Source organism: Sturnus vulgaris, chromosome 6, assembly GCF_052056855.1.
Source record: "Sturnus vulgaris isolate bStuVul1 chromosome 6, bStuVul1.hap1, whole genome shotgun sequence".
NCBI classification, from domain to species: Eukaryota; Metazoa; Chordata; class Aves; order Passeriformes; family Sturnidae; genus Sturnus; species Sturnus vulgaris.
The window spans coordinates 32,177,195-32,435,881 of NC_142248.1; the positions used below are offsets into that span (position 1 = coordinate 32,177,195).

Below are 258,687 nucleotides of genomic sequence, written 5' to 3' on the forward strand. Positions count from 1 at the left end.
TTCCCTCTCCAGATCTGCAGCTCTCTGTCAGGAGTGTGTTCCCATGGGTTCACAGCCTTTCTCAGGGCACCCACCTGCTCCAGGTGGATCTCTGCTCCCCCTGGCCCTCCATGGGCTGCAAGGGCACAGCTCCTCACCATGGTCTTCACCACGGGCTGCAGGGCAACCCCAGCTCCGGTGTCTGGAGCAGCTCCTCCCCCTCCTTCTGCACTGACCCTGATGTCTGCAGAGTTGTTTCTCTCACGTATTCTCTCGAACTCCTCTCTTCCTGGCCACAATTGCATCTGTGCAATAACTTTTTTTCCTTCTTAAATATGTAATACAGAGGCTTTACTATCATCTCTGATGAAGTCAACCTTGGCCAGCAGTGGGTCCATCCTGGAGCCAACTGGCATTGGCTCTGTTGGATGTGAGGGAAGCTTCAGCAGCTTCTCACAGAAGCCACCCCTGCAGTGTCCCCTGCACTACCAAAACCTGGCCACACAAACCCAATACACACACTGATACAGTACTCCCATACTTCTCATCACCTGAAAATAAACCTGGTAAAGAAACTTGCTGCACTAGTACTCCACAGAGACCTATGAGAAACAGGCCTTTTGATGATGGGCCTTTAAACTGGTGACAATGTTAGAGAGAATATAAACTGACTTAAATAAAGTAGCATTTTAATCTCGGCTAAGATATTAAGTATTCCATGAAAAAGAATCAGTAAAACCAATTTTAAAAGTACTTGCATTTATAAAGGCAACATATGAAAATAGAATGCTCAAAACCCAGAGGACAGGGAAAAACCTCCTGCAAGCAAACTTACAGGGTCAATGGGTTTTTTATTCCAGACTAAATTTTTGGCTTCTTAGACAAATACTATTCACCACTGAAGAAGTGGGGAAGAATCCAAGATTTACAGCCAACTTGTGTCAAAGGTTAGTAAAGCTTAATGGCCAGTGTTGTTTCACTATTTAAAGAAAAAGTGTTTAATATGCAAGTTTACCCACAACTCTGGTTTTAGTTTGGCACACTTACCAGTGGTATGTATTTTTTTTTTCAAAATATTTGTCCAAAGCTGCTATTCATAATGCTGATTATTAAAATTATTTTTCTATCTATAGCATACATCAGAGAAAGAAAACAATTTTGAGGGAAATATGCTACAGGAGACAGCATAAAAGTCCTTTTTTATATCCACAGTAAAATTAAAAGTAAACATTAAAAAGCTTTTCCTCAGCATAAATGGTCATTTTACCAATCTTTTATCTTTCAATTAAAATCAACATTGTAATGCATATTAGAATGTTAAATATATTCCTACTGCAAGTGATCAGAGATGCAATTCAAATACTATTTGTATTTTAAGGCAATCATAATCAACTCCTACTACTGTCTGCTATTTTCTCAAATGTGAAGTGCAAAAATTCTCAGGCCAAAACTCATTAGTGGGATAATTAATTTCTCTAGAGGGAAGAGCACAGCTCGTAACCATTATGGAAACTGGAAATTTTCTACTGGAAACCAGGTCTTTTTTTTTTTTTTTTTTTCCAGTTAGTGCAACATTGTTACTGAAAGGAAGCAACCTCACAGTTCTCCATTCCTACTGAAGTCAGTAATCTCTATGAAACTGAGAAGAGACCATATGAAAATTGTTTGAGGAAATAATTTCACAGTGACATTTGTCTCCTTTTTGAGAGTACAAACATGCTGTTTGAAGGGAAGTGAGACTGAAGAGTACCCACTAAATCAACAGGCTGACAACAATTATAAAACCTACCACCCTTGTCCCATAGCAAGGAAGACAGCCATGTAAAAAGTGAAATAAACTTTAGCAAATTATTTCAACATTTCAAAGTTTTGTACTTAGATGAGTTTATTTTCTTAGAGATAAAATAATTACAACTGCAAATGTACATTAGTTTGTAAACCATTAAGCCCTTATGGCTGTTTGAAAGTTAAAATCATACACAAAACAATTAAAGACAACCTAGGAACCCGAACAGTTTCTTCACAATGGACTTTTGATTTTGTAGTTTGTTGCCTTCAAAGTTATTCAGTTCATACTGCACTTGTGAGATAATGGGTAATTGATACAGAAAATGGAATGCATGCCTGTACAAGCAGGCAAACAGATTTTTTTACTAGTTTATGAAATCTCTTGATGTTAATTCACAGTCTTTAATAAATAACAGTGGCTAACAGTCCTTGATATTGATTGTCTGAATCCAAAGTTTAATTACTAAAAGTTCTGAAAAAAAAAGTCAGACTCCAAAAGAAGTCCTTTCCAAGCCCACTCCTGTGAAATGGGAGCCAGCACTGCCAGTGAAAGGGTAACAGAGTATATCATTCAACTGCCAGCTTCTACTGAAATCATATTCTTCCAGCTCAGTGTTTCATACTACATTTTAAACTTGCCACACTGTGTCTGGAAATATCCTCTGCACCACAAATGCACATATTTACACACATCACAGAAAAAACTCACCTCCCAGAATTAAAAAAGAAACCACACTCCACTGTTTTTTGGAGGCTGAATAAATAAATTTATATCTGAATTGCGACTTGCTCCATAACTGTATTTTTACAATGGTATGGTGCCAGTAAATTTGCTATCCTATATTAACATGTAGTAAGAAATAGGAAAAAAAAGCCATAGTTTGCTGTTTCTCATTTTTATTGAGGCAGTGTAAAACATTTCAGTCTTGTTCAAAGATCTAAGGATTTGAGATAAGTGCTTTGGCTATTTTTAAGTTCGGGGAAAAGCCAGGGTAACGTCTAATCATGGGTCTCTCACTGTGCTACTCTCATGCCTCTTTCCAGCCCTATTTCAAACTGGTGTCCAACACTGCTTGTAGGGAAGAAGGTGAAGAGGGACCCTGCACTGTCTTTGCACAATAACAAAACTTATAGACACAGTTCAGCTAAATTCTAGATGTGGTCCAGGCTGTAGCTTAATCTCTAGTTTAAACTCAAAAAAGAAAATCTTCATAGACAAACTGAACCTCAGAGGCAAAGACGTTTTCCTATTCTTTTGACTTACTTATGAAAACAGTGTCCAGAATAGTATTCTAGATTTTTTTTTAAAAATAGTAATTATATGTTTTTAGAAAGATAAAACGGTTTTGCATTTTATTAGGCCTCTACTTTCCAAATAGAAAACCACCCATACACCATTTTTTACTATTTATTAAGGGTAAAAATAAAATACAAATGTCATACTGCATTCAAACGTGTTGCTTGTTGCAGTCAGCGATAGTGAAACTATTTGCCAGCTCCATTGCCAGACCACCAGAGGGAGTCGAAAGCTACACATAACTTTGGAAAATTTCTAAACCTGTGGGTAGCTTAAAACATTGACAGAAAATACTGTATGTTGTGAGTACTATGACAAATGGCTAAGAAAGTTGCCGAGGACAATGAATAATTTTAGCAACATCATCAGTTTATTACTATCCAGAGGCAAGAAAAACGTCAGTCACAAAGGAATGCTCAGCAACTATTTTTGTTCTGTGTTTAGAAAGAATGAAAATTCATGCATTTAAATAAGATGTTTCAATTATGTTAATAACTGGAGAGAAGTCTTTAAAAAAATCAGCAGATACAGAATTAATGCAGAATAGTTTTAAACAAAGAGTGGCTCCCCTGGGATTCATCAAGTTCCTTTGAACAGGTCGTGGAACACCAGGAGCATCCTGAGGACACTGGGCTCGTGCTTATGTGCCAAAGGAAGGTGGAAGACAGTGGGAGAACACAGTCTGTCCAGCCTGATGTGACCCTAAGAGAAAATTTGTCTACAAGACTACGTTATTATGTTCCAAAAGCAAGGTCCTTAGCAGAGAGGAGAGAAGGAGACTTCCTAGGATTAACTGGGGAAAATTTCAAGAGATCCATACTCCAACTAGTCAGAAACACTAAGGAGTGAATGCAGTAACACAAATGTTAGCTGCTATTTCTGCATAGCAAATATGGGTTCAGAGACCTCACAAGTCATCAGTTTCTGCCATAACAACTGGCAGAATAAAAAAAAAAAAATTTGCTTCATGTTTTGGAAATTAAGTACCATGTAAAAAAATCAGAAAACAGAACAAAACAACAAAAAACACAAACAAACAAACAAACAAAAACAAACAAAAAACAAACCAAAACAAAAGGTTGACACCTGCTCCAAATAAAGTTATATAAGAAATTAGACTTTTTTAAAGTTATCACAATAATTAACTATTTGGTTAAATACCAAAGAGGCAGCAGATTCTTCCAGTCTTGATATCTCCAAAACAAGACAGAATTTCAGGCAACATGAACTGGCCAAACACAAGTTATTTGTCTAGAGATAACTGATTTATATTTGATACAGGATGTCAGGAAATCACAGACAAGTCCCTAAAATCCTTGTTGCATTGTGCAGTGGCAGCCTACAAAACAACAGGAATCAGAAAAGACTACTGAGGACAAAGCAGCCAGCATCATTCTGCCACAGTGGAGCCCATGCTGTAATCTGCACTGGAGTGCTGTGTGCAGTTCTGGTCCCACTTGTTTGACTCAGCATTAAATTTCTGACGTTCTTAAAATACTCAGTTGGCTCTACACTCGACAGCTTACCTTATCTGGTCTAACTCAACCTTTCAGAACTCTATTGCCTAACACTTGCTCTTGTAGGTCAAAAGACAAACTCTGCTTTCAGCTTCTGAGATTCTCTAAAATTAATTTTTTTCCTCTTCATATTCTCTGATAAGCCATAGTTCCTTTCTATGAAAAACTCAACTTGGTATTTCTAGAGAAAATGACTGAAACATGATTAATTTAAAATACAGTAAACATGATCAAAGAAGTCTCCAAGATGCCTAGCATTTGTCTGAAACCACAGAATATAACTTCCAGTCTGCTTCACTGCCCTGGAGATCATTCTTATTAGCACAGATAAGGTAAGAACAGCATATATGCTTTTTTTAGCTGCTTGATAAAAATTCATGTAGAAAACAATAATGTTACTGTAACTACAGCTGGTTGGGATGTGAACTATCCTCCTGTGGACTTCATCTATCTTCACAAAGATGATTCACAAAGCTTTTGGGAACTAACTGCCAGTTTTTAGCCTCTTACTGCTCCTGCTGGATCCAAGTACAGGTTCCCAAAAATCTGAAGTTCCACATCAGCAAGACAAAGCTGATTTCTCCTACCTGCTGCTGACCTAGCTCTACTTCAAAGTGTAAAAGATAAGTCAGCCAGCCAGATTTGGCAACTTGTTCACAATTTGAAAATGCTACTTCAGCTTGTATCTTTCAGTTTGCACTCACTTCCCCAAAATTTTTAATTATTTAGTTATCTTTAAAACTGTTGGGTTTTTTACTTCTAACACTATTCATTCTGTTTGTCAGTTAAGTCATCTGAAGAGTAAAGTATCTATTTAATGACCAGTGCAATTTAAGCTGGGTATTTCCACAGTGATAAAGGAAAATGTTTATTGCATAGCCTTTCTTCATACTTTTATTTCTTCTGTATATTAGTCATTTGACTCTACAGTTCTTTTTGGGCAGAAATACCCATGTATTACCTTTCAGGACAAGCAGAAAGACTACAGAAATCAAAGAAATAAGTGGACTAACATAAAGAGAATGGCCAGGAAAGTAACAGAACTAAGTATACCATACAGGGAGTAAAAATAAATAATAGTAATTGAAAGTAAACACCATACTCACATCCTCTGAAAAACCCCCACAAAACCTGCATAACTTACTTAATCCTAACATATACTAGAAAAATGTAGGATTCTTTAGGTTTGATGTTAGCATTATATCATAGCATTTTACCATATACAGGCACATTCACACATTTTCCTCTAAAACCAAGCTCCTGACAGTGCTGGAGATCAGTAATAGCTCAAATACTATCAGTCTGTCTTAGAGACTTATTCAGATACTTCTCCCTACTGCCGAGAAGTCATGCATAATGCAACAGCCAATAAACTCCCTGGTTTAATAAAACTGCCTTCACCCCAGTGTTCTGCCTAGCATTCAGATGTTTGGTTTAATTTTTTTTACACTTTTCTGCAAGAAGAGTTCCCAGCACACACAACTTCAGGAGCTGGAAGAACAGACATGCAGGCCACCAGCTAACCACAGGGAATACTCATGCTATTGCTCTGCACTGTGCACAGCTCTGGCAAGAGCTTCTCCTATGGGAATCCGAGGCTGACTTGTTAACAATGACAAGATGCACTTCTCCAGATTGCTTTGCATTAACTTTGAAGACACCACCGTGGTTAACCACACAATGTAGGGCAACAACAAAAAAAAAACTCTTCCTATTTTGAACACCATAGCCTGAAGAAGAAAACAGGCTGCTGAAGATACAGACTTTCATTACAGTTATTCCAACATAGCAGAAGAGTCTGATTTGCCAAATGTTGATTACAACCTGGTGCTTAACAAGACTTGCAAATAAGAAGTACCTCCAAGACAGAAGCCCAGAATTAGATTTTCCTAAAACCCATGGCTCTGACAGGACTGGCCAACAGGCTGGACTTACTATCCTTCAAATAAGGATGGTTAGGCTTTCACAGCTCTAGACAGGAGCATTCACCTGACATCTGGTTCCACCTATCTTCCACAAGTCCTGAGCAGTCTTCTAGAACACAGCTTTCCTGTATTTTCTCCACCACTGTGTTGACAAAATTATCCTTTTTTCTAGTACTTTTCCCATCAAATTCTGAATCATCCTCTGGACTCACTCCCACAATCTTGATTCATTTTCTGAATATTGGACAAAATAAACCAATTCAATTACTTATCTTGCTTTTTGATAAACTTTTATCCCAAGGTTTTGCACTTTGTTGGCATGACAAAGAATTTTAGAGAGGTGTGTATTTGTCAGAAAGAAAATGTCACTGTAATATGTTGATAACCGGCATTAAGGAAATCAATGTCCATGATGCTACATTTACCTTTTGAAAATGACACTGTTTCCAAAAAGAAAAGTTGTCAGGTGTAGGGGTTTTTTATTCAAAAAGACTTTAACTGAATGTGGAGATCACTGCTCCTTCACAAGCAATGGTGTGCAACCAAAATGTCCTGTAAATTACAGTGAGGCAAAGCACTCAGCATCCCCTTCTTCCCATTTCCTTCCCTCTCCCCACTCCCTGCCCACACTGACACATGAAATAGAACGCCCTGTTCCTCTCACTGCAAATTAACACAGCCTGCTCCTTTATAACCAGCTGTCAGAATCTGTCACCAATTCATTTTTTGCCTTTACAGCTTCAAAGGTAAAGGTAGAAATTAGGGATGATTTCTTTACTAGGACTCCAGCAGAAGTTTTTATCTGGCAAGGAACAATTTTGCAGGTTTCCTTCTCTGCAGGTGTAAGAGATCAATACTGTAAAGATATCTGTAAGCATCCATATTTGCTGCAGGAGCATCTTAAGACTGTCAAGGTTGAAAGCCAACGCCAAACTTTTATTCATTTTTGTAATCCAGATGGATGTTAAGATTCAAAGCCTGTTCTCACTTTGGTCCTGAAGTAGATCTCAAGTCTTCCTTTTAATGTGACAGCACTAAAATTGAACTGACCTGCCACAGCTGCATACCAATTGGACTGACAAGGTAATACATACTAAGCAGAATTGTATGAACACTTGAACTTAAAAGCAACAGGGACACAGTACCCTGAGCTCTAATTTGTAGCATCCTTCTACAGTGAACACATGACCAGAGAATGGGATCCTGTTCCCTCAAGCAGGCTTCAACAAGAGTAACTGTTACGTACAGCAGTTATCTGTTTAAAGGACGAGAACTCATTAAGGAGACACCTGAGAAAAGGTTTGAGGTATTGTTTGCTTTTGTGAATTTACTTTCTGTTCTCCACTGTGTATTACTTTTAAAGGAAAAAAGCATATGTACTGTTACTAATGAATGAGCTTCTGCAGACCTTACGATGATACTGCCATACTGTAACCAGTCACCTTGAGTAAATTGAGGACAAATTTCAAGCATGTTCCCCTCTTTGTAGCATCATCTTTAAATTTTCCCCTTTCTTCTCACTTTCCTAAATTCCAAAAATTTCACACGTGAAAGCTTTTTTAGCATATCTGAATGTCACACAAAATCACACCCATAACTTAGATTAAATGTACTTGGTTAGACATCGTTTAATCAGCAAATATCATTTATATATATATATGCATATTTTGAAATGGTTACCCTTCCAAACAGATTTCTTTTGGTTATTCACAAGGCCCAATCCTAAATCCTTAGATTTTTCTCCTACTTACAATAGTAAGTCATAACGATACTAAGACAATTGCATATGTAACAAAATAAAAAAGCAACTAGGGAAAAATCAGATGAACATAAATGAGACCAATTTTAAGATTTGATGCTGGATTTGTTGACAAATATCTTTATATTAAAAAAGCTGTATGAAGTTTGCAATCAGTTTGCAGTTTCGTCTGTTAGGTTTTTTGGCAGCTCCTGAAGCAATTAAAGAAGAGTTCTGTTTTTCTTTCCTTTATTATTGGCATTTCAAAGGAAGTTAGTAGACTTCTGCATGACTCTTGTAAATACAGTTAGATTGGTTGCCAATTTTTAAAAGCAAGTTTACATGTGAATAATATGGATTCCTTTCTACCACTGAATAAAGTATTAGTCAGACCAGCCCATAACTTCTCTATCTAAACACTTATAATTGTTTCCCAGCCAGTTGCTGTCTCCCATTTCTATCACACAGAACATGAAGGTTGTCAAAATACATGTTTTCTTGAAATTTACATTATTGCAAAAGACTGTCACTTATGGGGGAAAGAATGAAGACTGTTAACTTAGTAAAAACACCTGGAATGATACTTGAGACATAACAAATAATTTCAATATGATGAACTAAATATTATAAAGCCACACACAAATATACTCAGAGACCTGCAGAGACAGGAAATATGTTTATGCTGGACAATTGGCAAGAAAGCTTGCAGTTCACTGTCAGTGAATAATACACACACACGGAGATAGCCAGGGGAGAAATTACTCCTGAAAATATCTTCCCAGAAGCTTCTCACCTCTGGCTTCCTATAACCTTCTTCCTCTTCTGTGGCAGCCCCCTTATCTGATCCTCCGAACCTGTGTGAGCTCAGAACCCATTTTTAAAATTTTCAAGTTCACTTAATCAAGGCATATTACTTTAAATTGAGATCTAGACATGCAATACAGCATGAATCTACATGCATGCAGAGAACACATGCACAGATTAAAAATGTAAGATGTTTGTGCAACATTTCATGACAAGCAATGAATACATTTTCTGCTGAGAATTATTCTGCTTTCAGGTGACTGAGAAGGGATACAGCTGTGTAGGAATCGTTATCTTGTTCAGAAAAGTAGTCATGAAAAAGGGCTGAGAAAATATGTCCATCCACAGAGCCAATTTGAATCCTCAATCCATTCTCTGATGCAATACATGTTGCCCCTTGCTCCCAACTGTTTAATGAAGTATTTAATAGAGGGTTTTTTCAACAGCAGTAAACAATACATATGCCAAATATACTGATTCTTTTCTTTAAATTATAGAAATTTCACTATGCCAGAGGAACAGTAAGTCATGTTTTCTTTGTACTTCTCTAAATCCTTTAGCAGAATTACCGGCTACTACTAATATTTGTGTTTTTACAAGTACTACAAAGAAATGGCTTTACCAGATATTGAGTACTTTGAAGATTAGATTAAAACCCACACTAATTGAAATCTTTACTCATAAGAAATTTGGCTTTTCACACAAATCTGCCTACAACATCGCTGACAGCACTGTATTTCTGACAGCAGACAGATATCATTACTAGACATTAAAGCTGATTGAGGTATAGCAGCACTGTGAAGAAAACTCAACACGTAATTTATGGTGTAACATCTCTTCACCAAGACAATATAAAGTATTTATAGTACTAATGAAGACCAACTTCAAATTTGAAACAATGGTTTGAGTATGAAAAATATGGCTCACGGTCTTTATACGACCTTGAGTTCCAGCCTGGTCAACAGATTAAAACACTGTTCTGCCAAGGGTAAATATTCTCCTGCAGGGACATAAGAACAAGAAGTAAACTTACTCTTGAGCTGTCTAGTTTGCAACTGAAGTTACAATGTATCAATGTGTATGTACATCAGCAGTTGTTTATGGAAAGATGCTAATCTAAAAATTCAGATGGCTTAGTGTCAAATACACTTCCTCGAGAGCTCTGTTACCTGGAGGCAGCAGGCATTCAGAGGTCATCAACATTTTAGCTACCCTGGGTAACTGGTTCAAAGCAAATACAAGGTGACACCTAAATGTACTTAGCCCTGCCCAAAAGAAATACCCTGGGTTTAATTTTTCATTAAACAACTACAATGAGAGCACAAAGAAGACATAGAAATATTCAGCTATAGAAGTTGTCTTTGATACAAGTGATGTATTCTATTAACCTTAGTCTCACAACAGTATCTCAAAACCTGTATATAAAAAAAGATTGACAATACAGCCATTATGTAGCAGTTAGTATCTTGTGCAAACATGCTTGTTTCATCAGTTTATCAAGAAACAGTTTAAATCTCCCAACAGGGAAAAAACTGTTCTGTGTTCCTAACGTTTAGGTTCTTTCAGCTGGGTCACAATATTCCAAATCCACCTGGTATCCAAAGGTTTCTTACACTTAAATAAAATCAGACTGAAATTGCTTTTTATTGTCTTCATCCTGAAGACAACAAGTTCCACAAACTCCTCAAAGTGCAAACTTTACAAGCAATTACCTGTTCTCCAATCTCCCAATTCACTTATACTGTCTGCAGAACAAGTATTAATGGTGGATTGTTTGTTGTATTTACAGCAAGTTTATTCCGGAGAGGAAAACTATTCTTTTACAAATGAGCCATGTTCACTATTGAGATTACTTCCAAAGAGAGCATTCAGAAAGCAAACCTTAATATATTACATTGACAATTATTTTTCAATACTTTAACATCGGCCACTTAAAGTTGTTTGTGTTATTAGCACATAGACTGATCTTTAAATATACTACTTCTACATAAACAGTGCAAATCTCAATATTCACATCAACCTGAAATTAATGCTGCAATTACTGTTGACATTCACATCAAGAAAGTAGTAAACTATTTCACATAAGCAATTCCAAAACCTCAGAATGCCATTACTAATATTAAAGAAACACAGAACAAATATGTTGGGCTTCAAAGCCTTGTTTTGATACACACAGTCCCTGTAAACATGGATGTATTGTATTTGTCAATACTGATATCTTATATAATTCTATAAATAAAACTACTGATATAAACAATTTCTATAACTTTTTTTTGCATAGGGTTTGGATTAAGGTTACTTTAGGATAGAGACAGTTGTTAACAAAATCCTCTAGTCAATTAGTCTTCCATCACACAAATTTAGGCATATGACAAGAAGCCTCTCCGACTTCAGTGGAAACTTACACATGTAAGCATTTGCAAAACTGGAGTCATCTTTAGCAGTTAAGTTACCCCTAGTCATTGAGAATACAAGCTATAAAAGAGCTCTCCATAAATTTATAAAATATACTGATTTAAAAGTTTATGCTGATGTTTCTTTAAGTCACATTTATGATTCCAAACAGTTATGTACATACTATACTATCACAGTAGGAAATACTTCACTGTAGAACACCACAGTGAACAAGTTGTGAAGCACAGTGTTCAATATAATTTCCCTTTAGTATTCCCAGTGCATAAGTTGTTAACATCTACACTACACAAGGTGCCCAGGTCTAGTATTTGTTATATACAATGTAAAAGCAAGATAGAAAGAGCTTTGCATTTTACAGTAAGGAATGAAAACAGTGGGTAATATACAGGGATTCACTCCTGCAAAGTACAGAATTCTCCTTCACAATGATCACAACCACCAAATATGGTGGATTTCAGGTCATTCAGCCCAGTAAAACAGTGCTCAGCACCTTGTAGGAAGAGAGATCTGAGTGCACTTTAATCTAAAACATCTCCTTTGGATGTTATAAAGTGCAAAAAAATAAAATATATACTCTAATATTTTACAGTCACTATTAGACTGCCATATTTGCACAATGCAAAATTTAAATAACTTGGTATGCATTTTTATGGACCCTATAATAACAAATGTTGAAACTGGAGTTTTCTCATCTTTAAAAAAATCTTAGTATTTTAAAATTATTGTGTAACTATAAAAAGAAAATATAAATTATAATTAAATCTTGAAATAGGTATCTTAACATGTGACCATTTTCCAAAGCATCAAATACGAAATTTAATTTTCTCTTATAGCATTACATTTTAGAATCTGTAAAATCTTTCAGAAGTTAATAACTTCAAAAAATAAAAATTATTGTATCACAGTACTAGACATCTCACCTTATCAGATATCTTTTACCCTAGAAGTGTTTAAAAAAATTAAATAAATAAAAAAAATCTAAGACTTCTATTCTCAGTTGTTTAGAACAAGATACGTGGAGTTATTTTTTAAACAAGAGTTCCATAGTGCTTCAATTTGATCTTAAAATTCAGATAAATGGGACAGAATGTAACCATAAATTTAAAAGGCTTTAAAGTACTATACTGCTTTGGTGCATTGTACCAATGATTCTTCACACTCATGAAGAATCAAATTCTATAACATTCTTCACAGAGCTGTGTAAGAGCAGAAGATCCCGAAGTTCTGTGTATGTTAGAGAGCTTTCCTTTCTTTGAGCAGTGGGGAGAAACTGGGAGGAAGATAGTGCCACTGAGGAACAGTCTTCTTCCAAGCGGTACCATGAGCAGCACAGCTACTTACCTCGAGCTTGACTGCACACCAGTAATTTAGCCCTCAGAGAATACAATGTAGGCTGTATAACAGTATTATACTATATCCAGTGATACCAAACAACGCTAAAAGGAAATGTATAGAAATACAAAGCTAAAAAGGTATGACTAAAATACATTTCTAAAGCAACAGATTCTTCCTGTGGCAGCCTGTAAGCCACAGGGAGGAAGGGCGGGAGAAGACAATACAGGTACTGCCAAGTCTATAACCACTTAACTCCTCAAGACAGGACACTCTGCTTCTCAGTCGGAGAACTGGAAGATGGTTTCTGGGTTATTGCTGTCTGCAGGGTTTGTGGGCTGCAATGTCTTTGTCGGTGTAGTTTTACCATGAGAATGAGAGGAAGAAGAATGGGAACTTTCACTGGAGCTGCTACGTGTCTCTGTGCTTGTACTTGTTTTTTTCATTTTCCTTCTTTTCGCAAGAGGTGCCTTGTCCACATTCTGGAGACAAAATCCTTCCCTTTTATACTTGTTAAAGGCCTGTTTAAAAATAAAAGGTATTTCTAAGTTTTTCAAGAGATTTAACACATTTTATGCCTTATGACTTACTATGAATGGCTATGGTACATCACAAGATAAGATGTAATTTCTTGACTAATTCCTACTGTAGGAACTAATTCCTATAGTAGCTGTACTGACTCTACTAGCCTTTACAAGTATTTAAGAGCCAATACATAACATTATTGACTGGCATCTTCCTCTCTTTGTTCTTTTTACTTTAGAATTATTTTTATTAAGCCTTAACCTATTTAACACTACATTTTCAGAGAGGATACTGCTAAATTACAGTTTTTCTTTCAGCACAAATTATGTTGCATTATCAGGACCTCTCCCAGAAACAATTACTTTGTTTTTCTCTCCTTCCCAAAAAAGCACTCACAAGCATTTCAGCAAAAATCTACTCCATTTTGGTTTATTCTCTGTAGAAGGAGCGTATCATGAGAATCAACATTATGTTTGTAAAATACAGTTGCAGTTCAATTGATTTTAACAAATATATAATAGTAGACAAGCAAGTCCACTAAAAAACCATCCATGATACAAAAAACATGAACTATATATATTCCAGAAATTCTACCTCAATTTAGTAACCATAAGGACAAAAAGTCAAACAGTTACTTAAGTTAAATATAAAGTTTCTTCTCTTTTTTAAATAAAAGTTTGAATATCTTTTAATAGATTTCTCTAGGAAATAGAATACTTTTTATAGCTGTTTCAAGAAGAGCACTCAAATGCCCAAATCTGCATGAATATAAATATCTTCAAGAAATTTATTCTTCCTTCATCATTCGTATTTTCATGTACACCATCAGAGATGTTATGAGGAAATGTTATTGAGGAAAAAACATCCACCTATAAACATATACTGAATTATAAGGAGAGATATGTATTTTTGTTAAGAGAAAACACATACAAATCCCGATGACACATCACAAAACATAGCATATGACATAAAATTTCTCAGAACTTACATGGAAAGTGGCTTTAACATATGTGTGCACTGCAGCTCCTGAAGAGCCTAAGTTATCAGGCGTCATGAGAGGGTTAGATGAGAGCTGGCTGCCATCCTGAAGCCACTCATTGTATCTCAGGCTGGACATTTTAATTCTTTTGTTTGGATCCACTGTAAGAAGTCCTAATAGAAAGACATTACATTCTTTAAAACTGTCAGCTATTTATCTTTGGTCAGTAGAAAATGCAAATATTTCTTAATAAAATCGGATGCATTGCTTTGATAAGTAACTAATGTCAATATTTATCCTAGGTATGCCACTATTTATCCTAGATAAGGCTCACACAGTGTTGTGCTATCATCCTCTCCACAAGAACCTTAAAAGCAAAAAATTGATACTTAACTGTTTGATAACTCACATCTCTCTTCACACAAACTCAGAACTACCAAATGATTTCTTCGCTTAAATCCTGTCTAGGGTAAAGATCAAAAGAGTAAGCCTCAGATTCCCTGCAAAATTCACTCAAGTCTGAATCTGGAAATCCCTACATCTTTGGCAGAAAAATTCCTTACAAGTCTGCTTCTACAGAAATTCAGAACTCCATCTAAGTAGCATTAAGGTAGGTGTCTAGCTCATGATGAAAACATAATTAAATGCTCAAAAACTTAGGGGAACCAAAGCACAGCAAATGTCAATGAAGTAGCTCAGAAACACAGTAAGCAGTCTTGGTACAGGAATTAAAAAATAGCCAATGGAAAATAAATAGTAATAAATTAATTTTCTGAAAAATGTCAGCTGTTAAGACATTTATCTCATAATAGAAAAACTCTGCTTTTAAATATGTTATAAGAAGGAGTTCATTTTTTCTGAAGCTCTTCAGTTCCTCCTAACCCTACTAACCTTGCCAGCATCTTATCACATTAGAAAACTGCTAGGTGTACAAGCAACTTGTAATGCATTCTGATGTGCCCATTGCCACCCATTGCTTGTATCAGAGGTCAGCACATAGCTCAAGCTGTGCATATTGCTCCATCAGGTTAGACACTTGGGAGCATCCAGAACCATGCTGTACATATGGTTCTCCACATTTTATCTTTTTAAATAAAAACATAGTGTTTATGAACTACTTGCAAATCCCTACCTCGAATTAGCTCTTTAGCCTCTTCAGAAACATTTTTCCAAGCCTCTCCTTCAAAGGAAAATTCTCCTTTTTTTATTTTCTTCATAATTTCCAATGCACTGGTACATGTTAAACTTCTGTCTTGAGACTGAAACGGTACCTGTCCTGACAGCATTGTGTACTGTCACAAGAACAAAAGCAGCATTAGGAAACACAGTATATTTATAGACAACTCTGTTGTTAAATATGAAGGCTGTTGTTTGCATCACCAATGCTATGCAATAAAACTTGGCCTAGCATAACTTTAAGGCTATAGAAAATTTAAGACACAGAAGACTTTCTCTGGAGTGCTTGCTAGAAAAAACATTCATCTCTTCCAGGAAGCTATGAACAAAAACTATTTCTACCCCATTTATATCTAATGAAACTAATTTTCTGTAGATTAAAATAACGGTTGATTACTTTTCTGAATTGAAACTGTAGAAAGATTATATAGATGCCTGCAAAATGCCCTAGCAAGCATACATCTTTTTGAGAAGATGACTGTATCAAGCAATTTTTCCCTTCCCAAAAATGCCAAATTTTATTTCCTGCTTGGTAAAAAAAAAAAAATTCTGTTCCTGGAAAAGATCTGTCTTTGAAACATATGATATGTGCAGCAGTATTTTCACCTGCCTTGAATTCAGCATGTATCCAATTTATGCCTGAAATCATCTCAAGTCCATTGCATTTTAACAAAAAATAAATACGCAATAAAATTATAGTTAAAAACCTCAATCACTCACCAAAATGACCCCCAAACTCCACAGATCACAAGACTCATCATAACCATTGTGATTCAAGAGCTCTGGGGCAGCATAATGAAGAGTAAAACATGGAGTCTTAAGAGGCTGATTATCAGGTGGTTTTAAACGAGCAAAGCCAAAATCAATTATTTTTATTTCTGAATTATCAGTTTCATCTGTAAATAATAAATTCTGAAAAGCAAGGACAAACATCAATATTAGCACTGGGTAGAAAACTGGTTATAATTATTTTGCTACATCTATCACTACAGAAAATTTTCCATTATCTACAGGAAAGATTAATTGTGAGACACTGGGGGAAGAGAAAAGCAGAAATAACAATACTCTGGGTGGTAAGAAATGTGAGGTGTTTACCTGCTCCTGCATACATACAAGTCAGGGCAGTTCTGAGATGACTAATGAAAATGGATACAGCAGAGAACAGTGGAGAAAAGAATTCTGAGAACATTGACACAAAAAAAACCCTAAGACATCAGCATGTCTGGAGATGGGAGAATTGCTTCTTCCTCAAACAAAAGCAAATTTTCTTAAGCTTCCACTTCCTTCTGGCATGTCATGAACAACAGCTTTTCTGTGTGGGGGATTCCCACTGCTAGTCCTGTCTTGTGACTGAGTAGTTTTTGGTTCTCAAGTGGTTACATAGTATTGTCATGAGGACAATAATGCATAAGAGTCATTTGAAAATGAAGTATGGCAGTAAAAAGGTGTACCTTGGTATGAAGTGGTGTTAGGAAGTGCACCAATAGCTCAGAGGTTTCACTTAGAGCTGTCTGGCATGACAAAGTCAGTATGGATAGTTTTGGAAGAGACCTGAGACCAACAGCATTCGAGCACTGAAAGTCACCTAACAGTCCAACCACAAACCTTCTCTTTACACCAAGGTAGAGACATTAGTACAATAGTCCCTGAGAATTCCAGCTTTACACACTGGAATGTGGCACTTTGGACTTGAAGACAGACAAGTTATCAGTTTGTAAAATATAAGGCAGTCTTTTTTTCTCCCCTGTATTTGTACTTGCCAAGAAAGATACAATAGGGAAGCTAAGTCACAGAAAAACTGCATGAGGCCAAGATAAATTACAAGCTAATTGTACTCTTCCCTTCAGCTTCTGAGAGATGAGCATCATTTTGCTATTGCCTTTACTGTTCAATCTATGAATGCTAGGAGAAGTCTCAGTATTAGAAATCCTATAGTCCTATCCAACTTTGTAATACAAAAGTTGAATGACTCACACAAAGTAATTAATTTCAAACTCATTAACAAGGGTAAAAAATGATTGCTAGACTGCCAGCAGATCAATAAGGAGAACCTGAGAGCGTTCATTACGGATAAAAGAAAACAGCTGCTACAAAACAGTATGTTAGTACTTTGGCTTTCTATACTGCTGATATAGCTTAGCACATTCAGAGAAGTTAAGTTTTTAATTGTAGTGTAAATTGATCTAAAAACAGCCTAATTTCAGCAAAAATACACAACAAGGATAAATGATTAATATAATAGTCATTTTTCTATGGTGATGTTATATAGTCTACAAATAAATAAAAATTAGTAACATTGGTTTAAAAAGGCCTTTCTTATGATAAAAAGTAAATTGGTTATTCTTTCCTTTCATGGAAAGAAAAGTGCAGTCCAAGTATCCTACACTGCGTTCAGGTATTCCTGTTAATTAGGCAAATAAAGCATGTTTCAGAACCCTCCTATCCCCCAAATATTTGCAGCTCTATTCCAGACATTTTAGGATATATAAAAACAACATTCTCTCGCACTTGTTACATTTTGTTGTAATACCTTTAGAACCCAGCTTACAGATTAAAGACCACTTCACAGAAACAGTCCTCAAATCCTCCAATGAGAAACTCCAAATATGGTCACACATTGCTACACAAACTCTTTATTCCTATGAATTCTTTATTTTCTACCCAGTACTTTTCCTCTGTTTTGTAGACCAACATACGTGATCTAATTACTACTGCTAAACAGAAGTCTTCCAGCCCACGAAATTTTAAAAAGTCTCATTCCTAGTTATATTTAACCAGCCAGACTTTTAAAAAAAGAATTATCAGTAGCACATTAGATGTCGAAGTCAATCATCAAAATAATCTGACTGGAATTCTTAGAAAAGCAACAGAATTTCCTATATATCTTTTTACAGAGAAGTGCACTAACCATAACTATATTGGGAATCCAGCATATCCCATACTAAGCTCATGTCAGAATCTAAAATAGTAACTTTCAAAACAAGCAGGAAGGAGACAAGCAGGTTATGTTCAACTTTTTGGAGGCAATGGATTCTGCAAGCTGTTTGCTAACCCTTCATTACTTGGACTTCCCAGACTTCTGTTCTTGAGCATAATGTAGAACTGAAGACTGCCTAATTTACCATGCAGCTGAAGCTCTGCTTTACTGTGCCTTTATATTCAAAGTGGCAGTAAGACTAAGATGATAAGAATAGAAGAGAGAAAGAAGGATTGGTTTCATCCTTTTAATAATTACTTGTTTCAAAAGCTGTTTTCTAACCCTGATGATATAACTCTTGGAAAAAGTTTCTCTGATGACTTTTTCAACTCACACATTAGAATTTCAAAATAGTCCCTCTTTAACTGTTTACTTACAACAGGAGCCCAGGACAGAGATTCTTTCAAACTTATATATTTTGGATTAGCTTTCAAAAACAACTAGCAACATCTAGAAGACTTCTTTACCAGTTGAATTGGAATTACTATAAAACACCAATTCTTTCATATCACAGAAAGTATGTTACAAAAAAACATCAATAGGAGTGGTGGATTATTTTTTAACTCCAACTACAAAAGCAACAGCTATTTCCTGGCTGTAACCACCCTATAATACAACATCCTCACTGGATGAATCAACATTAATCTACACTATTTTCAGGCTCAAGAAAACATACATCCCAACTCATTGCTGGCAAAAGCACCCAAGGAAATACTGACTTCAGAAAGCAGAACAAAGCCAGTGGTCAATCTTATAATAGTAAACTGAATGGTCTAGAAGACACAATGTTGCTGCACAACAAAAATATCAGAAAAGCAGTTACTGAAAAAATAGATATTAATAAATTGCTTCTTTTGGTAAACTATTGAACTCGCTGAACTCAAATCACATATCTCTGTTAGTGCTCATTTTGTACTTGACTGGAAAAGAAGCCTACTGAGGAAATTAAGATCAAACAAATTGTGGAAATGTACAGGCAAAATACCCAAGGCAATCCAGCTCTGCTTATGAACTATTTCACACAATAAATACACATTAGTGAAAAAGTCCCCAAATAGGCAAAGAATGTTTTTGAAGTAAAGAGTAGAGATTGCTTACAGAACTAAAAATGTTTCCTAACAGTTACTTCTACCTATGAACAGAAAAATATCTACAGTATTTGCTAAGTTAAAGTGGTAACATCTAATTAAAAATACAGAAGTAGAAAACTCTGTAACAAAGGCTGGAGAAACAGAGATACATCACATTCCAGACATTTAATAACGTATGTCTAAACATATATATATGAATATATATATATATAAATCACTATACCTCAGGTTTCAGATCTCTATGGACCACTCCTACATCATGCATGTGGCTCACTGCTGAAACAAGTCTGCGCATAATGTGACTGGCTTCAGTCTCACTGAAATGCTTCTTTTTCTGAATACGTTCAAGCAATTCTCCTCCCTTCAGCAATTCCATTACTAGGAATGTGTGAAGCTGAAACAATAAAAATATAGCATGTTAACAAACTGACAGGTTCTCAATGTTTGAAGAAATAGCACTGCTGCTTGTAGTAATTTGGAAGGCCAAAAAAAGCACCAAATCTCAGACAGCATTTTTCCCATCAGTCTTATTTAGACTGAAGAATAATGTCTTCCCCATGTGCACCCGTGTTTATTAGCAAAAACGGAATGCTACCAGCTAAATGGATACATTTGTAGGGAGCTGAAAAGGCTTTACTTAGGCTAACAAGTAAAGCTAGAAAAAGCTAAACTTCTGCTGCTTCAGCCTGTTCTGATATAAGGATATGTATCTATTACCATGCATAAGGAGTTAACTGCTCATATGTTACAAAATCCTTTATAAGCACCCTGAAACGTTACCTCTGAAATCAAGAGTATCTAGAACTTGTGATTTTGTCCCCTATAGAGTAGTAGCCAAAACTACTCCATCTTTAGAATTACACAGGCATCTCCCCAAAAATCAAAGAGCATTTTTTAAAATTAAAAAAACAATAGGTTTTTAGAAGGTTGCTCTTTTCAAGGCAATCAATAAGCAGGGGCTTCCTTGATTATAAGAAAACATGGGCACACAGTCAACTGCAATTCAAATATCTTGCTATTAAACAAACAGCAGACATCTCAGAAGAAGGAAGTGAAGTCAGCACTCTCAAAAGGCAAAGGACGTAGGTATGTCATGGCTTCTAGCCCTTCCCTACTCTGAATCAGAATAACAAAATAGTATATGCAAGCAGAGAAAAAACATTCTGGGAAGCAGCCAAAAAATGGAATTCAAAGCAATAGTCAGAAGGTGAACACTTTAGATACCAAAGAACAGAAGCAGAGCTATGTGGACAGAAAACAGGAACAACCAAGGTGTCTAGTAGTGCTTGAATGATATCCTCTCCAGCAAATTTTCTTTATGCCTTGGGAATATCTGACAGGGAAGCTGAAAGGGTAAAGAGACTTTTTTCGCTAGAAAACTTCTGGCTCACCAAGAGACTGCAACCCAATATTATATAATGTGGAATTTGAACAGACTGATATCAGAGCAAGTTAAAACATGGAACTTCTTTTTATTAAAACAAACTCCAGAAAGGTCAAAACAAGGTTTTCATCAGTTTTGGTCTTCAGAATACTGTGCACAAGTAATCTGAAAGGCAACAGTTGGGAGATACCAGACCTAGCTAAAAATACAGTGAGTTGATTGGTTGACACCAGCCTATCAGTGGCAGAGCAGTCTGGAGAACCTTTTTTTTAGATTTAATATGTTCATTTTACTCAAAGGAAAAGGAAAGAAATGTCCTGTTTACACATGTGTACTCAAACTCCATATATGTAAAAAAAACGGGCTTTCTTGTCATTAAAAATTACAGTACAGACACTGTATCCTCTCAGCTAATTTTAAAGTGCTAAACATGAGCTCTCTGCTGGTCCCAGTGTAAACTGTGTGAGTGGGACAGACTGGGATATGTGGAGAGGCAAGAGACCCCTTATTCCAATAAAAAATCATAGACCAGAACCACAGAGTAGTCTACGTTGGAAGGGAGCTGTCCAGGACATCTGGTCCAAAACCCTAGCTCAAACCAGGGCCAACTTCCAATTCAGATAAAATCATTGTTTATTACATGACGAGGAGTTTGTATTACATTAAAGGAAAAAGAAAATTAAGGTACCTAGATAAATTGATCTTAATAGATTTTCAAATACAGGCTCTGCTTGCACATTTGGTAATTTGGCAAGCTATTTGGTTATCTCCATTAAGTCACTAATGTGTAAGAAAACATACTAGATATATAATCTCCATATGCAACATTTCTAAATTAATTCACAAATATTGTTTTAAGACTTATAATGATCCTGGGGGAAAGGTGATAACACATTTCAGTATCATAGATACAGAAACTGGGCCATGAACACACTGTATGATGGTAAACAAAGACAAAAAAGAACAATGAACAGAATCTGAACCTCTAATTTTTTTGCTTATTGTTTTGATTTACTCGAGTAACTGCAAGATTGTTCAAATGCAGAATTTCTGCTTAATTTTCTATACAAACTAGACAAAAGCCCTGGGAAAAAACTGCCTCCACAGTTATGGTATGCTTAAGTCCATAAAGCTCTTGGGAAAACACATGGCAATACGTTTGGTAGGTGCTGATTACAGTCTATTCAAAATACCTGGTCATGAAAAACTTCATGTAACTTCACTACATTCGGGTGTCCTTCACAGAGCCTCAGAGCTGTTATTTCTCTCTGGGTGTTGGCTTCCATTCTGGAAAAATTAAGCAGTCATTTTGTACCAATTTTACTGAGCAAATTGCACATTCCAAGTGTTATTTTTTAACTTCTTGCAATCCATATTTTTTTTACTATTACAACCACGTGAACACAATTAAAAGTATAGTAAAAGTGGAGAAAAACTCTCCCCATAACCCTGCAATTTAATTCATTAAAAAAACCCACACCCAATTCAAACAATCTTTTTAATGCAACTGCAACTTCCTAAAGCAAAAGCTGATGCAATATAGAATAGTTCCAACCTAAAACAAACCATGCCCTTAGTCCAGAGCAATTTAACTTCACCTCTGTTACTACCAGTATTTGTTAGTTCGCCTTTACCTTGGCCCAATTCTTTTCCATTCTTAATAGGGACAAGTACTTCCAAAATGATATAGAAACTATGAGCTCTACTAGAAGAAGAATCTATATATGAAACATGTTATACAAATGAACCCCTAAATAGACCATTGTAAAAATCTTAAATGGAAGAGATAAGAGACTATCTCCAGAGAAAAATCATTGTGTAAGTTCTCTTTCAAGTACTGAAATCTAGAGCCATAAAAAGTAAAAATGGTGATAGTTATAAAAACTACATGAATGGTGACAGAGAAGAACATTTGTATCCACTAGTTAGATATAGTGATTTATTTTTGGCAAATAATGCCTGAAAATTTCTGTCAAAACTCTGAGAAAGGCTAATTCTGTACTGATTTAGAGAATGGCTTTACAGGTAACAGATACAGATAGAATCTCTCACCACACATGCTCTGAATTTTTGGTTGATTTTTTTTCTAATTAGGATGAGAACCACAATGAGAATTCTGTGCAAGAGAATTCTGTCTTTCTTTAGGCTTCATATAATCAACAAGTAAACTAAGCTGTTCCACTTGCATCTCTGCTGCTGAAGTTTTTTAACTGAAAGTGACTTCTGGTCCTTAAGGAATTAAAAAAATCTGACTCACAGAGTCTTTCCCCCTAAACTACTATTGGAAGGAAGCAGACCTTGGAAACAGATCAAAACGGTTCAGTATCATGAGAATAAACCTATGAAATTTGTACGTGGGCTTTTCTGAATATTTCCACTCTGTAAACAGTTACCATCTCAGATTTTAAACAACTTTGTGAGAAAAAAAATGGGATGCTCTAAAACAGTAACTCATGTAGGTTTGTTTCAGTGGTCATCAGACATACAGATAAACCTAAAATTGTTGGCTGGGGGCAGGTCCAGCACTATTAAAAAAGCAACACCACAGAGGAACTGTTCATTTGAGCTTTCACCTCAAGTATCATGACAAAGTTTCCCCAGGTGTAAGATTTCCTTTTTGGGAACAAAAACAAGTGAAAGACTGACTCTGAGGCAAAGAAGTTGTGAAAAACTTATTATACCTTCCTTTTAGCAAGATCTAGCGGTGTGATCCTCAGAGCAATATTACTTACAGATTCTAATTCAAGTTGGGTTTTGGCCAACTGTTCAGAGTGTGGGTTTACTGCTAACTCTAAATACTGTACAAACATTCTGAGTCTGCTCACACCCTGCAATCCTAAAAAAAAAAAAAAAATTAAAGTCTCTGTATACAGATCACTTCTTACCTTCATTTAGCCTGAGCCACCAAGATGAAGGAGAAAGAGCAAAAGAACTCATGAGTAATATAATTCAGGGACATAATTTCTAAAAGTTAAGTTCTGGGGAAAAAGTCAATACTCATCTGCTCACTGATCCAGAAACAAAACACATGTTATGTTAAAATGAGATGGGAGCACTAACCTACAGCTCTGCTGGTACCACAGAAAAAAAACTTGTAAGTGGAGACACATGGCAGAGATCTCCACATTAAAATACCCAGGGTACGTGTCTACCACACACTACTTAAGGTCTCATTATGAGTGAAATTCCCATGAATCTATCTTACAGGGTGAGCTAGTTCACTGTAACATACATACCTAGAGTAGGATTCAGTGGCCTAAGCATAGGAAGGAAGAGCCTGGAACGTGACATCAGCCATGAAGACATCTACAAAAAGGTAGTAGTCACAAGACTGATGGGAACCAGAGGACAGAGAAGACACCAACAGATGCTAAAATGGCACTATGTAGATGTCTATGTTTAAGTTACTGAATCCCACTTCTAGTGCCAGGCAGTATTAGGCAGGCTTCCATTAATTTAGTAGACCTCAGAAAACTAACTCAGACCTACACTTCTTTTCCTGAACTTGTCCTATTCAAAAAGCATATGATGAAATGACAGACACTTAAGTTTGGCAGACAGCTTCTTCTAGGGTCTGGAAAAACAGACATACAGCCAAATGTCTTGGGCAAGAGATCACTGTGAACTATCATTCTGATAGCAGAACATTTCTACTCTCCTGCCAGCATTCTTCAATGCACTAGGGATGTACTTACTAATGAACTCTGCAAAATGAAGGCAAAACCCATCTGCTACTCAAAGAATCCTTTATCTTTATTTTTCTCTGGGTAGAAACTCCCAGAGATATTCATCCTGGAAGAGAACCAGATGGTACCCGTGTACAAAGCAAGTCAGCTGCTTCCAATGTGGTGTTCTCCTCAGAACACTCAGGAAACAAGATGCAACTTACAATTCCATAGTCTAATTCCATTTTATGCATACACACATTTAGATCTGAAGCAACCCACACCACAGACCATTCTTAAAAGCAGTAACCTGGGCAATCAATTGGGCTGCTTAGGAAAGGGAGCTAGTGTAAGCCTACTTTCAGTTCATTTAAATCTCAAGATAGAAGAACCTTATACCTTACTTTGTTAGGAGCAAAATCAGGGGAAATAATGGTAGAATACAACTAGGAACCAGAAAAGTACTCTCTAGGTTTCTTCTTGTGTCCCAACTAGAATAACATTTTATTTCAAAAGAATCTCAGAATCTTTTTAACGGTCATAAGGTTGCAATAGGTTTCTGTAGATTCATTGAGCAGGAAATAATTTTAAAGTTACTTTTCCACTTCCAAAAATGTAGTGAACATTATTCTACTCCATGGATGACAGTAAGCAAAGAAAATATTTTTTATTGTCTTATAGAATATTTATACCTTTTGCTAATTATTTTTACTGCATACTCTTGGCTAGTTTTCTTGTGTAAGCACTTTCGACAAATGGAAAAACTTCCTTCTCCCAATGGTTTCTCTTTCAGATCCAGTTCATAATGATGATAAAATGGAGAGTCCTGTTAGGAAACTGTCTGTATTTAGTTTTGCAGAATATTTTTAGTATACAAAGACAAAGAGTAAAATTTCATGAGAATTTTTCATCTATATTTAAAACTGTAAAAAAGCTCTTTTTATTAAAACACAGTCTTAAATTTTATTGAATAAAATGCATAAACATTCTTCTAACAATCAAAGAGTAAAGCTTACATTACATTAAACAAACAATCACTCAATAAATCATTACTACTACAACAGACAAACAGAATCAAAGATGGTCATACATACATTCATCCACAAAACTATGTGCTCATTTGAGGACATCACAATAGCATGTGTTCTTATAAGGATTCACACAACTATTTGCTCTTTTAGGTATATATAACAGATGGAATTATTATATAATTAAAGTAGTTTCAGAAATATCTACAGTGGTTGGCTGAATAAGAACTATTAGGAGTCATATTACTATTATTATTACTACTATACTTCAGTCTTCTGGAAAACTAGACAATAATTTTTCAGATTAAACTTCAACCACTTCTTAATAGTATTACATGCAAGATCTGATGGATCATGAGATACTTAAATCATCTGAGAAGCCATTACAGAGAATTGATAAATGAATGATGACTATTTTGTAATCTGTAGCCTAGCTTATGATTGCTGCTTAGGAAGTTATACACAGTTTTAATTTAACAAAATTAATTTAAGTCTTGACGTTATTATTACCTTCATCATAGCACTCCTGGCAATAGTTGTAGTTCCAGGTCGCTCATCCCCCACATAAAACTGAAAAGGATCTACTGTAGCTGCATTGCGTTTAAACAAAATAGAAGGTGCAACGAAAGAATATCCCTATGAAATTAAAACATCAGAAAAGTGTATAGCTTCATACTGTTGCACATAAACTACCATAATACATATGAAACATCAGAAGTTTCAGACTAATTTTTTCAAGAAATCTGAATTTTTGTAACATAATAGAGAAATTGTAACTTACTCTGTTCAACATGAATAGGTATCTTCCTAGAATTAGTTATATGATCCTCCACAGTTAAAGACAAAACAATAATACTACAAGAACTGTAATTAAAGCTAATCTGGCTTAGCCACAATTGCTTTACACTCACGTAAAGGCTTGTACTTCAAACTAGCCAGCTTCCTAGGACACCTTAAAATTAAGGCATGAAATAGTTGTGATGTAAGCATCAAACAATTTTAAATGGATAAACTTTATATCAATGTGTGTGGGCAATGATGTGCCCAGTTTGAGTATCATACTAACAACAGCTGTAACTACCACTGCACGGTGAATCAGATGTTAAGACATGCATAACCTGGTTGCTACCGTCACTTCAAATCTAACAAGCTCCAAAATACGACACTACATTCCTGTACCCTAAGGATTAAACTGCTCAAAAACAGACAATAAAAAACAACAAAGCACAAGGAGGGGAGAAGAGAAAGTAATCCAAACTGTTGTTCACCTCTGCAGCTTTGGTACCAAGTTGGCTGCACATGAGCTGTTTCTGCCCATTTGACATCCAGAGTGTATAGTCTAACAAGGGATTATTCTTTAATAGCATGGAGGGAACAGTAAGGAAGCTTTGTTACTCATCTGGATACATCAGTCAAGTAACTAGAGCACTCCTACAAAAACCTGGAGGACCCACTTTGAGCTCTGCAGGTAGCTCCCACTTTCCAAAGGATGTCTTCAACTAGCACACAATGGGGAAATGAGTGAACTACTTTGCTCTTGCCGAAGCTGGCAGCCCCGGATGATGGAGTCAAGATGACAAGACTCATAAGATATGAAGAATCAATAAAGAACAGACTGACTTTAGTCCAGCAAGTAGGACATTCAGCTGGGAATGGAGAAACAAGGAGTTTTATATTTGCAGTAGGACTGTTTTCACCTTTCTTATTTTGCAATTGTTGAACAAAAAGCCTTGGGAACTGGGACTAGAAATTACACAATTAATTCCAAAAACTTAATAGGCAGGAGATAGGAAAAAAAAAGTGATCTATACATGAAGAATTGTTCAATAGTATTTTTTTTTAATTAATTAGAATTCTTAAAATACCTGAAATATTCTTTCTGAAGTCTGAGGGGTTGCTGCAGGAGAGTATGTTGGATCCATTTCTGTAAACTCTTCTGCAAAATTACTGACATCCAATTCATCTCTGATTACTGGTTTAAATGGAGCTGGTATTTTTTTGGCAGCTAAGTCCTCCCAGTTCATATTCTAAACAAAAAACAAGAAAAGAAGTTTGAATTAAATGAAAATTTTACAGAAAGAGATATTGGCAAAGGAGACTTGTCCAGACACACCATCCTAACTCCCTCTGCCATTTTCCACAGGCAGATGAAAATCATTCAAATTATACTCTAATAATTGCTTAGTTAAAGCCAAGAAGTATCATACTTATTTGTATGTAGACAGAATCCAATCAAAAAGAAAATCAACATAATTAAATTTAACAGTGGAGATGCGCCAAACAATTAGTGTGATAGTCCTTGAATTTCTTCCTCTATTTCAGAAAAAGTAATATTTATATTTTTGTAAGCCAAACCACATGCAGGTAGTGCAACTTTTCATTGCCATTTCTATACTTAATTACTGATGTCAGCTTTCAGAGCCCTGAGAGCATAAACCTCCAGATTCTTACTTAAAGGCATGACTAGAAAGAAGAAGCATAGAAACAGCAGTTTTGAGAAAACTGCCCTGTTACTGTAAAGAAGTGGAACTGAAATTAGGTAAAGAATAGGAAGTGTTATATGACAACAAAATGTATGGCCTAAAATAAACAGTGAATTCAGGAAGTTTAACTCTGTTTAGTTAACTTCAGAAGCACCATCAACACAGAATTAGTTTTTTCAAAGAAGGTACACAATTTTAACCACAGTGGATAGAACACTACAGATATTTTACACAAATACCATCTTCATCATGGTTTGAAAGCAAATGTTAATACACTGAAATCTGAACAGAATTAAAATTTGCTAAACAAGACTAAAGATTTAATTAGGCCAAGAAAAATAGAGGAGTTTGGTGAATTTTATCAATATTCAAATTTGACTAATAATGCTAGTGGCGATCTTTAAAAAATCCTTTCAAACAAAAACCCAACAAACGACACAATACAATTTCATTGTTTTGCATTAAATCTTCTGATTTAAGAAGTGTGTCTTTTGGCTTCTTCAAGTAACTGATAGATACAGACAAAAATATATTAAAAACCTAGCACGCGCTTCTAATACACACAAAATCCATACATAAAAACACATGGATATTCTTACTAACTTCAATGCAATTATTCATGCAACTAATATGTCTCTAAGTTGTTCTGTTAACAGAATAACAATTTCCTTAGACTTCGATTTCAAAGGCACTAATGCAGAATAAGTTGGATCTGGTGAGTTTTGTTGTTTGCTTTACCTGGAAAAAGGGATGCTGTTTGATTTCATCAGCATCAGTGGGACCACAACCTAGCCTCTTCTTGGGGTCTTTCGTTAAAAGCCGCTGAATTATATCCTTAGACAAAGCACTCATTTCTTGTGGATAAGGTGGCTCACTTTTTAAGATTCTCCTTTAAAACAAACAAAATAATGTGGTAATTACTTAAAAGGTTAAGAGTTAAAGAGCTACCATACTAATGGAAGTGTTAACATTTCACGTAAACTTCTAGTGTATCCAAAAGCAAAAAACAGTAAAGAGAAAGTGAACAGACACCCCACCACTTTTTCAATACAAGAACTAGAAACCATTACACTGTGCCAGTGGAAGTCAAAACCTTGGAAGCCTAAGCAGAATCACCTTTCAATACCTATGCTTTTTATCTGTAGTCCCCACCTGTTTATATAAACAGGTCGGCAAGTTTTCTTTCAGTTATTTCAAATCTAAATGCTGAAGCTAAAGATTCTAAAGGAAAGTAACACATGCAAAGACACATGAACAGCTTTAAAATAGAGACATAAAACCCCTTTCAGTATACAGAATCACAGAAGAGTTGAGGTTGGAATGGATCTCTGGAGGTCACCTGATCCAACTCTCTCTACTCAAATAGTTACCTAGAGCTAGTTGTTCACCACCATGTCCAGAAACCCTTTGAATATCTCCCAAGGATAGAGACTTCACCACCTCCTTTGGGCAGCCTGTACTCAGCCACACTCACAGTAAAGAGGTGTTTCCTTTTGTGCTCAGAGGGAACCTTCTGTGTTTCAATTTGTGCCCCTTCTCTCTGGTCCTTTCCCCAAACACCACTGAAAGAGCCTGGTTCCCTTTTCTTTGTACACTCTACTCAGGCATTTATGCACATTGATGAGGTGTCCCTGAGCCCTCCCTTCTCCAGGTGGAAGAGTGCCAGCCTTCTCAGTCTTTCCTCATGTTGTCACCAGCCCTTTGCTGGACTCTCTCCAATATGTCCAATGTATCACTCTCATGCACTGGAGAGACTGGAAGTGGTACCAGTACTCTAGATGTGGTCTCACCAGTGCTGAGTAGAGAGGAAAGATCACATCCCTCAACCTGATGATACTCTGTGTATCAGCCCAGGATAACATTTGGTGCCTTTGCCACAAGGCCACATTGCTGGCTCATGTACAGCTTGGTGTCTACAGAGCCTGGTACATATTCTCACTGTAGTAACTTCACAGTAGGGCTTACAGTGCCTCCACTAAACACAAACTGAAAGATTTTGAAGCATGAGAGACTGAAGTGACATGAATTTGTGGCAATACTAAGACCTCAGCTATAATACATTTCTGTCAGAGCTTAAGTTGATTGCTGCAGAACATGACTAAATTTTGTTTAGTTACTGCATGACACATCCTTAGAGTTAAGTTATCCCATGAGAAAACCTTTATCTTGAAATCTGTAGCTTCTTGGATTAGTCCAAAAATAGATGCAAACAGTTTGCTTCATAAATAATCCTGTTCTGGCAGTGTGGCAGGACAAAACCAAGTTCAAAATGTGCATATCCCAGGAGTAGCTTCTACAGACATAGTATCCAATATCAAGAAACAAAAAAACAAAGCAAGCTAATTAATCTCTTAGTTTAAGTAATGCTGAAAGGAGTTAGGAAAATACAGTTTGAGTTTTAAGATGGTGTAGAGGTCCAGGATTATGTATATCTGCCAGTAAGGGTCCAAATCACAGCCTTTCTGCTAGCAGGAATAATCACAAGACTTCTCTTCAACTTCTGAACACATTTCATTTTACAGAAAAGGAGAAGAAAGCACAATATTATCAAAAGATTTTTTAATTAGAGATGTTAATACCAAATTTAAACATCACTAAACAAGAGTATTCTTACACTGCAGGAGTGGTAGAGAAGTAAAGATTCAGTCTCTTCTGAAATCACCCAGTTTCAGAAAGGGGAAGCAGGTAAGGAAGTAAGAAAACCTTCCTGTTCTAGAGACAGAAGACAGGACATCTTGACAAAAAATTACTTTATTTACATGTGGGCCAATGAAATCTTCAATGTTTTCATAGCTTGAAAATCACTGCAGTTAGAAAAGTCTGAAGAAGCTTCTTTATCAACCTTTCTGATAAAAGAATCAGAAAGGTATGTAACAAAGATCCTGGAAAACAAGTTCTCTGTGGGATCTTGGAAGGGAGGAAAACCCCTCCAAGTCAGTATTTTTTGAAATTGATTTTTAAAGCAATGAGACTGAAACTCTGGGATGTTCTTAGAAAACAAAAGGAAAATTCTAGAGTAAGTTTTCTTCCACACACTCTAGGAACCTCCTAAACTGTTTCTTCTCTGCTGTACTGTATTTCTAGCAGACATACAGTGAGAAATATCTTCCATCTCTTGATTCTCCTAGAACCCACTGCAGAAAAGGCACCATTTTGCCATGTTCCATTACAAGGAGATTCATGTAAGTTGCCAGTGGCTTTAATTCAAAAATACTTTTGAGGTTGACTGATACTAGAAAACACTGATGATGCTCTGGATTGGTTCACAGAACTATATTGCAATAGCAGTGAAGACCACATCTACCTCCTTCAGAAGTTCCAGGAATTACATAAAATTATCATGGAACTGAAATATGTGAAGTTGCAATCACATTAATTAGGATGGAAATCAAGTTGCCAGAAAAGACTAACCAGATTGGATCAATGTGAGAGAGCAGAAATTTGTGAAGCAGCTTCAAGTGAAGAGAGTCTAGTTTCACTAGTTCAGCATTACTGAAGTGCTGTACTGAAGGTTACTCAAGGCTCTAACAGTAGCCCATACAGTGTTCAGAGGAAAGAAGCTGCATGTATCAAAATCCTTTTTGGGATGTGTGTGCTTACATAAAGAAACTATGGCCTTCAGCATTAATGACCCTTTCCTTTTCTCAACCACTGCCATCCTTCTGTGCACTTCACGTTTATGGGGTTGTCCACATTGTTCATGGCAGTGATCCAGTAATGGTGACAGACACAAGCAGGAAGAATTAAGTATCTCAAGTGGCAACTGGGAAAGCTGAAGGAATACTCTGGTGTATTTATTGCTTTTCCTGGCCTAGTATAAGCCCTCTCAGCTGGGACAAGCTGAGATTACCCTGCTGATGAGAGAACACTGGCTGTACTAAACACTCAGAGAAACCACCCCTTGCATATGTCAAAAAGTTTAACACTTTGCATGAATCATTTCCATCTTACCCTTCTCTGTGGCAGACTATGCAGAACTAGGAGCAACCCCAATGGTACTGTTTTTCAGGAACTTGGGCTCTGATGAGTCTTCCCCACAAATACTGCAGACCAAGAACACATGATAATGCAAAAGACACACTAATGGATGATAAGGAAGGAAAGGAGATGCCTAATCTAATTCTACAATGCCTTGAGAATTGTGTATCTTGGGGTGATTTACTGTGATAATTGATAAAACATTTGTGTTAATCACAAAAGCATTGGGGTTTGTATAAACCAGAATACTAAGCTCTGAAGTGAAGCACAGACACTAGATAAAGGAAATTATACGATTAAATCATTCTGTTTAAAATCGTGGTGTGGTGTGTTGTGGTCGTGTTGTGGTGTGGTGTGTTGTCCAAATAAGTTGCATCTACTACCAGCTTGCAAAATCAGATTTCCTGATCACCCAAAAGACTTCCCAATAGCCCTTCCTGCCCTTGTCTGATCAATGCTACCTATCTCAAGGACCAGACTTCCAGAATTTTGCTGGTGGTTATCTGTGAAAGTGACTATTGCCAGAGATTTTGTGAATTGGGATAAGGGTGTTTATTCGACCACCACTGCTTACCTGGCAAAACTGTGACAGCTAAAAAGCCAAAAATTATTGATTACGGCAGGAAACCACAGTATAAGAAGAGGCTGTGGGCCGGCGTTCGATGGAGCATAGAGTGGGCAGTGACCCCTCACAGCGTGCTGCTTGCTCTATCTATATCAAACAAAGCAATCTAAATTTTGCTGAATATCGAGACTTTTGTTTCTCATTTATAACATTTATGATGATAGTCTATTCCCTGACCCTCTCCTTTATGCCCAAAACTGGGTGCTGTATCTTTAAGGTGGGGGTGGGCAGGGGGGGTAAGCCTTGGGCTCTTTGGCAAATATTTTTCAAATCCTCACTCTGCTTGGCTAACTTGACTTTTTTTCAGCCCAGGCAAGAATTTTTTTTCCCTTTCCCTGGCCTTGGAGAAGCTGCAGCAGCAATCCTTCAGTAACCTTTCTGTGGCAAACTGGACAGTTTATTTAATTCCAAGACAAAAGAAAAAGGGACCTGTGAGACCATAGTCAGTTGGGACCAGGGGGAGTAGAGGGGCTTGTCTTGACCCCATACCTCAGAAAAGCCAAGTCAATGAGAGAAAGCACACCAGCCCCACCTGCTTCACCTGCTGTGAAAAAGGAACCAACACCACAGAGTCAGGTTCCCACCTGTTTGCCTGAACTGCTGTTTGAATCTCCTCTTTGGTTTTTCGGGTTTTTTTCCTCTGTGAGAGGAGCCACTATCTTCTACCTACCACATGGCAAGCTGGTGGTTTGTTTTTTTTTTCTCTCCCTGGCATTCTGGGTTTTTGTTCTGATGCGTGGGTGAGAGGGGGTAAGGTCTGACACTTTAATCTCTAGCATTTATCTATCTTTTTTCCATGCCTTGTGGGCATTCCATTCATTAATTAATGGTTGGAAAATGCTTTTTCACTTTCATCCACTAGTATTCATTTCCTATTGGTGGAAAGGGATTGTTGGAACCCTTTTTAGGGGAGACAACTCATTCCAGAGTGTTTTCTCCTAAACTTGTCTCTAAACTGAGATACTGTGTTATAAGCATCATCAAAAAGATACATATCCTTCTGGATGTACGGGGAATAAGAGAAAGAAACCCCAAGCTGTAACCCTGTTAACGGGTAAATGGAAGAGACTTCCAAAGCAGAGTTTTTACCCTCACATTTAAGAATGACCTTGTCACCTCAGAACTAGTCGTGCTCAACTCTCTAGTTCTTTTGTTCCAACTTGGAGCAGTCAGATACATATGTGTATCCGTTGCTCTAGGCAAATCAGAAAATTTGCTACAATACCTAAAAGTTTCTTTAAACTATCTGTTTTACTGAATGGTTGAATGATCTACAGGCAGACTCACTGAGGCACTCTGATGTGCCTCTAAACATAAAAATGCTGTATGTTACAGGTAGGCAGTTACAAGCTGTAAGACAGAATACCTAGAAGAAATCATGCAAATTAGAAGTTGGATATAATGACTGTTCCATCCTTTAAAAGATCCAGCAATCACTAGAGTGAGTCACTGATTAAAGAAGGAAATCAATAAAGAAAGGCATCCCAGTATACAGCAGTTAGGCATCTTCCCAACAGCTCTACACAGAAAAGGTTTCTTTGAGGATCATGGATGAAGTATGTCCACGGCACCTAACACTGTCAAATTTCAGCTGTCCCAATGAAGTTTAAATAGTCTAACCAGCCATGTCATATAAAGACCACAGGCTGCTACTGGTGTTAGTGCACTAATATGGCATCATATGCTTCTACAAATTATTTTATAGATGTATATATGCATTAAAAAGAAAAAGTTCCTAACTATTCATAACCCTAAAGCTGGTAAGATTTTCTAAACTGCTGCTCAGCTGCAAACTACTACTCCAAAACCTTCCTGCTCATTTTAAATCCTATACATGCCAGGGCCCTCAGAAGTCAGCCCCCTAAAATGGATTTGTTCATCTAAATCAGCTCTACAAACTCGTCATAGTCAAAGTGAAAATACTGGGTGTGTAATCAATTCCAGCCTTTGAATATGCTTTTGCAGGATGGCTCTTACCCCTGGCTCTGCAGCAATACAAGTTCAGAATTCTCAAAAATTAAAGGAAGATTTGGGAACAAGAGAAAGGGAAGAGGGCGCACTAGAAAAGGAGAGATATTGGAAATAGTTATGTGATTTTTTTTTTAATTGAATCAAGTTTAATATCCCATAACACAAAGCATATGAATGAAACGTTTTCGGAGACAGAGATAAAAGGCAAAGTTTGCACTTACCTAACTTGCATTTTCCACAAAACAAGTCCACAGTATTGCCAAAAAGATTATGATAAAAGAACAACACAATTTCTCATCAGAAAGAAAAAAAAAAAGCAAACTACACACTGTTTCTGACACGAGAGCAGAACTGTTCCTTGGAGAGATATTTTAGAACAAAGTTTCATGCTCAAATTTACCACCAGACAGCCGTTGTGCAACATGAAGGAGTAAAATTATCTAAAAATATCTAAGATTACTTCCTACCTAGGTAAAATAAAAGAAGGACCTGGATCCATTTAGAAGACTATTTTTTTCCCTAAACTTAGAAAACCAAAACCATGTTTTCAACAGCTTGTGAGCAAGTAATAAACTGAGTTCTCTAAGTCTGCTGCAATTGCAAAGTTTAAGCACATTTAGGTTAACCAATGTGATTTCTGGTTAGAACAACCTTGCTATCAAAGACGTTTGTAATAACCCATATCTCTGTGCCAGTAATTCATTATCACTGGCAACTGTAACTATCTGGTGTCTGTTTGCCTGCTCAACACTACCCTCACGGAAAGCTCCAAGCACTCTCTTGTTGCCCCCTAAAGGCACACAGCAGTCACCATTCCCCAGAAGGTTCCACACGACTCAGTGCAGCAGCCAGGGCAGCAGCAATATTCTCGTATGTTCTTTAAAGGAACATAACACTCATGACATAAACTGCAGACAAATAACACTGAAATCATCTAACAAAGAAATTGCTATCAGTGGAAAGGATTTAGAAACCACTGGGTCTTAGAAGTATAGGAGTAAGACAAGACAGATGAAATCTAGTCTGAAATGCAGTCATATAACTCGGGATAAAAAGATTTCAGCTATATAGCTAGAAGAAGAACTATAAACCAGAGGGTCATCAGTTGAAAGTGACAGAAGAGGAAAAGGAATTAGACCAATCAGACCAGCACTAGCATCAAGAAGAGGAACCCAAGAAAAAGGAAGAAGTATTTTTTTTGTTCAGATGGTAAATTATTCCTTCCTTTAACCAAGATCCTCAAGAATAAATCAACAAGATCAACAAGAATAAATTGTCCATATGTAAGAAAGAACAAGAGAAGCTAAGTTAAGAAAAGGCTTTTTCAGGAAACAGGAAGACTGGGGAACATCTTCAATATAGGAAACTGTAAGCATTTAACTCCTAAATTTATCAAAATAAAAACAAATACTATAGGACTGCTGCCTATAAATGTATATCATAAACACCCACCAGAACAAAAACAGACTGAACAGCAACACAGTAAACTTGCCACAACTAAAGTAAGTTATTAGCTGGCAGAGGACAGATGAACAATCTTGTGGTTACTCAAATTATCAGAAATATTATTTTCTTAAAAACCATAGATGGGCCTATCAAAACAAAGTCGAGTCCTGTAGAATACATAATTTAAATTTTTCCCCGTTTTTAAGAAACTATATCTATGAAATTCAGTTCAAGATTCTCTCTTAAAAAAAACTCCTTCAGAGTCCCATCTAGTAAATCTTGGAAATCAAAATTAACAAATTCAGCCATGGCACAAGTAACCAGTCAACCAAACTTCTAACCTTAAACAGAGCAGAAAGAGCTAACTGAAATTTTAACTGCAATATAACGACCGAACGGCTGCAGTCCTGAATTTTCTTTCATTAATGGACTCCTCTCTCCCCTGTATTTTTTCTACTGACTGTCCAAGTTTCCTGCTGTGGTAGAGAAGTAAAAAACAATAAACAGGCTTTAATTTCCCAAGAAATTGCCTGAATTTTTAAGTAAAATAAATTATCTAAATAATTGATGTATGTTCTATCATCCATTACAACCTTAAATATCAAGTGGTTCTATGTGAGGGTCAGAACCAGGACAATACCTTCCAAGAGAAGCAAGACTATTCTTAGTTTGGGGACTGGACTTACAAGCTCATTTTGACTCCAGTTAGTAATTTGAGCAATTTAAGACCTCAACTTCCTGCTCCAAAAGAAATCCAGTAAAAGGAAATTTTTGTTCTGGGGGAGATTTCAGTAATGTGTTTTGGGGAAGCTTATTGCTTTGTCTTTTAGAAATGCTCCAGTGCTTTTAACAGAGGTACTGAAAACAAACCTTTAAAGCGTGGAGATTACTGAATGTAACAAAAAGTTTTTATGTAAAAGATAAGAATAGTATAGTTTATTTCATTTCTGTAGGTATCATATTCATTTCTTCTCAGATATGCAAGTGGTACTAGAAATGATCTTTGTTTCATGCTACACACTAATAAGCAAGCATTACTTGTAACAAAAAGGTAGGAGTAGGGTACATTCTGACACTTAAAATCTGCAGTCTGCCAGAACAACCTAGCAAGAGCTGACAAAAAAAGTATCTCTAGCTAAAGATATCTCTAAATGTATTAAGATTTAGAATGTGATAATTCTATTTACATACACTTTCATATTTCATTTGAGTTCCTTTTCAACAGTAAATATGAAACAGGGCTAAGTATCTAAAAGGCTGTGGCTCCACTGTAGTTTAAACAAAACAGGTCTTCTGTTGTCAGTACTATTAGCTAATAAAGCCTATCCACTTTCCAACGTCATTCTACTGAACAGAACTGGAGCACATATAATGTTACCATGGCAGCACTTTCTTTCTAAATTTTAAACTAACGAATTCTCACAAAACATATATTATGGCATAAGGATCATCTGTTAGCAAGCATATACTTCACTGCTTTGAATCTTACCTAGAAATCTCTGCTTGGGAATTCTTCTCTCCATCGACTGTAAATGGTGATGCTCCAGTTAATAATTCATACATAAGAACACCAACACTCCACCAATCAACAGCCTAGAGAACAACAGTAATTATGTATGTTATGATATGCTGAAGTAAAATTATCAATGAAATAACAACAAAGCATAAACAACTCTGGTACTGACTGAAGGTATTTTCTGTGATAACTGAATTTTATATTGAAATTTCTCCACTTAGCTTCTTCAACTAATTTCTCAAACTGAACTCTTTCCACTAACTACTAAAGTTCCTTTTGCTTTCCAGACAGAATTAATTTTGATTTTTTTACCATGATGATGTGATATGAATTCTCATACACACTCAAAATAAGAGAGGAACCCAAGGCTTGCTAAGAAGTAGTAGAACTTGAACTTTTATGAGCTTGAGAATGAAATTAAGGAATGTTCAAAAAGCACAATTTAAGATCACAGCCCACAGTTAATCCAGGCTCCTGAAAATGCTATGAAATCATAGAATGGTTTGGATTGGAAGGGACCTTAAATACCATCTTGTTCCATGGACAAGGACACCTTCCACTAGATCAGGCTGCTCAAAGCCCCATTCAACCTGGCCTTGAACATTTCCAAGTACAGAGCATTCACAGCTTCTCTGGGCAACCTGTTCCAGTACTATATCAGCCTCACTATAAAGAATTTAATCCTAACATCTTCTCTAAATCTCTCCTCTTTTAGTTTAAAGGCCCCTTGTCCTGCCACTACATGCCCTTGTGCAAAGTCTCCCACCATCTTCTTGTTGGCTCTCTTCAGGTACAGGAAAGTCACAATGAGGCCTTCACCAGGCTGAACTCAATTCTCTCAGCCTTTGCTCACAGGAGAGGTGTTCCAACCCTCTAATCACCTTGGTGCCGCTCCTCTGGACTCACTCCAACAGATCCATGCTCTTCCTGTCCTGATGACCCTTGAGCTGGATGCAGCACTGCAGGTCGAGTCTCACCAGAGCAGAGAGGAGGGGCAGAATCCCCTCCCTTGCCCTCCTGCCCACACTGCTTTGGATGCAGCCCAGGGCACAACTGGCTTTCTGGGCTGGGAGTGCCCATGGCTGGGTCATGTCCAGCCTCTCATCCACCAGCATCCTCCACATCCTTCTCAGCAGGGCTGCTCTGTCCATCCCCAGTTTGTGTTGATACTGTGGATTACCCTTACCCAGGTGCAGCACCTTGCACTTGGTCTTGTTAAAACTCATGAGATTTGCATGCCCACTTCTTGAGTTTATCCAGGTCCCTTTGGACGGCATCCCATCCTTCAGTTTTTGGTAGTTGTTGTTAATAATAACACCAATACCAACAACTTTTTAGTGTTTAAATACTTGGACCACTATTTAAGTTCCTAAAGTTTTTCACTTAGGTAGTATCTGCTTCTGTCAGATATTCTGAACCTCACAGATTTTCAAGGAATCTGTTTAAAAGCACTGTTCCTTCCTGTTATTTGATCTATGACATTTCTAAACTTGAACACAATTTCAGCCAGCTCATGTATCATCTGTTTACTGCTTCACTCAGGCAAAGCTTTCAGAAAAACCATGTCTCCATCACCCTACCACTGCAATGGATCATGAGTAAAACAGTGGTTTTGTTTGTTAAAGAACTTCAGTAAGGATCTAGCATGAGTCCCACTTTGACAGTTTACTGCATTTTGGTTCCAGTTACTTTCCCTGCTATGCATTTTGCATGGACAGCTCCACATGGTACAGGCACTGTTCAGTTATGGTCATCCAGTGCCACCACTGCACCTCACCAGCCTTACAGAGATGGACAGTGGTAACACATGAGATATTTGGCTTCCCATATACTAATCATATCATACCTCACAACTTACGAAATACTGCAAAAGGAAGGGAAGTATGCTACTATGAATAATAAAGGAAGCAGTTTAGTCCTTTCAACAAAATTAATTACAGGTGTTTGAACTTCTCAGGTTTACAGCCATGAAATCTGCAAATCAATGAAACCTTTTGCTTTACTTATGCTGGAAATATTAATACAATACAGGAAGACAACTAATGAAATCACAACAATTTGGTCATTTTAGACCAAATAAAATTTTTTTATTTGGTTTATTTGGTTTTGCTTCAAAATACACAGAATCTGATGTGTCATATATTCAGCCAAGAGGATCTAGAAGAACTACTTGATGAAGTCTCTGTACTGTTACTAATTATCTTTGTAAATATATAATTCTCAAAGAAAATCCCGAAGAACTTCTTTTTGGCATATGTTTTTCCAAAAGGAAAGGAGGATCTGCAGAATCAGAAATTAAACTTTAAAAAAATAAATACTGAAATACTAGAGCAAGTCCTTAAGACAAACACTGCAATCACCTAGAAGAGATTACAGATGATAAATAATTGATTAATGAGAGCACAGCATACTAAAGTAATCTCCTTTTCTCTTCTTGTAAGGTCCTCAAGTTGCTAGATATGTAGTAAGTATAAAATACATTAACAATCTTCTAAAATGACCATATATGACATTGCCAATGTAAGGTAGTGAGTGTGTAGTGTAAACAACTAACATCACATAATTGCAAAATCAGCTCTATTGATCAGCCAACAGTCACTGTCAAACTGAAGTTATTCCTTATAGAATACTGTATGACTCTGCACAGCTGATTAAAGTATAAGATAGTATCAAAGAAAACAGAACAGAGATTGCTCTCCAAGTCAGCAACAAGACTGAATTTTAAGCTTTGAGAAGCCATAATCATAATTCAAGGTGACAAATTGGAGAGATGCTCTGGAGGTGGCATGACTAAACTGAGAGTGTGCAGGAAAGAGCTTCATTTCGTAAGTTTAAATTCCATTTTTAACAGCAACTGGGCAAAGAGTACAGTAGAAAAAGACAAAGACTATGGTGGAATTCGAGCTAGGTGTGAGATAATGACTAAGTGAAGATAAAGCACACTCTATTTCATGTGTAGCAGAAGAATCAGGGACATCATTCTACTCTACTTCAAACTGCTGGATCCCAGCTGTGCCCACTACAGTGCTCCCTAACTGAAGGTAAACTCAGACCAAAAGAGACACAGAATGCATAGAGAACAAAAAGAACTTTCTCAGGCAAAAGTCAGACTTTTCCAGTTCTTAGACAGACTGCTATAAAAGGAACTACAATCAACTACATTCCATGATCCACAAGAGAAAGACAACTCAACTCAGTCTACAGCAAAAAACCACAGAAATTAAATATTTTCCAAGACTTCCCACTATAGTAAGCAATCAGAATAAATTATCTAGGAATATTGTAGAATTATTTTGAAGAATGGGTTTTTTTGTTTGTTTCAAAAATCAGCTGTTAATTAGTGTTGTCTTGATCTTTTCTATCAATTACTGACACTTTATTATGCAATGAAACTTGAGTTGTAAGCTAAACAATTTTACACTGTGAGAACACTTATAACATTAATAACCTATCCCATACCTCAATAAAGACAACAGATTTCTTTGAGTTTAAAAAGTATATCAGTATTAGCCACAAACCATTTTCTACTCAGAAATAATTTTTTATGCAAAGGTAATTAAGTGTCAACTAAGTTTATTGTCCCACAGCATATTTAGAACAAGTTTTGAAAAGAACACAAATAAGCCTCAATAGCTTTATAATTATGTTTTTTACTTCAGAATAGATCAGAACAGGACAATACATCAACATACAATTGAAGACACAGGAAACAATCTATCTTAGGACAACCTTAAATAGCACATACTGAAATAAGATAACATGTCGTATTTTCCCCTCAAGCTGAGCAGTATGTTGACTGAAGAATTAGTTTATTTTCAGTAATAAACTTAGAACGTACCTTATCATGACCTGCGTCGCCCCCTCTTACGATATCTGGAGCCATATATTCTATTGTTCCACAGAAGGAATATGCTCTCTCATTCTAGGAAAAAAAATAAAATTTACATCAAACAATTATATTATACAAATATATGGGATAGATATGGCTAACAGTTCCGAGATGCTGGCAGCAATTCTTCTCCAAATAGCTCAGAACTGCTAGCTAAATAATATTCCATCATATGTAGAGATGTATTGCATAATGCTACAGAATATTTAGTCTTCTATGAAAAAATAAAATGTCATAAGTTTGTGTTGCAGTCTAAGATAAGCACACAAAAAATAACCTACTAACATTTAGAAAAACTATCCCATAAGTCTAAATGATCTATACACTTCAGAACTTCGCAAGATTCCCCAGCTAACATAGATACACATTCTGAAGGCTGCAATACCAAAACTCTAGATAACAAATGAAACCTTTCATTAAAAAGGCAGTTACTTGTAAGATGTACAATTTTACTAAACTGGATACAAGATCCTTTGAGTTCCCCATATTTAGGAATTTATTATGACCTCTAGAAAAGTAGTCTTCTTTCACAACAAACACATATAAAAAACAACATTGTCTCAAGAAGAGACTTGGAGAGAGACAAGACAGAGAAGGGGAAAGGCAGACAGTGTTGTAAATTTAATTTTATCCTATGCACTAAATTATTCTCTTGTTCAAAACTAAGCTGTTTTCACAGGCATGTATAATTGTTCCCTGGTAGCGATTTACCTTTGAGGTCAACATGAGGTCATGCTGTACCTTGCTAATGACGAAAGCACATGTGTTTGGGCCATGCAACATTGCTCCTCCCTTATCCTTCATGCTTCTAGCATTTTGGGGAGAGATCCTGATAGGTCCTTTAAAGAAGAGTGTTCAAAAAAGCAAATATTTCAAAGGTCAGGTTTTACATTTGTAGATTCAGGTTTGGAGTTTTAAACAGGCGCTATATAAGAGACTACACTAATGAGAAGAAGCTTCTAAAAGTAGAAATAATGCTCTGTGCCCTAAGACATAAAAATTAAACAGTCCACCAGCATATTATTAAACTGTATTTCTTAAAATACATATACTGTGACTGGTTTTCTGGGGTAAAATTCTGAGTTCAGAATAGTTATAAGGCCTCATTTTGTTTAAATATTAACTTGCAATATTAACTTGAAACAAAACCATATAATAATGAACTTTTCATGATTCCATCTTCTTTTGACACAACTATTGTTCCTCTTTGATAATCTTTTCCAGTACCTGTTATCTTAAAGAAATAGTGTGATAGAATGCACAAAAAAAAAGAAAAAAGGTCAGAAATTCCTAGCCCTCCATCAGAGAATCTAAAACTATTCAATATTTTCTTTTTTCCTTCAGCTGGGAGGAAGAAGGGTGAAAAGGAAAAGGAAGGGGAGTGGAAAACACAGAAAGAAACTGTTCTTCACTTGCTACCTCTCCAAAGAGTAAAGATAATGCAGCCAAAGTGAGATATCAAGACAACTATCTGAAATCAAAGCATTCTGACTCCCAACTATATATTGACACAGATTTGCCTTCATAAAATACTGTAGAATGTCCTGACTTCAAAACAGCTGAAGTCATAAAATCCAGATACCTGTTAGAAATCTTTGTTTATGTTGTGGTTTATTAAGTTACAAAGCTTCATCAACTCCATCTAGCTGTTACTTAAAAAACACAGGTTTTAGAGTATGAAGTTTCATTAGGAACACTTAGGTAAATTCATCACTGTTACATATGTCTTTTACAGGAAGTCACTAACAGTTTCTGCTTTATGCACTACATGAGAGTTTACAATCATTTTCAAATAATGTTATCTCCAATAACAGTTTTATTTTCTGTCATTTTCTGGTCTCCTGGTGAGAGACATGGATATAGTGGAGATAGTCCAGCAAAGAATCATAAATATGATTAATGGAACCTATGAGGAAAGGCTGGTAAAGCTGGGACTGTTTCACCTGAAGAGGTGAACCTGAAAGTTCAGGGAGATCTCACTGATATACAAAAATGCCTGAAGGAAGCATGCAAAAGAGAGGGAGCAAGGCTCTTTTCAGTGGTGCCCAGGACCAGAGGAAGAAACACTTTTTTTACTGTGAGGGTGACTGAGAGCTGGCACAGGCTGGCCATGAAGGTTGTGGAGTATCCTTCCTTGGAGATACTCAAACTTGTGGGTAACCAGCTCTAGGTGACTGTATTGGTGCAAAACGTTAGGCAAGATAACTTCCAGCTATCCATTCCACGATGTGATTGTCACAAAATGCCACTGGTAATCTGCATTTCAACATTCATTTTGAAACCACAGTCAAGTCTTATTTTGTACCCCCTCCAAATTTGTATTTCATTCAACTGTATAACATAAATCCAAATTCCAAAAGCCACATTATTAGCACTTATGTTATGAGATGTAAGACAAAAAAAGATGTTCTTAAAAAACAATTAAACTTGGATTACCTATAGGTGAATGCTCACTGAACATGCATACCTTGCAAATACCTGAGCTTAAGAATTGTTTGGTCTAACTTAGAATGCTTATTTTCTTCACTCTCTCAGCATGCCTGCCTTAAACATTGTGGCTCACTCCTCTGAGTTGCAGAACAGCAAGCAATTACAACACTAATGGACAGAAACAGAAGTGTAGCTAACCCATAACTCACAATTCACTACAATATTGACCTCGTCTTGGAACAGGTGTCATTATGTTTGTTTCAAATCAGCAAATCAGTACTCTAATGTTTACAGATAATCTGGAGATAGTTTTAGTCTTCTTGCACACAACAGATGGTTATGATTTCTCTTCCTTTACCAAGTTCAGCACCAATCCTGAATGTTTATGCAATAACAGATCTTTTAGTAAAGGTAAATGAAGCACCTTGGAGGTGAAGGCATTGCAATTCTTCTCAGAGGACCTGATCCCAAGGAACTGTTACATAGCATTGTAACTCCTTCAATAGGCAGAACTTCATTAGCTCAGGGCCTCAACAAAATCAAATTAATTTACCTATGGAAATAGAGATCCACATAACTGAAAAGTGCACTTAGAGTATCTGGCTTCGAATACTGAGGCCTATTCTGAGTACACTGTTCTGCACACGTGCACAAGACTATGGGGAACATTTCCTTGCCATACAAATACTGGTTTGGGAAAATGCTTCAGAGCTTGAGCGATTATGATTTTAATTCCAAAGTGTAAATGCAGGTGCAGAAAGCATTCAAGTGTCTTAAAATGCTATTTTGCCATTTGAATATGTATTATTTAACATATAAATGTACAACCTTTGAAGTACTTCTTTAACTTGATGAACTTCATCCAAACAATGTGCCACCACTGCTCCAACAGACACTTGAGTCATAAAATCTTAAGGCTTATTTAATTCACGAGTCTTTGTGCAAACATTATTTAGACAGTACTCACCGAACCCATTCTTCTCACCATTCAAAATTAAGACCCACTTCTCCAGCTACTTGAAAGGTCATCTTTGAAACACAGACTGATTTCTGTTCTCCAACTACTTACTGTACAAATACTTTGTTCTTAACTGAGCTAGACTACTACCTGCAACATCATATATGACACATTCTGAAACTGTAATACTATCATATTCCTTCAAACCATGACACTTTAATCCTTAAATAAATTTTGTAACTTGTAAATAAATAAAACCAAAGCTACTCTTCCCTAAAGTTCTTTAATAGTGTAGATATTCTCTAATGGGAATACCTTGCTAATAGAACAGATGGTAGGATAGAGTCAAAAGGCATGGTTAAAACCTAGAGCAATTAAGTTCTACTATTTTAACAAGGAAAAAAGTAATTAGTTAAGAAATAAGCAAATTCAGACAGCAAATGTTAGAAGTATATATAATGTGACTGTATTCAGAATTAAGACTTAACTGGGTGTATTGGAGCACCTGAAGTGCTCCACAGGTTATCAAATTAAATCTTTTGTTTGTCCTTTCAACAGCAACATAAAATCCATTTCTTAGTCTGCTCAAATGCCTAAAGTGGTAGATCATTTCTAGGCCTGAAAAGATGCCAGTGTCTGAACTACACCAGAAAACTTTCACTGTTCTTCATTTGATTAATCCAGGGAAACACACCGGAGTAAAACTACCTTCCTTAATTGCTTATACCTCTGAACAAATGATTCAAGTCCCAAGTTGTCTTTCTTCCTCTGTTAAACGTACTGCAAAGTTCCAGGCAGCGTTAATTAGACCCTCTCTGGGCTCTATCAGTAGTGTTTCAAAGAGCATCCATTAGATATGAAAAGACATACCAAAATTTCTAGAATACAGAAAACAGTATCATCATTGCTCCTATTTTGTACAGGTGTGAGTGTATGTATTCAGAATCCTGAAAGTCATAACTCAGAGCTTTGCCACAAGCATAAATAGTGAAAACTTTCCCAGGGTACCCATATCAGGGCCCTGAGCTTAACAACAGGCTCCATAACCTCTTTCACTAATCCTAGGGATTAAGGCATATCTGCTCAAGACCAATTCTGACAAAATGCAGCTGAGTAACCTGTGTGGAACCTGTCAGGGCCCTCCTGCACTGGCCCTGCACTGCCAGCTGGAAACAGAAGTTCAGGCTTCCATTCTTGAACCTTGCATCAGCTGTGCTGTAGGTACACACCTGTACTTGGCTGGGTACCTCACTGACACTAATCCACCAAATTCAAATCCTGACTTGTCCTCAAGCCTCTCTCATCACATCAAACCTTTCTGGTAACAGCTGGACTCTTGCCCAAGCCTGTTTTTCTGCCACTAGACTCCCTCTCATCTTCTTGCACCACTGGTCAGTGAACTTCTATCCACAACCAAAACTATAACCTTTGCAGGAGACAGAGGAAGAAGAACAAAGGCCATAAAAGTTCAGTGGTACACTAGTTAGACCGCTCTGCTGTATATAACAAAATCATAATAAAGACTAATATAAAACCAGAAGTTTAGATTAGAGCAAGAACAGCTGCAATAGGGCAGATCAAAGGTCCACTAGTTTGAAATGTCATCATATGAAGAATTTTTTTAAGAGTTCAGGGTCATGTGAAATTAATTGAACATCCTATCCTAGTGGCTGTTCCAACTTGAAGAAGCCAGTTAAGTCAAAATACCATTTGGTTACCATGGCTCTTGCCACAGCTAGACTAATGATTTCTGCTTCCAAAACACACATGGAAAAATGCTACTGAATTTTTCAAGCAAGAATGAGATTTGCCTGCCAGCAGATGCCATCAGAACAGGCAATTAAAAGGGACAGCAAGGGCAGCTAAATCTTAACTGCATTAACCAAGAAACCTGTGGCCTCTACCACTGTGAGCCCAGAACAAAAGTCAATGGAAGGCCACACCCTCATCTAATGTCAAGTGGTCAAGAACCCTTTACACAGACTTTTACAACAGCTATGTTTGCTTTCATGGTGCAGTGTAATTACAATTCTGCAAGGAATTATTTAAACCAGTTCCTGCTAATGGATTTTAAAGCAAATAAGAGTAAAGAAAACAAAAGTCTCAATTCTGCAGACAAAAAAATCCAGAAACAACGCATTATTGTGTGGGAGGAATGCAAGTATGTACCACTGTCAACTTGGATGAACATCTTGTACTAAGTTCTTCTCAAAATTCGAATTTTTGGAAGGCTTGTTTTCTAAAGCATTGTCTTTATGAAAAGAGAAGCAATAGGACTATGATAGAACAGTATACAAAGCAAAACCTGAAAAACTCATTTTTCTTCAAAAATAAGCAAAATTATAAGGTATGGAAGAGTACTAATTCTGCTAGCTGCCAATATAAGCCTTCAACAGTTTGTTTTTTTTAAAGAAGAAAATCATATAGAACATGTCTAATATTTATAGTTTCAGAGATCCAGATGTAAAAGGTAGGAGTGGACAATTTTGTTCAAATGCAATCCATCTGGCTCTAAATTAATTTACATTTGGCTGTGAATCCCTGGTCACTTAAATTTTTCTCCTGGCTGCCCAAGTTTCATAGAAGTAAGGTATTCACAGTTATTCAAAAGGAAAAACAAAAACTATGAGAAAAATGGATTAATGACAATGGGAGGATTTGCCTTCAACGTTACTTGTTTTCCTTTGGAAAACAGAATCAGAATTTTTCCAAGTTCACAAACAAGCTAATATCCAATAAACGATTGGATAAAAGAATACTTAACACAGAGGTTGGTGTTTCTCCTCAAAATAGGATTATTTTTAAATGGTATATAACAATAGGAAATCACTATCCTTAAAGCAGTCATTGTAAGAAATCATGATCTGTCTTGCAAAAATTCTTAACAGCACTTCAATATTTTGGCATCAAAATCTGGAGAGAAATTGTGTTATGCTCTAATCTTCTGCATTACTGGTCCATGCAGGAAAAGCACAATATTCTTTGTGATAAGCACTGAAAAGGAAAACCTCTTGGGCAAAGGCTCAAACAGTCAGCTGATCACTAATGACCTGGTTTTCCAATTAAATTAGTCCTGCTCAGTGATGTGACTTTAGAGTGTTTGGTATGTTCTTAATATTCAATTTTGGGACAGTTAAAACTAAGCCAACTGAAGTACACCAAACAAAGCAAAACGTTTTTGCCATTGCTTCATTTCTTTTTCCAAAACTAGTTATCTGGACAGATCTATAACTGATGTTAACTTCTGTGGACTAATTTCACTATTCAGTTTACTCTTACTTTTTTCTCCTTGAAGAAATGTAAATCTACTTCTTATAACTGTGTTATGTCTACATCACTGAGCAATCCTTTAACTAAAACACAATCACATGTAGCAAGTCATCTGAAGTATGGATAATTTTACTCATTTTTGCAAGAGAATGCTCAGTGCTGGAGAATGAACTGTCTAATTGCAATGATAAGATCTTTTCACTTGAATTGGACAATTATAAAGTTTTTTTAAGTTAAATGCATAGCTAATTTACTAGGTCATTCATGTTAGATGACAACTACAAAAGCACTCAATGAGTCAAGTTGTAGTCACTTCTCTCTGTTCGGGGCTACCTTTAAACTGCACTAAGCCTTCTTTTAATACAATGAAATTTTTCCTCCAATGAAATGTCCTTTAAAATCTTTTAAAAATAAACACTACTTTTCTTTCCAGAACAGAATGTTCACTCTATCATCAAATAAATGAAAACAAACAATTCAACAGTGAAAAGCATTTGAGTTATAACTAAGTTTGCAACTCTCATCAAGAGATTTTTCAGATGAAAAAACAACAATGTATATGAACTATTCATTCTACACATCAGATAGAAGTACACAGACATCCAGGTTTCAATTCAATCATCTATCATACTGAACACCCATTTTTATATTATTTATTACTAAGATACTTGTATGCTCACAGACACTGCTTGAAGACTGACAACATCCAGTATTTACTATCTAATTTTTGTAAACTCCATTAAGCAAACACAAAAGCTTCAGAAAAAAACTTAAGCTAATGCAGAAGATGTGTACCAATGCAGAAGAATTGAGCACTTTGCTACACTGTGGAAGAAAGTATACTTTACTGGATTTAATTAACAAGAAAAATTCTTATGTACGGTTAAACAGATAATTTTTACAGTAATTCAATGCATGTGTTTATCTTATTTTGCTTAAGTCATACAGATCTCCACGTATACTAAAGTATGATTTTTAGTTAGTTACGGAATTGAAGGCAATGTGAGAGGAAAGAAGGATTTTAAGAAATGAAGTAGCACTCTAGCAATATATACAAAATTAAGACCAGATCTGATGACTAGGTTAAACTGACATTGACCAAATCAAAACAATTCCAGCAGAGAAGTGGAGCTATTAATGAGATAAAAAGACAAAAACGTCTAAGCTACAACTCCACAAGATAAAAGTAACACACAAAAAATATAATTAAAAAAAACCTCAAAACAACAATTTAGGAGTTCTAGGGTTTTTAAAGATAAATGTATTACAAGACTTGAAAAAAAAAACAAAAACAAAAAACCACTGAAGTGATTTCACTTGTGTAAACAAAACAGTGCTGTAGAAGTTTCAAGTTCTACCAATTTTCACATCCCCAATAATGACTTATATTAATGTAATGTGCAAACGTACTTTGCAACCCAGTTAGACAAACACCAGACTGAGATGCATGAAAACAATGAGAAAATTGTCTTTTTTACCCCAATTTTGTTTACAATTCAGTTGAGATTTAAAAATCAGAAACACCGGAAAATTCATCAGAAAAATTCATCACAGGGTTTAGAATACAAATGCCATAAAAAGCAATACTAAATCTCTCTCGATCTCTTAATCTCTTAGCTAATCCCATTCTATGGTTAGGCTAATAAAACTGTAGGTCTTTACATGCTTTTAAATAAAGTTTGCACTAAAAGTAATTTCATACTTAAATACCTTGTGATACTGATCTACTCTATGTGAAAATTCCTTTTTATTGAACTACTTTATTCTAGTCAGATTATTTCTTCTTTTTCCATGCAAATAAAAGCATATTGCTTCGTTTCAAAGAAAAATAAAGGTAACATCACTGTTGTAAAAAACAAATGTCAGGTTTTAGCAAAGCAGTACCATAAAATACTTTAAAGCTCTTAAAGCTGCACTGCTTTAACTTGGATGTTTAATTCTCGCATGCTGTTTTCACACAAAAAATGCAAAACAGAGAGAGTATTTGACAATGTACTCTTCACACATGCTTCAGCAGCTGCATGGCAGAAATCAGTAGGTTTCTATTTTCCTACAAGTAACAGGCTTCCTTTCACTCAAACAAAGCTTAAGGAAAAGCAGCTTCCAACCTCTCCATTGCAGAACAGTCAGTCTGCTGCAATTATTGTAGTCCTGTTTTGATTCATTAGGTGCCCAGGTACATGGAAATCTTTAACAGTCGTCAGATTATAGCAGAGATAATGAAAACATTGAATCACAATGTTTTCTAGCAAAAAAACCCATCCAAAATTCATAAATACATGGTGAAGTATTTCTCTCTAATAAAAACTCTAAATATAGTACATACCTCTACTATGATTTTAATAACCTTAATATAACTTGTTTCAGACAATGAATCCAAAGAGGGGGTTAATAGAATAAATTCCACTTGCTTAAGTATGTGTTTCTAATGGCAAAATTCTTGCAAGAAGCAGGCAGACCAGCAAAGACATGTGAAGAAAGGGAGAGAAAGGAAAGTACACTGCTCTGATTAAATTGCAAATGCAACACCTTTACCTGACTTACACAGTTGGGTACTTTTAAATCAAAGTGCTACCCTAGTGAGCATGAAAACAGCTCTACAGGCAAATTCTACCTGTTGTAAAGTACATTGGTACAGAAATGTAAATATCTATTTTAAGTGCTCTAGTAGTAGTTTATCTACAGAAAATACAATATGAAATGTCAATTTCTTTGTGTAAATGGGTCATTTTAATCATGTCTAAGTTCAGTAGCTAAATTACAATAGCACACAAAAATTTTAGTCAAATGTAGACAATTTCTTAGATTTTGAAAGCAAACAACACAATTGCAATTACTTTTTTTGTTAAAAGAAACATGAGAACTGTTGAGATTTTTTGCAGGGAGGACAAATATAAAATGTGAAAGAGAAGAAAAATACAGTTAAATGAACACATTTCTACAGTATATACTGGAAACAGAATGGATTAGAGTCAGAAGAACCACCATTAAATGACCAAGGAGCAAGATGGATTTATTTAATAACTGGAGAAAAAGGAATCCAATTCAGAGTGTGGATAAAGCAAATAGATCTCTGATGCCTATCCAAGTCCTCCCCTTTCCTTGTACTTCCTTGTAAATGATGTGCCAAAGGTGAGCACAGATGAGTTGTACTTCTTAAAAAAAATGGGTTGAGACTTTAATGTTCTGATTCATTGTAACATCATTCTGAACATAGTGAAGATTTAGGCTCCATTTAACTTTGGCTCAGAGGGTGGGGTACTGCTCCTTTTCTTGCCCCTCAGTGCAGTAATACCAGTACTTGACTTTGTCTCTTGTGCCTAGTACAGCTCTTCTCACAGCTCTAACTGGTCCCACTCTCCCTAGCCACACCTTTTACTTCCATTCTTTCCTGATGAAAACTGTATCTCTCTGTACGTACTCTCTGGCACTGGAGTGGCAATCTACTGCTCATCCCTTCCCATACCAGTTGAACCTCCTCTTGGTTTTGTGCTGTAACTTAGAGGGAATATACTGACATTATCTCTACTACTTCCTGCTTCAAAAAGTAAAATTTAATATCTTTGAAAATGGTCCCTCCTAAATCCCACCAGACTCCATTTGAAATGCAAATATTCTAGAGGAAACCACCAGCTATCTATTTTTAGAAAATCCTTTGGCTGCTTCGAACAAAGACTTTTAGATTTACAGTCCCAGATTTCAATATCTGTGATAGCTAATCTAAAAGCCAAAAAGCATACATTTTTAAATTTTCTCGTAAGTAAAATCCTGCACAGTTTTGACTCTCTGAAATCTCAAAAGCCTTTTTGGAGGTAGAACTGTACCTTACAAATCACTAACAGCTAACATCAATAGTCAGAGATCACTGTGTTAGGTACTGTGTACTTACTTAGTAAGAGATAAGCTTTTATACTAAAAGCTTGCAATTAAGCTTATTAAAAGTGACACAGACATGAGAAAAAGACAAGATAATAATACATTAATTATTATTAGCATAAAGAGGAGTCATAGCATACCATTTGCCTAGTCATTGCAAAGAATTAGCACAGTCAACCTTTTTTTTTAAAAAAAAAAAAAGCATCTGAAAATGAAAACGTAAGTGACTTTTCAGACTTATGCAGGTCTTTCCCTTTTCATGTCAAGGCAGCAGAAGAAAGTATGAAAGCTTTTCGGGGAGAAGTAGAACAAAGATATATGACAACACTGGCAGGCCTAAAACCAATAAACTGAAAGCTCAAAACCTAGTAACACAGACAACAAGATTTTGTTCTATGATGTAGGAGTCTGGATAGTAGGTTTTCCACCCTTCTAAAATGTGCTTAGAATTTCAGTGAGACTTTGTCATCTTGCTCAATTCCATCCACACTTACTGGAGAGTAAAATACTCACCTCATCAGTAAGAAACTCCTTACTTAGACCAAAGTCTGTCAGCACCACATGGCCATCAGAATCGAGGAGAATATTCTCAAGTTTTATATCCCGATATATAATCCCCAACTGCAAACAGAATATAAGAAAATGTACTTCCAGATAGTGTAACCACATCAAGATGATGTTGCTGAATGCTTTTAAATATAAAGCCACCAAAATTAACATTATTAAGGTAATCTGACACAGGGAAGTTGCACCTCAAAAAAGACAATTTTTAAAAGTCTTTGAAGAACAAACTTTCAAATTACATTAAAAAAATCCTCAAAATTACACTGTGCATTACTGTCTTAAAATTGGAAGGACATACTGTATATCTTTGAATCTAAAAGTGACCAAATACTTGCTGTTGAGTGCAAAACTCAGTTCTGCTCTCATTAAGAATGAAAATGGATGCTCCTGTTATACAGTCTAGACATAGACCGTACATTGACCATACATACATGCATGCTTTGTAATAGTCTACAAATCCACTTATTACTTCTGAGAACTGTAACACTTTTCATGTCTACAGTTGTGCTAGGACTCTACTACTCAGTTGTGTAGAAACAAGAATAACTGAACAATACAACACAAAACTTGTTCCTGTTGACTACAAATTAGTTTTAGTGACGTACACCATTTCACAAGGATTACTAAAAATGAAGAAATAATTTATCAATACCCTACTATTCACTCAGACAAAAATGTGTGGCCTTAATCTGGTGCATAAGTAGGGACACTTCATTGGGGATTATTTCTGCAACTAATACCCCATTGCTAGATAAAGTTACTTTCAATTTAAAACAATCTAAAACAATAGTTCTCCTTACTCATTTTATATGATACAAAAAGAATACAGCTGTAAGTTCTCAAAATCAACACCAGAATAAAGTTATTTTACCTTGTGGAGATGTTCAAGCGCTAAAACAATTTCTCCGATGTAAATTTGCACCTCATTTTCTGAGAATTTCTCTCTGTGTGAAAGATGAGTAAACAATTCTCCTCCATTTATATAGTCTAAAAAATAGAACACAGAACCTTATAATTTCACTTTCTGACAATTTTATTTTCTTAATGGAATATTATTAGGTATTTTGTAAGCTATTTAGTAACACATTCTATTATCAGATGCTTTTCCTTAATTGCAATTCACTAGTATTTCATCATGCAATATCCAATTTCTTAGAGGACTGAAGGAAGAACAAGACCCACTTTTGAATAACCAGCAAAACCATAAAATAAGCCTCAACTATTCCTAAATTATAAAGATGGGCTTTTTCACAAAAATCAGTCTTTTAGTAATTTAGGAATATGAAAAGAAATAAATCCAAATTATATTTACAAACAGAACCCTTGTAGACTCTTATGAAATACTCTGATGAACAACAAGGCAGACTGACACAAAGAAAAGCAATTCAGAAATCAGGTATTAGGGGAAATAATCAATTGTGGACAAGTACAAAATTTTCCCCTCACAAGGGAAACCTGGATGGCAAAACTTACTGTAGATTATTTCCACATACACTCCTTCATGGAAACCACACTTTCATTCTTTGCAGACTATGACACAAGGATTTTCCCACAGTAAGGCAGAGGGGAAAAAATTATTATGACAGAGCTCCATGGTAACACAAACATATTTTAGATGTAGAGCTGTTTATGATTGCAGTGTACATTATAGCCATTGATTTGCAACCTCACAGCCCCCATGATTGTATTTGCAGTCTACACACACAGAGCAGGGAATGTGCCCCACAAAATTGTACTCAGTATTTTCTTGAATATTATTTCTATAGATTTGTTGATATAAAACAAATCCATAAATGGGGTCTGATCCTATTTTAAGTTAATAGTTTGAAGGAGAAAGCACAGATAAATTACACACATTCTGATCTCTTTACTTTTCAGTTCTCCAGTTCTCTCTTTGAAAAGGAACATTAGTGGGATCAAACAACGTGAGAAGGATTATTTATCTAGACCAGTAAGCAAATGAAAAAGATTTAATGAAGTATAAATAACCCCACATTTTACAATTGCTTCCTTCTAAAAAAACTCCAGCACGTAGAAAAAGGTAACAGAAACAAATTTTTAAAATATTTCTAGCCAAAACTGCTAACCTAGTACAAGGAAAGCATGGAATTGCCATTGAATTGTTCTAAGGACTGTGACAGAGGCAAACCAAAGCTGCCACAGGAGTTGCACAACAAGCTTAATTCTATCCAGGTTGTAACACTAACCACAGCCCAATGAAACAACCAGCCTTCAAATTCTTGGTGAGAGATCAAATGCATCACCGACACAATGGAAAAAAAATCCTGGTTACTTCAGTATAAACTCTGGCTGACAGTTCAGGTTATTTAGCTATTTTTTAAAATATTAGTTGGTTAACCCTGTGTGACAGGTTCTGTCTAGAATGATGGTACTCACATGGGTACAGCACTTCGTTCATTCCATACAGCTTAAAGCCAAGATAAAAAGTGGAATCAGCTCCCAACCGTTTTCTGAAAATCTGGCAGAAATGCAGCTGCATGTCTCTACTTGATTCAGTCTAAATTCATACTATGTAATCTGATAGCATGAAGAACTGTACTAAATATTGCACTGAGGCTCCAATTCTATAACCTCTAAAAACTAAAATGGCAGGTAGCTCACACACCAAATTCAGCTAAGTACAAGACAAATACTGGTTTCCCCCAGAATCCAGAAGCCTCTGAAACACTTGAATTCCAAAGCTAAATTAAAGTGATTTACACAGACTTACATAATAAGACATGAAAAACTTGTAACAGTTTGGGTTTTTTCCCCTCAGGGAGGGTGTGAAGACAAGCTGATTTGTAAAGTAGCTTTATATCATGTTAAGGAGAAAAAATTTTCACTGCTACAGAAAGTCATTAAAAGAAATTTAACTAATTATCCCTGTTTTCTGCTGAAAATGAAGGAGAAAAGGACCTTTCTGGCCCCAACAGATATGCTGAGAATGGATGTGGAACTTATGAAAAAAAAAACCAAAACAAAACAAAAAAACAAAACAAAAAAACCCCAAAAGGCTGTAATTGTATCTTAGCTATGAATTTTGTGCTTCAAACATCACCTCAACACTGTATTATGGTGGACACGTGCTCCTTCTGTACAATCTCCTATACAGCATTCTTCAGAAGTACTGGGCTTGCTTCCTTTTGAGTCTTATGAGAATATAATATCAAGCTTTTAATTTTCTTTCATACAAGAGGATTTTATGGACTTCTAATTATGCTTATCACCTAAACTTCCCTCCACTATGTATTTATTTTTGGGCTACAGATACATCTATCTCAGGTTTGAGGGTTTTTTTTTGTTTTGGTTTCCCCACCCTTTTTAATATTTCTAATGGGATCTAAGGTGCATTTAGCAAAAAACTCCTGAACTTAAAGAATAGGTTTATAATAAATGTTCACATTTTACCTCATTTAATATTTCAATTTTTTCCAAATTATTAGTCAATAACATTAAATTCAATATAAATTTCAAAACCTTAATTATTAATAGTTACTATCAAGGAATAACAAAGCCATCAATATATTTCTAACTATTTATTTGTGACAATCTTTTATGTAGTTCTTTAATATCCTAGTCAGAGGAATTTGCAAGAAACTACACTACAATTTTCAACTCCCATTTTCCAAAGGAATCTAGTGAATACTCCATTTCAATTCTACATGTTTATTATTTCACTGTGGTATATGAAACTAAGATATATGCATAGAGCACCTAAGAATTATGAGCTAGAGGTATAGATTCATTTAACGCTAAAAAAATTTTTCCAAATTAAAAATTTGATGTTAGTCAGACTGTTAATAAAGGTTAAAAAATTGAAGTTATGGACAAAAAGGAATGCAAAACTTGCACTTCAATTTAAGGACAATTTACTTCCTCAAACATTTCACTACAGAAGCGTATCATGGAACCAAGCCTTATATTAATCATTAATTTTAAAATACTCTAAGTAAGAAGGTTTTAAAAATTGCTGGCAATTCTCTTAAAAATACATCTCATACACCAAACACTAAAATCACTGCTAATCTGAGAAGTAGAAACATTTCTAAAATTAGAGTAGTACCAAACCTTATGAACAAGCTCTTCTTTCAGCACAGAAATGTGTGATTTTGGATTATCTCTTAATACCCAAAAATTGAAACATGCAGGTATCTAAATACCCAAAAAAGATCCAATTATCTCATAAAAAAAAAACATTTAACAAAGCAACTGCTTCCAGGTTACTGATGAATATTCATATACATTTTTTCTGTATATAAGTCACAGATAACCACTACCCCCTCCAAGTCAGAGTAGCACACTGAGGCTCAAACAGGAAAACCACAAACAAAGGCACTGTTGAAGATGAACAGTATTTTACTTCCTATGCTTTTTCATGCAATCTCCAAAGACACTGTACTTTAAACCACATAAAAAACCTCTTACAAAACATAGAGATAAAAGGGCTCTTTTTTTGTTAAGAACTTGAATCCTGAAGAGTACTCACCTAAAATGAGATGAAGCTTTGTATCTGTCTGGAAGGCATAATGTAACGTGACCAAAAACGGTGATTGCCTAATGTGCTCCAACACTTGTCGTTCTGTCCTTGTGTGCTCAGTTGTTTTGGCTTTTTGAACTATTGTTGCTTTCTTCAGTACTTTCATGGCATACAGTTTTCCAGCATCATGGCCACTTACTTTCCTCACTAGGAATACTTTTCCATAGGCTTAAAAATTGGGGAGAAGAAAATCCCAAAAACAAAGAAAAGAAAGAGAGAGACAAAAACCACAAGTTACCTATTTGTACTACAGATCTGGCTGATGCTATTATTACTTTCAATTACTCAAGCTAAAAATCTACTAAAACATCTTTACAGATTGACCTTTTCTGAGCAAAATTTCAAACAAATGAGATTTGTAACTGAACACTGCAAGAGTGGGAAAAGCAATTGAACCGCTTCAGTATTTAAAAACAATTTTAAAAGCTGATGATTTCGTCCTTTGTAATAACCTAAAACATCCACACCTAGAATTAAGCAGGAGTTCCACATAAGAGATGCTATTTTTCGTTCTTAAAGTAGTCTGCTCATATTTGCACAACTCATATACTATTACTGGTTTTATAGCACTGAAGTTACAAAAACCTTTAGAAAAGCCAATGAATTCTTCCCATCAGTATTTCGTACATAGGAGCTCTCTGAGGCTCTCATATTGGACATAAAAGGACTCGTGGGAATTCTACATAATTAAATTTGATATCTTTACCACACAGACCTGTAGAAACATTAAGGGTTAGAATTAGTGTGCAGTTGCTGAGCCATGATCTCGCTGCAATTACAGAGATACGGTGGGATAGCTTGCATAACTGGAATACTTTCATGGATGGTTACATACTTTTTAGGAAAGAGGCCAGAAAGGCAAGGTGGTGGAGGTCTCTTTATGTGAGACAGTAACCAATATGTATCAAGCTTTACCCAGGGGTGGATGAAACATGAGCCAAGAGCTTATGGGGAAAAATTAGAGCATAGGCTAAAATGGGTGTTAGTGCTATGGGTGTTTACTATAGGCCACCTGATTAGTAAGAGGAAGTAGATGAGGCATTCCACAGACAGCAGGAAGTAGCTGTCACCATAACAGGCCCACAATCCTCATAACCACCCTGACAGCTGCTGGAAAGACATCACAGCTTGGCACACAGGAGCCCAAGAGGTTCCTGCAGAGCACTGATAACTTCGACACAGGTGGTGGGGAAGCCCACAAGGAGAGATGTTTTGCTGGACCTTGTATTAAGGAACAAAAGAGGACTGGTTGGGGAAGCGATGGCTGAAGGCAGCCTTGACTGCAGGGCCCATGAGATGGTGGAGTTCAGGATTCTGCATGGAAGAAGCATAGAAATGAGTAGGATTATAACCCTTGGACTTTAGGAAAAATAACTCCAGCATCTTCAAGGGCCTACTTGGTGGCATCTCATAGGTTATGTCTCTAGAAGGCAGGGCAGGTCCAAAAGAGAAGGTTAATACTCAAGTAGCACTTCCTCTATGCTTAAGATCACGACATCCCTGTAAATAAGACATTAAGCAAAGGGGGCTGGAGACCTGAATGGATGGGCAAGGCACTTGTGGTAAAACGCAGAATAAGGAAGTTCACAGAATGTGGAAAAAGGGTCAGGCCATTAGGGAAGAATACAGGAGTACTGTCAGAGTATGGCAGGTATGTGTCAAGGAAAGCAATGGTCCACTTGGAATTAAATCTGGCAAGGGATATTAAGGACAAGATGGGCTTCTTCAAGGATATCAGTAGCAAAAGGAAGACTTAGAAAAAAGCGGGCCCAATGAAGTAGGTGCCTTGGTAACAAAAGGTACAGAGAAACTGGAGCTCCTGAACACCTTTGCTTCTTACTCACTGCTAAGGCTGGCCCCCAAGAATCCCTTGGGGCCCTCGAGGCTTTCCCTTGGTTGAAGACAGGGTTAGGCACACCTGACAACCACAGATTCACGAGCCCTGGTGGGATTCACCATGAGTGCTGAGGGATTTAGCAGATGTTACTGCTAGACCAGTCTCCATTGTCTTTGAGAGGCCATGGAGTACAGGAAAGGTTCCTGAGGACTGAAGAAAAGCCAATACCACGCCAGTCTTAAAAAGGGCAAGAAAGAAGATCCAGGAAACCACAGGCCAAGTAACCTCACTTTCATCCCTGGAAAGGTGATGAAACAACTCATCCTGGATATCATATACATGCATGTGGAGGAAAAGGCGTTCTGGGGTGACAAATAGCAAACATGAATTCACCAAGGGGAAGTCATGCTTGAACAATCTGGCATCCTTCTACGAAGAAGGAGATACAAGGATGATTACAGAACTGGAGCATTTCTTATGTGAAATAAGAAGCAGCCTCTTTGGCCTGGAGAAGACTGAGAGGGGAGCTCATCAATGTGTACATATATCTTATGGACTGCTCTCAAGAGAATGGGGCCACACTCCTTTCAATAGTGCTCAGCAACAGGGTAAGAGGCAACCTGCACAAACTGAAAAATGTGAAGTTCCATAGGAATATGAGGACAAACTTCTTTGAGAGTGACAGAACACTGGAACAGGCTACCTGGAAAGGCTGTGGAGTCTCTCCAACTCTGGAGCTATTCAAAACCCACTTGCACACAATCCCATGCAACATGTTCTGGGTTAACCTGCTTTAGCAGAGGAGCTGGACTAGGTGGTCTCCAGAGGTCCCTTCCAACCCCTGCTATTCCATGATTCTGTAGCAGACACAACAGGACATTATGTGAAAGAATGAGTTTTACTTTTGTAGATGGCAATAGTTACTGCTCAAAGAATCAGAAGAAAGGAACTATGTAATGGTTGACTTACTTAGATCAAAGTACAGTGCTCTTACAAAAAAGGTCTTTAAAACACTAAAAAGTTCTGGGTGCAAAGGGGGGAATCCTCTAAAAAATTAAGAGCTATTAGAAGACAAAAAGCTGAAAGGTTAGAAACAAATATTCAGCCTTTTCAGAGAAAGCAAGCCACCACAAGAATTCATCCTGCCTGATTCAGTCATATATGAATAGTGAGGAAAAAAATTGCTTGGTTTAGTAAATTATCCAATGCAACTGAAATTGAAGCTGACTGCTGAAAAATCCACCACAGTATCAAAATACTAAGTAGCTGAAAAAAATAAATTGGCAGAGAAAATTTCAAATAGTAAACACGGAATCCACATGAAGTATAATTGCACATAGTGTTAGAACTGAGGAGAGGAAAATACCTGAAATTATCTAAGACACCCCCAAACAGAATGTCAGAAACTTCAAGGAAAGTACCGAAGTGAAGAAATAACACAAATGTACCCACACCTTCAACACGAACCCAGAAATCCCTTATGCTGTAGTAGAAACTTTGTGTGCTCTTGTCTTAAATGAAGCACACTATTTTGGTAGCTTCTGTCTTCTGTCCCCAGCTACCCTGCTCCCGTCAGAAAAAAAAGTATAAAGCATAAGGAAAGGATAAAAGAACTCCTCTAAACATGAAGGGAACTTAAGATGCTTCCATATTTTATTTAGCCTGAAAAAGTAGAGTACTTAAAATTATAGACAGCTTAAAAATACCAAAAACTATAAGAAGGTTGGTAAAGAACAAATTTTCATTTTTTTTAGAAACAAAATAACTAAGGCAACAAATTAAATCATTAGGTATCAGCATTAAAAACTATGCAAAGCACACAAACAAATATGCAGTTAAACTGTGGAACTACTGTTCCATGATAGTGCAGCTGTCAAAAATGCAGATGAATTTAAAAAAGATTACATAAATCACTGAGGGAGAGGAAAGCACAGCAAGTGTTGCCAAACTTTGAAGAGAATCGCTGGCTCAGGCAGACCCCAAACTGTAGGCTGCTCACTAAGCTCACTAAGGAAACCATCATTGTAAGCCTCTCCTTAAACCATCATGAGACAGAAAAAGTAACCAGCTCATTGTTTTGTCCAACCCTTGTGATTACCTTCACACTACTTTCTCAAAGAGAATGCTCAAATATCTCAAACCTGAAAACACACTGGACAAGAGTATACTGTCCTGATGTGAGGCACACAAATTTAGCTGACCTTTAAAAATGCTACGGCACACAGAGCTCCCAAAAAGCATCACATGCAACTCCAGATTTCTTTCTGGATTTTTTCCAGACGAGTAATAGAGAGTTTTTAACTACCAAATGACACGTGAGCTTTTTTCCTAGATCCAAGTTCTACTTCAGGGAGTATGCAAAACTGATAACTGCTCATATACTGAACAATTCTTTTTAAGAAGTTCTTTACCTGACTCATCACACCTTAAGGAATCATGCTTCCCTTCTTTACAGTACTCATTATCTGCAAAAAGAGCTTTCATAAAGTAAGTTTTCATAACATATCTGTCAAGAATGGCAAATAGAATCAGAATAGGTGACACCTTTCTATTTTGTGAGATATGCAGGACAGTCTCTTCAAAGTTTTGGCATTTTGTGTTGCATTCTCCAACTCTGTAGTTACAAGATCTCAAACATACATAAGCCAGATTGAATGGCCACCATCTACTCATCACCAGGAGACAGCAATTTTATCAGAAATGTTGGAGAACATTAAGCAAAATTAAAATGAAGAAAAGCCTCATGATTGTAACACTTGGCTACCTGTATCTTTAATTGCATTTTATAAAAACATATAATAATGCATCTTAAGTGAGAGAATACAGTACCTACTATAGCTTTACATATAGTATCAGAGAAAATTATCTGATTAGTGTAATACCTGTAAGAATCTCTAGAAACTATACTCTTGTTGCCATAAAAGACTTTGCAACATTGAGCTTTGCCATGGTACAAATTGTTTCTTCAGAAATCTGAAAAGGACTGACAGAATGATGATCATCCTCAGCATTTTTTATGAGAATAAATCTTAAGTAGCACTATTTTAATCAAATGACTCATAATATATTCAGCACCATAATCTCTGATATCATCACAAGAAATCTACTTAAAAGACAACGCCGCAAAAGCAATTTATTTGAGTGGCAGTAAGGAGAGAGCACACAGGCTAATTGCAATACTCTTACCTGACAACTACACTTCAGTAAAGCTTTTTTAATTTCTCAAAGAGCAACATTTTAATGTTCATTCTCATAAAATCTCATGCATATCTCATCTACTGCCAAGGCAGAAATATTCAGCCAGCAATATATGCCCCACAATGAAACACACACAATCACCAAATATCCACCCCCCAAATTCACTGAAAATACATTAAATTATAGAAAAACGAAAAGACTATATAATACATGTACAGAGACAAACTTCATTAGACTGACCTTGCAGCTTAACAAAAATAAAATAATTTAAAGAATGGTTAATCAGCCTTTATGATGACTAAGAGATTTCACACCAGCAATTTATACCAAATTTGCACTCAGTTCATGAGATAGAAAAATATAATTGGGTGCTAAAATTTCTCTTTTACTACCTCCCTTTTAACGAATACAAATTCATAGTAATATATCATAAGTATATGTAAGCATACATATAAGTATACTTAGACACAATTATATATATATTCATATTCATAGTAATACATATAATTCTAAGTAACAATTCAGCAAGTCATTAGAATATTCTAAAATACACACTTGCTGAAAGACAATGAGTTAAAAATATGAAGTATTCTTTGCTTCTTTTCTTCTTTCTGTACAAATGCAAGCACACTAAGGCATTGCATCACACCAGCTGATTCTTGCAGAGAAAAATGAGCACAATTCTGATTGTTTATAGCACGCTGGATGGTTTCTGTGGACTCCTAAATTCATCAAAACTTCACACTTACATCCAGACAGTGTTTTTAAAATTAATCTTTTCAAGTGCTCATATAAGCTACATCTCTTTCTTAACGCACTTTTTTTACTGTCAGTGTAAGAATAATCACATGACTATAAAAGGAAAAGGCTCAAAGGTACAAAGTATTGAAGGATTTGAATACATTTCATTGTATTTTTGTACAATATATGCCTAATGACATCTTTGCTCTGCAATTTGGATTTACATTTAGTCTGCCTAAGGAATTCAGAGGCAAAACTCTCACTGTGCTAGTATCAGTTCCTGTGAATTAAAAACTGGGACATGGCAAAGTTAGAAAAGCATATAGCTCTAGCAGCTAAAAATGGGCAAAAAAGCCAAACAGAAACCTTAATAAACCTCAAATAATAGCATTCTAAATATTTACAACTTATTGTCTATGACCAAACTGTCAAAAACAAGGCATTCTCTGTCATCTTTCCTTAGATATCAAATAGGCAAGAATCATTAATGGAATTTTTCCAACATTACTACTTTGAGAATAAATTCCCTCTCCCAATAAACAAGTGAGTGATGATTAATATGAAAGGCAAAAAGCAACAGGAGAAGGTAAGTTGCATCTTAGACTGTACTTTATATCAGCATATTGCTTTTGTTTCTTTTTTGCTTTTTTACCTTTTTTTTAAAAAAAGTAAAAGTTATTACAGTAAATAGTTATGGTATAAAATACATGCCTAACTTTATTTTCATTTTTAAAGCATGTCAGTTTTTAGAAGGCAGCTCTCAAATGCAAGATAATCTATCACTGGATATAGATGCCATCAATTTTTAATTATTAAGGTAAATAATTTTCTTCAAAAATTGTTTTAAAGGTATGCATACCAATGAAGTTTGATGAAGTCAGAACAACTAACCAAGAGCTGCCTGGGATCACCATCATGTTTTCTCCTTTCCCTCTTAAATGTAAGACTGTTTTTGCTATTCTCTCTGACATTCCAGTTCCAATAAGAATCTTTGCTATTCATCTCTAATTCAATGTACAGATATTTTCAGAATTCTCTGGTGTATGAAAAGGACAAATTTGTCCAGGTTCTTGGATTGAACACAGGCCACTCTTTTCAATCTGTTTTCATGCCGAAAACTAATTTTCCATTTCCAAGCCCTGTCTCCAGTTAGCCATCCCACTTACCATTCAGTATATATTCTAGCTGTCCTCAGCAGAAACAGAAGTAAAATATTTAACTGGAGTTTGGAATTAATTTTAGACACTCACTAATTTTGTGTCACTCTCCTGAGCACAGTATCCCCATTTCTTTCTTTTTCCTCCTTTTATGAGAGAATATTTTATATTTTCTTCAATATGCTTTGAAAGTACTAGCTTCATTTCACAGTCTAACTTTATCAGAATACTTTCTGACCTCTTAGATGAAACTTCCTTATATGTTCTTGTATAACAAGATTTTTGAGACGGTTATTTAAATCTGACATTCATCCCACTAATTTTGTTCCCTTCATATGAATAAATCCTTCAGATTCTAAGGATCTTCCACATATAAGGTGAATATCCTTCCCACATAAGCACCTAAATCCAAAGGAGCATATATAAAACATCCTCTCATATCTGGTAGTTAGATTCTTGTTTCTCATTGTCTTCATTAGTGGACTGTAGTTCAAAAGGTAGAATAGATTATAAGTGCTCATGCTCAAAAACTAATTGTATTTTCTCTTTCTGACAACATTTGAAAGAGTGAATGAAAGCATTTATTAAAGTTCACTAGAAAAAAAAGAAATAATCCATTGGTAGAAAAATGTATGAACCAGAATGCACTCTACAGTGTTTTGTTATTTTAAAAACACATTTTCAAAGAATGAAGCAAATAAGCCAAGTGGGCGTGCATAAATCAACACAGCCACCTTCTCTTGTTGCTCGTTTCCTGGCTTTGGGAAGCAATTAGATTACTTTGCTGAAAAGTAACCTCCTGCTATAGAATAGACTCTAGTTTTCTTTGTCACAGGGAGAAAAGCTTTAACTAGATAGGAGGGACAAGCTGGAAACATGAACATGGACAAGAAATCTGAAAATTCCGTATTAGCAAGGTTATACAGTAACAGAAAGAGAAAAGCAATTTCAAGAAGTGTATACTGAGTAGAACACAGACTAGTCAGAAGTCAAGCCAGTAGTAGTTTGGTCCCAAAGCAACAAGTATACTATTAACAGCTTCATTAACAGTGGAACACTGTCATATTTCATTTTACTGATGTAAAGTGCTACTGATTTTGTCAATAGACAAATTTATTCTATTACTACCCTCTTAATGCAACGTAAAAGGATCCAACTCAGACTTTTGCTTCCTTGTCTTTCCACTGAGACTCAGGTCAAAAAAAGAAAGCACATAGTATGATACAACTTTAATACTAAAAAGCAAAATTTAATAAGCATGCTTCCAATTTAGAGTATATATTAGAAGAAAACAGACAAAACAATATAAGAAAGCAATTCAAATTAAAGAAAATAGTAAGTATGAAATAATGCTAAGCCATAGCATGAAAAAAGTTATGACAAAAATGGCTTCCAAAGGAGAAACACCAGCACACACAGATACTATTTCTGAATCTTAAATGTTTGTATTTTTAAAACATAAAGCTTAAAAATGAAGGTTTATTTAGATCTTCACTGCTGTTACCTGAAAAGATTCACCACTGAGTCTGTAAGAAACTATCACAATTACATCTCCTTAAGCAAGGTATAATTTAACATGTTTTAAGTATCTTCTGTGGTTATTCCAGTTGCGTCATGACAGAATATACTTTAAATATTTTATTCAATTTAAACAGCATCTACAGCCATCACTTAATGTAACTGAGGTTTCAATACATTCTCCCTTGCATTACTGTAGATCAATTAAGTATTGGTTTGAAAACACTGCATGCTGTGTAACTCCAGAGTGAAGCATTTTAAAAACAGCATCACAGTTTTACTCAGCATTAGTTATATTATAGTACCGTTAATGATACCTAAAAGCTCATACCAGGATAAAGCTTTCTCTACCAGAATAAAGATGGCTTTTCTCTATTTGCTTATAGCAATGACCAGAATGTTTCTCAAGTCAGGAAATTAAACTTAATCAGCAAGAACATCTTAAGAAGGTTGCAGAATCTCTGCTGCTGGAGGCTTTTACGAATGAATCACCACTAGGGGGGATGCAGATATAACTGACTGTGTCTTGGGCCAGGCAATTAAGGGACCTCCTCGAGGTCTAACCTCAGAATCCCATTTTCAGCAATTCCATGTGACAGCAAACATTGCCAACTGACAGATGGTCACTTACCTGAAAGCAAAGAGAACAAGCTCCATTCTGATCAAGTCATTGGCATTTAATGCCATCCAGTAATTAGCAAGCAGCAACCTCTGACACATTTAGTGCATGAGTCTTAGCTATCACAGGCTTGAGACTAAAAAAGCTCCCTGACTGCCCTGATGGTCTAGGTTTCTCAAGCAAAAACCTCAGGCTATGGTGAAAACTGCATATCAAAAAAGTTTTAAAAAAGCCCAAAAAACAAAATACAAACACCACAACAAATGCCAACTATTCTTCCTACAAATGCCATTCAGGATACCCAAGGAGTCCCTGGATTCCTAAAGCTTGCAGGAATCTTTTAGTCAGTTTCTGAAAAAGTTTGAGATCTGCTTAAACAAAAGACATTTCTGGAGCAGCAAGACTACTAGAGCAGGATGAAGTCAGACAGGCATGCTTGCTCAACTTCTTTTTTTACTACACACACACACACACACAGAGTCAATCCCATTGTCAACCCACTCAAGTAGCCTTTTCTCAAAGAGGTCCCTCACAAATTATCCTGTTAACCTGAGTGAACAGAATAGCTTTGTACTACAAGCTTAATGATTACCTGTTATGGTTAAGAGTATTCCAGGCCAAGAAAAATTTGGCTAATATGTTAATGAAAAGGCATCAATTTTTTAGCATGTTAAATTTAAACTTTTAAAAATTTACTTTAGAAACAGAAAAATATCCTCTCAAGTGATTTAACAGCTTAATTTCTAAAAGAATCTGTATGACAGCTAATAGTGAAAATAAAAATCTTTTGCTCTTTTCAGTGATGTCTTAGGGAATTACAGCCTCACTGCCACCAGTTAGTGGCTGACAACACCCAAAAATTTAGTATCATTTAACTAGCATAAGACTCCTGCAGACCTTGATGAAAATCCACATTCATGATTATCCCAATCTACTCAACAAAGCATCTGACTTACTACTGACCGAAAAAGAAAAAGCATAAACACCCTAAAAAGAATAAAACCCATTACTTTTGGTCTATATATGGGGCTGTGTGTGTATTTAGCAAAGGAGAAACAAAGTTTTTTTTTCATTACCATCAGTAATCCTACAACATCCTAAAAATCTCCAACATTGTTTTGAGACCGACAATACAACAACGAACATTATTTATCTTTAAAAATACTAGTATCTGACTAGGACATCTGACTAGGAAATCTGGAGCCAACAGTAACCGTAAAATAGATTAGTTTAAAAATGGAGTATCTTATTTAATAACATATTAAAATTACTGGTTTTTTTCCCAAAAAACCTCTGAAAGCTTAACATAATTATGAAGATCATGTCTTAACTCAGATTAGGTTTTTCACAAACTATATTAAATTGTCACAAATTTTCAACCATATATTTTCTTTTTTGCAAGAAAAGTGCATCTTCAAAAGTGCTGTGCTAGAACATGTGACCTCCAATTTTCTATTGTATCTGTGAAAAAAAATTGAAAAAAATATGCTATGCAATATAAAAGTGCTGTCTTCTTAAAGAATGATCCAATTACCAAAACCTCAGCTAGAAAACAAAATTATACATAAGAGCAATGCTTCCAACATTTAATTTAAAAAGAGTTCATCTTACCTCCTGTTCCAAGAACTTTCAGGAGCTCAAAGTTTTCAATGCCAACTTTCTCTGCATGGCCTGTCAAATTCGCTGAAGAGGAAAAAAAAGAAATCACATCAGATACATAGTACATCAAAACATCCCTCCGACATCTTACTACAGCCTCAGTAAAACCAAGTTGAATTAACTAAGATGAATTAAATAAGCAGCATTAAGAAGACATCCCAATTTCACACTGTATTCAACTTGAAAAGCAAGAGAAAGCAATTTTATTGCTGTCTTCAGTATACCCAAAAGGTGTAAAATCACAGAACAGCAATTAAAGCCCATCTAGTCTGTATACACCATCTTCTAGTGTATCACTGGGCACCTCTGAAAAGAGTCCCATTCCACCTTGTCTGTAATTTTCAATCACATTTACAGACAGCAATCAGGCCATCCCTTAGCCCTAGTACCCTGATTACTCTCATTTTTTTGATTATATGGTGTTTTGAGAGCTCCAACAACTGTTCATGCATGTAACACAGGATTCTTAAAGACTTTGCATTAGTATCAAGAAGAAATTACCTTAAGTCTACAAAACTCACAAATATGGAAAAATTTAAGCTGCTAAGTTGCATTATTTGCTGTACAGTCTGGAAGCAGAAGGTTCTATGTTTATACAAATCTATACCACTTATTTTGTACTTATTTTGTCAAACATATATTTTTCTAAGCAGGGATGTAAAGACCTCTGTTTAAAAAAACAGGTTATGCAGAGTTTATTTGTCTATTGCCTTTTTCTTCTCTTTACTAAGCTCTTATAAGAAAGCCTTAAGCAGTTGCCATTTTTTCCACCTTTCATTCCTATCATAATATTATGCAGCCATTCATTTGCAGTCATCAACATGACTGCAGACCATTCAGCAAAATCCCTCACTGAAAAGGTCCAGGCTAAAAGTCAGCAAGACAAAAAAGTAACTAAATTTGATAATTCACATCCCAGTCCAGTTCCCTGATCCACTTTACTGAGCAGCTTCATAAGCACAATTAAGGATGCAGCATCAAGTATCAAGTGAGTCAATATGCACCACAGGAGCTGAAGTTTGCTGTACTACCTTTGATTGCAAACAGAACAAATACTCCTGCTAGAGCTACATCACAGTCACTGCTTAAGATAGCAGTAAGGAAGCCACACTCATGTGCCAACAAAGGAGTTATAGAAGGTAAGGCAAAGCTAGGCTGGGTTAGTGTCTATACAATTAGGGTACGTTGTGTCACAGAAAGCAAACTGCCTTCAAGCAATTTAATATTACATATTACTCTTCTTAACAAGCACTGAAAATAATACTCAACATTTCAAAACGTTGCCTTTCCTGTTAGGGACATCAGAAGTCAAATTATTCTGAAGAGGCCAGGGCTAGAGTACCCATTTTGTAATGAAGGAGTGGACATCATTGCAGAACTTCTCTGGACACCAGCTAAGTAAGTGCTGAACTCAGGGTGGGAAGAAAGTTTTCACTTCAAGATCCACCGATTTGGATCTTCCATGGTGGACTACTCCAGAAAGATTTTATTATCTCAAATCCTTTAAGTGTGTCAGCAGAAGGCTTTTCATTTAAACACCCTTCTAGAAAATAAAACAATCTTGCCATATTCTTGGCACTGAATAGGAAGAGTGGAATCCAGAGAAATGCTGCATCTCCAGTAACATGCTGAAGATTTGCAGTGCTGGCTGTGATCGTAAAAAGAGATCAAGTCTTAAAACTCAACCCATTAATCTAAACTGTACCATAAACTCACATTCAATAACATTAGTAAAACCTTTTCCACTTTCATGAAGCTACACAATAAAAAGCTGAGTGCTATCTAGTTTGAATTATTATGTACTTGTTTCAATGTGAGCTGTAATTTTGCACTCTCCACTTAATTCCATTTTTACTTCCACTCAAGGATGCTAATGGCCTTATCCTAAAAGAAAAAAATAAATTTCTTGAATGTTACTGTAATATTATTTTCATAGTAAAAGGAGAAAATCACACCACAAATAAGCATATAACTGCAAAGTAAGACCCACCCCATTCTTTTTACATTATACTGAGGAAAAAAGCCATCCCACAAGACAGCTAAAGGACGCTGCATAACACACACAAGTATGATAGGACACTTGAGACAAACTCTCTCACAATTGCTCCCTATAAAGCAAGAAATAAAATTATTCTTAATTAAAAAATAAGAATAATAAATCTCCAAAGCTGTAAGAAAAGATTAACAATTCCCAGAAAGTGCTCCTCCCATTGTTGCCACATGGCAATGATTTTGCTCCAAGAGCCTCAGTTGCAGCACTCAGTCCATCTCTAAAGTCACACTGCAAGAAAAGCAAGCTGAAGAACCTGTTTCTGCCATTTTCTAATGACACCCCTAGAGCAGTCCTTTGTCTTCATCTGCTCAAAGCAGGTGCAGCACTTTGACACTCTAGCAGAGATGAAGTGCAGTTTCTTCAGGATGAAAGGTATCATTCCAACATTTCCTTCAACTTGCTTTTAGAAGCATAAATCTCAAAAGATCAATTATTTTATGCACCACTCACTCCCAGGAATCTGAATGACCATTTTTGGAGGACGTCTCACCAAGGATGCTCTCTGCAGTTACAAAACTGTTTCAAGACTGAGACATTTTGAAGGATTGCAATGAGATCGCTACTACTGCAACTGACAGAACAGTGAAAGGTTTCTCACACCTCACAGACATCACCATGCTGGAAATGGTATCTGAACCCAACCCAACAGTTGCCTGTGCAAACTGCACAGCTTATCTGTAAAGTCTGAAATGGCATGTACATTGGTGCAGAGAAAGTTTCAGAAACAGAAAATTTACTTCTCCATGCACTTTTTTCTTCAAGTGTCTGGATACATCAGCTGAAGAAGTGCACCTAGGAATGGAACAAAGTTTGGATAGGAAGAGAAGTATGGCCCAAGTCAACAAGATGATAGTTTCTCCAAAAATAATATGAAGCTACACATGATAATAAAAAGGGATGGTTGTACACAATGGAAAAAAAAAAAAAGCTAACAAATCCTCTTAGAGATCAGCTCACTGCATAGGGGCACAATGAAAAGAATCCTGCATTTACTAATGTTCTACTATAGTCCACTCCAGCCAGCATTGCACCAACACGGTTAAAGAGGGCGTGCAGCTGAGGGCAACAGCAAGAGGTAACACATCAACTCAGGAACAAATAGTGAATGGAAAGGCCCAGGACATCATAGCATCCACAGAAACAAGGAGGAAACAGAGATACTAGTCACAATCATCACCTCTGAAGGTAGAAAGAAAGGAAATATCCAGAAATACTGCCACTGCAAAGACAAGCCTCTCTCTACATGCAGGGACACCAGTGCACAAAGAGCAATGCTCTCATTCTCAGACCCCTGGAAATAGGGCAGCCTGTTTATCCAGAATAACATTTCTCCTTGATGGAGGATCTCCAGATGATGTAAGAGACATGACTGTCATCTGCGCTACACTTGAACTTTGAGATGGCCAAGACTGACCTAAGCACTGTGCAAGCTGGTAGTGTGCAATGATTCTATAAGCTTTTAATTGCATTTCTATGATCTTGAGAAATAACAATTCAACGGTGTTTGTTTTCAAGTTAAAATATGCTCTGTCCTCTGCTTCTGGGCTCTACTGCATATAGGTCTCGAAGCAGAGACAAACAAAGCTAGAGCTTCCTCTAGTGAACTAGATCAAGCTCTGCCTGAAAGTTGAAACTCGTCTCTGCAACACAAGACCAATTCTTCAGTTTTATTGAGCACAACAATGAAACCTCAGGCAATTTTAAGAACAGAGAAAACAAGAAAGAAAATGAAACAGAAGACACTCTGCAATACTCCAAATATTAGGTTGCAATGTCTACTATCAGTATCAATTTGATCTTAACCTGTTACTTCAGAGAATGGCCCATCCCCACTCAGCTAGCTGATCTACTTAAGTCACAGCATCCAAGAACAGATGTTGTTTTAGAACTTATATGTTTATGCCTTACTCAGAGTGGAGAGGGGGTGCACACTCCTTTTGGGGGGATAAACCTGACACCATGCAATAGAAACTATACAACTATTATTTGTTAGACAATTAAGGAAATGCATATGTTATACTGTTTATCTGCTATATAGAGTTATACTTTGTTACTGGTTAGAACAACTTAGAACTATTTCTGAAGGAAGTAAAAGTATCCTAAAGTCCTTGAAATTCGAGAGACCATCACCACCTAGGAAGTGTCAGGTCACAGAACAAGAGCATCATTTAGTCAGCTCAGGGTACTATCTTACAAGCTTAAAATGGAATTTAAAAACCGTAACATCTTAAAGAGTATTTTTCTTAGGCAAAAGAAAGAATGTAGAGCAAAAATGAAACACACACAGAGTTCTGAACTCATGTGACAGAAAAGAAAACGCAGTTCATGTTGCTCTGAACTCCAGGGCATCAGTTCAGGTAACTGGGCTGGTAACTGCTGGTTCTCTAGAATATTAGATGCTTAAGGGTAAGACCATCTGAGCTGAGAAAAAACATTTAAAATTTGAAAAAAAATTCAAGCTCTCACAAAGTTCTTGATGCCATTCTAGGAGGCTGGAACTTTACAGAGCCAAAGATGACAAACACATAATAGCTAATACAGTATGTATACATATATATGTATAACAGCATATATGTATACTGCACAGAATACAGCATGTAGAAACTTAGAAGCATAAAATGCTGTGGAAAACACAATAGGAAACTGTCATTACCATCATGAAAATAGAAGATAGAAGACTACCCCACAAAAGATATTACTTGCCTATAGGAAGCTGAAATAAATTTTAAAAGTCCAGACATCTGAGATTAACAATTCAAACTCACAGCAGTCTGAACTGGAAAATGCTCCATGTTAAGATCCATTTGCATTCAGCAGCAGCCCTTTTTCTCTTACAGAGGTGACTTCATGAGGTTTATCATTACTGTGAGCTGAATCACTCTGAGGTCACCAAGATTGAACCCAGAGGCACCTCCAAGGTCAGCTAGAAACTTAATGTGTAGCAACACTACACATCACATAATTGCAAAAAAAAAAAAAAAAAAAGCCAAAAAACCCACAAAACATGTAATTAGACAAGATGCTAATTAATAGGATTGCTATAGATAATCTAATGTTGAAAAGAGTTGAAACAATCAGATATCCAAAGATTATTTATCTCTTCTCAAACAAAAAATTATGCCTATGTACACGACATGAATCAACTTCCATTTTCTCTATCATTAGTAATGAATGAAGACATTCATAAAAATTCAGTCACAGGTGCCTTGGACACAGCATCAAAAGTAACAGAATACAAATTAATTTATTAACAAAAAAAGAGCCACTGATAACTTACATGCTGATGGAAGGTATTTACATATTTGTTTATGCAGACATTAATCAGGAAACTTAAGAATTATCCACTCCCAGGTAAAGTTTTTATAACCATCTGTCCAAGACAGCATAAAAAATTTACAGATGTCAAGAAAAATGAGAAGAGGAAACAGTCACAATAGATCCCAAAACAAAACACAAACCCAAATAAACTGACTGCATGTAACATGAGTCTTCCACAAACCAGCTCATCTGCCTATCTACAGACTGAGGCAGAAGCAAAGAAATCTCAGCAGAACTTGCACCTCATTGTTGGGATTCTGTGGGGAGGAGGAGACAGAAACCATGTTTACCATAAGATACCAAATTATGCAATGATGGGGATACAACAGAAATATTTACATGAAAAATATATTGGGAAAACACATCCTCAGATACCCAGGCCTTGTTAGATGGTTAAGGAATTCCAGCAAGTGTTCTTGGAACCGCCTTCTGAATAAAATCCTAAGATGTATTAACATGGCATGTAAAATTCCTAATTCTTTCGTGGAATCGAGCACGAGCTTTTAAACCATCACATTTAGAATACACTGGATCAGAGCTAATAAATAGGCTGACAATGAAGACTACAACTATTAGTCCTCATTTATCTTAAGACATTTTACAGAACATCACTGAAACAAGTCAGCAAAATCACCAGTTGCACCAGATCCTTTACAGATCATTTTAGCCAGGTTTGTTAGATTCCAATGCTTGGAGGGAGGAAAACAAACAAACAAAAAAATCCCACTCAACAACAAAAAAAAGCACCACAAACACAACCCAGGAAAGATCAGTAACCATCCTTCATAATCAAAGCTACCAGAAGAAAAAGAACAATAAATTCCTAGACAAATTATTTTTAGAAAATATTGATTGTGTAAAGAGTAAAATCCAGAGATTTAGGCAGTATTAAATATGATTACTAAACTTAAAATACTCTTTATAGTTTCCACAATCCAAGAAAACATATTTTAGTGCTCAAAAGAGAAAAGTAGAATCAAAAGCAATACAAGTTTTGAAAGAGTCAACTATTAGTGCCTCCTGATCCCTAAACAATATACAAAACTTTGTTAATAATATTAACATATTATATAATATTATTTTATTATATTATATATAATATATTTAGTATGCAATGTTATAACATATTAACATATTACATCTGTATATTGTAGACAGGTAAAAACAAAAATCTGTCCTACAGAAAATTTTATTTCAAAAGTATATTTTATGTCTCAAAGTTTTCTTTTAAAAATATAAAAAATAAAATACTCTACAGTGCCAGATTTACCTCCACAGTGAAGACTGAATTGACTATTCAGTGCATGATTCATCATGCTTTTTTACTCATAATAATTTTCATAATTCCCTAGCATGTAACATGAACCTTCCAGTTTACAAGTAAATCCATTCTAATTTAAGTTCTCATTCAAGAAGGTATAACTAAGAATTTGCATTATTAAACACTTTAGATAATCCATGTATTTATTTCATGAAGCCTTTCATAGTTTCATCCTGAATTATAAGTTTGACTCAAGAGGAAGTTCCAAATTCTTCTGCCTTTAGAGTTCTGCAGGCCATTGCTACATTAACTTCTGTGCTATACGTGCTTTTTCTCATGCATGTCTGGCAAACTGCAAACTAAAGCAAGTTCTTTAGCCCAAAGATTGTGAAAACATTAAAACAAATCCAGTATCCTCTCCAAAACAGACTTACTAAAAGGAAAAAGAACAACACTATAAAGCAAAACAAGCCATGTATACAGGAGCCCATTGCCCATACACTCATGGAATGTCTCAAGTTCCCTTCAGGATCCCAGTTTTGATACTCTCTGCCTCCCCCTGGGCAAAGCAGAGAGTTCAATGCATGCCACAAGATGGGCAACCTCCTATGCAGTCACTTATACATGCTTAAGGTATAGGATCTTGTGATCCTTTATCCAGAAACAAGAGAAGTGGGGAGGAAATATCACTCTTAACTGTCTGCTTCCTTCTTATCTTTTGATATCACAAGCCTCTTCTTCTCTTTCTATCCTTCTCCATCACGTGAAATGTTTCCTCTGATAGGCTTTTTGTTCATTGGTCAGTTCCGAAGCATTACCAAGCAACAGAAATGTTAAGATGCAACAATGTTCTTTTTTCAGTGTAAATAATGTGTATTTTCTAAGGTCTGTAAAAAGATGAAAAGTTGCATTAACTCTGGAAGCTAGCCTTCAGAAAATAAAACCTTTCCCTTTACAAGATACTAGAAATAAATGCCAAAAAAAAGTCATTTTCTTATTATTTTCACTGGAGAGCTCCAGTGAAAAATCAGAGACAATCACCACTTCCTACTATTTCAAATTTGGTCTATTTTTGCTTCTACTTCCTGTAAAGAGATTCCACTTTCCCCAAAAACCCATTTTCCTTCCCAAAGCGAGACAAGAAAGACAGTAACTATTCTGAAGTGACTGAATTGTGAGTTTTCTATCAAGAACAAAAAAGGTTTGGTGTTAGGAAAAGCAAAAACTTTAAATATATATTAGGAGATATAAATAATATATAAATAATTTTATATATATAAAAATATATTAGGAGAATATAATTATTAAATTACATGTGTCCTAAAAGTCACTGCTCTGTCTCATCTGCAGAACATCACATATATGCACACATATACACACAAAGCAGTGCCCAGTATTTGTAATAAAGCACATCACATGGTATCATACAGAGGCACTCAAGTGTTCCTTCCCTATCACAGACCCAATCTACATGCCTATCAAATGATGTTTCCAGCAATTACTTTTTGGTCATACAACAGAGGAATTTCAGGGCTCTAAGACTATGAGATATAAAGCTAAAATTAAACCTGACCCTACACATCAAAGCCAGCATTGTAATTTCAAAGTTTAGAAGAAGTCAAGCCATGGTATGATAGGATTAACAATCAGCTGTCTATGCAGCAACAGCACTGCATATGCTCTAACTTAATACATTTTCATATGCTTCCATACTTGCTTGGCGTTAACAACAGTCATCTGCTTCATTCTTTAAGATCCTCATTTCATCTTAAATTCAAATTCTAAAGTACGTTCACTTACTTGACCGTATGAAATGCCTGCCCCTAATTCATTTAATACTTCTAGAGCAATCCCAAGACCAAGTAATTGCAAATGCAAATTGTAACTGTGGGTTTACCTACAGTTAGTTGATTTTAATTAGTGAGCTTGTTACCATGGGGTTCAAGTAACAGCTTACACAATATGAAAATAAAATACTCCCTTCTCAAAGAAGCCACTACTTTTACTACAATAGTAAATTCTTTCAAAGCACTTTGGAGACCGATCTCTTTATCATCTGCCAAGTGATAGCTACTTTCGATATAAAATTCTAAATGATTCAATTAGCCACAGAGTTAGCACCATCAAAGAAAGAACTCGGAGATGAGGGGAGCACTGGAACCTAAACAAACTGCACAATATAAGATATTCATGATATAGAACATATTTAGGAATGACAAAGATCCGCTGACTCCAAATTCTAGTGCTTGCTGTCTTCTGACTCTCTTTCCCAAAATGAAGCAAAATTAAATAATCATGCTGCATGCTTTAAAGATGTGGTGGGTTGACCCTAGCCAGCAGCTAAGCATCCACACAATCAGACTCAGTACAAAAAAAAACCTCTGAACATCCGAAGTATCATACAGTTTTATATATTTCTGTATCAACAGAAGCTGACTACAACTTCTCTTCAAATGAGTGGATCTCTGTGCACTGTATAGACAAGTTCTGAAATGTTCTCCATACGTCTTGCATAGCAATGACACTATTGACACCTTTAGGAGTAGGAGTCTCCCAGGAGTACATGACAGAGCAGCTCCCTCCTCCACCCTAGTGCTCCAGAAATAGACAAGTCATTGCTAGAAAGCATTTTACAGAAAGCAGTTTTCTAAACACTGAATATGGAGAAAAGAACAAGGAGGGGAGAAGCAACTTATTCCTATTAAACTGAATTTCAGAAGCTTAAAAAGACAAACAAAATTGAGAATTTTTAAAATAAAACTGAGAATTGGTACTTCATACATATGATCAGCATTAAAATCAAAGTTGCTTATTACGCTATATTAGACAGTTCTTTGTCTAGTTTACACAAATGTATTTATTCCCCAAATTATCCTTAAAAAACGAATCCTCGGGGATACATGTGCTCAACCTTTATTAAAGAAGTCTAGACACAGCTATGTAAATATATTGATAAATGTGTCCCACTTCCTTTCCCCTTACCTTTTCCTCTTCCACACTTACTGTAGCAACACCTATCGAGACAACTATGTTTTCCAGCAGCTCTTTTGCTTCTCCTTGAAAGAAGGAAACTACAGTCCCTTCGGTTTCTGTAGTTATCAAGAGACCGCCTTTTTTATTTTTCCCTTCCCTCCTCCTCCTCCTGTCCCCGCCAAGCAGTGGTGATAGCCGTATTCCTCTGGGGCAGCCCCCCCGACCCCAGGACCGAGGGACAGGGGGCAGGAGGCAGAACGCGACCAAGGACACCCAGCACCATCACCTGCCTTTCACACCGGCCCGTTCAAGAATGTCAACTACATTAACCCGGTGAGCTGCTCTCTCAAACTTTTGCAGAGAACGGCATCATAAGCTTACTCTCACTTTATCATGGAGAAAAAGATGATGACAGAAAAGGAATGAAGGACATGGGTTAACAGCACCTTCATTATTAATCAATACAGAGAATACACATTGTGATTATGGTTTACAAGCAGTTCTAAATTAGCACTAAAATTTAGATTTACTGCAGTGTTCAAGTTGCCTGGAAACTTCAGAGAAATCCTACTAAAAAGGAATAAAGCTCTTCCCCAACACAACCCAGAACGGAGCATTTCTATTGTAACTTTAAAGGTCAGACATATTTCACACTACTACTACTCCAGAGGGTCGTCAAGTAACTACCGACCTACAAGAAGATTCACAGACTGAAAAGCCAGATAACTCTGCGGATACGTGTTGGCACATTCCCCTTCCTACAATTCCGGCATTTCACCGAGGTCAGAGAAAAGCTGTCACATAAAACGACTTCATTTAGGACGGGAACAAACCGGCCCCCCGAATATAGCCACAGAAGTCGGTCAAACACACAGTTAAAAAAAAAAAAATGTTTATAAATAGAGAGCCTGGCTACCCTTTATCTCCTTCAAAAGCGTCAAATACCACCGGGAAGTGGGACAGGGAGCCAGGCATGGAGCAGAAATCGAAGTGAACTACTTTCTTCAGAAATGAGAGAAGGCCCCCTCCCCGCCCCCATCGTACCCGCTCCTGCCCTTATCTTCCAGCTCATCCTCTCTTTCCCCCGCCGCTGAGATTTCCCTACTGGTCCCAGCCAACTCTCTCGGAGCTCCCTGCTCAGCAGCGCTTTCCTCCCCAGCCGGGCCGCCCGGGCCCCGCCGCCCCCGCGCGACCCCCGGGCCCGCCCGCTCACCGTTCCTCAGCTCGTGCTTCACCGTGAGGAGCGGCAGCTCTGCTTCCCCCGAGGCTCCCTCCATGTCCTCACGGGCGGCTCCCCCGCCCCTGCCGTTCCTGTGAGTGTGAGCGCGGCAGTACGGGGATGTCACCTGGCCCGAGAAGGGCTCTATTTTCCAGGGGCGCTCCGGAGCAGAGGAGCCATGCAAACGCGCTGGGGGCTGCCGCTCTCCCCTCCGCCTTGTTGGAAAACACCACCCAACAACAAACAGTTATTAAAATCGAGGGAGGCACACGCACGACGGCTTCCCTCCCCCGGCGCTCAGAACCAGCCCATGTCCTTGCGCCTCCCCTCCCCCGGGCTCCGGCCGCCCTCCCCGCCCGACAGCGGGGAGCGGCGCCGAGCCGAGCGGGGCCGAGCGCGGCCGGGATAGGCTGAACGGGCCGGCGGGAGGAGGTGGGAGCGCCGCGGGGAGCGGCTCCTACTCAGGCGCTCGCGCCCCCTCCCTCCCCGGGCCGCGCGCTCATTGGCCGCGCGCGCCCGCGAGCCCCGGCGGCCGTCGGGCAGAGAACGTTCCCCGCGCGCCGCCCCCGCCCTTCCGCCGAGCGCCGCGAGCCCCCATTGGCTCGGCGGCTGCGCCAACCGCTGGCTCCGCCCCCCGTCTTCCCCCAGGCCCCTCTACTCCCCGATCTTGTTTGTAAACATTCCCGCCCGCATCTCCCGCTGCCCCCCGACCCCCGCGGGAGGGCGGGCGCTGGGCTGCCGAGCGGGAAGGGAGGGCTCTGATTGACCAATGGAGCTGGCAATCACCTGAGGGAGCGGCCATGGCGCCCTTCCTAGCGTTACGGGCTGGTTCCACCGTACATGAAGGGGGTGCAGCCGTCGGCTGGCCCACTCGCAGTGGCGGCCCGGGGGGGGGAGCTGGGTTCCAGCCTGGCGCGGGGGATGTGGCAGCGGGATGTCAAGCGAAGTGTCCCCAGGGGGGGGATGCGGCGGGGCAGGGAGCAGCGAGGCACAGCCGGGCACGGGGGATTCCCGCAGGGCCCCGGCCGCCCGCCCGCCCGCCCGCTGAGCCCCCGCCTCTCCGCACGGGAGGCGCGGGCGGTGCGTGCGGACTCGCAGCGGCGGCGCGGCCGGGCCGGAGAGCTGCGGCACATCGGTATGTCCGCCACAGCCCGCGGCCGCGCTCGGGTCTCCGGGCTCTGGGTCCCCACGACACGGGGGCGAGGCTGGCGGGGCCCCGGTGCACGCCTGATGCCGCCTTCGCCCTTGGCCGGGGTCGTGGAGGGGCGGCGAGCGGAGCCGCCTCTTGGGTGGTCGAAGACGCCGCATGTACTGAAGTTCAGCCAGCCTTGGTGATCGCTGGAAAGGCGCACGGCCTGGAGAGCTATGGCAGCTCAGGAGGTGCCTGGCAAGGGCTTGCTTGTCGTAAGGTGGGAGTGGGCGAAGTTGCTGGGTAGGTACGTCCATGTGCCCGTTTCACCTTGCCCTGCCTGGGGCGCGTTCATCTGGTCCCTTTAGCTGCGAGGGAGACACTGCGCTGACAGAGGGCTTTGATTGAGTTGTTGAGGGAGATACGGTTCAAAACACACCGGAGCTGTTCATCTCAGTTAAGCCTCTCAGTCTGTTATGTTTTGGAGGCAATCTGGTATTTTTAAAGCTGTCCTCATTTCCTTAAGACAGATAACGCAAATTACTTTTCTCTCAGTTTCTTATTTACAGTAATTTCTGACTTGTTGCTCTTAAATGCCACTGCTTCTATCCTTACACACAAGCTGCTAATTCACAACGCCATGTCTCAGCAGCAGTGTTCACACTGAGTCTAATTAAGTTACATCAAAACTCAATGAAATAAAATCTTATGTTAATCCATTATTAACATTCCAGTATTCAATATTTGTGTGTTTGTACACATATATGTAAAAAATGCATGTATATGTATACATTTCTACAGTTTCCTGTGGGGATACTGAGTTCGGCTATTTAAAGTTGGTGAGAGTTTCTGCTTCATAATTGTTTATATACCAGACCTCAGATTTAGGTTGCCTTTGCAGTTGTCATCCCAGAAATTAATAATACTACCTAAGGGTTTCCAAAAAAGTTTGTAAAACTTTTGAAGGTGTTTCCCACGAAGCACTGCAGCTGTTCTGTTGGGGTATCTCCCTGTAGCATATGATACACACATAACTCCACCAAAAATGTCCATCCAGTTACTGGCTTTCCAACAGTATTATATCAAGACTATAAATATAGAAGTCTGAGCATAGATGTTTCCAAACTGGAAAATAATTGACTCCCTAACTTTTGTCACTTGTTTTCAGAGGCATCACTATGGCAGAGAAAGTAAATATTGTATCAGTATAATATTAAACTATAAAAGGGAACATCAAAATACTAAACTGATTAAGATTTTGGATCTTTGTAACTAATGGCTCTTCTGTGCATCTAGTGGGGAATATGAGATTTATTTCTTCATTACAAGGCATAAAAACCACTTCTGATCATTCCACGACCCAGATACTAGATTTTAAAGAAACTGGTACAATATTTCATCCAGTGACTTTGCTAGCCTACACTTGAACTAACTGTCCCTGGCAGTCTCAGAGGAGAGAAGCTGAAATCTGACTCCATTTACCAGCGCTCAATGTGAGGGGTGCTGGCATTGAATCCAGTAGTTGTTAATAGTCTTGGTTTCAGATGTTCATAGCTTGACAGGCTGTAACTGCTTATTTGCCTCAGGCTGAAAATTTCTCCTTTCAAATTCCAGCTAAAACAGTTTTAAAAAAATGAGGCAATAACCCTGAAATACCAAACCAAGAACACTGATCCATGCTGACGATGCATATAATAAAACACAGTGATTACTGTGTATATTTCAGTTTAAGATGTTACAAAGTACTACTGCATGAACTGAAAATTCTTTATTATCACTGAGGGATCCCCTGATTATTTGCATCATGGTCATTCAATTTTTAAAAAATTAGGGTTTTTTACATAACAGTTTATCCGGTGTTAAATTGTTTTTGCAGTGGGATTCTTGTGTAATATCCAGAAACAGCAAAGCAGCCCTACTGAATGCTTGGAAAGAATCCCACCTTTTGACAGACAAAAGAGCTATATTTGCACTGAAATCCTAAACCTCCTGTCAGTAGTCCATGAGTACAAGACTGTGCTCAAGTTTTCCTTTCAGCTGAACTTTGGGAGCAGTGGAGGGTTAGACTTGGTTGTGTACTTGACATAAGAGCAGATCTACCTTCGCAGAATGGTCCAGGCATAGTGCTGGTTACATTGCCTCCATCACACAGCAGTATCACATGGCTTTATGGGTGGCTGTTAAAGGACAGAGTTCTGTCAGCCTTACGGGTAGATTGGAATTATAGATAGGAAATATAGAGGCTACATCTGTACCAGAAAATAAATCAGATTAGGACTCATTCTGTAAGTGTCAGGGAAGTAGCATGACATGCCATGGTGTAGCTAAATTCTTCTCTCTTCAAAACTGGCCCTTTTTTTGCACTGCCTCCTGGATTTATCGAGACAGATACCATTACGGAGCTATGCTAGCCTCCAGCTTGTACAAAGACATTGCCTGGAAGAATACTGGTCAGGGATCCAGGCACTCCTGGAAGCATGCCAGCACTCAGATTGGGCCTTTGTCCTGTTTAAATCACTACACAGATTGTCACAGAGTCAGATGAGGGAGGAAATTTGGCTCGAGCCTGCTGCCAAAGCAGCATGAGAAAGTCCAGGAAGAGTGATGGGCTTAGACCCAGTGGGAGTACAGACTGGTCTGTAAGAGATTTCTTGTTAGTTTGGAGAAGTAAAACCACCCTTGGTATGTAAACTGTGCTTTTAGAAGCGCAGTTTAACTGACTGAAAGTGTTACTTGCATTTAAATGCATTTGTGTGTATGCTGCAACACTGAAAAACCCTACTGTTTGTATGATGTGCATACAATAAATTAGCCCTCTGGTATTAAAAGGAAATATATTTGATGTTTAAACACTTAAAAGCTATGGGGCAGTGCAGAGCCACTCATGCTCCATAGTGTAAATGGGTTTTGGTTTTTAAGCAGCATTTTCATATTCATGTGCACAATAAGAGTAACCTGACAGGTCAGTCAGCCAACAGTTCAGTGTTTGGGCTGAGCATGTGCTGCAAGTTTGGGAATATGGAGTAACACCATTCTAAAGATAGATGTCCCTTCTCTACCCCACAACACAACAGTTCAAAAGTATCTGTATTTACTTGCCATTCCTAATTGTGAAAAGAGGGAGGGAAAAATGCTGTGGGGAAATTCCCACATGGAAAGGTACTGTTGAACTTCATTAAAGAAAAACTGTACAACATTTTCTTTTCTTTTCTAAAAGAGATGGTGTGCCAAGCTGGTTTGAGGGCTGAGGTGAAATCAAAATGCTCAACGTAGAGACTTCTGAGAGGAAATGAGAAAAAAATAAGAAGAACTCGAGTGTTAGAGCTGCATACTTCCAGGATGATGGGGCCTCACAGTTTTGAGGGATTTGATTTACTGTCTATCTGAAGGGGAGCTGCTTATGGAAATTGTCATTTTTATGAAGCTAAAGTTGAAGGTGTTTGATGCTTTCTTATGGTCATTGAATTGTTACAGAAATAGGTGTTATTTTCAAAGGACAAATTTTGGAAAGCCAGATGATACAAAATGTTCTCCTTAAACACTCCATGGAGAATATTTGCGCAGCACGGGAAAAAATCAAATTTTGGAAACCACAAAATGTATTTAGGGAAGGACTCACTGTGAAAGACAAACATGACATGAAACAGCTTTTGTATGAGATTTTAGTATAGTATCAGTTCTAGTTTTTGGTTTGCATGTCTTCTCTGTGATTTTTATCTTTTGTTTAATCTGAATCTTTAATTTAACATTCTGTGCTTGATAACTGTCAGAAAAGCAGACTGGGTAGGTATATTTGCTGTTTAAAGTATTTTTTATGAAACTGCTCTGGGCAACAGTTTTATCTCTCTAAAACCACTTAATGTTTTTACCATGAAAGGAGAAGTTATGCTAAGCATCCAAGTCTAATAATTCTCTTAACGGAAGTGGTACAACTCTGTCAGGAAGTGGATCATTTCTTGAAAGAGTGCATTTAAGTGTTTCTGCTTCTAGAGTCCTGTTTCAGTTAGTATTAATTTCTTCACTGAAAAGTCATTTGTTTATTTTTTTCTTCAGTCACTGTACAGTTGCAACTACAATTACTTTAGGCAGCACTTTCGAAGGTTTAATTACTAAAAGTCTACATGGTTATAAAAGAGGAAAAAAAAATAATTGTCATAATGCTGAGTTTCTGATGAGGAAAAGGAAAATGAATGAACGCTGTCCATAGGGGAAAGAAAGCAGCACTAGCCAATGAAACAGAAATAGAGGTTTATTTCACTTTTTGAACTGCTAAAGCTGCTTAAGGGGGGCAGAAATTGAGTTCCAGTTTAATAAAAAGAATTGAGTTTTGGATCCTAATCCTCACTCACAATAGTTTGAATTTTTTTCAGATTTGTCGGAGGGAACACAGAGGACTGTTCGACATAATGTTGTCATTAAACCTCAGTAATACTCACTGAGTAAACTCAAAGTCCTTTTCAAAAGACCCACATGTAAATTCCCACTATTGTGACAATTTACTGTCAACTCTGGAGAAGGGGACTTTAGAAAGGAGAAGTTAGTCAAGGTGGTCTGAAAGCTAGTGATGATGAAATTAAGTCTTTTAACTCTTCATGAAGACCGTGAGTACATTCTGGTAGTTGCAGAAGTTATGGTTCTGTTTTCCTACCCCAGAGAAGGAAGCATAAACAAGAGGAAAAAAAAGTGTTTAAATTGCAGAACTCAAAGCTGTGCATCGTAGTTCTTACAGAGAGCCTGCAGAAAAAGAGTGAAAAGAAGTGCTACATAAAATGAAGGGGGAAGGACAATTTTTGAAAAGCGTAAATGAAAAATAATAAATTAATTTCTACAAGTTTTCTTCTAATGATGTATTTTAAAGTATTGTATCTGTTAAATTGCCATAGAGCAAAAAGAGATTTAATGAAGTGAGCAATTATTAGAGAAGTTCCTCTCCCTTTATCTTGAGAAAAGTAGTATGATTATTGATTTTGAGACTATTATTTTAAATTTAAAAAGATGTCTCCCTGAATTGAAATAACAGAAGAGAAAATCTTAAAACAAATGGATAAATTAAGATAATATCTTTCAAACTCAGTTGGCTTGGAGTTTGAAATGAACTCTCCTGGAGTTTAAAAGGAACTTAGAGCTCCTCAGAAAAATTACAAAAACTCCCAATAATTTAATGTACTATATCAGGTGACTGGCAGCCTCCTCTTAACATAGAGTATTATAATATTTTATAGTATTATACAATATGATTTAATATAAACAATATTACAACAAAAAACATCTTTTAAAGGACCAGAAAAATATTTTGATGAAAGATTGTAAAGATTACCCTTAGTGTTAAAGAAGAAAAGAAACTAAAATGTATTAGAAAGCCAATAGATAAATATGTTTCCATGAACACGGCCTAAATATAAAATACTCTTGTGAAAGATCAAGTAGCAAAAATTATGATAGTGAATTACAAATTTTCAATACATCCAAAAGATGGAGATTTTTAACTTTACCTGCAAAATTGACACTGGCACTGTAAATTGTGTGACTTGGGACTGGAGCTAACAGGTAACTGGTGTTGAAGCAATTCTATAATTTCATTACTGTTTTTCTTAAAATTTTCATCCCATACAGATTTATTTACATACAGGATGCAAACAAGGGTATCTTTAGCTCAGCATTGCTGTCTCCAGCACTGGCCAGGAGCAGCTGCATAGTGTCATGACAGTCTGTGGTTTAACAGTGCAGTCCCTGAATAAAGACCTCCCGTTTGTTTGCTTTGGCTTTGCCATTTGCTTGTTTCATCTGATGACCCGTAATGATTTAGTTACAGAAGTGTGAAGAATTGTTTCCTTTTATCTCCTCCATGATTTTGTTGCCTCTGTCCCTATTTCATAGTCAAACCTATATGAAGCATATAGGTTCACATGAAGCAGTAGCTTCACCACCTAAAAATATCCAGTAAAATATTTACTGTAGATGATCTGCAGTAGAGGTTATGCACCAGGCGCTTGGAGCTCTTTGAGCTTTCAATAATCCACGCACAGCCTGATTTCTTCCATTTTTCTTAAGTAGAGGACTTCTAGGGGAATCCTAAATTATTTAAATGTTAGAACACTCAGTTTTAATACACTTTTTTTCTTTTTTAATGTAAAGTTTTTGCTGTGACAGTCTTTGAAGAGGATGTCGAACTCCAGTTGGTCAGAAGGCATTTTACACTCCTTTTGTAAATTCTTGGGATGTGCATTTTGTCTGAAGTGTTAAAGACTTCTATGCAAATAAGTGCCCCATTAAGCAATTTTTCTTTGCCTGTCACTTATTAAGCCTGGCTAAGAGTGAGGTTTGGCATCCTCCTTCTTACATGTCACATTCAAGCTTGCTTTTCTGTTGTGACTGCTTCTTAATGTATTGATGAGGAGCATGACAGCAATGCAGATTATCAACATTGTAAATAACTTCATTAACTCTGAAGTATTTTAATCCCCTCACCCTCGAGCATTTTTGAGCTTTAATAAAGATTTTTTATGAGAAACACATTTCTCCATTTTTAAAACAGCACATTCCTATTCATCCAGATTTTATTCCAGACCCAACACTGATTACAGAAATTGATGAAAATTATTTACTTCCTGTTCCCATTCAGTGTTGTCTTCCTGCAGCTCTAGTGAGATGCATCTTCAAATTGGAAGTCACATGAGGCAAATGCCACAGATTCTTAGAGTTACTTGTAATATGCGGAGAAGTTTTTTACAAGATTTGATTAAATCTTGTAAAACTTGTTCTCTGAGTAACTGTCTTGCTTTAACCCCAGCCAAGCCCAACCACCTGCTCATTCACTGCTCCATCAGCAGGATCAGGGAGAGAACTGGAAAGTAAAAGCTGGAAAACTCATGGGTTGAGATAAAGACAGTTTAATAGAGAAAGCAGAAGTCACACACACAAGCAAAGCAAAATAAGGAATTAATTCACTGCCTCCCATGGGCAGGCAGATGTTCAGCCATCTCCAGGAGAGCAGGGCCCTGTCACAGGTAGTGGTGACTTGGGAAAATGAAATCTGTCATTCCAAATGTGTCCCCCCTTCCTACTTCTTTCACCCATTTTATGTACCAAGCATGATGCCATATGGTCTGAAATATCCCTTTGGTCAGTTTGGGTCACTTGTCCTTTGCTGTGCCTCCCCCCAGCCTTCCATGCACTTCTAACTAATTTGCCATCGTGGCAGTAGAAAGAGTGGAAAAGGCCTTAGCTCTGTGCAAGCCTTGCTCAGCAATAACAAAAACATCTCTATTGTCATCACTGTGTTTTCAGCCAAATTCAAAATACAGCCCCATACCAGCCACAGTGAAGAAGATGAACTCTACCCCAGCCTAAACCAGTTGTAAAGCCCCAAACAACCCTCTTGATGAGACTTGAACAGGGCTTATGGTTGTTCATGTACTTAGAGTTAGATTCACAGGAGAAATACTGACAAGGTATTCTCAAGAGATCAACAAAAAAGACTTTACTGGCAACTCTAGAAAATCAAAGAACTTTGGCAAAAGATTTAGAGCAGCTTCAATCAACATAAACCACTTTTCAAAGTATTAACTTTGCCCATTCAACTGAGCAAACTCAAAGCCCACTCAATTTTAAGTTACTTGGAATTCCAACAAGAAGGAATCAGTAAAAAGAGAGAAAAGATACTGAAAAGAACAAATACAGCTACCAACTCCTGGGTTCTAGCAACTTTCAACTAATAGAAATTCCAAGAGAAGGGAGGTCAAGACATACACATGTCTCATTTTTGGCCTTAAATACCCCTTGGCCTTCCTGGGCCCTTCCCCCAGGTGGAACTTGCAATCATTTGGCCACTCAGGTGCTGAATTGGGAGCTCCAGGGTCAGGAGTGGAGTGTTGCCTCCATTGTGTCAGGGATTGGTGGCCACTGCAGGGCTGGGGTACGGGCCCAGGGGGTGTATGGGCCAGGGCACTGCCTCACCAGGGAAAGACCTGGCCTGCCTCTTCCACACACATGTCAAAGGTTTCAAGACAGCAACCCTTCCAGTCTCTCACACCAGCACAGAAATATATGTCTATAATGTGGTGTGGCCTTATAATCCCACCCAAGAATTTAGTTTTGGCAGTAGTGAGTTGTGAGATGCTTGCCGTTATTTTCCTGCTTCTTTAGATAACAAATTGATTTAACTGTTCCACTGTGTGACAGTATTTTTCTTTAGGAAACTGTGATTAGTGGAGGTACTGGTTTGGTTTATGCATAAGATAAAATAATTACTTTTGGATAACAAGTACCAAAACAACAGAATTATAAATCATATGAGTTTGGACAGGAATGCACTGTAGTCCCTGAACACTATCCTTTGATGGATATATAAGGAGGAGATGGAGAGAATTTCTGAGGAAATCATCAGAGTCTCACTGCTTTGACAAGCAGCAAGTGTTAATCCCTTATTTAATCGTGCGTCTCAAGGCAGACCATACTCATGTTTTCTGTAGCCTTTTATGTATCCTTTCTGACTTTGGATATGCCATGCCTCTTCTCAGACAAGTTACCTAATCTTTCCAGTGCCTCTCTTTTTCTGCAGAGGTAAATGCCTTCACACCACCCACACACCCCAGGAGAGCAGCCTTCCCCCCACTCCCTGCCTCTGCTATGGTAGCAGCGACATCCATTTGCCTTCAGCTACAAAGTTAAGAATGTTGTTGTCACAGCTGAAGGTGACGTTAAGTGTCTCTCACATCATCTTGTCTCTTCCTATTATTCCTTTTACCCCTTTATGTTGAAGCTTCACAGTGCATCCTTTTAGGTATTGAAGCTTTGGGCTACAGTTTAATCTCATTTGGCCTTACTGATTTGGCTGTTCTGTTTGGTTTTGTAAACTTTATTCCTGTTGGGATTCTTTAATGTGACGAATATAGAAGTCGTATACTCTTATTAAACCAGAGCCTTTTATAGAATAACCATAAAACCATAACATTTAAAGAAAGTCTGCCCATCCATTTTATTAATAATCATACCATCCCTTGTTTGTAAAATGTTCATTGCTAATCCTTATCTATTTAGTTTGGAGAAACTTATCTCTTGTCTTTCCTGATTTTTTGCTTGTCTTACATCTACCTACTAACGTATTCATGCAAAAAATATTCCTGCCATCAAATTACCCTAATATTCATAAGTTGCTTCAAAGAAGCTACAAGTGTATTTTGATTTATGACAAAAAGATCTAATGAATTAATTATAAATGTTATTTTATACGTGGTATCAAGGCTACTTTCAGTGAAAGAGACTATCTGCACTGAAGAGCCCTTGCTGTAGCTGGACAAGATACAGCTGATCAAGATGCAGACTCAGAACAAAAAGCCACCCCCCAAAATTTCTTATTAATGTGCTATGATAAAAGCCCTTAGAAAACAACTGTAAACTGGGAAAACGTTGGCTTTTTTACTGAAGCTGATAAATACTATAAAGGTCAGAAATTGGTTGTTCATCAGAAATTTGTGTCTATCAGGTACAAAATCGGCCATCTCTAAGTGTGGTATCCTCTCTATTCCTTTTTATTTTTAAGAAATATATTTGAGTTGCTTGACTTCTGCAGAGCTCATGAACCCAAGGTCACTGATGTTAGATGCATTTCCGTTAATCTTCTTAGATATTTTTGATATACATAGTTTGTATCCTAAACAATGCCCACTTAATGCACTTTATTTCATATATTTTCTTTTGTACGCTTAGTAACCATGGAAAAGTCACATACTGATCATTTTATTCGTTGAACTATAAGTTACGCATTTTGGACTTTTGTTCTGTTAAATTTGTTCAGTCTTGAAATAACTTTAATTTGGAACAGTTTGCTTTATGTTATCAACCATGGAATAAATGCATATATATTATTTATATAGATATAAATACTGTTTTTTTTCCCCCTAGATTTTGAAACCAAGTACCGTTCACAATATTTTTCTCCTTCAAAAGGAGTGGAAAATATTGTGTAATATTATCCAAACTGAAGCTGGATATACTCAGAATGCTTGCTTTTTAAACTTTCCACTAAATGGGGGAAGGGAGGAAGCATGTTTATTGTTTGATGCAAAGGACACAGATTTGCTTATTTTTATATACGGTTTCATATTCTTTTATATGCCTTCTGGTAAACTATATCTTAGATGTCTAGCAAGGAAGTCTCACTTCTTTCCAGTCTTACATTTTAATGCTCTGGTGAGCTTGCATTACTTCTGACAATTTTCCCGTGGACACAATGATTGTATATCTCATATATCTGCAGTCTGAAGTGCTTAATAGGTTCAAAATCAGCCTTGTATAGCAAGCTTTCTATGTCAAACTCAGTTAATTTATAAAGACAAGTATTATAAGAATAGAAAAGAAATTTCCATTAGGGAAATCTGTCAGTAGAGAATGGAGTTTATAAGTCATTAGGTACCATCATCTCTTCAAATGTTAGTAGTAGTAATTTTTTTTTTTATTAACAGTCTCCTACTGCTCTGTCAGTCTGACTGGAAATCACAGCAGTTTCTAGTAACTGATGCCTGTTTGTCTTCCTTTTGCCTGATTAAAATCTTCTCTTTCCAATCTGTAATGAGAACCACCTTGGTCCTGTATTTAAATCATAATGTTCTTCTATCTTTGCATATTATTAAAAACACTTCCTGGTAGTTAGGATACAGCAATAATAAAATAGACCTTGCTCTATATTATTTAGTTTGGTTATGTTTCCAAGTAGCTAAGCAATTATCCATTCTGTTTGGGTTTTTTTCTGTCCAGAAACACTGTTTCTATATGTACTCCATCTTCAAAATTCCAGGTGGTTACAAAAATGTGTCTTTGTATTAGTTATATTAAAAGAGAAGCTACCTAAATAGGCCTAGGTTTGAACCAAACTCATTGCTCCCTTTCCCCCACAATCAAAATCACACAGATTTGACTAATCTTTTGGAGACAAACCCCACAGCCTTTCCGTTTTTGTTTTTTTACAAATGTGTATGCTTTGTTTTAATTGTAAATTTAGACTTGGAGCACATTAATGCAAGCTGCTCAGTGCTTTTAATTTGTCTTGTCTTTTGTCATTGCATATAGTGTGTAGTCTGACCCTTCTTTGGGAGGAGATACGGCTGAAAATTGCTGGAACACTCATATAAGATGCTTGTCTCAAGAAGAAATATATTTATGGAATTAGGATTAAAGGAATGCCTGTGTTTGTAGATTGCATTCTAATACAAACACAGTTTTGTTACTTTTAAATATGTTGGCTTTGAAAGAGGAATCCTAATGAAACACTCCATGCAAAATTCTTAGCAGTTGCATCTAGACAGTTTTCCAAGTAAAGTAATTTAGGAGGTAGGTGGTGACATCCATATGAAACACTGAAAGCTGCAGTTATATGGGATAAAGTCCACTTGGATATCAATCTTTACATTAAATTCTACAAACAAAGAAATGTCCCTTAGCTCCAGAGTTTCTGAACCAGAGGTCATGAAATACTGGAAGAACAAACCAGCTAGGTTTTGTGAATGTTTTCTCTGCTTTTGAGCTATTCCTTAGGGTATGCATTATTGATCACTATCAAAATCAGGATACTTTAAATAGATAGATGTAGCTTTAATTCTATCTTAAGAAGAATACTGTTTAATAATATTTTGAGTTATTTGGACTTTATGTACATATTAACAGTACCATGAAACTGTTCAGCTCTATGGTGTAATGTAAATTGAAAATCCATTTCAGAGAAGGAGGAAAATTCAGCCAGATAAAAAACTAATGCTCAAACAAGCCAAGAGTCTTTAATCATTTGAAAACAAAATAAAGCGAAACTTAGCACACTCCCCAAATTTAGGATGTATAATAAATTATGTAAAAAAAAGTCCAAGAACAAAACTGTTTACACTTTAAAAGTGCTTCCTGAATAGGAATACTGGAGAATGGTTTGGGCTGGAAGTGACCTGGAAAATCATCTAGTTCCAATCTCTCTGCCATGGGCAGGGACACCTTCCACTAGACCAAGTTTCTCAAAGCCCCTTTCAAACTGGCCTTGAGCACTTCCAGAGATGGGCAACCTCAGTCAGTGCTTCACCACCCTCTCAGAAAAGAATTTCTTCTCCCTATCTAACCTAACCCTACCCTCTTTCAGTTTAAAGATATAACCCTTTATCCTATCAAATTCCAAATGTGGGATATGGAATTTTAGGTTATGTTTTTACAATTTCCTATCTGGCATGTATACAGAAACCAGGAAAAAGGTTCAATGGTTGCTAAGCAGACAAAAACAGAGCTAGATGTTATTTCTGAACTGTGTAGTTCATCACCACTAGCTGTAACTTACGTCAAGGTTGTTAGCTTGTTTCATACACGTGTTTATAAAAAGCAAGTGCATTGTTTATATATTGTTGTCTTTATGCTAACTTTTCTATCACATCTTTCTTTATGTAGCTCTGCATATAGGATATGGCTCGTATGAAAACATGTATGCAGCTGAAGTACCATAAAGCGAATGTTTAAGCGCTTCATCTGTCCTTGAGCTCAATGGGACTAATTATGTGCTTATCTCTTTTTCTTATATTCATAGAAGTACTAGAGGTTTGAGTCCTTAAACTGTAAGCTCTGTGGTAGTTTTAGGCATATTTACGTCTACCATATCTGGGAACAAAGCTCTAAAAAAAATCATAATAGTAAAAACTTAAACTTCTGTTTTGTGTTGCTTCTATACAAAATATAGGCTCAATTTTTGAATTAGACCATACCAAGATACCAATCACTATCGCTTATTTATATGTTTAAAATATAAAATGTGGTGATAGAAGTGTAATTCATATTCTTTGGTAATGAAAATCAAAATTATGACATCAGCATCCCTTGCAAGCCAGCTAACTGATGCTGCAGCGTTATGAGTCATCTCTTTTAACAGCAAACTGCTTTTTTGAAAGAACTTTTAATGGTGATAAAAGGTTTGAGGGTGATATGTGTACAGATCTTACTCTATTCATGGAACATAGGGAAAAGCAGTAAAAGTTCTGGATTAACTGTATAAGCTAGAAAGGTAATTGCATTTTTTCAACGTCTTGAACTCTTTGCTGATACTGCTCATGAACACAGTGGTTTGAGATGTTCAGTCTGCCCACTGTAACTGCACTGGGCACAGTAATGTATTGTGTATAACTGTGTAAAGCACTGAATAGCTACAGTGTGAGAGCATTTAATCAACCAATACCTGATTTAATCTGTCACCAGGAACTTAGATGTGAAGTTCTTCATGTGGCCTGTGCTGGCACCAACAGCAGAGCAGAGGTCCTGAGCTTCTCCCTTGCACTTGCTGCACAGCCATGATGCTATTGCCAGCAGTGGTGATGCCCGAGTGTGCCATGACAGAGTGACTGCATCAGCAACACCCACATGCTGTGGGATCAGGCTGCCCTGGACAGTTTGATAAGGGCTGTGTCCTTTCATGCCCTTAAAAGTTACAAATTTGGGAATTTTCTTTTCAGAACCCAATGCTTCCATTCAAGCCCATCTTTCTTCTATACAGTAGGACTATGGCAGCCTCTGGCTATGGCATAGCATTCTGTGCTTTGCCAAGGGTTGCTGTGGTGGATGAGGACAGTTACCCAGTGCAATTACAACATATACTGGTCTTGAATTACTGTTTTGAGTTCAGAAATGGTGAGGGCAACTGTTGGTGCTCTGCAGCACCAACACACCACCTGCAGAAAGTCTCTTCCCATGGTCAGCGTGGTTGCTGCTTGCCTATAAAATTAGTTAATTCCTGATTCCTGCGAATGATTGGACAGTCAGGTTGGTGTAGCTTGTTTGAACTGCCATCCAGGTCTACCATCACTCACATTACTGCACAGTTGAGGTCCTCAAAGGTTCACTGCTGTAGAGTTTCATACTTTCTCTGTATAGGCAGGGGAAGAGTTAGGAATGATGTAGAGATTTTCATTTAGGCCCACAAGGGACTTTAACTGTTCAGGATTATAACTCATTCATTCTACAAGTTCTTTTTCACAAGTTCAGGGATGGTGATGATTATCATTGATTATTTGTGGGGTCTGTGATGCAGTCTACCAAATAAATATGTAACATCTGTGGTTTTCAGAGCTTGGGCATCTTCACTAGGGACAAAAGCAGCACTTTCTTCTCGAAAAGGACTGCGGTATTGTCAGCCTTAAAGTATATACCTAATTACTGATAGCACTGCTTGTTGCTATTCCTTCTCATTGTCCTGCTCTACTAAGTGTTGGTCAAACACACCCTGAGCTCTTGCAGATAGATGACAAATGTGTCTGCAGGTGCCTGGCTGCACCGAACAGACCATTGAGGGCAGTTTCCAGATCATCATGACAACTACAGTGACCACATAATACCACAGTTGTCAGGCATGCATTAACAAAAGCATAGTAATGCAGCCATAATTTGTCCATAACTTGGAACCTTTCAATTTAGAATGGATGCTGCAGAACAAAGCTGTCCAGTTATCCTTGATGAAAATTAACATTTATTATGGGGGCAGTGTAGATGCTCCAGGACAAAAAAGCAGTCCAAATGCAGACCATTTGCTACCACATAGTATAGCCGCTAACAGCAATTTACCTATACTTACTGCTGAAAGTTGCAGTGAGGTATTCTTGAAGATCCTGCCACAGATTATCCATATAGCACTACCTGTGCCTGGAGGTTTGTCAGGGAAATGACACTCTGTCCTTTTGAGCTATTCCCAGTACTTCTTGCCCTAGGAGTTGAAGGAAGCAGTGAAACAATGAAAGTTAATATCTCTTCATCACAAGTATGTGTGGAAGCAGAGATGTTTGTTCTTGGTAGTTTGTAGAAGTACAAACTGGAAGTTCCCCACACGCAGCCTACTGAGACACCCACATCTCAATGACACTAACTTTGTGCAAACACATGGTCTGGAATCATTTCTTTAGTGACCATCGCTGAGAATTGCTTGGTGAGCAGTGGTAGGTGCAGTGACAGCACCTGCTGGAAGACATGTGAACACAAAAGGAATGGTGTAATCCTGGAGGTGGCCTGAAAGACCTGACAGCAGGAGCATGGCACGTTTTTTGGGAGCATGGTTCTATTTTTATGATAGGCAGGTAGTAGAGCATCACTTACCTGCTTACCTTCAGATGGAATTCCTTGGTAGGAATGAGCACCCCATTAGCCCTGTGACCGTGCATGACGTGACTGGGTGTAACCTAGGTGGTGACATATGTTCTTATCGAAACAAGCACCTGTGGCTGCTGCCTTGCCAACAAAGCAGTACAAGTTGCTGTACTTTGTCCTATGGACTTCCACCTTCCTTCTGAATAAGACTGGAAAGAAAAATTGCCCTCACTTTAGGAGTTTTTGTCCAGCCAAAGCCCATCACCTTGGCTGCTGTGTGCAGTGTTAGCTGACCAGTCCTGGCACAGGGGCATGGGAGAGGCTAGTGCTGCTGGCCTACAGCAAAGTTCCCCTGCGTTCTTGCACAGCCTTGATGCCAGAAGAGGCCAAGATCTCTAGTATCTGGACCCAGCCCAAAGAATTGTGGAGCAAGTCTAAAGATCTGTACCTGAGCATAGATTGGGAAACAATATTTAAATACCATCCCCATACCCTCATGGTTTTTTAAAATTTCTTCAAGTTGAATAAGTGTCTCATGTCATCTTATATGAAAACAATCTTTGGTGGATCGTTTGCAGTCTCTTCTTGCTACTGGTGAGTATTTCAGCAAAGTCCAAGGTATGAGCGTAGCAGTTTTAAATCTTGATGAATTTCTTAGTGTCCTCTTAAGTGTGTACTGTGTCTTGCCAAAGGTGCATGTAAATGAGGTGGATGTTCTCAAACTTGTTCGTCATATGTATTTGTAAGGTGAGGCAGCAGGAATGCAGGTATTAGGATATGACCCAAGGGGTTGGGAAGGGTGTGTGAAGTCATGAGGGCTCATCCTTTGCAGGATAAAAAAGCCCGAACAACTGGGATCTTGCATAGGTTGTGCCCATGCAAGGGCAGGACCTGATATGAACTATTCTCTAGTTTCTGCCCATATTTCTTCACCTGAGAAACAATTTATTTTGTCCCAGAGCAGAAGCTGAGTGTAAAGTAATGCCAGTGCAGTAGTCACAGCAGCATACAGTGCTGTCTGAAATGGCTGCTTTGAAACTGGTAATTGCTTTCTGTTATTTGTTCTTAATATACTGAGAAAAACTAAATGTTGTGTATCTATTTTTGCAAATAAACAAGGTTGCATCAAAGGCATACTGATTCTATCACAATTTCTCATCCTGACATAATCTGCCAGATCTCAAGTATAGGCTGGTTACTTTAAGCAGCAGACAGAACACTAATGGAAGCTAATTTAAATTTCTATTTGGACCCCTCATCTAAAGGTGCATAAACTTCAAATGCAAGTACCCTGTATTTCAAATGTAAAGTTAAATAATAGTTTGCTGGATGAATTACTGTCTGAAAATACACAACACACTCCCCTTTCAGAATGATACACAAAGATCCTCTGTGCTTTGAAATGATTCATAGGAGATGGGGAAAAAAAGGATCATTAATTGATTCTTCAAATAAAAGATCACAAGCGTAACTGAGACCCTGTTGGAAAATCAAATGGACTAAATTTTCAGAGAAGCTTGTGCTTTCCACAGTAGTCTGCTGGCAGAATTTCAAATCAGCTTGATGATTAAACAGCAGGTCAATTAAAGTGTGTTTATGTTAACAAACCTTTGTAACCATATTCATACTAGGACAAGGCATAGTGCACAAAGAGTTTGTTAGATTATAATTAGTTTAGATTACTTTCCATTATGTATTGGTAAAGGCAGTCCATGGGCTGGCTCATGTTTCAGGTTACCCTGTTGTTCCTGTTCATGCAGCAGTAGCTGTGGCTAAGGTATCTGCGTGACAATATCTAAAAAACCCTGCCCAGCAGTTTTAAGTGGTGACCCTTGCACTGTTTTGGCCCGTGATCCCATACATGCCACCACCCATTATTATCAAACTTTAAACTGAAAATAGGACAAAAGTGATATAAGTAATGCAAGGTTGTATTTCATAAGACTCTTTGGGCTCCGTGCAAGGAAGTCTCTAGATTACGCTGCATTAAACTATATTCTTGTTATTCTGTCAGTGCCACTGAAGAAACAGACCTGTAACTCGTAACACCAGAAATTGGTGTTAATTACTTTGCAGTGTTCAAACCTGTTTATTACCCTTACCACCCATACTTTTTACAGGCTGTGTATTCTCATGCATTCCATTTTTGAAACCACAGAAATGCTATTTTTTAACTTCTATTTCATTAATTCACTTGATATGTAGTCACACTGACACTTCTGAAGCATGTTTCAATTCTTTGTGTTATTACATAATTTCTTTATTCGTTTTTATCTGGAGTGGTTTAGCACAGCAGTATGGACCCACCCACTGCATCTCAAAGTGTAATCTCTCTGACACTTAAATGACATTTTTCCATTTTCTTGGGTAATGAATAATTTATAATGTAGGCCTGTAAAGAATCTATGTTCATATTTAAATATCTGCACAATTTACAGATTCATTTTTTCATTTTGAAAGCTCTAAGGTAATATAAAATGTTTCACTTACTGCTCTTCCTTCTTTTTCCATAAAGAGATTATGTTCTGCAGACTGTAAAAACACTTCATAAACTGTAGCTTGTAAGATACATAACTTTATAAGGCTGATTGGTTGTTCCACTGTCAGAAATTGAGTGAAATAATTAGAAAAACTATGCTTAAGCCAAGTCTGTCTGTAATATTAAAAGAGATATATAGATGTATATTCACCTATGAGTATAGGTGGGGTCAGAGTAGTCTAAATCTTACAAGTCTGGGAAAACATTTATGAATTTGTTGTGTATTTTGGTTTCTGATGCTAGTCTATTTTGCCTCACACTAGGAAGAGAAAAAGCTCGTTTAAGATTAAAAATTGAGATGCTAAGGTACAACTGGGAGATACATCAAGTATATAAATTAAAAAGAGCTAGTGAGAGAAAGCATCCAAACTCCCATACTGCCAGAGGATGCAGTCGGAAAAACCAAAGAAGCAAGTGCTACAAAGGTCAGCCCAACTTGGAGTTATGGAGATAAGGGTTTGAGCTCAGGGAGGAAAAGATGCAGAGATAAAGGCATACTGGAGACAGAGGAAGAAAATAAGAAATAGCCTGGAAGATGCAAAGAGGCTACTCTGTCTATCATGCAAGTCATCTGAAATGCAGGTCAATCTCTTTATTAAATCTTGTCTGGAACTACATTTTTCTTACTTCATGTCTTCCTCTCAACATGCTTTTTTTCCTTACATGAGTTGTGGAGTTCAGGGGAAGTAGAGCATATTCTTTACAATCAGTTACAAAGATGAGGCTTAGAACCAGTCCCATTCCAGTCAGCTCAGCAAAGATCAGCACAGCAGTGCACTCAGTCATCTGTATTCAACTAGTGCTCTGAGAACAGCTTGTAGAAATGGTTAATGACTTAGAGCTTCATATGGCAACCAGGGATGCCGGCAATAAAAAAATATTCATCCTCCAAATCTGGCTTTCTTGAAAATTGTGATTGTCTTGGTAATAAGTTATTTTTAAAATCATCTGGGCCAAATTAATCATATAGTGTGTATCTGCTTAATTCCACTGAAGTGGTGCTGCACAAATATTTACTGAATGAAGACGTCAACCAACAATTTTGTGTTACTTATTAAATCTGGACCCAAGATCCATTTAGAACTTTTACCAAAACTGTACTGTACTTTTACCAAACTGTATTTCCTGACTGCCACTTTGTTTCAAAAAGAGGTTTTTTTCTTGACTATTTACATGTATCTTTATAATTTAATGTAATTTCAATACAATATTGTTTCTGAAAAATTGATTCATTATTCTGAACTACTCTTTGGAGGGACACCACATTGGATGCCCTCAGCCATCTTATAAGCTCTGTCAGCCTCTTCTCTTAAGGCCTTTTTACACCCTTCATGTAGTCTTCACTTGTGTCGTGATCCAACATACCCCTGTGAGGTAACTGATACTATCATTATCTGAAACTATCTCAGAACAAAGTAAAGGAATTAAGAAACCTGTGCCAAGGCACAGATCCTGTTAACTGATTAACCCCTGTCTCAAACTGTTTACTGAGAGTGCTTCTCGAGGCCCCTGTGAAGTCAGTATGTACACTTCATTAGGCATCCTGATGGAAAAAAATGGAAAAGATTCTTTAAGATCCTAATTACCTCCATGCTTTTCCCCAGTCATTCTAAACATGCCACGGTCATGATACCTTCGAGGATTTTTCAGGAAGTTCTAGAGATGGTTGGGGAATCTATGCCTCCTAGCTTATAGAAATAGCATACTGCATTTCCAACTATTTGTGGGGAAGTCATATAGCAAAAGCTGGGTTTTACTGTGAGCATCTCACTGGTTTTATTGTCTATCCAAATTTAGTAATTAATAAAAAAATACCAGCACAATCTATTACAGATATTGTACAGCAAATATATATGATCTAAAGTTAAAACTCAGAATGTTAATCAAATTGAATTTTTCCTGTTGCTATATAAAATCACAACAGGAAGGTGAGTCTTGCCTCACTGCACTTAGACAAAGCTAATGTTTAAATTATTCACTTTTCATCATCAATAGTATATGTTTATTCACAAATAGGAGCAACAGGTTCAAATGCTTCTGTATGATATCTACAGGTGACATTTCAGCATTATTGATATTCATAGTCGTGTTGGTTTTAGCCACGTGCTGTCATATGAACCAAAAGCTTTTAGGGGCCTAAATGTTTGCTGATAAAATCTCATCAGTACTTTCATTTCTGCTGTTGAGCGCACACTTTATGAGAGGACAATCACGCTTTGCCAACATCAGAACAGGGAATTTGTGACAAAATACTTACCTAAAGACAGCTGTTGTTCCACACTAATTTTCTGAACTTCAGACTGTCTTTCAATTCCAAGTAAACTAGTGGTTCATCAGTAGTAGGCCATCAATCCTACAGATGATTTAGATGGTTTAAAAATCCTTGGAAATAAAAATTATCGGAAAGAATCTAATGATCACATCTGGTATGTTTTACTAGGATCATTGTGTTTAGTTTGAAATCTCTTGAATTAATAATTCTAGACTGGTGTTAGAAATTCTCTTTACTGTAAGAATAGTGTATCTTAAACTGATACTTATAGGCCTGGATTAGTGCTCAGCAACATCTCTATATCCAACTTATTGTTATCTGAAAAGTGTGTGTTTGGAATTTTTCATGATTTTGTAATGAAGGCTATTTTTGTACATCATACAAAGTGATAATGCAAAAGCAGCAAAGAAGAGCTAGAAAGTAGTAAGTTGGAGTTCAGAAAAAAAGACTGTTTTCTTTTGGTTGACAATGTTATATAAAGATTTCAGAATCAAGAATAGATGCAAAGTTCACTCTAAATTTCAGTGCAACCTTAACCTTCCGGAGATTCCAACTTAACCTTCCGGAGCTCTGCAAACTCCAGGAAACATTTTGGACAGACTCGGATAAAAGTATCATTTCAATCAAAATATATCACTGCTCTTCAAGTTAGTTACAGAATAACTGCTCAGAGGAACAAATTTTCACACTATTCCACTCCACTCTCCCATTGTGAGAGTGAAACTTTGCACTATCATAGTTGCAGAACAAAAACTGTGGATCTTTAACAGAAAAGTTAACTTTTGCTAGAAGGATGTAACATCTCATTATATATTAATTTAGCAGTATATTTTAAAAAGAGCAGCACAGTTTCTCTCATATCTGTTACTTCTTTTGAATGGCATCAAGAATGGCTTGTTTCGAATTAAAGAAAAACTTGGAGGTTGGTAATTTAATTAATTGGAGGATAGTTCCGTTTCTTTACCTAAAAAATGACCAATGCAGCCATGCTATGATTTTAGCCAGACTTAACTTTTTCCTAATAGTGATGTAATAAACCCTTTTTAGTTATTAGTAGTTCAGATTGAGAGATAAGCTTTGTATGAACTTTGAATTGCAGAAAAATGACATTTTAAATCTTCAAAAGAAGTAAAAAGAGGCAGATATTGATTGTAATTAGGAAACTTATTTCTGTACCTACTCCAGATTGTGTGACAAGTGACTTAAACATCTCCATGTGTGCTTTCCCACTGGAAGAATAGCCGCAGAAGTATTCACTTCTGCATAATTAATATCTGAAAACCATAATACAAGTGAAATGTATTACAATGACATTTTCTGAATATAGTTCTCTCTTTACCACAAGGTTGCATTGCTAATTGTCTAAAAGTATTTTGATCAGAGAAGTAATATTATAGAATATACCCTGCTAGGTTAATCCACTTGTGCTTTTGCAATTTTAAAGTTCACCTAACAATGACTTTTGGAAAACTGAATACTCTAGAAAATTAATATGTATCAGGGAAGAAAGAAATGTTTCTTACATTATAGGGCAGCAAAATTTTGTGTTTTATCCCAAATGTTAAAAGGCAAGTTTCCAGCTCATTTGTTGAAAGATTCAGTTTGCATATAGTCATAGAATGACAGTGAAATAACCCTTTGAATTTTATCTCCCTTTTGAGTTACAACTTAGAATTTCTTTGATGGAACATGAGGAGGGAATGTAAGCTAAGCTCTCCAGAAAATCAGAATTTAAAATGGGAAAAAAAAAAAAAAAGACACTTTGTGTTTAAATTTATAATTATCTTTCTGTTAAGGATGAAGTGATGCTTTTGACAGGAGGCTTGAAATCTCTCCTTCCTCATGTGCTAAGAAGAATGATTCGATGCAACAGACTCAGTATTAGTAATACTTCTGGAATGGCAGAAGGTGAGTAAACCTAACAGCTCTCTGTGCGAAGTGATTCCATTTTAGATTCATAACTGTGTGGTTTTTTGTTTGTAAAGGATTGAAGAAATATCAAAAGCACTAAAGTAAAACAGAAGAAAATGTTACGTTCTTGGGTGTTTTTGAAATCTCATTGTAAGCATCTGACTCTGTGTTTTTCAATCATAAAGATATATCGGAGAAAATACACCATCTTACCTGAATAATGTACATGGACTTTGTTTTCAGTGTTTGCAGTGCACCCCTCAGCTTCCAGTTGTCATTGAGAAATGATGGACGCAGAAAATATTTGAAAAATCTTTAACCAAATCTGTGTTTCCTTGCATGTTATTATCACATTTGTAAGATGACCTACTACATTCTTCACAGAGACCTTGCCTTACTTAGTACATCAAATATGCTTTGGGGAAGGATTGGAGACAAATAGTTACAGGAGTGGTTTTCTGCTTCATTTGTTGCAGAAGGTGAAGATTACTGGGTCAGCAAGACTGGGAATTATAAGGGGGAGGGAAAAATTAGTATTATATTCAGACAACTGAATGCATTTTGGAAGATTAATTTCTGTCTTGCCTCTCATAGCTGGACTTTTACAGAAGTAGAGAAGTCTGTCATTGTTGTGATCAACTTTAAGAAATCATGTGAACAAAAATACTATAGCAAATAGCCAACCGACAAAGCTGCGTGTACAATTGTAGCATTACTATAAAAAATGTTAAAGGTTATTTTTTAGAACTGTAGTCAGTCTTGAAATTGTGGTTTTCTTTTCTATGAGTTCCTAAGTTGAAGAATACTAATGGAAGAAATTTTATAATGTTAATAATTTGCAATTGGCCCCAGCTGAATTTTTAAGTGAATTTATTGCTGCAGTAGTTTTAAATGTATTAGTTCTAACATTTTTTAAAGTATTGTTGACATATAGAAAAAGTTTGTGAACAGTTTCATTATACAAAAAGAACTATTGTAACAAATTGTCTTATGTTGTTGTTATCCAATTCTTTCTTACTGTCCTCGTTGTCATTCACCATAGAAGTTAAAAGCTCTTTCTAAATTTCTCTGAACTGGGACACGAGTGTGTTGAATTAATGCCAGGGTTGGTCAGCACATCCATTGCTTGTGAATACATTCATAATGATGGCTCCATAATGTAAGTGAATCCATCAGGAGATTGGGGTTTCATGTTTACAAAAAGTAAGGACAGCTATCAGGAGGAGCAATAAAGTTCTCAAAGTGTTATAATGAAACTTCCTGAGTTTATCAAGTATTTGCCTGGAGATTCAGTCTGTCATCTGTAACTAGTATGTGAAATTCAGTGTTGTCAGTTGAATGTCCTTCCTGACTAAGCCCATAATTTTAAGAACTCATTAATATAGCTAGCAAAGCAGAAAGTGCTTGTGGATTTCTCATGGATGGCAGGGAATGAAATTGAGGGGTAACCAAATTTAGTGTTTTATTCAGTGGTAAATGTAGTATGTTTATTTAGCAAAAATATTTTTCTGTATTTAGCAAGAATCTCTTTCTATATTTAGTAACTTTTGCTAGTAATAAAATGAATTTTTGTGCTGACTACTTCCAAGAGAGCAGTTTATGGACAAATTCAGAATGCAAATGCATGCTTACCTCAGCCTTTGCTTTGCATTTTTTCCATCAGGAATAGAATTCTCTTTAGACTTCTTTGTTAGCTTTGGTCAAGAGTAAGATTTGGCTCATTTTCTACAGCCTTTGAAGGCAGCTCATTGATTTCAACTAAATTACTGCCTTTTTGATGACAGACTACTGCAGTATTTAAGAAAGTGAGTGCTTCTGTGCAGCCTCCTACTCCCCTGCCTGGTATCAGACAGTAATAATTCTTCAAGAAAGTATCAGTACAGAATTTAGAGATTGTTAATTGCTAGGTTTATACACCCCAGAGTCATTTTACTCCAAATTTCCCCCCATTATTTGAACAGTTGATATTTCCATGCAGGAAAGTTTAAATGGCATTGGTATTAACTACCACTGTTAAGAAAATAAATTTTTGTTAAATAAATGAATGGGACCTTTCTTCAGTGGTACTCATTGCAAAAATGTTAATGTCTTTAGAAGCTATTTCATAGTAGTAGTGAACAACCTTTTAAATCAAAGCTGTTTCCAAGTGAAGAAAGTGTAGCAGTTCTGTTTGTTTTAGTTTTGGTTTTGTTTGGGTTTTTTTTAATTAGAAATTAAATTAGAATTTTAATTAGAAATTACTGAGATTTGGGGGACAGTCAAGAGTTTATTCCTGAGCTGTAATCATATCTGTTTAATTGCAGCCCACATTAAAATTCTCTAGCCAAGAAGTTTTAAAGAATGTGCTATGAACATCAAACCCGGAGTTTACTCTTGATTATTATCTTGGTGTGGTGAAAAATAATTGTGAAAGTGTAGTTTGTGACAGCCTATCTTTGGCTCTGAGTTAAAATTTGCAAATAAAGCATTTTCCTACAGATGACTAATGTCCCCAGTTAGACAAGAAATTATGTTTATATATAAATTAATAGATATGTTTATTAATTATGGTGTCTTCATGTTCTGCTACTACCAATGTCTGCCAACTGTTTTAGCTGTAAATTACTTCACACATAGAGTAGGCCTAGCTATGATTTTTAAAACGTATCAAGAAGTTTGATCTAATTACAGAGTTCTGAATCAAAAATTTCCTTCAGGTAATTTTTATAAACCATCTAAAGAAATTCATACAGAAAAGCTATTGTTTCACAAACAAAAAGCTGAATTAATAACCAGCCATTCCTACCTTCCACAATTTAAGGCTATAAACAGGCCAATGTTGTGATTTTACACAAGTCCCTGGCTGATGACTTTGAGAAGTTCTGCCATGCAAATGATGGACCCCTGCCACTGCTGTACAGAAGTCAACCAGGTGACTGGAACTGTCCTTCCCTGAGTAGTGATTCTGATATCAGGTAACTACAGACCAACTCTGCTGGCCAATATTCTGAAGTGAATGCTGGTGATGGTTAGGAGGATTTGAGGACACAGCCTGGTTACACTGTTGAATATTTTGAACAACATTCTTTACTTGGAGTTATACCTTTGAATGAAAACCATGTGTAACAGCCTGATTATCTTGTTCTTGAGCCACATGTTATGGTAATAGTCAGTGTTACAAGTATTTCTGTAATCCAAAGGTGAAATTTTGTGTAAATTTTAAATATTTTGCAGTCTGAGCCTGCAGAATTCAATAATAGGGTTTTATATTTGTTTTATTTACTAGAAGCATGGCCGTGGTGTCTGCATGATACTTGTAGAGTCTCTGAAATTGGAAAGATGTACTCCTGTGGTAAACACTAAAAACAAAGTTTAAACCAGCTTCCTAATCTTTGAAAGCCTGAGACAAGATATGCATAAGGGGCCTTTACCTATAAAACCTAAAAAGTCTCAATCTCTAACATTCTGTCTGCCAGCATGATTTTGTGCAGAATAAGATGTTCTGGGGGTTTTGGCTGTTTTTGTTTCCTTGTTAGTCAGAAAGAACAAAATGGATAAAGCAGGTTGTATCTTGTGGTTTCACACTGGGTTTATGTCAATTGAACCAATTCACCTCGTTTTCAAAAAATGTGACAAAGATGTGATAACTTCTTATTTCACTAGAACTGACTGCCTACAGTACAGAAAATATGAGCATGGAGCTTGTACTGGATCACTGAAAAGCCTTAAGGAATATTCTGAACAACTCAAGGACATGGTGACCTTTTATTTAGGCTGCAGCTTCTCTTTTGAAAAAGCAGTCCAAAAAGATGGCATTCCTATCAGAAACGTTGAGCAGAAATGTAATGTAAGCATGTACAAAGTAAGTATATACACACACACATAATATTTATTGTAATTTTGCCTGTGAGTTTTGCCCATATTCACCTTAGGTGCATATATCTATTGTTCAAATCAGAACTTTTTTTCTCTGCCCACACAGTAAGTTAAGGTGTGTGCTAGTACTGAGCACATGAAAATACAGGGTAAAATATTCCCAGCCTCAGTTCAGTGTAAGGGCAGTCTCCTTTTTTATTCATTTTCCATGACAAAGCTTTCCCTGTTTCCTGGGGCATCCATTTCATTTGGATTCTGTTCTGGTTTGCCCTCTCTGTTTCACCCAATGATCCATGCACTGTTCTGACCATGTCTTTACATGTGTCCTGATTTCCATACCAGATCCTGCTTGCAGTTGGAATATTCCTTTTATAAACCATGACAAGAGCAGTTTCTTCTGCATGACAGCCACATTCTGTGGCAGTAGAGCCTTTAAACTGCACGCTTACTACAAACCCAGGCCTCTGGGCCAGAAGATGTTTCCAAAGATTGAGATGTCTACCATAGCACTGAAAATTATGACTGTGCTCAAAAAGTTGTGGTGTACATTTTAACAGTAACAGAAGTCTTAGAATAATTCTGGCCCCAGTAAATAAAGCCCTTAATGCTAAGAACATTGAAGTACACAGCTGCATGCTTTTTTCATGTAGTTCATGCTGTGCTACTGGAGAAAGTTTATTGTTGTTTTCAGTGTTATCATTACACAATCTATGCTATGCTCCTGGTCAAAATGAAGGTGCAAACGTATCTCATACATGAGTCCTTCTACCAAGCTTAAAGGAAAAAAAAAATACAACTCTGTATCTGCTTCTAGCATTTCAGAATTAGGAGAATTTTATCGTTTAGAGCACATTAATGCTGTGAAGAACTGCACAGCGTGTTTCTTCAGTGACAGGTGTGATTATTATTATCATTATAAAAGCTTTAAATTAACATTTTCTAGACAGCTCTAGTGCTCTGTATGTCTTGTTTATGTTCAACTGCAACTCAGATATCTGACATTTTTTCCTGAAAAGCTGACCTGCTTTATTTCTAAATAGAAAAGGTGCCTCAGCCTCACAGTTGGTGAGGATGATGAATTCCATAGAGCCTTTGTATAGGCATGAAAGATTTGTATGTATGGAACTGTCACGTAGCTTCTGTACAAGTGGGTACTGCCATCAGCAGTTGCTGACCCTGATGTGTTATAGGACACTGTATTCAAGTGCAGAAAGTAGATTCAGTCTAAGCAGATTTGCAGCTGTGCCATAGTTTTCTATAGTTTTATTAACTTTTTCACCTTCTGTAGAGGGAACATACCATTGATTTCTGACAATATTCAACATACACTGAGCTCATCTTGCTGTGTGCACCGGAACAAGGAATGCACTAAGTTAAAAATTTTAGTGATCTATGTGGTGGAGCTAAATTATGGAAACTTAAAGGAAAAAAATATGGGATCTTAAGGTTTTTTTTCAAAAGGATTTAAAATGAATGTTAGAATGCAGCCTTTTTAAACTCAGGTACAGCACAAAGATTTAGATCTATTTATTCTAAAATTTTAGAAGTATTATTCAATATTCCTGCTAACACTGCATTCTTTTGAACTGCCAGACATCTGTGCCCTGCTACAGCATTTCTATGTTTCACTGCAACTTAGTAGTCACAATGAGACCTATTCCTGAAAGCAAGTTGGGAGCAGCTGTGCTAGCAACATCTGAATTAAAAGAAGCCCATGGAGCACCAATTCACATAGGTGACCCTGGTCAGTGCTTTTCATTTCTCAATCTGCATGCACCTGACTGTGTATACAGGTGGAGGGGGAAAGCATAGGAAGTGGCAGGACTGAAATACCTGCACCATTAAATCTGTTTTAATCCTTTCTAATGGTCACAAACCTTAATTTAAAAGGAAAAAGAAAGAAAAAAAAAAAAAAAAGAAGGTTTTGAGTAAGCAGAACACACAGATTTCTTAGATAAAAGATTGTTGTTGGAGGTAGATAAGTTATCTGGCAGGGGTGGTTTTGGTAAAAAGTGTAATCACATTTTTTTTAAATGTGTGCAGTTTCATTTATATGTGAATACTTTCTTGCTGTCAGAGATTCCAGTGACAGGATAGCAATGACTGACAGCATAGGGAGAAGCATTTTGTGTCTTAGTGGTTGAATGTGGAAGTAAGTACTGCATTATTTTAAAAAATACTGAAATAGCATACAATGAGCACAAGACTTAAGACAAAATGAATAGAAATATGACAAGATTTTTTTTTAAATCTAGTTTGAACAAAAATGAAAAAAAAAAGAGCTGTTCGAAAGAGAACAAAACCAACCAAACACCTGTAACATGAAGATAGATTGAAGTAATTTCTCCCCTGCTATCAGAAGTTTGGGAATCATGGGCTATATACACAGAAGGATTACATTGCAGGGCATGGAAGGAGATGTCACTGATTAACACAACACTCCAGTAATGTACTTGAGTAACATATCTGAGTACTTAAGCCAGAAAAACTACTAATGAGTCATTACAAAATAGTAAATTATCATATTTACAGGTTATATAAATTAATTTCAGAAAATAGAGTGGTATATTAAAGCATCTGAAGAATTTAAAACGAAGGGAAGATAGCAAGTGCTTAGAATTACCTAGATTATTACAAGTAGGTGTTAGAATAAAGCAAAAGACAATTTAGTGAAAGGCAGAGTGAGATGTATTTATCTAAGACAGAGAGGAAAAGAGAAATCGATCATTTCTCTAGCTAAAGAATGTAGGAAGTTAACGCAGTAGAAAATGTGTTCTAGAAAGATCTCATTTTGCACAGCAGTCATTTACTCTTGTTTGCCAGTGCTATGAATAGGATTCTTCTGTTGATCCAGAAGACTTATGTTATCTTGGAAACTCAGCATAGATGTCTAACTTGCATTTTGTTGCAGACATAAAGAAAATACATTTTTACTGGTGTTATTGACTACAAAAAAAGAGAAGTCAAGTCAGCTCAGGCTCTGAGGACATGCACTCAAAGACAAAGTAAATATTCCACTTTAGGGGGACTTGACACTCTTGAACTCTTAAATCAGTGTCATTGAATGATGTTTGGGGTCTATCCCCCAGCTTTGCAGTATTACTGCATAATTAGAATTTCTCATTATTTCATTTTTTATCAATTCTAGGTCTGCTGGGAATACAAGATCTTTCTAAACCAGACTATGGAGATCCGGTTCACCTTCACCCTGGTGATATTCCAGTATTCTGGGCCTGTGGAGTAACAGGAGTAGAAGCAATTATCAACTGCAGTATGTGCTGCTTAGAGACTCTTTTAAAATTCTCTCTCAATCTCTTTTCTCGCATTCTGTTTTATTTTTTTTTAAAAGGAGACTGAATTGGCTGATTAGCAGGCTTGATTTTAGGGTAAGATAAAAAACAGCCCAAACAACAAAAAAGCCTTTGGCAGGAGAGTTTTTGTTGTGAAATACAGGTCTACTTTAAAGAAAATTCTTGCTGAAATTTCACCACTTTTGTGTATTTTGAACATTTAAATCTGTAGCTCTGGCATCAAAACATCTTTTTAAGCATTATAAAAAACCAAAGAAGTTTAAAGGCATTAATTTTTAAGCTTCTTCCTTTTAAAATATTATTTTGTACTACATTGAAGTAAAGCAGTAGTAAAGGAAAAAGAAAAAAAAGAGGGGAAAAAAAAGAGAAGCCAGAAATCTTTCCAAAATGTTGTCAAGAGCTGGCAAATTGATTGACATGGAAAAGGGTTCTCATGGAGAATGTTGAGCTTTTAGTTTTCTCCAAAATTAAGTAAATGTGACACACTTTACATAGATGAAACCTTTTCTTCTCCGCAGTGTTTCTGCATTGTGTGCAGTCATTTATGCAGGCATGAGCACAAAGGGCAAGAAAACACAACAAAACCATAGTAACCATAGTTATATACTTCTCTAAGTCACTGTGTGGAATGAAATGCTGTATTTTCATTCTTACTGAAAAAGAAGCTTAATAATCACAGGCAATATGTTTGGGACAGCCCTGGGAGGTCATCTGCTTTGTCCATCTCTCCTTGCAAGATCCTTGTGGTTTCTTATAGATGTTTGTCTGAAGTTCTTTCAACACCTGCTCTAATATGTTCAGCTCTAAGAGGAGCCTTCTTTCTCTTTCTTACATACAATCTCTTTTCTCCAGTCCTAAATCCATGTTGAAAATCCTACTCTTGCCTGAATTCATCTTCTTCATGCATCCTTGTTGTGGGGAAAAGAGAGAAAAAATGTGCCAATGTCTCTGCAATGTGTTGCACAAGTGGCTGTCTATCCAGCCCTTGCCTGGAACAGATTTTCCCTTATGTTTATTTCTCCATTTTCTATATTAAAACCACTTGTCATTAATGCATTCCAGGAAATCTTGGGATAGCTTTTATTTTGCTGTGCTACTTTCTCAGCTAGGAAGTTTAAAATCTGCCATACCACCATTAACTATACTTTAGATGAATCTCCTAGTTTGTCACAAAAAACTGTCTGCTCACAGGGTTTGGTGAGGTATAGTAAACCTCAACAACCATGTTCTCCAGGTGCTTTAAATTGCTAGCCATAGAGTCCCAACAGATGTAGCTCAAACCAAGCACATAGGTACTTAGTAAAGAAATATCTTCTCCATTTTCACCCTTCTAACAAAGAAAGTTTTGCCTGTTTAAGTATACCAGTCATGATTTACCCAACAAAATACCAGTTTTGCCAAATCAAGTATTACCTGGATTCAGACTTCTGGAGTCAGTATAAAGACAGGAAATACTTTCAGCTTAGAGAGCTACTATGCTGTCAGGTCTAAAGCTTATTTTTCTCCAGGGTTTTAGAGACTACTCATATTTCCTTTGCTAACACTTGCTGGTCCCCTTTTGTTGTTACTCCTTGACAGTTTAAATTGTCATGGTTTAACCCCAGCCAGCAGGACTGGGGAGGGAACTGGAAGGGTAAAAACTGGAAAACTCATGAGTTGAGATAAAGGCAGTTTCATCGGGAAAGAAAAAGCCATGCATGCAAACAGAGCAAAAAAGGGAATTAATTCACTGCCTCCCATGGGCAGGCAGGTTTTTAGGCATCTCCAGGAGAGCAGGGCCCCATCACAGGTAATGGCGACTTGAGAAGACAAATGCTATCACTACAGACCTTTTGGGAGGGTAGCAGAGTTCCATTCTTAGGTTGCCTCAAGTTTAGACCAAAGAGGACATTGTGGAAAAAAATGATCTGAAGACATTTTCAGATGTACATGTATACATTTCTTTCTCAAAGTGTATTAATTGCTCCAATGTAACTTAAAATATCACCTGTTTCTGTGAGTGTCATCAGGCAGGGACTCTGTTGTTATATTAACCAGCTTTTTGAAATTTTAACATCCCTGCAACTTGTTACATTGCAATAATAACATTTAACTGAAGTCTTTTCATTCATTTTAGGAACTCCATTAGCTTTTACTCATTCTCCTGGCTGCATGTTCATTACTGATGTAAAGAATGACAATGTCAGATCTTCAGGAGGAGTCCCACAGGTCCACTGCATCTCTCGAGATCCTCTGCATTTCAGTATTGTGTCAGAAGAAGCAGCCCAAAAGATAAAGGTTCTAGAGACCCTAATTGGAATAGATCCAGGTATAAACAAAAATTGTCTCCCTTTAATGGATTTGTTATGGGGTATAAACCACATATCCTGCCTTTTTAGATGTTTTTAAATTCAAGAACACAGTAAGAATCTAAAGGTGATTTTAAGAATTTTTTATGGAATACAGTGAGTTTATATAACTAGGTCTTATATTTTCTGTTACTGTAGTTAATATCAGAGTCTGGCCAAAATAATTCATTGTGGGTAATGGAATATCTGATCTTGATGACTATATGCTCCCAAAGTACACAGAAGCAGACTGGAGAGTCCACAAGGAACAAGAACTGTTACTGAGTGAAACTGAATTTAATATGTGAAGTAGGGCACCTCAGCTTGCTGGTAACAGCTGCATGGGGATTCACTACGGAGTAGATAGCACATTTCTTTACATATATTCATGACTACTGTGGTCCTACCAGAAAATTCTAGTAGTTGCATGTGTTTGAAAAACACCACTCTCAACACTGAGGTGTTGTATGATGGACCAAAGGGACCAGGTCACCACAGAAGGCTGAGCAGTGGGGCTGTGCATGCAAGGAAGAGAGGGAAGTAAAGGCAAACTGAGCAGTGCAACCGTTCCTAAAATATACACTGAGTTAGTCCCCTCTGGCTGCTGTAAAGTCTGAGCTCAGTGTGCCATAAATTTTCTGAAATCCTCTGTAGGCAGCAGTGGAAAACAGCTTACACCCAGCACTCCCAAACTCCGGGTTTGGGCTGTGTGCATGCATTTGGGTCTGTTTATTTTTACTCACAAGGCCTCTCCTTTCCCACTCTCTGGAGCTGGCTTGGCATGATGCCATGCTCTGCAGAAATGCAGGACCTAACTTAAAAGTTATCTCATTTTATTGCTAAAGGAGAGTACAGTACTTTGTCTCAGTTAATATACCCCACTTCTTGGAGACTTGTATTCTGCTTATGTTAACTTTAAGTTTTCTGAACTTTATTCTCTGTCCATTATCTGTGTATTGCCTGTGTGTTATTTAGGAGGAACAGAGGGAAAAATGCCAAAGGGGAAATTGAGGACAAAAAGAGGAAAATGTGGGGCTGAGGAGAGTGAGAAGGATGAAGATATGAGGAGACTGAGAAACAACAGTGAAGACTTGCCTCTATAAATCCATCATGCTGGTACTCATGGTTTTCTTGAGTGCTAGAAAATTGAAAGAACTGAGCTGTGAACTTTTTTCCAAGTGACAGGGAAGGCACATGGGATAGGAAGTGTTTGAACAAAGAAAGCCATACACAGATAATAGTGTTGACTATTTAGGGACTTACCTACGAGAAGACTTCTGTTAATATTCACCTATTTCTCAAGGTCTGATAACGTGGTTCTCTGCTACGTGAAGTGTTACAAGAACTTCTAGTAGTCACCTGGATACCACTGTATTAATTGAGTTTATGAAGTCCCCAGGTAACTTACAATGTCTCTGAAACTTCACTTCTGAGGTTAATAATCTCATTAAGGGAAATTTATTTAGAAATTAGCTCTTCCCAAAGGGGATGGAGTTAAACAGAGAGGACAAAGGACCAGCTTACACATCTGAAGTCTTCATCAGAACTTGCGTAAGGTCTGGGATGCTTGAGTTGCAATCTAACTTCAGTAGCTAAATATGATCTAGCAGGACTGTCAAAGGAAAACAGAGGGCCAAAGGAAAGGAAAAAATATGCAGTAAGCTTCCAGAAAAACCTATTTACACTTATACCCAGAAATGCTAGGTATAATAATTTTCAAAAGCCAACATTCTTAACCTGGAAGCACAGCCCATTTTCTTCATTACTCATGTCCTACAACTTCTTAGGTTTCCTGAGGAAATTACCCCAATTCCTGTCTTGACCAAAGGTTTCTCTCTTTTTTTTTTTTTTTAACCCATTTTATGTCACTAAAGTATGTACTTTCACCCAGAGGGAAACTTCAAAAGCAAAATGATACATTGAATTGTATTGCTTCTTTCAAACCCCTTGTCTAGGAGAGCGGGGCATAAGGCACCTGCAGGGCCAGGGTGAGCTGCTGGGGGCCTGCCTGGCCATGTCCCACGCGGGGTCCGTGCTGATCACCACGGGATTTCCCACCCACTTCATGCACCAGCCGCCCGAGGAGAACGACGGCCCCCCGGGAGCCCTTGCCATTGCAGCTATGCTGCAGGCCTTGGAGAAACAGGTTGCCATAGTTACAGATCAGAGAGCCATGGATCTGAATAAAAAGATTATTGAAGAAGCTGTTCAACTAGGTAAGAGATATGGGGTTTGCAGTTTTTATCTTGCTAATTGGAGTCAAGGTTTTCTTCAGTTTTAATCTGTCACTTAGTACAGGACTTTTTTTTCCCCAGAGAATGAACCAGAATTCATCCTCTAAGCTCTGCTCGTCATTGCTACGATGGCATTTTGTTAACCTAGCTGGCATCAAGTTGATGTGTACATACCTGGGTACTGATTCTGGATGAGTTGCTTGTGATAAATTCTGGATGTCTGTTCTTATTCTATGTGCTGGGGTAGACCTTTTCTACATCAAAGCCCCATTTAACAGCATTTACATCTAAACAAGTTTAAATTAAAGTAAGGCTATAGGGAGCTCATCAAGAACTGTGTGAAGACATTGAATTCTTACTGTTCTAACAATTTTGCTTTCTTTTTCTTTAAAGTTACTCAAAGAAGCATCAACAAAATAAAAAGTATGTAGTATCTGAAATTGATTTTGCTTTCCTGTAGGAATCCTGAAGAAACCCATCCCTCTACTGAGTTATCAGAGGGAAAGTGCTGATTCAGCTTTAATGTTTTTGTGTGAGAATGGGAATCCTGGAAGACCTAGGTATGTGTAATTCAGTTTTTGAGAATGGGTCACACCTCTACTGTGCAAAATTATAATAAAAATAAGGAACATGGTCTAAGAAGGTACAATGGCTGCAAGTAAATCCTTAAGACTTTGAATGCACAGAACAAACTTTGAAGCCAAACACTGTTATTGGAGCATACACAGAGAACAGACTTCCACATTATTCTGCAATTATGTACTTGTGGAGTACAAAAAAGAAATAATTCTTCATATATCAACAGTTCTTTTCCTTCAAAAAATTTCTAAAAGATTTTCTGCTCTTAGTCTATAAATATATGTACACACACTATGTATTATTTTACCAAATTTTAAATCAGTGAGAAGATCAAAAAGTATTATATCAAAGTCAGTGAAAGAGCTGTGGAAAGTGTGCATTTTCTAGAGCTTTAGCTCTAGTCTGACAGCTAGGGAATCTAATCTGACTTAATAAAATGTCATGTATTTGTAATGGTGTGATTAGGGTTAATGCACTGGAAAATTTGCTAAGTAGCTGTATGCTCATTTCATTACTTATCATGCAACTTAAATTTCCTTGAAGTAGTCATACATTGCTCATTTTTATTGATCTTTCCATGTAAAGTATTTTAATGTAGTTACCCTCAGTTTGCATTCTTTAATAAAAAGGTCTTTCACCCTGGTATTTGCTTCATTAACTTATTGAATTCCCATTTCTTTCCACAGGTTAGTATGTACTGTAATAGTATACATGATACTGTCTTCATTTTTTATGTGTTGTTTTAAAAATGTGGTTTATTGCTATGTTTAATAGAAGTCCAATTCTGTTTAAATTGGTCCTTTAGTCCCAAAAAGCTGAAATATTTTTTTAAGTAGACAACTAACCTGATAAAGGTCTCTGGAATCACTGTAGATACCCACCCACAAGAACATTAAGTAATTCAGCAGAATTAGTAACCTCTTGACAGTCAATCAGACAATCAGAGAAACAGAAGCAAAATAACTTAATTCTAACAGTGTCAGAACTGAGTACTATAGTTCTACTTAAAACGTGGGACAGCTGCAGTACATCTGTCTACTTTCATAACCAGCACAACAGCCACAGACTTAAAAAATAAGTCCCCCAAATCTAAAGACCCAAACCCAAACATTGCCTAACTAGAAACAGATGAATATTTGCCAAGCAATGTACTTTAGGCAGAGAATGTATTTGCACTAACTAGGATTTAGATTACCATTAATTTTCCACTTTTTTGTTTTCTTTGAATACACTTACAGAGACTAATATTTTACAAGATACCATCTGCTTTAATGTGAAACAGAGCCAGGCCAGATGGCTGACCCAAAGGATTACTGGCTAGGAGGACTGCAGGAACTTCTCCATTTCTTGGTAGCAAATGAGGTTTGGAGGAGCTGCACTAAAGCTATTTTAAAAACCCTGAACTAACCTTTGAAAAAAACACCATAGACAACTACATTCAGAAACAGCAAAACAGTATCCAAGTTTTACCTTGAATCCCTAATGGTCAAAAAGTAGAACCATGCATAAGCAGCCAACAGAAGAATTTTTCATGTGAAAATCACAGATTTGACTTCTCTCCTCTGTTTTTTCACTTACCTCTGGCCAGATTTGATCACCTGGTAGCAATAGAGCGTGCTGGGATGGCTGCTGATGGCAACTATTACAATGCCAGGAAAGTTAACATTAAACATCTCGTGGATCCTATAGATGAACTATTTTTAGCTGCACAAACCATTCCAGGAGTCACAACAACCGGTAAGTGTGAGTTTGTGTGACATTCTCAGAAGCTTCAAGAGAAGCACAGAGCAGAAACTCCTACTGGTAGTGAAGGGGAGCAGGAGGCAGGTGCTGAGTGGCTGCTTTCAGGCTACAGCTGTTTGTTGTGATTGGATTTGAAGACACTGTTGCTGGAGAAAAACGACAAAAATCTATTGAAGGATTCTCACAGATAAAAAAACCCCAAAAATTATTTCAAAGTTATTTAAGGACAAAAAAGCAAAAACGCAAGCTCAGATGTATTACCTATACATAAGTCTATGTACATACACTCTAAGTGGAGTTTTTGAAAGTGACTTTGTTCTTACCCTTTGTATTGAAGGCAACATAGAACATAAATGGTTGTTGGATGGTAACATTACTTATTGAAGTATTGGTTTTATGGTTGTTACACCTAAGTTAAAACAGCAGTCTGGGTAGAATCTTTGTTTATATTGTCTTTAGCAGTTCATTCCTTTAAGCAGGGATTACATATTTGCATCTCTTAAAATAGTGCCTTCTCCTACAAAATATGTGTGTACAGTAAAAATCTTCAAAGGAATGCCTTGTCCTTCCCACCAAAACAACATTGGCCTTTGTTAATACCTCTAATGAGAATGCTTTAGTCAATGTGCTGCTCCTCTCTTTAGGCAATAAACTTTTTTTTCTTTTCTGGTTTTGAAAAATTATGCCATAGACCATTGTACAACATTCTTGTACAATCAAATGTTTCCTTCTACCATATGTGGCCCAAATGAGAGTTTTGGAGATATATAATCTGTGTAAATATTAGAATTAAATTAGAAATAAGTACCCATGCCAGACTGATTTCTGTCACATCAGAGCATGTCTGCTGATTTAGCCTTTTTTCTTCTTATAGTGCTGTGGAGTTGCTCCTAAGTATTACCAAAAGCATGGGAACTTTGGCTTCTCAGTTTTGTTGTTTTTCTAATGTTTCCACAGAATTTAGAGAGCTTCTGCAGAGATGATGCATAGCCTGATTTCACCGTATTGGTATCATTTAAAAGCTGTATGGCAGAGGACTTCACTGATATTTTTTTGTTGTGAAATTGCAATACTTTGTATTTAGATTTAATTTGTGTTTTTTTCTATTCATAAGATGTGCCTTCCAGCATTCCAAAGGAAGCACTCTAGATGGCACTGTCTTGGCAATCTCAACAGAGGACAAAGACTGACTGAATAAGTATAGGAAAAGCTCTGTTTTGTAAAGATGTCTAGCAAAATACCTCAGAGTTTTATCACCTGCTGTTAGTTTCAACTCCTGTCCCTGATTTTAGGTTGTTGATACAAGAATTCGATCTCTCCAGCTACTTACATAACATCACACCCTGATTCCTTTACTAAAAATACCCTAATCACTTCAAATATCTCCCAGATCCACTCAAAGTATATTATTCATTTGCTGGAGTTTGGAATGTTCTGCCAGCTGAGAATTTGAATCTATTCAGCAGAATGTAGTTTGTTTCAAAATTTCTCTGAATATTCAAATATACTATGAATTGTCATTAATAAAAAATACCTCAGGTGAAAAAGAAGAAAAGCCATTATTCAGATTCGCTATGTCTCAGTGCTGTGAACTTTCTCTAAAGAGATTTCTGCATAGAAAATGGTTTAACAAGTCAGAGGTGTGGAGGGATCTGCTCTGGTCTCCCATGGCATTTATGTACGTGGATATTCTGCTCTGGAGAATTCTTACATTGTCTCTCACCTAGTTAACCTTTCTTGTTTTGCTTATCACACTAATTTTTTTGTGTCTGTTATTTTAATTGGGTAGCAATTTCTTGGGTTGGATGTTGGGTTTTTCAATGTGTTTCTGCAAAGTGTAGTTTAACTTAGCCACTGTGGCCTTTGTGTTTTGTCTCCCATTACTGATAGTGATGCCTTGAGGAGCTGGAACAGAGGCTACACACAGAGTTAAGTAGAATAAAATGGGTATTTATTGAGAGGCCTACGAAAGGCCTACAAAAGCCACACCCCAGCAATATAAGTGCCACAGTCGTGGCCCCTGCCTGGATGGCTCCAAGATGGAAGGAAAGGAGGGGGTTGGTCACAAAATCTTACACTTTTATAGGTTCTGGTTAATTTGCATGAACCCACCCTCCACCTTTCCATGTAGTTTGTGCTTAGGACCTGAAGTTTGGAGAAACTGTCCTTGAGTTCTTAACTAGAATAGGACTGTTTTGTCTTTATCACCCTAGCACATCAGAAAAGCACATCCAAGGAGAACAGGAAAACTTAAAACTAAAGGCATCAATAGCAATGTGCTGCTACAGATGAGGATAAAATTTTTTTCTGGTGGTGCTGTCTTCAACTTTCTTTATGGTCAGTAGGAATTCAGTTCCAAAATAAATGCAAATATTGTACAGAATTAGGGTGGAATACTTGAATAACCTTATAGACTAGAATACAGAGGGATCAAGTTTTCAGCCTACAGAAGTTCTTTATATAGTGTGCTCCATGGCGAGAAGTACTGTGTCAGTAGGTGGAGAGGGGAAATGTCAGAACATTTGTTACATGCTGATTAATTGCTGTCAAGTGTTGCATTTAAAACAAGAGCTGTGTTTTTTAAAAAAATCTGATCTGGTAGTTTGACCACAAACAAAGCATGAGCAATGCCTGCAATTGTATGGGTACTGACATCCTAAAAACTCAGAAAGTGAGGAACAGCCTCAAGGAATTCACAGAGTAAGAAGACATGAAGGGCTGAGTTTGGAAGGGACTAATTTTCTACATAAGACTGAAATAAAAGATTAAGAGATGTTACTGGAAGCACATATTATTTTTTTCAGCTGTCATGCAATTGACATAGCTATATGCTATTTATATAGGGGCTAATTAAAAGCTTTCCAAAGTACTGGATGAAAAAAGGGGATCACACATTTTCCTTTCATACAAAAGATTTTTAGCACAGAAGACTGATGTCTCCTGCATATTTCATGAATGTAATTTCAGAAAACAATATAGTCAGTGGAAACTTGCATGGAAGATCCAGCAGAACTATTTTTCCTTTGCCTGGAAAGAAATTGGGCCTTTAGGAGAGGATTCATCTTGCCTATTTTCAGACATCTATATTTGAGATGTCTGCCTTGGGGTGAGATGAACTGAATGTGTGAAGGGAGTGTTTCTTTCTGCTGACTTTAAAAGCAGTGTAGCTGACTGGCTCATGTGTGGATGGCTGTGTTTGCACAGGTGAATTTTACCCTGGAGATCTGCAGCAAAATAAAGTTCTCTGGCAATGTGTGGAGGAAGAGGAAAACAGATGGGACAGGAGACTTTTCAGTGGGGTGTTCTTTTCCTCCCAGTGTCACACAAATGGGATCCATCCACAGCAATAGATCTACTAATTGTGTGGCCATCCTGGTGACAGGACTCCAGCAAAGACAGGAAAAGCAAAGCAGGACTGATAGAAAAAGCCCTGAGCAATGGATATAGTTAAAGATACTGTCGGTTATCTTCATGGGACAAGAATATTAAGAGCAAAAATTTTAATTTTGAATGTAATAAAAATCAGAACAGTGTGTGTGATTCTTACAAAGCAGTAGAACTTCCATATTTATATATAAGGATAGAAGCACCAGTATTATATCAATACCTGTTTGAAAAATACTACCAATAAAGTGATTTTTGAAAGCACCACTAACTCCCAATGGTGAAATAAATGTGAGCAGATTATTAAAGCAAATAAAAAAGAGTAGCTGTTCCATGGCAAATCCTTTTATGTAAGCTATGTGTCACTCAGTTATGCCTCACTTGACTGGATAGACTTAGGAATCAAATAAAAAATTGCTGCTGAGAAATAACTTTCCATTTCACTTAAAGAAGAAATTTGCTACAGACACATGAGATATTTATGCAGTTACTAAAAGTGTTAAATTTACCAGTTTTCAGGACTTGAAGTGTAAATTATAAATATTGTAATTTCTCTTCTGTAACACATGCTATGCATTAGAGCACAGTTGCATTTCAAATTCAAATCTGATACAGTGAGGACTTGGAGCTCTTCACTGTTCTGTTTCACAGACATGCTCTAGGATTTTTCTGTAAAATCTTCAAATTGAAGAAGATGCCATTCAGACTAACAGATGAAAGAGAAATTTAAATTTCCAACTGAATAGTAATAATAATTTATTAGTAATGATAAATAATAATTTAAATATTTTTTATATATTGGTAAGAGACTAGTGGTACTATCCAGCTTTTATGTAAACTGCTAATTTGTATGTTACCCTCACCTCTGGATATCTAAATGACATCTGATGACTTTATGTCCCGATTTAGGGTTGCCTAGAATTTTCCTGAAATTGCATATTTCCCATTGATTTCACTAAAATCACTAAGACAAATACACAGTATTTCTATTTGTGTGACAAAAACTAAGGCCCAACGTATGGTATATAAGAAAATTTTAAAAAATAAAGACTAGCTATTTTTTTTGTAAGGGACTATGAAAAATGAAAACAGTAATAGTGTACAGGGCTGAGCTCTTAGTGTACTGCACCGTGTTAATGATCTGTATCAAACAGATGGGCAGTGCAGTCAGGCCTGCTTCTGCCCAAATCCTTATGTATATTTTTGCTTGTCTTTCTGCAATAATTATTATTTCTATTCTGTTCTTTTAATTAAAGCTTGTAACAAGCCAAAGTTTTCTATGCTTGCTTTGTCATAGAATCGTTAGCTGATTTCTCAGGTTGACTTGGGTTTAATTTTCTTTCTTTATTTGTGCTGGTATACTTCTGATAACACATTATATAGAGCACCCATGTAAGGCCTTCCATAAGCAAAGTTTGCTGTCTTGATTCTGTCTGCAGTTCACAACCTCTTGATAATTTTGATTTCTTTCACATGCATGCCATGTACAGTGTACATTCCATGTATAAACTTAGAGGTTGGCATATAATAGATGACACTTTCAGCTATTTCATTCACAGTCTTCTGTTTTGAGGGCTGTGGATGAAAAAGGGTAAACCATCTCATATGGAGCTATGAACTATCACAGCCACTGTGGGGAAGAAACGGGGTGTTTTCTAAAGGGATTGTCAGTTATATGCTGTGTTCATACTCATTTTGTCTTTTTCTCTTTTATAAAGGTGTTGGAGATGGAGGAAACGAATTAGGAATGGGAAAAGTAAAAGATGCTGTAAAGAAGCACATAAAAAATGGAGATGTTATAGCTTGTGATGTTGAAGCTGACTTTACTGTTGTAGCTGGTAAGGGATTTTTTCGTGGGGTGGGAGAGTAGCTGATATTTCAGAACAGAACTGACAAGGAAACATTTGTCTTTCCAAGTAACTTTTATTGGCCTTTTCCAAGTCATCCTCAACTGATCTCTGTATTATGTACATTTTCTGAAGAGTTAAAGTACCTGTTGCTTCAGAAGAACTGGCTGAAAATTGAGAATGTTCCGTGAACAAAGTGCACTTAATTGGAAATAGTTGGGCAAATCCTGAGTATTCTTGAAAAATCACACATTACATAAAATCATAGAACCATAGAATCCTAGAATGGTTTGGGTTGAAAGGGACCTTAGAGATCATCTAGTTCCTACTCCCTGTACCATGGGCAGAAAACCTTTGACTAGACCAGGTTACTCAATAACAAATATTAATAAGGAAGACTGCAGAAGTGATCTGTGTGGGAATTAAAATGTCTGTGCACATACGAATTTTCAATATAATTGATAAAATTCTGTTTAGAGTCTACCCCCATCAGGCATAAATTAGTCATATTGCCCCTTTACAGAGAGATAAGTCCTTTCAATAATCACTCAAGGAAAAATATATGTTCTTAGTGTTCTTAATTTTCTTGATGTTCAACAAAAGTTGAATGTTATAGTTAAAATTCTCTTTTACACCATTATGAGATAAAACTCACAGTGAGAGAGAGGTGTTCAGCAAGCAAGGACCTTTGTAAACTGGGTGGTCCATATTGTCCTTGGGCTCAGGTTTCTCCATTCCTAGCACAGGTATCTCTGACACGCTCTGGGCACAAAGCAGCCAATCTGTGCAGTTTGGTTTGACAGTGCCACTCTTCCCAGGGGTGTCTAACTGGGGTGGCTATGCCATTGCCTGTGCTCTGTACGTGCTGCGCTGCTGTGACATCCACGACCGCTACCTGCGCAGAGCTGTCGGCTTCCCCCGCACACCGAGCAGGGGGCTCTGGCTGCCCGCGCTCCCGTCTGTCACCAAGGTAATTCCTGAGCCCCTGGGGGTGGGACTTGCTCATCACAGGGAGATGGAAGTGGCCACCAGCTGCTCAGTCCTGGTCTGGTTCAATACCTCACCTCACCAAGGTCTTTGGGCACTTCTGGGGATTCCTTGGGAAGGAGCAGCCACACTGTCCTTAGACTGCTTTCCACAAAGGATTCAAGGATTGCAAATAAAAATCCTCCAATATGAATGTGTTCATGTCTTGTATCTTCAAGCAGAAGACAGTGCTACAATTTTATGGGCAATGCAAGAAATCCTTGTATTGAGATACAGTGATTTAAATTCTCTGTTTGCTTCTTTAGCATCATTCATGATTTTAAAACCCTTTGTTGTAGTGTCCCTTAGATGTCTGCTTCCAAAATCAAAAGTCACAGTTCTTATGCAGTAGCCACTCCTTACTTCTGATCTTTGTACCTTACTTCTGCTCTTTCCACCTTTTCTAGTTTGCTGGAACCTTTCTACAATTAGTTTTGAATGATTTTCAAAGTCGGAGAAAAACTTGTACATGAATATTTTTAAATGTGTTTTGACTAATGCAGCTCTCTACAGTGTGATATTCTGGGAATGCAAAGGTTTCAGACTGAGAAAAAATAAAATAACTGAGAGGGGTGAGAAATGACTGTGATCTGTGCTCATCCCACTAAGCACGTGCCTCTATTTTTAACTTGGCAGTGGTTAAAAAAAAAGAACTGTCTATATATACACACACACTTAATGATTAAATAAGATTTGTTCCACAACTTTACAATAAATTAGGAACTTCAAAATTGAGCTTCATTAGCAGAGTACTTCTACAGAGATTGACAAATCCTTTAAGTGTGTGACCACCAAGAATGCTAAGAAAAATGCAATCCATGTACCATAGCTACTGCCCCAAAAAAAAGAAGTTTTTCTCCTGAGATGACAGGACATTCTGCATGGAATTCCAACAAAGCACCTTTTAAGTATTTTACACTAATTTATATTTTTAAATTCTTGCTATCTTAGTTTTTCATCTAGAGGTCATAAAACTGAAACTGAGCACAACATTTGCCATAGCCATATAGCTTAACAAAGCTTATATGGCCCTTTACAGCAGTCTTTTTATAAAATAGATTAATTACTTTTCAGTTTTCAGTGTTTTTTCCAGTTGCATCTACTGGTTTTTGACCTTTAAATTAATGCCTAAAATGACTAGGATCAAAATTCCTGGTAATGAGATACTGTAATTAAATGTTATATTGTGTACAGGAAAACCTTCTTGTTTTTGGTTTACTCAGCTATACACCTGGGAATATTAATGATCCAATAATGGGCTACTGAAAGTACAACAAAATCTATTGAGATAAAATTAATGGAAGCAGTTTTCCGGAGGAGAGAAAATGACAAAATGTCTGACAAGAAAATATGATATCTTTAATTATAAATCACACAACAATGAACAGTGCAGAAGATTGAATACATTAGTATTCACAATACTCCATTAGTAGAAAAAACCCAGACCATTTATGTTTATCTACTTTCTGCAAAATTCAGCTTCATTTAATGTTATAATGATTACCCTAGTGAGATAAAGAGCAGCACCACACAGATCCATCTCAGTGATAATATTTGTGATTGTATTTGGAAAGAGGACATTTGACGGAGTCCCTTAGCACCAGACAGCTTTCTTATAATGTGCTTTATTTTTCTTCAAAAAATGGCACTTCCATGAATGCTGTAGGTCATACTAAGTGAAGACTTCCCCTGAAAAACCAACATTATTTCCCTGCAGGCTGGTGTTCGAGCAGTGTCAGGATTGCTTTGCCAAACCCCAGAACTGCAGAGCTCTCCCTTCCCACTGAGCAGCAAACTGAGATTGTTCTGAGTTCATGGATGAGCCTTTACACACATCTGAGTGAGATGCTGCAAAGCATTTGTTCCATGGTGAGAACTGCAGGAGCAGGAAACAACTGGACCTAAACAATCTTTGCTTAACTTTACCTTTGCTTACCTAATAATTTGATTATGGTATTGGCTTGGTTTCTCAGATGTTCATAGTACTTTTACACCAAAGTGACAGTAATGAAATTAATTAATTCATACATATCCAAATGTAGCTAAAGCTAAACATCTTACAGTCAGCTCTGCATTACATTGCACTTCACAAACAGGTTAATATATCAAGATTTGTTCTTTTACTAAACTCTTTGTTAATGTCAACTTATTAATTCTATAGTTGTTTTTTTATATTATGACCTATAAGAGTATTAATTCTATTATAAATATATAAAGGAGTGACATTTTTTGGTGTGCTTTATTAGCTTTGCCATTCAAAAGGAGGTTTTCCCCCTTGAATAAAGCACAAATTAATGAGATATTTTTCTATTAATTTGATTATTTTTTCCCATTACCCCACTCCCAACAGAATTATTTACTAAAGAGAGAACTGTAGTCAAATTGCAGCTCTGTACAGCTAAGGAAGCATGCTATACATTGTATTTGCTTATTACAAATGGAAACAGTAGCATTTGATGACAGGCTATAGTTTATCAGACATAGTTATGTAGTATTAAGCAAGCAGACTTTTTTACCTCATATAAGCAGATCAGAGAGCTCCAATATGTAAATATATAGCACAAGCTATTCATATTAGAGATTCTATTTTGTGTATCCAATTTAGGTGTCTCTTCTGTGACAGGAGAGATCTCCTTTGCCCTTTTGCATTTAGATACACTCAGTGCTAAGAGAAATCTCTGTTGTGTAGAAATAACAGTCATATGTATTTGCATTTATGTATATGATCATTCATATTATATAAACTGATGTGTTTTTATAATTTTATAAATTATAAAGTAGCAAACTTTATGCTACTAATGTATCCAGATAATTTCCTTAAATAGCTGTGTCGCTGCTGACACCATGTAACTATGCATATTTTTCCTTTGGTAGAAAACCAGAGCCTCATTTAATTTTGTTGGAGCTAAGAATTAGGGTGTTTTATCAGGAAAGTGCAAGAGCAGGTTACAAAATTACACTGAACTGATCATACAGGGCATGCTTTGCTTCATTCAGAAATTATTATATTTTGGACATGTATTAGGTAAAATACAACCATATTGTGTCTCAATTCAGATCTATAGATGTGGTTTAGAAGTGTTCCTAGAAAAAGTTCTAACATTTGATAAGAGAAAATTAGATATTTGAACTTTTTTTTTTTTCATCATTCGTTTGTGTCCAGCAGATAAAGAACTTTCCTAGAGGTTATTGTGTGGTAATGTCAAACAAGAAGTGTTAAAATCTAGAGACCTCTTTGTCAAGGACACTGGTAGGATTGTTGCAGTAGCAATTTCCATGGAAATGGAAATAGCACAGTAGACAAAGACCAGAAAGATCATTCCTAGTAAAGAAAGGGAGGAAAAGACAGGTAAGTGTTTCAAGGTCTTATATAACCTATCACAGAATTGGTAAAGGGCAAGCTAAAAAGTTACTAGGTTATTCATTTTCTTAGATTTTTATTAACAGAATTCAAGGAATAAATTCTCACTACAGTAAATGCTAAAAAAGAGGAAGTTTTACTGTATACATTTCATGGCAAATTAAAAGTAGAGCAGTTTATGCCAGACATACATCCACTTAAAACCAGATCTTCAAATTTCATTGTTCCCTGTGGTTTTTTCGGAGCTCATTTTATCCCATCTTTTCATCCCACAATACTAACTGGCCTGTAGCTCACAAAAAAGGATTTTGTTCCCTCTGTGTACTTCTACAGCTCAACTTGGAACACGCTTTGTTATCTGCTTATATTAGTTAAGCAAGAAAATAACTGCAGTTCTAAACAAAGCATGCGCTAGTTCAAAGCATGCCAAGGAAGCACAATTTCCGAGGTTGTTTTCTCCCTACTTCTTCCCTAAGCAACCAGAATTCTCATAAAATCAGTAATGAAAAGGGAAGAGAGGGCCAAAGACACAGAGAGATCAGAGAAGCTGCAAGAAAGGAAAGTGAGTGTGCAGCCCGTCCAGGTGCTCTCTGTAACCTTTTTTCCTGGTGCATCCTCTTTCTGTTCTGTTCTTTTTCTATAAAAATGCAGCTGCAGCCAGCTGCCTTGCTAGGAAAACCACAGATGGATTTTTGAGATACTTTGGGTGGAAGTTCCTCTGATTCTGATTTGTGCAATATAGGAACTTGAAACCAGGCAAAAAATGATGTTTCTGAATCGCTACTAATGTTCTGTTTGGGGCAGTGTGGAGAAAAATAGTATTCAGTGGTTAAATAGCAGTCAAGATTATAAAGCACCTGACACTCTCTGAGCTCCAGATGCTAAACATATTCTTTGGGACAAGATAGTAGTTGCAAGTTGATGGCAAAATAAATATGGAGGATATGGTCAGACTCTCCCAGAATTAAAATAAGATCTTGATGACTGCTCTTGTCTGGTTCAGAATTATAATTATACACTGTTTCATTGTTTTTCAAGGAAGAAAAGCTTCTGAAAACACTTGTGCAGCTCGGGGTCCGCAGTGGCAAAACTGCCAGTCTAGAGATGGAAGTGGATGGGCTGCCCTTCTACAACACCCATTCTCATATGATTGAAAAGCTGCTGCAGGAAGCACAGCAGTGACTGCCCCTAGTGATTTCTGCATCAAGAATTGCTCCCATGTCATTTCCTTATTCTTGAGGCTCTCACAAGGTGTAAAAGATTGGAAAAAGATGACTTTTCATCTCTGGTGTCTTGACCACACACAGCCTTTCATTGTTATCCTTACATCATCTCTGTGAAACAAGAAGAGGATATCATCCACTTGGTCTCCCTTTCTTTTCTGTAATTTTATAAAGGAAAATGAATATTAAATGACATTATATAATAAGAGGTGATCTGGCTTTTACAAAGAAAGCATGAAATTAGAATGAGATATTATTGCACTGCTGTTCTTGTTTTACTAACCTCATAACTGCAACAGGAAGTAACTCGCGTAGCAACTTGATTTTAAAAATACTTGTGGTGAGGAAAACAGCTACAGTAGAGAGGGAAGATTCAAAACAAAACTGCAGTGTTAGAGTAATGAGAGCTCCATTGCACACGTCCTGTAGCCCCTCTAACACCGTGTTCTTATGGTGGGAGATAGTTTGTGGAAGTGCAAGGAGATAAGGAGAAAATTTTTACTGAGCTAATGAAAATAAGGGCAGCATTGCAGATCTTCTGTGTAAAGGGTCAGCTGTGCCATTAACTACTTGCATATTTTGCCACTTCATGAGTAATAGAGAAAAGCTGTAGACATTTCAGAGTATCCTGTTGTTATGAAGAAATTAATTGAATACAAAAATAATTATTAAAATTAATTATTAGAAATTAAAGTATTAATTAGAAATGAATAAACATTTGCATTCAGTATGGAATAACATTGTGTAAATAAACTTCTACATGAATTATGAATTCCTGTTGTAGAAATTCAGCTCCTGACAAGACCAAGTGAAGTAACATCAAATTCTGTCACATAGGATTGCTAACATTGAAGCAGTGCATGATAAATGGTTGTGAACTGTGCCCAGCTGTTGTCATTTAAAGCTGTGATTTTACCTTAACTCCAGGTGAGTGTCAGGAATGAAGTTCTACTGGCTCTCAGCCCTCGAAGCAGAGAGGGGAGGGTACATTTGACACCACCTCTAGAGCACTGGTGCTTTACCTGTCATAAAATGGAAGTTGCCTTTAGTTGGACTTCCAGCAGCAAGCAACACTTTATATTTCTTTTCCTTCCTGCAGGTGAGTTTTATTTTCCTTCTTTGATGCAAGACAAACAACTTTCAGAATGAGAAAAATAATTTCATACCACAAACACCAGCATATTTTGAACATTAATCTCCTGAAGACTCTGAGGATACAGAGCCTTTAAAGACATAAAATAGTTGAATACATGACAGAAAGAAATCTTAATGACACATTTCTGCTAGACGTTCAGGTTCACCAAAGATCCCAATTTTAATTTTCTATATCAGTCTTTTTTTTTTGATTCATTTTATCTAAAACCTCCTCAAAGGATGTTCTAGAAAAGTATCTTAGAAGTTTCATAATTAGAAAATATCTCCTTTAGAAGTCTCCAAACTCTCAAAACTATAAATATCGAGTAAAATATTTCATCTGAATGCTTGAACTCTTTGCCAAAGCCAGTAACCCTGCAGGATGGCATTTGTTCACTGCTGCATGGAACTCACAGAGTGAAATTGGCATAATTTTAAAAGAAGCAGCTGATTTTATTCTCTCTGTGCTATTGACATATTACACTGACAGGTGCAATGTATATTTCCAAGCACTAACTTTTGTCAAAAAATTTCATTTAGTAAGATTTTGCTCTCTTTTTCCCCAAAATATAAGTCTTAACAGTCAGTTTTCATTAAGAAATACAAAATTTAATAATTTATTTCTCTTTTTCTGCGTGCTTTTAAATTGCCTTTTTTTTGTGCCGTCCCAAGCATGGCATTTACTTTAGTTGCATGTGTAGCATGTCTGTAGCAACCTTAGCAGGACCCTTGAGTGATTTCAGTGTTTTGACTGAGATGGAAGGAAAGGTCTGAGTGGGAGTTACCTTCCTGCTATATTGGTTACAGTTCTGCAGCCTAAGCCGAACAGTTACAGTATAGAAAGAATTGATAAAATATTGGTCTCAAGAAAAAAAAAAAAAAGAGGGGAAAAGACGAAAAAAATCCCTCCTTTCTGTTGCAGGTTAGCAGGTTATGTGCTGAGAATTGTGCAGAATGCTGAGCTGTGTTACACAAGTTCCCATCTGATTTTAAACTGCAGCAGCTGACCAAAGTTGACCACATCAAAGTACCAACGAGCCTTAATCCCTCTGATGACAATTCCATGTAATACAGCATGCTCTGCCTTGCAGCCTGACAAGTCGTGGAGGTCCAAGGAGTTGGTGCTTAACCATGCACAAGCTCAACGCTACAGCAGTCAGGAGGGAGTCCCTGCCTAATGACCCCCTTGGAATACACAGCAGATGAGATGAAAGATTAGGAGAAAATAAAGATAAACAGTACTAATAGTCATGAGAAAAATATGCAGATGTAAGGTAATTAATCCAGCTGAGTGGTTGAAGTATAAAGAAATGTAAAATAATAAAACAAACCAAATGTTAACCTAAGCAAACCTAATCCCCTCTTGGGACTGGGAACATGAAACCTTTCTGCAAGAGGAGGAAGGAGAGGATCTGTAGTCTCACAAACAGAAACTGTGGGCCAAAGCTAAAAGATAGTTATTTCAAACATAGTGTGGAAATATATAAAAAGAAAATTATAAAAACATTCTTTATTAAACACATCCACTAATTATATCCAATATTACACTCCCAAGGTAGTTTCCAGAAAACTGTTAGAATATATTCCTTTTGGAATCTGATGACAAGCAAGGCTGTGTTACAATGACACATTCAGATAGCAGGAGTAGACCATCTGTCTAGACAATCTTTTGCCTCAAAAGCAAACCAAGGAAACAAAACTGATTATACTGCTGGAAGTTATCAGCTCCGGTTGCAGAGAGAGAGGTGTTCCAAGGAAGGTCTGAAACCTTCAGAGAGAATTGAAAGGACAAGGCAATATTCATGTTGTAACAGCTATAGGTACAAGAAGGTGTGATGAGCAGATCACAAAGAATCACACGGGACTCATTAAAAAATCTAGAGAGGAGGTGGTGGTAGAAATAATACTGTGGAGCACAACTCCCACGTCTTTAAAAGCCATTATTCTCCATTTACTCCTGTATTTTGTTTCTGTCTAAAACAGGACACAGATCATTCATACATCATATTTCTGATACTGTATTTACTGAACAATGACCAAACCCTAAACTATATTATCTGTGGGCAAAAAATAAGTTTAAACAGAATTCATTCAACAGTTTCCCTGACAAATACATTGTTATTTAATTGCCTGTATGGTCTGTGCTGCATAAGATACAGAAATTGCAAGGCACACAATCAAAACCTTAGCAAGGTGTAGTAGAATTTAGATGTGATTAAATATTCTTGAACACAATGACTCAGAGAAGCACATGGAGCAAAGTGCCTCACATACTCCCAACCTCTTGTTCTCTTCTGAGTCAGCAAACCAAGTTATTGACACCCACTGAAGCCCAGTCTCACACTTCCGGAAGTCTCTAGGAGCCTTACAATGAGGTTTAACAATCTGAGATTCAACAGCCAAAAAACAGCCTGAGGGTCTTAGCAGGTGCTGAGTTCTTTGTGCATGTTCTCCCATAATATCTGGCATTATCTGACTGATTCTTTTAGGAATCTGGTTCTGGCATGGTTTCTGCAGGCTTTGAAACTGGCAGAAGTTATTTCAGAGGGTTACAGAAATGTTGCAGAAGTGTTTTATTGGGCTTTTGCTTTTTAAAAGTATATATGGGGGCATTTATTTTTTCTGTCTCTGACCTTTTCAACAGATGATGACATCTTGTAGAGAGTTACTTTCTCTAGATGCTACAGGGGCAAACAGAAAGCAGCTAAAGATCAGTTCACCAGAACTACACACCATGAGCACTGGCTTATTCCAGTCAATGCAGTCATCAAGACAAACAGGTTTTAAGTGGTAACACAACAACACATACATGATTATAACTGAACTGACTTAGCACATACTTTCCTCACTATTGCCAGTGTCCAAGCACTTCCAGAAACAGCTTCACTGTACAGCATTGCTTATATGCCTTTGGGAGGTCACACTGTTGTAATATATGAATAATTCAGGCAGATACACAAACACAGCCATAGCTGCAGATGTAGGATTAAGGTTCTTTTGATTAATGCTAGAGGGTATCTACATTAGTTGTGAAGCAGTCCTTCATTCCAGCACCATCAAGTGGTATTTGTAATAACCCTGGTTGTTGTTCATGCTGTGTTCTGTTGGGAGTTTCAGTAGTGTTCAGTGGATAGGATTCCTTCTTCTCAGTACTCAGGTGGCCTAAACATGTTAGACAAGAGTCTCTCATCTTGACAAAGTTCTGGTAAGTGCTTTCACTGGAAAAACAGTACAATACTGGATCAGCAACACAGTTAAAAGTAGTTAACAGGAGAGAAATATGATAAACATTAAATATTTTCTCAGCAAATGAGCAGTTGTTCTCCAACAAGCTACGAACTACGAGTAGGATGTGGTATGGTCCAAAGCAGACTAAAAATATGAAAACAGTGCTTGAAACCAGTCTTTTAATTTGGATTTTCTTCTTCTTTTGAGTGCCAGGACTCTTGTGGACAACTCGTAAAATCCCACAGTAGGAGAAGGCCAGCAGGAAGAGGGGGAAAAGGAAGCCAGCAGAGAAGCGGTAGTAATTGACATTGTGCTCCCATTTCTTGATGGGGTAATGCTCAAAGCACACCAAGTGGCTCTCAGCATCCATACTGATCTCCCCATGTGTGAAGACAAAGCAGCATGTCATAATTTCTTTGGCCCAGATAACGATGCTCACGATGGCAGCAGCTTTCATGGTCCGAAAGCGCTGAAAGCGGAAGGGGTGCACCACGGCCAGATAGCGGTCGATGGAGATGCAGCACAGGAAGCCCACGCTGATGTAGATATTCTCATACAGGATGATGCCACAAACTTTGCACAGCAGCTCATCGTAGGTCCAGTTGTCATGCTGTAAAGCATACTGAAGCCAAAAAGGCAAAGAAAATATGTACAGCAGGTCTGCTATAGTCAAATTGCAAAGATAGATACCTAATTCATTTTTAGCTTTGATCTGTAAATACCCATAGTACAGTGACAGGCAGTTAGCTGGCAAGCCTAATATAAACACAAATATGTACACCACAGGGGATAATGTCTCGTGGATATCATGATTAATATTGCACTTCTCAGTCGCATTCTCTGTGAAATTCACCATCTTCTACTTCTCCCTGGGTATCACTCATCAGGGTCCTGAATGTAAGACTTAATTACAGTCAGTTTTCATGTAGAGTTTATGTCTTTCACAAAACTTTCGGCTGAAGTGATGACTTGCTGCAGGATGTTAATAACCTGAAGATCAAACACAAGGAAGTCTTTATAAGGGATACAATTGTGAAATACATAGTACACTTTTTCATAAAGCTGCCTTTTCCTAGCCCTAAGTCTTTGATAAAGCCTGTCTGGGAAATCAAGATTCACATAACTCCTAGAACATAATAGAAAAGTGCCAGAAAATTATGTGATCCAGAACCACAAAGTAAATTACAAATATTTGTTGTTTTAGCTTTGGAGGTATCTAAAATGTAAAGAAATATAATCTCTGCTTTACAGATGGGGCAGAAAAGCAGTAATCAGATTTATCTACGATGGAAAAAGTGTCTCTGGTAAACCAGCAGTCCACACAGACCTCCTTAGAGGATGTAGAGTGCACAAAACTCTTGATTATTAATTTCCACTTCTTAAATTTCCCTTTATATACAAGATACCTGTAATATGCAGTTCAATTCAACAGGACAGAGAAAAAAAAAGGGGTGGTGGAACTTTTAACACTCTCTCTTACAGTTACTTATAAAAACAATCCTGAAAGCAAGCTGTCTTCCTCTGTTGGAAGGACATGGTGACTTTGGTACAGTGCATCACCATGGTCTCTACAGGATATGCTATTAAATATTCCTTATTTGCCATCAACTCCCAAACCCACACATTTACGACTTAAACATTTGTATCTTTTCTCTTCATCTTCATTCACAGAAATGTAATTGTTTTCACCTGAAGAATCTGGTATAATCCAAACACATACCCATAGAAGCCATTGCTATGCTATGCTATACTACTATACTATAACTATTTGATACACAAAAACCACTGCTGACAATGGGTAAGCACTCAGGTCTACTAGGTCAAGCCTGGACCCAGCTCACAGTAATGAAACCCTTCACTAAACAATGAAATACCCCATTCAGCATTTTATCACCTCATGATATAATCACATGGGCACAGATGCTCAGCACAGGAGAACAGCAGGGCAAACTGTGCCCAGTTTGAAGGAAATGCATGTTTAACCTGGTGGTGCAGAACAGCAAAACTATATTTCTTTCAATCTCTCCTCAGAAAATTCGGGGATGTTGGGTATACTTTTGTCAGGTTAACAATTTGTGCACTCTTTTCACAGCTTCAGATACCATAGATTCAAAAGAGACACTATCCAAAGACAAAGATAAGGCTTTGCTGCTTTTTCCTGTTTGCTATGCTAATTTGCTTTTTTGTCATTGTCTTCTGTCCCATCTAGGAGCATAAAATTTCTTCCCAGGCAGCCCTTACAGAACATGACCACACTACAGTAAAATTACTGTCAGCTTCAGAATTTGAGGATGTTACTGTCAAATATTTTTTTAACACATGTTTTTGGTTTTTTAATAGTGATAGGCTTTTACATGTAAGGGTGTGCCTGCACAGGATGATTGGCACACTTCAGTTATTCTCTAAAATGCCTAAAATCTGAGACCTATCATCATATCTACCAGCACAGTGCCCAGCCAGTGTCCAGCTCCTGTCAATAAGGCCAAATAATAATTCAAAAGCTGTTGACAGCTTTGAAAATTCAGAACTGTCTTTGTATGTCTAGCACTGAGTTTCATTCAGTGTTACCCAGTGAGTCATTATGGACCACAGTATGAGGAAAAGCAGATGTACTCTACAGCTGCAGTGTTTTTTGAATATGTTTCTTTTCCTCTAAGAACTCTAAATGTTTTTATCAAATTATGCTTATGTACAGAGAATATAATTATCTGTAATAAGTAAAATCATTTCTGCTTAGTTTAAAAGTCTTGCCAGAATGCACACTGTGAAGGAGGCAGCAAAAGTCATATTGATACAATATTATGCTAATATAATATACACTTATGATTACAGCAGCATTTCCTGCTCCTGGAGGAAATGCTGGAGTGGGCTGTTCGAAGGGGCAGGAAGAGAAGGCTGGCTGTAACAAATCTCTTTGCTTTGTGCTACGAAACTCTCCCGAGTTTCAAAGATGAGGATGAAAAAGAAAGATCTAGATTCTTGTGCAGTACCTGTCTTATGCTGCTGTTCTGGTCAGTGGCAACAGAGCCAGGAAATCCTTCCCTTGTTTTGGCCTCCTCAGTGTATGGGCTCTGGGCTGCCTTTGTACCCTTGGACCACTCATGCCTGGGCTAAGGACAGACTCTAGAGCCAAAGGGAAATACAGAGGCAGTTCAACTTCTCCCCAGCACCAGGTACAACTAAATATAGCTCTGCACCAGCCAGAGAGTGAAACTGTAGGATTTTTTCAACGAACCTGGTATCAAAGGCACTGCAGGTTTAAACAAATGGGTGTGGAAGAGACCATTGTGTTATTAAAAAATATGACACAATACTTTACAAGCTGTCTGAAAAAGTGGAAAATGAAGGTGATGCAGGGTATAGAAGAGAAAAGACAAATAGCTCCTCCATTACTTATTGGCCATGTCTGGATAGAGGGAAGAGAAAAAAATTTAAAGTTGCTCTATGAAAAACATCTGGGGTGCAGACAATAATAAAGCTGAAAGCAGTTATGAACAGGAACACAGAGACATTTCTTTTAGACAGCTTTAATATGGATATAGTGCAGCTGTGTGACCTTTTTTTAATGATAGTTTATGTAACACCTTCAGTATCACGAGTCTGCAGTCATTTCCAGGTAATATTTTTCTCTCCTTTATGCCCACATCTTTTAGATGATACCCATCTAAGCCTAAGTCTTGGCAATAAATCGGAAGAGTCTCTCCATCTACATGAGCTCTAAACAATTCACTTGTTCCTCAATTAAAAATAAAGCCAAGGATCCCAGAACTTCAGAAAGCCTCACTTTTTCATGGTTTAAACAAGCCAACTTTATTACTCACTGGAGAGTTCAACCACAGTTCTTTTCTTTCCCAACTCCTTCCCAGCACCATGAGCCATGGGGCAACTCACATGTTAAGCGCTTCCTGCTGGCAATGGAAGCAGCCAGAGCCACTGGCAGCAACATCCTCTTAACCTTGGACCAAGTAGGAGCATGGAGCCAATTGGGTCTTTTCAGTTTCAGGGAATACTTCTACAGTTTTCATTATAAGAAATCTGTCTGCAACTAGGCCTATGTATTTTTTTGGCAGAGACAAATGGGACTGCCCCAAAGGACTTCCTTGCTGGAATTTGCAGCCGTTGTGCACCCAGCTTGTCTCATCCACAAAGCACCCACTTCCATTAACAGGGAGTGTAGCATGCTTGTGTGCCTGCATGGTCTCTTGCTATTTAATCTGTCCTTGCACCTGTCATACAGTGCAGACAGGCCTGAGTCACTTGGCTGTCATTGCAGGACTTGAACTGTCCTGCATATCTTGGAATCAGAAACCTGGGATGGTTTCAGTTTAGGATTTCATTCAGGTCATTATCTACACAAACACCAGCCCTTAAATTCACATGTTAGGCTTCCTTCAACACTTGCAGGTTTGTCAGACTGTTTGATCCTGTTTCACAGAGCTTGGAAGCATAAGGCCAGATAAGAAGGCAGGGAAGCAATGAGCAGCAGAAGAGACTAGGGACTGGTGAAACAACATATAATGAGCAGGAAAGGGATAATACCCTTAGAGTAAGTTTAGGGGGAAAAATGTAGAAGAAAGTAGAAATTTGTGTGCACCACTGTCTATGAAGAAAATGCACAATTATATTTGGGTTTAATCAGAAAAATTATGATGTAAAAGATGGACCTGTTGGAGCAGGTCCAGAGGAAGGTCATAGAAATGACAAGAGGGGTCGAGCACCTCTCCTATGAGGAAAGGATGAGAAAGCTGGACTAGTTCAACCTGGAGAATAGAAGGCTCTGGGAAGACCTTCTTGCAGCCTTGTACCTAAAGGAGACTTAAAAGAAACATGGGGACAGACTTTTTAACAGGATTTGTAGAAACAGGATAAGGGGTCGTGGTTTAAACCACAGGAGGGTAGAGTCAAACTATATACAAGGATGAATATTTTTATGATGAGGGTGATAAAAAACTAGCCCAGGTTGCCCAGAGAGGTGATGGATGCCCCATCTCTGGAAACATTCAGGGTCACATTTGATGGGGCTCTGAGCAACCTGGTTTAGTTGAAGATATCCCTGCTCTTTGCAGGAGAGTTGGACTAGATGGCCTTTAAAGGCCCCTTCCAAACCAGGAAGATTTCCAAACCATTCTGATTCTAAAAGGGTATCAAGTAGAAAGAGCCATTAAAGGCAATGAAAGGTGTTTCTATTAACACAAGTAAAGGAAAAGAAAGACAAATACATATGAAGCACAAACACAAATATATATCTTTATTTTTATAATATTGAATTTTTATAATATATGTTTATATGGTATATACGTATTTTTATATTTATATAAAGATAGCTGAAATATTTGCCGTTGTTTTTTATTCCAATCTTTAGAACCAGAATTGTTGACCAGCGTCTAACAAAAATATTTTGAAAAATAGGATGGGGCCATAGAGGAGATTAGATCAGCAAAGGAAACAGATATTTTTAAAAACTACGTGCACTCCAGGAGATTCAGTTACAGCAGTTTGTGAATTATTGCTGGTAATGTTTCAGAAATTATGACGAATTGGGGTAACACAGACATCACACTTTGTTTTCTGAAAAAGAGGTGTCAAATTGAGCTTCTAAACTATAGTAATTTACATCTATGCACAATCCATTCAGTACTTGTAATTTGCAAGTGGATTTTTCTAATGTGAACCTCTGAGTACAACAATTATTACTCTGTATATTTGCTTCAGCTGATGGGAACTGTAAAAGTGTTCTGTAAATTACAAATAACTACTTTTGTCATTATCAGATGACTTATAAACCTATTGTCAAAAAAGGAAGTCGGCAGCGTTTTTTTCAGAATCCACATAAACAAAAGACTAATTAGTCATCAATGCCCAATTTTTCCTAAATCATTCCATTTGCTCCATCTTTTGATACTCTGGGAATTCCATGTTCTGTTTCTATACCTTTCCATTTCAGGTTGTAATGACTTTGGACTTCTTTGTTGATGCCTGCACATATAAAGGACAGCTTGAGATAAAGGGCAAGGGAGGCAGGTAGGATAATTACCACAGTTAGTCCAATATCATAGAGTCATAGAATGGTTTGAGGTGGAAGGGACCTTAAAAGTCATCTCATTCCAACCATGGGCAGGAACACCTTCCACTAGACCAGGCTGCTTGAAGCTCCACCCAGCTTGGCCTTGAACACTTTCAGGGATGGCATCCACAGCTTCTCTGGGCAACCTCTTCCAGTGTCTCACCACCCCCACAGTAAAGAATTTCCTTCTAACATATAATCTAAATCTTTTAGTTTGAAGCCATTCCCCCTTGTCCTATCACCACATGCCCTTGTAAAACATCTCTCACCATCTTTCTTTTAGGCTCCCTCCTGCAAGGCAGCTATTACGCCACCCTGGAGACCCCTCTTCTCCAGGCTGGGAGAAATGCAATTTTCTCAGCCTTTGCTCACAGGAGAGGTGCCCCATCCCTCTCATCATCTTGGAGAGCCTCCTCTGGACTCACTCCAACAGGTCCATGTCCTTCCTGTGCTGAGACCCCAGAGCTGGATGCAGCACTGCAGGTGGGGTCTCAGCAGAGCAGAGTGGAGGGGCAGAATCCCCTCCGTTGCTCTGCTGATCATGCTGCTTTGGATACAGCCCAGAACGCGTTTGGCTCTCTGGGCTCCAAGTGTTCCTGTCCAGCCTCTCATCTACCAGCACCTCTAAATCCTTCCCAGCAGAGCTGCTCTGATCTGTTTATCCCCCAGTCTGTTGATACCAGGGATTGCCTGAACCCCGGTGCAGCACCTTGCACTTGGTCTTGTTAAACCTCATGAGATTCCCATGCACTCACTTCTTGAGCTTGTGCAGGTCCCTTGTGGATGGCATCCCATCCTTTAGGTGTGTCCCTCCTCTCTTTGGTGTCACCTACAAAACTGCTGAGGCTGCACTCGATTCCTTCATCTATGCCATTAATGAAAATGCAAAATAAAACTACTTATTCTTTATCTAGGATTAGGGCCTTTTTACTTCATGTGAGGTCTGAACAACCAGTTGAGCACAAGAAAGTACTGAAAAAAAAAAGCTGTGGAAAATCCCTATTTATGGTAATAAGAAGTTCATGCAATGTGTGATTTCAGGCAAGCAGTCCAAGTAGTATCAGGGTGGTGAATCACAGTTGAAATTAGTCATGCTATAGCTGCCTCAAAGCTTTAAAATTGACCCTAATTTGCCCCCTACTTCCTGCTATTAAAGATCAACCAAGTGGACGACATGATCCTCTAAGTATTTCACTGCTGAGTTACTGTGACTAGTTCCTATCCACAGGGCACGTTGAAGTTTTGTGTATGACTTGCTTGAGTACAGAACAGTGGGTGGAAGAAAACACATCACACCACTTCCTGCAGACATCTTAAATCACTCTATTACTCAGAGAAAAAACTACAAATCTTCCTTTCCCCTGAACTAAAACCTCAACCAAGTCAATGTCCCTCTCCCCCACAATCCTCCTTGACACAAAAGCCAAAAAACCATCCTGTCTCTATTGAAGAAGCAGCAGGCAATTAATAATGAATCACAGGCCACAGAACTCCTTATAATTCCAAACTTGTATACCGATCTTCATTGAACAGGACAATGCAAGAAAAGCCAAGATTACACAGGTCTTGCTTATTAGAAACTACATAAGCCATGATCAACATACAATATTAGTAAGGAACAATGAGTGGAACAGCTGTGCTGTAGCTTAGGATTGAGAAATAGGAACTTCACCCTTCTGAGTTAAATAAGTTCTGATTCACTTTACCATCTACAGCCTTGGGGAAAATCATCCTTCTGATTCATTTTCTGAAACTCTGTATTATTGCCTCTTTTGATACTGCAGCCTACCCTGACAGCACAGTGCTACATCAGGCAATGCCAGATATCCTGCATTGAAGTCAGCAGCTTCAGGTTCAACTCATATCTATATTGCATTTCAATGATTTTTGCCTTTCTTGGATTGCCAATGTGTCCCTGTAGCCCCAGGACTGCCACACAGCCCCTGTTTCACAGAGTGGCTACCCAAAGGGAGCCATGGGAGTCACCCACAGATTTCTCTGCTGCCTGAGCATGAGTCATCCATTTACATACTGTGGGCCATAGCACACTTCCAGCACCCTGTCCTGGGCAGCACATCCTGTCCTGGCCAGCACAGCTCATCCTGGTCAGTGCATCCCACCCTGGTCAGCACACCCTGTCCTGGTCAGCACACACCAAGGCTGAGCAAAACACTGGCTGTCAGCCTCTACCTTTGGCCAGATGCTCATGGCCCTGGAGCCAATGAGTGTATTGAGAACAACTTTTGTACCCACATGCTCATGCAGAAAGGGAAAGGAATGCCAGCAACATTCAAGGCAGTCCCTTCTGTCAAGCGTCCCTAGCTTCACTCAAGGAAAAACTTGTTCAAAAATGGACAGAGTTAGAGAATGAAGCAGGGAACAAATTATCTTTCAGCTTTCATCTTTTGTAATGCCACTTTGAATCCAAGGATTGACACATCAAACCCTCCAAACAGAACTACCTCACTCCCTGAAGTCATTAGGAAAGCAACCAAACACACATCTATCTATACATTATTTTCTCCTCATTTACTGGTAATTCAATGGACAGGACTTATTGAGCAGTGCTGCTGACAAGCTTGGGACATCCACAATCAATGCTTGACTAGTAACACTTGACAACCGGCAAAAACTGTCTGATAGAAAAACTTTGCTTGCTAGGTATACCTGAAACATGGTTGAAACTCTGGCATGCCTAAAGAGATTGAGCAGATTTCCTGTTCAAGGAGAATGTTAGCATTTTCATTATTTCATGCATCGGCAAATAATAATACATTCGATAAAGTAATCTCTTTTTAAAATGCTATTTTCTGCATATATGATTCAATATATGATTCATTTTGTCCTGCAAAAGTTTTAAGACACGTTAAAGTGAAAAGCTGCTTAGAATATTTGAAGATTTTTCCCTTCCACTCCTCATTTTTCTTTGACTTAATTATTTTTTCCTCTGTTTGGATTTATCTTAATCATGGAGAATAAATTCATCATGGGATAGGAGCCTGTTCAACTGAAGCACCTCACAGTGTGTGCACTGTTGCCATCTAAAAAACTAAAATAATTCTTTTGTGCCTTTGTACTGTGTTTGTGTTTCCAGCTTACACGATTGTGCACTTCAGATGTTTCTGTTCTAGATCCAATTCTTTCTAGTCTAGCACACCATCCGCCCTTCCACACACTTCAGTTTAGCTGTGCTCATTTCCTTTTAGGCTCAATTGAGTCCTTTTTGGCTTTTGTTCTGTATTTCTGTATTTCTTCCTTGGATACAGAATTGGAGAGGTGGTGTGTGGGGTGCATTATTCCTATGTATTTGTGCATGTCTTCAAATAGTCCCCATCTAGTTGGTAGAAACATAACTCTACTAAACTATCCCTTATTTGCTTATTGCTGTCTTTAATCAAATTTCTTCCCTTTTTTTCAGTTTCCCTTCTGGAGATTAACCAAGTTTCCTGTAGAACTGAGTCAATATTCAGAGGTAAGACATGTTCTTCCATTGTTATTTCTCAGTGTTCTCACGAGAAGCAGTGTGCCTTGCAGAAGGTTTTCCTCTGTGCTCTTTTCCTCGTGGCTGTTCTTGTTCCCTAGATGACTATTGAAAACGTCAGTCCTTTTTTTGCACTTGAGGGTACAGGACTCCAACAACCTAGTTCCCAGTGGATTAATCACTTTAAACAAAGTGCTGGCATCTGTATCTGCAGGTTTGCTTACATTTCCATTTCCTGATTTTCCATTTCTGGATAAAAGAGGTTCAACACGAAAACTGAGAAAAATAGTTGGAGAGGCATGACCTCACAGAAATGCAAAACCCTCCTGCTTTAATAGTATTAAAGAAGCAATTCACAGCAAAAGCAACAACCTTGCTGTAAATCCTTCACACTTCCAAACATGCTTCTGACTAGAGAAAAAGGAGAGAATCAAATGCTTGTTACAGGGGAGTTCTGATGAGCTCTTGCAGAGATGGAAAAGCTGGCACAGGAAATATGAGAATCCAAATTGAGAACTATTTAGAAATCCAGGTCCTGCTTTGGGATGGAGGTGTAAAACCAGCTCTGAAATTTGGACATAGGTTCAAATTCCAAATAATAGTGTTCTGGCATTATAGACTCACAGATTTTAGTTTAAACCTCTTGTAAGTTTAAAAGACAATTGCTATTTTAAAAGCTGTGTCTGAACAGTTCTGAAACATGGATCATAAACTAGATACACCCTCTAATGAGAGATGAGTAGACACTAAATCATTATCTATCACAGAATAAAAACTCTCCTTCCTTGGCAGAAGGAAGATGAAATGTTTCCAGATATAAAATTATGACATCCTAATGGTTACTAAAATATTGAGCTAAAAGAAAGCCAGACCAAGAGATCTCTGAAACATTTCTCTACTGGTATTTTAGGATTTTATTCAGGTGTCATTAAAGTGACCGAACTTTGACAGTTCAATTACATTTGCTTTTGTAATTCATTCGTTATTTATCTCCCCTTTCTCTATTGGCAAGTCAACATATCTTCAAAGATTTGTCTTTTTACTGCTGGCCCATAGGACACAAGAGAAAGGAAGCTTGAAACCTTGATGTTCAGAAACGAAAGTCCAGGCTCATCCTAGCAGCAATAGCTGTCTGTAGCAATTTCTGAGGGGAGAATGTCAGGACAACAGCTCCTGTGGGCACAGGAGTAACAGGAGCAGAGTGCCATCTCTGTTACATGCAGCTCAGATCAGTTTTGCATTTCTCTTTGATTCTGGCACGGTGACAGATCTGAGCCTAAGCAATCCCAGATCGAATTCCTAGACAACCCAGCTGGAAAGAAGTTTGTTGACACAGAAACAATTTCTGGCAAGAGGGCTCCATGGAGAGGATCAGAGCATATACTTTCAGGTGAGTTTGTTTCTCATCCTCCCTCTAACATGGTTTTAAACCTATTATCTACTCTTTTTCAGACAAATTAGCTACTGCTTCCACACAAAGTGCCTAAAAAGCTCTTGTTTTCCTACTCTATTAACTGAGTTGAAAATTATGTTTCTAGTGAAGGAAAAGTGTTACAGTGGATGTATCCCTCAAAGAATAAACTGCAATGTTTTTCTTAGCTGCTGTTGCTTACCAATACCTTTAGTTAAAATTATTGGTCAGTGTCTTCTAAACATTAAAGCTGTTCTGTGTCTTTTCAAAAACAATTGCCAGCAGCTGTTAGGGTCAGCAGCTCTGCAAATGCTTCAGCTGGCAGAATAATTAATAACAAGCAATAAAAGCCACTCAGAATAAATTTTATAGGAAAAACAAACAGAGGAGACAAACAGCTAATTATAAGGTAATGAGCCTCATAAGACTGCCATGTTTGGAGTTCTCTTTCCACAGATTTCCCTTAAAAATAATTACCAAGTTGTATAAATGTCCTCAGGAGTGGACATGACTTCCTTTAGTTACCACCACACTGACACAATACAGCCATCAGAAGTGAAACCCCAAAGCACCATGAATGCACCATAGGTCAGAACTAGAAAAACTGGAAGGGAAGAAATTTTCTTCTCCATGCACTGTTCATTGGCATGCCAAGAAAACTTGCATTTAGAGCATCAGCTGGTAAATCTGAGTAACATCATCCACAAGGCTGGTTGGGTGAGGAAAATTTACACTAATGTCCCCACCTTTGAACACCTGGCCCTGTGCAACTGTGCTCAGCCAGAGGTAAGAAGCTTCCTGTCTGTCTGACCTCACAAGCAGCCTCAGGGTCACCCTAATCAATGACATCTAGTACACAATGACATCTGTGTACACCTAGCTCTGCAGAGACTCACTTTCCTCCCTTCTCTTCCCTTTCCCCATACCCCTCTTCTCTCTTTTCCCGTTGCTATAAGATTGCTTACAGTCCTCAGATCCAGAACAAAGGGAGTCAATTTTTGTCCACCAGCCACAAAGTGAAATAAATACCTCTCACTGAAGGTGTCAAGTGACACAAGTTTTTTAAATGAGATATTGGAACCACCAAATCTTTCTTCATTTAAAATTGGGATATTCAAATCACAATGCTGTGATATAGACATTTTCACCTCTGCTGTCAGAGAACAACATACTTGTCTGATCCTATAAACCAAATATTTTCTTACAGTATTCTTCCTAGACCGTGTAAAGGTTTTTTAAATTTTTGGGCATGTACTTTCCATGTTATCCTCTTACCTGCAGCTGTATAGCACCAAGTGTAAAATAAACTAGAAATGGCACTCTTCCACCTCTTGTAACAGAAAGACTTGGCAAGTGCGTGTGGAGGACCAGCCTGATACGGGGTAACAACAACAAGGTAGCACTGAGATGGGGAGGCAGGAAGGATAGGGGGAGGACAGTAGAAAATTTTGTTTCCTCAAAGAAGAAATGAAAGAGTAGGTGTTAAATACACAGGATTGACTACCTTTTACTGACTTCTTGATTAAAGAGAACTTGAAAGAAGAAGTGGTTAGACACTCTGCTGCTCTAGGACCAGTGTGAATAAAGGGTGCTAATGTGGAAAAAGTCACAATGGGTACTGACTAACAGACTGCTCAGAAAGTCACATAATGCTCACAGTGACACTGTCACATCTTATGAGCCTACATGTTGCCATTTTTACTTACTTTACTGTTAAGTTTCCTTATATTCTTATTAATAAATACCTGCATGTGTTTTGAACAGAAGAGGACAGGACAAGGTGTTATATTCCTCTAAATTCTCTATTTCTCAGCTGCCCTCCACATGCAACACACAAAAGAAGAAAGCATCACTCAGTGAATTGCTTTTCTTGCTTATTTAAAAAGATTGATAAGAACAGGAAAAAAGTTCTCATAATAAGGACAAGCTACAATAATGAACAAAAGTTTTTTATCCTGTTGAAACAAAATATTAATTTCTCACCTAAAGGACTTCATTTCTCTAAAAAAAACCCCTCACATTTCAAGGCTTCCAAGCCAGATTCTGAACAGCAGCAAGAAAAGTGGCTTAGCGTTTGGAAAATATAGTAATGGCATACATTTGAGATACAAAGATAAAACTATATAGGTTATATATATAACAGCACCCACACATCAAGGTATGTGGTTTAACACAGTTTAACACAGTTGCATGATAGGTGTAACTTTTGGCTTGTGTTCTCAGGGGAAATAAAGTATTTAAGTCACTTACTAGTCCTTCAAAATATCTATTCAACTTATCTATTCAAAGTATGTATTCAACGTATACAGTACTAGTAAGTTCTCTGAAAACGACTCCAGGAACTTATCTACAGGCTACTGCTCTGATTCCTTGCTGCAAACAACAGTTTGTCAGTTTATCTTAACAATTTCCTTTCATCAATACAAGTTGAACATTCAGCTCTCCTTGTGCCTAATTGGAACTCAAGAAAATCTTTGGGAAAATCTTTATTCAAAGTTCCTTCTAGTAGGAACTTTGGCAAGGAAATTAGTTATGAAGTTGTGAATTTTTTTGACACATTGCTTTGGTTGAGTCCTTGGAGCCCCTCGCTGTTTTAACAACTCAGGTAGAAAACTGTGTTACCACCTCTCCAGGGGTGAGACCTGCTCAATGATGGAAAATTAACTCGCTTTCAAGAATGAATAGATAAAAATGAAACTCACCTGTTAGCAGAGTTTATGCAAAGAGGTTTTGCCTGCAATGCGAAGAGCACAAAACTTCCCTTCTCCTTGCTCCTGCTCAGGCTGCTGGCGAGGCTGTCCTCCTCCCAGTTGCGAGCAAGGCTGTCCGTGAAACAGTGCAGGAAAGGAGGAGGAGATTGTGTTTCAGCTCCTGTGCTCTTTATGGTTCATCTGTGAAGGAGTCAGCCCTGCCCAGCCCTCTCCTCCCCCACCCACTCATTCATAAGAGAGGCAGATGAGAGTGCCAAAAGCAGGCACCGAATACAGAGATTACAAAATACACAGAGTGGTGTTCCCTGCCATCCCCATCGACACACACACTGACCAACAGAGAGCTGCGCTCTGATCACAGCAGATGGTGCAGAGGCCAAATCAAGCTTCTTCCAGCTTATCTAAACACACACAGATGTTGCCTCATGCAGGCGTATTGAAAAGTACACAGTGTTAGTGTTGTTATTAGTATCATTTACAGTAAATTGATTCTAGAGCTCGAGAAATCAGACCATTACATCCAAACACAGCAGAAGGTGATCTCTGAAAAAGGAAGTATCTTCTTTTTCTGTGAAAGAGCAAAGGCTGTGAGGGGGGGCAGTGCCTTCCTCTCTTGTCTACACAGTCAGACAGACTGAGGCATAAACAGATTGAAGGGCTTGTCCAAGGTCATTCAGGAAGGGTGTAGCAGACGAAAAAGCTGACCTCCTGCTAATTCACACCACTATCCCTATTCCCACAGGAGTGAAAGCTGCACTGTGAGATATGTATTAAATTGTCTCACTCAAACTGAAATACACTACTCTTAAAAAGACAGATTACACCATTGAAGCTGGAAACAAAAGCTGTTACCAGCTCAGGCTCTAAACTGGTGTGTAACTCACCTGCTGCAGTGCTCTGCCATGCAGCTATAGGGACACCAGTGGCACTGCATGGTCAGAGCAGCACCCAACCAGAGCTCCCTTCTGCTCACTGCAATGGCAACAGTGCTCTGAGGGCAGCCAGACACAGTGAGTCTGGAAACAGGACTCTTGTGCAGGGAACTCCAAGACATGTTTTCCGTTTCCAACCTGATGGAAAGAAGAGTGACATAAGCACAGGAAAAAAAAAAAACAAAACAGAAAAAATAAAACAGACCAAAACAGGGAGAAGACACAAGAACATTTAGAAAACTTGGAAATACTCCGGGAGTACCCATGGCTAACATCAGAAACAGTTGCAAAAATAACTCCTCATTCCAAACACAGGCAAACAGCTCTTCAGGTACAACAGGCTACCAAATGGCAAAGGCCTTCCTCTGCCAGGGCCTCTGGCAGATCAGAGATCTAAAATTATCTGCAGGGTTAAGAAACGTCTCTGAGTTTCTGAGGAAGGATGCAGCAAAAAAAGAAAAAAAAATTCTTGGATATGGTCATGAAAAGCTGCAGCAAGCAGAGAACTGTACTTTGCAGGCTCACTGTGCTGCTTGTAGGATGTCAGAGTTCAGGCAGCACACTTGGCTGAACAGGCAAGGCACAGTCTCCTGGAAACACAGCCAGAGGCTGAACACCCTCTGCAATATTAAGAAATATGAATAGTTGGTGTCAAATTTATTAGAACTACTGGGAATACTCCCTCTTCTAATTAATTGTTGTCATTGTTGTTTGTTGGTGGTTTAATTTTTTTTAATTTTTGTGCTCATTTGATCTTTATTTTTTTTTTTTAAATACATATATAAGAATACACATATTAAGAAAATCACCCACACTGTGACCTTTCAGGAAGTGAAATAAAATTTGTTTCAATACCTCTTAATCCAAAATTATGTACCCTTGGATACTGCAACACTTTTATTGAAGAATTTATAAAAGATGGTACAAAGAAAATGAAGTGCAGTAACTTCTTTAGAAGTATGTGCACTACTCTTCAATAAAAAGCAACAGAGCATTATAGTGGACTACTTGCCTTTCCTGAGAGACTGTCTAGGGCAGAGACCATGTGGTACACAGTTCTCAATGGTGGCTGCAGGGAAAGCATTCCACCTTCTGCAGAGTCCAGGCTGCAGATAAGGAACAAGCCCTGAGAAGACCCACAGACAGTGATTACCCTTTCCCAGTGCCAGGGAAAGCAGAGATACTGGCAGAAGTAACATTGTGGACGGTATATCTTTCCTGGTTCCCATCTTGGCTGCAGTAGTCTTTCCATGCTGATGTGTGTACATGCTCAAAGTGTTACACCAATGTTGGGTACAGGTGGACAGTATATCCAGAAAGCACAGCCCAAACCTTGCTCATCAGATACAGTACAGGTCTATCGTAGCAGGCTAAAAGGCAGCACCTCACCTATGCAGCTGGTAAATTATACCTTGCAAGTGGAGCAGAAACAATGACTTCCACAAACCTCCCTCTCAGAAAATTACAGAGGAAAATAAACTCCAGAAAAATCCTGGGTTTGTTTCTTTTTCATACAGACATTCTATTTTGCTTGCCTCAGCATGCAGATAGCATGTAACTAAAATAGCAGGTAACTAAAATAATGGGATTTAGGGGCTTGGGTCACCTGCCCTCTTCACTTCCAAGGAGGCAGAGCCATATGTTGCCACCTTCAACACACACACTCAGCCACTGCAAGCTGGCCATATTTAAAACTCTCAAAATGAAAAGAAATAACATTTTTTTGTAGCCTTTCATCTCCATGAATTATACAGTAGTTATTAAAGCTGACAAACAGCTATTACTCGCTGTAAGTAGCAATTCTAGGTTTTGTGCTCACTTTGGTCAAATCATTTTAATGCGTGTGATGATTAAGTAACACTATTGAATTGAATTGCTCCTGGCTTGCATATGTCAAAACCAGAAGCAGCAAGATTCAAAAAGAATGGAGCTAAACTGGTGTTATAAATGGAACAGATGTCATGAAAATGCAGCAGGAAGGAGGTAATCTAGACCATCTCCTTATTCATTGAGGAAAACTAGACTAGCTCCTCTAGAGGTTCAGATTCTCTTAAATTGCTATTAAGGAAAATTCTGCCTAAGCTCTTGCAATGGCTCCATTCCATGGCTACGACTGCTCTTGAGACGTTTGCACTAATATAAAAATATTTACCTTCCATGTTTCCAATTAATTTATCTTTTTATTGCCCTTCTGTGAATGTACACAACAAACAGACTGTAGCTACCTTTCTCAATATTGATCATCTAAATGCCTGAGGATTAATCATGCTACCCCTCTTCAATTTTTGCAGATTAAGCAACCTCACTTCTCCAGTGTGTTTTGTAGATCATGTTTTCCAGGCCTCTGCTCACCCACATTGGTCCCTTTTTCAAGTCACCAGCATCCCTCCTTAAGCATATTCCAGCAGAGGCCTTTTCTGGCAGTGTCAGCATTGATTCCAAGTACCTGATCTACGCTTTGCCTATGAGGGTCGTCTTTCCTATGAAATTTGATTTAAATGCTTTCAAGCACCCAGGAAAAGAAGTAAGTTCTCTCTTTTGCAGTGATAAGCCACAGAGACATTCTCATTTTCTATAACAAGAACTTGTTAATACTCTTCCTGGTACCACCCTAGAGTCCCTGGTGGGCCAGCTCTTATGCTGCCTGGAGGGGTGGCTGTGCAACAAAATGCCTCACTGGTTTCAGAGGTTTCACTGCAGCCAGGCAGTGTATCTTGTTTTATCTAGCTGTTCTCCTCCCATTTTCCTTTGCTTCTGCTCTTGTCCCTATTTGCACTGTACCATGTTATTTTTAACCTTTCCCACAAGTTAGAAGGGCAACAGGTTGTTCACAGGAACATGTGACCAGCAGGAAATTCTCTCTGTCCTCGCTATTCTGGTGTTTTCAAGCTCCTTCAAAATTTAATTTCAAAAGCACTCAAAATGTCCTACTTTTGCCCACCTCAGCAGAGGCAGGAACCTGGAAGGGCAGCAAGGATTCAGTATGCTAGACAGGGACAGCAATCCCCACAGGGTTGGGGTTTTTTTCCAGGGAACATATGCCTCTCTAATTCCTTCCTGAGGCAGGAAACATGTTTTATTTACACTGAAAATGCAATTTAACGATCTTCTGCACCTAGACTGCAAATATCCAACACAGAGACTTCATTTTGCACACTACAAATGGGCTTAATGGGGTGAATTTGACAACCAATACCAAGTATAGTGGGTACATGGGGATTACCAGTGGTCATCTGCAGAGGATTAAGGACCTGTAGAGGATCAGCTGGCCTGTGCTAGAGTGCTCTGTGGTACAGCTGCAAGCAGCCAGCTCTTCCCTTTGCCTATTAAGGCAGAAAGGCCTCACTCTTACAGAGGAGTGAAGAGTGAGGTGATATGAGCATCACACTGCTATCCAGGAGCTCTGCTTGTTTCTGCTGACAACACTAAACAAGGCAGATGAGGACACAAAGGAAGTGGAGAATGTAAAAATTTCTATGCCAGAACTATCAGAATGAATGAAAAAGTTTTTTCAAAATCTCAGCATCAAGGGAAGTGAAATTATTGGTAGTCATTATAGCTACTCCAGAATCCAGGCTAAAATACCTCTGTTCTTGTTATCTACAGAACAGATTGAATTAATTCTTTCCCTAGTTATGGTGCCCCTAGAGACACGACCCCTTGGTTGCAAGGACCCATGGATGATCATGGATGTGTTGGTATACTATAAATGTATTCGTGAATTTCCGTTCAACTATGGAAAAGAAGGCTGGTCACAGGTAAATGGAGTTCATCAAGAGGGACAGCCATGTGGACTTGATCTCCTGTGCTGCTCCTCTTCCTCCTCTAAGCACAGATTTGGGAATTTTAGTTTGAGAAGAACTGTAGTCATAAGGTAGTCCATACACCAATGCCCCAGTGCAGTGAGGAAGATGAGGCATAAATGCCCTTGAACCAATACTTCAAGGACAAAATAGTCGCCAATCTTATATCAAAGTATGAATGTTCATAGCTCCTCAGATAATAGTGTTTGCCATAAAACATTGCTACAAACATCATGCTAAAAACAATAGACAGGGGTCACTGAGTTCACTTTTTGCTTTCCTTCTCATATTCAGTTTTAGATTCTGTTCGAAAGTATATTGTCCTTTTCCAGATAAACCCCATCAAACAGATATAACCTGAGAGTTTAACATGTGAAGGGAACATTTCTTCTGATTTTAGTTACAAAAATTCATGTGGATGAAATTTGATACAATAAAGTCTTGTTGGTATTTGTTTTCATTCATTTGCCTGATTACATAAGAAGAGAACAAGCACGTGTTCATACAGGGCAGGGTGGGAATTCAGAATCTGCCAAAATGGGACTCTGTTACCATTGATATGGCTGGTTAAATAAACAAGGAAAAGGATCTGTGTTCAGGGGAGCTAATTGTAGGTAACAGAACTGGGCTTCAGGAATTCCAAGTTTTTTTCAATGAAAGAAGCCAAAATAAGCAAGGAAGGAAATCCTAAAACAATGAAAATTATGTGGAAACTTGTACTGTTAAAAATACTGAAGACTAAATAGAAACAATATTGCCTCAATATGCAAAAAGTGATATGTATCTTCTTAAATGCATCATCCTAGTAATACTTTTAAGTGTTAGCTAGCTCCCACAGAGAATAAAGGTAATACTCTGGGCTGAAGAACAGAAAGATATCTACTGCTGGCAAGGAGAAGTCACAAGGAAAGGAAAGTTGCTGGAGGTGAAATGGGCTTGACCAGAGTGGAGTAGCTGGTTACACTATTTGTGCTGTAGGACAGGATCTAGCAAGAAGGCTCCTTCAAATACTTAATGCAAAGAATTTTCTACCAGCACACTATGTGGTTGTTGTTGGAAGAAGTAGTTTTAAGAGTACACCAAAGCACTAAAAATATACTGTTCTCCATCAAACATGGCAAATATTGCCAGCTCCTTTAAGCCTCAGCTATCCAGGAGCAAGATGCTAGTGCATGGAAACACAAGAAAAATAGCAATAGCAGAGAGATCCTCTTGCCAGTGAAGGTACCAAAGCTGCATTCTGGAGTGCACACAATGGTTCCCTCGCTGGATGCTGCTTTAAACCTTTTGTGCTCTAACTGATCTAAAACTACTCTGCACGGAGAAGGAACAATTGTATCAGAAAGCTGGGAGGTATGATGGAAAGGGAGTACATGAACAGTACAGTTCTGATTACACAATGCTGTTAATTCAGCTTCCTAAAGCATTCTACCCCTTTGCATCATTTACTGAAGGACCAAAAAAGCTGTGAGCAAGCTCAAGAGACTGAGCTAATTGAAGGTTACCAACTTTAGATTAATTTTAGTTGAATTCCAACTAAATTGATACAAGGTCTATTCCATACAGTTTGTGCCTACCTGTTTTCTCCATCTGCCTTTTCACAGAATCATAGAATGTACTGGATTGGAAGAGACTCATAAAGATTACTGAGTCCAACTCCTTGCTCCTTGCAGGACTATCTAACACTCAGTCATATGACTAAGAGCATCATCCAGATGCTCCTTGAACTCTGACAGGCTTTTATACTACAGTGAGCAAGCAGTCCTTGTTCAGAGGACTGCAGGTGTAAAAAAAGTTCCCAAGATTTTTCCTTCACATAAATTTCCCTGATTTGCATGATTTCTTCTACTTTCACTGACTGAAAATTTTCCATCCTGTAGAAGGCTGAGATACTGCAGCTGAACATCCCCAGCAGCCCTAAAACACACTTATCTGTGGATTAGGTATTTTGTGGGCTCACTGTGCACACAAATGCAAGTCCAAGTTTTGCATAACTAGAGAAAAAAAAATCTCTTATAAAGATGCAAGGAAGAAATTTTTCATGGGTTTAACAAGAACGGGATAATTTTGGTCAGAGATACTTAAAATGGCAAGGGAACATAGATTTCCAAATCCCATAACCTTCATAATATCCTGCCAAATAGTAAAACAATCACAGTAGTACCCCTATGAAACACTCACCTCAGGTCTTCAGACATACTTTTCCACTTCTTGCAAAAACTCCCTCTTCCCTCCAATGCAAGTCTCTAGAGATGCCTGAGCACTCCACTGGCAAGTTGTGCTTCTCCATCTGGAATATCCTTCTCAAACTCTCATGTTCTTTCTTAGCAGTGTGTTCCCAAACACAAACTGTGCTTCTCTTGCCATTAGTGCATCTTGTACTTCCAGATCACTCAGCAACTGCAAAAACTGAGGCAATCTTTGACTTGTAAATTTCAGGGTTTTTTACATGGAGAAGGTACTCACTGTTCCAAATGTGGAATCCAAAGGCAGCCAGCACATGATGTTGGAGAGGAAGCAGGAGACTCTTTTGTGTGATGGTGTTTTCTTAAAGCAGAGGCTGTTTAGCTCTCCCATGAACTCTTTTATATCATAAATCAAAACTATTATAACACTATGATATTCTAATGATCTATTTAATTTCATAAGAGCCTGGTGCAATGAGTCCTCACCAACAGCTTCATTTTCCCTTTCCTAAGCACTCTCTCCTTTAGCAGAGTTTCGGGTCACACCATAGGGTGTCACTCACTGCAGAGGGAGCTGGGCTGCTTTTGCTTTCCCTCGTGCAATACAGCTTTTCACAGGCTGGTGTCAATGCTCAGATCTGCTGCTCTTTTTCATTCTGGTATGTGACACACACATCACACACTTTGGCATGGTCTCACCATCAGAGCTTCATAATCCTCAATTATGATAATCCTTGGATTAAAATGTTTAAGTATTTTAACTAGAACTGATTAGAACATCTGGGAATGATGAGTTGACAGTTTCCATGGCATTCTGTGTTATGTTTTGGACATGTTTTACATTCCTAGTTTCTGTGGAATAACCACATTTCATTGTCATGTTCTCAGGAGAAAACTAGTTTTGCTTCCCTACCATAACATCCTAACCCCCCCATGAGAGTCAATAAATAAATGGTCTCTTCCACGTTTCAGCTGAGAGAAACACAAGTACTCTTTCACTGGGGCCCCTTATTCATCTATGTTACTCTTTAATGGGATTCCTCAAATCTGAACTAACCTCAGCTTTCTGTCACACTTCACCAACTCACATTTCTGTCTTTAGGACATAGGTTAGCCTTTTAAGGACTTTCCTATTTGAGAAGCTACTGAACAGCAGCCCTCAATTTTCTAGTGTTCTCTTCATACTTTCAAAAAAATCCTTGTAACTGGAAAAATATAATTTAGTTTTGCAAAACTTGCCATAGCTTCTCCCAGTAACTTTAAACTCCTGTCAGTGGTCTCTTAAACCATATTTTTCTTCACCCTTTTCCAGCTGATGCCATTCTGTTCATATGGCAGCCTCTACCACCAGTCTTCAAGAAAGGCCTTCATGGCCTAGCCTAATTCTCCAGTCTAGCAGCCCTTCATAACAATGACTTAATTTAATTAATAAAAGTTACTTCATAAAAATTATTGCATAAAAATTACTTAATTTTGAAAGTTGTTATTTCCAGTAACTTTCACTCTGCATTGTTACCTCAGGTTAATTCTGCTTGGTACTGGCGATTTGCAAGAATATTCACAGATTTTCCACCTTGTCTTGAACATTTCCAGTGCTGTTGAGATCTGATATTCCATGATTATGATGGGCAGAGAAGCAAATTTTAGGATAAATTCTTTTGGTGAAATCTACAATTGATTCCACACTCTGCTGCCCCCTTCATCTAAAAATGCAAAACCATAATCAAATGCTCTGTGAACAGCTGGGTTCATGTTTAACCAGAAAAAAAAATAAATTAAAAAAAAATTGTGTTGTTCTTTGTACATCAGTTTAACATCCAGGCTGTAATCCTTTCACGTGAACTAACAGTTTCTGGGTAAATGTCTTCCACGTTCTGTTGTAAATGTCATTTACCTATGGCTGAGCTAGTATGTCCCCAAATGTCTGGACAATCAGAAATAATTTCCAACCACATGCTGATGCAGTTTTCCTAAGCTAAGCACTAGCTATTTTTACAATGTCTTTGACACTTAGGACTTGTCTCATTATAGAAAGAAAAAAGTAAATTCTATTTTTTCAAATTCTTCTTCTGGTGGTTTTAAGCTCTGAACTCAGCTGAAGTCAGAAAAGGTCTGCTCACTTCACAATCAGGTCCCAAGTTTGAGAACAGCGGAAGAATATCTAATGGGAAAAGGTTTCTGTGACACGCTGTCTCTGTGAAGGACTCGGCTTTCTTGCGAAGGATATAGCCTGTCACTGCAGAGCACGCAGCCCCGGCAGCTATTCCCACAGCAGTCATTTATTTTACTTCAAACACACACCATCATTTGTTTCCTTGAGTCAAGCAGCTTCACTGACTTTAGAGTCTGAGCACACTGCAGGGAGCGGGTGTTGCCAAAGTCAGAGCCCTTCGGGTTTCTTGGAAAACTGCTGGCAACTTAGCTGCCTCCTGGGATGGATCCCCTTCAAAAAAACCCCCGTCCTTTAATATAAAACTCCATCTCGAGAATTAACGAGCCACTGAACGGCTTGAAGCGTTGAATCCAGAACCATTCGCAGCACCACTTAGCACATAATTAGCAACCTTCAGAGAGCACACCCTTCCCTCCCGCCAGGAAATACCATCCTACAGCCCATGCAGAGCTGGGAAAAGCCAGTGAGCCGAAGCCTGGGGCTCCTGGGGATCCCTTTTCCCGTGTCCAAGAGGCAGCGGCGGCAGCTGTGGCCTCAGCCAGCTCGCTGTGCCCCTCCCGCAGCCTGGCCCGGCCGCACAAGCCGCAAATTGCAACAGCTGCTATTTCATCTTCATTTCTTGGAAGGCATTAAGAAAGGCTCGGGAGCTCTGCGCCATCCTTTGCCCTCACAGGAACGCCTCTCCCCACAGCTCCCGCCACCTCACGCAAGTGCCTCATGGCACCTCCACCCGCCCAGCTCCACCTGCACAAATCTGGGAGGATTTGCCGATCTCTGCCTCTCTCTCTCTAACACAATTGCTTGCTCCCCCTCAGGCACCCAAACGCCTGTTTAGTGCTCCCGCAGCCCTGGGCGCCTCAGGAAGGCGAAGCGCAGCAGCCCCGTGCTGTGGGCAGGCCTCTCCCGCCCAGCCCGCTCCCTACGGGAGGGCACAGCGCACGGCGGGAGGCGCCGTGTCCGTCAGGGAACTGACAACAACTGATCAATCAATTGATCAATCAATTGATCAATGAATTGATCACACAAGTGAACAGATGCAAAATGAACGCATCTGCCATGGTAGGGCAGGCACTTGTATCAAAACTTTCCTTAACATCCCCAGAACGGCCGGAGGGCCACAGACAGCACAGACAGACTTCAACAGCTGTTCCATGGCATAACCTCTGTATTTAGAATTATCCCACATCTGAATGGTATTACAAATGCATTAAGTACTTTTAAAATTCAAACTCGCTAGAACTGAGAGGGTAAAAAATTGTACCAGAAACTGACAACTAAGGTGTGCCATTGGGCAGGCATTTATAGCAAAAGCAGATCTACAGTAACACAAAGTGACAGATCGCTTCCTCAGCAGCCCAGCCTGCACATGTCCTCCTAAAAGGAGCTGAAACAAGGGAGAAACACCAGTCTTGAACCTTCAGTGGTCTGGCCAATAATATATTTAGAGATAAAATTTCTGGAAGAATTTCAGTGTTTCAGAACATTCATTATGTTCTAAAATTGCCACGTAGGACACAAAATTTTAAATTTGTTGCAAAACTATAATTTGCAATTAAAACAGTAGAAAAGCCATAAAGGTTTTTTTTTGCCATTCTCTCCATGTTGAAAAGTGAATGATTACTCACTTTCATAAGGCATCCTGAGAGTTAAGTAAAAAATACACTATACAAGATGCAAACTCAGTCAAAATTGACAGCGTGTTTGCCGTTGCCTGAAGTGGTTGGAGAAGCACACAAATGTCATAGTCCAATTATAGAGTGAATTGTAAGTCACTTGTTTTGCATATTCAGCCCTCCTGCAGTCTTCAGTAAGAAGGTTACAATTAAACAAAAATACTTGTGGTACACCTTCTATGTTATAAAAACAAATACAACTTCACCACATAGACATGCAAATCAGTACTAAGGCTTATGAAAAGCTGTTACAGACAGATCTCCAGCACTGTGAATCACATTTTTGGGGGTTTTTGTTTTTCCAAGGAAAAAAGTACAACATTAATCTATTTTATTTTAATCTTTATTATAAACAATTTTGTCGTTTTCAGAATGGGATTGCTACATATTAGGTAACAAAAACATAATCAAATTAATCAGTTTTATCTTTTACTAAATTAAATCAGAACCAGCAAAAGAAGTATTTTTTTAAGGATTTAGTCTATTGCAAGAAGAACAGCTTTACAAATATGGAATTAAAGATACACATTTGATCATATATACATAAGCAGCTGATGACACTCTGAAGAAACAGAAGGAACTTCTTTGCACATAAATAGATTTTTAAAAGTATTTCTTTCACGTGTGTACAAAGTTATTTTGCTTTCTAGACTAAGAAAAGTTCTTGGAGACAAACAAGGATTTCTAAGAGACAAAAGCCCACACAGGATGTGGGCAGTCATGCACACAAGGATGTAATAATACAATTTACACAGCATTCTTATACAGTACTTGAGCTTCTTATATACATACTTACAAGACACTTTTGTACACGAGATGCCACCTTTGCAATTGAAATGGCATCTCCCCTGAAAGGCTGCATTAGTTCCAGTGTTTGTATAGAAGATAAAACAAGTTTCAAAAGGCAGCACCACTCTGCAGAGTCAAGGATCCACTAAGCTGCAGCTATAGTGAAGGCAGTGGGGTAATTATGCTGGCTTCTGTGGGAAAGTGGGAAAGGTTGAGATGTGACCTTGAAGTCTATACAATACCTTCTATGAGATGTGTCTGTGGTTAGAAAAATAGATTTTACCAGATCCATGGCTAAAGACAAACACTTCTTTTCATCTCTATGCAACTTAAGACAAACATTTGGTTCTGTCTTTGGGGGAGAAGTTTGGCTTTTATATGACCTTTTCAGTATGGTTATTTACCAATGGTGGGGCTGAGTTAAGCACATACAGGACCTGTGAAACTTTTCTTTAATGCATGCAGAAAGGGTGCACAGTGCAGCAATGACAGAGGACCCTGCTAAGCTTCTGCTGGACTGGGGAATGCTCAGAATATCTGAGAATCAAGTGCCAAGTTTGCTGTGAGATTAGGTCAGGCTTCCACTTTGTTTTAGGCACAAGTGTCAGAAAAAGGACTGGTGTTTTGCTCCTTGATTCTCTTAATCACACTTTGTCCAACTAGGAAACAGTAGCCAGAGAATACTCAGAGCAGCCTGCAGGTGATGCCTTTTAAGACCTGACAGTGTCTAGATAAATGGTACCTGGACATCAGCCATACCGAGCACACATATTGCAGCTACACCTGTGGGTTACACACAGCCATATTCATACCAAACTGTCTGCTGATCTCCCTGGGGATCAGGAGACCCAGAAGTGCTGTTAGAGCCGTTTCCTCTCTCGGGCTCCTCTACAGCCCCAGAGCTGCTTTCTGACAGCTTACCCTGGCACTTGGTAAGTAGGGCATCACCCTGGCCTTGTCCTGGGGTAGTAATTCCCTCAGTGCTGCTGCAAACAGCTCTGGCAGGGGCCACTGCAGCCACCTCCTCAGTACGAGGTGATGACTTGGGTTTGACTTTTGAGGGAGTATGGGATGCAGATGAGTAGTGTTGCCCAGGGTTCACACGCTCTTGCTGCTGGACATTCAGACTGCTGGTGGATGCAGTGGGCAAGGCAGAGAACTGATGGAAGGAAAGCGGCCTCTCATCTTTCGGTGGGACCAGGGAAAGGCGCCTCACATCGAGCTGCCGACAGCGGGAATCGACACCTTGCACAGAACCTGCCGCTTTTGCAGACTGTGGCCTCTCTCTTAAGGGTGCCTGGGAGTTCGTTGGCACAGAAGCCCTGGTGCTCTGACAGACAGAGTCCCTGCCCCCATGCAGCTCTGCTCCTGACTTTTGAGGGCTCTCCTGCCTGTAGGCCTCTGGGCCAGCAGCCCTGAGGAGGTCTGCAGAGGCCAAGCTAAATGCCCTGTTCAGTGATGTACTCCTCCTGCTCACGGTTCCAGGCTGCTGAGGCTGTGCCATCTGCCGCACCCCGCTGGCAGACTGGTGCTGTGGTGTGTGAGGAAGTTTAAGGGACCCTTGGGGGTTTGCCAGAGCATCAGGTTCAACTTGTCTGAGGTTTGGCTTCATGTAATTGTCAGGCTTAGCGGTTCTTCCTTCTTCACCAGCCACGGCCATCTTCACAGTTGGAGCAACAAGACTAGTGGGCATCTTAGCAGCCTCCTTTCTGGATGGCTGAACCAGCACGTTCCCAGTAGCTGAAGGCTCGTTTGCTTTCCTAAAATAATCACTGAGCAAGTCATCTCTGTTAGTGGAGGGGCCCTGGTGTGAGAAAACATGCACGTCACATTAATGACAACACATTTTGTTTAAAGAATCATGTATCAATACTAGGTATTCACAAAATCTTCCTTCCCACTTAATTTAAGCCAAACACAATCATAGATTTTACACAGTGGAAACAGAAGAGATGAATGTTTAAAATGGGTATAAATCCAACTCAAGGAATCATGTGCTTATCGTAATTAGATCGTGACAGCCCTGTTTACCAGGTTAATTGTCATAATTTTTAAATAATTTTGGTTGCAACCTGGACAGCAGCTCTTTTGCTTCTTTTCATCAGCCACTGTCACTTTAACATCAATATTGTATTGATGACATCAGCCATTGGTATCAGCAGATCTCAAATATGTCTGTCATATTCCAGAATACAGTTCATCTGGATAACTCTCTACTGTAACTTTAGGAATGTAATGGAAGTCAATACCTTGGGGAGATGTGCTAGCATTACAAAAGAGTTTAATTCCTTCTCCATTGATTCCCTTCACCTCTCCCACTCAATATACTATGTATGTTAAAAGCTGCATGTACAATACAATGAAACATACAAAAAAATTCTTACAAAAATTGTTCGCCTACAATGAACTTCCAAATTTCAAGTCAGACAATTAACCTGGCAGTAAAAGAAAATATACAACGAGTATTTCATGAGGATGGTCCATGCAATCCAAAAATGGTGATGTTTGATCAGCTGCCATTGTACTATTAGTAAAAAGGCATGCTCAGAACAGTTAAGGGACATGCTGAACAACAAACAACATGCTGAACAAGCTCATGAAATTTACTTCTTTACTCTTCTCTAGGGAGCATGTTTAAAGCTTAATATACTTATTTCACTAGTGTTCCAAATATTTCTTCCAGTCAAAAATCTCTTTTTCCATAAGCAAACACCATCAATGGTAATAGTGCAGTGTGAAAATTTCTAAGCTCAACTAAGTGTTAAAGTGTTAAGGTTATTTTTAACTCTATTTAAACAGCTGTTACGCACATTAACATTACAGAAGGACGAGTCCTCTGAAAACACACATGTGTGCAAACAAACACTGAAAATACTTTATGAGCAATTAATGCAAGTGATCTGCCAGCCTTTAAAGTAACAACTAGGAGCTACAGTATGCTTCTATAGGTATTAATATGCTAGCAAAAGCTGTGGTAAGTCAGGAGCTGTTTCCTTCATAATAAGAACAATGGATACCCTGGGGATATAGAATGAAGCAGATCTCCTATTTCCCCTGCCTGTTCTGTGCCTCACGCTGTCGGGATATGAAACACTGAGGACCGATTCGAGTGACTGCGAATGTTCCTGATGAATGGAAGGACATGGGAAGTAGCAAGAGGGATACAGTGAATCAGCTTCTAACAGAAATTGGTGCAATGAAATCATTTCACTCTCATTTAAACTGCGCCGATGCTGAAAAGGAATAGGATGACAGAAAGAATGAAAACGGACATGGTCAGGTAGTTACAGACACACAAAAGTAATAATTTTAAACATCTCTAAAAGCTAAGAATTGTACTTAGGATAATGAGGGAATAGGAGGTATATTTAAACATTACTGTGAAAATTCAAGGACCAGAATTTACTGATGCCATGAAAAGGCACAGCTCTGCTGATTTCTGTACTTTTATCAAGGCATTAATAAACAGAAGTCTCTGTTCACTTACACTATCAATTAACTGTTTTTAAGATATTAACCTTTTCAATAGTGCACTGCCTCACTATTGTACAGCATGTCTGAGCAGTGAAAGACAAATTCCATCTTGAAAACAAACATTTAGTTCTTGAAAAAAGCATTTCAATGAGCGACACATTCTTGCAGTCATTGAACTAACAGGACAGTGGTGAAAGTATCAAAACCTTTCTTCTGCAAAAAAAGTCTCTCAAATGCACTGATATTTTCAGATTATGAGATGGTTTTAACAACTGCATATTTTTCACTTCAATTGAAAACTATTCTAGATCTCATTCCTAATTATAGATTTAGCAGCTGAAAATTACACCGAAAACAGCAGTCTATAAATAAAAATATCTGGAACTGAGAAACTGATGATACAAAACCTTGACCACAATCATTTGCTAGCAAAAAGTCCCAGCAGTCCAATACACAGTACTTGCAGTGAATTATCTGACTTGTCATAGCTGATAAACCAAAATAAATTAGCAGAGTGTAATATGAAAACTAATTTTGCCTTAGTTATTGAAACTGTCTCATTTGTTTTGCAAGATTTGATAGTACTCGTGTACAAAGATCATCTTGTTTCTCTGCTTCCCTATGCCCTCATCCTCCTAAATCAGCTTTGAACAGCTTTTTTGCCATCTGAAATGGGCTATCTAGCTTTATTTACTTACACTTTGTAGAGACAGCCTGTTGCTCTCTTCCAAGAACTCTTCCAAAGTTACCATCTCACTGCCAGGTGAGGCAGACCGCTGCCTGCCTGTGTGAGACAGAGATGGATTGCTCTTCTGAGGTATATCACAGGGCATCAAACCATTCCTGTGGGAGGAGGACTCATGCCTGCTGCCAGGGCTTAAGAAAGCAGCAGCAGAGTGAAGGGAATATGTCTCTCGGAGCAAGACTGGTGCCTCTCTGCTTGGCACCGTATCTTCACTGCTGAGGCTCTCAGTTCTACCATGGATATGGTCTAAGGAACCTGAGAAGCATAAATACCATTAAGGACACTGCTCTGACAATTTCAGTACATTTCACACTCAGGTAGGAACTTTATCATCCAAGACCATTTCCACACAGACTGGGTGGCAATGACTTTTCACCTTCCTCTTTTCTCCTACAGAGCTCAAAGAAATCAGAGCTTTGAAAATTCAGGACTTCTAAATATCTTACAGCACTTTAAACAAACACAACTATTTCACCAAAGAATAAAAATAGCATTGGGGGCTAATAAGCCTTATATTAGTAAGATAGTATTAGGTTGCCTCTTTACAACCTGTGTGTCATTGAAAGATCTCCCAGTCTTGGCTGTGTGGTCTGAGAGCTAGAACCTGACAGTGGAAAAGCAGAAAGCGGATTTTTCCACACTGTCAGGTCTCTTGGCATCCCTCAAGGATGTACAATTTGCAAAAGAAATCTCCAGAGCACACTGATTCCATACACAAGCTGTGTGCAGAGTAAGAACCACAGAAATCTCTTGTAGAGAGTCTTAAGAGTGGCCTGGTATTTCCCACAATATGATGCCAGTCAGACTGAAGCAAAAGTCGACTGTCTGCCTTAAAAGCCACCCCTTGCCAGAATCAATCTTAGAAAAGCACTTCTTGCCAACAGTTTTGATTCCCAAGACAGCCATGTCCAGATTGCATAATCACTACCATTTCAAAACAAGTCTTCAAAATTAATTGGAAGGAAAATAACATTTTATACACAGTTTCACAGAATTTCACTTCCTGTTTGTCACACTTCAGCTATAAAAGCTTTACCTTTCAAATTAAGAGGTGAACTACTGCTGGAAGCGTTCCTACTGGTCTCTAAACTGTTTGGCCTGGACACTGAAAAACACAAATCAAGCATTGAACAAACAGATCTTAAGTTCCTCTGATTCTCTAAAAGACTTGGCTACAGTCTCCCTTCTGAAAATAGGACCTGTGCAACTAAGTCACTTTGAAAACATTAACAACATAATACATGCCAAAATCTGGACAGAGTAGAAAACATCTTCGTTTTTCAAGTTGTTTAGGATCCATCTTGTTTATCTCATTTTTTGCACAAAGAAATATGTTCCAGATTTTTACAGAAGTAATTCAGATACTAAAAAAATTCAACAATAAACTGCTGTCTCTTTTGCAGTTTTCTTTGGAATGAGCTGGTAGCCGGCTTGCAAATTAAGTCTTCTGCAATCTCTAAGCAGGCAGTGTTGCTACTTTAACAGCATTCCCACTGTGCATCCACAAGCCCCCCACCAAATTTCTCTTACTACTGATTCACTCCCTTAAGGAAGGAACCAAACATTCTCCAGAAAAATCAGCAACAAACCTGTAGGACATGCATTAAAAGGTGTGTTGGTGGGGGAAGGAAATTTGCCTCAACATCAGCACTGTTTTGAAAATTCATTTTGGCAAAATATCCATTAAAAGCTTCAATAGAAAACCAGAAACAGTTAGAATCCCATTCCCAAAACGGTGCTGCATTACTACACCTCCTTCTGTAATATTAAAGTAACTAAAACACTCCAGGATTGTTCATGTGGATGCAATGAAACAAGTCTTAATGCAGATGTTTAGAGCACTCACACACGCTACAAGCTTACCGTGCCGCCTGGTGCTTGCAAACTCGACCTCCAGGGACTGTTCACATAGATTATCTTCTGAATTATAGCCTGGAAAAGAACATAAAACTTAAAAGGCCAGTTGAACATAAAAAGCTTAATGCTTCAGGTCAGTCTCCAATGTATTCTAGTACTGCAGAAGACTGAGGTGATTAAGAGGATTTTACAGACCCATCTTCTAAACACTGGGCAGGGAACCACTGAAGAACTGACACTCAAATGTGCTCTGTCAAGTTGATGACATCACAAGAGTGAGTAAACCCTGCATCTCATCAATTAAACCATTCAGCAGATAAAGTAGGGGTGAAAATATTAGTGCTCTGGTTTTGTACTTGAATGCCACCAGCAGCCTTGCAGGAACTATGGAGCAGCCTGCCTGGCACTATCAGCTGGTGTATCAAATGCACCACACACCTTTTGGCCTGCTCTGGAGCCGGGAGATGGGGGTGGAAGTGTGCACGTGAATAGCAGAGGTTGAGCAAGTCCTGGCACCCATTTCCACACAGCTGGGTTTTATTGCAGAGTCTGCTGAGATTTCACCATTATCATTGCTGCCTCCGTGATGGGAATTCCTTTTTTGCTTTAGGTCCATTAGCACTAGTGGGGAAAGAGGTAAATGAATAAGACTCAATGAAAAACAGCATTAAGGGATTTGTATTTATCTGCCCATACAAACATGACAAATAGGCACAAAGAAACTGCACAACAGAGGCGCTAGTTTGGCAAGCTTTTCCATAAACAGTGCAATAGTGGATAGGAAATTTCTGCCACCAGCTTGTCAATCATGTGTGCTCTCTGTAAAGTGTGGGCGTGACAAGGGCTGCTTAGTGCCGGTGGGAGGGTTGATATTATACATGCAACAATTACTGTGAAAGGGGGAAGAAAAGGAGCGAAGACATGAATCCAGAAAAGATAACTGAGGTGTGAAATTCCCATAACATTATTCCTTGTAGGTGCATTTTAAAAGAACTTACTTCAGTGATAAAATAGAATAGGGAAAGAGTGACAGTAGTCATGCTCTTACTCAAAGAAAAATAATGCTGATTTGAAAATTATCTATCATGATCCATGCACTAAGCTAATTGCTTTCAGGTTTATATCTTTGCTGTGGGTAAGAGCTCAGTCTTTACAAGGTTGAAACTCTGCTCTTATGATGTCCTGGTGCAATGATTTTTAAGTGGAGTTCCTGGGATCTAGCAGAACAACAAAAACTGTCTGCTAGAATATTACTTAGATTAAGAATCTGAAAAATTCTTTTCTACTGATGAAGCAGGTTAATTAATTTCTTGTAATGTCAATGTGATTCTTTAATGCACACATAGAATAAAATTTAAAGAATTTACTGCAGAAAACACACTTAATGAGATGCAAGATTCTAGATTCTGTATATTTCTATGGAATACTTCATTAAGTGACAGAAACTAAATGTTGAAAATGCAGCAGAGTGCAGCAGTCGAAATAAACAACTTGCAGAGACAATGGACAGACAGTTCAAAGCACAGACCAGCTGTGAAGCTGTATTAGAGAAATGGACCAATGTGCTGTCATCTTAAGTGGGCCCTAGAAGCTGACTTCAATCAGGAACAATGTTTTCTCCCTAGGTCTGCATGGACTCCACAGACTGGGCCAGCACTTACTCTCAGAACTGAAACTTATACCATGCCTGCAGGGGCAGCTACTGGCTAAAGCTTCACATGCAAATCTGTATTTCTAATTGACTTAAGATACACTTAACACCCTCCATGGATGCCAAAAATATGAATTGGCCTGGAGACCAACATTCTCCACAAATCCCCAGATGGGCAACAAAAAACAGGCTGCTCTGCAAGAGTCCCTGGTTGTGCCACTGGGGACAGTTCTTAGAGTGAGAAGGGAAACAAGATTTTCTGGCTTCTCTGCTGAGCCCCGGGTAGCACATTGCCCATGCTGCATCCCATTCTCTAACAGGGTGGGGACTGGACCAGCACATTCATTTCAGAAGCCACCAGGTTATGACTATTACGCAACAAGAACTTTGGGCAATGGATTAATGAAGGTTATTCCCAGTCTTAAGAGAACAAATCTACATTCTTCTCCCAAAAAATCTGTTGAAACTGAAGCAGAAGAAGCTGTTTCTCAATTCAAGATGAATTTTCTTAATTGGAAGTACAAAACCTTGCTAAATATCAGGTTTGAATGTGAGCATCAAGACATTTGGCTGAGAATAATTTCTCCAGTAGCTTCCATTCTATATTCAAAGCTAGACTATTTAAAAGCAGAAAAAGGTGTTAGAAACCTGCCTTTTAAAATCGTTTAGTAGCACAGACTATTGGAAAAATACCTGGAGTTTGAGACTGTACTTGTATTTTAGTAGGACTACCACACCATAGAAAGCATAGCAACAGCAAATCAGTTCAACACTTGAACTGGACACAATGCAAGTACATGATTGCAAGAAAATATTGAAGCGAATAGCAACTTCACTTACTTACAACATGCACCACAGCCAATATACATACGCAAACTGCCATGAGGTCCCCTAAAGTGTGCTGCATTGAAGAAATGATCCACAGTGTGCAATAGTGATTCATCTTCTATAGGAAAGCTTAAGTCCATGTTCACTAATCTTTGCTTGTATTTAGAGTATTGTATAGACATGCTGAGTGTTTCTATCAATGTGAATGTTCTTTAATGGCATGTGGGATGTTTTGGGGTTTTTTTTTTCATTTTTAATATTTGTCATAAATAAATGAAGATAAATGCTACAGAGAAGGTGTTAGAAAACTCCCAGTTCCGGGAAAGAAAGAGTTTCATTAGGAGAGGATGGGATGTCGGAAGAAGACCAGAACCGGAGCCGATTAGAGAAAGACTGATGATTCGATGGAGACTTAGGAGACTTTTCTTTATCCTTGCTTTTGCTTCTCAAAAAGGCAATCTTTTTGCGCTGTGCAGCTAAATTGTTATCACCCAGGTATCCCAAAAAGAAGAAGAAGAAAAAAAAAAGTAAAAAAAAAAAGCCTTATAAATAAACCTTAAAATGTCTTAACACAGATTAAAGACTACACAACCAGTAAAAACAGGAAAGGCTAAACAATGACCAACACCTATAATGGAGGACTGATGAATGCATAGCTAAACATAGCTAATCTCACTCAGATTAAGGGACAGATTAACACATACATAATATTTAAGCAAGTCCATTAAGAAATTACTGTTAGATAATTCAAACTGGTTTTGCTTTATAATATAAAATTAAATTGGTGTAAACGTTACTCAGTGATAACACACTTAAATTTCCTAGATGTCTTCTGGGCTTTAGTACTGGTGAGCCTCATCTCCACATAAGTGTGCTTCACATAACATCAAAATGAAGCCTTAGAGACTTTCTGTTGTCTCTGGCACTCCACAAGGGCCTTGTTCTGCAGCAACCAAAGCCCAACATCCCATGCTAAACTCAGCATGTTAAACACCTAGAATCATATGGATGATCTTATTCCATAAAACAACCGTTTTTACTTTAAGTGAATAAATGACCTCAAAGAATTAGAATAGATAAAAGATTTTACCCAATCAAAACAAAACCTTCTGACAGACAGGTACTTGCAGTAGTTTACAACAAGAGTTCTTTTCACAGCTGCTCCCTTTCTTTCCCACCCCTCACAGTTGGAAGACAGAAATTATTATTCAAGTATCAATTTCAAAATTGCTTCTTGTAAAGTATTCCTGGAGTATAATAATCTCTATATAGAAGCTGACAGAAACGATCTCAATAGAATAAACAGAGCTTGGGATATATATATATATATTACCTTTAATAAAGATGAAGAGTATTTATTTCGAGGAACTTTGCTTTAAATTTCCCATAATTAGGAACACCTGATTTACTGTTTAAACTAACTTAACAGAAAATCATTCCAACTTCCTTACATATGCCTTAGTGTTAAAAAAATAATGATTTCATCATTTTACAAGGAAAAATTCCTAGTTTAATTTTAAGTCAAAACATGGTATTGTCCTCCAGAATCACCAGATTATGATAAATCGGTTATTTACAATAAATGGGTTATTTGTTCTGCACGTGCACCACCTGCTGGCAGTGGCTGTCAGCCAGTTCATACCCCTCAAAGAGCCTGAACCACACAGTACTCCATGATCCAGCTCTAAACTGCTTTGCTGCAAAACCCCAGTAAATGAAGTATTAGAACCAACTTATTCAGTAACATGCAATGAGCAAACAGAAGCTGAAGGAAGAAGTAGTAGATAAAATGAAGAAAGCAAACTAAAACAAAAACAAACCCATTATCTTCTAGAGTTTATTCAAATTTCTAGTTTAGGGTTTTATGCATATTAAAACTTATATTGTACTAGTAAAAACCCAAACCCAACACCAACCAAACAAAAAATAAACCCCACCAAACCCCACAAAACAAATAAACAAAAAAAGGACATAAAATATAATGTGATTGGGTATTAACATATCCTATACATTAAATCTTTTTAAAAATTTTTTCAGCTCATGAATTTATGCTGGGCATTCCTTACCTTTGTTTGAAGAACCTCCAGGGTTCTCTCTCTCTTCCCCAGGGTTTGACCCTTGAGAGGTATTATCCTGAGTCTCGTGTTGATGTTTCAATTTTTGGGAGGCAGATGGAGAGTTTAATGTCTCTGGGGATTCAGAATGCCATGTGGAGCTTTCTGCTGCTGGTTTCAACCGCTCCCTTGGAGTCTCCTTCTTTGGCTTGATTAATTTTACTAAGGCTCTGGCTCCAATCCAAGGGTTTTTCCTGATAAAGCAGGTTTTGTGAATGGAATTCAGAAAATGCTACAAGAAGTACTCCCCAAAGAAGTTCACAGCTGTGCTAAGGCCATCAAGCCATTCTACATTCTTATTTGTTTACTGTCATGAATTGGTTTAAAAAACGCACCATGAATTTCACAGCACTTGAGATTCATTTCTCTACTAAAGAGAAAATTACTTTTACAAAAGTATTTCTTCAGCCTGAGAACTGTGAGAAAGAAAACTGTTCCCCCTGCTAGAAATCTAAACTACACATGTGGACCACATAAGACATTCTTACAGTGTGAAAAACTCCACTGCAGGAACAGATAAAGGAGGAAAGAAATGAAAGCTGCTTTGAAGTCTATTTGCTAAGGTTATCAGTCAGAACTATGTATGGTGGAATTAACTTGGCTCTTTTTTGTTGTTCTTAATATAATTTTTAAATCTCTTCCCTCCAACAGAATGGTTATCCCTTGCTTTGAGCAGCTCTGAAAGCTCCTAGTACTACTTAGTAACCATACTGGGAGCAAAGTGGTTCTTTTCCAGTTAATTTTTGGAGTTTCAGATTCTTGTGTTAATACAGAGGGCCCCACATGAGGCCCTATGCTCTACATTAACACAATCTGCTGCTTCAGGGAATATCTTGCAGAGAGGGAAGAGACAAGTGGAGATGACACCACCCTAGCTTCAGATGAATTTTCTGTTATCCCCAGTTGTGGAAAGCCTTTTCTCACCCTCAATGATCTGTACAGCAGAACTGAATCCGTGTGGAACTTACTTTTTTGGAGCAGGATCATAGAACTTGTACTGATCCATTATCTTCTCTTCAAGTTTTTCTTTGTGTCTCCTTAAGGCATTCAATTTATCACTGTGAGGGGGAAAAGCATATTCTGAGTCCTTTGTATGATATTAAGCATAATCAAAAAACTGAAGACCAAAAGCCACCAAGAGAAGAAAGAGACTGAAATATCTTCCTACCCTGAACCTTCAGGATTTACAGTCTGTTTGGAGAGGGCAAATGCAAAAGCCTACCAATCATGCTGATAGGTGATTTTGTTTGGTGAGTGTTAAGACTAACTGTATTTTTTACTGATTATTTTGTTAACCTACACAGTGGAAGTTGGCAAATCTTATTTTCATTCAAGTAGCAAAGTAAATGTACCTCCATCAGAGAACAGTCAGACACCAGGATAAACAGATCAGAGAACATCTGAACTGTATTCAGCCTATTTCAGCAAACAATTTCTAACACTCCATATGAGCCAGTACTGGTATAAAACTCAACTCAGCCCACATCATCATGATGCACTTAAAACTAAAATTCTTGGGATTAAGAACATTTTTCTTCTTTCTTTCATACCTATTAGAGAAATTCACTGCAGTGAAAATAGGATTCTTTGTAAACACACAGTATAGTTAAATAGGGTATCTCACTTCAGTGTGTCAATCTGTGCATGAAGGACACAGCAACGTATATGTAGATGTCTCTGTCCTTAAAAACAACATCAAAGCAGGTATATCTTGAAATGCAAATTAAAAAGAAATGAGGAGTATGAAATTTGCTGTTCTTCAGGAGCCTAAATATAAAATTACTCTCAAGACTAAATTTTTGTTGCAACTTGTTTTCCAAAATCTTAAAACTCTTTCCTGACCTCTTCTTCTTTGAGAAGTACCACTGGGTTTAGCATTCCATCTTTTCTCACTGAATTTTCCACATAGGTTAATCTGTTATTATTTGAAAAAAGATGTGCTTGCCCAGGTGTTTCGTGCACAGCCCTTTGCAGTAAGGCAACGTGGAAATATTTTGTGCTTTCTCCCATTACACTTCTCTCCTACCAAACATCCCCTTTTCCAACAGGTATCAAGAAGACCTATCATTTCAATTCCTGCTCTTCTAGTCCTGATAGATGATTTGTATTCTGCATTTGTCTAGATTACTTTTTTAGGTTTCACAATTCAAATCTCTTTTTTCTTACATGTACTGTTTCTGTTCTTCATGATACTGCTCCTTGCTCTCCATGTTCTGCTCCAATAACATCTGATTCTGCTGGCTCAGCATCTGAATCTGACTCAGGAGATGATGGTTTTCTTCTTCCAGATTTCCCTTTAGACGGGACAGGAGCTATCAAACAAGACAAATTAATTTCTTCTCTGCTTCTGGTTCCCTGGAGTGCACCATAATCAAGATAACACAACAGCATAGCAACTTAAGATACAAATCTATACAGTTCAAACTATATGGGGGTGTTGTTACATAGTCTGACCTGCTATATACAGCATGTCGAAAGCTTCACACAATGAATGGCAGCTGACTCAAAAGCAGAAGAGCTGGGAATCTACAGCTACTCACCTCACAGTGGTTATCCAGCTTGGTCAGAGAGATATCCATGGATTGGTGCTGTTCTTTCAGCTCATCATAGCGAGCCTGCCAACGATTCAACTCCAGCTGAGAGTTGTTCAAGGAAGTTTTCAGCTCTTTAGTGTGTGAATGCAGCCCTTCATACTCTGCCTTTAGCTGGTTGTGCAAGAAATTCACCCTGAACACAAAGAAGACAGCAGGCTTATGAAGGACACTTTACAGAAATGACTTCACATTCCAAGATCACACCATCAGTTCGCAGCTCTCACTAAATCAAACATAATTCCAAAAAGTAACTCCTAAGGAATTTTTATTCTAAGCATTTAATAAAATGTTATTAAGAAGTAGTGGTAACATTATAAAAAGTTTCCAATCTACAAAAGAACTGAAAGGAAAATACATGAAAAATAAAACTGCTATTTCTTCAATATGAAAGAAATACACCACAGATTTCTGAGGCACAATGTATTTAAGAACATTTGGATATAAAGGCAGCTCTATTTGGTACAAATAAAGAAAATTCACACGTTATTTTTTATCCTGATGCATGAAATATGAGCATTTAAGTGTCCTGAAGTGTGAAACACTGTAGTGTTGTAAGAAGATATTGTGGCATTATTTTACACTTTTAGGTAAATCTAAAAATGTCTACAAATCATGAAGGCATAACATTAAATAACTCAATAAACAGATTAAGTTCTGTATCTGCTAACAGATAAGCCTGGCTCTCTGCCAGCCCTGCAATCAACATTATGCAATATCTTTGTCCCTAAGAAAATGAATTAGGAACAACAAACTTGAGAAAACCTCTGGAGAGCTCTTCACTGTTCTAAAGTACACTTGTAGTTCAGCTTAAAATGTGATTTTAAAATATAATTCAACCTGACATTGCTTTGACTTGATGTGGTCTTGGCCTCTTATTTGTACCAAACAGATTCTCAAAACACCTATGTACTATGAACAAGGCTATAGTGAGGTTTTTGGGTGTGGCTCTCAAAAAGGGCTCTGCCGTAAGTTAACAGCTACCCACTGATCAAGAGTCTCTAAGATTGTTTATAATAACAGGAATGGCAGTTTTCCCTGGGCTGCAGAAAATAAACAATGGTAACCCCTAGAGCTAAAATCATGTTGTGTAAAAACCATAAACCAGTGGTCCTCAAGGGAAAAAAAAAAAAAAAACAGTATAATTTGGGGGGTTGGGTATTTGTAGCTCTGCCTAAAGGGAAGTGCTCGGAAACAATTCATTGCAGAAAACGCTTGTGAACCAAACCAACCATGTGTGGAAGCTTATTTTGTATGAGCAAAGGTGCCAGGTCTGAAGCACCAAATAACAGTATTAGTTGACAGTATTCATGAAGCTGACAATCTTTAACAAGTTAAAATTACCAAATTAACAATACCAAAATAGAGCAAAAAGAACAGACACATTATATGAAGGTACTTCAGAGCTGAAGCAACACATCTTGTTTTGCGTAATTGACTTTTAACTGAGATATATCTAACAATTTAGCAAAGGAATCATACCTCTCCAGTTCCTCCCTCAGCTTCTGATTTTCCCCACTGGTTATTGCATTTGATCTTCTCTCTTGTTGCAAAACCTCTCTCTCACTTTTTAAAACTAACTCCAACTCTTCCAATTCTGCTTTATGTTTCGTTAAACTGTTGTATCTGCAAAAGGAGGAATAGCATACCCTCAGCTTTCATTTAAACATTTTTCTTCCTCTGGCTTAATATTTTTGATAGGTAAACATCCTCTTTTCCAGTTTTATTTATTTCACCCACATTTAAGTTGTTCAACATCTACCAAAGCTGAAGAATTCAATGCTATACATGAAAATTCAACTTAGTATACAAATCAGCAGAGAAGACTTTAGGGAGAAAAAAAGAAAAGTATTTTTCAAGGAAACTGAAACATAATTGCCAGACTCTTACCTCAATTTCAGACTCTGGTCATTTAGTAAAAGCATGAGATTCTGCAAAACGAATGGAAACTGCACCACTAAACTGGAATCCCAGTCACAAATAATTGACAGTGGCAAGAGTCAAAAACCGGACTAGAAAGTAACTCCCAAAAAGCAAAAGGAAAGCAGTGCAATGAGCAAGAGATTATTAGGTAACCACCTAATGCATATTGGGTTATATGCACAGGTAATAGCATCCTCCACATCTATTGATCTCCTGCATATTCCAGACGGATGATGAGGTGTCAGTGAGTTGACAGCGAAACACCTTTGATCAGAGGATGACTCACCTGCTTGAGCTGCTCTATTTGCACAATAATAAAAAAACCAAGAGCAAAACCAGCGTTCACATCCAGGCTTCCACTACTACTTGGTTTATACAACTTGTGCATAAACCATTCAGGGCAGGGAGACGGGGGGAGAGAGAAGGCTGATGCCATCAGCTGTGTCTTTCATTTTGGTCTCTGCAATGCTAAAGTAACTGAGGTGTAGAACAACTTCCCTGATATTTGGCACAAGCATGGATTAGGCAGGCTCAGCCTCTTTGAGGTGCTACACCACCTGCATTCAGAAAATGCTGAGAAGAACGAGATGGACTGAAATCACAAAGCATCAAGTTGTTCCCAGAGTTTTTTCCCCTCTGGTGGCTTCTGTCAGAATCTGTGCCCATATACACCAGCAGAGGCCACTGAGGCCACTGGTGCAGTCAATGTCAAAAGTCATCACAACATTTTTTGGTCACTGTACTAAAAGGGTATTGCCCCGAACTACCAGATACATCTGTGTCAATAATGGAGAAATAGTCTTCCAAGCAATTTTAGAACAGAATCTAGGTGGAAGATGCAGCATTGCTTAAAAAGCTGAAGAGAACAAGCATCATCTTTCTGTGACTCTCATGCCAGCAGAGATGAATGCAGAGCACAGTTACTCTGCAGTCCTGAAAACTTCAAAACAAAACCAAAACCAGCAGACAGCACCAAATACACTGACTCCTGCCAACTTGTTTTTTCTTTCAGGCTACCATTCCATTCATCCCAGGGCCAAATTACAGCCTGTCCCAAATTCCAGTCCATTGAAGGGGCACACAGGAAAGTACCTGTCTCCCAAACAAAAGCTGCTTTATGCTATTCATTCCCAGTAACAGCAGTAGAGTTTAATTAGCCTTATTTATTTGTTTTCTTGCTCCATTCAGCAACATTTCAAATTCAATGTGTACAATAAATGGAAGAACCTGAAAGCAGAGGAAGGTTTCACATCCAGCTCCAATAAGCATTTTAGACAGACTGTGTGCCAATGCAGAGTCTGAGAAGACAAACTCCAGTCAGTCCTTTGGCAGGGATTACTATGGCTGTCTCTGCAGAAATTGTGCTGTAAATTCTTTTGCTGTCTCTGTATGATAGGGCTACTCTGTTAATTTTTATCCAAGCCTTCTACGTTTTAAAGAAGACTCCTTAGAGAGAAACAGAATACTGGTCCAGTGTTACCAGCCAGGCCCAGAGCCACAGTCTGCCACATTGAGCCTGAGGTAAACCACAGCTTCTGTCCTAGTTTTTAGGTGAAAGGTACAAAAGAGCCTGTGAAAATTGAAATGATTGTTTGTGTTGGGAGCCCTAATGAAATCCTCATGCAAAATCCTCTTGTAGTAGAGATTCAGCCTGGAGTCTACAATTTGAGCACAATCTGTGCAACCCGACAAGCTCTTCCACCAGGGACCAGGTTACCCTTCCTGTAGACTATTCAACAATCATGTTCATTTCAGTTTTTAAAGCATCAAGCTCTTGGACAGAAGGGTTTTAAAAAGATTTTCTTGTACATGCATATAGAATCCATTTTGGCTCTGACACAATCCATTCCTAGGATTGAACAAATGTAGTCCTCTTTACTCCTTTTGGCTTTTATTCTTTTTGCTGCTTTTTGAGGAGAAATAATATGGGTAGGTATTTGTAACTGAGGCAACTTTGAAAATGCTCAGCTATGATAAAAAGTGTGGCAAAAGGAACCAAGAAAAATAATTACCCGGCAGCACTGGCAACATAATGATACAACTCCCTGCAATATGTAACCTTACAAAGCAGGGATTCTTTTCCCAATGTCTCTGCAGGATTAGACTTCTCCAGACTAAGCCACAAAGAAATGCTCAGGGATCTGTTAATCAGCTGTAGCTACGGAGTTATTACCTTCCCTTAGTGACATGCAATATGTAAAGCAATTCTAAAAATGCAGGAGAGGCCAGCCTCTCTGTGTTCACTGAGATGGTCAGCCAGACACCTCAAAGTCAAAAAATTGCTATTAATGGTAAATGACCCATACATATTAACATCTCTTCTTCTTTCTAAGCCAAACCCACACATCTGTGGTTTGCTGGGCTATGACAGGCCATTTCACTGCAGTTACACACAGCCCATTATTAAATCCCCACTGCAGTGTTAATACTGTGCAGACTGAACCAAAAGAGATTTAATGACGTTTGCTCAGGTGTAAAAAAATATTCTGTGGTTAGAATGTAGCAGAGTGAACTACACAAACCTTTGGGACCTTGGCTGTACATGTTGTTAGACTTGCACAAGCAAACTAAAGTTGCTGTGGATTTTTCTAGACAAGCTGCAGTCATAAGTTTGTGTGGAAGTGTAATCCTGCCATAAGAAACAGAACTATGATTACAGTGCTGCCATCAGTTGAGGAAAACCAATCACCTTGGAGCTGTGACGTGCAAAACCCATCTCCTAAACACCACACAAGAAAACATCTTGGTTGCACTGAGCTGCTCTGGGGAAAATATAGCAGGTGGTACATTCTAGCCAAATTTGAAAGTGAAATATTCCATCTTAGTTTAAAAGAAGAGGTGTATGAAAACTTTTCTTATGCTACTCTTTCTCCCTTCTGCTCCTTCAGCAGCACATGATAGAGGGAGAACAAAATATGCACTAAAACAGTAGCTTGTGCCTTCTTTCCTGACAGCCATATGGAGTCCTTGGACAAATCACCTTGATAAGTATCTTTTAAGACTGATCTGATGAGGAGGATACTACACACTTAAAAATGCCAAACTCAACCTGTTTTGAATATAGAGAAGGGCACCATCTGCTCCCCTGCAACACCTCTCACTAGGAGTCACATCTCAGAGAGTCCAAACTGTTAATGATTACAGTGGTGACCCGAGCACTTACCTCTATAGATAACCTGTTCTTTGAAAAATGCTTTTTCCTTAGGCTAGAGCTGCTTAGTGTTTGGTACTCATGAAGCAAAGAAAGAACACAGCAAACTGCCTTAACACACAGCACTGTAGTAATCTCAAGCAAAGCCTGAATCAATGAGAACCATTAATCAGTCTGAGAAAGACTTGGTAAGCAGGAACAGTGTCTGTGTAATCACTTACAGCTCATTTAGTCGACAGCCGAGCAGCTGTCCTGTCACACAGCCCCAGTGGATATTTTAATCACAATAGTTTACTTCTGTACTTTATAAAAATCTACCACACATTGTATTTGCCAGCTCCATAGTCTTTGGGAAAGAAAAGCACCAGTTTTCAGTCCACCATCAAGGATCACCCCTGAGTTGCTCTGAACCCAACTCAGGATCTTGCACAGAAATGAAACCTAAATACAAGTGTTGAGGAAAATCACTGAAAAACATAACTTGAGAGGTAGGTAGTGCAGCACTTTTGTAGTAGTACATTATGTATATTGTTCAATCCATGCACAATTGTCAGAAAATGACAGTGACTAGAGACTAAACAATTAACAGTTTACTGATTTCCTAATTCAACTGAAGGGCCTGAAGCCAAAGCTTTAGATTATGAGAATACAAGAAAATTAATAATACATCATTATCTCATAGGTCAATATAGCCTCCTCCAGAGAGCCTCCTTTGATATGACACGAGGTTCAATGAATGAAATTTCTCAAGATACACACTGCTCACATGCAGGTGACCTGCAGACTTTATGGTTAGAAGAGAGACTCCACACAGTAGAACTGGAGAATGTTTTTAAGGCTGTATGTTGTTACAGCACAAATCCTTAAACGTAGTAGAAGCATTTAAGTTACTTCTGACAAAGCATCCCTGAGATCCAAGCCCATGTTTGCTGAATACCACCAGAGTCACCTCTGGTGACTACAATCTAGATGAAAATATTTGCAAAGCTCTAATGTCCCAAAGACAACAAGAACGATTAGGCACTTTTTCAGGGCAACAACTCTGGAATTTCTGTTTGTAATTGGAGACAACATTTAAGGCTAAAACTGTAACAATAGGCACATTCTGCCTACACTATACCCCTGAACAATGAGCGTACCTCTCACGCAAACCTTTGTGCTCCAGATCCAGGGTTTTGTGTAATGTTTTCAGGCAGCTGTGCTGATTTATTAGCCTTTCATACTCTGCAGACTGTCGTTCATGCAGCGAAGCAAGGTGTTCGTGGTCCTGAAGCAATGACTCATATTCAGCTTTCAGCTGCTCTTTCTGTTTCAGTAGATTTTCATTCTCGTTCTCCTTGGCTGTCTGCTGATTTTGGAGCAAAGCATTCTGGGCTGTCAGTGAAGCACTCTGGGAGCTGAGAGTTGAATTTTCTACCTAAAGTTTTGCAAGTAAAAATTAAGTATTATTGATTCACATCTACTGGTACATACAACAAACATTTTGTAGCAGCTTACATCCACATAGAGTTAGGCAAGAATGCCTACACTGCCTTGTCAACTTAAGGCATCTATGTACAATTTGGCATCATTTTGGTATTACTGCTGGTAGTATGCATCACATGAAGCTATGCTATCAGTAGTAGGAAAATTATCACAATAACCTCCAAACTGAAAAAAACACTTTTACCAACAGCTCTTGAGCCCGAAGACCAAGATGATCTGGAACACTCACAACTCAACTGCAGCTCTGACAATCATGATCAGAGTCAAAAGTTGCCCCATATTTGTGTACAAGTAATGAAACTCAAGTTCACCAAAATTCAAAAATATTAACTGCATCACTGCGTATGTGGACAATACTCCTAACACTGTGTATGTGAGTAGTATTCATAACAAATCTAATTTCAGTAGAGAGATGGTGCACAGATTTTATATGTTGCTAATATAAGTCAATTACAGATAGGAAATAACTGAGAAAAAAAACCCCCAATCTCTGAATATGCAAGAGAAACAGCTTGAAAAGTGACAGTCACACAATAAAAAAAGAGAGCAGATCCAAGGTTGTCCATTGAAACTGGTCTTTCTCAAAGCAACTTTAGTTTTTTTTAAGTCAAGTAATTTTTAAGAGTATATTTTCCACTGGCAACTTGGACATTTTGACTGAAAGCCTGAAAACTGTGATTGGAACTCACTGCTACAATGCCTATAGGAAACTGACTTGTGTCCTCTTTCCATTTCTGCCGAGCTCTTTCACAGGTACAGCATTAACACAACAAAGCAGAGCAAAGCTGTTTTTATTTCAAAAGTGTAGCTTCTGCAATAACATATCTGGATTTTGCTGCATTAATTTTAATTAATTATCTCTAAATAACCACCTTCTTGCTGAAGGTAGCTGCCAGACATTTGCTACAAACCCAGTTTCCCTTTTAGCTTGGAGAAATTCAGATCTCAAACTAAGCTCTCCTGGGCCTCATCTTTCCATCATTACATCAGCCTACCAACATAAACATTTCATTATTAGCTGTCATCTTCTCCACACTACTGCTATAATAAAATCCAATATTCTGGAACAGAAGTACAAGGATGTCCTGACCTGGAGTTTGGCTGTCTGTGTCTGCAGGGCAGTGTTATGTTCCTGAAGGAAGATATTTTGCTTCTGTAGTGTCAGGATCTGATTGTTGAAGGAGACATTCTGTGTTTCCAAATGCTTTAGCTGTTCCTTAAGCAGCTGCTTCTCAGTATGCAGGGCTGCATTCTGAAAGAGAGATGGCATCGAAGGAGTGACAGGAAGAAAAGAAACAGCTGTCCTGATCATCTGGAATCCTACCAAGGATCGAGAACCAGTAAATGATGATCATTCTGCAACAAAGGCATAAAAAAACCTCTTCACAGCACTACATGAAGGTAGGACGGATGTTAAACACAGGATTAATCCCTGCAAAGATGGGACACAAGACAGATGAAGCACTTAAGTCCCATGCAGTCCTAAGAGACACCCAAGGAATCTGGTAGACTTGGGTGCTCCAGAAAACCTTCCAGGTTCCTTGAAGCTCAAAAATCCAGTTTCCACCAACCCACTCAAGAGCATAGGAGAAGTCTATGAGCGAAGAGGAAATAGGAGAGAGAAGGCTTACATTCCTTTCCAGTTCAATGGCCCTGTCCTTCAGTTTCAGCAGTTCTGTGGTAGCCTCCTGGTGCCCCATTTCCAATTTCTCATTCATTTGCTCGTTGGGAATGAGCTTCTCTGCTGAATTCCTCAGTGACTTCTGAGCACACTGCCCATCCTGCTGAGTCTGCTTAAGTGCATCAGAGTCCTTCTTCGCCTACACACACAACAAGCAACAACCTTCAACACTGAGGGAACTGTAATCATGCATTAATAATGATGGGAGAAATGTCATTCCTCTCTTGCACTATACAGACTTCCAGAGATTCAACAACCATTACCCCACTTCACAGACAAGGAAGCTAAGACACAGGTGGAAGAATCTACATCTCTTGGCCTCCAGTCAGGTGCCTTTAGACTCAAGCCCAGTGTCACTAACAAATCAGGCTGTTCTTAGGCGAGATGTTTCAACTGCAGTCTTCCTCAGCCTATGTTTCCACTAAACAAGGCAGAAAAACACAGCCATACCAATGAAAAAAACAGGGGAAAACAGATCTACAAAGAGCAATTACCTAAGAAAAGCCCCCCTCATGTGCCCCTAGCACAAAATTTTTTTATGAGTTTTGTGTCTTTACACAGAAAGGGACAAAAAAAAAAAAGCCTGTCCAGCGAAAAACAGTTCTTGGAAAGGATGTGTACAGGGAGATGAACCAACCTGTCCTTAAAAAAAAAAAATAAAAATATCAAACTTCAAAACAAAAAAACTGCAATGTGAAAAATTAAAATTCACTTAAGCTCTTACCATATTTAGATCATTCTGTAATTGCTGGTTCAAGTTCAGAAAGTCTTTCACTTGAGCTTCCAGCATTGCAATCTTTTCCTCTTTCACAGCTAGAGTTGATTTTAGTGCTGATTGAGTTTTGCTTTCCAGAACCTTGTATTTTCTGAAAAATAAGGTAATAGCTTTCCAATATGTGCTACTAGGATATGAGCCACCATCTAAATAGCAGACTCCATCTTCATCCATTCCCAATCTCACTACATGTTAAATTATACATGCTTCTTCAGGAAAATGATTTCGTCTACTGCTGCAGGTTGCTACTGATATATTATAGCTGAGGAATTCACTTAGGGAGAATCCAATCAATTTTAATAGATGTTAACACCAGCATGGCTCTACAGAAAAATCAAAGAGTTACATAACTTGGAAGAAAATAACTTTCTCTCTTTTTCCCATAGTTACACTACAGAAAACTCTTCTTATGGCTCTTTCACCTATTCTTGACAAGGAGGAAGATCCACAGTTTAAAAACTTCTCCAAGATGGGTATGTTTCTCTAAGTAGGTCTTACCAAGAAGCCAATATACACACAGGTTGTTGGGATTTTCTGTGTTCATTACTATAGGACTTACAAAGGAATTCTTTGCCATCAGATATTTCTTAGGCAAAATCTATGTTTATATTAACAAGTATCTGGATCACCAATTACACGAAATAATAATAGATACTGTTTAATAGACACTGTTCTCACCTGTTAAAGAGAACACAAAGAGAAATACCCACTGAAATAGCTATCCCACTACTCTGCTGGGGAGTACAGAGGAACTGGAGTAACACTGCTAGCATGAAGAGAGAAAGTGGCATTTCTTCCTTCCACCCAAGAAAATATTTTGCAAAATTTACAGTATGCTGCCAAGCTTGCCTCAGAAAAATGTGGTTTATGTCCAAAACTGTTAAGAGTAATGGCAAGGAGGCAGATGAGAACCAAAAAGAAAGGCAAAGGGCTTCGGTTAGGCTGAGGCAAAACAATGAGTGGAAGAGCTCAGTCTCCTTACGTGTCATCATTCCCATTGTTATCCTCCAGCAGCAACTCTTTGCTCAATCCCATCTTCTCCAGTTCCTGGCTCAGTTTGTCCAGCTCACTAGACAACTTCTGACTCTTTAGCTTCTCCAGGACCAAATCCTGAAACAACATTAACAGGATTAGTTGCTATGCCAAGGGTGGTGGTAATTATCCAGCACTATACATTTTTTTAAAGAGTACCGAAAAATTAATTGGATAAATTAATTGGATAAAATCCTAGTTTCAAATAGGTCAGCTAAAATTCTTCATCAGTGACAGCTGAGTGCAGAATTAAACTTACTGCTTTTATTTATAGGTTACTTGGAAAAAACCTGCAGAATGCTTCTTTTGGCCTTTGTCTCACTCACTGTACTGAACTACTTCTGCCAACGCTGGCTTTGTGCCTGCGTGCTGAAGGAGGCAATGTGCGGGCCAGGAGACACCACCCCATCTCTGTGCCACACAGGGGACACCAGCAGAGGGAGTTCCCACCTCTCAGCTAGGACAAAAAGCCCTGCCAGCACTGGCGCACACACACAGAGGAGCAACAAGACTTCACTATGGAAGTCTCCTGAGATATTATGGCTATGATGTTATTACCAAGGAACTTGGTAGCAGAGTCAATAGTGAATAAAGCACTGAGCTTCTGACATATGGTAAATTACTGCCCAAGATTACAAAACTGTAACTACATTGTAGTGTAAGAGACAGGACAGTTCTGGACACGAGAGCTTGGTCACTTATTCTAGTATCTACTGATGCAGCCTGGTTTCATTTAGGTTTCTTTGGGAAGAAACTAAAGCAGAATCCAGCAAGGAAGTCATACAAGGAGAAGACTTGGCGGTGCTGTACCAGAAGGTACACTGGGACAAGGCTGTGCTGTTATGCCAGTGAAGTGGTCTGTGTGGAAATGGCCGGGGGAGACATAGTGCCAGCCTGCGTTTCTAAAAAGAACAAATTATTTTTGGTGCATAGCTAAGTGTGAAAAATTTAAAATTCTCTGAAATACAAATGCACCATAGAGATCTACATTGCTTGTGTTTCTGCTAAAAGCTTTCTTAAACGACATATAAAGAAAGAACAAAAAAGGTACTGAAGAACTTAAAATAAAATAGAAAATTACCATGAGTATCAAACAGAAGCAAGAATAAAATTTTATAAAAATACTTTGTTAAATCGTAGGTATTAAATAGTCCTCTGACATCACAAATTTAGCCATGAATTCATTTGCATGGCAAGGTAAAAAAACCATATGGTTAAGGCCAGTGCCAGGTCAGTGATCTGTAAAGAGGTCCCTTCAAAGCCATGAACTTCTGCAAGATCTATAGAAAGTAACTAAGGAAAAGAAGATGGGCTACTGTATGGGTCTGCACTACTGGAAATCTGCAAAAGCCTGAGAATGGAAAGATTATAAAGGAACTCTTAGAAATTATATTGTTTTATTAATTTTTAAGGAAATTTGGATAGAAATGTATCTTGGGACTGTGTCAATTATTTCTGACAGAGTTTATTTCTCTTCCTCAAAATTAGACTAATGCTTCAAAAATTGAAATAAAACTAAACCTTGATGTAAGTGATTGCTTACTGTATTAATCTTGCTAAACTTATCTATTTCACTGAACTACTACAGCACAACTCTTTTTCCTTTTAATGCTCCTTCACAGGAAATCCTATATCTGGCATGACAAAAGCAGCCAAAGCAGGCAATGAAGAGCAAGTTGCAACAACAACTTGAATCTGCTCACAGGCCGCTTATAAGAGTGTCAGGTTCTAGCACACCCATCTTAGATTGCCAATGTCCTAATGCTTGGTGCAGGGAGAGGTCACTGCTCCTCATCGTGCTCTCACTCAGCAGGGAAGCATTTGGGGAAAGATGCTGTAAGGCAGCTGCAAAGCAAAAATCTTGGTGCAACTGGTTTAGGTTGGTCATCTGAGATAGTTTTGTCTCTTTCAGAACAGGGATGTCAATGTGTCCTCAGCAAGTGCTAGAAATTTCTAGACCTGAGAGTCAGTCTTCCCTGCTGGAGCTCTCAAGTTAGCAATGAATTCTGTGGTCATAGTTAGAAAAGTATCAGTCTTTAGTTAACAGGCACCACACAGCTGTTGAAAAATTTTATTCTGCATGGAAAAAAGACATCATTTTGAGACTCTGTATTGTGGACACAAAGTGGAATACTGCACCAAGTGCAGTTCTTGGCATGTTCCACTTTCCAAGGCAACACTTGCCAGTGACTGTTGTTAAGGCTGTGATGATGTCCTGCAGAAAAGATATATCCCTTTAGTACTTCACTGAGCTGGAAAAAAAAGCAGCATACAACCCAGGAGAATTATTTTGCTTACCTCTCTCAGTGTAGCTAGTGTTCTCTTATCAATTGTAACTTGCTTTAGGAGGTCTTTATTGTCCTTTTCAAACTCTTTCAGTTTACTAGATGAATCTCTGAATCGAGCAATTTCCTTTTCTAGTGTCTTGTTTTCCTTCTCAGCAACTGCCAACTTTACTGTACTGTCATCCAAAATAGCATCTTTCAGCTCCACTTGCTGCCAAAGTCGCTTGGTTTCTTTCTCTAGCATTTTTTTGTCTTTTTCTAGCTGAGACATTGCTTGTTCTAGGGCTTTGTTTTCCTTTTCTAACCTCTCTAGCCGTTTGGCAGAAACCTTTAGCTCTTCAAGGTTCCTCTGGAGGACCTGATTTTCACTCTCCATTCCTTGAACTTCTTTTTCTAATTCCTGGATCTTTTTACTGCTGTTCTCCACAATTTGCTGAAGTCTCTGGTTTTCAGAATTGATACTCTGATAGCTTAGCTCCAGCCTCTCTGATTTCTTGTTCATTGCTTTTAACATTTCCACATTCTTTCTTAAGTCCTCTTTCTCCCTCTCCAAATCTTTATTTTCTGCTTCTATTTGTGCCATTTTTGTGCTGGTAAATCTCATGGTCTCTACCACTCTTCTAAGCTCCAGATTTTCTTCATCCAATTGCTTGTTGTCCCTTTCCAGGTCACCAAGACGGATGGAAATATTTTGTAATGTGTCCAATGATTTTCTTAGTTTCCTATTTTCCACTTCCAGATTGCCATTCTCTTGCTCAAGAACTTCCACTTTTTCTGTCACTATTTTCATCACTGCTGCCTTTTTTGTGAGCTGTTCATTCTCCCTCTCCAGCCGGTGGAGCTCTTTTTCCATTTCTTCCACTCTTTCTACTTTTTCTCTAACCTGGTCAAAATCCTTTTGTAATTGTTTCTTCTCAAATTCCAGCTTGTTCAGTTTGCTACTCGTCTCAGTTACCGTTTCATGAAGGATCCTGTTCTCTTTTTCAATATCTTTCACTCTTGCCTCACTGCTCACTTGTGATCTTTGTCTCAGGGATAAGACAACTTGATTAAGGTGATCATTTTCTTGTTTAAGGTCCTTTATCTACATAAACAGTTGTACAAATGTTATTCATCTACCCTACAAGTGCAATACAAATTAGTCCTAAAGCAGAGAGATGATTGTTAGCAAAATCATATCCATTTAATCTAAGACAAATTTCTCAGCAAATTACTGACTATAACCAAGAACCCAAACTATTGAAAAAAATTGTTACCTCTGGTAACTCATGATTTCAGTAAATTAAAAACTGTGCTACATTCCTGCTACCATCCAAGAAGGCTGGGGCAGAAGGAGAAAGCAGACAGAGGACCTTCAGAGAATACCTTGGAGAAGATGCTTTGTTACAAATCATTCTTAATAGGGGATATCTTTCTATCTAGGTTTACCTTCATCTTTGGGATCTGAAGATTGAAATTATCTCTGGTAATGTGTCAGGAACCTCAGAATACTTGAAAATGTGGAGCAGTTACAGATGTCATTAAAGACACACTTCCTGTAAGGACAGTACACTTACCCCACTGGTCAAATTTCAGCTGATGCAATTGTAATTTAGACTGCAATTTGCATTTGATTCTTATACCAGACAACATACACACAAATCAAAAGGGTCTAGACCTGAAAAAATCACAAACTGCTTTTTTTTAACAACTGGGAATATTTCTGTTTTTACTTCCTGCCCTACCTTCAAACCATCTACTAATTCCTGCCACAAAGACTGTATTTGTTCTAACTAAAATGTAAGACTTTTCGGTAAAGTGCAGTTTCCCAGGGAGAAGTCTAGGTAAAAATCCTTCAAGATGAAAAGAACTACACAAATAAGACATTTTGCTATTTAATTTACACCTCACAAAAACTTAAATTTTAATACAGGTTGAGAATATTCAGACCAGTCTCTAATGACCTGTGTCTGTATTTTTTTCATTTGTCAAATTAATTCAAATGATACTTGCACAAACCCGTAATAAGAGTGTTTTCAGGCACTGCACATAAACTGCAGTGGTAAAAGCTGAAGGGCAATTAACATGTCAATCCAGAAGACATAAGTACTTTCTCGGCATCTCTTTTAAATAGAGCAAAAAGGCTGGGTGGCTAAAGAACCTCAACCAAACCAATCACACCATACAGGTGGTGGAAGACCAATCTTCAGCAACAAAGTGGGGATTTATTTGCACATCCTAAAACTAGTTGGTATTCCATTTAGTAAGATCCAGGGGCTTTTTTCCCCTCAAGGGGAAATGTCTGTTCATATAGTAGCCTGAAGATCCCCTTATGGCAACAAGAGCAAGAATCAGCAAAACATGCTGGGCTTTTACACTTGAAGAAGCTTTTAACCTAGGTTTGAACAAGTTCAACCTGCACTTAATAGCTCTCAAATTGCCTTATCTACCTGAGAGAACCAGATGCTCTAAATGGCATCACTGAATTACCATTACTGAGCACATGTTGTTATACTACATTTGAGAAGTTCGAACCTGTCTCTCTTTGTCGGCTTTTAGAGTCTCCATGACAACTTGTAGCTGCTCTTTATCTTTTATCAGATCCTCACTCAAGGCTTCCAAATCTTGATTGCTTTGCTTCTCTTTTTCAATTTGATTTTGCAACTTCTCAATCTGTGTGAAGAGAATACATCAAAGCACATCAACCACAGCTCAACACAACGACTATTTGCACTTTAAGTCATTCTGAAGACCAGAGAGAAATGAGACTGGGACTATGGCTGAAAGATTAAATCCCCCTCTCCTGCAGTTATCAGTCTCAGAGGAGGAAATGGACTGTCTTGTTTTTCTCATAGTGCTAAGAATCTTCCTCATGCCTTTTAAGATCAGAGCATATAAAGCACAGCAGTAAGAAATGCTTAGTTCACCTGCCTGCTGAGTGCCCTGTTGTGCTCCTGTCAACAGTGATTAAGTTTCTGGTATTCCCCTTCCTGAGGAACTTGCCTCCTCCTACCTTCTCCATCACTGATGGTCTTACTCTACCAGTGAATGTAGATAGAGTTACTGAGACACTTCAGTGAGCAACAGCACTATAAAACCAAAACACCAACCTAAAACAGGAACAGAGGAAAAACACTAAAGCACTGGAGTGATCAAGTTTACACTCCCACTCCCTGTGTTCTGTTGGCCCTCTTTTCCCCAGCAGATGACAATATTGCATTGAAAGATTTGTGAATAAGGCTCCAGTCCTACAACAAACAAAGTTTTCTCACTTATTAATTTTGAAAGTTGTACTTGTAATGCATGAAGAACAGCAAAGCAGTAGCTCTTCAGTACTTAGAACCAAGAGGTTCTGGGAACTATACTTCCCAAGTCAGGAAATAATTCCTTTTTAAGCTTGCAAAGTACTGTGAGCACCTACAGCTCTTCACAAGTATCAGCTCATTTTTGTTTTGGTATTATCAACTCTGCCAACAGTGAAAATGTCAATGAAAGGGGTATTAAACCTAATTCTTACAAGTGGGAAATAGCTGGAGGCTGGGCTCTGCCTGTGTCAACATGCCCCTCATTACAGGAAGTGTTTAAACAAGCAGGGGCTGCCTAGATTGGAGATAAGGAGGGCTCAGCCATCAGAAATGCAGCCATGTGGAGGTTCATTAGCCTCAGAGGAGCTGTTCAGAGAAAGCTGCAACAAACTCAGTAGCTCAGCAACAGCTGATCTGCATCTGCACTTCCCAGAAAACTGGAGGCAAGTAAGACGTTACTGTTTACAACTCTTTTCAGTAAGTCAGAAAGGCAGAGATAACAGACTTGAACTGCTACTACTTGAGTGTACCTGGAAGGAGGGTTTTCTACTACTACCTCCTCTGAAAACCTTGGAAGAAAGGAAAAGAAATGTACATGGCTTTTCCTTTATAACATCTCCTCTTTTACTACCTGAATAATCTTGTTTCGGCTACATGATCCCACCAACTAGATCAGCAGATAAACAAGCATATTCAAACAACAATTTTTAAAGTCTCAGACAGTGGATGAAATCTCAGCTCAGTTAAACAACTTTAGGGAGACAAGATTTTACTATGGGTATTTTAGGAATGTTACCAAAAGAACCCCAAAGACACAAAACATTTGAGAAAAATACTTCTTTATCTCTTGTCCTCTGACTTACACGTGCTTGACTTTAACACTCCTCCAGATCTCTTGCACACTGTAATAAACATTTTGCAACAAATCAGAGACTTTGCCTATTATTTCCCCTGGCATACCTTGCTGTATTCTAACTGAGGGGAATCGAAAACTTGGTACCAATAAAGTGCTGTAACAGGAGGTGCCCACAGGAATCTGCCTGGGGCAAAGCCAGAGGTTAACCACAGTTGTTCAAGTGACTTAAATTGCTGCACACCACAGGTATCTGCTGAGTGCTTTCTATGCCTCCATCTCCAATTTTAGGATGTAAATTAGAGCAGGATTGAATTACTTATACACAACAGGTCATAAATAGAAGTGTGGAAGGAAGAGTAGGGTTTGCAGTTTTCCTTGTTCCCAAAATAAAGGAAAGAAGCAGAACTGATAGCAACTTAGCAAATTAATTTCTCCAGAAGATGGAATGATCCAGTGCTGGATACTGTTCTCCCTGGCAGAGAAATGGGCTTGTTACAATCTAGGAATCCACAGGCAGCATTCATATCTAGGTGCTTTTTCCCATTAACCTTTAAGGAATTCAGCTAGCTCACAGGCAAGCCAAACAGAACTGAAATCCTTGCATCCATGTCTCACACACACAGGTTACAGCAGTAATGGGAAAAGGAGAAATGAGCCTTATATTCTGGATAATTTATGACTGGTAGGTACGTGTAAAATTCCAACATGAAAACGTTTTATACTTTAGAGTAGGAAGCATCCTTTTTCCCCAGCAGCACTTGGCTCAGTTCATCAGAACTGAGGATTCAATAAGTGGTCAGACAAAAATAAGGCTTAGGTAGTTGGAGGTGAACTGAGCAGTGTGTTTCACAGGGACAAGCACTGAGCTGGCATTAGAGCTAAATGTAATCACAGTTAATAACAGAGTACAACACACACATACATGTAAGTAAATTTACAAAGTGATGACCCACATGTTTGTTACAAAGATTGAAAGAACTGAGATCTTTGCATAGAGAGAGAGACACTAGCGAACTTTTAACAGTCAAGAAGACAAGAAAAAGAAAAAGCAGGTCCAGGATTCTGGACAGCGAGAAAGACACTTAGAACCTGAATTCACCTGCGTAATTTTGCTGAATTGTAAACTGCTGAATTCGCCTGTGTAATTTAGTTGACTTACAGGTAAAAATTACTAAACTTTCAAAAAAACAGAAATAGTCCAATGAGACAATAGAAAGGGACACAGTCAACAGTACAATGACAGACAAACAGGACTGAAAACCAGGAACAGTTACTTTTTCTTACAGTGATGCACATAAGCAGGCAGTGAAGTAGAAGACATGAAATAAAATCATTAAAATCGAATTGCATTAGAATGCAATTAAATAGACAGGACCAAAATCATGGTCAGTCTTAGGGGAATCACAGGTGAACTCCCTGGAAACTCTCATCATTCAGGAATGCTGCACACGTGTTTAAAAAACCTAAGAGCTCCGTTTGTTCCTGTGAGCAAATTACCTTTTTGCTAAGCTGCTGATTTTCCTTTTCCAGTTCCACAAACTTTAGGCTGCTCTCTCTGGAGGTCAAGGAGGCATCTCTCAACTCCTGGATTGTGTTCTGCAAGCTCTGATTATCCTTCTCTAGCTTTAGTATTCGACTCGAAGCACATTCATTCAACTCAAACACAAAGGACTTTCTGGCTGTTGAAACATGAGAAGCAGAAGGTTGCACTAATCAATTCACAAAAATCTCCTTCTGAGGTGCACAAGATCCACTTGGGTGAAGATTACTGCTGTTGGTCTTACAATTTCAGCAAGACTGCTAAATAAATACTTGGTTAAAAACAGAATCCATTTTCACAGATAATCATTAATACTTTAATAAACTGAGTACTCTCTGAACAGCCAGACATCTCAAAAGTTGCTTACTTTCTTAACTCTTCTTAAATTTGTTTTAGTCATGTTGGGAGCATGTTCTAATGTTAGTAACAAAATACACTTTGATACCATGTCATACTTTCATCATAGGAAATAAATTGAGGCAGAAAGTAAACCCCCTACTAGTGAAAACTCAGGTATTCAATCACATTTAGTAATAGAAAAAATTCTTACAAAAGAGAATTCTAGTGCTTATCTTTACAGCTTCTTCATCAAGAGTATGCTGAATCACAGAGAATAATTTCCTGCTAGGTACACAGGCACAGAACACCCATAAGAATGCTGATCTGAGAAGTGTCTGAAGTTGAAATCTTAGAACTAAAAAATTTATTCAAGTTTTACAACAGAGATGTTATTTTACTCAATGCTTGTAGATCAAAAGTCTCACTACCTCTCAGCCTCAAAATCCATCACCTGAGCCTCACTGCTCTGTTCATTTCTCTGCCCAGCATTTGAATAATTACAAGAGCAACCTTCTTGTTCACATGAAATGATTGCTACCCATCATCTCAAAACCACATTTCATACGAAACTGACTTTAACACTGTCTTTAAATCTAAGAAAATTAATAAGCACTACAGTACACTGAGTACTTTAAGCTGTCAGCTTTCTGAAATTGGTAAAATCCTCTTTGTCTCTTTTATGAAGCATCACCTGGAAGCTTTGGTCAAGTGAAGATTCAAATAGTTAACATTAACTAAATACTCCAGGTGAGTTCTGTTTTGAAATGAAGTCCACCTAAATTACTTTTCCCAGTGTTTATTTTAAAAATTATTTTTAATAAAATACACCAAACTAGCTGGTAAAATCTTCTACCTGCCACCCTTGCAGAGTCACTTTGATATCCAGGAATGGGAGATTTTCCAGAAGAGTTTTGCAGTCTGTATTTGTACAAACAAACTGCATTCAGAACAACAACATGGATTGAAATAAAACTTCTTAAAGAGAATTACTGTAAAATCAGAACAGCACTTCCATGAAATAGAAGTCCAAAGTTAAATGTTATTAAAAAAAAAAATTCAGCTTCCTTCACCTACTGAATGCAAGTTTATGGATGTTCTCAGTTCCTCATTCTTTTTCTTTGGTTAATCAGAGAGTTTCTGAAGCTCCAGTGCTAAAATGCTAAACATCAGCGCAGTGATAAATCACTCAAGGAAATTTTGGAAGTTATGTTCAATAGAAATTAGTAAATAAGAGTTAACAAAATAAAACTAGCATTCTTCCTTCTATTACATTAATAGTGAAAGAAAATCAGTAAGAGAACAAAACTTGATATTTTAAACAGGCCATAAAATTTAGGTATTTTTACATTTTCCTGGAATATCTTGATTAAAATTTCTAAGTTTTGACAGAACTGTGTTTTCACCCCACTAGCACAATGAGCAATATCCTTGATTACACAGAAGGAATAATAGAGTGGCATTCATTTCTCAGGCTGGCATAACCTGCTTTGCAAGATTATTATTTAGAAGTAACAATTAACTAGCCATTAATCTTAGTGAAGAGAATTCAGATCCTAGACAGCAAGAAGATTTCAGACTTTGTGTCAGCCACACACACAGCTGTTCTACAAAACAAAGCTATTCTAGACAGTTTCACTGAAAACATCTGCTTACTCTAATTTATTCCTTTGTCTTCAAGTTCAACGGTTCCTGGTACACAAAGCCAAACATGCAAGTCTTAGCAAAATAAGGTGAATACTCAATAAAAGCTGCATGTTGAATTAGAGGAAATAGCTTATATTTCCCAAGTTCCACTTGGAATTGTTATTTAGGCTGGTATGATAAACAGAATAAATGTTAAACACAAACACAGGAACCAACGCTAAAACCTTTCCAGTGAAGAAAGAATCAGTTATGTTTGTGATAGTTACGGAAATCAAACCAACCACTCAAACAAACAAAAAAAAAAATCAGCCAGTTATTCTAACTGCATACATTTTTCAGTATCTAGTAAAAATAAATGACTTCAGCATACATTACTTCCTGGGACTTAAAGACCAGTTAATTGTCTGTATTAACTGTACTAAAGAATACTAAAGATCACAGACTCCACCCAACCATTCAGTTAGAAATATTCAATGTGACATTTCTGCTGTGTCATTTACAAAGCTTTCTCTTTTTTTAAAATTTTTATTAAGGTGTGATACTTAAAAGTCACTTTCTCAGTGATGAACAAAACAAAAGCAAAACGTTTTGATGCTTTCAAAAGAAAGTGAAAGGAAGATTAATACATTTTAGAAGTTAAAAAAAAAATCAAGGTCAAAGTCAAGTGGCTGAATGAGGGAAGCTTTCCAATCTTGGATTAAACTTCTGTTCCCATCTCAGTCAACCAATCTATTTGTTCTGAAGCAGACCACAAACACCACAGCTACCCCAGCTGGTACTCACTATCTGCAAGATCAGTGCTTTTAGACAGTTGTTCTAGTTCCCAGCCTAGATGTGCAGACTCGTTCATGCTCTGTTTCTGTGCAATCTCCAGGACCATGTTCTCCTCCAGCAGCTCTTCAATTCTCTTCTTGTCTGTGTCCCGGTCCTGTGCAAGACACACGTGAACAAAAGCACGTTCAGCTCCTCTGTAAGATTCTGGGCTGAGCTGCTACAAACACTGTGTATGTTGGGGGTAGAAGAATCTCCTTAAACACTGTGGTTTTATAATGAAACACATCCTCAGCATTGAATGTTTGCTGTGGGCTACCTATATAAGCCACAGAAAGCAAAGCCCAACTAGCCCTGTTTAGCACCAGCTCTGCTCCATGATAGACATGGAGAGAGGGGCATGGCAGGGCCACTACAGGCCAGGACTAGTATGGCAGACTGGATTCAAGATGTCTCCAGAGCTAAGCTCTTCAAAAACATGTAGCATCATGCTCTGAACACACTGGAAATTCTTCAGATAGAACCATAAATTCTGCAGAGCTTCAATTTATCACATCAGCCTTGGACACAGTCATATGGATCAGCAAGTAACACCTGCCTTGTAATATGAATTCTAACTCCTGAAAACAGATCTGGAGAATTAATCTATTGTTGCTTCTTGTGACTATTTCAGACATTTGCTTTTGTGGGAACTGAAATGCTGCCTCAGTGGTTCTCAAGCTGTCAGAAACCATAACCAAAAATTCATCAAGTCACCCAGAAAAGCATGCAAAATCTCCAGCAACTTTGGAAAAGCTGAGCATGACATGACCTTTATAATATCCCGAATCACAGAATCATAAAATGATTTGGGATGGAAGTGACACTAAAGATTATGCAGTTCTTGCCATGGGAAGGGGCACTTCCCACTAGACCACATTGCTCAAAGCTCTGTCCAACCTGGCCTTGAACACTTCTAGGGATGGGGCATCTACGACTTCTCTGGGAAATCTCAACATCCTTACAGTGAAGAATTTCTTCTTCCTACTATCTAATCTAAACCTACTCTCTTAGTTTGAAGCTGTTCCCACTTGTCCTATCACCACATGCCCTTGTAAAACATCTCTCACCATCTTTCTTTTAGGCTCCCTCCTGCAAGGCAGCTATTACACCACCCTGGAGACCCCTCTTCTCCAGGCTGGGAGAAATGCAATTTTCTCAGCCTTTGCTCACAGGAGAGGTGCCCCATCCCTCTCATCATCTTGGAGAGCCTCCTCTGGACTCACTCCAACAGGTCCATGTCCTTCCTGTGCTGAGACCCCACTCTCTGATTTACACATAAATTTTGGAATTTTGTGACTTTTACAGTGACAATGGATTCTTAAAGACTCTGTAATGGCTGGAGATTAGTAAATAGTCTTTCTTGTTGGAAACAGAGTAGATTTTATTTCCTACATTTAAGAGGTTTCTACTTAAACAGATTTTAGTATCTCCGTTAACAAAACGTATGAAAGCAGTCTGTATTTTAAAATTGTGATATACCTTCTGCATAAAATAAAACTCAATCTCATACAAAGTAGCACTGGCAGTACCTACACTGTTAACATTACACTATTTCAAGAATTCATGTACAGAAAGTTCAATCTAAAAACCTTCAAAAGCACTATTGATTTATTTGCCTGTCTCCAGTTTCTCTGACTTGATTTTGTAACATAAGGATAAAAATGAAAGTCAAATTAGCATAACGAAAAAGAAAGTGCATACCAGCTCTACATCATGAAGTTTGGATTTCAACTGCAAATTTTCCTTCTCTAATTCATGCAGCTTATCACCACGAGCTCTTGCCATGGTTAGCTGTTCTTCTAGCATGGCCTTTGTTTCAATTAATACAATGTTGTCCTCTCTTAATTCCTAGGGAAAAAAAGTAAGAGTGTTAATTTCTTACTGACTTTTCATAGACCAAGTGATTTTCATAAAGTGACATTGCAAAAAACAAGAAGGAAATCTGACATGTTTGTTTCAAAGAAAGACTTTTATCTACTATTTTAATGAGAGATGACAGTATGTTTTATTACCTTTGAGTCATTATACAAGTAAATCTAATATTTCTTAGAGTTTTTTCTCCTGAATTTTACAAGCTTAATGGAATTTCTTTTGCTTTATATGAGGCTAGATCAACAGAAGCACACAGAAGAGCAATTGTTCTATTCCAAAATCACTGTTATAATACCAATTCCTTTGCCAATTTATCATAGTCCCTTATTTTCCCAGCTTCAAAATAGATTATTTACTTTCAAGGGATAGGGAACAGTATCCATCAATACATTCAAGATCCACATTGCTGTTTTAGTACATGTGCAAATGTCTGTTTATTAAAGTTTCTCTCTCTCTCTTTCATGAACAGAATCCTAATTCACATGAACAGTAGAAGTTGTTTTACACTTACCACTGAACACCCCCTGCCATTTCCCCACTAAACACATGAGCATGAACTGCATGAGCCATGTTGCTTACTCATTAGAGCTTTTGGATCTGGTTTTACTGAGTAGAAGTTTAATTTACTACTTTGTTGTAGCCACAGCATTAGAAACAAGTTAATTATACTGCACTGCAACTGTTCCTTGCAAATAACAATGAAACTCTGTGCATTCAAGTATCTTATTCTGGAAACATGAAACATCCAATGCACGAAATCTGGCCATGAAATGTTGGTCATGTTTTAAACACATTTATCAAGTATGTCTCATTTCAAGCTATAATAACTCACTGCTGGCTTTTACTTTTGTTGATCCTCAGATAGGTCTTGAGTCCAAGACAAATGTTCTATAACAGGAATGCATCAGCATTTCAAAGATTAAATGGATACAGTAAGGAATTTTCCCCAGATGAGTTACAACTGGGCAAGAAGCAGATTGATTCTCTACAGAAACTTTGTCATTCTCTGATTTCCTCCCTTCTCTCCCCATCCATTCTGCTGTTCCAATGAAATATGTAAAACCAGAAAATGTGCAAACAGGACAAAATGCTTGACAAGTTTATTCCTGGATAACTGACTTCAAATGTGATGTCTCTGCTGACACAGTGTTCATGTCTGGTCTCTTAGACCACAAACAGCCAAACCAAGTAGATTCCTGAAAGATCACCAGGCATGAGAAATCACTTTCATAGCTTAATCAGCAACTACATTCTCATTTTTTGGGGTGGAATCAGCCTTAAGCTCACATATTTAAAAAGCAAACAGAAAGAAAAGAAAAAAAGAAAAGATAGATGTAAAGAATGCGTTAAGAGTGTCTGATGATAGCCACTCCCCCTGCCTTTTGATACTACAGGGGGCTGTCATTTAAAAGCCTTTCATAGTCACAGTTGTTTGCTGCAGCTTGACTGTATATGGAATAATATGGAAAGTCTATCTTACGCAGTACCATACTGCCCTTGATCTCTCAATGGGTCAGCTACCAACTTGCAAATCCTGAGAGGAAAAATTTCCCTACTATAATAGCACTAAAAGGACAAGTATGTCAGCGTTTGTGAAGAGGTTCATCTCCAATTAAAATGTCTGAGTATGCAAGTAACTAAAATAACAATAATACTGAAACACTAAAATTACAGAACTTGCATTTTGGGCCAAGTCTGAGCTAACAAGGTCACTTCAGGGTGGGCAAACTTTAAAGGCTGACACAAAACAGATGACAGACTGGAAGAAGTGCATGGCACAAAAACTGCTGGGTGTTATGGAAGCTGCCAGAATATCTGTAATGAAACATCAATGTGCCAAGAGTTTACTTTGCTAGATCACCACACTCAATCTGGACCACAGCCCTAAGAACTAAAGTGGTGCCTGACCTCAAAGACATGACCTCATAACTACCCTTAAAACTGCCTACCGAGCAAGAACTAGTTATTTCAGTGTCTCATCAAGAGTCAAACTATGTGCCAAGTATATACACATATGCAGGCTCTGGTACAAACCACACACCAGTGGGAACTGCAGTATATGGAAAACTGAAGCACTTTCCATTGAGCACCCAGGATGGGCAGTCATGCCAGTTCAAAGTAGTTCTGATGAAATATTAAATTAATAACCAGGTGGAAATGCCTGCTGTGACGAGGTAGACATTGCTCACTCTCAGATCACCATGATCTGAGGTTGTCTTAATATTGAAAAGTTCATATAATTTAAATAATTAGTCCATGGGAGTTTTGCAGAGTTACATCTCAAAGCCTGGGAAGCAAAGCTGTCCTAACTAAAACTTGTCAGCTGTCAGCACTAACGTCTCTCAGAATTTGGAGAAATAACACAGCTGACCTAAAAATCTATCTGGCTACAAATCACACTTGTTAGACAGTCAGCAGGTGGTGGTCATGGGGAGGTGCTGCTTCCACTGGAATTAAAGTTCATTTTTAATTGAATTAACAAATTTGCTAACATTATTTTATAGCTATAAGTTTATTTTAAAATCAGCAACAAAAACAGTTAGCTGTGGATTTTTTTTGTTTAATACACTGAGTATAACTCAGCTTTTGCAGTTTCTAAAATGAATTACATATTGTGGTTTGATGCCCTATCAACTGTAACTTGAAATAGCTTTAAGAATGTGCGCTGTGCATTCAGATGGTTAAAATTAACTCTGGGGATAAATGGTTGCACAATCAGGTGTGTTGCCACTAGGAAACATTTTCAGAAACTAGAGTAGCAATGAGATTGTTTAAATCTGAAAAGAGAGAATTTGCACCTGCATCCGAACCCAGTTCAAACCTTTGCCTTCTGGCAGTTCAGAAGCTGTTGCTACTGAGCCATAGCACAGTTAACATCTTGTGATAATCAAACATTGAACACTCATATGATAACATGTAAGAGATGCTTTTGTTTTTGTTTTTTTTTTTAATTGACAAGAGATTCCTCCTGTAATCCTGCATAGAAATTTTATTATGGTGAGAAGGAGGAAAACTGGGAAAAGCATACTCCTTGGCCTTAGGAAATAATTTCATCCCATGGAACAGCAAAAGATTCAGCGGAGATGAATCCTGGAAGGGAGCTTTGCACTGCAGAAAAGCACCTCAGTGGAGGAAGCCCTGCACTGAGCTGCTCCTTCACATTCACAGTTGTGACCTCATTAAGCCACATCAGCAGGAAGGCTCCAGAGGACATTCATGTTCCTTGAACAATGGTTCAACTAAAACGTCACTCCTGAACAATTTGTCAAGATACACAAAGAAGGAAAGCACCACACAAGCCCTAAATGTGTTACATTGACATACAGACTTGAACCTTTTGCACTCCTGCAATACCAGGAAGGAAAAGATTTTAAAAGCTCATTTAATAGCTTTCTGCATTGATGCACAACACTAAATCCTCTTTTTCTTCTCACCTACCAATCTGGCACTGCTTATTAACACCCCTGTCAAGACTCTGTGAGCCTTAAGGTATCACATTACCATAGAAAAGTAGCTGATGCTGAACACACACTTACATTTTCACTGTGTGCTGTGGATGATTTGTTCAGGTCTTAAGGGTTGGAGTTCAGCAAGCCATTGGCAATCAGTAAATGCCATGAAAGAATAATCACTGTGCTATCTAGAAGTAAAAATCTCTACCATGTTACATCCCTGAACAAATCTAAGCAGAGACTACATTAACCCCAGTCATTAATTCTTCTTTTGGAGGGGCAGAGGACTTGAGTCAGATTTGACAGAAAACTGAGGCCCCGTGGAAAGCTGGATACTGGCTAAAATGTGCAGCCTTTGCACTATTCTGTGACCACAAAAACACAGAATAGGGCCCTGTGGAATCCCCTGAATGCACCAGCCTGAGACCAATGGAGTTTGCCTGCTGCTTAGTGCTGTCACTCCATAGCTGAGTCAAAACTTGATCAATGATGGGAAAGGGAGTGGTGAGAATGTGAAATTCGCTGTCTATTCTAAACCTAAACAGCACCCTGCAGACAGCTGTGCAATCCTGCTGGCTGCCAGAAGAGCTCAGCTCCTACAATAGTGACTTCTGCTAAAAGCCACACTACGGCTCCAAACTAGACGTGTCAGATCAGTGGGAAAACATTCCTGGTCCCACTACTGTATTTTACTGGTTTTAGCTGGGGTAGGCCAAATGGCTATTAAGGGTCTGTGTTCTGGATTTGGCTGAACAGTGTTGATAATACAGATGTTTTTGGTATTGCTGAGTAGGGTTCACACAGAGCCAAGGCCTTTTCTGCTTTCTGTGCTGCCATGTTAGTGAGGAAGTTGGGGGTGCATGGGAAGGTGGGAGGAGACACAGCCAGCACAGGTAACCCAAAGTGACTGAAGGGATATCCCAGACCATATGGCATTATGCTCCGTATATAAAGTAGGGAGAAGAAGACGGAAGGGGAGGACATTTTGGAGTGTTGGTGTTTCACTTTCCAAGTTACTGTTACAAGTGATGGGGTTCTGCTATCCTGAAGATGGCTGAACACCTGCCTGTCCATAGCAGTGAATTAATTCCATGGTGTGCTTTGCTTGTGCGTGTGGCTTTTGCTTTCCCTATTAAACTGTCTTTATCTCAACCCATGAGTTTTCCAGCTTTTACCCTTACAATTTGCTCTCTGATCTCACTGGTGAGGAGTGAGTGAGTGGCTGTGAGAGGCTTGGCTGCTGGCTAGAGTTAAACCATGATAGTATTGCAGGGAGGTATCCCTGGAGAGCCAGCACTCATCTCTGACATTCCATATTTCCACCAAAAACTGACAGGGGGGAAGAGAGAGTGAGGAGCATTAGAAGAACTAACATAGAAGTCTCTATGAATGAATAGAATGCTATGTTAAGCAAGATTAGTAGTGCAGGACATGCAGCAGTGCAGGAAACCACTGGCTCTGGGACAATCAAGAAGACTACTCCCTTGATCTCAGATGAAGGGGACACAAAAACTCCTCTCTGAACTCCAAATTATCTGAGCAGCAGGTGAAGTTAAACACCTCCAGTGCACAATCAGAAGGGGAACACCAGGATGGCTCTCTGATAGCCAGTGTGCCAGGGTACAGCATGACTGATTTCCCAGCTCGAGGGAGGAAAGCAGAGAGAGGCAGAGTTTCATACTTCCTAATGCAAACTGGGATTTACCAAGAGGCAAGACAGGCTTTTTGCAGCCTATTGCTTCATTTAATAACCATCCATTTTAGTGAACCTATTCATAAGAAGCCGCAGCTTAGCTGCCCCTTAGGTTAAAGACGGGAAAAAAAAATCACCTACAAAGTAGAGTTTATAGAGCAGAAAAATAAGGTCTGTGCTCTCAACCAGAGGCCTGGCAACATCACTCTTCTATCTCGGACTTGGGATTTTATCTAATTATAGTGAGGCTGTCAACTACTGAACCTCCATTCGTTCAGCAGTCTGGATATTTATTTGACTTTGGCTGAAGTGTTACATATGTGGATTATTGGGAGTTTTGGTGTGAATTCCTCAAAGAACTGAAAGAACAGAAAGTAAGAGCAGTCCTACCTAAATTTAGTATCAGCCATGCTGAGCCAGTGAGTTTGGCCAGACGATCTCTAAGGTCTTTTGTAACCTAATTCAATTAATAATTCCAGGATGGGCATAGCTGCTGGTGACTAAGCTGAGTAACTGACATTAATACCGGAACAAAGCCACGCATTTCTCATTGACATACCCCACTCATGACACTAGGGAGGATCCAAAATTTTTCTCCTTTCTACTACAAGTAACAGTTTCAAAAAGAGGTGGCTAGAATTTGTCATCTGAGGTCATCCTTAAAAATGCCATTTTAACAACAGTTCCATCTGCTACAAAGCCCTACGGAAAAACACCCAAACATTCATTTAATTAATGTATAGATGGTATATAAAATGTTGGTCCAAGGAACAACTCTGGAACAGAGGGAATTTACCTAAAGCTAAACTAAAGATCTGGACTCTAGAAAAAGCATCCAGACAAGGTCTGTCCTGTTTAGCCACATAATGTTGGAGTAAGCAGAGTTTTTTAAAACTAATGGGCATTTATTTTGTGTGCATCAAGTACTTCCTCTACTGAAAGAAGTTTTAATGATGCTCAGTCAATAGCTATGATGTATGTTATGAAACTTCTACTTGCTCTGATGTTCTGCTATGGTCAGCTCAATGACAAATGACACATGAACTAGTAAAACAACAAAAGCCAAACATTAAGGATTACTCAGCAAATCTTTCTCTTAATTTTCACTTGCCTCCATGCGAGCTTTGTAAAACTCCACATCGTGAAGTTTCTCTTTGCACCGAACCAGCTCCATCTCGAGTCTCTCCACGCGGTTTGCCTTCTCTCTCAGGGAATCGAGCTCATCTCTGTAGGCTCGGGCAGAGCGAGCATCTGAAGCAAGGTGCATGTTCTGCCAAGGATAAGCAGGGAGAAAAATCTAAACTAATACTTTTAAGCATGTACTTTAAGTTTTATTTTTTTGTATTTACTTACTATGATTGTAAGCATAGACAAATAGTATTGCCCTGGTTGAGGAGTAAGAATTCTCCTAGTAGCCAGTAAATTCTCTACAGGACAGAGAGGTTGCTCAGCCTGTTGGACCTCTGACACTACTAATGTGTGATGCTGCACAAGCTTCAGGCACTACTAGGCTGTTTGTAAGCTGAACAGATGAGACTGCTCTCAACAGCTAAGTGGCAAGCACAGCACTGCTATGCCACAACCACAATCTTTAAACAGCTTGCTGGACTAAGTTGATTTCTTTATTATAAAGCAGGCATAGCAGTAATTTCAGCCTCACACTGAAACAGGATTTCTTTTTTTAAATAGGGAAGATTATCACAGTAAAACAAGCCCATCTCACCTCTTGCTTTATTTTTTGCAGCTCTAGGGTGAGCTGCTCAACTTCATGTTTAGAATCTGCAAGCTGCTCAGACTTCTCTTCCCTGAAAAGGATTAGAAAAATCTTAGTAATTTTTTTTCTATCCTGAAACAATATTGATTATATGGACACTGCCAGGAATCTGTAAAGGAAGAGAAAAATCTCCCAGCATATTCTTTGTTATGACAGCTTCATCATTTTTTCATGATACCATACATATATCACGGATATAGAGTTTGCAACTCTATTTTTATACTAAGTTCCTATGTTTAAATCTCATTGGTGCAACTGCTGTCATAGACAGCTTCCACTTTAAGTTAAAAACTAAAGCTAGCAGTTGGTATTTTGAAGGGTGGAAGAGAGAGAGAGATGAGACACAAAAACAAGAATGGAAATAGCCATCACTTCACATTTAAAGCCCAACTATAAAAGAAGAAAAGATGGAACACACTACTAGCTTCCTACTGCTCTGATTTGAAATGTGTGATTCTGAGAGCTCTTATGGAAGCCAGTATACTGAAACCAACAGGCTCCTGCACTTTCAGGATGCATAACACTTAATATGCAAGTCTGTCTAGAAACACAAAAATATAGCAACTTACAGCTCCTGACGGATTCTTCTCAATTTAGCCTTTGTGTCTGCCAGCTCAACTGCAAGGTGCTGTTTTTCTTCATTAGAAAGAGGGTTGGCAGGGTTTGGTGAAGAATCTGGACTTGGTACTTTCAGAGGGCTTGGGGGTTGCTGAGACTGCAGATAATCTCTTTCTTGAGTGAGATCTACAATGACCTGGAAACACAAAAGACTGTGTAGTGCCAAGAGATAAATAGTGTATTTATACATTGTTTTAAAAATACCTAAAGATTATTTTTAGATTCAGGAAATTATTAGTCTGGCCTACAGAAGTCAAGTGACAGCCAGGATTGAAGGTTTTACAGAAGAGGAAAGAAATCTCCACTATGCTCTAACCACTAAAGCATTCCTCTTCCAGTGTTCAAAATAAGTAGTCTATTTGCCTTGAAGAATTAATAAAAACCTGTAACAACTAACAGTTTTAATTAACACAATGGCAGTCAAAAGCAGAAGATTAAAAGGCTAAAGAAGGGGAAAAGGCTTCTCCAGAGATCTGAAGGGAAAGGAACTGATGAATCAAAAAAGCTAGAGAAAACAATGGAGTCCAGGAGGGTAGATGCCAAAGATACTAGCAGGCTCTGCCTGAATGACATGCAGAGACATCTGGTCTCCACTTCATGGAGAGACTGCTCAATTCCTCTTCACCAATCACTTCACCACATCTTAGTGCTTACACAAAAATCAATGGAAAAGTCAAGATCTTTCTAAAATTTTCAGAGGTGTAATAGAAACTTGCAAAAGAAATAGAAACCTAGTGCACAAACAAGACACAAGAGAAGGAATGGAGCCCACATCTGCTGCTTCTCATGAGCTCTATATGGGAGAGATATGTCCTCATACTTCTGTGCATTCATCTCTCTCATCAATGAGCCTCCTGAGGTGGAAAACCATATTCCTGGAGAGAGACTCTAGTTCTTCTGGGGCCATATCTGGGAGCTCCAGCCACTGCAAGTCAAAGACATTCTCCTGATTGTGAGTCACCTAGGAATAGGAACAAAAAAGTATGTCTTTCCACTGGGTGAGCTGAAAATCTGTTCACCATATATGCAGCGTCCCCTCATTTCTTCTATTCATAAATTAAAAAACACATCCATTTTACCAAAGTCAGTCTGCAAATAATAAATGCAAGTACTTAACTGTAACACTACCCAGTATTTAAATTTTTTATAATTATTAAGCCTGATTTTTAAAAGTGATCAGATAAATATTATGATCAGCAGCATGCACGCTCTCATATTAGAAGCGTGCAGCTGTCTCACTGACCCTGAGGTGATTCCCACAGAGAAGGGACTAATCCCACACTGAACATTCAGAAGAATCTCTGATTTCAATGAATTCACAATACAGCTGGGAGGAGCTGTATCAGCTGCAGAAATACTTCTGGTTGCTGCTAGCAGTGTATCTTTCAACTGTTACCATACCTAAATTGATTTACTTTGAATCATTTAGCAGAAACATCAGGCAGGTCTCTCAAGCTCAGTTAATGACTGTTCCAGCTTTTGTTATAACCATGTGCTTAGCTCATCACGATTTTTTTTTCTTTCCTAAAAATGAACTATTTTTTAAGTGTTAAGAAAAAAAGTTCCTGTCTGAAGACTTCTCCTATTTTTTCCTCAAATTTGAGTGTACCAGGCTTTCTACAGCTGCATGCACTAACACCTGGGCACAGTCAGCACCCACTCCCAGTGAGGGGCACTTCCACTTGGCTCTCCAAAGTAAGAGACTTTCTGTATTCTTTGGTAAGCCTATCCATATGCTTTCCTTCTTCTGAAGCCATAGAAATCCAAGAATGCTTGTCATTGGACCAAACACCTTTTCAAACAGAGCATATGTCCAATTTCAGCTATTTAAGACAAGCTAGCTCAGAGGTCACTGGGCAGGCTGTGTCACCTACCACAGGGCTTTGGGACTAAGTGCTTACACCACTGGTGCACAGGGTTCTGCAGCTTCTAAGACACACATGGATTTTGTCAATATTGCACATGGAACCTTACAAGTACCTTACCTTATAAGTAGCAAGCAAGGCATTTACCACTGCATCTCCTTAAAAGATAACTGAGCCAAATAATGATCCTAGCACCTATAATTTTCATCTTATAATTTGAGTGTAGTGACATAATCAATTTTCTTTTTTGTGAAGTTCATGAATCCGTTATGAAATTCTAAGCATTAGTATTTTACAGCAAAAAAATCCTCTTAAGTCAAGGAAGGGAGAGATAGATACAACCTCAAAACAGACAATACTAATAATCCTACCTCCTGAATGTGTGACACAATGGCAGCTTGGGTTTCAATATCCAGCTGTTTTATTCTGTCAATAAACTCTTCTTTCCTTTCACACTGTTAAAAGAAAGCACATCCTGAAACAGCGCTACATATCCTAAAACTTACTGCTCCATTTTTCATTTAAATTAAAAAAAATAAAAACAAACCCAAACTTGAACAACCTACACTACTAATAAAAAAGTGTTCAAGATCTACACTTTGTCACACTAGAAGGTATAACACTTCACTGCTCCATATGGAACATGAGCCAAATTATGCATTAAATTATTTAAACGTTTTAGTCAGTACAATCAAGGCTAAGTTAAATGGCTGGTTTTGCTCTTAAAAAGCAAGTTCAACATGCAACGTGATCAAGAGGTGGGGAAACAGCCAGAGGAAATCATCACAGCTTCGTTAATGGAGCTGCACAAATGTAAACCTTCATTTACACTGCATCATTTAATCTGTCTGCTTTGCTGTTTGCATTTTGTTTGGTTTTGGCAATGAAAAGAGATGCATCACTTCAGATAGTATTTACATCAACGCCCAATGTTGTTTGTTGGACTAAATCAACATATGCTTTAGATAAAAAATGGGAAACTTTCTGGATAAATATGAGTGACATTTCAGACAAACAGATTTTAGTAAATCTTTTACTTAAGGCTTTAGAAAAGGCAGACATCTGCTCTCAGTATATCTGTGATTGTGCACTAAAAACGTTATTGCCTTCTTGTAACAATACTGCACTGTGAAAAACTTAAGCTGTATTTTAAAGGGTTTTTTAAACCCATTTACAGTGTCCTTCTGGGGCCTGGTTCTGAGTCTCAACCATTTACTTCCTAGGGAAGAACCTCAGACCAGCAAGTGAGGACTGAGGATGCACAGCAGCCAAAACCATTCTTTGTGCTGCAGCACAACACTAACATAATTCAGAGCCGCAATATGCAGACAGCTTTACCCTGACATAATTGAGCTGACATAGCTGAGCGGGGTAAGTGTCCTAAGGCATGATAAAAACACAAGGCAGACCTACAAACAAGGTCAATTATCAGCAAAGGCCTGCCTGCAACGAGGCCATTGTTTACTGCCTCAGAGGTTTGGTGGGTAGAACACTGATTTCTTTATCTGGTAACTGCTGTGCATTTCTCCAGAGTTTCTCATATACATTGCCTCTCTATTTATTTAAATAAATGTCACACAAAGATCTCTGCATTAATATACAAAGTATCTATTAATCTGGTATTTTCAACACGTAATATTAAATAAAAATACCGTGCAAATAAAATCATGATTCATTAAACAAATGTTTAGACTTGTTAAACTATTTGTTTGGCATTAACATGTACTGTTCCACTTTGTATTTTAAAACAGTAAGAAAATAAAACAACGACAATCTTGGTATCAAGAACACTGTTCAAAACTTATCTCGTCCCACTGTGTTATCAAAATTAAAAAGTACACATCCTGTGTCTGATTAAGCAGTGGCAACAAACTGAGGCTACTGCTATCACACAATGTGCTTCCTCTCCCCTGCATTTCTTTCCTTCACCTATTGTGTTTCGCACAATTTAGCTCACAAGCTGTCTTGAGCTCAAGGTTTGTTCATACAGCACTGATTTTTGGGTCAATTTTCTCATTACAGGAAAAAAAAAAAAGAGTCAAAAAAAATCTTATTTTCCATGAATGATCACCTGCACAGCACATCCCAGAACCAACAACAGCAGCTTCTTGATTTCATCCATACTTTTACCTAGAGAGGAAAAAAAGATCATCAGTACATATGTATAACAGGTAAGTACTTGCAAGTGATCCTCTACAAAATATGTGCCTAAAACGAGAAGTAAGACCTTTGAACAACTGCCTGAACAATATATATATATATATATATACGCCTATTATAAAGTTACCAGATTTTCTACATAACAATGCAGTTCTTATTAATTAGTTTAAAATCCTAAATCCAGCAAAACATTTTCCCCTTGATGTACTATCCTCACCTATAACTTTCCAAGGCTTTTCTGATCAATACATCACAAAAAAATCCTTTAAATAGTTTGATGCATATGACCTATGCTTGTCTCTTGTGTTGTGATTAACAAGGGTGCAAAAAAGCCCAGCAAACCACCAACAGCTCTCCTCTCTCCAAAAAACCCCACCAAAATAAAACAAAAACACCATGGGCAGAAGTAAAGGAGGGTTACTTACAAAGAACTTGCCCTAAATTCTCCTTCTGTAAAACAGTTACCACTCAGACCTCCCAAAGCTGAATACCATTCTGTGCATATAAATTCTCTCTGAGAGATAAGACGTTTCAGCAAATCAATTCTGCCCGTTCTGCATCAAAGCCTGTTCACACTTTGAAGCGTAAACCCCATGTGGTAAGAGGGCAGAGGATGAGGGATGGGGAAGGGATGCTGAGGAGCTGGCCATATGCTGGGAGCCATGGGGAGAGGAGACACAGCCCCTCGGCTGCTGCAGGCAATCCTGCTGTGACCAGCAGCCCTGTCAGCCACTTCCCAGGGTTAGGAGAGGGAAAGCCTTAAGTTCCTCAAGGGAAACTGGTGCAGCTTAGAACCAGCTTGTTTCAACAAAATTAATGTGGATTGTTGGATGGTAAAGGAAATTATGCATATCAAAGTTAGACAAAGGGCAAGGCAAAGAGGGCAAAAGGAAGGCAAGGAGTTTCAAAGAGAAAAAGAAAACATCTTTACAGAGTTAGGTTCAGGAAAAGCCTGTTCTCATTCACACTGGAGGAAGATGAGGAAAGAGGAACAAAGAATCAAAACAGGCCACATATATAGCTTTCTCTCATCCCTACACATGTGCATTCTTCCTGAGTAATTATGGGCCTAAATGCTTTCATCTAATACCTTGATTTACTTGGGTGTTCCGTTCCTATCACTAAATAGATACTAATTTCTGAGTGCAACTGTGCTCCTCCACCAACACCATGCCCTTGTGAGGCTGTCCTGGCAGAAAGTCAGAGGCATGTGCAGGACCCAAGGACAGGGAAGGGGAGTTAATCTGACTCATCAGTTAAGCTGCCACAGCCCCACAGCTGCACAAAGGCACTGACCTAAATTACCACCAGCGTTCCTGCCATTCCCACAGCCTTGCAAGCCAGCATGGCCACATGCAGGCAGCTTAGGAAGTAACTTGTTTCCTGATTTCTGGGCACACAAACATCCTAAACAAGTCTTTAAACACATCTACAAAATTTTCAGGAACTTTTAGGTATGTTCATCTTTGTAACAACTCAAGAATGCCCTAAAAAAAACCCATCAGTAAACTGTATGAATGAACACTATAATTCTTAATATCCAGGTCCTGCATTAGTAACCATTAAGATTTTGCAAACAGAAATTCTTCTTTTCAACAGGAGCAGCCATCTTTAAAACATGCTAGTTACACTTCACCCTGTAAATACAAGCTTATTTCCCTGCAGAATATTTAAAAACTAGTTTTGAGAGACATACAATCATTCTTACTTTTCTCCCTGTATGCAGCAGCACACGAGGCTTCCTCTTTCCTCAAAGCTACAATTTAATGCACAAATTCCATTTCAGTCTGTGAAAGTCTGATTGTTCTATATGAATCTCAATAATACAATCTTAAGCACAGACAATGACACAAAATCCTTCACAAAAAAAAAAATCTGTTACTTCATGAACAGTTCCTCTGAGGGCACTACTGGGAGACTATTCGTTTGGACAGAAGGTATTTTTTCAAGAAACTGAGTTCTCATTAGTTTCAGCACTGGGTTTCATTCTACATCAGCTTCAAAGTGATACAGACCAGGTACTAAATGCAGAGCATGCCTGTGGGACACAAAAGCAAGTCACTAAGTTATGGAGAGCAAGTGACTTGAGTGTGTCTCTCATTGGCCTAAACTTACTCAGGCAGAACACCTCCATGACTGAAGGAGTCAGGCTGCTTGCTCTGGATCATGCCAGACATGAGACCTAACCCTTGTGTGTTCTGGCACCTTCATCTGTCAACCATAAATTCCTATCTGTGCACCATGGCATCCCAACTATCCTTGGGGTGAACACAGTGGCTTGAAATCACTCATTTTAGAAAACACCAAGGTTACTTCCCGAATTGTGACAGCATCTATACCATCCTAAAGACAAGTCAGCTACTTAAAGTCATTGATACCACACCTATCTCTCTGCACCAAGGCTTTGATATTTTCTCAGTGAGGTAACAAATGGGGGTATTGGTGTGCCTGCATGACCCTTTGGCTCTTCCATCAAAGTAACTTATCAGAGTCAACCCTGGTCTCCCAACAAGGACTGACCTTGCCTGCAAAGAGCCCTTTGAGGGAGACCTTACCCCACTCCAGTCCTCCCATGAGGATGCCCAGGCAGACCATGGCAAGCCAAGGCAGAGATGGACAAGCTAAAGTTTATGGAAAGGAGTGAAAAATTAAGACTTGAGATAATCAGGAATTATAAAGTTCCTTAATGTTTTAAACATAACATTTGGCAGTCTGCTCTCTCCCCTGGCAGCCTGCAGTGAAAATGTAGCAGTCAGGATTACTTCAAGGTTTCCTTTTCAATAATTTTTTTCTATGCTTGCAGACATGCTGCATCATGTAACTAGAGATTGTACTACCCACTAGAAACCCTTCTAAGGCTTAAAGGTCCACTGAGCAGATATACCAGCCACACAAGTGTTTCAGAAGATCATGTGTGATTAAAGAGTTCCATTCCTTGGGCTTTCATTCAGAAGTTGTTTCCCATGGGGAGGAGACAGTTTGTTGACATAAAGGCACTCCCTGATCACTCACTCTCAAGCTAGGTTTGAGTAACATTTTAAAGCCTTGTAGAATAACACTATTTACAGGAGATTTTTTTTTTTTAAATAGGGTATGATTATGAAAAAGCTCTTTACCAATCTGAAGTGCTTTAGAGAGAGTTTTCAATTAAATCTCAAAACAAGCCAGGAAGGGATTAATTACCCCTCTCTCCCTTTCATCTCACCCACAGGACAGCTGAACTACCACACACTTCAGTGGAATGCCCAAGGTGACAAAGTGAATCAGAAGCACTTCCAGGACTATTACAGAGCATCACAGTGAAGTTCTATGCTCCAGACAGTGCCTCTGTCCTGCAATGCATGCTGAAGAAAAGCAAGTGACCTTCATCCCCGACTCAATCATGCCTTTTAAACAGTTCTCATGTTTTTAAAAAAGCTCGATTTGTGCACATTTCTAAGATGGTAAAGCTCCTTGTACAGCCTCAGAAGCAGGAATGTGCTGGCTCCCCTATTCTTGCTGGGATGACACAAGTCCTTCCCAGACAGCTGGGAAGAAAGTCTGATATGTCTACTCATGCTAATTAGCTGATCTTATCAAGACACCGTCCTCCTACGACCCAGGATGCAAACAGTTAGGTCTGGGGTAGTCCCTTGCACAGAGGTACCCACAAGAAAAATGGACAAGACTCAAGGTGCTAATTAAGAAATTAACACTTTTGCTCCTTTTCTTAAAATTCCAGGGCAGTTGCTCCTGGCCCTGTGCTTGTGCTGCAAGGGAGCCAGCCAGCCACCTGGAGCATTTGCAGAAAGCCATCTGCTCCCAGCCGTGAGAGAGGGCCAGCAGGTTTCCTGGAAAATAAAGGAAGGGAAAGCCCAGACACCACTTGTGCATCCTGGGAGCCTCCCTGTGCCAGAGCCAGAAGATCCTTCTGCTCTCATGGGGCTGGAGGCTGGGAAACAGATGGCAGGACTCAGGGAGAAGGCGGGCAGAGGGATTAGGAGATGCAACAACAAAAAAAAAGGAGGATCAAGGTACAGAGAGAACACAAACAATGAAAAAAATGAGAGGGGGGATGGGAAGATATCCGAGGAAATGGGAACAAGAGGGTCCAAGTAAGTGCTATTTTGGGCATGTGCTGCCTGTTTCTCCATATTTCTTCTCTGATGTTACTCCATCCAGGGTAGGAGAGGGAGTGCCACACGCAGCAGCTGGAGGGTGTGCAGAAAACGTGGAGAGGCTGAAACACACAAGTGCTGTTATTCCCAACCTGAGCAACATCCTCAGTGAGAAAAGTTTGAATGCTAAATTTACACTATTGAGGCAACGTTTTGTTATTAACTTTATAGTTTATGAACTCTCGTGCCTCTGGAGGACTGTGAAACAAAACGAGGAAGGAAACCATACATGAAACATACCCAAGTGAGAGTAGGCTTTTACAACTATAATGAAAACTAAGTTCTATAGGCACTTGTTAGCAGGGACTTTGGAGTCTCTCATTCATAAACTTAACATGTAATTTGAAAAGTGTATATAAATAGTGAAGTTTTTTGAAGGAACGGAACTGAGTCTATTTTAGGCAAGTAAAATCTCATTTCCATCCTTGATCTAAAACAAGTTAAAATCTCTCTCCCCTCATGATTATAACTGTTTCAAAAGATTAACTGCCGTAGGTTTCCAAGTACACGTACCAGCTGTGGAAAACTAAGAATGTCTAGAAATGGAGAAATTTAAAAATGCATCTAAATCCATGTTCACAACCATTACTGTGTACTGATATTCCCTGTGTGGCCACATGAATGAGTGGTCACTTACAAGGCATGCTGAAACCAGACATAATATTAAAAAGTGATTACAGTGATGTTGTACATGATAAATAGGCTGATGAGTCTCTTATTGAACACAGGGGGATTTGTGGCACAGTAATGAATTGAAAAAGCTGCTCAGCAAGAAAAAGAATTCCAAAAAGACAGAAATGAAGAGGAAATTTAATGGTAGTAGCTGTCTACCACACAATGCAGTGAAGAGAATAAATCCTCTGACATCAATTACATTGTTCTGCAAGTCAAATTCCTTGCAGAAAATTTTTAAATCCTTTAATTAAACTTTCAAGTTTTTTAAAATCCTTTAATTAAACTTTCAAGTTTATTTTTAGCTCCCTATATTCCAGAAAACAGTCAAGCCTTCATCTTCTAACAAATATTTCTGCTATTTTTATGCCCATGGACAAATGAAGTAGGCAAATTTGCCATGGCCTGGAACCAAACTATTTAGAGAACATGAAAGCAAGTAATGCTCACAAACCCAGCAGATATGTGCCTTTTCCTATGCAAAAGTCCAAGTGCTACCGCATTTTTTTGTGATGGCAGCTCTGTTTTTCCAATAATCTCATGTTCAAAGCAAAGCTGCAAAAGCCTTCAGTAGTCTCATCTGGTGAGTGCCAAATGGAAGTTAAATAGCAGGAAAAGCAGTCACAGCCTCAGTGCTCAGTTTATTGTTCAATACCTGTTACACCTCTTTTCCCTGTATTTTAGAAGGCAAAAGTAAAATTTCTGAAAAGTGTGCAGAGCAAAACATCACATGGGCTTGTTACAAGAAATAAGTTACTGAAATTGTACACGGTGAATCAGATCTAACAGCTCTCTGGTCTTGGACCTATGGAGACAATACAGTCATTAGGGGCCTTCCTAGCTAAAACAGTATAAAGCAATACTGAATTTGTTCCAGGAATGTGACCTTGGGATTGATTCTTCTTCCTCTGCCCAAAAGGTCAGAGGGGTAACTTCGCTACAGGGTGGGGAAGGCAAAACTGGGGTTTCATCAGTGCCTCGATAAGACAGAGAGAATATCTTTGTTTTGCTTATTTCTCCCCTCCCAAGTGCTCCTGCCTCCCTCTGACTCCTCTCTGCATGACAGTAACAAAGACATCATCACCTGGGCATCACTCACACTGCTCATCACAGCCTATTCCTGCATTCAGCTTTTTGCACTGGCTTTACTCCTTCACCTCAGCCATCTCATTCCTGTTCCCTCTTTCTGAGCTTCCCATTAGCTCTCAGCCAGTTCTTCTTCCCGAGGGAAGTCCTAGTTCTTCACTTCTCTAACCATTTCTCCTGCATATCTTACCAGTGAATGCCAACCCAACGGTAAGATTAAGATGAGCTTTTCAGACACTCTTCTCTTTAAATACATTCTTTAAAGCAAATACATCTGGAGTCTTCCTTTGCTCACCACCTTCTTCTGTCGTGTATAAGCTGGGACTGGTTCTCAAAAATCATTATATTATATGGCTAAATAAGAAATTAAGGGTTTTTTTTGCACACACCCCCCATCAATTTTAGATGTTACAATCCAGAAGTTACATTTTTTCATTTTTTGTACTTTCTTTTCATACTCTGTCTAAATAATGCCAGTGGTAAGTCAGAAATAGAGAAAATAAATTTTAGAAGACCACATTAAGAAAAAAAGAAAACAAAAAACCCCAAACCACCACATTTTGAAAGATCTCAAAGAGAAACAAGTTTTCCGGTTGTAATTAAAGGATCTAGAAGACAGCAACACTGGTGTGGTATGACCAGTATCTTTCCTACAGGAGACACTGGTACTTTCTTCAAAGAGAGATCTAAGGTGCTGACAAAAACCAGCAGGCCAACGATAGCAAATTATAGCTGGATACAGGACAGCTTTCAAATGTGTGCTTTCCCAGGAACCAAAACTGTATTTACCACATTATGAGTCTCCTGCCAGCTGTCGCTCAGGAATGGCTGTGACAAGAAACCAGCCAGCCTTTCCCATTGACACTTAGCCAGCAGAGATACTGCCTTGCTGGCCCAGATGCTTCCATTCAGAAGCATGCTGGGCAGCCCACTGCCCATATGACCAACAAGAACAACAGCTCTTGTCTTTTGACTTTCTTCCTTGCCCATAACAGTAGCCTGTACAGCCCAATTAAGACTTGCAGGCTTTATTCTGCTTGCAGAAGAAGTGGATTCCTTACTCTCAGTTCAATTTTAACACAGAAGTGGCAAGACTACGAGTTTCAGTGATCCAACATCGGCTAATATTCTTTTCTGACAAATGCTTTTTTGTACATATGCACTCTACAGCTGCTAAGAGCAGCAAAACAAAATCTTCTGCCAAGAGTCCTGCCATGTGTTTGTTCTGGAGAGAGATGCTGATTACTATGTCATTCCCCATCACTGCTGACAGGGCTCATTCAGTTTACCTTCTTTGGTAAAAACAAATACAATGCCCTTGGCACTAGCACGGGGCTCAGGCAGAGATAGAATGGGCATGAAAAGAGAAAAAAAAAAGTAAGAAACACAGCAACAAAACTTTCCATTTCAGAAATGTATTTCAAAGAAGTCAACTCAATTTTCAGGCTAATCAGCTTTCCTTTTGTCTCACCAAAAGCACGGGACTCTGGACATGAGCTTACTGCTTCTACCTTACTTCTGATGTGATACTTCGTGCAACAGATATCACTGTCTACACAACATGGTCAGACATTGTTTCCTGTTTTTTCATATACATATTTTTCTCTTCATCCTCATTTATATTTCTTCCCACATTTTATTTGCAACAGTTCCTTCACACCTTATGGCAATTCTGCAAGACTCTGGTGTGTACATATAGCAAGAACTAAATTCATTACACAGGCACACAGAACACCTGGGGCCAACACACCCTTGTCCTATGGCAGACTACATCCTGGGTTACTTGCAGTAAGGGGGGGAAGAGACAACTTTCAAACCAACAAACAGTTGCTGTTCTGGCTTTGCAAGAACTCACTCATCACACATGTATGTGCATCACATGCAAATAGACATGTATGTTTATATGTACAGGCATATAAATACCTCGGTGTTACATTCTAGATATATAAAGTTGCGATATTCAGAGATGCTAAAATATTTGTAATTTGCCTACAAATACATACAGTTTATTAAAAAGCATGCTTGTATTATGGCCTGTTTAGGAGACTTGGTGCCAGAGTCCCTTAGGAGCAACTCTCAGTCCAAAAAGTTAAATCCAGCTGGTGGCCAGTCACAAGTGGAGTGCCCTAGTGCCCAGTATTGAGGCCAGCCATGGTTATTGTCTTTATCAATGATCTGGACAAGGGCATTGAGGGCACCCTCAGACAGTTTGCAGATGACACTGAATTGGGTGGGAGTGTTGTTGCTGGAGGATAAGGTGGCTCTGCAGAGGGATCTGGACAGACTGGATCCATGGGCTGAGGCCAGTGGTATGAGGTTCAAAGCGGTAGAGGTCCTGCCTTCAGAACAATCCCGGGCATCACTACAGGCTGGGAGCAGAGTGGCTGGAAAATGGTGCTGTGGAAAAGGACCTGGGGGTGCTGCCTGACAAGAGCTGAGTGTGAACATGAACCAGAGTATGCCCAGGTGGCCAAGAAGGCCAATGGCATCCTGGCCTGTGTCAGCAATAGTGTGGCCAGGAGGACCAGGGCAGGGATTGTCCCCCTGTACTTCTACACCACCTTGGCCCTGGTGAGGTCACACCTCAAATTCTGTGTTCAGTTCTGGGCCCCTCACCACAAGAAAGACATTGAGGGGCTGGAGCATGTCCAGAGAAAGGTAATGGAGGTGGGAAGGGTCTGGAGCATAAGACTGATAAGGAGCTGCTGAGGGCGCTGGGGGTGTTCAGCCTGGAGAAAAGGAAGCTCTGGGGGACTTTATTGCTCTCTACAACTACCTGAAAGGATGTTGTAGTGAGGTGAGGGCTGGTCTCTTCTCCCAAATAACAAGTAATAGGTCAAGAGGAAATGGCCTCAAGTTGCACCAGGGGAGGCTGAAGGAAAAATTTCTTCACTGAAGTGGTGGTCAAGGATTGGAAAAGAATGCTCAGGGAAGTGGTTGAGTCACCATCCCTGGAAGTATTTGAAAGACACAGATGTGGTGCTTAGGGACAAAGTTTAGTGTTAAGGGCCCTTTAAAGTGTTTTCCAACCTAAATTAGAATGGAATTACAGAATCGTTTAAGAAAACAAAAAAAAACCAAACAAAAAAACCAACAGATTTTATTTAGTATTATAGAGGAGACTAACGAAGAACCCAATGAACTACTCACCAGAAAGAGGATCTTTGCCAATCATTAAAACATTTGGTAAATTCATTACAATCAGCTGCTGAAGGACCTCCTAAACAAAAGAGAATGGACAAAAGTTCAGTGTGAAGGAATCCAAATCAATCCCACCACAAAGAATACAAAGCTCCATCAGTTACAAAGCTTTTAACATACTGGCAGGTCAGAGGTCACAAGAGGAAACCCCACTTGAGAGAGAAATCACTATTTGAAGATAGCATCAGGTTGCACAGCTAACATACACTAATCACCTCTTTTAACAATGGCTAATATGGAACTTAAAGGGTCCCTTGGCACTCATCAGGATAAATGCATGACCATGCCAGGCACACCAATCATTCAAGCCTTTACCCCAAGCATGACCTGTATTCATCTGATGTGCAACATACAGCTGCTGCCATGTTTCAGGGCGCATAAATGAACCCAGTTCAAAGGTACCTAAGCCACTCTGAAGTCTGAGCAACTCAAATAATTGGTCAAATTATTTCAGCGGTCTGAAAATTTAAGGATAGTCTAGGCAAGTGGTGTGGGGAAAAGCACTTGACCAGGCATCTGGCACTGCTCAGAGAAACTGGATATAAAGTTCTAGATTTATTTGCCCTGTTTTTAAACAGGAGTAAGACAACTAAATTACGTTCATTACATACTAAAGGGAGTTATTTTATTTTGGGAGAGATAACAGAAGGGAGGAGCACCAGGTTCAACATCCGAATGCCAGCTGTCTGAAGCTGCTCTGAAATCACCGAATGGCTTAAGGGGGAAAAAAGGCTACAAGCCCTGGGGCAGGCACAATGCTTAAAGTTGTTCAAATAAACACTTGGCAAACGGAACTCTGTACAGGAATAGGATCAGCCACGCACCCCAGAAACAAAAGGCAGAGCAGTACAGCTGTTAGCTTTGACTTGCAGTTACTATCACCCCACTTGTGATGATCTGGATAAAACATTTTGCAGGCAGGTTTTTATTTCACATAAAAAGCCTGGGAGAAAAACGGTGTATGACTGAAACATTGCTGAGATTCAGGAAACCAAAGTTCACAGATACAACTCTATCAAATGTTTGGCAGGTGCCTTTTTTCCGGCTTGTCTCCACTTCCCAGACTACCCCTAGGCCACTGGAAGTACACATGCATTGATACTGGCAAAGCATTCAGACCAGGGGAAAAAGCACCACAGCCCAGCAGAGAAACACACTTCCTGAAACAATCACCCATTCACCCAAACACTTCCCCTTCCCAGCTACCCATTGTTATTTCTCTGCTTTCAAAGTTATACCACAGGAGGAAAATTAAGCTGGATTGAAGGAGGAAATAATTCAGAGAGCCTGCAACCTTTGATAAGCAATCAGAGTGCATATTCTAAAAAAATGTTTTGGACACAACACATTTAATTTTTTTTTCTTCTGATCCATCCCAAAACACACTCCTTGGCAGTTCCGTTTTCAGATAAAGTAGAAATATCTGTGTCACAGCTAATAGGATTTTTGGAACTGTTAAAGAAAAAGATTCTACAGTCCTTTATGTAATGTGAATCTTGGCTAATGCAGACCAAATATTCGCTGACTCATTAGCCAAATGCATTTTATATTTTGGGCATGTGAGACACCTTAAAGTTTGTTTGCATCAGTTACCAAAACAGGTGCAAAAACTATTGGATGTAAGAGCACAAGGCTAGATTGCAGCATGTGAGATGACAATACAGCATGGCATAGAGGCTTTAAACAAAAACAAAAAACAAACAAACAAACAAAAAATCAGACTTTGCAAATACTGAAGTATTGAGCTTTAACCAGCAATTTCCATGGCAAAAAAGAGGAGAAAGAATTCTGCTTCCAGTCACCCTGCATGTGGAGCAGCACTGAGGCAGGAATGCATAAGGAATTTGTGCTGTCTTTGTGTAACCATCAGATCACTAGCTATTTAACTGGCAGACATTACTGCGAACCTTTATGCTGTTAACGTTCCCATGAGCTCCTCCTGCAAAATTATTTGAGTGTACCACCCAACACAACCATGACTGAACTCCCTCATAATTGTCTGAGCTCAGTATCTTCTGGCAAGAATCCGACAGTCACTGAATAGGCGCTGAAATGGCCCCAGCCTGGAAGAGTGATTTGTTAATTCAGATTGAAAGATTCTGATTGTTTCAAGAGATGATACTCTGACCCGTTTATTTTTAAAGTAAAATATTTAAACAGATAATTATCTGTATTATTCTAAAAGCCTTTGCCTTCAGGTTAGTGCTTGTGATGATACAGCTGACTGTTACACAGTGCAGCTCACCAGCAGATCTCAACGCTTTATAAAGGAAAGTCAGTGCCAGTGCTCTCCTTTTCCAAGCTCAGGAAAGTAAGTCAGAGAAACAGTTACTTCAGTTTAATAAACTACCACCTGTGAACCAATGTACCAGTAAACCATCCACTCACATAGCCACAAGCATGAGATAAAACGTGTTTTATCCTACACTGATAAATTTAGCTCAGATTTTGTCCAGACTGAAACCTCAGAAAGTTAGTGAAGCTCAGCTGACACTCAGTGGCTGATTGGGATAATGTGACCATGTGTCAGATCGATTCCTCAAAATCCCGTATCTGGAAATAGAACTAACATCCTCCTCATCTAAGAGCAAATCAGGAATTCAACTTCTATCATTGATCAATATCTTCTTGTTTTCCTTCTCTGAAGCAGCAGTAACACAGATTATTACACAATAAAAACATTTTACACAAGTAAAATGCTGTGCCTCAGCCTGGCCTCTCAGCTCCCCTCACATCTTATCATTCCTCCTTGAAGAGCCCATGAAGTCAAACTTAGGGTTCTGGCAGGGAACCAGGCTGTTTCCAGCCTGTGAACTGGCACTGAGAATCAAAGGGCCCTACAGACCCAACCATCTCCCAGGGTACAGCTACTCTGGGCATTGGCTTAACCTGGACACACTGCTGAAACCCAGACAAAAAAAAGAAATGGTAAATAAGATGACCCATTTCCCCACAGGGGCTGTAAGTTATATTAATGCATCACATATAAAGGATGCTGTTATGCTTGAAATCAAACACAGCTGTGAGACTCCAGAGCAGAGGCAGAGATGGTGTCCTTCTGCCTGAGGCAGCCAGCATGGCTAGGGGGAAGACATCCAGGCAAGCGCTGCTGGAGAGGGAAACAGGGTTTTCAAACATTTTAAATAGCCCACAGTAACCCAGAGTACCCCAGAGAGCAATTGTACAAGCAAAAAGTCTAATTCCTCCAGTGAGGAGCCTTTAAATCATTTTTACAGCACAACTAAAGCTTGGTTAAAACAGTAAAGGTTACAACAACACATGGTAACAATTCCCCAGATTATTAAAACCATCAGAAACTGTGTTGCCAGATTTACAACTTAACCAACTCAAAAGCCAGCTACTGCAAGCCAGCAATCACCTCCTTCAGACCACGGTTTGTCTTTTTTATTTATTTTTTTTTGTTAATGAGATTTCCGTGAAAAAATAATGTTGGTATCAGAAGTGTTATTTAAGGAATCAAAACAAATCGCTGTCAGGCCTCAGTGCAGTGCCTGTAGGCTTCTGAATGCTCCTCACCCAAAGATCAGGGTATTTTACACTTGACATTTGTCCAATATCTTTTGACAGCAGCCATGGTTGCACGAACGGATACTTGCAGGTGGTACATTCAACACCACGATCACAAAATATAAGGATCAGCAGCCAGGTCTTACACTCCTTGAGCCAGACACTCAAACTAAGCAGATAAAGCCCACGAAGGTTTGAGCAAGCAGTTACATGACCCTGCATTGACAGGGAGGGCTTTTCAATTGAAGGTCACACTGGGTGTCCAGACCTCCACTGCTGTGCTTGCTCACACAGACACGGAGCCTGAAGCTGGTCGGGACAATTGTGGCACCCCAGCAACAAGAGGGATACTGCCTGAACCAGAGGTAAGTTTTGCTGAAAACACCTAAGCACTCCAGGACTGGTACACCAAGAAACATCAGGGAGTTACCTAGAAAACCTAAGGTTAACCATAAATATAAATGCTCTGTTTCTCTCAGCAGCCTTCTGGTGCCTAAGCTCCTGCCGTGAACTTGCTTGACACTTGCAAGCTCTTTGCAATCACTTTTTTAAAAAAGAAGCTTAAGACAAAATAAAGCCAAAATTCCCCCACAGTGTTTTTAACAGTCAAGAGCCTTAAGAAAAATAAAAACACATACAAGATTAAGGATAAAATTCTAAGCACCAAATTAAGCATTTAGGCTTACTAAATGCTTGAATAAACACACTCATTCCCTCCATCTGAAAGTTTCTAATCATTCCTGGAGTGCTGAGGCATATTCTACATTCTCTTGTTATCCCTCCACCACCACACACACCGCTTGTTTGCTCTTTGCCTTGGATCCTCAGAAGAGATGCAGCAGAAACTCTCAATCACCGTGGTCACATATTAACACCCTATTTACCTGTAACAGGGTAAGTGGGCCTCTTGTAATTTTGTAGGAACAAAGTCTCCTTGGTCTATACTATACTTCAATACATATTTGCTTCTTAAAAATACCTATGCAACAGCATGGAATAAAACGGTCTTAAGGCATTACTCTTGGATGCGCTTTTTTAATCTCCATTTAAGTGTGCCAATAGCCCTTGCAAAGAATGAATTGCTAGGAAAGGAGTAGGTAAAATTATCCTTTCCATGGCTGAGAGACCCAGCAAACACAAGCTTTACACAAAGACCTTCCCCTGCATTACCATACAGTATAGCTTTAACGTAGAGTAACTACTAGCTTCTCATGCAGAATTAAATTAACCTCTGCCTGAATCCTAAACAAGAAGTACTAAATAAATTATGTAAGGAGAGAGGCAGTCTACAGTCATTGTAATTCAATGCTCAAGCCAAGCAATTCCATTTAAGTATAGTGCTTAGCTATAAAATGCTAATTGCCCAGCTGACTGGAAGCCAAATGGTGCTCTCCTACTTAAAATGCCCATGAGGAAAAAACATCATCAGCTTTATTTATACCAGCAAAAGCAAACAGTACCTAACCAGGGAATTTGGCTTACATTTTAGTTGCAACTCAGGCCAACAGAGCAGGAAAGCTCAGCAGAGTGCTATCTGTGCAGCACAGCCAACACCTTACTCTGATAATCTCAGTATGGATCTGATCTCACAAACATCCTTGGAGTAGGAAACATTTGGTGAAACACTGAATCCTCAGAGAAGGTCTCAGCAGGAGTCAGTGGCCGTCTGCACAAGCCCCAAGCCTCCTAGCAGCAGGATGGGGTGGCAGCTTTGCCCCTACACATTCTAAGGGCTCTTTGGATGCCACAGAGAAAGGCTGGGAGCTGCATTTCTCAGGTAAAGTTCACTCCAAGTCCAAGGGACAATCAAACACCAGCTTTTCAGGAATCATAATTCTAAGGAAGAGCCAACACTCTAATAAAGTTTTATTTTAAAACACATATTAAACACCAAATTGAGATACAAGGGTTGCTTTTGTAAATATGCTTTTTCAAAGTTTCCAGTTTTGTATTAAAATAATATGAAAAGCTATTTTGCAGCCTACAAAGAGGTTATATTTTAGACAAAAAAATATCTGTCTTCCAATAGATGTAAATTTTGTAAAGGTTGGGGATGGTTGCTGTAATTATCTGAGGAGTTATTATTGCGTCAGATAAATCATAAAAAGATTCTGTGAACTGTATGTCAGGGTCTCACAGAAGATTAGACAAGATGAAACAAGTCTGTGCACAGAAATGACGAAGAAGTGAAACACAAATGTTTTACTGACGTGTTTTCCATGTACATCTTACCATGCAAGCACGCCTGATGACACCATGTAGTGACTCAGTACTGCTTCCCTGCCAACATATTATATACGTGACAAAATTTGATTAAGAACTTTGCTCATCTCTGCAACAATTGTACTCATTATGTGATGGACTAGAGGATTAGCTGTCTTTAAAAGGATTTTTTACCTTCTGAAAACCAGCAAATTACAAAGCACATTTCTAAAGACCCTTCAAGTGGAAATCCAAAAGCCACTAAAATAACTGTGGCCTCATCTGCTGAAAATAATCAGTTCTGACAATCGTAAACTGGAATCTCAGTAGGAGGGGATGTGAAGGAATCATATCTCGTTTTAACTGTGCTCAGTCTGTGCAGGGTACAGACAACCAACGAAATTACAATTATGCTCAGTGTGTCAATACACCATGTAAGATCAGATTTTATTTTTAAAAAATTACACTTATGAGATTTGGATGGCATATAATAGACTATCATATAAAACCCCTAAAAAACCCTAGAAGGATCCAGGCATAACCATCCATTCAATTCATTGTTATGGCTCAGGTTTTATTTGTATTAGAGTAGTGCAGAGGTCCCATCCAGGAGCAGAATCACATCCACTGGAGCTGTACAAACAGTGAGACATCCCTGGAACAAAGAACTTATTATATATACCCAAGTATCAGCATGTTAGTAACAAGCAAAAGACAAAAAATAGTAACAAGCAATGGAGGAAGGAAATTAAAGTAAGATTCTCTGGCTATAATATGATCCATTGTGTACATTTTCACTGCTTTATGAACTGGTTAAATCAACTCATCCAGGCTGGAGAGAACTAAATCACTCCAAATATCAGAGGGCATGGGAAGCAAAACAAGTCCTGATAAGCACACTTTACTTTAAGATGAAATTGTTCACATCACAAAAAATAAAAATCTATGTGTATTTAAATAAAGGTACTTTTATATACATAAAAAGCGTTTTAGGACACAATTAGCTTTACTTCTAGTCCAGTGGAATAAATAATTGAGAAGCTGACAGACATCAGTTGCACAGGAATTTTATTTTTAATCAAGCTAAATACGAAAGTGTACATTTACTTCTGAAAAATGAAATGTACAGCAGTGGATTTTTTTTTTATCCTAGTTTCACTGACTCCAGGCTGAATCACCTATGTTAATAAAACACACAGCTCTATGGTTGTGCCTAGTAGCAATATTGATTTGACCCAGAGAGGAGAAAATCCAATTGTGGAGCACTGTGTTTTTCTGCTTTTATTGCCAGCAGCCCCTTTGACTAATTTACCTACTTTTGCTGCAAATAAAAAGCCTATTTGATTTGTCCTCAACTTCTCTTTTCAAATCATGTGCAAGTGACTATACATGTTTATAATAGTGTCCTGACAAATTACTCTTGACTTCTATTTTATTTCATCTTAGATTTGTCCTGCGGTGGTTTATGCAGTAACAGGGAATATGAAATGTGCTGTGTTAAAGGCTTGTCACATAACATTACAAATCTAACCAGCTAAAATGCAATCCATCTGTTGAACACACTTCCAGCTAATCTCCAGTGGCCTCTAAGGACCGTAATAATTCACCTTAACATACAATAAAAAAACACCACAGGCTATCAGAACAGACTTAAAGCACCACTGAATTATCTGAAACTCAGCACCAGGCACACTCACTTGTTTTAAACAAGGAAGTCAGTTTTTCCCATACACCGGGCATAATTTATTGGGATAATCAAAAAAATTCACAGTAGACACAAAACGGAGCAACTAAACTTAAACTTAACACTGAAGCCTGATATCAAAACACATTAGTCATGCAGAGCTCCAAGGTACAAACTCTGCTCCACTGCCCTTGATCACTGGAGTGAAAACAACCATATTAAAATACAGCTTGCTATCAAGGAAGAAACACCAGCACAACAAAAGCTTCTCTAAGGAAGACTATGTCTAAGATCTTTTTTTGACATTTCTCCTATTACAAGCATTTCTAAAACTTGGGAAGCTTATGTGTTTATATCAAACATACACAGTAAACACCTAACTAGGCACATTACAGCACTTCACATAAGACACTGAATTTCTTAACACAATTGCTATACTGCCATGAAGACCAAAATTAATTAACCCAAGGCAAGTATATGGCAAGTTGTTACTTAGAGAGGTTCAGAACTAAAGATTTGTATTGCAACTTCAACACTGCAATGGGGGTCCACGCTCTGAAAAAGTGCCAAGACTCTAAAGAAGCAGGCAACCACTAGAGTGACAATTGTGACACAATTCCTGAAAAAGCAGCAGCCAAAAGTAAAGGAAAAAAGGAATTAAAGATGGGAAGATGTAGGAATACCAGTTACACATTATAGCAATACTACTTTCCCAAAGATGAATAATAAGCAGGAACTAGGTAGCACAAATGTATAGATTTTGCATTTTTGACAGTATCAAGTAATTTATTAGTACAAATGTTGCTTGAAAAATAACGTGTTTTCTTGAGGAAAACTCTATAACAAACAATCGTGTAAGGGCACAGGGGCATGTGTAGCAGAAATCATTTCAAGGTTTCTCTAGTACAAATATTGAAAAGTCAAATCAAAGCTGAAGTTTAAGAAAACAAATCTGTCAAACTAGAAAAAAAACTAGTAAAGCAGAGAGGGGACAAAAATGGGATAATTTCATGATTTTAGTATGAAAAATATTTTGGCAGCAAAAAGAAGGCCTAACAGATGCAAATGACTTTAATGTGAATTTATGAGTCAAATTTCATTAGTGACTATGGGCAATAGAAGTAAAATAAACATCCAAGTTGACTATTACCAATCTGATACTCTTATGTCGTCCTCTTTGAAGCAAGAACTCATGAAAAACTTTCGATCTACCTCTCAGTCCCTAAGAGAAACTGCTTTACCCTGCCACTCTTACTAATGCTGACTAACATCCTACTGTCTCAGCCATCTTGACTGCCATGGGGTCAGCTCACAGAGAAAAACATTTCTGGTTAGCAGAAGGTGCCATGCTTTGCCTTCAGTACATCCGAACATCCTCAGAGCTGCTCAAATACACGGGTAGCTAAAGGCTCAGAAACAAGCACAAACATGCTCAGTCTTTGCAGAATAATAATACTCCCTGAACAAACAAGATTTAATTCACATTACACTGATAAACCATTTTCAGAAACCCAAATGGGTAGCACTGGAGAAACACAGAAAATGGCACCTAGAAACTGTGAAACTGTAAATACATGGACAGTATTCAAGCAGTGATGACCAACAGGAATTTTATGGGATAAACATTTAGGTTAGTTAGGTCACTTTGAAACGCATGAAAATATTTGTCTCTAACTCCGGAAGAACAGTATTTCCAGAACAATTTTTTCTCCCAGTGAAGAAAAGGGTTGTGACAGTGCTTGAGGAATACCTGTTAGAGAACTGAGCAACTGGTATGTCAGCACTCATCCTACTTTTTCTGCCTAGCATGCTGATAAATGTGTGTTTGGGGGGAAATCAATGAAGTTTAATTTAAACTGACCAATTTCCAAAAGCTAATTTTAAAGATTTTTAACCATGAGTTTCCAACAAGCTTGAAACTTGTGTTTGTGCAGCTTACACACAATCAAGTATTGGACAGCAATTGGACTGCACACAGTCACTAGGCCATCAGATTATTATCTAACTGCAACAGAGAATACAGCCTGAGAGGTCCTTGAGGCATTTGCAGATAACAGTGCAAAAATCCATGTTGGATTTACAGAAGAGGGAAATTTTCAGCTGGTCTGAAGAGGAGAGGGTACAGGGAACAAGCTGCTCCACCCTACAAAGATGCCTGATCCAGCAGTATGGTGCTACAGGACAAATGAGGTGACTGGGGAAGTAGAGGGAACAGAAGGTTTCACTGGTAAGGTCCATAGGTTAAAAAAAAAAATCCAAAGAATCCATACTTGCTCAACATTCGATTAAGCAAGGTGCTTTCTACTACAACCACTTGATATTCTCTTGTAGGCAAACTCCCATTACCAACCCGTTACCAGGGGCACTAAAAACTTAAATACCAATAATGCAGCGAGTCCTTCAAGTTCAGGCATGCCCCTCCCAAATATTCCTTAAAAAAACTCTGAAGTGTATCATTGCAGGCTAATGTTATGAGCTTTCCAACTACTCTGAAGCAGAATTTATATCCAACATCATTACTTCAATGTATCACTGCGTTATCACTATCATCTAATTTATCCAATATTAAGAAGTTCAACAGACACCCACACATTCCTCTCCAGGTGCTTTGCCACTGTAGCAAGTCTCAAATCTTTTCTTAAGCTAAGGGAGAAAGTTGAACTCAGATCAGACGGTTCTCCCATGTACAAATGTACAATGGTGTTTTTTATAACTAGCAGATTGCCCCAGGCAAGGAACACGCAGGGAATTTTCATGACCATCAACACTTCTTGCACTGCACAGGTGGAGGAGCTGCAATAAATTTAATGTGATTTTCTCAGGGTAACCTAAGCACCCTTGGGAAAGAAAACACTCCCAGCACTTACTGTGATAATTATCAGTTTTTACCATTAGCACTTGAGTTGGAGTTACAATAGAAGAAAGAAAAAATAGAAAAAGATGACCACATATTCTGGCAGTGAATAAAATGAGAGGGCAGGGAAAGGAAGCCATGTCCTTAAAATAGCCTCTGGGCTCCCATCGTTCCCTTTCTGGATTTTCTATGTTGATTTGTTTTCAAAGGCAAACAACCTTTCCATCTGGAGAGTTTCCGCATCCCCCTCGGAGGGGGTGCGGGTACCTACGGAGAAGAGACGCAGTTACTGCAGTGCCACTCGGCTATTCAGAGTTTACTGCCAGCAATTCGCACCTCGGCAAAACAGATCAGGCACAACCCACAGGCAATTACCAGGTCAAGCTGCCAAGAACAGCCTCTCGGATTTGCCCAACTTGTTGCCACCCGGGAGGTGACAGAGGAGCCTCATCCTCAGTCCTGCTCCACGGACACTTTTTTTACTGGCATCTGATCCCTTTGTAAGCTGCCAGCCTGGAGCCACCAGGACAAAAGGCGATGGTGCATCACGATGCTGACTGCTCAGCACCCACCCTCAGCAGGTCCAGGAGGGGACCTGGGGCAGCCCCAGGACATCCTCCATCCCAGGACAACGGGGGATTTGCCCTCTCCTGTGCCATCTCATTCATGTAAGTTCATTTGTTCCCTGCCTTCTGGGCATCCCACAGTAACAGAAATACTGTCCTCTGACAAGAAATGGATATACATATATGTATCTGTATACATCTACACATACTGAGTTTTGTATATATGTGTTTCTGCTATTTCTCCAGGATTATTATAACTGGTCACACCTGTTACAGACAAAATTCTTCTGGAAGCCCTATCTGATTTGCTCTATCAAGACTGTCCCACATGTTCAATCATTTGGAGTCCCCACAGTTCAGCAGCAAGAGTATCAGGAGTCTTACTCCACACCACACAAGGTCGCTTCCTAAACACACAACACTGAAAAGTCTGCTAAAGTGATGAAAAAAAAACCCCAAACCTGTGATATATTGTATACTTGATAAAATTTAACCTTAGTCTTTCAGAGTCAGGTCAGTCATCCAACTTAACTTGAGTCTGAGAATTTACACCAAAAAATAGTTGCTATAATACTTGTTTTAAAAAAAACGAACACACACATTTTGAACAAATAGCGAAAATCATACCACAAAGTGCTGTGGAAAATCAAGATTTTACATCTGCAATTATCAACTTCTTCTTTATGGTGAATTCACCCTCTACACACATACAAACCCCACTCACCCCCTACATTCTATTTCACTGATGTACAGGAGAACGCTATTAAAAATCAATGCTGAAAAGCCATGAAGCCACACTGAGTTCACAATTCAAAGAGCAGTTAACATCACAGAATAACAAAGATCTCCCTACTGAACAGCAGGGGAAATATTTCACAAAAAAGAGAGTTATGACCAAAAATAGATAAAAGGAAAAAGTCCCTTCCAACAGCTGCCACAATTTCACCTATACAGAGAACAGGAAACAGCCGATATCCCTGTGTGATAGCTGCTAGGCAAAATTTACTTATCAATGGTAATCCAGGCTATGCATTCACACACATATGCATACTTGCACATGCAAACACTCTCAAGAACTTTCAGTCTTGCCAGCTCTTAACAGTGCTTCTTTAAGTATCTCAAAGGACTGATTAACCCTGCTTAATACAATCTGTGTAATCTACAGTGAATCTTGCAGGTAACTCATAACTGTTAACATTAGTTACCTCAGCACAGCTTTACCCTTCTTGCTCCCCCACCAGTCTCATACCACAATTTAAGTATTCTTTCACTTCAGCCCTAGCAGATGGCTTCCACCGAGTTAAGCAGTAATTGTGAGCTTTTGATATAGAAAACTCAGTTAAGTAATGATTCTGTTTTAAGACTTTTCCCCAAATTTTATACTTCTCTTTATCAGTACTGATCAGTAGTCACAGCACACACTCAATGCACACAACACCCTGGAAATACCCATGATAAGAAAAAAAAATGTGAAGGATACTGCTGCATCCTAGAAAATCCTCTTTATGCTATCTGTGAGAGAAACAGACATAAGCTGTGTCACTATGTTAGTAATAACATTTGGGATAAATTAACTTCTAACACTACTATGCCAGTTTTTAGGCTTCTGACCACTGATTTTTTTATGTCAACAAAATACAGTTTCCTTCTAAGACGTGATGTTATTGTTTTCCTAAGAGAGGATGTCAATCATATGTTCAGACAAAAGCCTCATTTATAGCTGAAAGAAAAAGCAACTTTCAAGACCTTGTATTTACTGAGGAAAACCTTAAAAATGGTCACAAAAGACTCGAAGTCAACAAGGGCCCCAAACACAAGGAGCTGCCTTGGCTATAGGTAGAAAAAGAAGAACTATGCATACTACCAGCCCCCTTCTTAATTATTAGTGCCATTTTTTCAAATCATGCTAAATTTTCAGTGTCCTTGAAGGGCACACAAAGGTGGCAGACATGTATGACTCTCAGCAATTTCCAAGCTGCCTCATGCATGGCTTGTATCCCTTACCTTCATCAGCAGAGCTCAAGTTTATTATTTAAGCAATATAATGGAGGGAAACCTAATATGAAGTATCAAGTAACTTTGAGCTCCCTATCAACCAGATCACAAAACAACAGCAGCACAACATTATGAGCTGGAAGCAGAGGAGGGGAGGGTAAAGCCCCAGAAAAATTGCTCCAGGCAAGAGAAATTCAAGCCTCAGGCTGCAAAGAACAGCAACATCTCCCATCCAGCACATCTGGGCTGCACTGCTCTGTAGAAATAAAGATTATTAGTATTTCAGAAGATATGGGTTACACAAAAGCTTAAACTGCTGTTGCATCTGCTGAGCACCAGATTTAAGCCTAGCAGCACTCAAAGCATGCCGAACCTCCCTGGTAGTCTGGAAGAAGCCTGATTCCTAGAAGCAGCTTTCAATGAAATTTTAAGGGACACTACAATCAGGAAAGTGTAGCATAAGTGATATTTTATCTAGAGTGTTTACACCCTTCACTTCAGTAAAGTACAAAACCTTGGCAAGGAGCTCCACTATAAAATATGAAAAGGAGCCATGTGAGCTCCACAGCAAACTCTGGAACGACAATGCTGTTAAATGCTGGAGTAAGGATTATCTTATTCTGGTTTAGCAGCAGCTTTTCACGTAACTTATTAAAATGGCTCTGGATCATTGTTTAAACATACTTTGGTGGAGGCATCAAATTACTCTGACAAACCTGTTTGTCTCAGAGTACCATGAATTAGTTCAGTGATGAATGGCCGATCAGAAACTGGAGCCCTATGGGAACTGGCGCAGTCACTCACCAAAAGAATGTTACAATAAAACAAAGTAAGCTCTTCAAACCTATAGCAATAGTCTGCATTTTGAATCTGGGCATCCGAACTACTTCACAGTGCTCAGAAAACATGCAGCTCCCACAAATTATAAAGGGAGAAACAGATGCTTACTACCTGGAAGAAGCAATCAGAGAAATCCAGCAGTTCTAATACAGTACCTTAACACAAGTCTAGGTACTCTGGCAACTCAGTTGTAGTACCCAAATCCACTGTTCCTCTAAATCTCAGCATAACACAAAGTTTGTATTTCCACAACATTAAGATACTTAGTAAATATAGGGTGCTAAAAATCAGGCATTTTAGTTTGAATCTCCAAACGAAGCAATTTCTTTTGATAGTAGAAAAACGCTGAAGATGTGCTAAGTTGAACATTAACACACAGTAGTAAAGACCAGAATTTTCCCCAAACTAAATTTGTATTCACTGATGTTACTTTCTAAGCAGCAACACAAAAACAAGCACAAGTAAAAATAAAAAGCGTATTTGCTGCATTTCAGACTAGTAGATACATGATTCCTTGTGAATTTTGACTGGAAGTCATTCTCACGAGGTAGAGGCAACTGGCCCTTTGAAATCGGCTGAGCACAATGCAGGCAGGAACTAAGCAAACTTCTTCAAACAGCTCTGCCAACACCATTCAGCTCCAAGCTGCAAAACTCCTGCTGTTTCAAACTCAGGGCCTCCTGTGAGCAGACTGCTGATTACACCAGGTTGTATGGCAGGTTTTTGATATGTGTTCAGGCCAGAAGAATAAGAATGAAACCTGCCTACTAGTCATGTTAAATACAAGATTTCACACCAGACTGAATGAAAAGGACACTTTGCCATCTATTCATTCCCTTGCCCTCCACTAAAGGGAAAATTCACTGTAGGACACTGTACACATGCCCTGTTCAGAGTGCACAACTCCTGCAAGCATTGCCGGACACGCTGCTATCACAAAAGATAAGTGGGAGACAGCACCATGCCAACATCTTATCTCCAAACAGAGGAGATATGCACAGTCAATAAAGCCAGAGGGCTGAAATGCAGGGCTGCAGCACATTTAATGGGGTTCTTTATCCCTAGTTAGGCACGTACATTACAGAACATTTGGAGGACACAAGGAAAATAAATTACAACAATTCCACAGGCATCTTTCATACTGATTTTTATGATACCAATCCAGAGGAATCAAACTTTTACAAGTTTCTGTGAAATTTTGCCAGGAGACACCCTTGGGTCACCCCAGGCAAGGAAAGAGCAAAGGCTACCATAGCAAGCAGCAGTGAGGTCACTGCACACACCCCCCTCAGCACGTGCCTACTGCCATGGGAAAACAGCAGGGGATGTGGAGGACACAGGACCTGCTCTCCCCTGTTCCCATAATACTTGTTTTTTATTTATGAATTTGAGCAAAGAGGCCTTTTCTGCCTAATCAAGTGCAACCCCCATGTTGTCTTGTAGCATCACAGCTGTGAACCTCCTAATTGCATCTTTAGTATGCAAAAAGGTAAGAAATGGTCAGGAAAAGATGACAGGAGAGGCTTTGCTGGTTGGTCATAAACATAGACACAAGGGTTTTTCCTCAGGGAATGGCCAGTACAGAAATCAGATGTTCAGAATATATTTCTGGCCATATGGTTCAAAGTGATGAATAATGTGCTTCGGAAAAGAAATATGACAAAAATAATACAGCACTGCAGTAAAGCACCAAATTAAACAAATAACAGGTGGTGACTAAAAGTGCATTTTTAATGAGCACCTCCTTATGCACACAATGCAAAGTGCTTTCCACTGCTTTGTAACACACCACTCCTCATTACGGATTAAAAATATCTCAGTTATACAGAGCTGGATGCGTAAGTTGTTGCTCCTTAGACCTCTCATAGAATTTATTTTTGTGAGATTTGGCAACCAAGCAACACGAACTTGAAATTCTGAACTCTTAATACTCACAAATTCTTTAATTAACACTAACTTTTTTCACTAGGCAATTTTTTTATTAAATGTTGATATATGTTTTAATAAACTTTGATGTGTTTCCAGTGCATCTGCCTCATCAAGTGCTCTGCTCTTCACATGTATATAATTGAGGAAGACAGCAGTTCAGTGGTTAATGCACAAGACAGAATCCAGACAGACAGACATGAAACACAGATCCACAGCAGTTCTTCAAAGTGAATTATTGCATTCCCAAGCTCTTCCCAAACCAATCTGCATAAAATCCAGTGGCCAAGAATGAGACACTAGTCCATACCAGGAAGTACTACTAATACCATGGGGTATTAAAACATCTAAGAACCAGGGTTACTTACCCAACTGAGAGCAAGCTAGAGCAATCATTACAGAGACCAGTTATCCAAGAAAGCAAGACTAGTTTAAATGGCCTATTTCTGCAATGGAGGAAGTCTCAGGAAGAATGCCAGGCAGTTAATACAGTCAGGAAATGAGTTTGTGGTATAAGAGCTTCAGTGTGATGAAGTATGTTCAGCCAAATCTGTAGCCTGCTTTGTCTTACCAGAAGAGCAATGTTATCTCGAGGATTGTGGCAGCAGTTCAAGTGGTTACTCAAGCCTGAATCTCCTCACATGAAGGAAGGTCAGTGTCACAGAACACGAAAATAAATGTGTTCCTCCTCTCAAGTGCAGCTGTCTTGTTAATCTCAAAGATGACATATTCTTCGTGTATCAGTCACCACTTTAAAGCCCTGATTCATACAGAGAGACTTAGAAGCACATGGCAGGTTACTATTTCAGCAGGTTGCTTATTTCTGCAATGCATAATACTCCTTGTAATTCTTAATTGCTTTACTCCTCAAGGGCATACAGCCTATGTCTTGGGAACTGAACAGACTTGCTCTGAATATCAAAGAAAAATTAATGACTTGTCATTAAAAAGGTGAGAGGTAGTAGTTAAACTTTACCCTCTTCTAGCTGGTTCCTTGGAAGGACAATAATTTTTTTTTAATTATTATTTTTCCTTTTTAATAGTTGTTTTGATGATATGCTAAAAAAACAAACAAAAAAGGCTTGTCCCTACTCTGCAAACAGAAATTATTTTAGGCTCCTGCATATTTAATATTGTATTATATTACTCAGTATGGTTGTTCTGTTAAGCACAAACTTCGATGGCTTCCCAAGTGCCAGGAAACCAGTACACTTCATTCATAATTTCTCTGATACAAGAGCAGTGCATGTCAAATATGTGGAACTCAAAAGGGCCAGTATTGTACAGAGAGAATGACGATTAAACAAACCAGAAGTGCTTAAACTGACAATGCAAAAACTTCCCTCTCCCCCCAGTAACTGCAGTGAGCTGAACTCGGTTAACATTAAGGGCCAAATTCTGCCTTTTTACAAATACACAGCTTCCCTAAGGCCTTATTTGCATCACAGCTTACAAAAATTGAAAAACTCTTTAAAATCCTTTCCTAATTTAAGATTAGAAGGAGCCCAGAATACCCTTCTAGGAGACTTCTTGGAACACTAAGCAAAAAGCTCTGCACTTCCATCATGACACTTGAATGCTTCTTCACATAACACAGGGAATAACTAAATGACATGCCTTATGCCAGCCAGCTAGATACCAACGGGACAGATCATTCTGAGCTAAATAAACTCTGAGGCTCGAGTTTATGTGGGGAGGACATGCGTTGTGGAAGCAGCTGCCCGTGGCTGCAATTCTCAACCATTGTACTTGGGGAGGAAGATCTGTTCAGTGGGAAATTCCTTTTGCATTGCAAGATTGCACAGTTTCTTGAGGCAGATGGGTTTCAGCACTCCAAGGGAACACACACAAACTCAGCTCCCTGTACCTCACCAGGGTCTCTGCTTCCAGGCACAGTCCCTACTGCCTGAGGTCTTGTGCCCTAGCCCACATGAGCCCAGCTGGAAAGGCTTTGTGCCCACCACAGTCACAACACACCCAACAGACAGAAAATCAGTCCTTGGAACCTGGCGCTCATCTGACAGAAGGCTTGTGCTGCAAGGTCTAGGAATTTGCAAAGTTGTACATTTCAGTTTGTACAGATTCATGCTTTAAGGAAGTCAAAGTCACCATCAACACCACCAGAGCTACCTGGCAATAAAGCAAAGATTTCAAAGTTCAAATGAAAATGAGATTCTATCTCAGATTTTCCCCTTCTCCCAGGTAAATCTATCAACATCTAGAGAACAGATATTCTGGGTTTTTTTCGTCTGACCACTGCTCCACTTAACTCATTTCACGTTCTTAACTTATCTCACCTGAGTTACATAGATGTACTTTAATACCATTTCTGGTTTTGTGAAACTCTTTTCTTACAAGTGGCCTGAAATCTTTCATTTGGAGCAAATAAACTTTCATCTGATGGCTAAGAAGGTAGGAAAGGGGAACAAGGACTTAAAAAAAAACCCCAACAAAACTCTTATCCTAGTTGAAAGTGGAGTAGGACAACAATGAAAACAAAATTATTACCGTGCACAAAAACAGTTAAAAAATGCATCTTATAATTCTACAACAACAAAAATTACATAAGAATACAAACAGATATTAATACAAACATTAACCACCTCAAACATATCTGAACTGACCAGTATGAAATACTAAGAAGTACATTTTTGCAGTTTAAACCTCTTTCTTTACACTCAAGAACCCTTCACTGTAACTCTTTGACTAACCTGACAGTACCAGAAATCTCCATTCCTGGAGAGAAAGGAGTTCCAGGTATGTATCTCCAGACTTGTCCTCCTGACAATTTGTTGGTACTGGATTAGGCAGGACCCATTCCTTATCACCTCAGCCAAGGAAAGATAATGGTTGTACACAGCCCAACAAAAGAACACTGTGGCAGTCAAATACTCCCCATCCTCACAGGGGCCAAAGAGGATAAACAGGGAAGCAACTGCAAGGTCACAGCATATGCCAGCAGAGTGCATTTATGCTTGCTTAAGAAAAGAAGAAAAAACCCAACACTCCAAAAACTACACACACAAATGCAATTAAACCAACAGTCCAGAAAGCTAGTCTTTGTTATAAATATATGAGGGGGAGCTAACGTGTGTGTGACTTTATTTTTAATATGCCTTTGTTTTGGGGATGAAAAACAAGGACTGAGTATTTCCCAACCTCTGCTTAGGCAGATGTATCTTTCAGCACCTCTTTACCAGTTACACAAACCACTCAACCTTCAACACTATATATTAAAAACAAAACAAACAAACACCCCACACAGAACAAAAACCCCATACATAGAACAGAAAACCCCCACAACTATAATGACTTAAATCTAGTGTTGACCTGATAAACTCCTTTGGCACACTCGACAGACAGCTGCTTTAAAATCCCAGATTCACTGATTCAAAATTATCACACATAGAAAAGCTTATTTAAAACAAATGTGATGAAGGCCAATCTGCTTCTCACTTCCTTTGCATATTAAATATAGTTAGTGGAAGCAGCTGAAGTATTTTACTTGAGTTACCGCGGGAGTTTTAAGCTGGGAATTATACTCTACCTATTACAGAAAAAACAGCCTATTGGGAACTTGTTCATGTTTTAAGCACCATTCAGAGGCATTTAACCAACTAAAAATAAATCACTCTTCACCATTAACTTTCTTAACTTACAAAATGCTTAGGGGAATTAAGATTAATGCAGCCTGAAGGGAGAGACTTGCATGAGTATCAGTAAGATCAAAGTGGGTTGTGGGTTTGGGGTTTTTTTGTTGTTGAAGTTGGGGGTTTTTTAATGTATTTGGTATTTAAGATTGTTCCTTTACAGGCTCAAAAGTTACTGGTAATAACTCTGTATCTAAGTTATATTTCTACTTGTTTAAAAGCCTACTGAAAAGAAGCTTGTCCTTTACAAATGAGTGACAGTACAAGCCTGATAGCAAAGTCTGTGTGCTAGAAGAGCACAGCAGTTGACTGGGTTATAAAATAAGTGCTTTTTACTCTCTCATGCCAACTCAGCTCTCTCATCTGAGCGTGTCTCTCTTACAGTAGGTCTGGCAGAGCGCTCGAAGCCTCCAAAATTAGGTGTCCTGCTAAGCTCAAGAGTGGCAAAGCAAGCCAGTGTATCTTCTGCAGATATCAAGTGGCTGCCATGAACACTGCAAAACCTCTAAGCACTGATAAGAGTGTGAGACATACCCTGACGCTGGTAAAAGCTGCAATATGCTAGCAATATGTCATGGAGAACCAAAACAAACCACGATCTGGCAGATAGATCTGGTCTCACAATATCCAAGGGTATCAAAGCAAAACTGTTTGAAGACCCTGCTATGCAAGATGCTCAGCACCTCTAGTCCATCAAGTCTGTGTCACTTAAAATCAGGTCCTATGCCATATAAAGAAAGGACAAGTTAAGTTAACTGAAATACTTTAGGAAACAAAAGGCCAAACTACAGCTGTATCTAAGGGAAGACAAGTCTTCAAGCAACAACAAATTATTTGAAATCTGAATCCCTCAATTGCACAGAATTTGGACCTAGAAATTTATAAAAAGAGAATGGGCTAAGTGAAAAAAGGGGGAAGTAAATCACCTCTCCAATCAAGATTCTGGCTCAGGCTACAAAGGAAATGCCGACTGGAAGAAATGTGAGACAGCTCAACCAAGTTTGAGAATTAGAACACTCTAGTTTAGTTTATTCTGCATGACTGGAAGCTGGGAGCTAGATTAAGTGCCAGAGCACTGAAGTGTAAGCAAGGCTTCTAATAATGGCAGCTTTTGTGGTCCTCTACTACAGAATCATTCCTTCTGCATGTAGAACTGTAAAGATACATCCACATGCTGTTCAGATAAGCATTTGCCACAAACTCTGAAAACAAAGAGAAAGTTTGCAATACTGACACACAGCTTTTGCATATTCAGGAAAACACAGAACACACAGAGTGGGGCATTTCTGATTTGGCTGTTGCGGGTTTTCTTTCACTTTTTAAAAATATCAACATTGAAAAAGTGACCTTGAGACACTTATTATATTTAAAGGGGCAACTCCTTGTAGTTGAATTGTTGTTTTGCTTTGAAGTAACTATACAGTCCTGAGAGACTCCAAGTAACTCAAACAGGTTACTAGTCAAATTAGAAGGGGTTTTCCTGTAGGGGTTTTTGGGTTTGGACTGCAGTTTTTGTTGGATTTTTTTGTAGTCGTTGTTGGTTTTTGGTTGGTTGGTTTCGCTTGGAGTTTATAATTTTTGACTTTTTTTTATGCACAGTTGGTTTTAGGGTTTAAGTGACATGTATTTTACTTTTAGAGTAACTGCTTCTTGGGAGAAGCTGTTTCTTCAGAAACTTCATCCTGAGAAATGAGCATTTTAACAGACATGGTAGTTCTGCTTATAGCACCAAAAAATTCTAAAAGAAATTCATCTCCTTCCAGTTTCTACCAGTAAGTGCTCATGCCTCCCTTGGGAGCCCAGTCATTTAGCTTTATTGTAACACAGCTGCTGCAAAATGAACCAGGCATTAAACTCAGCACCAACCTCCTCTCCTATAATACACAATGCACACCTAACAGGTCTTTCTGTGATACTAATTTCATGCTCCACTCCCTTGCAAATACTTTTCCAGTGGATATATTACAGATTGGAGCACCATTAAAAAAAGAAAAAAAAAAAAAAGAAAAAAAAAAAGGCACCCAAGAACTCCAAGGCTCCACAGGGAACTTGCCTTCTTTTGCTTCTTAAACATACAGCAAACAACTTGGAGGTTTTTGAAGTCAGTTCTTCAATGTAAGGTAAAGGCAAGTTTTTTAAAGAGAGAGCATCGCCTACTGTAGTTTAAAAATATTAAGAACCCACTAAATAAATATCTTCCTGTCTGTGAAAATGATTAAATGGAATTCATACAATACCTTTCCTTTGTGCCAAGACAAGTCTTTCCTACCAGGTCCCAAAGGAGCAGATGTCTACCAATGTTATTTTGATCACCTAACACACACAAAATTATGTCATCCGAAGTTTAAAAAACAAATTAAATAAACACCTAGAGACTTTTAATAATGTTAATTACCAAAGAGAAGACACAGTGGCAGCTCCACAGGGGCCATTTCTGTCTGCTGAGCAGATTTTTATTTAGGCACTTTTACTGGCCATATGAGGACCTGGCAGAATTTAAACACTTAATTCTCCTTCAACTCCGTCTCTTAATCAAAATGGAAAACAGAGAGGCACAAGCTCACATAGTTATATTCAAACAGACCATCTAAACAGCTATTTCAAAAAGTCATTCTGCTTACTCGAAGTACAATGTGCATACACCTGAATTTGCTGCTTTATTTGCTCCTTAGAGTTTGCTCATTTTATAAATCCTTCTCTTCAAAAACCAACATGTGTGCAAATGGAGATGCATGCATGCATGAGGAAGTGACAGCATTTCAATTTCTGTGCATTCATGAGCAGGTTACTTCCTTAATTTCCACTGGTGTAAAGTCCATAGAACAAGTAAAGTAGGAAATATACCCTTTCCTATGAGTTATCTTCAGTGAAGAAATTTGCACACTAAAACCCCTCCTGTCCCCAGGTTTGTGACTTTCTCATCAGGGTAAAATCCCATCATTCTTATTTAACCAGGGTGTCTCCACAACCTTCACACCCCTTTCTTGGCCCAACAGCACTCACATTTGCCAGAAGTACTGGAGGTCAACATAAACTCAAGCAGACCTTTACAATACAAGCCACAAAAGTTTTCAGAAGTAAATAAAACTCTGCATTAGATCCAAGATCTCCCACACAACTCTGAAACTCAATACTCCTTCAAGAGGATAGTGAAGCACTGCTTTAAAAGACATCTCAATTACCTGTTTCAAAGGAAAATGCACTGTGGGAGAACTGCTGTCAGGTCTAATAAGCCATTAAAAAGAGCAGTGTACAAAAAGGTAAAAGTTCATTACCGAGCTTTGTATCAAAAGCTGAACTAGGATGCTGTTGAGTGGCAAGCCAAGGCCAGCTGAGTTACAGGCACAAAGACACATTTGCTTGCCCCACAACACAGGGCCATAGACCACTGCCTGGAACAAGCCTGGACACCAAATCTTAAGGTGGAGTCAGAGCTGTGTGAAATCAAGACTGTAGACTGAACTCTGCATGTCACAATCCAGAATGTGACAATAACCTCAGTGAAAGTGACACTGGATTAAGTAACACTTTTACAGGCAGAACATACCAATAAAATAAGAATGTAAATCACTTTCCTTTACTACCTGCCATTAAAAAGCAGAAGTTACTTGCTTTGGGAACTGGTAGGCACTTAGGGGACTGTTTGGCAATCATACTTTATACATTTGTGGAATTCATCTTGTTACAGAAACACAGGCAATAAAGCCATCTTGAGCTTTCATTTTTTATTATGTTTTAGCAAAAAGTTAACCTCAAAGTTATTTTCAGCTGTAAGTGGCATGCAGGCTGTTTTCTAACCTACCCAAAATTGGTACACTCCACAAAACTTAATTCACCCTTTTGCAAAATTTCAGCTGACAAGAATAGAACATTTGCCCAAAACCGAGGCAGCAGGACTGAATGTGGCTGTCTGAACAGTTGAGTTACATCTCAAACCTAATATCCAAAAATACATACACATAGTAGAGGACTGAAATACTCTGTGGCTTTAGCATTGGTAATAACAGCAACAGTCAAGGAGATTAACATCAGGCCTTGGCTTTTGTTAAGAAAAGTCACACAATCTCACATTACTCTTTTTAAAACCATATAAAGGTCGCTAAGGACACTGGATGCGTTCTGAAGCTCAGACATCCCAAGAATTGCTCTCAATTAACATGTCAGAGGTTAAGTAAATGATGCTATGTGGGAACAAAACAGCTATTCCATACTGTAAAATTTTATAGGTCACCCCCATCTGCCACTGTATTTTAGGACACTGCTCCTCTCTTTCCTTCGCTCAGTTTCTTCATTTATCTGCACAATATATTCATTCCCCTCTAGCCTATTAAGCAAAATAAAGACAAGACTGCAGACATGTCAGACTACTCTAACCTTTCCCATATTCTAGCTCTAGGAAAAAAGTGTTTAAAAATCAACCCATTTTCTTACATCTGTTTGAGGTCACTATTTCATTCTGCATTAAAATGCACATAGAGCCACAAGGGAAAAAAAAACCAAAACATCAGTCCTCCCTTAAACTTCAAGATAGAATTCAATCTATCAGCCAAAATGCATCCAAGAATCACAGCCAGTAATCTCAATCAAGTGTCCAACAGCATGCTACTAAGCCACTTGGAATGGTACCTCTCACCAGCCTGGGAACCCGCAGAAACTTATTTCTGAAACAAATGTTTATTTAGTTTTTCTGGAATTGATCAAGACAATTTTCACTAACAAAGCATCAGTCTGGCTGCTAGTGATGAGTCACCTGTCTCTTTCCCATTGAAATACCTGGTAACAGGACCTATACAAAATTATCATGATTTTTGTGATTCTTGTGTTTGTTCCACTGCAGCAGAGTGGCACCCATTTTCAGCTGAAGAACTAAACCAAAGACTAACATCACTGGTTCAGAATGGCTGCACCAAGGTCAGTCATACCTTTGCCCTGCACTACAGTAAACAAATGTCTTCACAATTCACTGTGGACAATATCAGTCTTACATGCAACCTTCATGTCTCATGATCGTGCTCCTGCAGAAGAGAAAGCCTAACTCAAAATATTTTTGTCACTGCAGAACCAAGAAAGCTTCATTAAGCTAAGTACTGCATAAATACATATAGACAGTCTCTGCCTGTAGCAAGTTTAAACTAACTAGAAGTCAAATGAAAAACCTAAGTGGAAGCAAATACACAGCCAATAAGGCTCTACTTCAGGTTGTGCCAGTGGCACAATCTTGAATCCTGAAAGGCCCACTGCCTTACTGAAACACAGACCATCCCTACAACAGTACCTGACAAATAAATTACACGTCATAGGAGTTGGTTTATTTATTGCAGCCTTGTGAGAAACAGAGGCTTCGCGGCTGCTCACAGTTGTTGCTTTGTGCAGCTGTAACTTTGGGCCACAAGAACATGCACACTGCCTCTGGCAGGTGCAACAGTACAATTGCCAATTTTGGAAAATTTTGGAGACTCTATGAATACAGACCACTCAACTGTACAGAAACAGGAGAGAACTGCACTTAGGAGCACATGCGATCAGCAAAGTATTTGAATTAAAGAGTTTCTGTTGAAGCTTTGGATACCTCATTCATGAGAAAGCTGCTGACAGTTAATAATTATGGAATTTAAAGTTCAAGATGAAGAAAGGTTGTCCCTAAGTCAAAACTGTTCCTAGGGAACAGGAGTCAAAGGAAAGCAGTCACTCAGGTACAGTATAGCTTAACCCATCAAATGTTTAACCTAATTTCAGTATGCCATTGGGGGTACAACCTTTCTCCCTAAGAACAGAAAAATACTTTTTTGACTTTAGGGTGTGTGCATTTATGTGCATTTCTAGCATTTTGCTGTTTACTTTGCTAAGGACTAGATTACCATCCCACTAGAAATAGCCTGCCTAGTAGGGAAAGATTCCAGCTCACACAAGAGGACACTGCTACTTCCAGAGCTTTATTTATAGCTTGAGTACAGTTGCCAGTCCCTAAGCTGTGCCCAAATCTGGAGCTCCAAGTTGGAATTCCTCTTTGCAGTTCAGCTAAGAGCTCTAAACCTGACTCAGTGCTTCAACTACAGAAGTGGGAGTTGTTTACTCATCTGGAAGCTGCTGGTATTGCAAGACCTTCACTGATCCACAGGGAAAAACAGCATTTGTCTCAGCCTAAAAACAAACTTGTCTCTATTCCAGAGGTTAGAAACAGCCTCAGAAACTCAAGGGCAGCTAACATCACCTGATTAAAAGCTCTGTTGCTTGTACTTGTTTTACACAAATATGAAGCAGTGAGGTAGAAGGAGGACAAAAGTCTGAAGAAATATGCCTTAAAAGTAAGACATCCTTGCCCTCCATGATCTCTGGGCCCAGCTAAGTGATTCAGATGGGGACAGTAGGATTTGTGGTAATATAGTCTCTAAAAATTCAGTCAATTGCTTCCCTTTTACCCACCCTCCTCACTTTAATGAGAACACTACGGGTTTTATGAGTTTCTTACTGAAGTTGCACATGCCAGTCACAACTCTTTTCAGAATTGTATCTCGCTACAACTTCTTTTTTTAATTAAGAGATTTCCAACCTTTTAGAAACCAAGGTAATCTGCAAGGTATTTAGCAACCACAACTGCAGGAAATAGAGGCAACAAAAACACAGTCAAGACCACACTGCAGCATTTCTTCCAATGTCACTTCTCGTCTACATACTCCAGATGTGACCATAATACCCACCCAGGCATAGCCAAGGGGTGATCACATTCTTTTCTTCTATCAGCTTCAAGTTTTTCACGTCAATGCAAGGAATTTTTGCTTGAGAGTGCAATACTGTTGGAGTGATTTCTGGCATTTTCGAAGGTTAGGAAACGAGCTGTTTTCAAAACAGACCCTTTCATAAAACTCCTTTTTTTATTAACTAATACCAAAGTGATTTTTAGCTCCTTAGAAAAAACACTAAACCCAAAGATTGACACATGAGCAGAGGCAGCACAATAAAGTCAGTTCAAGCTTCCCCTGCCAGCCTGCCTTAGGCTTCTTCCAAAGCTCTACAGGTATGAGCATATTATCCAAACATTGCAGATAGCAGGTGCTGCTCTTACATGGAATCTTCAAGTAGCAGCACCTACAGGAATTAAATATTCTCTACAACACAGCAAAGGGAGAGGCTAACACCTTTCAGATCTTCTAGCATTCTTCCATCTTCTTTCAGTTTAAAGACAGACAAGCACTGGAATTCAGTCAGATCAAGAAGAATCACATAATGAGCAAAGAAAACCTTCTGCTGTGTTCAGCCTTTTCCAAGATATGGCACCAATTCCAAAAGTTTTATGATCAGCCATTTCTCCAGTGAACCAGTAGCGTAACCATTATTAAATGCAATTAATGATATTATCTTGAATGCTCATAAAATCCCACAGCAAAATGAGTCATATGCTCGGTTTCAAAAGAGGGGCCCCTCTCAAGCCAATAAAACCTGCAAAGGTACAACTGTTGAGAGCATGGGCAATGCAAAGATGTTGCATGGTACCACTGGTAACACGTATTACATAGCCAATAAATAAATAAAAACCACCAAAGTCAGCAGCAACCAGTGTTGTCCCCTGTTTTAAGAGTCTCAACACTGTTTTTCTTAGTAGCCACCAGCAATGAAATCTCATGTAGTCGAAAGTTGCAAGATGGCAACTCTTCAGAAAACTGAATGAACAAATTCAGTAAGCCAATTTCTAAAATAAAGAGGTTATTCAAACAGAAAAAAGGCCTCTTCATTGCACTTACCCCTCCCATGTTATGTCTGGTGAAGCACATATAGGGGGCTAATCTTTAAAGTTTAAATCAAACCCGAATTCCACCAGTAACCTGGCTTGCTCATACTTATCTCCAGCAGAAACCCTCTGCTTATGAGATAAGGAAAGTGCCAACACTGTAATACTTGGAATTGTGCTTCTGGGTCAGACCTGTCCTTGTTTTCTGAAGTAGCATTATCTGTATTAATGAGAATTTTGCTTTAATGAAGAGATCAGATATACAAGAAATCTGATATTAGACACAGACAGACTAGACAATTACATGATCTGAAATGTCAGCTACCTTCTGAATACCAGCATTAATTTTAGTAGGCACTTACGTCACCTTCCTCAGATACTGTCTACAGTACCATGAATTTATGTCACACTCTTGATTGCTCCTGCCCAGTACAGAGAAGGGCAAGTATCCTTTCATACCTACCAGTGTCCTTCAAAATAGAATGAGGAAAAATACAAACTGGTCTACCAAATTCAGCAATTATGTTGTAAATTTGACTTAGGCCCATTAAGTAAAGAAGAATGTAAAATGTCAAGGCCAATATCGTGTTTTTAGCTTTGTTTCTCTTGAGCAAGCAGAAAATTTGTGTTCCTATTGTTTGCCAGGAACTTTTCCCTCACAATCTGCAAGCATGTTTTCAGTCATTAAGACACTATCCTCACTTTAACTTAGGCAAATGTATTTCTACTACTTCATTAAACAATGTGCATAACTTCAGCCTATTTTAAAAAATCTCTAACATTCAGGAGAGATGTAGCCTAACAATATTTCATTATTAAGAATATTTAACATATCAAAGCATCTATTTGGTTGCATGTTAAAAAAAACTCCAGTAAAACCTACTTAAATCATATACTAAACGACAAGAAAACCTCCAAACATCCAAGAGAGACATGAGTACAGATGCAACATTATACTCAGCATCAATCTCATACAGAGCTCAATTACAGCACAGACTGCCTCAACTACCCCCAGACTATGGAGAGTTGAAGGCTGCACACACCACATGAAAGGGAATCTCAGATTAGTATCAAGACCTTGAATTTGCCCTGAAGATATGACTGCCAAGGAAAAATAAGTTTCTTATATAATGTTACTACCACCAAAAAAAGTTATTTTATTTTAAACTTTGACTTTGTTGTAAATACATTTTCAGGACCAAATGCAAAGACTGATGAGCTCTCAAGACTGCTCTGTTTACATACAATATATATAGTCCTCAGGCAGCAAGTTTCACAGTATTTAATTTCTGGACTACAATAACATCACTGTTACAGTTGCTACTGCAAGCCTCAGGTACTGTTTCCCACTAAAAATTCTGTGTCTTAACCTATTTTAGTTGTTGCTAGCTTTATTGGATTAGTTCAACAGCTAGGTCAACAAGCAACATAACACATGACTCTGAATCACTTTTTTCCTGACTCTGATCTTGCTCCAAGTACTTCTAAAAGAGGTTAGAGTATCAGCTTCAAGAAAGAAGGAAAAAAAAAACCAAAAAACAACAAACCAAACAAACAAACAAACAAAAAAAAAAGCTCGTGAATGAAAGTTTCAACATATGAAGGACCAGACTCACAGACAGTGTATCTTGTGGGGGCAAGGAGAAAGAACATTAGGACTAGTCTCTCTTGTAGACTTCATGTACATTTACTAACTATTTACATGTACAAACTATTTACTGAGTTACAGAAACAAACAGCAACAACAAGACAAAACAAAAAAACCAACCCACTAAACCTGAAACTTCAGCCTCTAGTTATGACCAAATGGAATTTCCCCTTAAAAATCACAAGCCTCAGCATCTCAGATCTTAACATGACACACAGATCAGTTATCTTCAGAAACACATGATACCCTCCCCACACCATCTCAAACCCGAGTTACTTTGTTCTCCTAGCTGGCTGCTGGAACTTGCACAGGTGAGTGTCACAGCCCATCTGACTTTGTCATTTTTCACAAGTACCTTTCTTTCAGACTTCCCTAAGCAAGTCCAGGAGCAGAGCTGTGACAACCACATGGAAGAACAGTAGGCAAGCTTTGGAAGAGAATTGCACAAAAAGCCACTACTCTACTTCGCTTCCGTATTTTGAAGACAAAACCACTACACAGTCTCTTCTCTATACACAGAAAAGATGAAGTGTCCAGGGTAAACACACTGACATTAATTCCTACAATTTAGCTGGCTTGTTCATTATACTGAGACACACAGAAGCATTTTAACAATCCTAAGTGGTTTCAGCCTGGTTTATATACTGCACAGCATTCAAATCTGGCAAAAGATGCGTAGAAGGAAACAGGAGAACAGTTACCTCCTCATGAGGAAGTCTAAGTACACACAACAGTGTGCATACAGAAATTCTGTTTAGAGTAACTGAGCTCATGCTATGGCTTTCCAGTAGCAGCCAACACACTCATAACTGCAAAAGGCTCAGCTGTCACCACCCTGGTTTTAGAGCAGCACTGGTACAGTAGAGGAACACTGACAGTTCCAGAATGACACCCAACAAGTGCAGTGTGAGACTCTGCAGTCATTCCTGCACTTCACTCTCCTAGAGGAGCTCTAAACAAACAACTGCTTGAACACCAAGTACAGAGTTTAAGAAGTCTACCTTCAAGCTAAGCAGAGATTTATTTTGCCCATCAATTTAAGGTTTATATTCTAGTGTAAAAACATTTATTCACCAAGATTTTATTTTCTAGCAGACCCTTTAAGAAAAGGTTTCCCGTTTAAAAAAAAAAAAAAAAATCTTATACCTAGAAACACTACTTCCATTTCAGCAAACCCCTTCACATACACAACCCTAACACAAAGCAGCCTTTTTAGTACATGCATGTCCAAATGATATGACAGTCTTTGAGGACAACAACTTAAAAAAAAAAATAAAAGGAAGGCAAGGAAGCAGCCTCTGGCCATGAGGAATAAATGAAGATAACCATATTGTCATTTTCAGAAGGAAAAGCATGGCTGAAAGTACTTTTACACAAACACAATTTCCTCTCCAATTCCTGTAGCAAGCTTTTTTGAGCCCCCAGCCCCTGCACTAGCTAAAACAGTATAGCAATCATCACAGATTAATGAACAGAGAGCAGAAATCTCACCTGATAATACGTCTTAATGTTTCTGATCAAGATGGTCAGGTTTTGAACCCGAAGATAGGTATCATTATTGACGTGCTTGTTGACACGTTGGTTGGTTGGTCGAGGATCTCTATTAAAAAGGAATAAAATAAAATATTACTAATTAAACTGGTGTTAAGACCTCAAAAACACATTTAAGTTTATGAATACACTGACAATTATACAGGGTACATATGCACTAATTCATGATAGAATAAGTTTATTACCTCTGCACCTATGTCTAAGTTGGAAATATTTCCTGCATGTCACAAAGTACCCTACTGCAACCCACACAGTACTTCAGGTCAGCTTCCCCTCTTACCCATACTTCCCTGAAAAAAGAGCATATCTAGTTCGTGCAAGCTAGATCAAAGCAGTCTCTGATAAAATGGAATTTTCCTTATTCAAATAAAGGCAAGCCTAGGAAATACTATCCTGCCATCCTTGGCTTTGGAGTTTTATGACAAGAAGAGGGTATTAATACTTGATCAGTGATCACTGTAAAAACCAGACACATTAAACAGAAGGGAAAAAAATGAATACTGCCCTTATTATGCCCTTATCATCTAACTAGATCTCCCATATACATGCTACATTTTTTGTTTGATTTTAAAAACTAATCAAATTTGTACCTGAAGCAATTTTATTTCTAAAATAAAAAATAAGACACAAAAAAGGTTGCAAATAATTTCATACAAATGTACACCTTTGTATCATCTCCATATACTCTAAGATGTTGAAAAAATGAACCCGAAAATCTTTATCTGCCAATAGCACAGATCAAAGTTCTGTGTTTGCCCTCTAATAATGACTCTTATCAGCAGACTCCTTCCTACACAATCCAAACACCTGCCTCCCACAGATCTGCTCTGGCTGTTAATTAATCCATTCACAGCTCTTCCAGGGCCAATTATTGAACTCGGGCGTTGACAAGGAAATAAAAGAGGAACTGATCCAATATTTATTTTTAAAATATACTTGCCAGTGTTTATATAAGTATGTCAAAGAGCTTTTACTTTTTTTTTCTAATGTGCAACCATGCCAGAGAACCTCTTGAGTGAAAGCAGTGTATGGGAATAAGTATGAAAAAATACATAGATAGTCCAGAGATGAAAGAAAACTGCCTTGACAGCAGATAACATCAGACACGGTATTTATGTACGTGGATTTAAGCAGATGACCAATACTGGCATAAACTAGCAAGGCACTACACTGCCTTTCCAGCAGCAAAGGATTTTTGTATATAGATTTATACCACAATCAATTATGAAAGAAAGAACAAGAAGAGGCAACTGCAACAAGCTTTTAAAGTAAAATCTGTAGTATGTATTCCATGTTACTGCTGCTCAGATACAGGAGTGCAGAAGCCATACTTGTCACAGTTTGACAGGACGGGTCCTCAGCGAGGGAGGAGAATAAATGACACCTGGGCTAGAGCTCAGACAGCACCCTGCCTTCATTACTGTCTGAGCAGATACTGAACCTTAAAGGAAGCTGGACACAGCTTTTTTAGGCAAGGCCCTGACAACAAAGTGGGAAGCTAAAAGGGAAGAAACATTCAGTAAAGAGAAGCTGGCCAAACAGAAGGGTCAGCCTACAGTTTTCATTTCCATGTGAAAGCTTCTGCAGGCAGCAGGCTGCCACGCCACTGGCCGGCAGTGCTCCCAGGTCTGGGGACAGGAATTGACATCTTTGACTGGCTAGCAGTCACTACTCCACAATCCTTCCCAGAACTGCACAAAATGGGGCAAAAATCCACAAAACACACTGACCAGCCACAGGAAAGCAGAGGCTATTTCTTCAACAGCTGCAGGACTTGGATGAAGTTTTCAAAGACACAAGACACAGAACAACTGCTTTCTAGACACAATCTGCTCATTTTTGCACAGCGGAGATTGTGTTACAAGAACATAAGCATAAGCACAAGCAGAACCACGTCCTCAGGAGCAATTCCAGAGCTTTTATCCTATCATCTTCATTAAGGGTAATTGATTGCTCCAAGAGCCCTTAATGCCACTGACCTCAGGGTCCTTAACCTCCAGCCAAGCTGCAGCAGAGCATAGCTCTGGCACTCCTGCCACTTCTCCATCACAAAGAGGTTAAAAGCTTTTCTGAAAATAGAATGTAGCTCAAAAACATGTTTTCTGAACATGTTGTGTAACCAGCTTCACACAGCACCTTAGCTTACTTCAGAGGGGACCCTCTGCACAAGTTGTGGAAGTGCAGCACAGCCTACACTTCAAACTGCCCCAGCACTCATTGCCTTCACAGGAAAATGGAACAATTCCTTCTCAACAAGCAAGATCCCGTTTCTTCTTTCTATGCTTAAAGACAACCCTACCCTAAAGAACCCACACTTTGTACATTATAGAACCTGTCTGTACAGTGAAACTTGTTCATCAAGAATTTTATAGAAAAACTAAGGACCACATTGAAAATTAAAGAGATTATTTTTTTTTGCAACACTAACCAAGTAACCCAAATAATTTCACGTCTGGATGTATCTGAAAAAAATCCTTGAACACCACCTCAGATGCCTGTTCTTTAATGTTTGGGGTTTCCTTTACACACAAATATAATGAAAACTACATTTCTTTTTTTTGAAAGCCACCTACTTCTCAAGATCAAAAAATTTGTCTAAATAAGACTGAGAGGGCATGGCTGAGGTGTGACTTAGGGAAGTACTCTGCACACCAGTAAAAATCCACCCAAGCCAAATAAACAGAAAGAAAGTCTCAAACCTCACTATATACCCAAACACTGTAAAGAAGTCTTATGGTTTGTACATGCTCATGAGTCTTGTAGGAACAGAGAGGAAAGGAAGAGTCAAGAGACAGATCAAGTGACAAGCTCAGCAGGTGGGGCAGCAACACAACTGCATGACGATGCAATCCCTTAAGTAACCGATCCATAAAAGTAACCACAAAAATAAACTCATTTAAATTTTAAAATTCAAAATGACAATCTCAGTCTTACAATTTCTGACAAGCCACTTTGATGAGCAAGGGGAAGCCCTCAAGTCAGGCCCAAGGGTTATGAGATGCCAGAAGGAACTGACTGGCCCAGCATTCTGCAGCACTTCACTCTGCAGACAGGGCACTAACCAAATATGCACTGCACTGGGGCTAGTCTAACTCTTCTACCATCCAACTTCTTCCTCTATCAAGTGAGACCATGCCACTAAGGCTGGCAAATTCCTAAATTGCCTAGAAAATGGTGGAAAAATGCACGTCTACATAGGATTCTAAAACTTTAAACTAAGCAGATGCACATCTTCTGCTATTTGTGCCATTTGCTACAAACCACGAGGAGGGGAGTGGGCACTCAAAACGTGGCTGTTCCTGTCATGTGGTCTAAATTAAAGACAACAGATAATGGTACCACATACGATGACAGCAATTGAAATGGAAAAACCTATTATTGTGCATTGTTATAACAGGATTTTAACACAAATAGCATTATCAACAATATTCCTAACACATTCATGTTTGCTAAACGTTCTGGCAGAAAAGCAGCCTATTTTCAATTAGAAGAATTGGAGCAAGCCAACACGAAAACACTTCTGTGCCTGCATAAACCTCCACATAATTTCTTATAGGAAGTTTTATTTGGGAAGTTAAATGGGGCAAATATTTGCTTATGCTTGTAGGTATTATGCCACAGCTGCAACTGTAACACTGAAGGCAGTCATTGCAGTGCCACCACGTGCTAATTTCACACCAGGAAGTGACACACAGCCATCTGAAAAAAGTTCTTAAGAGTATGTCTGCCGAGAATCTCATTAACCTGGTACACATAAATCCATCAACAACACAAGCCTGAAACACAGCACTTCCACTTTGAAGATTCACAAACATTTTTGCAGAGCACTGAGCCAGTACTGCAAGTCTGCAAGAATCAACGTTGTCCCTTATGCATGATCAGGTTGGGATATACACTTGAGCAGGACAGAGGCAAAGGAAACCATTCGTTTACAACAGAATTATTTGAAAAATCATTTGTCCTGTTTTAAAATATAAGTGGGGAAACCAAACACTGCTGTCTGACTCTTGCTAAATTTAACTCATTTAACAGCTCGGTGCTCCTACTGAGAACCAAACAACACCCAGCTTTAAGAACAGCCTTGCTTGTTTTAGAGATCACCAGTAAGCAAACGGATCACCAGCAAAGCCCAACAGCTGGTGTCCTACCAACTACAGTCTGCCTAAGCCTGGGCCAGGTTCCCCTCCTCTGCCCTTGTGCTACATTTGGCAAGCCTGAGCAAACCACATTTTATTCAGGGCTGGCATTTCTAGCATTGCATTTCTAAAGAGGAAGAAGTTAAGGCACAGACCTATTTTCACCTCCTGTCTCAGACCCAACAGGGATCTGGCAGGCTGGAAAAGTAGTAGATAGCTGTCACATATCTCTGGTGACACAGCTGCCTTGCTGAGATGAACCCACCACCTAAAAAATCTTGACACAACACAAAGCAGTTGGGATCTCTTCCACCCAAAGCTGCCAGACAGCATTTTGGGAAAACACAAAGAAACACAGAAATTAGGGGCTGACTGAACTCCTACAGCCCACCCATGACTCAAACAGCTAAAGCATGACTTTCATTCAGCAATCTCCACTCAACAGGTATATCTGGATTTCTTCACAGATCCATCTGTCTTTTTACGATGAATTAAACTTAAAATCTGCTTCACTGCAGGGCAGAAATCTTGTAATTTTTCATAATGAATTTCTCAAGAATCTGGCTTTCAAAATCTTCACTGAAAGAAACATCTTGATTTGCAGCAAAGTACTGCATCACACCAGGTGTTTAGATGCAAGCTCACACGTCCCTATTATTTCTGTTCCAGTAATTCAGCAAGCAGGATAAAAAAAAGTTCAAAGTGAAAAACACATAAGTGATGAAGCACAGGTGTCCACATCAGGAGCCCAGCTCTTTCACCCTTCCACCCTCTACTCTCTACCTGTGTCTGCACACCTGCATCTGTGCTTTCAAGCAATCAACACTATCATGGCATGGCAAACCCAACTCCAGATTTATCAAAGCCTATCATTAATAAGCTTTCAGCAGGAAGAAATCTCCAGCCAAGCATGGAAAGCCATCTTCAGGAACTAGGATTTAAAAAAACTAATGAGCAAGAGTTTTTAAAAACACATTCTTTTTTTATTCTGAAAGCACTGTGGGGCAGAAAAATGCCTCGCAAGACTCGCCAGACTTACATGTATGTAGTAACTGCATTGCAATTTCTAAAGTTAAAATCAGGGAAAAGTAAAGGTGATTCAGCACCTCCCCTGAGCACCTTGCTAGATCAGGATACACAAATAAAATTGCAATCCTTCCTACATTAAACGATCTTGGGCTCTCAGTACAAAGCTTTTGGTTTCAAGTTCTTTAGTCACCATTAGAAACACTGTAAAGCTGCCCTAAGAAGGGGGGAGGAAAGGCCTAATTTTACATAATGGGACAGTTTCCACTCCACTCTGCTCGTGCCTCCAACACTTCACTTTCTGACACACCACTGGCAGAGATGTTTGCTGGGAAAAAAAAAAAAACACAAGCAAAGAAAAACCAAAGCCCCACCAACTTATTTACCTGACTGCTTAAAGCTAGTAAACATACCAGGGCACCTCTTGCAATCACAAGAGATCAGACAAAATGCCAACTAGTGTCACTGCACTCAGCAGCCTGTATGCTTATCTTCCTTATTTCTACGAGATCCGGTAATTCTCTCCTTGCCCTCACTGTTCAGTTGCTCCCTGGACTTTAACAACTCTTACCTCCTTAGACATAGTTCAATGGTCAATTACAAATATTTAAGTTTGCACACACGACCTAATAAAACTCTCCTAATAATGCCACAGTCATTCAAAAGCCACATAACTTCATAAAGTCATGATTAAGTATGACTCGATTAATTTTTCTTGTTTTGAAATAAGAAGACTATTGCACGTATAATTATATAAATGCTTTAGATAACAGCACTGTTTAATTAAATCTGCAGCCAACTCAGCTGCTGCTCCTTGATAGTTAAGTTGGTCATCTCTGTGCCAAACACAATGGTCATAAGTCAAAATTTAATTTCCCACATCTCAGAAAGCTACAAGCCTGGATCTAAACGTTCACACTCAAGACTCTGATTTACAGAAAATATTACTTTTAAAGTGTAACTATTCCTTTAGAATTGCTGGAAGTTGTGTCTTCTCTTTACAAGAGGCTTCGATCCCTGCAAACATTTCACACCATTAGTTTGTTATCTCCATGTGCTGGCTGATCCGGGTTCTGCTCTGAATCATAGATTTTCACCAGCTTCACTATTTAAGCACCAGTTCACAACTTTTACTCCTGGTAACATCAAATCAAAAGAAAATTTTATTACCTTCTCACATGGAGCAGCCAGGTACCAGAAGATAAGAAAACTTGACATTTTGAGTGGGTGAGGCATTGATTGTCAGACTCAATGCTATTTCTCAACTTTTTAAAGAACTCTAATATGAATTCTTCATTTAAATGCTTGGACTTGCACTGCAAATCACTGGACGAGCTTCAACTGACTTCAGTCACTTAAGAGAGTGCACTGCCAAAACTGAGTGACTTCCAAACTCTCCTACCCTGAAAGCCAAACACTTGTGCCTACAAACCCTCTTATATGTATTTAAAATAAAATACAGAGAAAAGAGAAAACAGTCAGGCTCTGCATGCAGCACAGTAGATCAGCAACAGGAAAGGATGTGGTTAAAAACGATTCACTTCGATGTTAGGGTATTTTCAACACTCCAACTTTTAACCAGTTTCTGAGTTCTCTCAACATATGACTTTACAGTTCCGCCGGAAAGAGGTAGCAATAAAAGGTTCTTCCAAATTATGTATTTAGTATCGAAATTTACAAGAGCAGACAAAGTTCAGATGAAACCCTCCCAGTAAAGCTTTATATGATACAGTACTTTCATTTCCTGCTTTGTACTGCCACACACCTTCCACTGCAGCATTAAGTAAGATAATCAGGAGAAAGAAAAAAAATAAAAACAACAACAACAAAAAAAAAAAAATAAAAACAAAAAAAAAGGAAAAACAGATACCACGCAAAAAAGTAAGAAAAAGTAGTTAAAGAATTATGGAACCCAATTATGTCGGAGCTTTTTTTCTCCCCCACTGTTTTTTGTTAATTTCGAAGAGCAACCAAGATGAAAATCTCTCTGGCCCCAGGCCGTCCTCCCCGCCTAAGGGAAGCTCGGGGCCAGGGCTGCCCCCCTCCGAGCCCACTCACATTTGCAGCATGATTTTGTTCAGGACCACGCCATCCACCAGGTCCATGTAGACGCCGAGGTTGTCCTGGTCCCCGCTCCCCAGGTCCCCGAAGGTTTTCACCTGCCGGAGGAAGGACAGCAGGGTAGGGGGATGGCGGGCGGACCCAGCCACCCCCGGCAGGACAGGGCTGCCCCGCCGGCTGCGCCCTCGCTCCCCGCCGCCGCGCTCTGCTCACCCAGGTCACCAAGGGGCTCTGCAGGAAGAGCTCCAGGAGCTCGGAGACGGTCACGTCCATGTCGCCGGGGCTCGGGCGGCGGCGGGCGGCTGCGGGAGCGGAGCCGGCTCACTCGGAAGACAAAGGCGCGGAGCCCATGGCCCGCCGCCCCGCTGCCCGCCGGGCGCTGCCTACAGGGCAAACAATGCGCGGCTCATCGCTCCCCCGCCCCGCGGGCACGCGCGGGGCCGCTCGCCGCGGTCCCTCCTCCCGACGGCAACAGGCCGGTCTACTCCCGCCGAGCTCGCTCCGCGGCTGCAGCAGGGGTTCCCGAGGCAAGAGCGAGCCACGCCGGGAGAGAGGGAGGTGGGCTCAGCCGCCACGGCGAACGCCCGGGAGCACAGGCGCGGAGCTCCGGAGTGACAGCTCCGAGCAGCAGCTGCGCTCCGGCCGCCCTGGTACCTGTTGGGGGGGCGCGCCCCAGCCCCGGCAATTAGACCCGCGCGGCGGCGGCGGCGTGACGGGCAGCGGCTGCGGCCAATGGGAGGGGCAGAGGGATCCGGCGCCGGCCAATGGGCGGCGGCCGCGGGGGCGGCCCGCGGTGTGGGGTCGGGGCAGCGCCCGCACGCGGCAGCGGCCTCTGCCCGCGCGGCGGGGGTGGCTTCGCTCCCTGCCGCTGTAACCGCGGGGATGCGCGGCCTCGCCGGGAAAGTCGCCCGCGGGGCCGCGCCGGGGCCGGCTGTACCTGCCGGGAGCCGCCCGGCGCCGCGCCCTCCTCCGCTGGGAACAGCGCCCAGCGGGAGCGCGCTGGTCCCAAGTTTACGCTTTAAAAAGCCCGAAATTCCCCACAAATACTTCTCAGGGGCGCTCAGCTCCAAGAAGTAAGAGGGAAGAGTGGGAGCGAGGCGAGCAGCGCAGCCTGTTGCTCTCCCGCTCGGATCGGACCGGGAGCAGGTGCCCGGGCGGTGTGAGCCTGGAGCAGCCCGTCCCGCAGTGCCCGCTGCTTTCCTGCCGGAAAGAATCTATCCCGTGCTTAGGCAGGAAAATAAATGAGCCAGGTAGTCTGGATGATTGCTGCTTTGTTTATCCCAGGCTCAGAACTTGAAGAGAATTTAGTCATGAAGCTGAACAGTGTAATGCACGGTGTCACATAGTGGGGCTTGGTTGTGTCAGGATTTCTGTTTGACAGTTTGCTCTACCTTTTACAGACGTAATCGTTTATTCTCGTATTTATCAGTTTGTGCATCAGCCACTTAGTGCATTCTGCCTATTTCTTGTTCGATCATACCGAACTCACAAAATAGATTTTGGATCTTGCACAGTCCGACAAGACACCTGAAATTCTGGTTATTATTAACCACCTACCTTCGATATGTACTTTTGGTAAGGGAGTGGGTACATGTGTGTTTGTGCATCGGCTGAGGGACAACATCTGTTGTTGCGCCTGAGGGACCAGAGCAGTTTGCAAGCAAACTATTACTAAATGATAGGCACTGGTGTTCATTGTAGAGGCCTGTTTGTCTCACTAAAGATCGGGTTTAATGATCTGCTTCATGCGGATCCTTATTTAAGGCAGCCCTGTAGACAAGGACGGGTACATATGAGTTGCAACTTGTTTACCAGCTGGTTTTGCTCAGTTTCTTTACTTTACTATGTGAGTCCAGTCGTTTCGGGATCTGAAAAGAAGGAAGCTTTGCAACTAAACTGTCTGTTGTAGTTGGATGGAGAAATAGGTATGCTTTTGAGTGTAACAGCCACGGAGAGAAAAAGAATGGTTAATAGTTTCTCAACATTTCAGGGAGATGGACTGCCATACTTTGACTTCTTGAAGCCTTATGATTTCCTATTTTATGGAAAGATTTCATTAAATAAATTTTCAAAGCAGTTACTGCAGTGCTTACAACAGATGAGACTGTTAATAGAATCAAAAGAAAAACAACTTACTGAAAACTGTATAGATCTCTTCACAGAAGACAGAATACAGATTCAAGAATTCTTTTCCACTTTTCACGACTTGGATACTACTCGTTTGTAGGACAGACTCCTGAAAAGAAGCAACAGCTGCATAGTCCGATCTAGGCGTTGCCAGTAGTGAGACAATTGAAAGGGAGGGCGCATCATGGAGCACGGTTGTTAAAACCAAATATCTTATCCAGGAAACATTCCTGGGGATGCTGTTAGCTGCCAAATACTCACTCGTTATTCAAGGTGACTGCCTGTGTTATAGGAAATATTTGGCCTCGGGCACTCTGAGGTGCAGCCGCAGCAGCAGGACGGGAATGGGATTGGCAATGGGATGGGGAATGGGATTGGGAATGGGATGGGGAACGGGGCTGCCGCCGCCTCGGCCACGGCGGGCGGGGGCCGGGCGCCCCCTGGCGGCGCGCTCTGGTCGGATGCCGAAGGCGGAGCAGCAGTTGGAAATAATCTTGGCTTGCTTTGAAATGCGCTGGGAGCACTGACCTAGTCTGGAAAACACTGATGAACTGCTTCAACACGCATGGGGCAAGGGGGCTGCGGTGTTGCGAAGGGCAGCAGGCCGCTGGGAAATGCTGAGCAGCTGCGAGTCTCCGCCAAGCCCCCGAGCCGCACGCTGCGGGCGGCGGAGCGCGGCTGCCCCGGCCAGCAACAAGCCCAGGCTTGCCCAGAGCTCCACCCAGAGCAGCCCTGGCCGCGGGGTTGCGGAGGGGCAGGCTGCCCCCCTTGGGCAAAACACATACCCTGCCTACGAGCCCCCAAAATGCGCGTGGAGGGGTTTCCCTCGGTCATTCTGTGTCATATCTGTCAGCCTCAGCTGGGTATGTGCTTCCTCCACGTCCTCTCCAAACTGTGCCTTAGCATTTATAGTAAGAGCATTTTTATTCACCTACCTTGTGTTCCACCAAAGATCTCTTGTAAAAACTCACCTACCCACTACAGGCCCAGTTCTTATTTCTAATGGTACCTGAAGCTGTCGCCTTCCCAGAGCGGATAAAATAAAACAAATACCAAGGAATATATCCAAGAAAGTTCAGCTCCAGGCATGTACAAGCAATTGCATTTCGAAATCATGCTTCTTATAGTAAAGCAATGATGAAAATTTGTAGTATTTAAGTTTAATGGGATTTGCAATAATTTTGATACCATTTTACACGGTCATCTTTTTACTAAGAACATAATTATCAAAGAATTAAGAAGCACCAGAACTGTGATTTGCTACTAAAGACAACAGTGTGTTTAATGCCTCCATTATCATCATGTCTATTTCTAAAGCAGTTTTCACAGCCACAAAGCATTCGATCTTCAACAACACAGACTACAGAAGGAACTTTCTAAGCTCAGACATTTCCAAACGTTCCTTTAGGCTGACTGTAAATGGCATGATTCACCCCCCTCAGACTGTCCCCTAGCAACGAGTACAACCATCAACAAAGCTCCACCATTCATCTGCTGTCTGAAGTGTAAGTTGCTGAGGGATGGGAATAACAGAATTCATGAGGTTACAATACAAGAGTTAAACTCATGGTAATCAGTAAAGAGCTTTTTCTCCTCCCTGGCTTGGGACTGTTGTTAAGCAGCTTTCTTGTAAATATGACTTGACTGTTCATCAACCAACTTCTCAGCTACAGAACAAGTTTGCTTTAAGTAGACTATGGAGCTGTAAACAATGGGTGCCAGGAGATAAAGAAGATGGTCAAAAGATAGCTTTGGTCCTCTCAGTATTCGATTCTGAAATTTTCGATATAGTTCATTTTGTTTAGACAAAGGTGGTAAAGAAATTTGAATGAGAGTAAAAAGAAACAAACCTGTATGTACTACCAAAACACAAACAAATTCCCAGAAGTATTTGCTAATGTGCCTTGGATCAATCTAAATGTGGGGGCAAGGGAGGGGGGAATGCCAGTGATTTAAGTCTGTAGCTGGTATCTTAAACATTCAGAGAGAAACTCCCAGAAAAAAAACAAACCCTAGAATTAGCTTTTGGCATATGTTTGTTAAGTGCTGAAATTTAAGGCAGCTGCTTAGGATCCTAGAGAGACTAACATAATACAGAATCTAAAACACAAGGAGAGAGTTTGGGCAGAATAAATATCTCATAAACCCATGAGTCCATAGAAAATAAACAGGGAGTCAAATACACAAGGCAAACAATAAAGATAATACAAGCAAAAGATATGGGGAGGAGATGAAGGGGCACCAGGAATTTATGGCTCTTTACATGAACTTGAAAGCAAGGAAGCAGTACTCAACATCCCAGGCAAACACAAAATGGTGACATAACCTCCTTTACTTGAACCCTTCCGAGAGCCAGTGAATATAACAGCAGTGGAGGAATGCTCATGGGCCTGCAAGAGAGAGAAGAAAATATTTTTAATTAGATTCATAACCTAAAGAGGTGCTAGAAGCAAAGGCTGGTCCTGGTGATCTAATGCAGTGAGCTCAGGAGATAGAGCAGGATGGAAACTTCATGTCCAGCAAATCAGGAAATGTCCTCTGAAGCAGCAGCAGCAAGGGGAAAGTGTCTTGCAGGTTTTAAAGACACAATAGGTCTGGTCTGTTGAGAAAGTGATAACCGAAGAGAGTAATGTTGTAAAGGCATCTTATCCAAAACCTTGTGTTCTCATCAGGGCAGCGAACATATCCCGGGCAGAAGATTGCCATGTATGTTTCTCAGTTTCTTTCTCTTTGTCAGGAGGTAAAAGAACTACATCAGCAGCACTAACTGGGAATCATGAGACAAGAAAAAGAACCTTACAGGACCAATTAGAAACTGTTATAGACTGCTTTAAAGGAAAGATAGGTAAGTCTAGAAAGCATAGAATGAACTAAAATAAAATAGAACACATATTATTAATATGAAAAGTATTTGAAATCATGAGTATCAATTCCTATCAATCATAACTAGTAAATGTCCTTATAAAAACAGAATGTGATTTTGAAGGTCCAGCACTTCAGGGAATTTTAGGTTTTCAGACTGCTGTTTTGGTACTTTAGTTATACAAGAGTATATCAATATCTATTACTGATGACACTGAGGGTGAGGTAAAAATAATAGGCAAGCACAGCCAAAAGTTTTATAACAAGCTTTGGGAAATACTTTGCTTGGCTAGAGTTGAAGAAAAGTGTAAATTCACGTGGAAGGAAAACACTCCAGGGAGAAGTTAATGAAGCCTCAGCAGGGAGGTAGTGGCAGCATGGCTGGGAGCACCACCTCTGATACCTACCAAGGGCAGAGTTATTTCTTGGAACAGTGAACAACATGGCAATGAGGAAATTTGTGTCCCTGCTATCTGCTCAAACAGCACTCCAAATTCACTTTCGTGTGCAAGAGTCACAGATGTGGGAGGGAGAATTTGAGGAACTAATGAAAGACTCCAGTTTTGAGGGGTTGTGACAGAAGGCACGAAACTAAGGTTGTCCAGTGATAGATATGGTCGTTTAAAAGAATATGGTAAAAATTGGTGGTCAGTACTTTATGTATCATGTGCACTGACTTAATGTGCAGAAACACAGAACACAGGCTGTAATTCTAGCTGAATTATAGAAAAAATTAATGTTATTTAGAGAAGGTCAGTGTGGACAGAAACGAAATCACATGGACTTGATTTACTCCCTTAGAAGACTTTTTAAATACAGATGCTTTAGAGAATTGCTATTTGCATTATAACACTGGTATTTCACAGATGCTGGAGGGACTGCAGACTCACTGCAGAGCACACAAGGACTCTCCTATGGTGACAATACTGTTCAAACCCCATTTTTTAACTTGGCTATTCACATCTCCTACCTGTCTATACTCTGATGCAAGACCTGAAGGCAGATTATCAATTAGCGTAACTCAGGTCTGTCACTGATGTTGTAGCACCTGGGGTATCCAAAAAGCACAGAGAGAATCACACTCACTGTAGTAATACAGCCTCTCTTCCTGACCTACATCAGCCCCTAGCCATACTTTGCTATGTATTTTGCAAAGGCCAGGAGGATGCTGCAAGCTGCCAGACACGAGAGAAAAGCTGGCCTTGTCTAAAAACTTGGAAGCACGTACAGGCTCTGGGATGCACGTACTTCCAGAAGGAATGCTAACCCACACTGGGACACATGGCCAGGGAATGCTGCTGAGCCCTCTCAGGTGGGCAGCCCACCTACAGTATCTTTATGTACATAACTTACACTTGCTTAGAATATCAGTGCTATTCAGCCCAAATCGTCCCCCATCTGTATTACAGATACACATTTCGTGAGCATAGTTCCACCCTGTACCAGATAATTTCCAGATCTCAACCTAAACCACTAACAGTTGTTCCCAGGGAGCCATTTCAGAGTCCTGAGACAGACACTGCACATCCCTGGGACATTCTACAGTGCACAGCAAGGCCACTGGCACAGATCTAAAGTCACTGTAGACCAGCGCCTATTTCAATCATTTGCCAGTAGCGTTCTGCTTTTCTAATATTACCTACTGCTTTATGTATTATTTTTGCACTGTTCATTAATACAATTGGCATATAGAAGATGGCATCTTCCCTCTCCCTTTTTAAATTGCTCTCTTTTTCCAGCAGTCCAGAGTTTCATTTCAGCTTTAAATTGTTCTATTAATTTATATTAAACCCCCACAAGATTCATACTCCAGTGAATGTGGCTGCAACTAGAGCAACATCAAATCAAATCTGCAAGCTCATCAGGTAGCCAGGCACTGATGAAAATCATAGGGGAGGACCACAGAACAGAACCACAGAATACCATGGGTTGGAAGGGACCCACAAGAGTTGAGTCCAGCTGCTGGCTCTGTACAAGACAACCCCAAATACAGTAAATTATGGCTCTCTCACATGAATTAAGACATTAAAGTATGGTTCTGATTGAAGGTGGGTATTACAGGCCCTCCCACAGGAGGTTGTCCTGTATCTGCAGCATGCCCACATGCCCTGCCTCCTTTCTCAACTGAACTATGAGCTGGATATTCCTTCATTTCTTCTGGACTCCAAAAAGAGAAAGTGGTGAACATGCACATGGACAACTTCTCTAGAAAAACTTCAGTTCACACATGGGCTGTGGGTGATCCATCTTGTCTCCTGCTTTCACAACTTACCTGGAATGGGAGTTGATGTCCTCAAGGCAGAGGAACTGCAGTGCTGCTCTGGCATCCACAGCACTGCTCCAGGATGCCTCTGCAGCTGTGTAACAGTTGAGAGGCTAAGGCTGAACTTCTGTGGCCACACTCTACAAATGCCAGGAAACATTAGGTAAGACAACCAACTTCATTCATTGTGCTGGGTTGAAAACACAGCCACTTGAATAATAGTACCACAGCAGCAACATGAGAACAGAGCGCCATCAATTCTCCAATTAATCATCTCTGCAGGGATGTAAAAACACAGGCAAACCTGATCTGAACAGTTCCATCCTTTGTACATTAAAAGGATTGGGACTACTTGGCACTTTATTCCATGAGAACATGATGCCTCACCTGGATGGGCTATGAGAGACGAATGAATGAATAGCCTGATCTTTGTTGCCAAGCAAGTACATTCTAGAGCAAATACATTCTATTCACTGTTTTCACTGTTTAGATAGACCAGGTTTTACATCCTTTCACCTTCATACCACAGGAGATGTCTTTTGTGGTGATGTGCACTGTTAACATGAATACAACCACACTCTGTACACATTGGAAGAAAATCTGGAAATATTCCAGATCACCTGGAATTACTTTCATTAGTGTGTGGGTTCCTTGAGGGACCAGGTAGTTCATACACATTCTGTCTGGTATTCCCAGTAAGTCTAGGCTCAAAGCTTGGAAGCCTGTCCGAGGAATTAGCATCAAGTCTTTCAGCCACTGAAGGAATACAGGGGCCTGTATGGATGATTCAAACACCCTGGCTGTTGTCTGTAAATAGAGAAGGGTCTTCCCTGTAAACCATACTTCAGGGCACAATTAAAATGAAATGAAAATGACTGAGCCATGCTTAGTACAATATGCATGCAGCTCTCTTGGGATGGGGACAAATGGTTTCAAAAAATCAGCCCAATGAAAGATCTAGAACAGAGTACTGTTTCCTAACATGATTTTTTCCACCTATAAAAAACCCACTCTTTACAAAAGAAAAATTATCCATCACTTCTTGCAATCCCAGTATTTTTTTCCCCTAAAATACATTTCAAGATTTCCATGAATACAAAAGTGAATGTCACTGGGCAAGAGTATATCCACCATTAATCTACTTCCAACTTCCATGAATATATTATCTCAGTGCAGACATGTCCTGTCAGGTTACGAGCATTAGATAACTGACAGGACAACTAACCATCTAACCACAAGTTAGGCAGCATTAAAAGATGTGCAGCCTGATGTTTGACCAGTCTTTTACA

The 258,687-nt window shown here is 38.7% G+C and overlaps 4 protein-coding genes, 1 long non-coding RNA gene and 1 pseudogene across 14 annotated transcripts; 2 read left to right on the forward strand and 4 right to left on the reverse strand.

Moving 5' to 3' along the window:
- Nucleotides 1-1,846: 1,846 nt before the first annotated feature.
- RPS6KA5 (ribosomal protein S6 kinase A5) lies at nt 1,847-79,135 on the reverse strand. Of its 2 annotated transcripts, none has more exons than XM_014869879.2 (17): nt 78,714-79,135; nt 67,848-67,919; nt 57,116-57,334; nt 53,498-53,613; nt 52,576-52,683; nt 41,478-41,561; nt 37,613-37,716; nt 28,842-28,992; nt 27,486-27,647; nt 26,131-26,256; nt 25,285-25,418; nt 22,121-22,214; nt 19,767-19,937; nt 16,196-16,387; nt 15,432-15,591; nt 14,309-14,472; nt 1,847-13,316 (listed from the first exon to the last, which is right to left on the reverse strand). In XM_014869879.2, exons 1-17 carry the CDS (start codon nt 78,775-78,777, stop codon nt 13,077-13,079), a joined length of 2,361 nt encoding a protein of 786 aa, XP_014725365.1. In that variant the 5' UTR covers nt 78,778-79,135; the 3' UTR covers nt 1,847-13,076. The 2 variants fall into 2 exon arrangements, with proteins under 2 accessions (XP_014725365.1, XP_088023594.1); XM_088167468.1 differs by lacking the exon at nt 78,714-79,135 and adding an exon at nt 78,545-78,563.
- LOC148223402 (small ribosomal subunit protein uS17m pseudogene) lies at nt 38,997-41,400 on the reverse strand (annotated as a pseudogene).
- Nucleotides 79,136-79,795: 660 nt separating the features above from the next.
- DGLUCY (D-glutamate cyclase) lies at nt 79,796-127,322 on the forward strand. 7 transcript variants are annotated; one of them, XR_015804674.1, is made up of 14 exons: nt 80,081-80,099; nt 101,546-101,657; nt 104,461-104,614; nt 105,303-105,501; nt 107,109-107,259; nt 108,664-108,786; nt 110,943-111,134; nt 113,109-113,369; nt 113,848-113,947; nt 115,555-115,703; nt 120,812-120,931; nt 121,759-121,910; nt 123,684-123,835; nt 126,366-126,505. XR_015804674.1 is itself a non-coding variant. In XM_014869883.2 (13 exons), the coding sequence occupies exons 2-13, from the start codon at nt 101,555-101,557 to the stop codon at nt 126,507-126,509; spliced, it is 1,848 nt and encodes a 615-aa protein (XP_014725369.1). In that variant the 5' UTR covers nt 79,796-79,854; nt 101,546-101,554; the 3' UTR covers nt 126,510-127,322. The 7 variants fall into 7 exon arrangements, 6 of the variants coding, with proteins under 6 accessions (XP_014725369.1, XP_014725367.1, XP_088023600.1 ...); XM_014869883.2 differs by lacking the exons at nt 80,081-80,099; nt 123,684-123,835 and adding an exon at nt 79,796-79,854 and having other exon boundaries at nt 126,366-127,322; XM_014869881.2 differs by lacking the exon at nt 123,684-123,835 and having other exon boundaries at nt 126,366-127,322.
- A 1,846-nt stretch (nt 127,323-129,168) lies between these two features.
- Nucleotides 129,169-144,706, reverse strand: GPR68 (G protein-coupled receptor 68). The gene is made up of 2 exons (XM_014869886.2): nt 144,571-144,706; nt 129,169-131,902 (listed from the first exon to the last, which is right to left on the reverse strand). The coding sequence occupies exon 2, from the start codon at nt 131,766-131,768 to the stop codon at nt 130,692-130,694; it is 1,077 nt and encodes a 358-aa protein (XP_014725372.1). The 5' UTR covers nt 131,769-131,902; nt 144,571-144,706; the 3' UTR covers nt 129,169-130,691.
- A 10,965-nt stretch (nt 144,707-155,671) lies between these two features.
- Nucleotides 155,672-250,441, reverse strand: CCDC88C (coiled-coil and HOOK domain protein 88C). Of its 3 annotated transcripts, none has more exons than XM_088167470.1 (31): nt 250,360-250,441; nt 250,144-250,244; nt 242,864-242,972; nt 212,703-212,772; nt 203,549-203,607; nt 201,849-201,932; nt 200,433-200,573; nt 199,564-199,748; nt 198,944-199,025; nt 198,332-198,490; nt 191,905-192,051; nt 190,174-190,318; nt 187,365-187,546; nt 184,242-184,379; nt 181,741-182,811; nt 179,393-179,520; nt 178,360-178,501; nt 177,586-177,774; nt 177,045-177,206; nt 175,609-175,886; nt 170,878-171,021; nt 169,345-169,531; nt 168,971-169,116; nt 167,773-167,862; nt 166,757-166,998; nt 162,650-162,832; nt 162,218-162,286; nt 161,391-161,459; nt 160,308-160,609; nt 159,153-159,260; nt 155,672-157,939 (listed from the first exon to the last, which is right to left on the reverse strand). In XM_088167470.1, exons 1-31 carry the CDS (start codon nt 250,417-250,419, stop codon nt 156,926-156,928), a joined length of 6,186 nt encoding a protein of 2,061 aa, XP_088023596.1. In that variant the 5' UTR covers nt 250,420-250,441; the 3' UTR covers nt 155,672-156,925. The 3 variants fall into 3 exon arrangements, with proteins under 3 accessions (XP_088023596.1, XP_088023595.1, XP_014725373.2); XM_088167469.1 differs by having other exon boundaries at nt 159,153-159,368; XM_014869887.2 differs by lacking the exon at nt 159,153-159,260.
- LOC148223403 (uncharacterized) lies at nt 177,200-180,973 on the forward strand. Its single transcript, XR_015804675.1, has 3 exons — nt 177,200-177,355; nt 178,797-178,883; nt 179,717-180,973. It is a non-coding gene; the product is annotated as an uncharacterized LOC148223403 (long non-coding RNA).
- Nucleotides 250,442-258,687: the final 8,246 nt, after the last annotated feature.

Bases quoted from the DNA above. Each gene is read 5' to 3' on its own strand.
- DGLUCY (XM_014869881.2), top strand. The intron at 105,502-107,108 runs GTAAGTATATAC...TTGAACTGCCAG, and splicing joins GTAATGTAAGCATGTACAAA to ACATCTGTGCCCTGCTACAG. The intron at 115,704-120,811 runs GTAAGTGTGAGT...TCTTTTATAAAG, and splicing joins TCCAGGAGTCACAACAACCG to GTGTTGGAGATGGAGGAAAC.
- RPS6KA5 (XM_014869879.2), bottom strand. From the start codon at position 78,777: ATGGAGGGAGCCTCGGGGGAAGCAGAGCTGCCGCTCCTCACGGTGAAG. The intron at 41,562-52,575 runs GTGAGTATTTTA...TTTTTTTCCTAG, and splicing joins AGGAGTTTCTTACTGATGAG to AATGAGAGAGCATATTCCTT. The intron at 15,592-16,195 runs GTGAGTGATTGA...TTCTTGTGACAG, and splicing joins GGAGTTTGGGGGTCATTTTG to TACACAATGCTGTCAGGACA.
- GPR68 (XM_014869886.2), bottom strand. From the start codon at position 131,768: ATGGTGAATTTCACAGAGAATGCGACTGAGAAGTGCAATATTAATCAT.
- CCDC88C (XM_088167469.1), bottom strand. From the start codon at position 250,419: ATGGACGTGACCGTCTCCGAGCTCCTGGAGCTCTTCCTGCAGAGCCCC. The intron at 160,610-161,390 runs GTAAAGCTTTTA...TATGCTTCTCAG, and splicing joins TTCACCTCTTAATTTGAAAG to GTTCCTTAGACCATATCCAT. The intron at 159,369-160,307 runs GTAAGTAAATAA...ATTCCTTTTCAG, and splicing joins ACAGGCTGTCTCTACAAAGT to CATCGGCGCAGTTTAAATGA.